Here is a 288,358-nt window from a genome sequence, read left to right as displayed (position 1 = left end):
TCATGGAAAAGGCTTTTAAGCTCCACTTTTAAGCTCAAGAGTAATAGATAACTAATAACTACTGCACATTTAGTAATTTCTGGGCATTGTGCTAAACATTTGTCACGTTCCTCGGGGTCAAACAACAGGTTAGCGATATATCCTGCAGGAGAGCACAAGACGGTTTGAATTCCAAGTCAGAGCTCTTAAATACTGATTAATAACCTCCATGGGGACTAGGACTCAGTCTCCCCGTTATGTTGTTTCTGGAACACCTAGTATGGTATTTGGTAGACTTTAGATGTTTGAAAATTTGTAGTTGAGTGTATTTTAACTAAATCAAGGAGGAATAGCTCCAATCTAATAAGTGATAACACTGAAATTCAAGTTAACTGGCTGTTAATTCTTTCCGTTAAATTCATCATTCCAAACTAACAGCACAGACATGGGCAAAATTACACTTAATCATCCCTTCATTTCTATAGCTAAACACTGAACTACAACAAAATGCATATCTATATAAAGAGATAATCTTGCGTGTGTATTTTTGTGTTATTTATGAGAAACTCCTGTTCATCATTCAACCCTTTGGTCTCCATTTCTTTTTCTTATCACAAGACCTGTATTTCTTCTTTTCATTATGATGTTCTAAATATTTTAATGTGAGCATACATTGGACTTCAGCCTCGTTTATCAGTTTATCATTTAATTTTCACTTTGTATCTTATAATGTCCTATTTCCATGAATCAATCATATGGACAGTTGACAAATTGTTTATTCCTTTTATTTATTTCCAAATAGATTATCCTTCCTGGATGTATGACTCACTTGTTCTCTATTCTTTTCTACCCAGTGTCCTAACCGGAAAACCACAGCTCTTGATTTCAAAAGGCTTGCAACTTGGTTTCCTTGGAATTACCACCTCCACGCTGCCGCTCCCCAGAGAAATCCTAGTCGAACAGTTCTGCTTGATTTACCCAAATCCTTTGGCATCTTCCAATTACCCAAGATGAGCGTTTTGTAATTAATTACATCAAATGCTTCTCAGAGTTCAAATTTTAAAATGCCCTCTCTTTATTAGCAAAATGGCTGTTCACATTGTCTCAGACAAACTCATGATGCTTATCTTAAATTAGTTATTCTGAATACATGTTGATTTCCTCTTAATTTTTGTTCTATGATTTTGCAAATTCTTGACAATCCATTCCCATGACAATATTTAGGAGATAATATCCACAGAAAAATTCAGAAACAATTCCGAGATGTACTATTTCCCAACCAGGCTTTATTTCTTCACAGACTAAGTAGTATTTCTTCAGTGGCTCTTTGATTCAAGCAGCAGTAACTAAACAAGGGATGCTCCCTACTCAAAGTGTGGTTCTCACAGCACATGTACATCTGTATGTGTATGTGATACATCTGTATCACCCAGGACTGTAGAACTCGGACTCCCCCGGGGCCTACTGAATCAGAAGCTGCATTTTTAACCAGTTGTCCAGCAGATATTCTAAAGGTTTAATCTAGTACTTCTGCTCTAAATGATTACTAGTGCATATTTAGGGATATAATATCAAGATGAAGGGGTTTCCCTGGTGGCTCAGACGGTAAAGAACTGCCTACAATGCAGGAGACATGGGTTTGATCCCTGGATTGGGAAGATCCTCTGGAGAAGGGAATGGAAACCACTCCAGTATTCTTGCCTAGAGAATTCCATGGGCAGAGGAGCCTGGCAGGCTATAAGTCCATGGGGTCTCAAAGAGTTGGACATGATGGAGTCTAATACACACACACATTGAGATGAAATCTTCACTCAAATTTGGATTCAGTGGGAAAAAAGTGAGGGAACTGACAAGTGAGCATGATTACCTTAGGAGTGGGATAACTGCATTACCATTACAAACCTTCCTAACTCTTCATCTTCTCTTACTCTACCAAACCAACTATTATGTTGAATTTCTCCACAACATATAGTTTCTAATTTGGCCAGGACAGACTTTGTACTGTTCTGCAAATGTTGCATGGCTGTACTTATTGTTTTAGTCAGGATTCCCCAGCGAAACAGAACCAATAGGATGGAGAAACAGAACCTACATGGATTTATCACAAGAAACTCATGTGATTTTGGAGGCTGCAGGATGAGTCAGGGCATTGGAGACCCTGGAATGCTGATGGTTACTTTCAGTCTGAGTTTGAAGACCTGAGGATTAGGAGGGAAGATGATGTAGGTTCCATTCCAAATACTGGCAGGCTCAAGACTCAGGAAGAGTTAATATTTCAGTTCAAGTTTGAGGGCAGGGAAAAAGTCTATGTCTCTATTTGAAAGGAATCAAAGGAGAAGAATTATTTTTTACTTGAGGGAAGGTCAGTCGTTCTTTTCTAGGTAGGCCTTCAACTGGTTGGGTGAGCACTACCCACAGTAGGGAAAGCAGTCTTCCCTCAGTTTACTGATTTAAATGTTCAGTTCAGTTCAGTTCAGTCACTCAGTCATGTCTCACTCTTTGCAACCCCATGAATCACAGCATGCCAGGCCTCCCTGTTCATCACCAACTCCCGGAGTTTATTCACTCATGTCCATTGAGTCGGCAATGCCATCCAGCCATCTCATCCTCTGTCTTCCCCTTCCCCTCCTGCATCAGGGTCTTTTCCAATCAGTCAACTCTTCACATGAGGTGGCCAAAGTACTGGAGTTTCAGCTTCAGCATCAGTCCTTCCAATGAACACCCAGGACTGATCTCCTTTAGGATGGACTGGTTGGATCTCCTTGCAGTCCAAGGGACTCTCAAGAGTTTTCTTCAACACCACAGATCAAAAGCATCAATTTTTCGGCGCCCAGCTTTCTTCATAGTCCAACTCTTACATCCATACATGACCACTGGAAAAACCATAGCCTTGACTAGATGGACCTTTGTTGGCAAAGTAATGTCTCTGCTTTTTAATATACTATCTAGGTTAGTCACAACTTTCCTTCCAAGGAGTAAGCATCTTTTAATTTCATGGCTGCAATCACCTCATCTAAAACACCCTCACAGTATCACCCAGAAAATATCTGACCCAATATCTGGACACCCCATGGCCAGTCAAGCTGATACATAACATTAACCATGACACTTTTCATGTTCTCATTTCTTGGAATTGTCCCTTTTCCATTGCACACCTGTCAAGTCATAGATCAAGTCTATGTTTTCCAAGAAGATTTTCCTAACTTTCCTTCATTGATTTCTTCCTCATCTCAACTACCAATAGCACTCAGAGAGTCAATACTATGTGCTAGTCCGAGGTGATATACTACCTTAGTTTTTCTATTCTTGTTTTTAGAGTATTAGACTTGCCTCTACCCAACTGGTGATAATCATAAAGGCAGGACTCCTATCATACTTTTAACATAAACCTCATAGTGCTCAATACTCCTCAAATTTTAGCTAATTGGTTTTTTCTTTATTTTCCCAGTTCATGAAAATTTTTATCTGAGTACTTTTACTAACTAGAAGACACTATAATACTCTTCCCACAAGAAGTACTTACTACTGAAACAAGCATTATTATTACATTCGTGCTGACAGTCTTGGAAATAGCCATGATGCTGAATTTTTATTGTACCATCTATTGAGTACAAAAAAAATGACACCAATGAAGTTTGTCTTAACATGCATTCACACACTGACATAGGTTTTGCTGAGTAAGCCTTGGGAAATAGTATGTTCATATAGTAACCTACTTGATCTTGAGTAGGCAGCAATTATATTGTAATGTCCCAGAACTACTGATGCTGGGCTTTGCAAAAAGGAGATTAATGACACAGAAAAGACCATGGTGCTACGCAATGAAGACATTTATTTTCATCTCACAGTCTACACAGAAGGTGATTCTTCTCACCCAAAGGAGTTTAAAATGTTCACTGGTTGGTTCACTTCAATGAAGAAACAGATGGACCATGGTAGAATTGATGAGATTAGGGTGACGCTGGAGTCTACAACTAGGGGGAGCCTCTAACACCTCCCCCAGGACAGTGATTAGCTCTCCTGAGTACATCTGGAGGAGGTAGAGAGCGGTAGAGGGAGAGGCAGGAGGTTAAGTGAAGAGGAAGAAGTGGATCTCTGTTCTGAAAGCTGGGCTACTGCCATTGATGAGTCTTCTTGCTGTCTAGGGAGCCAAGTGTGTCTTCACAGAAGCTCCCGGGGCTAGGCTGGCTACATTCTCTCTGACAATGGCACTGGGACATTAGCTTTCTATTCTTTGATAAAGGAATCCACATGCCCATGCTTCTTTCCCTAGAATGTTTCCCTCTTAAAAACCTCATCCTTATGTAGATTGTCTACACTTAAAGGAGAAATGAGAACACTCTTCTGTTTGCCCTGTGGTTTGGGGGTCCTGCCCTAATATTCACAGGGCAGGATAAAAGTACAAATGGAGGTCCATATACTGTATGTCTAAATATATAAATGTTTAAGCCAACAAATGCTTGCATGAAATACATTCCAACCCACATGCTTGACCTAGAAAGCCTGGCTCAAGTTTAGGCTGCATCGTAGCCCTTATGTATAGTTCTGTTCACAGCAACAGCTTCCCTTTATCACAGTCTTGGGCAGAGTCTGCCCTTTGGGAGATGGACAGACAGAGATACCAATTCAGATCCAATACACTCAGTGCCTGTTGGGTGGGCAGTTCCAGTATCTCTGGAATTTAGACACTGGTCTTAGAACTGGGGTCACAAACTCAATGGGAAGGGAAACAGCCAACAGATGGCTACAGTCAAGTCTTTGGTTCAGGAGCCCAGAGCAGCAGATCCACCTCCCCAGGTCTAAACGCAATACTGAGGCTGGGGTGGGAGGCAGACAGGGACCCTTGTACATTAGTGCAAAGGTTTTGCAACTGCAAATCAGAGAAAATGCAGGGTATAAAATCCAGTGGGAAACTCATATATATACTGCTTAGGTCGGCAAGTTAAAAGAGGCAGTCTCAGGAAATTTCCGTACAAACAGGCATCTTGTATTTCCAGCTGATTTTGGAAAGGACTCAAGTCTTTCACACAGGGTAATTGGAGAAAACTCCATACATAAAAAGTGTACTTGGTGTTAACTGCATAAATAAGAATTTGGGGCCTCCTGTGATTTTTACCAAAGCCCCTGAAGCAAGAGGCAAACTCCCAGGATAACCAGGATAAGATACAGAGCAAAGAATTATTAGCAGAATCTAGGAAAAGAAGAATCCAGACCATCCTAGGTCAGAAATCATGTTCTTGGTTACAGATCTATGATATAGCCTCATGGTTCACTGAATAGCAAAATGTACATAGTACTTTCAGAGTCAGGGTTCTGAAATATCCCATTGTTATCTATATGAATTCTCTAGGTCATATTATAGATTCTTACACCAGCTCAGGAAAAACAACTGAGCCCCTTTTCCCCATCCCTGTCTTCAGTGACTTCAGAACGGTTGCTTAAAATTGGTATTGGTGGGAGTATTTTTAAACACCATTAGTTGTAGCTGTGTAGTCGCTAAGCTGTATCTGACTCTTTTTTAACCCTGAGGACTGTAGCTCCCCAGGCTTCTGTCCATGGGATTTCCCAGGCAAGAATACTGGAATGGATTGCCATTTCCCTCTCCAGGGAATCTTCCTGACCCAGGGATCAAACCCACATCTCTTGCATTAGCAGGCAGATTCTTTACCACTGAGCTACCAGGGAAGCCCATTTTTTTAACACCATAGAAAGCTACAAACATTACAAATTAGGGCTGTCTTCCCCTAGAGAGCCTTCTATTATTAATTTACCAGCACACAACTGTTTGTATGCCAAAAGCAGACAAAAATTTCAGGTAAGTAGTTCTCTTCTTAATGATGCTAATTTCTCAGTAGGCTACATATTTATTATACACAGCAATAATTTACACACTTATATCTAGATCTTATGTGAAGATACATGAAGTCGAAAAACTAGATTTTGTTTTCAAGGATTATGAATGAGAAATATCTATGTTTAAAAACTGTCAGGGTCATCTGATATTTTTATCCAAATGTGATTTGAAAAAAATAATTTATTGCCCAGGAAAGTAATAAAAATTAGTTTTGTGTTTAGGAAAAAAGGAGAAAAAGAAAATATTCTCCTGCACCTGGTCAGAAAGTGCTACTTCGTTTCTGAGACTAACATTGAAGAGCAGGAAGGCATTCTCGTGTTGACAGTTTTACTCTGGGGTTTGTTTTCTGAAACTGCCTAGCGCATCAAATCCAAAAAAACAGGTGTGTGTGTGCATTTCCTATGGGAGTCTGTCATCCCTTTGGTTCCCTTCTCCTGTAAGAAATGGAAAAGCCAAGTTTCTTCCCCCGAGTCACGCTTCAACACGCCAAGGGCGGACACGACGCACCTGCTCCACCTTCGCCACACGTCACTCATCATCCGCGGAGAGAGAGGCATCCAGAGGGAGCAGGGAGGGCGATCATCAGCCACCTGAAGACCCAGGCACGGCCTCCTCGGCTGTTTTCTGTGTCTGAAGGCATAAAGTAACAAAATTTGGAAAAGTCAGAGCTGCAGGGCAAACCAGCTGCATAACTCCTTTAGAGGGAATGGGGATGGAAGAAAGTGTTTACGGTTTCTCAGCTCTGAGCAGAGTTTGGAGAATACTAAACACAGGTGCCGTGACTCCAGCCTCTTCCTGATTTATTTGCAACATCTGTGGAGAAACCCACAGCCTAGAAAGAAATTACCCTGACAACTCCTTTTACCTAAGAGCTGTTGGATTTTCTCAGCGTTCCAGTCTAACACGTGCACCCAAAATGCATTTGTGGAGTTGAATTGGAAAGGTTTTCATTTGAATTGACTCTAACAATTCTGACCTGGCTGGAGTTAATTGGTCTAGTGAACAGTAAATATTTTGATTTCCAATGAAATTTTGAAGACTATCTTCTTTACCGTAGGCATTATATTGTAGACACCCCATTAATTTTTACTGTGGTAGGCTTAATGATGGCTCCCAAAGATGTCCGTATCCTAATCTCCAGGACCTCCAGGGAATATGTGATGGGACATGACAAAAGGAGCTTTACAGGTGTGACTAGGTTAAGATCTTGAGATGGGGAGAGTAGTTTGAATTACCCAGGTGGGTCCAGTGTAGGCACAGGAAACTTATAAAAGAGAGGGCAGGGGGTTGGCGGAGAGATATACTGTTGTGTTGCTGTCCTTGAACACAGAACAAGGGGTGTGGAGCCAAGAAATATAAGTTACCTCTGCAAGCTGGAAAAAACAAAGAAATGAGTTCACCTCTGGAACGCCCAGAAGGAAGGAATATGGCCCTGCTGACACCTTGACTTCAGCCCAGTGGAAGACAGTTTGGACTTCAGACCTCTAGAACTGTAAGAAAATACATTTTTGCTGTTTTAAACCACTGATTTGTTATAGCAATAGTAAGAAACTAGTATATTTATGGAGTAAAATTTAAAAATCCATTCAACTCTAAAGGGGGAATTTGTATCTGAAGCCTGCAAGGTTTAGAGACCATAGCATACATATGGTATGTCTCAAGACACACACACTTACTTGTCACAATTATATGCAAATGACTATCCAGATTTTAGTGTGTTTCAACAACACTGTTTCTTTTTAATGCTAAAGGATAGTTTTTAGACTTAAGGAAAAACATAGAATAGCATATGCTCTCCTGGGAAAGACTGAAGTCAGGAGGAGAAGGGAATGACAGAGGATGAGATGGTTGGATGGCATCACTGATTTAATGGACATGCTGCTGCTAAGCTGCTAAGTCACGTCAGTCGTGTCCGACTCTGTGCAACCCCATAGACAGCAGCCCACCAGGCTCCCCCATCCCTGGGATTCTCCAGGCAAGAACACTGGAGTGGGTTGCCATTTCCTTCTCCAATGCATGAAAGTAAAAAGTGAAAGTGAAGTCGCTCAGTCGTGTCCAACTCCTAATGACCCCATGGACTGCAGCCTACCAGGCTCCTCCATCCATGGGATTTTCCAGGCAAGAGTACTGGAGTGGGTTGCAATTGCCTTCTCTGCAATGGACATGAGTTTGAATAAACTGGGAGCTGGTGATAAAGCAGGGAAGCCTAGCGTGCTGCAGTCCATGGGGTAGGACACGATTGAGCGACTGAACTGAACTGATGATAGCATCAGTTAAGAGAGGCATATTTAAAATACTAACGCAGACTCAGCACTGCAGAAGCAGATACGTTGCCAGTCAATTATGATAACTTGACTTTTTGATGAGTAAAATCTCACATTCTGTGGAAATGGAGTTTGGGGGTGTGTGTGCAGTTAGCTGGAAGGATAGTAGGAAGCAAAATAACACATTTTAAGAATGCTATCTAAAACTTCAAGGGAAGTCTGTATTCTATTCCCCCACCTCAAAAAAAAAGGGGGGGAGGAGGGGGAGATGCGAAGGCTTTGGGGGGAGGGAGGTCACCCAGCAGTCATGGCTTATAAACTCTGGGAGTGAAGTTGATAAGGCGTGGGCAGAACAGTGTCTTTTGGAAACCTGGCAAATAAGGCACAGTCCTATAAATGAACCATAAACCCAAAGAAAAATTCAGGTTTTTAACCAATTTTACTCTGACCTAAGAAACAGTGAGACAAAAAAAAAAAAAAAAAAAAAGCAGAAGCCTGCCTTGGAGAGAAGCCAGGGTCAGCCAACTGTAGCAAAGCTTATTGTTGTTGTTTTCATAAGGGGGATGGATGTGGATTCACCAGTGAATGAGGAAGGCATAGTCAAAGGTGGTGATTCAGTTGGGAAAAAAGCATCTCCAAAGCTCCCTTACTCTGAAGGGAACAGAAATAAGATAACAGAATTTACTAAGGTCTCAGAGGTTGGACTGCCATTTCTGCAGTCTGCTACCTTGATGCAATTTGAGAAAACTATACAGATTTGGGGGTGGAACAACACAATTCCTGATCCAACAGCTTCTCTTTACTCAGCAAATAGAGGGCCGTGTAAAGGCCCCCCTGGATGTAAGTCTCAGAGCCGTGTGATGAGCCAAGCACAACAGCAAATAGATCCTGAACCCATTTGCATCTGAGGAGGAACTCGAGTAGGACGCAAAAAGAGTCGGGACTTACAGTGACTAAACAACAACAACTCTTAGAAAAGCAGTACTTGTTGGCAGTTTTCCCATGAATACCAAAAGCTAGAAAACTCCTTTCTAGTTGGATAGGATGAGGGTGTCCCGATGCCTTCGAGGGGCTACGTTAATTTTCTCTCAATTCAATTGCTTTCAACGTACCAGTTTGACTTTGCAGCAGTGACCAAGGTTTTCTATCTTGTACTTCCACGACTACCTACGTGGCCTTGCTTTTACAAATTGTGTAGGAGAAGAACATGCACTATGCCAGTATTCTCTTTCTACTTCCCCACCCACATTATTAAAGCTGCTCAACTTAGACCCCAGAGGCATAGTTTGTAAACATCATTGTTTCACAGACCCCTCAAAAATCTAGTAAAAGACATGTAAGCCTCCCACTCTACCCAAAGAGGAGACTCTCTATACACACATCAATTATACAGCACATGTCACATATATTTGCAGGAGTTCACGAACTCCTGAAAGCCCATTTATGGAAGCCCACGTAAAAAAGCCCTCACCCTACAGGATTTTTTTTCACCCTGTTTTAGAGCTGCCAAGAGCTTTAAAAAGAGAGAGAGAAGGAGTGCAATGATGCATGTGCCTTTTCAGATAGCTTGGATAGTTCCATGAGTTGTTGAAGAGTCAAAAAGCAAATAAACGTCAACAGTTCTGAATCCCAACATTGTTTAATGACAACCTTCCCATGTTTGCCAACTTGCTGCTTAACAACAATCCTGTTGACACTGTGGAAAAGGCTTTCCAGGTCCTCCCAGGTAAATAAGACACTCCTACCGATCACCTGGCCACCCAACTGAACTCTTTAATACACACAGAATTCATGACGATGAGTCACTCTCTTTGCCAAGTGTACGTTGACATAGCATAGATTTTGCCTCTTCATAACAGCTTTTCATATACTAATCCCAGAAAAGATCATTATAAGAAGGCATCAATTCTAAGCAAAACTCTATGACTGAAGTGAAAGGTGTTGTTTTCACATTTGTGAAAAGTGTAAATGTCTAACTTTTCTGAAACATTCCATTCCCATTGCTCTCAGGCCTAGCATATGACTTTCTGGATGGGTGGAAAGATTTTGGTGTTTTTTTTTTTTAACTTATTTCATTTGTTGCTGAGGTTAAGTCTCACCAATTTATGTGCAATTCAGTATGTTACTCAGGACAGGGAAGCAAAATTGAAAATTAGAACATTCATCAATTCTTTAGAAACAAATGGGACAAGTGGTAGATTTCCCGAGGTAGAAAAACATGAAGAGTCAAGGCAAGCAGAACTTTTGATGTTGAAAAAGACAATTGTGGAGTGGACGACAGATAAACAGCATTGTGCCGTTGCTGGCTCCACTGCAGAAGTAACTTGATCGCTCTGTACAACCTGGCATGAAGCCTCCGGCAGGAGGAAAGAACTATCCCAGGCAAGTAGGGGGTGGGGCGTGGAAGTTGTTAGATTGGCTTACCAAACCCTTCCCTAACAGCCAAGAAGGAAGCGGATTACCTATGGCTGTGACTAAGGAACTTATGGCCAACAGTTGCCTGCACAGAATTTTGCCAAGTTCAGTAGCTTCAGCTTTCATGATGGTTTTACACAAGTTTGGAAAACAGGTGGGAATATCTGGGGCGGGGGGGGGGGGGGTAGTCCAGGAGATAGATTTCATTTTAAACAGTAAATGAAGATAAGCAAGATTTCCCCAATGCAGGAAAAGGATAAATTAGGAGTTGGGGATTAACGTAAATACACTAATATATGTAAAATAATCAACAAGGACCTACTGTATAGCACAGGAAACTCTACTCAATATTCTATAACAACCTATATGGGAAATGAATTGGAAAAAAAATAGATACATGCGTATGTATAAGTGACTCACTTTGCTATACACTTGAAATGTGACACTGTTAATCAACTATACTCCAGTATAAAATAAACATTAAAAAGGTTTCCCCAAATCCAAAGTGATTAAATTCTAATAAACCACCTTAAATGCTAGAGGTCATACTGGAGGTAGACAGATTAATGAGGACAGGGTTCCTGGTATAAGAGGAACCTGAACTGGAATTGTAGTTTCCTGAAATTCTTTAGGACAGGCATGTTGGATATAATTTAATCTCCTTTCACTCTTACATTTTACGTATGAGGGTGTTCACAGAGCATCTATGTCACTATATGACTTACCTAAGATACAGTAGTTAGCAGAAAACCCGATAGACCCCTGAGGCCAAGTTCAGGGACCCTGGAAATAGAGAATTGGATGCAAAAGGTATTACAGTGGAAAACCAACTATAGATTAATAACAACTGAAGAAACCACAAATTAGTGAGAAGGCATCAAATTTAATCAGGTGTTAGCATGATTGAGAATGAATTTTATTGCTTTAACTTCTTGAGTTAGGATTCCTGTTTTTTTAAAAAGCACATTCTCATCACTCAACTATGCAAAAAACCAAAACAATAGCTATAGTGAAGGGGGTTTCACCATTACAAGTGTCAAGAAAATGGTTGATCTACACAGTTCCTCTTACTTGAATAGAAAATTCTTAGAAATGTCATTCAATGATTTGTCCATAGTGTGAATGATTTAAAATGAAGACTTCTAATTATTTCTAGCTATAAATTGAGAACATATTTTAAGTTAGGCAGCATTATTGGACTCTCATATTCACATGAACTTTATCTAAGAAGCTGAAGGTCTAAAAACCTGTAGTAAAAAAGGACACCTTGACTTTATTAGTGTTTCAAAACTCCAGTAGAACCTTCTCCGAAGAGTTATCACACAAAAGTAAGTGAAAGACTTCTAAGAAGTTTTCTGCAGTTTATCAAGGAGCTTTACTGGAATTTATTTTATTTTTATTATTATTACTGAATTAGGAAAAAGTGACCTTTCTAGGTGTAGTCAGAAAGTCTGTTTTTTTTTTTAACTATTATGATTATTTGCTACAATAAAGTCTCTGTTCTATATACTGAAATATAATTATTTAATTATGTGTAGCAATGAAATTTCTTCACTACTGTATTTTTTGTTCTTCATACGGAGTGATTTGCTGTAGTTCAGTCACTAAGTATGTCTGACTCTGCGACCCTGTGGACTGCAGCACGCCAGGCCCCCATGTCTTTCCCCATCTCCCGGACTTTGCTCAAACTCATGTCCATCGAGTCGGTGATGCCATCCAACCATCTCATTCTCTGCCACCCCTTTCTATTGCCCTCAGTCTTTCCCAGCATCAGGGTCTTTTTCAATGAATCGGCTCTTCACATCAGGTGGCCAAAATATTAGAGCTGCAGCATCAGTTCTTCCAATGAACATTCAGGGTTGATTTCCTTTAGGATTGACTGGTTTCATCTCTATGCAGTCCTAGGGACTCTCAGGAGTCTTCTCTAGCATGTCAAGAGCCCCATGAACAGAGTGATTAAGATGTACTTTAAAAAAAATATGGATCTAAACTCAAGCTAAAGAACCATAAAATTCATTTTAAATCCTGGTAATACACAGTTATAATTTGGTGCTCTTTCTTTTGCTAGTTTGTAGTTTCAATTGTTGGTTATCCACAGTTGTTTTTTCTTAACCTTGGCTCAAGACACAAATTATCTACTTGGCCACCTAATGTGGTGCTGACAAGGCCACAAGAGAATTTACTGGGGCCCAAAAGTTAAACATCTTTCAAATGACTCCAAAGAGAATGTCTGAAAGATGTGAACTCTGTCCTTTTTATTTATATTATTTTCTTTTTATAACTATTTAAATTTTATGGCTATGTAGATATTCAATAATAAGCTACATTAAAAGTAAGCCAGTGGTGATACATAAAAGACATAAAGAAAGTAATGTCTAAAGTAGGCTGTACTGCTCTGAAGATGAATACAGTAAAGAAGCAAGTGCTATACCAGTATAATTTGTATTACCATTAATCACCAGAGCCTATGGGCTAAAACCTTATCCAGACACTAACCTCATAAGAGAACATGCAGAATATTTATAAACTATTTTCATTAAAAAAAAAGCACCACATCTTCTATCACTTTTCTTTTAGAAATATCATAAATAGAATATCCTGTAGAATTTGAAATACAAAGTATAAAGAAGAAGGTGTATTGTGGTGTTAAGGGTGATGACAGTGGCTATTTAAGGACCAGGACTTGTTTCTTAGGCATGAAAAGGCAATAGTAACAACCAAGCAAGTGATGAATTCATCCTGCCAGGATTTAGGAATAAACTGATGAAGTTCCAAGCAGAGTGACTCTGCATATCACTCCCATCTCTGAGAAACTGCCATAGGAATGTTTCTCAATTATGTTTCCAGTTGAATTATCAGAAAGTGTTAATCAGAGCAGTAACTTACCCTTCAGAGAACTTCCATATTACTCATGGTATTTAGACCATTCTAATTCCAAACAATGTAGAGAAACCAGGAAAGAATCAGAGTTCACTCTTCAGTCACTGGTTCTTGGAACTTACTTGAGTCAACCTACACCTGCCAACACCTTTTTTGTTGTTGTTAATTTGCATTACTCTCTTGATCTTAAACAGATGGAGTCTTTAAAAATTAACACAGATATTTAGGATTTTTGTCTAATTTGGTTATTGAAATGATCAATTCCCAGACTATGTCTTGTGTATACATTCTAGTCCTAAACATTATAGGCTCCTTTGGATCTTCTGCTCACAAGCCATGGCACAAGCTACTCTCCTTTACCATCATGACCCTTGAGGGCAAATGCTCTAATTGCATGTATTTCAATTGTACCAATAAAATGAAAGAAATGGGCAAAGCCACTCATGATTGAAAGGGCAAACTTAAGTCTCAGTAATGTTCAGGTATTAATAACTTTAACAGGTTAACTATTATAATTCCATTAACCTATGTATAGTATCTTTTTAAAAATTGAAGTATATTTGATTTACAATGCTGTGTTAACTTCTAGTGTACAGAAAAGTGATTCATATTCTTTAACATGATAGTTCATATTTTCATATTATTTTCTTTTCCACTGTCGTTTCATAATTATTTTTCATTATATTATTTTCCATATTCTTTTCCATTATAGCTTAATACAAGATATTAGTTCCCTGTGCTATACAGTGGGATTTTGTTGTTTATTTTATATTTGGTAGTTTGTGCCTGCTAATCCCAAATTCTTAATTTATGCCCCCATTTCTCTTTGGTAACTATAAGCTTGTTTTCTATGTCTGTGAGTCCGTATCTATTTAGCAAATAAGTTCATTTGTATCATATGTTAGATTCCATGTGTGATACCATATATTTGTCATCCTCTGACTTCATTTAGCATGATAATAATATAGTGTGATAATGATATGCTATCTTTTTATAAACACAAAAATTAAATATTACAAATTCACAACACAATGTCAATTCCAGAGTTGGATGGAGTGCTGTAATTGTTCAACCACAAACATTCGTCCGTGAAGAAAACAGTTTGTTGAGAGGAGAAAAGAGAACTTGTATTTCATCTCTAAGAAAGTTGCACAAATATCTTAAACATCACTTTTGTCAGAAGACGATAATATAGGTTAAGGTACATGTCCTATTAAAAGTCAAAATGTTTGTTTTATATTTATTTACAAAAACCCTTTGGCATACTCAAGATGAAAGAGAGCAGTAGCCTGAGTTGAGTATTCATTTATTTTGTCAATCAGTGCTCAGTAAACAAAGAGAAAAGCAGCAGAAGAGGGGAGAGTTCCCTTTTCCTTTCAGACTTCAACCTGTAAATCTAAGACAAGCCGCCTAAAAGTTTTAGGTACCCACTTGCCTAGACAAATATTTATATAAACACACTGGTGCATGTGGGGGGTGTGTATGTGCTTATGCTGTTGGCTGGGTTAGGGATGTTATGGTGGGGAGGTAGAGAGTGCAACTAATACACAAGCTAGTGGGGGAGAGAGAGAGAGATGAGAGAGATGAAGTCACTTGCTTACGGAGATGGGATCTGGACCTGGGTTTGTGCATTACCTTAAGTCCCATGTTCTATCATTATACTGCACTGCCTCCCGACAACAACCCTATAAAATAACCTCAACAACTGAAAAGATCTTAAGTGGTGGTTTTCTCAGAGTGTAGAACGTCAAATCTCTCCATGGATTATCAATAATTAAATGCCTTTTCAGAGCAAGTGAAGTGTGTTGGTCATTCAGTCATGTCCAACGCTTGGCAACCCCATGGACTACAGGTCATCTTGATATGTTCATTAATTCATTCATTGCTTCATTTTTTGATATCTTCAGCCTTTATTTCCTTTAAAGTATTTACTGAGAATCAATTACATTCCAAGCATTGCTCCTATCACAATTATTTTTCCTTTCAAATAACTAACTAGCAAACTAGAAAATAAGTTACTGTAATCCTTTGGAGAAAATAACTCACATACACCTGTGTCTGCTTTACTGATATAAAAATGATAACCTATTTAAAAAATGAGCACTGAAACAAATGCCACCTAAATTAGATATTCACCTGGGGGTCTATGAGTCTTAAATAACTAAGTCAGTGATTAAATTATAGCAAATTGAAGAAACAAGCATCTAGGCAGTAGTGGTTGGTGGGATGGGGGGGAGAGAACCATGAAAGGAAATAAAATGAATAGGGTAATTTATCTACCTTTACACTGAAACTGTATCGAAAAGCAAACGTGTCTTCTTACAAACCCTTCCTTTCCTCCATAAAATAGGATGGGGTCTTTAATGAAGTTATGAATCTTTGTTGCTATCCAAATTGGGAGCTCAAATTTGAAATATCCATGTTGGCAGCTGACAAATACTTCCAAAGGAAATTCTGATGTATTTTCTCTTGTGTAGTCAGTTTCTTTTAAGAAACCAGAATTATGCTTGAGGTGTAAGTACATAACAACAAAAAAACCCACAAACCTGATAGAAAAAATAAATCTTTTCTCCAGAGATGACTGACGGTTCCTTTGTGAGAAGTGGACTGCAGACTGCTACCCTTGAATTTTGCTCTGGGGGACGTGGGCACCTTCCTACCTACATCCAGCCCAGCATTACTGCGGTATCCCAGACATCAGTGGAGGTATACCATCGTCTTACATTTAAATGGAATGGATTTGAACCTTATCCTGCAAGTGACAGAAGCCCCACATTGCTCATAGTTTTTCCAAAAATTCTGGCAGGGGAAAGAAAGAAGGGTAAGGATGGTGTATGCTTTTCTCGGTCAACTCAGGCTCTGAGCCACTTTTCAGTTTGTGCTTTTTTCAGACTGTGATGTTCTCCCCAAGAACGGTGTCTGCATTGTACCACATGACCTGAGGCGGAATACAGTGCTTTCTCCTTGATTTATCCCCTAAAATATCACAGTAGTTAGTGTGAGTGTGTAGAACATCTTAGCGAAGGTTTGGGGATACCAAGGGAATTTAGTTAGCAGTATAGTGCCTCTTCTGACTTCCCTGGTAGCTCAGATGGTAAAGAGTCTGCCTGCAATGCGGGAGACCTAGGTTCAATCCCTGGGTCAGGAAGATCTTGAGAAGAAAATGGCAACCCACTCCAGTAGTCTTGCCTGGAGAATCCCATGGACGGAGGAGCTTGGCAGGCTACAGTCCGTGGGGTCGCAAAGAATCGGACACGACTGAGCAACTTCACTTTCACTTTCATAGTGCCTCTTGGGATTCCTAGGTAGTTCAGTGGTAAAGAATACACCTTCAATGCAGGAGACCTGGATTTGCTCCCTGGGTTGGGAAGATCCCCTGGAGAAGGAAGTGTAGCTATAGTTGGGTTTTAAATAACTATTTGCTTTTTCTCCATCATACTTCATGGTCCTTGGTATTATAAATTTCACTTTTTCTGGCACAGGATCACAGGCAAAACCTTCTCCACATTGATGGGCTTGTGGACCATGGGCGGGTTGCCCAACAACCTCAAGATCCAAATCCTTACTGGTCATGCCAGGACCCTCTGATTAGGGAAGGGACAGAAACTTAGAATTTCTTGAGTATCTACCGTATGTCCTGCATGGTAGATCTACATCCACAAGGACTGAGCAAGCAGGTCCTAGTGTTCCTGATCTTACAGATAAGAAGGCTGAGATCAGAGAAGTAACTCACATAAAATCACATGGGTATAGCTGTAATATGTACCCTTTCATCAGATTGTGGTGTTAGGAAAAAAAGATGTTAAACTGTATTTTCCAGTATAGGATGCCCTCACCCCCACTGCTGGGGAACTTTGTTTCTGAGACTTTCTCAAACAGCTTCTCAGCTTCTCTTAGCAAGTGATAAGGATTCACTGTACACTGCCCGGAGCAAAGAGCCTCAGGAGTCCAAAAGAACCCTTTCCTGTGTCAAGCAGAGGGAGCTTCAGCGGTTAATTTCAGAGATCGATAAGTAACTACTGAGTTGAGAGATAAAAAAAATAAAACTCTAAAGTCATTTGAGAGATCCTAAAGTTAATGGCAAATTGCATAGTTTTTTTTCAGGATTTGATTTATTATTTTTTTACTTTACAATATTGTATTGGTTTTGCCATACATTGACATGAATCCGCCATGAGTGTACGTGTGTTCCCCATCCTGAACCCCCATCCCACCTCCCTCCTCATCCCATCCCTCCGGGTCATCCCAGTGCACCAGCCCCGAGCACCCTGTCTCATGCATCGAACCTGGACATTTGAAATAAAATATTTGGATTGATGATAGGTTTAGAAGGGGTAAGAGGATTAGTTGGAGACAAAGGGTGGTAAATGTGTATGCATATGCGTTTATATACAAGTGGATACAGACATCCACAATTTTATGGCCTGCCTTTAGAAAACCACTTAACCAAGAATTGAACTTCCCTGGAGGCTCAGCTGGTAAACAATCCACCTGCAATGCAGGAGACCTGGGTTTAATTCCTGGGTTGGGAAGATCCCCTGGAGAAGAGAAAGTGGATTCTGGCCTGGAGAATTCCATGGACTGTATAGTCCACGGGGTCGCAAAGAGTCGGACAGGACTGAGCAATTTTCACTTTCACTTAATCAAGAATAGAGAAATGTATCATTGTAGCCACCCTACTCTCTGTGTGTGTGTTGTAGTAAAATATATTATAAACATAAAAATGTTTAGAAAAGTTAATGTTACATGTGTAATTCAGCATATTCACACTAGTATAACTATCACAACTAGCTAGCCAGAATTTTATTATTCCAAACTCCACACCTCTTAAACAGTAAGTCCCCATTCCTCCTACCCTTTAACCTTGGTCACTATTCTACTTCTTGTCTCTACGAATTAGACTGTTCTAGATATCATGTGTAAGTGGAATCAAACAGCATTTGTGCCTTTGTGCTAGGCTTGTCTCCAAGGTTTGCCCTATTTGATTAAGAAGGGTAGCTTTCTGGTACCATTGACTAGTGGCGACAACTTCTCTGGGGTGAAATACTTGGTTTGATCATGTTCAGGGATACCTATGATAAAGAAACTTTATAAATATGCAGATTAATCAAGCAAGAATACTGTCTGTTTTCATAAACATTGACACTTGAGCAGATCAGCAAAATTCAAAATTACAAAAGGAGAGCTTTATGTATACATTCTGCATATGTGCATGGCAATATTTTGATTCTAGGAGGAATATCAAACTTCTGTTTATTTAGGAAAGTTTACCAAGTTCCTACTATATTAAAAATATCAAGAGAATGAGGTAAAAATAGTGTTCTCAGTAAAAACAATGTGAAAATTGCGGTTTTTATGCCCATTATCAGCCATTATTATGGTCATCCCTCTAAAATATTATATATAATAAGATAACTTAAAAGGGTTAAAAACTGGTTTTTAAATAAATGGTTTACAAATATTACTTGTAGGAAGAAAGTCATTTCTACTCTAGGGGAAGCACTGCGGTTTCATACAGTGGAAAGGATATTAAGAACAATATAATTCTAGCAAAATAGTGCTTAGAAATTGAAAGGCATCTTACAATCTGTAGATGGAATTGGGTAAATTGAATAAAATATTAAGTGTCTTCATTTTTTTCCTGAGCTTGTTTGCCTTTCTTTCAAGGGAAGGTTTGTTTGATTTGTGTGTCTATATGAGTGTGCTTTATTTTTAAGAACTTGTTTGACTCCTCCAGTTTCTAGTGCTGATAATCATACAAGCTTAGAATTTAAATGGTACAAAACTCTGACCTTCATTTTTTATTCTCTCTTCGGACCATCACTGGGGAGTATGGAAGTTGAAGCAGAAAGAAGGTCTGAAATTGGTGATGCATAACCTGAGCCTTTCTCTATGCAAGACTTTGCAAAATATCTGTGTTTGAATCACACCTCTCCTGCTTATCTAGCTTTGCGATCCAGCAGGTTACTAAATCTCCTGGTGCCTCAGTTTCCTCAAATGGTGAACAATTATATCCCTCGTAGTGTTATGAGTGTTAAATGAGTTTCATGTAAAGCACCTGGGCTTTCCAGGTGGCTCAATGGTAAAGAACCTGCAATGTGGGAGACACAGGTTCATCCCTGAGTTGGGAAGATCCTTTGCTGAAAGCTTGGATAGGAGTGTGATAAACCAAGAGGGTAGTTTAAGAAAGTTGAAGAAAGCACATGAGCCTAGAGACAACGTCAAGAAGTGAGGCTCGAGGGTTGACAGTTAACAGCGGAGAGTAATTAGTCTGTGCCAGGCATTAATCTAGGTGCTTAGTGCATGGTTAGTCGTTTCAGTCGTGTATGACTCTTTTTGACCCCCATCGGCTTTAGCTCACCAGGCTCCTCCATCCATGGAATTCTCCAGGCAAGAATACTGGAGTGGGTACCATTTCCTTCTCCAGGGGATCTTCCTGACCCGGGGATCAAATCTGGGTCTCCCACATTGCAGGCAGATTCTTTATCATCTGAGTCACCATGGAAGCCTCTGGCTCAAACTGTCAACTCTTCCTTGAACAGCTGGAGAAACTTTCCACTGATTTCTCAGTTTCCTTCCTCCTTTCTGATATTTTATCCAGAGTAGTTCCTTTAAGTTGTGGCCTGTTATGTTACTCCTTTGCTGAAGGCCCTTCAATTTTTTCCCATCTCACTCGGAGAAAACTTTAAGTCCTGGCATAGCTTTTCAGGTGGCATCTTATCTGGCTTGACTACCCCTTGAATCACCTCTTTTCTCTCTTCTCTCTGTTCCAACTGCTGATGCCTTCAAATGGCTCATGTAGCATCCTGCTCTTGCTACTCTCTTTTCACAAATACCAGGATGGCTAGCCTTGTCCCTTTATTTCTTTCAGTCTCTTATCAAATAGGCCTTCCTTCCCTGACCACTGTGTGGAAACAGCATCCATTTCCCTCCTCATTGTATACTTTTTCTATTTTACTTTTCTTCCTTGCACTTTTATTGTTGTTCAGTCACTCAGTCATGTCCGATGACCTCATGAACTGCAGCACACAGTCCTGTTCTCCACTGTTTCCTAAAGTTTGCTCAAACTCATGTCCACTGAGTCAGTGATGCCATCCAACCATCTCGTCCTCTGTCATCCCCTTCTCCTCCTGCCTTCAATCTTTCCCAGCATCAGGGTCTTTTCCAGTAAGTTGGCTGTTTGCATCAGGTGTCTAAAGTATTGGAGCTTCAGCATCAGTCATTCCAATGAATATTCAGGGTTGATTTCCTTTAGAATTGACTGGTTTGATCTCCTTGCTGTCCAAGGGACTCCCAAGAGTCTTCTCCAACGCCACAGTTGAAAGGCATCAATTCCTCAGCACTCAGCCTTTTTTATTGTCCAGCTGTCACATCCATATGTGACTACTGGAAGAACCATAGCTTTGAGTATATTGACCTTTGTTGGCAAAGAGATGTCTCTGATTTTTTAATATGCTGTCTAGGTTTGTCATATCTTTTCTTCCAAGGAGCAAGCGTCTTTTAATTTCATGCTTGCAGTCACTATCCTTGCACTTATCACCACCCGGTATATTATCTATTTTCTTTCTCCTTGATATGAGAGATAATTTTCATTCAGGCTGTATCCCAAGGGCCTAGAACACTATTTGGCACATTCCAGAGGCTCAGTAGACATTGAATAAATGAATAAAATAATGCATCATTTTCTAAGAGTGACTTTGTTGGGACCCTCATTTCAGTGATTGAGCTTCCCACTGCAAATGGATTTGCATTTATTTATCAGTCTATGAAAGACTGGGTTAAAAAGAGCTTTTTTGTTTTTTTTCTATCATAAATTCCTCCCGAGGTTTGGACATGGTTCCTCTTACTCACTTGTTCAGAGCCAATCAATGTCACCCTTTAGTCTGCCAAAGCGGTTGCTGAGTGATGAGGCATTTTATCCCTCTGGGAGCTTAAGGTACTGGCTGTGTGGCATGTACAGTTGCTGCTGGCTATAAGCAAAAATCTAAGATTGATCAAGCCAGAATCTCCTAGTAGGGAGCACAGGCAAGGAATATTTGGACTCTGGGTCAGCTCAGAGGGTCTTTCAAGTCCTCCCTTCAATACTTGAGCAGGATTTTAATGCTCATGAAAGCAGAGCACCCCAGAGAGTTGGCTGTAGTCTAATACACTGAGGGATCCCCACAGAGCTTCAACCACAGCTCTGCAGGGAGAACTGAGCCTCTCTGGTGACTAAGCTCATCATATACTTTTATAACTTAATTTCGAATAAGATATTATTTGAACCAAGAAAAAAGTCCCATGTGGATTTTGCTTTTAGAGCTGGAGAAGTAAAGAACTTGGCTTTTTCTCATTAAGATCACTTTTGTTTTCATGCTGCAGTGCCAATATGTACTGTGTGCTAAGTTGATGCAGCCGTATCTGACTCTTTTTGACCCCGGGAATTGCAGCCCTCCAGGCTCCTCTGTCCATGGGATTTTCCAGGCAAGAATACTGGAGTGGGTTGCCATTTCCTCCCCCAGGAGATCTTCCTGACCCAGGGATTGAGCCCTAGTCTCCTATGTCTTCTTCATTGGTGGGTGGGTTCTTTACCAATAGCGCCACCTGGGAAGTCCAGCACTAATATAATGATTGCTTAGTAATCTAGTGGTCTTACTCTGCTTGACTGCTGTAACACCCCACCAAAGACTGGATGATTTAAAGAAGAGAAATTTATTTCTCACGGTTCTGGAGGTGGGTAGTCCAGGCTCACAGGTTTGCCCCTAGAGAGAGCCTGCCTCCTGGCTGTGGATAGCCACCTTCTGGCTGTGTTCTCCTATGACTTTTCCTCTGAGCAAGTTCCTGGAGAGAGAGAAAGAGGGGCGGGGGATGTCTATCTTTCTCTTCTTACAAGGGCACTAATCTCAGGAGGGTCCCCCACACAGGACCAAATCCAAACCTAATTATCTCCCAAAGGCCCCCACCTCCAAACATTATCACACTGGTGGTTAGGGCTTCAGTGCATGACATTCAGTCCAAAACAGAGGTTAAGAGCTTTGAAGGCAGAGTGACCTGAATTCAAATCTTGGTTGAGACAATTACAAAGTACATTTAGGCAAATTCAGGTGGTTCAGGTGATGGAAAAGAGTCTGCCTACAGCTCAGGAGACCTAGATTCAATCCCTGGGTCAGAAGATCCCTTGGAGAAGGTAATGGCTATCCACTCCGGTGTTCTTGCCTAGAGAAATGCATGGATGGAGGAACCTAGTGGGCTACATACAGTACATGGGGTCACAAAGATTCAGACACAACTGAGCAACTAACACTTTTACTTTCAGGCAAATTACTCAACTTTTCTAGGCTTTGGGTTTTTAGATCTGTAAAATGGACAGCCAACTACCTCACTCAAGTCCTACTGGCAAAGTACTGCCCTCTCTATAGAGCAAATATTTAGATGGCAACTGTCATTTCGGTCTTTTAAATGCCTCTCTTTACCTTATGTAATTGCTGAAAATATTTTGGGAATTAATACATATCAGAAATAAAAACTGTCATTTCTGATATGTATTAAAATGTATTATCATCCCCAATGGAAAATGACTTTATAAGTTCTTAAGATTTTTAAGATGCCAATTTTCACATTATATAGGAAATGTATGAAGTATTGTTTTATTACCATAAAACAAAATAAATATTAGATTGTAAGAATTTTATAATTAAAAACTCTGCACCTGTGTGCTGAGTCACGTTCAACTCTTTGCAACCCTATGGACATATAGTTTATTTTAAATCAATCTAATATGCAAGTAGAAAGTAAATGTGTTCTGAAATATATATACATGCCTATTTTATTTATGTGAAGAAGCTAGCTAAGTTCTAAGCATATAGTAGATGTTTAAGAGATCTTAACTTCCCTTTACCTCAATATCTACATAAACATTAGCATAAGTTTTACATAGAAACCATGACCAAAATGTTAGCATTTTAAGTTTTTAAATGTCAGTTTCTATTTTAAACATTTTTAATATTAAAATGACTTCCAAAATTTCTAATGCAGGCAATAAGAGCTATGACAATTCTATTATCTAGAGTGGGCCCTTTAAGTTGCCAATTACTATTATGCCATTCTTTTGCTAAAATGTTCACTTCCAAATTCAATTGTTTATTAAGCCAGAAATTATTAAGAGCCTGCTGTGGAACCTCCTTGATGGTCCAGCCATTGAGACTCTGAGCTCCCACTGCAGAGGCAAGGTTTGATCACTGGTAGAGGAACTAGGATCCTGCATGTTGTGTGGTGCAGCCAGAAAGTCTTGGGGAAAAAAAGTGTGCTGTCTGCCAGGCTCTGCACTAGACAGTGAGTGAATAACACACATAAGATCCCTCCCCTGAAGCAGATTAAATTCTAGTGTGGAATAACAGATGATAAGCAAACAGCCAAAACAACTTCAGATTTTCAAGAGTACCAGAAAAAAAGCCAAAGGATAACAAATGAGATATATATTCCTTTCCATATTTGGCCAGGGAAGGCCTCCCAGAGGTAGCACCATCTGAGTTGAAACCTGAAATCTGAAATAATCAACCAGGCAAAAGGCAATGAGGAGCACTGTATTGAGAGGGGAATGCAAACCCACGGCCCCCAAGGCATCTTAAAGAGAGTTTAACTCCTTAAAAAACAGCAGGTAGGCCACTAGGAACATAACAAATAAGTGAATCTGCAAGGAGATGATGGGTGAAGTAGGCAAGGGTCAGATCAGATGATGTAATGTAGTCCAAAAGAAAATTATAGATTTTATTCTGAATTAAGGAGAGTGACATATTAATAATTTTATTCCATATTAAAATGACAATGAAACATTTGGCAATTGTGTGCTGAATCTGCTGCAGAGGGGAAGAAAAGTGAAGGCTAGGAGCCCAGGCTGGTGGCTTTTCCATAATCCAGACTAGAAGTAATGGTGGTTTAGACTAAGGTGGTAGTAGTAGAGAGAAGGAGAAAGGGAGAAATCAGACTCTTCAGTTTGAAACTTGAGTAAATGAGAAAAAATTGCTGGAGGGGGGAAATTTTGCACAGGTTTTGACAAGATGGGGAGTTATCAGGAATTCTGTTTTTAATATGTGAAACTTGACATGTTTATAATATAAAAGTAGAAATGTCAAATGTTGTTGGATATGGGTCAAGGATAAAGACATATATTTAGGAGCTGTTGGCATCTAAGTCATATGTAAATTCACTGGGTTAGGAGAAAGTATAGCAGGAAAAATTATAGTAGGCACTTGATCAAGTTCTGTAGCACTTGAACACTTAGAGGTCTCATTTATTATAAGAAGGATCCAGGAAAGAAAAATAGTGAAGGAGCAATCAGAATAGAAGAAATAAAAGAATGTGTCATTGAATAATATCAATGATTGCTAGCAATTCCTGTGCCAAATACTGCTTTAATTGCCTTAAACTAACTTAATCCTCATAGTTTCAAAAGGTAGATAATATTACCCATTCTAAAGGCATGGAAACTAAGGCATAGTTAATCAATTTGCCTGTTTACACAGCTCATAAGTGGCATATCTAGGACTCAGATGAAAGTTATCTAATATGAAAGGCAATATTCTTAATTGGGACCTGATATTGGTCCTCTAATTTGCAAGTGAAAAGTAGCTTTTTTACCCCCTTAATAATATCAAATCTCCCTACAAGATAAAATAAGATGATAGGAAAATATTCATTGGACTTGCAACATGGAGATAGATTGCTTCAATGGAGAAAACTTTTCAAGTGGAACATTGGTAACAGAAGATAGATGCGGCTTAACAAGTCATCAGGAAGTAGGCAGTAGAAACCACAGTGTTAGATGGCTCTTGTGCAAAGTTCTATTGCAGAAAAGAACAAAGCAATGGGGTTGCAGCTATAGAGGGATTTGGACTCAAGGGAGGTATGCTGGTTAGGTCATCTGGCAAGCCGACCATCATATGGAGATAGAAGTACAAGAAATTAATTGGAGTAATGCCTTTGAAGGATAGTGAAGAGGGAGCAAGAGTAGGCAATGAAAGCTTTGAGATAATGACACAAATTTGAGACTTGTGAATGGAGGAGGGAAAGGCAAAGAGGATTTGGTCAGGAGAGACTACTGTGCAGCTCTGAGAATGTCTCAGGAAGCTCTGTCATAAAGACTGCCCAGAGAGGAGTCTTCACAAGGCAAAGTGGCGAGGATTCAGGAGCCCTGCCACAGCCAGTCTTTGGTTAGGGTTATCTGAGAAAAGCCCTGCCCTGACTTAAATGCTGCAGTGGATGTCCAAGGTGCTGCAGCTGGAGTGTCTCAGCTAACTGAGCTCCTTACAGCCGACCAGCAAGATCTGTCTTAAAGGCAAATCTGAGTGTTTCCCTCCATGGCCATCTCAGGAGAAGGGCTGTTTTTGTATTTGACTTTATATGCTGATGAGAATCAAGGTAAAACAGAGATAACACAGTTACTTAAAGTTTACAAACACTAGAATGGGACTTAACTTTGCCTGTAACACCAGAATTTTAGGCAAAAAATTTCCCATTTAAATGGTCTCAACAAAAGTATTATGTAAAAATCATTATCCAAGGAGCTTAGCTAATTGAATATCAAGTCTGGACACGTCAACTCCTCCAACTTGATAGAATAAAAAATTCATTTTAAAAAATAGGCAAAGGACTTATAGACATTTCTCCGAAGGAGACATAAATGGCCAACAGGTATATGAAAATGAGTTCAATACCACTAATCCTCAGGGAGGTGCTAAATCAAAACCACATTGAGACATCATCTCCTACTTGTTAGGATGGTAATTATAAAAAATAAAAGATAAGGTGAGGTGAGGAGAAACTGTGACCCTTGTACACTGTTGGTGGGAATGTAAGAATGGTGTGCCTGCCATAGAAAACAATATGGAGATTCCTCAAATAATTAAAATAGAACTACCCTAGGATCCAGCAATCCCACTTATTGGTATTTATCCACAATAATTGAAATATGGATCCCAACAGATATCTTCACTCTGATGTTCAGTGAGGCATTATTCACAATAGTCAAGATGTAGAAACAACTAAATGTCCATTAACAGATGAGTGGATAAAGAAAACATATGTGCATACCACAAGGAAAATTACTCAGCCTTAAAAAAGGGAATCCTGGACAGAGCCAAGATGGTGGTGAGGGGAGACACGGATCTTGTGCTCTCCAGACCTAAAATACTTACCAGGCCTTACTGGGGTGCCTCTGACAGACAGGAGTAGCCCTGGGGCAACCAGTCCAGTGTTACCCTTCAGGGGCTGTTGTTTTTTATTCTTTGCCATTGTTCTGCTCTTTTTTGTCTCCCACCTTTTTTTTTTCTTTCCTTTGTTTTCCCTGCTTCCAGGGCTTGTGGTATCCCAGTTCACAGGTCAGAGACCAGGCCTGAGCCCCTGAGGCAGGAGCTCTGAGTGTGAACTGCTGGATTAACAGAACCCCAGGCCCCAAGGAATATTAATTGGAATGAGGTATCCCAGAGGTCTACATCTCAACACCAAGACCCAGCTCTGCCCAACTGTGTGCCAACTCCACTGCTGGAAACCTCAGGCCAAACAGCTAATAAGATAGGAACACAATCCCACACATTAAAAAAAAAATGAAATAACAAAAAAAAATGTGTTAACAAGTGAGGTGTATGGAGAGAGTAGCATGGGAACTTACAATCCCATATGTAAAATATATAGCCAATGGGAATTTGCTATATGACTCAGGGAACTCAAACAGGGGCTCTGTGACAATCTAAAAGGAATGGGGAGGGAGATGGGAGAGAGGTTTGGGAAGGAGGGGACATGGGTGTACTCATGGCTGACTCTTGTTCATGTTTGACAGAAAACAACAAAATCCTATAAAGCAATTATCCTTCAATTAAAAAATAAAATGGCAAAAAAAATGTGTTACAGATGAAGGAGCAAGGTAAAAAACTACAAGACCTAATAAATGAAGAGGAAATAGGGAACTTATCTGAAAAAGAATTTAGAGTAATGATAAAGAAGTTTCAAAATATTGAAAATAAAATGGAGAAAATGCAAGAAACATTTAACATATTTAACAAAGGCCTAGAAGAAATAAAGAATAAACAGGGATGAACAACACAATCAGTGAAATTAAAAATAATCTAGAAGGAATCAAGAGCAGAATAACTGGAGCAGAAGAACAGATAAGTAAGCTGTAAGATAGGAATGACAGAAATAACTGCTGAGGGACAGAAGAAAGAGACAAGAATGAAAAGAATTGAAGACAGTTCAGAGACTTCTGGGACAATATTAAACATACCAACATTCAAATTATAAGGGTCCAGAAGAAGAAGAGAAAAAGAAAGGGTATGAGAAAATATTTGAGGAGATTTATAGTTGAAAACTTCCCTACCATGGAAAAGAAAGTAGCCAGCCAAGTCCAAGTCCAAGAAGCCCAGAGAGTCCCATAAAGGAGAAACCCAAAGAGAAATATACCAAGACACATATTAACCACAAACAAAAATTAAATACAAAGAAAAAATATTAAAAGCCACAAAGAAAAACAAAAAATAACAAAGGAATCCGCATAAGACTAACAGTTGATTTTTCAGCAGAAACTCTGCAGGCCAGAGGGGAGTGGCAGGATATATTCAAAGTGATGCAAGAGAAAAACCTACAACCAAGATTACCCAGCAAGGATTTCATTCAGATTTGATGGTGAAAGAAGGAATTCCTGCCATATGGGACAACACAGACAAACTGTGAGGACACAAAACAAGCCTCAACAAATTTAAGTGGGTACTAAACTTAAGAGCGCAAAACATTTGGTAAACAAATGTCATTAAAACCTTTTTATTACTATGCCTGTGAAATGATCATAGAAAGTTACAATTGCAAAGTCTGAGTGATAAGGTACCAAGGTGAAATGTATAAAAGATCACAAGTTTAGTAACCTGAAAACTAAAAAAACAAACAAACAAACAAACAAACAAACAAAAACCCTTTTTGATACTGAATTACAGCCAACAGACATGAGTCAAAAAGTATTGGAAGACTAACTGTGCAAAGTACTAGTCTTGTTGCCTGCTTAATTAGATACAAGGTCAACTGTGTAAGTTGCAAAAAACAAAAAAAGGGGGGGGGGAATTCATGCTGTGTATATTGTTTTCATTGGGCTAGAAGACTAAATACCTTGACTGATGTTTTGAAAACATACACACACTGCAAAATTTAAAAGCCTTCACAGGTTACCAAAAATCAGACAAGATTTTTCTATACTAGATCAAAGTACACACACCTTTTAAGCAAATATACCACTTGTGGAACAACACTTTAATATATTTTCCCTCAGAATTAATGGGCTTCCTATTAGAGGCAGAGTAATTCCTGAGATCTCAATTGCTTGGGGATTCTTGGTAAAATTACTCTAATAATCTGAGGCAGCCTGAAAGCAATAATACAGCAAGCATACAAAAATATTCACAGCTACTCTCTGTTCCCTGGGAATTTAGATGAGTAATCCCATATGGTTAATAGTACTTGTTATGTATGGCTGAGAATGATTCCAAAACAATAGAAATCACCAAGGAATAATAAGAGGGAGTTAAAAACGGAGGGAAATTTGCCTCACTGAAGAAAATAAAACTACTGGCCATTTTGACCAGTGGTTGCCAAGACCATGTCTTCTTCAACCACACATAGATGCTGATTTTGTTCAAGGACTGACTATGAAAAAACTTAACTCATTCAATTACCTGTTTCATAACAACACAGTAATGACGTCAGTACAGACAACTGATTTCTTTCTCTTGTTGGGCTATGAATTTTTCAGCTTCTATAAAGCTATCTGGGCTTTCCAAGTGATTCAGTGGTAAAGAATCCACCTGCCAAGCAGGAGACAGGGATTCAATTCCTAGGTCAGCAAGATCCCCTGGAGGAGGGCATGGCAACCCACTTCAGTATTCTTGCCTGGAGAATCCCAAGGACAGAGGAGCCTGGCGGGCTACAGCCCATGTGGTTGCTAAAGAGGCACATACAACTTAGCGACTAAACAACAACAAAAATGGGAATTATTATTTTTTTACTTCTATCAGTATTTTATTTTATTTTAATTTTTTATTTTATTTTTTCTTCCATTTATTTTTATTAGTTGGAGGCTAATTACTTTACATATGAGTAGTTTCGTGGGGAGACAGCAAGGGTGACAATGTGTTCCCTCTCTAGTACTCTGTATTTATGAGGGGATTTCCTTCCAGGAAGGGCAGGGTACTGGACTTTATGTCAGTTCTAAACAATCCCATGAGTGCTACCTTTGCGTGAGGACCCGAGAAGTGAGATAAAAAAGGTCTCAGACTCATAAATTAGGAACAATAACTGCCGAGCAAAACTGATTTTGTGCGCTCAGACAATGGGATTAAGTTAATGCCACAAGCTCTATGGTTTGTGAAAGGTAAACTTCTGACTGAAGAGAACAGCAATAATTATTCAGAATTCCTGAAGTAGGCCAACCATTTGTCCAGAGGGCAAAGAAATCCTGCTTGACTAGCTTCCACTCGAAACCAGTGTCAAGTTCCTGACCTTATGAACTCCCCGGAACGATATTAGGTAGCAAAGGAGAGGCTGTTCTCTTTCGCTTTTTTCTTCTCTCTCCTTTGCTAAAAATCAGAGCAGGCAATGTGGTCATGTTTGCATTGGCATTCCCATATTGTTTCTCAGAGAATTGTTATATTTGGTAATAGACTTCCATCCATTATAAGGTGGCAGATATTTTTCTTTCTCCTTCTTAAAATGATAGTGTTCATTAAGGGAATTCTTAAAGTGGCTGGAGTTAGTAGGTGAATATGTACATGATTGTAGAGGTACTATCTATATTTAAGAAGACATTATTGTATTGTTAATGATCTACTGCCTTTCCTCTGAGTATTTTCTGAGTGGGACTGGTGACAGTTGGTCCAGAAACTGGAGAAAAGTAAGGAATGTAATATGACTGCCTAAAGTAGCAGCTCTTAAAATATGAGATGTCACAGATCACCTTGAAAATCAGGTAAAAATTTGGAAGTACACTCTTGGCAGGAAAAAAAAAAAATTGTTTAAGCTTACAAAAATTTATATAGAATCTCAGGAATTTCAGAACGCTCTTGATATGCATCAGTGAACCCTCACCCCAAAGTTTATGAATATCAGGTGAGTCCTATAATAATTTTAAAGACTTCTCTCGTGGCTCATATGGTAAAGAATCTGTCTGCAGTGTGGGGGACTCGGGTTCAATCCCTGGGCCTGGAAGATCCTCTGGGGCATGGCAACCCACTCCAGTATTCTTTCCTGGAGAATTCTATGGACAGAGGTGCCTGGTGGGCTACAGTCCAAGGGGTGGCAAAGAGTCAGACATGACTAAGCAACTAACACTTTCACTTACCTGTATAATAGGGGGGTGATTAGGGCAACCCCTACCAAGTTTTGGAAGACTGGACACCCCACCACCCTTCAACCTAGGGCTAAAGTCTTTAGGTCATCCCAGTCAGCACCACTACTTTGAGTGCTGCTATCAAGAAATATAGGTGGGTAATCATGGGAAGTGCTGGGTATAAAGCAAATGCTCTACTTTATCTTCCTCTAAATGTTGAATTCTTAAAACTTCAACCACAAATAGGGCATTGCAAAACTCACTTGGAGCAATTGGTGGTTCACTTGTGAGAAGATACACATGATTTCAAAACTGGGGCTCTAGCTGGATGATTTTGCAGTTGCCTATATGAAATGATCTGTCCATTTTAGCTTTGATCTTAGGGAAAGCAGCCACATCTTGATACATTCCTCATAATAAGCAGCTTGGATAATACTCCTACTCCCAAATTCAAAGATTAAAAGTATCTGGAAAAAGAACTCGCCTTTCTCTTCTTGAGACATTCCCTCCGGGGCAGGCCGAAGGTATACTAGCAAAGAAGGAAAACTTATCATTTTTCTATCCATAGTACCCTGAGCTGTCAATTCAGCAGCTTTCACAAGAACTAAACCTACTTTACTAAAAAAAAAAAAAAAAAAAAAAAAAAAAAGCTTGAAAGTGTTGTACCATTAGCTATTCTGATTCTAGTCCATGCCAGGAAGCAAAGGTTCTTATTATACCATGCTCTATTTTTGATCTAATCCATATCAACAGCCTGAAGTCTGAGCATGGTAACGCTGCGGAAACTGTTTGATGATAATTGGAGACTGCACTGCCTTGCCCCTGAAGTGATACAATCCGACTGTCACTAGGAGTGTCATTTGGGCTTGAAAGAGTCAGGAATAAGAAAAGTGGGCATCTGAACTTGCTGTGGAAGGCAGTGGAGCGAGTCAGTCTCTTGTGAAAGTACTTCCGTTGGTGAGGTTGGGATATGGAAGGAAGATGTGCAGTTCTACCCTCGCGCTGAGAGCCTTCAGAGAGCTCAGCTGCCCAGACTGCGGTACCTTGACTCTGGGGCAGACAACACGGCATGGGAGGAAAAGTCACCCTACACAGCAGTTATTGAAAACAGTTAAATAGAACACCAGGCGTTAAGACCTGGTACCTTCTAGTCATGATAAAGATTTTAACAAGAACAGGAAATGGCACAGTGCAAATCCGTTTTCATGATAATGATCTCATGAATGCAAAGAGCATAGGAAATGGAACAAATGTAACCCATTCCATTACCACCTTCAAACGGTAACCTCCTTGTCCTACTTCTGGTCCTGATGAAATCACAAAGGAAATCAAGAAGCTGAGTGTGGCACGGGCAGCAGGGGGGTGGGCAAGCAAGACAGCCCCCGTTTGTGTGTGCATATGTGTGTGTGCCCACACATATTTCCTTTCTTGAATTCTGTTGCAGTAGAGAATTCCTTACAGCTGATTCCCTGACTTTGACCTGCGGAAAGCAGGTCAGACCCAGAAGGAGCAAAAAAAACTAAAAACCAAGAGTCCCCAGGGAATGGGCACTCCCCTTTAATAATAGGTACACCGTTTATCAAGGTGAGGAGACCTTGACTTTGCCCTAAATAGAAGCTGTGAACAAAGAAGATGACTGACTGCCTTTCTTCCTTCTAGCACTCACACCTCCTCAGCTTCTTGAGGAAAATGGAGCCTCTGTCTTATGATGTGCCATCTCTCCTATCTAAGTGAGCTGCAAGTCCTTCAGTCATGTCCTACTCTTTGCGATCCCATGGACTGTAGTCTACAAGGCTCCTCTGTCCATGGGATTCTCGAGGCAAGAATCCTGGAGCAGGCTGCCATTCCCTTCTTCAGGGTACCTTCCCAATCCAGGGATCGAACCCCAGTCTCCCACATTGCAGGTAGATTCTTTACCACCTGAGCCACCAGGGAAGTTCAATCCTACCTCAAGAGATTGCAACTTGATTAGGGCTCATCTGAAAATATAAAGAAAGGTCTTGGGAAAGCAAGGAAGCCAGAACTGGTTGAAGGTGATTGGGCCAGGTCAGAGTCACTGCTGCCATCCATTCCTCTTTGACCTGGCCATGTTTCCCAGGAGGATCTCTGTGAAAAGCTCTCTGTGAAAAGCTCTTTAATACTATGTGAAATCTATAATAAATCTTCTCACCCCAAGATGACTGCTTCAGACATGAGGGGGAGTAGTGAGGCACGATGGCTGTGTTTGCCAAATAAATACTAGAGAAGATGAGAGCCAGATTGCCTGGAGTACTGTGCCCACACCCTGCCTCAACCAAATGTCACTCACTCTGCTCAGCTGGCTAGTAACTCCTTACATGGCATCCAAGTAGCTGCTCTATACATTTTCTTCCACTGGGGATTTGTCCAGGCAAGCAAGCCTGAATTCACTTTACATTTCAGGCATCCCGGATGTCTGTCCCTTCCAGATGATATCCCAATTACCAAACGGCCCTGGTTGGTTAATAAGGAATGCAATCGTCTTCCTTGCCCTGGTTATATGTCACTTACTAAAGTGATGTTGGGAGATTCCCAGGCGATTTCACATCTTAAGACAGCAATTGGTGATCACCTTATCAGACACCAGGCAAAAAGTTTTCTGTGGGTGCAGCAGTTTCCTAAGCATCCTACCTTGATTCCCAAAGCAGGTTACATTGGAATTACCTTTTCAAAGAAAAGGGAGCCCTCAGTTTCAAATGGTCTAAAAATTTAAGAAGGTTATAAGCACTGAGAAATAATCATCGGAGATCAGTACTGAATGAGGAAATGAATATGTTGGAAAACTGGTTATGTACTGTTGGGTCTCTTAAACCCCCATAGGAGGTATTAACTGATTGTATCTGATTGTGGTGAGTCACAATAATGGGTCCCTTTTGCTTAAAAATATTCTACTCGCTATTAAAAAGTGATGTGATTGGGATGACTAGAATCTAGGTCAGATTATTGAATAGGCTTCTATCCTCCAACTTTTTCAAATTTTATTTTTCATGGCCACGTTACATGTAAGCATATCTTTGCAACATAGTATGTTTCATTCTTTCACTATCCTATGGGAGACTTTGTGGTGGTTTAGAAGGAGAACTGAAGTGACAGCAGCCCAAGGAGGCAGATCTCACTAACTGAACAGCCTGAGGATAACCCCTTGGTATTTCTGAGCCTCAGGTCTTTTATGAGTAAGATGAAAAACTGGGTCCACTTGGTATTGAAAGTCCCTTCTAGCTCTGAAATCAAAGAGACATTGGGTTTCTATGAAATTTAAACCAGTGACATACTCATCACCTCCTTTTGTTGTTGATGTTGTCCTGTGAATTTTTGATGAATATCACTTGGAAAGTCCTTTTTCAGAGGGTGGAATCTTCTCTTTCCATGAATTTTAAGTCTCTATTTCTTGCCTATTGTTCTTATCTTTACAAGTAAAAGGTACTTTATTGTTTCCAACAGAACTTATCTGGTTGGTCCCATAGTATCTTTAAGGAATAAGGACAAGAGAATAGGGAACAAAATTATGAAGAGCTTTAGATGGGAAGTTTGCAAGGCACAAAATGGACCTATGGTGGGGACACAGAGGAAGAAGGGTTTTTCAGTAGGGACACTGAATGTAAAATCTCCAAAGTAAGGGAATGACATCTTAAAGAACTACAACCGACTAAATGAAGGATGACTTTGTTTACATCAAGTTCTGAGCTGTATTTGGTGAGAAGACTTTAGGCTTCTGCTGAGACATCAGGTCTCAGTATTATGAAAATAATAAACCATTCTCCAGACATAGTTAGAAAGAGAATGTTGGAAGTGATTTTCCAAATCAGAAGCATGAGCCAGACCCAACTTTCCTGCTGTGGATTAATGCCATCTATACCTAATCCTGAAATGCTCCTAACCAGAACTACCCAGCTGGCAGAGATGCCACTGTCCCTGCTGTCCGCTCTGTCCCAGAGCTCTTGGGTAACCCACCTCTGTTTCAAAGGCTTTCATGCTGTGGGACCAGAGATAAGACTTGTCTCAGACTCATGCAGACAATTAATCCTGACCACAGCAAGGTGCCATGAAGTGGTAATCAGCTGAAAAGGGAACTTTTCTCTGATCTTATCCAGGGACTTCATGCCATTTAAAATTACCCCACTTCGGCATCCTATTTCCCAATTCCACAGTCAACTTGGTTGTTTATTTGAACATTTGAGTTCACCTTATTTGAAATGACTTCCTACCTAAACCAATTTACCAGGGATCCAAAGCACTTACCTTGTAGTGTGCAAAGGATATACTGAGGGCCTTGTGTGCAAAGACAACTGATAACAAGAAGGCATCTCTACCAGTCACTTGTGACTAGCATGCTTCTCTGTGAATCAAGTGATATTTTCTAATAGGACTTTAGACTTGTGATTTTATCCTAAATTGGCCTCTGGTGCCAATATGTCTTTGAAAGTGAAAGTGTCAGTCACTCAGTAATATCCGACTCTTTGTGGCCCCATGGACTGTAGCCCACCTGTCTCCTCTGTCCATGGGATTCTCCAAGGAAGAATACTGGAGTGTGTTGGCATTCCCTTCTCTAGGGATCAAACCTAGGTCTCCCGCATTGCTAGCAGATTCTTTACTGTCTGAGCCACAGGGAAGCCGGATATGTCTTTGGCCAAGCTAATAAAGTGGTGATCAAGCAGATGCAACTTTGTTTCCAAAGGTTAGGAAGACTATAGAAAAAGTGAGCTTCCTTTGTGGCTCAGATGATAAAGAATCTGCCTGCAATGCAGGAGACCCCCGTTTGATCCCTGGTTTGGGAAGATCCCTTAAAGAAGGGAATGGCTATCCACTCCAGTATTCTTGCCTAGAGAATTCCATGGACAGAGGAGCCTGGCAGGCTTCAGTCCAAGGGGTCGCAAAGGGTCAGACACAACTGAGGAACTAACACACACACACACACACACGCACACACACACACACACACACACACACAAGTAAACCAAAGACTACAAGTGATAATATGACCACCTACTACAGAAACAAAAATAAAAGAACACAGAAAAACAACTCTCCTAAAGATTGTATTTTCACTACCCCACTTGTCAATGAAAAGTATATTCCTACACATCTGGTAATCTTTACCAGTCCTTTAGAAAGATAGCAGCCAGAATTAGTGAGGTAATTAGAGAGCTATAGACACATAAGAGAAGGTTAGTATTTGCCATCTCAACTATGGATTTAGGCACGTCATTCTAGATCAGTATATGTTTTATTTATGATCACTTAAAATATGTTTGAGCATTTTATTGCTTATATCCATGCATTTGCACTATGGTGAGAGCCTAAGATATGTGTTAGAGTGCAGTTTCTACTCGAGATAATCTAATTAAAGAAGAGTCAAATACATGTGATCATGTTCACATGTTTGTACATATCTCTAAACTCATTTTATATAAGAAGACGAGCACATTGGTCAAATTGGAACCAAGTGTACAACCAAGTGTTCTCTCTGAAAACAGCCCAAGGGCTTCATTAGCTTTTACTAAAATGGGAAAAGCTTTATATATAAAGTGGATTTTCAGTTGACTATTGAAGAAAGTTCAGAAATGAATGTAGAGGAGTATGGCTAAAGGTTTATAGGCAGTTCATGAAGAAGCAAGTAGGAGAAACAGAAGTAGAGCAATAGCCAGGAATAACAATGGGAATGTTGACAGATGACCTCAAAACCCAATTCAGGCACCTAAGGGGTTTTCAGAAAAGAATTATGTGATCCCAGCAATGGAAGCCAGGCAGCAGCATTTAGATGAACATATCTGCGGAGAAAAGGGTCCTGAAGATGAATACTGGAGCAACAAATGGTAACTGAGACCAAAGATAATCAATACGCAGCAGAAAAATGCAACTAAAACAATCGGGAATAACAAAATATAGTGTCTATAATAAACTCTGACTTCACTGGGGAATTTCCAGGGCCTGATATCTTTTAATTTTTGGGAATAGGAAAAGACTGCTGCTAGAGTTCAAAGTCTGGCTTAGTCTTTGGTCAACTAAATGAAAAGGTCTTCCCTCCTTTTCCCACTTCTACCCTCTACCTGTGGAAATGGATATTTTTTCTGATTTTGCATAAAGTATAACATAAAAACTTATGTGCAATATAATCTTCTTTTGTCTAATTCAAAAGTAATTTCAATTTCTTACAATGCTTAAGTTTATTATTAAATATTTTCACAGGGATGATTGGGGAAAGTATGAAAGAATGATGTTGAACAATTACTGGGAGTCTTCAGTGCCAGTTACTATGCCATGGACTTTCCATATGTTTCTCTATATATTCAATCATTATTATTCTCTATAGTTATTCTAGTTCATCCTTTTCTATTTTAAATAAACAATTGCATGTTTTATATAATGTTGTTCATCAGTTTAATTATTTGATGGTAGGAATGATTTAGGGCAAAAACCAGTTCAAACTAACAGCCACATGAGAATGAAGATCTTATGTAAAATTAAGGAACCGAGGATTTGGGGGACAAGTTTAAAATTAAGATATATTTTCCCAGCACCACTTGTTAAAGAGATTGTCTTTTTTCTATTGTATATCCTTGCCTCCTTTGTCAAAGATAAGGTGTCCATAGGTTCGTGGATTTATCTCTGGGCTTTCTATTCTGTCCCATTGATCTATATTTCTGTCTTTGTGCCAGTACCATACTGTCTTGATGACTGTGGGTTTGTAGTAGAGTCTGAAGTCAGGCAGGTTGATTCCTCCAGTTCCATTCTTCTTTCTCAAGATTACTTTGGCTATTCGAGGTTTTTTGTATTTCCATACAAATTGTGAAATTATTTGTTCTAGTTCTGTGAAAAATACCGTTGGTAGCTTGACAGGGATTGCATTGAATCTATAGACTGCTTTGGGTAGAATAGCCATTTTGACAATATTGATTCTTCCAATCCATGAACACAGTATGTTTCTCCATCTGTTTGTGTCCTCTTTGATTTCTTTCATCAGTGTTTTATAGTTTTCTATGTATAGATCTTTCGTTTCTTTAGGTAGATATACTCCTACGTATTTTATTCTTTTTGTTGCAATGGTGAATGGTATTGTTTCCTTAATTTCTCTTTCTGTTTTTTCATTGTTAGTATACAGGAATGCAAGGGATTTCTGTGTGTTAATTTCATATCTTGCAACTTTACTATATTCATTGATTAGCTCTAGTAATTTTCTGGAAGAGTCTTTAGGGTTTTCTATATAGAGGATCATGTCATCTGCAAACAGCGAGGGTTTCACTTCTTCTTTTCCAATCTGGATTCCTTTTACCTCTTTTTCTGCTCTGATTGCTGTGGCCAAAACTTCCAACACTATGTTGAATAGTAGTGGTGAGAGTGGGCATCCTTGTCTTGTTCCTGATTTCAGAGGAAATGCTTTCAATTTTTCACCATTGAGGGTGATGCTTGCTGTGGGTTTGTCATATATAGCTTTTATTATGTTGAGGTGTGTTCCTTCTGTTCCTGCTTTCTGGAGAGTTTTAATCATAAATGAGTGTTGAATTTTGTCAAAGGCTTTCTCTGCATCTATTGAGATAATCATATGGTTTTTATCTTCCAATTTGTTAATGTGGTGTATTACGTTGATTGATTTGTGGATATTAAAGAATCCTTGCATTCCTGGGATAAAGCCCACTTGGTCATGGTGTATGATTTTTTTAATATGTTGTTGGATTCTGTTTGCTAGAATTTTGTTAAGGATTTTTGCATCTATGTTCATCAGTGATATTGGTGAATGAAACTAGAACACTTTCTAACACCATACAAAAAAATAAACTCAAAATGGATTAAAGATCTAAATGTAAGACCAGAATCTATAAAACTCCTAGAGGAGAACATAGGCAAAACACTCTCTGACATAAATCACAGCAAGATCTTCTATGACCCACCTCCCAGAATATTGGAAATAAAAGCAAAAATAAACAAATGGGACCTAATGAAAATTAAAAGCTTTTGCACAACAAAGGAGACTATAAGTAAGGTGAAAAGACAGCCCTCAGATTGGGAGAAAATAATAGCAAATGAGGAAACAGACAAAGGATTAATCTCAAAAATATACAAGCAGCACCTGAAGCTCAATTCCAGAAAAAGAAATGACCCAATCAAAAAATGGGCCAAACAACTAAACAGACATTTCTCCAAAGAAGACATACAGATGGCTAACAAACACATGAAAAGATGCTCAACATCACTCATTATCAGAGAAATGCAAATCAAAACCACAATGAGATTCCATTGCACGCCAGTCAGGATGGCTGCTATCCAAAAGTCTACAAGCAATAAATGCTGGAGACGGTGTGGAGAAAAGGGAACCCTCTTACACTGTTGGTGGGAATGCAAACTAGTACAGCTACTATAGAAAACAGTGTGGAGATTTCTTAAAAAACTGGAAATAGAACTGCCATATGACCCAGCAATACCACTTCTGGGCATACACACTGAGGGAACCAGATCTGAAAGAGACACGTGCACCCCAATGTTCATCACAGCACTGTTTATAATAGCCAGGACATGGAAGCAACCCAGATGCCCATCAGCAGATGAATGGATAAGGAAGCTGTGGTACATATACACCATGGAATATTACTCAGCCGTTAAAAAGAATTCATTTGAATCAGTTCTAATGAGATGGATGAAACTGGAGCCCATTATACAGAGTGAAGTAAGCCAGAAAGATAAAGAACATTACAGTATACTAACACATATATATGGAATTTAGAAAGATGGTAATGACAACCCTATATCCAAAACAGAAAAAGAGACACAGAAGTACAGAACAGACTTTTGATCTCTGTGGGAGAAGGTGAGGGTGGGATGTTTTGAAGGAACAGCATGTATATTATCTATGGTGAAACAGATCACCAGCCCAGGTGGGATGCATGAGTCAAGTGCTCAGGCCTGGTGGGCTAGGAAGACCCAGAGGAATCGGGTGGAGAGGGAGGTGGGAGGGGGGATTGGGATGGGGAATACGTGTAACTCTATGGCTGATTCATATCAATGTATGACAAAACCCACTGAAAAATAAAAATAAAATAAAATAAAATTAAGATATATAGTTAGATGCCTAGATAGCAATTTTACTTTAAAAGAAGTATAAGAAGAAAAGAGTCCAGGAACAGAACAGTCTCATTCTGTAGAGCTGTAAAATTCTGTAGACATGCATGATTGGATTTTAGGAGAAATACTAGGAGAGAAGAGCTGATATTTTGATTCATTTGCTGTAATTTTGAGACATTACTGAAATAATTTTAATCTACTCCTGTTTCCATAGGGGATGATGAGCAAATTTTGGGGACGATTAGGAATCTTGAGCAATATTAGCATAGATGCAAGATAGTCTTAAGCAAGACTTGTATTTCTGTGCATAACTGGAAAAGCTAGACCTTTTATCTTAAGATATATTTACTGAGAGATTCATTAGTTATAAAGGAATTTTATCTTGAATCCATAAACATGTTTTGAGGAAATAAATGTTTAAGTCACTATGCACATTCTGAAAGGAGCATCATGTTGAAACCCCTAAAGATGTATTTTCTCTAAGAAGCTTCCAATTAAGATTGAAGACAGTTACTCCAGAAGAGAAATGCCAATGTATTAATTACTCTTTTATTTTTGTAGGGTCTCCCTATGTACATGTGTGTGTGTTCAGTCGTGTCCGACTGTATGTGACCCCTTGGACTACAGCCCACCAGGCTCCTCTGTCCATGGAATTTTCTAGGCAAGAACACTTAAACTGCGTTGCCATCTCCTACTCCAGGGGATCTATCTGACTCAGGGATCAAACCCACATCTCTTGTGTCTTCTGTATTGGCAAGTGGATTCTTTACCACTGTGCCAACTGGGAAGCCCCTCTATGTACATAAGATTAGATAAAACAGTAATTTCAAGCCATATTAGTGGAGTAAGAAATGTTTGCTGTCTTTCAAATAATTTAACCACTGTTGCTAAGCAGTGTCAGATGCTGCAGCTGAAAAAAAAAGCTGAATATATATATAGTATATACATATATATATAAATTTATGCCAAATATTGCATTTTATTCTGTTTTAAGTAACACAGTAATTTGGAGTTTCTAAAATTGCTAAGTGTAATTACCAAATAAAAGGAAAAATTACTCTAGCTATCTCATCTTCTAGGAGTGTATTACTATTTGCAGAGTAGGTTTTATACATTGCCATCTTATATAAGAGAATAAATAACACAGTAAAAGGTGTGTAAGCAGGAAATTCCTCTAAAGGAAGGCTGGAGAGGGATAGGTGTTAACCGAAGTTTCTACAGTGTGTATTAGAATCAATGGAATAAAACTTTGTAGTAACATTACATGATATACTGTATTGAGAATTACAGGGCATATTTACAATAACTAATATAATTCAGCAAAAATAAAACCTAAATTCAGGATACTCAAAATACTAATGGCATCTGAAATAGGAGTGGCTATCCGTATCGAAAACTTCTGGAAAATTGGATCAAGTGTTACAAATGCTTAGCAGTTGGATGGATAGTCTTTAAAATTTTTCTTTTTTTAAATGCATCCTACCAACTTTTGATTATTTATTTATGCATTTGTTTTTGGCTGTGTTGGGTCTTTGTTGCTGCGCAGGCTTTTCTGGAGTTGCAGCGATCAGGGGCTACTCTCTAGTTGAGGTGCATGGGCTTCTCTTGTTGTGGAGCATGAGCTCTTGGGCATACGGCTTCAGTAGCTGCAGTTCCCGGGTTCCATAGTTAAGGCACAATGGGCTGAGTTGCTCCACAGCATGTGGAATCCTTCTGGACCAGGGATCAAAGCCATGTCTCCTGCATTGGCAGGTGGATTCTATAGCACTGAGCAACCAAGGAAGCCCTCTACTGCCCCTTCAATGATATTTACCATGGTGCTTTCAAGTTTAAATGAGCTTAAATACACCAACTATAAGCACATAATTCATGATTGGGAAATTTAATAGATGCCCAAGAAATGTTTTTCTTCAGTATGCTTTCAAATCTGTTACCTTGTTTTATTTTAGCAACATTCCTATGATATAGGCAACTTTGGCCTTTAGAATTATTCACATTTTACTGTAGAAGGTGAGCTTGCTACCTGACTAGGGAGAGTATGGAATTTCCAATCAGATGACTCTATTGCCTTGACGTTCTTTCCGATAAAGCTTGCTGCCTTTCAGGACTGGAACCATGACAGACTTAACAAAAAGTTGGAAATGACCCTGAAAAGAAGAAAATATTTTACAAAGACAGAGATGTGACTTGCCAGGTGAAGACTGTGCAGTTTTATCATCCTTCTTGTTGACTGGGTCAACATTTGTAATCTAACCTCTCACTTACACTTTAGAGAAATAACCTTTCCCTCACAGTATTTTTATACATATTACATGCTTTCAAAGCTGTTCTTTACCACATATCTCAAAGAGAAACTTAAAAATATCTGAGTGGCTATGGAACATGATGTAAATTCCTACAAACCCCCATTTCTCACTTTTTCCCTAAAAACACAATTTTTAAAAATCACTTCCAATAGGCAGTTGTATAACACTTGACAAAATGAGGTGACTACACTTGCGGTTATCTCCTATTTCTTTCTTAGAAATCTTGTGTTTGTATGCTGTGACTTCTGTGTGGCTGTGACAGGTGACTGTATACACCATCTTTTCTTTCAAAGTGATGGTCTTTATGCTGCTTAAGACAGATACTACTGTAAACTAGTTCTTTTCCATGAAGCTAGAGTTCATTTTAGTTTTTATTTTTCTAGAGGAAAAAAATACTTGTTTATTAAACAAACTTTAATCAAAAAATTGGTGAGAAAGTGCTATGTCCTACCAATTTCTAAGGGATTTATTGTATTTTTGATATAGCTATGTCAGCTCTGCTAGTGAGAGTTACACTAAAAAGTTCAATTGGCAATGCTTGTTTCTATTAAAAATGTCAATTCATTGTTTGAAGTTCTAAAAATTATTGCTTCTCACATTGCTTAAAAAAAAAAGTTATTGACTTATTTAATTTTTCTAAAATTTAAAGCAGTCTTGCTGTTGCTGCTAAGTCACTTCAGTCGTGTCCGACTCTGTGCGACCCCACAGACAGCAGCCCACCAGGCTCCCCCGTCCCTGGGATTCTCCAGGAAAGAACACTGGAGTGGGTTGCCATTTCCTTCTCCAATGTGTGAAAGTGAAAAGTGAAAGTGAAGTCACTCAGTCATGCCCGACTCTTAGCAACCCCATGGACTGCAGCCTACCAGGCTCCTCCATCCATGGGATTCTCCAGGCGAGAGTACTGGAGTGGGGTGCCATTGCCTTCTCCTTAAAGCAGTCCAGACAAGTTAAAACTAAGCTGAACAGAAAACAGTAAACTTTACAGTTGAGGTTCTAACTCTTCTTTCAAAATTGCTTCACCTAACAAGACTTTAAGTACAGTTGACCCTTAATATCCTTGGGTTCTGCATCCACAGATTCAACCAATCACAGCTCAAAAATATTTGGGGAAAAAGTCTAGATAGTACCAGTAAGCAAAACTTGAATCTGCTGTGTTCCAGCAACTGTTTTATAAATTGTTTGTGTCGTATTTACAACTATCTACATAGTATTTACAACTATCTACATAGTATTTACATTGTATCAGGCATTATAACATACACAGGAGGATGTGCAGTATGTTATATGCAAATACTATGCCATTTTATAGAAGAGACTTAAGCATCCTTGGCTTTTGGTATTCGAGAGTGCTCCTAGAGCCAATCCTCTATGGCTAGTGAGGCACAACTGTACTATAAAGATAAGGTGGTATTTCTGTCACACTTCCAACATCATCTGTTACAATTCTGGACAAACAATAGATACTTTACAATTGTTTAAAACAAGTGCTTGTATCAGCTGTCTCTTCCTTGCTCTCTTACTGATTTATTTTGGTCAAAGCACACTGATAGGAAGTTATTTCAGTGTTTGTCAATTACAACATTTAAAGATTTAAACATTGAGTTTAATGTGGAAGGAGGATGCTAGAATTGGCCAATAGGAATAAGTGATTAACTCTGAAATAATGAAAGGGTGCTGCAGTAGCCATAATAGTCAGTTTTATGCTTGCAAGGAAATGATGAGTGGGAAATTTGTGACACCTGACTAAAAATCAATGCTCATGGAAGGTGATATAATAGCTTTAAGCTGGAAAAAAAATAAGTACAGGGGAAATCAAAGCTGACACGGTGAAACTGCACAGAAAGAAGTGGGTAGAATAATGACAATGTCAGGCAACTAATGGAGCTAATGAGGCATAACGTGATGGCACTAAAGATCTCATGTCCTCTAAAACGACTAGTTAATTTAGCTGACTAATTTCCTTACCTCTCCTACTATATCTCTTAAGAACACCCTGGTGGTCCCCTTATATGATAGTTTGTATCATTTCTCAGAATTCTCAAAACAGTCATATTAGAAGGATACACTTGGAAAGAGGAAGTTAACGCTAAAAATCAGGTCCTTAACTTATTTTTTAAAGTGATGATCATCTAACTCCAAAGCAAATCTCAAAGTTGTTTTCCATATGAGAGAACATGAAGGAAAGAGAAATGAAAGTAAAACATACACCTCTATCTTTTCTGGCTCCCAGAGGAAAAAAATATTAAAATGAAATATTTGTACTGTGTTAAGAGAAGAAAATGGGGCTTCCCCAGTGGCTCAGTGGGGAAGAATCTGCCTGCAATGCCGGAGACGTGGGCAGGAGACATGGGTTTGATCCCCGGTCAGGAAGTTCCCCTGAAAAAGGAAATTGTAACCCACTCCAGTATTCCTGCCTGGAAAAATCCCATTTCATGGGGTCATAAAAGAGTTGGACATGATTGGGTGACTAAACAACAGCAAAAGAGAAGAAAGCTTAATACCAGATTAAAAAGTCTATACTTATACTACATTTTCTTTATGTTAAATTATTTCCAATCTCCTGATTGGGTTGTAAGGAGATCAGACAATATCTTCCTTCACATTCTTCTTAGAAATAGTAAGAGAGGGCTGTCGAAGTGGCTAAAGGAGAACTCCAATTAAAGGGATTCAAAGACATTTGGATGCAGCCAAGCAAACTCCTTAAAATTGCAGGAGAGTTATTGTTTTCAAGGTAGCAGTCACTGCCTTTCTCTGAAAACTGATTTAACTTGGCTGGGACAGGCTTCCCTGCTGGTGAGTTAAAGGGTACCAAACAACACGAGATGTTTTATCTTGCTTAAGCTGATCATTTGTCCTACTTTAGCAAGTGATTCAAATTTCCCTGCAAAGCTCTTTGCTCATTAGCTCATAATTAGGGTAATAAATCTGGAATCACAAACACATCCATGAAAACATCACAGTACTGTAAAAATGGAAGTGGGCTCTTTTTATTCTGTAGGAAGCAGTAGAGAATTTGCTGAAATCGATTCAATTTCTGAATGCAAAGCTACATGTAATTGACATAAATTTAACCCCTAGGAAGAAGAGGATTGGAGAAGGAAATGGCAACACACTCCAGTATGCTTGCCTGGAGAATCCCAGGGACAGAGGAGCCTGGTGGACTGCCATCTATGGGGTCACACAGAATCAAACACGACTAACACAACTTAGCAGCAACAGCAGCAGGAAGAAGAGGAGGAAACAGTCTGGGTGGCATGAAATCACTTTAACAGTCTAAGTGAAAACTGAAAGCTTTAAATGCATTTCTTAAAAAAATATTTTAGAATTATAGGCATTCTTTATGTGTGAATTATTTTTAAGTAGGTCTTTCACACACATTTTCACACACGAAGATTTTTGCAAGTAAACACTTACTAGGCTGCTAGGGGAAACCGGTGGCCTGAAGGTACCAAGCAATCAGTCACAATTCACACAGTAAGTCAAAATATCGAGTCAAGAAAAAAGCCCAGTAGAGGACTCAGCAAAGCACAAGGCCCACACTCCACCCTTAGTATACAGAATTCTGGGGTGGATGGATAACTTGAACTACCCTTGAGACAACGGAGAGTTGCAAAGTCATGAGAAATCAAGCAATTCTGCTTTCATTTACTTTTAACAAAAAAATGCTAATTCTAGGCCAGTTACTTGTATACTTATAATACATCTTTCATTCTGCACTGCTTGCAATTTATTTGCAACAGTATGTTTGCAACTTGTTTACAAATATGATCCCTCTTCCCTCAAAACTCCTATTAACTGATACCAGTCCAAATCATGCCTGTACATGCTACGGAGCTTCTGTTTATTTCCGAGCTCCACCCAACTTGTTCATTTTCCTCATCACTCAAGATTTAGAGAAAGTTGATTCATGTCAGTATCGTAACATGTAGATCGACTAAAACTAACTTCAAGATTAGGGCAGATACGTCTTCTCTATAAAAATACCTGGAATTGCCCTTATATTCCCTGTGTTTGTCCTAATCCCTGTGGCACTTAAACCACAAAGAAATTGAGTGGTTTATTTATGTTACTTCTGAGAATATGTTTCTTGTTGCTCAAAGAAGTTGTTATGTTGAGACCCTAAATGATTCCAATCTCAGCAGAGGAGTCAGGACGAACTGCTTAGTGGTCTATTTACTCCTTCGAAGGGAAATTTTTCTTCAATTATTCATTGGGATCTCTTTTTGAGACTAAAATGCAGACTTTTGGCTAAGATGAAACTATTAGAAATACATGTCCTCTGAAAAGAAAAGACAATAACAACCCCAAAAAAAGCCACATAAAGTGAATGTGACATCTATTTATATTTTATCCTTAGAAGATAAGTTTCTAAAGATGTGACCACAGTGGAATCTTAGTGTATGCTAATAGGTAAACAGGAAGATATTCATCATATAACATTAGCTGAAAGACCAAATGTGCACGGTAGGCTCAAATAAAATGTATTTTATTTTGTATTTAACTCCTTAAAGGTCTTTAGTAGTCTGACTGCAGCTGAAAATATTTAGAATGATGTACATAGGTATGGGAACTAAATCCAGTCATTGTGAATAAATCTATCGGTACTTAAATTCTCCTCCATCTTTTACCTTAAAAAAAATCAATTTAAATATTTCTTTGCTCACTTCCCCATTCTTTAATTTATTAGAGACCTATATATCCATTATCCTATCCCTGTATGGGATATTTAGCACTAATTTAACATTTTACCAATGTAATCAAACTTTGCTCCTTGGCCTTTTGGTAAAGTCAAAAATTGCTATAAAATATAAGAGGTTAATCTACTGCCTACAAGTCTCTCAGAAAACTCTATTTAATAATTATCAGTTTTTCAAACTAGTAGAGGTATCCTGACATTTTCTGAAAAGCAATTGCAAGCAGCATTTCTTCTGGCAGATCCATAGGCACCATCCTCTGTAAAGGGCTTCAGTCCAGATTGGTAGTTACCTAAACTAAAGATATTTTCCAGAGCTATCAAAATGGAAGAGGAGAATTACCTTTAGATGCATTTAAATACTGAAGACTGAGTCATAGAATAGAAACAAAAATATAAAGGTGAAAGAGATGGTTCAGAAGTGGCTGCCCTGATGGCTTAAAAGGTAAAGGATCTGCCTGAAATGCAGAAGACCCAGGTTCAATCCCTGGGTCGAGGAAGGTCCCCTGGAGAAGAGAATGGCTACCCACTCCAATATATTTGCCTGGAGAAGTCCATGGACAGAGGAACCTGGTGGGTCACAGTCCATGGGGTTACAGAGAGTCATACATGACTGAATGAGTAACAGTAGATTGTTAGGGGAAAAGAAAAGGAAAACAGGAAGAAAGAAAAAGAAAGCAAATAATAGAAGATATCAGATACTCTGAAGCTTCTCACTTTAGCACTCTGTCAACATTCCATTTTACTCACTCCAGGAGAAACAACCCTGCCCCTTGGTCCCTCTCTCCCACCTCTCAGGAGAGCATCCCTGAATTCCAAGGTCATATTCTGACCACACTCCCCTCTCATCGCTGTGTGTCATCAGCACTGCATTTGAACGAAATGAGGGTTTCCTATGATTTATCATGTATTGTAAAAGAAGTACTTACTAAGTCTTGGTTTTCCCCTAGAATTAGGTGTCTTACATTCACTGGAGTGTAACCTGGACAGTGAAGTAAAAAATAATTGCTTGGGTTCTTGAAGATTCAATCAATGACTCCTTTGACTGCCTCTTTAGTGTTTAATTTTTTTTACTGGAGTATAATTGCTTTATAATGCTGGGTCCGTGTCTGCTGCATAGCAAAGTGAGTCAGCTATGTGCATGTTCAATTCTCAGTCATGTCCAGCTCTTTGCAGCCCCATGGACTGTAGCCTGCCAGGCTCCTCCGTCCACAAAATTCTCCCAGCAAGAACACTGGAATGGACTGCCATTTCCTCCTCTAGGGGATCTTCCCAACCCAGGGACTGAACCCACATCTCCTTTGTCTCCTTCAACTGGCAGGCAGATTCTTTACTACTGAGTCACCTGGGAAGCCCCGAATCAGCTATATGCACACATATATCCCCTCCCTCTTGAAACTTCCTTCCTTGCCTGACCCCCATTTCAGCCATCTAGGTCATCACAAAGCACTCAGCTGAACTCCCTGTGTTTATATAGCACCTTCCCATTAGCTATTTGTTTTACACATGATAATGTGTGTGTGTGTGTGTATCAATGCTACTGTCTCAATTTGTCCCATATTATTCTTCCCCTACTGCGTCCACAACTCTGTTCTCTGCATCGGCATCTCTTTTCCTGCCCTGGAACTAGGTTCATCTGTATCTCGCCTCTTTATTATTAAGCCAGAACATACTAAATGCATGGAATCTTTTGGCTTATTGAACTAATTAAGTACACACAACTTATCTTTAGATCTCAACCCCAGTTCTGTCTTTTCTCCCTTGGGGAATCTCCTAGAAAACTCTCTGCCCCTCCTATCTCGGGTACACTTCTCTCTGAGTTGAACTCGCAGTGAGTTCTTTCTTCAGGGGGATTGGCATTTTAACACTTGAATCCGATTCTGAAATGGAAAACTGCCCCAAAGACATTTCAGTTATTCCACCATGTTTGTACTTAAGAGACAGGCTCTGAAAGTTCACTTCCCTCAGTAAGTTTAAGGCGGTGGTGGTGGGGGGTGACTTTGGCTCACACCCCCTGTCGTGTTCTGTACTGGAGTCCACGCAAGAAGTTGCTTCAGTGGCCCTGATGCATGCCATTTCCAGGAGGCAGGGATAATCATGGAACTCGCAGCTCCGCTGAAATTATTCTAGCCAAAACCAAGACATGGTGAACAAGCCGGGCTTTATTCTGCTTCAAAGCTAGGCCTCCCCTCTCTTTCTTCGCCACGGTGCCCCTTGTCCCCCTGATGCTGAGGTGGCTGGACTATGTGGAATGTTCATGTTCCTCAAGGCTGGTGCACATTGGATATGAGCTGGTGCAAGGGTAGAGAAGTGTGTTTCCCTTAGACCAATTCAGGAAAAACTATTTACAGCCCACTTAAAAAAATTTAATATTAGAATAGCGTTACTCGGCCTTTTTGAGGGTAGATATACTTAAACAAACTGGTTTGTTTGATATTTAATAACCATTAAATATCAATGGAACCAAAATGGGAGCCACTTCTTATTCACTGACATGTTAAAGACTGTCATAATGCAGGACAATTTTCTAAACTGAATCCTAAGTATAGGTCCTCTATCAGTTGGAAAAGTCAGGAAGATAAAAAATTTAAGCTGGAAGATGCTCATCATGGACTTGGTGTCTAATTCTCTTTAGGTCATTCAAAAACCCAGAATAATTAATTTCAAAATTTCTATGAAGGAAGAAATAATTTCTTTGCAAGTGAGAAACAGAAAGCTTCAAGCCTGAGTTATGGGAAGACAGCAGGAATTGAGGATGTGAACCAAACACTTAAACTTTTAACATGAGGGCAAATGTCATGGTTAATTCAACCTCCCAGATTTTACAGACAAGGAACCAGATCAGTTACATAACTTTTCAAGGCATTTAGAGGGAGTCATTCATTTCAGTTTGACGACTGGTTCCCTCATTTTTCAATTGTGGAACATTAAGTATGTAACTTTACTATAGTTTTCTGCTACAGAATTGGGATGATTTTATAGTATTACCTCATAAGGCTATTGCAAGTAACAAATCATTCATCTCATATATATAATCATATATATAGTCCACCCAAATCAGTATATGTAACTAGTCTGCACTCAATTATAGACTTCTTTCCATAATTTTCCTTTGACATGAGGGATTGTAATTTTACTCATGATTTACAGAATAATTTTCAGAATATAGAGAGATCTTCCATTTACACATCTGGAAGAAATAGCATCCCTATGAATGTCAGAATTAAAATATATTCAATTTTAGTTCTCATCTGAAATTTAAGTGGATCTTTAACATGAACTTTTGCCAGACTCGAAAACAGGTAGTAATTCAACACGTCGGACAAGCATTTCAAGTCTGGCTGAGCCTTGAAGAATGGGAAAAAAGGAAGTGGAGGAGACTCCCCCATTGGGCGATAACACCTCCCCACCCTGCTCATAACTCAGACAGCTCTCTGCTTTGAAGAGCAGAGGGATAAAAAGAAATGATAAGAAAATTAAGACTTTCTTTCAACTCTGCCTTTCTTAGAATTTCTCTTTCCATGGAAGTCTCCCTTTCTCTTTTCAGTTCTTAGCCTATCACTCAAGTTCATGAAAATTTCCCAAGATACTCAGCCCACAGTCACCTCTTAGTCTCATAAACTTCTGGCCTTTATCATCCTGCCATTAATTTGGATATTAATCCAAAGCCACCCTCTGATAACTCCTCTGCCACTTTAATATTTTGCTATTACTTTCCCTGTGTTTAATATTTTGTTTCCCAACTAGATTGCAAGTAACTCAAATTCCCTGGAAGATTTCTTCTTCTTCTTCTTCTTTTTTTTTTTTTTTTATTTGTTGACCAAAGAAAGAAAAGGCAATGCAGAAAAAGAAAGTAAACACTGTAATTCAGAAGAATTCGCTAGAACAGCTCAAATACCAGCTTTGCTCCACAAGCCCCACCCCAAAACTAAGCAGGACTGAAACGGCCAAAGCAAAGTACTAACAAAGCTCAGTAAATATTTAGCTTGAGTACAGCGATAGATTGCTAACTAAACTTTTTGCCTCCAATCTCTCCTGTCCAATCCATTCTTCACACGACTGCTGGAGCTATCTTACTATTGAAGCACTCAATAATCAGTTGCTTAACTGAATTTATTAAGCATATATTTTTTGCTAGGAAAAAATTACATTGGTGATTTAACAACTGTATCAGTGTTGTACTGTCAGTGAAAAGACAGAACTCTGGCAATTTAAAGTATAAGAATTTCAACTTAGGAAACAAGGTCTGGTATAAGGTATCCAGGTCCTGTCTAAATTCATCAGGACAACTGCAAACTACAGCGTGTTTCTGTTTACTGTTCTCTTAGCAACTCTGGAAAATAATAATTCTTTTTCTATATCACACTATACAAAACATATAGTTTGACCATTAATGATCTTACTGGAATAATGCTGATGTTAGAAACTGTAATTCAGAAAATATTACACATAAAATAGGTTCATTCATTCAATCAACAGGTAGATTCAGTACCTTCTACATTCCACATACCAAGACTGATAAAATTACAACAGATAAAACAAATATTAGGATGTTATGAGAACCTTGTATCTTGTTAACTACAACAAAATAAATGCATATAGGTAAGATCATACCTTTTGAATCAGTAGGGCTTAAGCAGGAAACGGATGGCACATTCAAATGAAGGAAGTTTGAGAAGAGTATAATGTGAGCTTTTGTGAGCGGGGAGGAGGAAACTCCAGGACCAGTATCTCTGTGAGGTATTTGTGAAGAGAAGGGCTCTTCATGACCCTTGTCCTGAAGGCACAGTGGGCAAGGGTGCTCGTTGTTAGAACTGGAGACAGACAGCGTGCTGGTGCGGAGGTAGGTGGGCAGAGCTGGAACCTTTGACGTGGGGCTGGGACCTGCAGACACATGTCCCTCTCATTCTGGGCGCTGCCTCCTACGCCTGTCTGGAGGTCAGACAGTGAGGAGTCTCGCTGGTGGGGTCCACACAGTTCCGACACCCCAGCTGTAGAGAAATTGCAGAGAGCAGAGCATAGATCCAGAGATGATGCTGCTCAGCATCCTTTTAAAAACTTCATCACCACTAGGGATGCAGTCAGAATGGATTGGTTGAACAGTACAAATCATTCATGAATGAGTGACTTAAAGTAATGCATTTTTAAAACAGCACATTCTATTGAGATTCCTAAGGCGGGGTGTCGGAGCAGCTATCAAGACTGATACTTTTTATAGAAAAAGGAAAATTAAGGAAGGAAGAAGAAAAAGATGGTTTAGCTGCATACTACTTTCAGCCATGTATGCCCATTGCTTACCATTTATGCCTAATTACTATGTGGCACAATAATGTGCATCATTAAACATATGCAATATTCACTTTACAGCAGTCACTTTGTGATGTTAACTTCACACAATTAGCTCAGTCTAAACTGGGGCAATTTTTGTAGGTTTTGACTCATATAGGATAGGCTCTCTTTTAACTCAAAGTAAGTAATTTGCTTCAGTGATACTCTGTCCAATCATATGGTCTCCAGGACCCAGGAAATGGAAAAAAAAAAAGTAGTAGATCCTTTCAAAGTAATATTACTTACTTTAGTTGTGCTCAGAGCCAAATCAAAGTCCAGGATTGGGTTATCAACTCATTCCAGTCATGATATTGAGTAGGGAAAAGCTCATGCCAGACCCTTTATAACTCTTAAGTCATGGAACTCAGAATGCAGTCAACTGCCACCAGAAGGATCAAATGGGCAAGGGGTGTGCTATCTTTAGCAGATGCATTCTAGTCTCTAAGACCACACTCCACTTTTTGCACTTGAACTAGTTCTTAACTGTGGCGTAAAACTGGAGACAAGCTGACCTACCCACAAACACCAACGATTAAGGTGATTATGATGTGTTAGTACTACATGTTTGCATGTCTAGTAATGACTCAGACATCTTATTACTGAGTTTTTGCATTCATTGCAATGATATTTCATAATTTTTTTTCCTTGATAAAGGGAAAATAGATTTGGTTTACAGATTCCAGATCCTTTAAATTGCCAGATAGAATGCCTGAAATATACTATAGGTTGTTCTAAAAAGGTTCAGTTTAATTGTATCAAAAGCCATAATTCAGCAGTGGGCCTAATACTATAATTAAAGGAGGTTCAAGGTACTATGTGGTAAGCATTTAAAGGATTAATCTACTTTAAAGAGATGTTCCTTTGATCCCAGTGAAGAGTTGCTATGCCTCACATCTGGATAAGGATCTATACTCAGAAATGTGAAAGTGTGAACATGTGCTGGAGCACGGGCCATAAAATACAAGAATGTCAGGGATTCCACTCCTCCTTGGGGATTCATCTAGGATCACAGGACCCCTTACAGTTACTGTGTCCTCATTGCAAGCCTTCACTTGTGATGAGAGGGGAGGATGGTTATATCAAGACCCACTGTGAACCCAGTGAGAAAGCAACATGGTGATATGGAGAAAGGCCAGTTTCACGTCATCCTTGCCTGAGGTGTTATCTGACCTTGAGACAGCTTGCCACTGTTGTAGGAAAGGCTGCTAAATTAACCACTTAAATATCAACAGGCATTCATTGACTATCTGTGGTAAACAAATGATGGAATTACGATAGCTTAGGGTATATTTTTATGGGTTAAAAACACTTCCTATATAATAATATAGGAAGTATAGCTACCTTATATTGCTTGCCTATTTTCTGCTACATACTTAATCAGGATTTTAATTCATAGACCAATCTTGTGAGGTATTTCATATACCCATTACTTAGCTGGGGCTTCCCTGCTGGCTCAGATGGTAACAAATCCACCTACAATGCAGGAGATCTGGGTTTGATCCCTGGGTTGGGAAGATGCCCTGGAGGAGGGCACGGCAACTCACTTCAGTATACTTGCCTGGAGAATCCCCATGGACAAAGGAGCCTGGTGGGCTGCAGTCCATGGGGTCACAAAACGTCGGACACGACTGAGTGAGTAAGCATGCACGCATATTACGTGGCTGAATGGAAACAGACATTAACCCATGGTCCCATAGAACACATAGGAGGAGGAGCCTAGAGGAGTCTGCCCAGTTCTAAACCTCACATGCTTCCTACTATTCTGCAAGCCTTAGCAACACATTTCAGCTTTTCAGTTATGGTTTTTTTTTTTTTTTAATCCATGGAAATTTCCCAATTACCGCGTACACATAAACCCACAGCTTATCCCTGACTCTCCTTCTGCTCTCTGTTCCTCTAAAACATCTGACTCAGAGTAATCTTCCTGAAGCAGCAAGATACTGAGGCTCATGAAGCAGAAGTTACTCTTATGTCACTTGGGACAACGACCTATGGGCTGTGGTCAGTAGATTACACCCTGGAAAGGTCAGAGTTTGGGGGGGTCAGAGGTGATGACTCATATGATATCTTCTTTTTATCATGATTGGTTTTAAGAAATGTCAGAAATGTCCAGTCATCCAAGTTTTCTAAGAAATCTGCTGGCAAAATAATAGTTGTTATTTTTTTCTCCCAAAGTTTAAAAAAAAAATCCACTTAAGGTATTCTGTAACCCATTGTTTAGGGAGGACTGTCAGGAGTTAACGATTATAAATTTCTCCTTCCCAAGACTCACTCTGGCACCTGTGGCTTAGATCCCATCCCTTCCAAATTCCTCAAGAAACCTGTTACCACATGTTTTGCCTTCATCTCTAGAATCTTTAGTTTCTGCTTCATTCCACTTTTATTTTCTTCTGCTTTCACATTTCACCAAAAGCTTGCTCTGCTGTCCCCTCCAGCTACCGTCTTCCTTCTCGCATTTCCATTGTTGAGCTTTTTAAACAAGTGGTCTCAGGATGCTGCCATCACCCTTGCCTCAAGTAAGCCTCCCTTCAGCCTCTGACATTCAGCTCCCACCCCACCACCCTTTCCTGGATATGCAGTAGATTATTTCTTTGCCAAATACATTGGACAGTCTTTCCTCTTATCTCTGTGTCATGTTCATTTTAACTGCTCAGTCCTCCTCGAAACACTGGCTTCATTCTTGGTTTCCTTTTGTCTCTTCCTACAAATTTCAGTAGCTTTTTTCCCTTCTATTTTCCCTTTGTGTTTTTTTTTTTTCTTTTTTAATTTTTCTATGTTAGAGTTTCCATGTAGTGCTGACTTAATCTTTTTTACTAATCTTTAGCAGCTTTATTGAGATATAATGGACATACAGTAAACAGAACATATTAAAAATATACAATTTGACGTTTCAATATATTTATACACCAATGAAACCATAGCCACCATCAATGTATCCATCACCCCCACAAAGTTTCCTCATGGCCCCCTGTAATCCTCTCTCCTTTCCACTGTCCTCCACTTCTTCCCTAAGCAACCAATTATCTAGTTTCTATCACTATAGATTAGTTTTCACTTTCTAGAAGTTTTATAAATGGTATGATTCAATATTCACTTTTTTTTTATCTGACTTTTTTCACTCAGTATAATGAGTTTGAATTACTATTGCATATATCAATAATTCATTCTATTTTATTGTTGACTTATGAATTCATTGTATAAATAGTATACCAGGATTGGTCCACTCATGTCAATTTTAACTACTCTTTGATAGACATGTGGATTATTTCCAGTTTTTTGGTTATTACATAGAAAACGTCTATGAAAAAGTATGTTCAGGTTTTCCTATGAATTATATGCTTTCAGTTCTTTTGAGTAAAAACCTTGGAAATGCAAAAATCATGAGCAGTATATTTACCTTTTAAGACGTTGGTAAACAAATCTCCAAAGTGTTCTACAGTTTACATTCCCACCAGCAGTATGAGAGTTTAATTTCCTTCAGGTCCTTTCTAGTATTTAGTATGGTCAATATTTTAATTTTAGCTGTTCTAACAGATGTATAGTTGTATCTCATTGTGGTTTTAATTTGTATTTCTCTAATGACATTGAACATCCTTTCACATGTTTGTTATCTGTATATCTTCTTTGGTGAAATGTCTTTTCCAACTTTTTGTCTTTTCTTTTTTTGTTTGTTTTCTTATGTTGGGTTTGAGAATTCTTTATTTATTCTGGCTACAGGTCCTTTATCAGATATATGACTTTCAAATATCTTTCTCCCAATCTGTGACTATCTTCTTATCAGAGTCTTTCAAAAAAAGTTTTAAGCTTTGATGAAATTCAATTTATCATTTTCTGTTCTGATGGATCATGCTTTTGGTATCGTATCTAAGAAATCTTTGCCTAACCTAAGATCACAGAAGTTTCATGTTTTGCTTTAGAAATTTTAAATTCTACATTTAGATCTGTGATTCATTTTTTAGTTTTAATATATGATGTAAGGTATGAATCAATGCTCATTTAATGGCATGTGGATATCCAATTGTTCTAGCATCATTTGTCAGAAAGGTTATCCTTTCACATTTTACTGCTCTTGAAAATATGTCAAAAACCAGTTGTCCATATGTGTATGGATTTTCTATTTAATTTCACTGCTTTATTGGTTACTGCAATTATATCACAATGTCTTCATTGCTGTAGCCTTATAATAAAATTTTAATTTCTTCACCTTCTTTTTCAAGTTCCCCAAGTGTGGTTATTCCTGTTGGAACTACTGTTGACTTGAAGTTGAGCTTTCTCTCTAAATATGACTGGCCTTATTTAATTCTGGAAACTCTCTCCCAATTCCCATAGACACTTTTTTTTTTTTTTTTTGCTAAAGAAAAAAAAGCAGAACCACTAACCCCAGTTTCTCTTTTTCCAAGCTTATACCTCTGCCACTGTACAGATGACTATAACTATACTTGGAAATCTCAATTCTTCAACTTTTCTGGAATTCTCTGACCTTCCCCATTAGTTCTCCCTCCTACTCCATGGAGTCACAAAGAGTTGGACACGACTGACCACCACCACACGCGCGCACACACACACACACACACACACACACACACACACACACTCCACTATGTCAGCACTGCCAACATCCTCCTGTCTGTCCCTCAGACCTGAAACTTCATCTGTGACTTAGCTCTGTCCTACTTCCCCTAATCCAATAAATCACCATACCCTGGCCATTTTTCTTTCATTCAAAATAATTTTCATTTATGACTTCTTCTCTTTTCTCATGGTTAATTCTTATTTTCACTTTTCTCATGCCCGAATGACTGAAAACCCAACAGAGCATCCCATTATCAGACTCCCCCTGCCCAAGCCATTTTCTCAGATTTATCTTTCTAAAGCAAATTTGTTCTCAAGGCAAACCACTACCGAGAAGTTTTCCTTTCTAGCTGTGTTTTCCTCTAACTCTCTTGACTTGTTCCAGTCTAGCTGGTTTTTTTACTTTCATTTACACACGAAACTAGCTAGTTTTTAAAACAGTGTTTTCCAAGTAGAGTGGAATTTTCAGTAACATTTACTTAAAGACATTGTAGCAAGGCTGTGAAATCCAGACACATCACAGAATTCGGTTTTCTGTCCTTTTATTTTATTTAGATTATACCTTTAGAGTTTTCTATGAATTGAAAGGCATCCGATCATTTGACACTGAAAGATTTTATTTAAGCTTGTCCCTTGCCATCTATTCACACAAGAGCCTACTATATGTTAGAAGAACAATGAAAATTAAAAAAGTCTAGAGTAAGTTCTCTCATGTCTCTAAGAAACAAAGTAGACCGATTGGACTGGTCATCTACAGTGAAGAGGACAGATTTCTGTGACTATAGCAACTAAAGGAGAATTTTCAGAAGTGACAGGTTACTAAATACCCGCTTTCTTCAATTAAAAGTTCAACAAATTTAGTTAAGTTCAATTAAGGTAAATGCCCAATTACTCTTTAGACTTCCTGACCTTAATTGAAAGTCATGGGCAAGTACATTTGTCAAAATAGGAACAAACTATAAAAGTTTACTTCCTTGTGATATTTTGCAGAAGAAATAAGAAATAAAACACTTTCTAATAAGTATATTTCTTCAGGGAAAAGTAATATTTGAAGACCAATTATTCTGAGAACTAAAAAAAAAAAACATTAGAGACATCTGTAGATACATAGGGATATGAACTAGGAAACATACCTTCTCCTAGTTTTCAAAAATGGTGATATCCTAAATATGGAATTATTCATATTGTGAAAATACCATGATATTGTAAGGGACAATATCATGGTCAGTTTTTCTGGCTTAAAATTCTTAGTTCTTTCAAGGCAGGTATTTATCTTTTTCCCATTAGCACTTAAAAAAAAAACCTTACAGTAAGTGCATACATATGTACTTAAAAATTGAACTCAATAATACTATTTTCCAAAAATTAACAACACTGACACAGTTAAACAACTGGCTTCAAAGGGTCAATTTGATGTGAATTTGTAGGAAGAAAATAAATGAAGCAATTTAATTCCAAGTTCAACTTTTTCTAAGCTAACAAAATAAAATGGAAGACCTGTATTAGAGCAGGGGACCTGTGAGATAATTTGCAACTATGTAATGTAGATTTATTTATAAATGTTGCTAAGCAGTCAACATTAAGAAAAAATGATAAACTGAGTACACTTTAGTAGTAGAAAGATATTTTTCCCCCAAGGGGGGGCAAGTTTTTTTGAAACCTGCATGTTTTCAAAGACGTGCAGGTTCAGGTAAGGCAGTTGTGTGGGGTAAAGGTATCATAATCAGAACACTGGGGGCCTGTGCAATGTCAGTTCTACTTCATTTCAAAGTCTAGGAGAACTGAGTTTCCTAGAAACTCATGAGTACAAGACGACTAGCTTATTTTTTTTATCTTCCCACTTCATGGGTGAGGAGCGAGGGTCAGAGAAAGGTGGTGGCCCTGTTAACCTCATATAACAAGCTAGCCCGCACATTGCCTGACTACCCAAGGTCTATACTGCATTAACTTTCACCTGCTCAGGAAAAGTGCAATGCTTTGTTTGGATGAAAACACAAGGATTCAGGTAAGCCAAACCAAACAGCCTAACCAAGAAGATGATTCAGCTATTTAGGACTTCGGCAGGCAAATGGGGAGGGGGTGGGGTGAGGAGAACTTGGCTATTCCTCAGAAAACTCAATTTCCTAGTCCCCAAAGCTCATCAGGAAATTTTAATTTTTAATAAAAGATACACGTGATGATGCAGAGTAGGTAGAGAAACAGTTTGAAAAGAGACTGAGAAATCAAATTTACAAGCGGTACATGGCATGTGATTTCTGATCATTTTAGAAAGTCAATTTGAATATCAAGAGGTTTGAACAGACTTTAAAAGGAATGGAGAGGGAGGAGAGAGAGTGAACTTGTCCATTTAAGCATGTTTTTCCCCCAGTCCTTACTGCTCATCTGAAAACAAGAAGTAGAGCAGGTCAGGAAAGGGGTTATGGTTAACACTGCAAGATGAAAGATAAGCAGCCAGGCAGTTAGAAGCCAAAGCATTTTATCTAGAAGAGCAGGTCTGGCCTTGTTTCCATCTTGATAAGAATTAGATTGGAGAGCTTGTTTGTCTGTAGACTAGGATGGGGTGGCCGGGCTGAAGAAAGGGGACAGGGAAGTCAGGGGCTTAGTTATGGAGTTGTGGCAAACCACTAATGTAGTGATAAGTCCTTCTTTTGTGTTGGATGTCTACGTGAACTTTGAAATTGTTAGACTTGTCTGTTTAGATAACACGGCTGTGTTTCTTTCAAATGTGCAGACTTAAATATCTAGAAAGTTTAAGTGACCTGAACAGGCTTATTATCCTCATTTAAAAAATTAAGACAATGGCTAACTGGTTAAGCCACTGACTCAAAACTTGAAGGAAATGACATTAACTCCTCTTTTTAAAAAATTTTTTTCAGCAGTTTTATTTATTTTTAATTGGAGGACAATTGTTTTACAAGGTTGTGTTGGTTTCTGCTGTAAAACAGTGCAAGTCAGCCATAAGTATATGTTTCCCCTTCCTCTTGAGTCTTCCTACCCCTCCAGGTCATCATAGAGCGCCAGGCGGGCTCCCTGTATTATGTAGCAGCTCCCCTCTAGCTATCTATTTTACACATGGTCGTGTATATACGTCAATGTTATTAACTCCTTTTAAAATGGTATGCTCACCTTTATTCTGAAGCATATGCACAAAATACTCTGGGTTACATTTTAAAGTTGTGTTTTTATCCCACTTCAAACCCCCAACAGATTACAATTATAGGAGCTTCTACTTTCTGACGACTGAACTGCTTGAACAGGTTTTTTAAATGAAAATCAAAAACTTCTGAAGTCATCAAGTTTCAGTCTCGGTGTTCTTGGAAAAGAGACATGGCTGCAGGTTTTCCTGGGGTTTTACTCGCTACTGCTTTTAGTATCTCAGTTTCTCAAAGAAACAAGAAATCAGAAGTTCAAAAGGAAATTATTTTTTTTAAGTAGGTCTTCAGAATTATCTTAGTGGCTAACTGAAATGAATTTAGTGTGATAAATTTACTGCTCATGCCATGAATTTACTGTTCATGCCATGAATTTACTACTCATGCCATGAACTGCTCAAGTAGGGTTTGAATATGTCAAATGATTAACACAGGAGGAAGCATCATAAGACGGATATAACTCATACATTTGTTGGGGTTTATAATCTATACTATCTGAGAGATAAAGTAGAACACTTGTAGTCCAATGGTTAGATAATAAAATAAGTTTGTATAAATGACAGGTGGGGAGAAAGATCTTAAAACAATATGCTCTTATCTTGGCTACTTAACAAATTGCCTGACATCTTGGGTCTTATCTTCTCTGGACCTGAGGCTGTCCTATAGGTAATTAGCTGGACACCGCACTGATGGCCAGGAAGAGAGTCCACAACACCCTGTAAAGAAAATACCCTTTCTAGAGTGCTCCCAATTTAAAATCTTTCCTTTTAAACCTCTTGCCTTTGGCTGTTTAGTAAAGTTGTAGTGGTACTGAAAGTCTGAGGCCAGAAGAAATTTTAACAGTAATCAATAATAATAGTGATAATATAAAAATAATAGCATCCCTCATTTATAGGAAGCCTCCCAGGTTACAAAAGTCTCTAAGACATTTTGCATAAGCTGTTTTTCCATTGGTTATAAATATGCTCTAACTAGTAGGCCCTTCCTCTATTTCCTTTCACAAACAAATTTTGCCTAAAAGAATTATACAGTTATTCTATAGCCTAACTTCCAGGATGCTTTTAACTTTTTCTTCTAAAAATAATATGTGTATGTATATATACATGTGTATATATAATGTATATGCACACACACAATTTAGAAATGTGTGCAAATTTAAAAGTGAAAAAAATGCATAATCAAAGCACTGAGCTATGAACACTTTGATGTACAGCTTTTTAAAAATTGTCATATATACATATGTACACATTGTTTATTCACAATGGAGGCATTATATTCATTTGGTTTATACTTTTTTCTAATTATAAATTATCAATGCTTTTCCATAATGTTAGTTGCCAAGTTTTCATGGTTTTGTGTGTGTGTGTGCGTGCTCTCTCTTTGCACAACTCTTTGCAACCTCATGGACTGCAGCCCACCAGGCTCCTTTGTCTGTGGAATTTTCCAGGCAAGAAAACTGGAGTGGGTTGCCATTTCCCACTCCAGGGGGTCTTCCTGACCCAGGGATCAAACATGCATCTCTTGTATATCCTGCATTGGCAGGTGGATTCTTTACCACTGCACCACCTGGGAAGTAGCAAAAGATACACTGATAGTAGTTATCACTGTTGCATGTTATCATAAAGCATAGATTTCTTAAATCAATCTCAAGTCATTAGATATTTTAATTATTTTTGTCTATATTTAACAAACACTCAATATAAATACAGTATTTATTCACTTAATTCTTGTCAAACTCAATTAAGTTATAACAGTCTTTTCTGATTATGGTAGTCCTTTCACTATATTACAGATAAGGAAGTTGAAACTCAGAAAAGTTATGTAACGTACCCAAGGTCACAGAGCTAGTAAGTGGCAGATTTACATTCAAGTTTAGACAGAGGAGCCTGACAAGCTACAATCCATGGAGTCGCAAAGGGCAGGACACGACTAAGCGACTGCGCATGCACGCACGTCTGACTTGAGAGTGAGTGCTCTTAACTACTGTGATGTAGTTACTATCATAAATAATGCTGCAATGAACCTCCTCATTTCTTTTTTTTTTTTTCTTTTTTGAGAAAAATCCCTAAAATGAGAAGGCTGAATGCTGGCTTTTCAAGTGCACTGGCAATTGACCTTCAAAAAGTTGATACTTTTCTTTCCCACAAGCTGTATATTTCTAGACCTTAGATAAAACTGAGCATTTTAATTTAGAATTAGATGTCCCGCTGCTGTAGTTCTCATTTGCAATCCTCTTGATTTAGTGGACTTTGTTCAGTCACCTTTGAGCACTCTTGGCCTTGGGTTATTTTCCCTCACTTGCTTCTCATGCAACTCTTTGCTGTTCAGTGTGAGATCACCCTCTGCTACTCCCCTCTAACTTGTGTTAACATTCCTTCTCTGTTTCCTTCACTGATACTTTCCCCTGACCTCCTTTTTAATTTTAGTGTTTCTTAACTCTCCTCTTGATTCTCTTCTCATGTTACAGTCTCCCTGGGAAATCTCATCCACCCCCATGACTTTAACAATTTAAATGCTAATACCATGCAAATCTTATCTCTTCCCAGACATCACCCCTAAATTCTAGACTTATGTATGTAACTGTCTATTAGACATCTTTACCAGGGATGTTCTCCAGGCTTTAAAAAACAGGATATATCTTAAATTGAGCTCAACATTTTCCCCCTAAACTTCATCTTGTATTTACCATCTGAATTGGATGTTACCATCACACAACCAAATATTTAATGTGAGGCTCATTGTAAACTAGCATTTACACCAAAGGATAAGGATGAAGAGCAATGATTCTGAATCAAGTAAATCTGGATTTGAACCTTACCTATGCTACTTAAAATCTGGAAGACCCTGGAAAAGTTTAACCTCTCTAAACTCCAATTTTATTTTCTGTAAAATGAGGATAAAAATACCCACTCTGCAAGGGTATTGAGAAGAAGAAATGGGATGGTATATGTTACAGATGTTCTCACTGGAGTTCCTGATACACTAAAACACTTAATAGAGAGTATTGCTATTGGGAGAATAATGTCTCATCTCTCAATAGGCAGGAAGTTGACCAAGAGCAATGAGAGGCAGCCCCTTCAGCTAACCATCTAATAACCACCTAATCCCACCAAGAAATTTATCAGGCCTGCAGCTAATATGCCCCCTAAAATACTCCAAATCTGTAGCTAATATACTCCAAGAAGAGTTAGGGACCATAAAAATCCCCCACCCACTGACTGGTAGAACCTTCCCTACTCTAGCACGCCTGGCACTATCCAGTACTAAAGTAACCTTTGGTGACTATTGGACTCATTAACTGCTCATAAAGGAGAAGGCAAAGGCACCCCACTCCAGTACTCTTGCCTGGAAAATCCCATGGATGGAGGAGCCTGGTGGGCTGCAGTTCATGGGGTCGCTGAGTCAGACACCGCTGAGCGACTTCACTTTCACTTTTCACTTTCATGCACTGGAGAAGGAAATGGCAACCCACTCCAGTGTTCTTGCCTGGGGAATCCCAGGGATGGGGGAGCCTGGTGGGCTGCTGTCTATGGGGTCGCACAGAGTTGGACACGACTGCAGCAACTTAGCAGCAGCAACTGCTCATAAATATCCCATGAATACATACATCTAATTATAACCAACTGAATTATGGGAAACACATGCCTGGTAGAGCATCTTGTTATATAACCTGCAGCTGTCAATCAAGAACCCCATGGATTATGCAAATGACCTGGCTTTAAAAACTCTGTATCCCAGACCTCCAGGGCCATTTACCTCCCTTGGCATGGCACACCTCTCTCTTGAGGTGTCTCTCTGTTCATTCTTTGTGTGTGCATTCAGTCGTGTCCCACTCTTTGCAACCTGTTCTTTCTCTCCTTATTGATAATAAACTCTCTTGCAATGGGTAAGACCTTAGATTCTTCTTTGTCCTTACCAAGAACCAAGAGCCACCGGAGGAAAAGTCTCCAGACTCTCCTTCTACTAACACCCTCACATTCAGTTCGTTTCTAAATCTTGTTGTTTCTAACTAACTTCACTCCAACAATCCTCTCTCTACCATCACTACTGACAATGCCTAATTAGGATCTAGTCATGTCTCCCTCAGGGATTGCAATTTTCTCTAACTCAGTGGTCCTCTCCATTTTGGGGTGACATCAACACCTAGGGTGATCTTCACATATGATTCATCCCCTCAAATGCAGTCAATGCCAAGTATAATTCTAGAAGTGCAGGCTATAACTCTACTCCTTTCTTTCCCATGCCATGAGAAACATACTAGAATAAGAGTTAAGAGTGATGCTCCTAAAGAGGGTGACTTCAATCTGCCCCCATTTATTTCGGTCTGATATAAATTCGAGAACGAGATTTTCAGTAGCAAACTGCTTATAGCACATCTGTGCGCAACTCCATCATTGTCGAAAGCTTTGTGTTAACCAGTTTCCTTTCCCGGTTTTCTTACCCTACACTAATCCCATCTTCCTCTTTACTGTCAAAGTGAGCTAGTTTCTATTATGTAGACATGACAAATGTTACGCATTTTCTATGGCGTAAAATACAACCTCCTTTGGTGTGGCTCACAAGGCCCTTCAGACCTGGCCCTGTGTACCTTCAGGCTTTTCCCTTTCTATGCGTCACCTTGTATATGACTCTTGAAACAGCAAAATAATGGCATTCTCATCTCGCTTTCTTCATCCCGCCCTCACTGCTCACCCCACTGTAGTCTGCCTGAGGCTCCAGAACTCCCTTAATGGTGACTTTCATCCTGGGAGCTCATGACCTATGTGTTACTAAGTCCATTGGGGATCTTCACTCAAAAGTGATGGACACTTGGAACACTCCTGCTTCTTTGGCTGGTCCTTTATTAACTGCATTTTGGGTTCTTTTTTTTTTCCTACCCATACTTCAATATTCTTCCCCAGGACTCTTTCCTATGCAGTTTTATTTTACTTTTTTTCCCTTAATATTCTACTATCTTTGGGAGATCCTCTTTATGCTTTGTGGTTTCAGTTACCATCTGTATGCAAATCTCAAATCTTTTTTTTTCCTTCTAAGCCTTACCTCTTTCCTGAACTCTGTATACTCAGTTGCTCATAGGACTTTCCCACTTGATGGTCTTATAAGTAACATAATTATGCACAGTGTCTCCAGAAGGATTTCATTATTCCCCTCACCCTCCCAAACCAACTGTATGCTCATTCAAGTTGCACACTTCTATAAGTGGAATCACCCACCAAATTTCTAAGCCAGAAACCTAGGAGAATCTATACTTGATCTCTGATACTTATTTATGAAACATACATTTCAACCAGTTATCATATCTTGATTATACCTCATTAACATCTCTAAACCCCACCACATGTCTCCAAATCCAGTGCTACATGTTAATCCAAGCTGCCATCATTTCTTACTCAGATTAATTTATCTTCTTCCTCCAACTCTGCTGCTCACTAACTGATTATCCTCAACCCTCAACCAGTTATTGGACTCCAACTCAAGTCTGATAATATAGCCCTCATAACTTAAAACCCTTCAAGATAAAGTTCAAAGATTTAACATGATTGATAAGGCTTTCCAAGACTTGGATCTGGCCCCTCCTTCCAGCCCAGATTACTTGCCTTGTTCATCTCACACCATATACTCCAGCTACACTGAACTTTTTTCAGTTCCTCATGTCTTTTTTGCTGTTGTTTATTTTTTGTCTCTGTTTTTATCTGCATAGGATCCTCTCTTTACCTGCTGTCTTTCTTTGCCTGGTTGCCTGGCTTATTCCTACTCCGGAGCTCAGTTTCTCTGGGATTGATTATGTCCTCCCACTATAGATTTCTAAGGTCCCAGTACTTTCCATATCATTATATCACATTTCTTTGCTAAAAGTTTTCATTGTGTATGACTGCTAATAATTAGATTCAAATTGGGGAACGATAAAGTGCCATCTGTACACCTTAAGTTTTTGGCCTAGTACTTTAAATGCACAATCACTCACCAGTTTTTTGATGTAGGGCTATGACTTTTGATTTGAAGAAAACTAAGGTCATGGCATCTGGTCCCATCACCTCATGGGAAATAGATGGGGAGACAGTGGAAACAGTGGCTGACTTTATCTTTTTGGGTTCCAAAATCACTGCAGATGGTGATTGCAGCCATGAAATTAAAAGACGCTTACTCCTGGGAAGGAAAGTTATGACCAACCTAGATAGCATATTAAAAAGCAGAGACATTACTTTGCCAACAAAGGTCCGTCTGGTCAAGGCTATGGTTTTTCCAGTGGTCATGTATGGATGTGAGAGTTGCACTATAAAGAAAGCTGAGCACCAGAAGAACTGATGCTTTTGAACTATGGTGTTGGAGAAGACTCTTGAGAGTCCCTTGGACTGCAAGGAGATCCAACCAGTCCATCCTAAAGGAGATCAGTTTTGGGTGTTCATTGGAAGGACTGATGCTGAAGCTGAAATGCCAATACTTTGGCCACCTCATGTGGAGAGTTGACTCATTAAAAGACCCTGATGCTGGGAGGGATTGGGGGCCAGGAGGAGAAGAGGATGACAGAGGATGAGATGGTTGGATGGCATCACCGACTTGATGGACATGAGTTTGGGTAAACTCCAGGAGTTTGTGATGGACAGTGAGGCCTGGCATGCTGCCATTCATGGGGTTGCAAAGAGTCAGACACGACTGTGTGACTGAACTGAACTGATGTTGACTGATGAGTATGTTAGCCATCATTTTTCTTTACCACAGTGCACTATGTGTAAGTTCAGGTTTCACCTTGCTCAAAGTGCAGTGATGACTTAAAATAGAGTAAAAAGTTAAAGACTTTGCCAACCAAGTCTGAATGCAAAATTTTCTGGATTTTTTTTTCTTTGAGTCTTTTCTGCTCTCCATCCTTTACCTGATTTTGATAGAAATGTTTTTAATGATTTCTCTTTACTGAGTCTTTCCAAAATACTCAACTGAATTTTCAAAGAAACAACTCTTTCATTTTACAGTCTATTTCACTGAATTATGTAAGCAGTGTTTAATTATATTACATGGTTACAATAATAAATCAACTGTCATACATAGTTTGGGCATAAACACAACTCATTCTTGGCAAGCATGCAATTCAACCAGTGAGAGAAGCGTGTAGGCTTACTGGAGCATAGCCTACTAGCTGAGAGCTTTCACTGAACTCAGAGTATTAATCAGTTTGTTTTGCAAAGATAATTGATAGTATTAGTTAGCCAAGTCAGTTAAGTTGAGGTCTGTTAAGATGCTATGTTAACACAGTTTTCTCTCTTCACTTTGACTGTATGCATTGTGAGGACAGGAGAAACGTGCATATTTTAGAAACAAACCACCTCTTTTTTTTTTTTTTCCACCATGATGTGTTCACCGCCTTGTGCTGGCCACGTAATAAATATTTGCTGAAGGATTGACTATTTATAAATAAGTGGAATACCTACTCTTCATAGTCTGTCTTTTCTACAGTATAGCTCAAGTGTCAACACCTTAATTTATGGACTGACTTCTCTGACTTATCTTTCCATCTTCCAAAGTAAAATGTATAATTTCCCTTTTCCTGACTCCACCATACTTGACATCCACTTTCAACCCATCTCTTTTAAATACTCTTACTAACATTTTGTTTCTATTTTCCTTTAATCTATTGCATACCTCGTGTAGTCAGGAAATTATTTTTATGTCATGTTTAGTATGTAAATGGCACATATAATATTTCCAAGAAAAATAAATAAATAGCTCTGTCATGTACATATACTTGTCGTCACTTTAGATGAAGAACCTGAGCCAGAAAGATTAAATAGTGTAAGCAATATTACAAGGCAAATAAATCTTGGGGTCTCCCTGGTTCATGGACCCCAAAGCTCATTTTCTATTTCAACTCTGTCTCCTTTAACCACCTAGTAAGTTAAAACCTCTTCCAGGAATAGAAGTAAAGCATTTCCTGGCCTCAATCAATTTTTGTTACTTGCCAACTATCTGTGAATATTAATATTCTCCTTGCTCAATTCTTTTATAGATGCATAGGTGAATAGCAAGGAGGAAGTACAGATGATGAATGCTAAGGAAAAATGATACAAACTTGAGCAATAAGGTGGAGTATGTGGTCTGAATTAGAGGAATGTGGAAATTGAGGTGGGAAAGATTATATACAGCAAATCAGACCCAAGGATATAGATTTACCCTATGGCATTACTTAACCCATGGAATGAGAACATTTGTATAAATTATCCATTCCATTGTTTCTCTCCATGGGGATACTGTTATTTCCTCTATGTGGTTTGGGAAGTCTTCTGGAGTAGGTTGATCTCAAGTGGTATCTTGGATGATAGGAAAAAAAAATAGCTTAGGGTTTGGAAAAAGAGATCTAATTTGCAGGCTGAAAAGTTTGTTATAGAAGGAACTGGCACAAATTAAAAAAGGCAAACATGGATGATGAATAGAGTGAAGAAAGTGCCATTGTAATGTTGTAGTCAGTAAAGAAGCTCTGCACAATCAAGCAAGAAAGGCACAATATCTTTATATTAAAGATTTTCCTACCTCCAACTCTAGACCATTGACTCTTACATTCTCTTTTGACTTTGTCCAAGTCAGGCATGCCCAGTACTCATCCTAGTTATTCGGACATCACGTCTAATATAAAATTTCTTAGTTGTCAAACTCATAGCTTCATGTTTTTATAAAAATTCAGACATAAAATCAATTCTCCAGTTTTCTAAACACTTTTATACCTGATTTACTCTCAGTATATTTAATAATGTAGCAGTTCAACAACATTTTGTGTTTCACCACAAATTCTTTCATAATCTGATTAAAACACATCCAAAATATACTATCTTTTCTACTGCTACTCATTTTTAGTTTTATTCAGCAAAGATGTATATCCTGTGGTTAATGTCTTCAATATCATTATCTCTGTAATATCACCTCTTTTATTTTTCTGTATTATTTATAAATTCTGAATCCACAAGCAAGATGGGTATGGTCAGTGGTCTCTCACTTTCCAACTAACAATTTATTTCAATTACTTTACCACAAATTTCCTTCCCCTAAAATAAAATTGGCTATCTTCAAAATTAAAAGTAAAAAATTACCTAAAAAACAAAATAATTATAAATATTATCTCGATATATTTTATCTTCATATTTGTATCACCAGATCATCACTTGTTAATGCCATAGGTTTAGGCAATTCATTAAGCTCTTTTAAGTCTCCTGTCACTCCAACTAGAAAATGAGGTGGACAACAGCATCTACATCATATGATTGTTTTGTGAATGAAAGAAGAAAAACACGGAAATCAACACAGTGACTTTTATATAACTTAAAAAAAGATAACTGCATTCATTATTACAACACAGGGTTATTTATATAGTTGAGTTTATCCATTAGGATAGATCAAATATCTGCTACTGAGTCCTTGGAAATGTGGCTATTGAAATATGTCTAGTCCAAATTGAGATGGATTATAAACGTAAAATACAAACTAGATGGCAATGGCCATGAAAAATAAAGAAGGGAAAATATATTATAAGTTTTCATGTGCTAATATTAGGTATGTTGGAATAAATAACAAATACTATTAAGATTAACTTCACTTGTATATTTTAAATGTGGCTACTAGAAAAATTTTATATCAACATATGAAACTTGTATTTGTGGCACACATTGCATTTCTATTGCACAGCACTCTGATGCATCACAGTCACCAAGTCATGAATGGGTTTAGGTTTACCTAGAAGTACTGTCATAAACCTTCTATTTCAGGTGAAATGTTGATGCCCATAATTAACTTTATTAATTTTTATAATATACACACATTTAATATATTTTGAGACCTGTTATAAGGTATCATAGAAGATGTTCTCTGTCAGTTCAGTTCAGTTGCTCAGTCGTGTCCAACTCTTTGCGACCCCATGAATCGCAGCACGATTCCTATCACCAACTCCTGTCCATCACCAACTCCCGGAGTTTACACAAACTCATGTTCATTGAGTTGGTGATGCCATCCAGCCATCTCATCCTCTGTTGTCCCCTTCTCCTCCTGCCCCCAGTTCCTCCCAGCATCAGGGTCTTTCCCAATGAGTCAACTAACAGATTTTAAATAATGTATCCATTTTTTATGATGTGAAATTCTTTCCATATTACATTTGTGTCTTCCTACATAGCTTGCAAAAAAATAATATCAAGTATCATATATTTCATGCATCCAGTTAATTTATATATGTGTGCATAGCTAAAGAGTTATATGATAATAAATGCGAAAACTTAGTTAATTTTACTACAAGGTAGGCAGCTTACCAGAAGACCAGTAATAGAATGTGGTTAAAAAGTGGTCCCAGAGAAGCCTATTTAAGTAAAAGAGACCATCTAAAAGCTGTGTTGGGCTATAGGGTTGTTCTATAACTGTACATCCTGCCTTAGTGTGACCTTGAACATCATCTGACCGTGATGAAACCCCAGTTCCCAGGTGTGTGATTAGCTGCTAGTGGAGAAAAAAGACCTATGTAAATAAATTCACCAAAGCCTCACAGTGAGGGCTCCTGTTTCTGTCTCTGTAAATTAAGATGAAACATCTAGCTCAAAATGAGATGATAATACATGGTAAATGTATTTTCATGTAAGTGCAAACATACACCTTTTTTAAAACACATATATGCCACATTTATTAAAAAAAAACAAACTAACTAAATGGTAGTCTATTGCATACATCACAAAGAAAAACAAAACAAAACAAAAAACTGTTGAAACCTTCATGAGAGGAGACACATGACTGGATACCACACACCACCCCAGTTGAGATATATGGGGTGAGATATATCTGGCCAAGTGGTGTCTGTCTTCGTACTTGTTTGAGGTCTTTGGTTCTGCTCTGTGTTTCTCTTAGACACATTCAAATTCAGAGGAACTGAAAATTGAGGAATATTTCTCTTAGAATTTTTTTGTAGCACAATTTCAACCTTTTTAGTTATGTTTTGAGAACTCCCCAACAGAATTTTCAAAACCTCTCTTAAATCCCACCTTTTCTATGAGGCTATTCCTGGCCCCAACACATTTCCCCAGGACCTGCATTTTGATTCTTTGTCACAGATTTTCTTTATAGTCATTTCTGTACATCTCATTCCTTCTATTGTTGTATGTATTCCTTGATAAAACTCTTCCTACACTTAAATCTCTTGAGTTTGACTTTGTGGTGGTGGTGGTGATTTAGTTGCTGTCATATCAAACAGGCTCCTCTGTCCATGGGATTTCCCAGGCAAGAATAACGGAAGGGGTTATTTTCTTCTCCAGGGGATCTTCCCAACCCAGGGATTGAACTCAGGTCTCCTGCGCTGCAGATGGGTTCTTTACTGACTGAGTCACGAGGGATGCTTTTTTACTCTACACTTTCTCTATTGATCTCATCCACCCTGTGGTTTTATGTTACCATATATATGGTGTGTGTGTGTGTGTGCACGTGTGTGCATGAGTGTGTTGTGTGTGAATATATATATTATATATAGTATATACAGCATATATATATGTGAATATATATACACAACATACACTTTATATGTTATATTGTGTGAAATATCAAGTGGGGTTTATATGAACTTAAGCTTAGATCTCTCTCCTGATATTTAACTAGTATCTTTGATTTCCTACTAGACATCTCCACTTGGATGTCACATTGGTATTTCAACCTCAACTTGTTCAATATATTCCTCATCTTTCTACCCCTAAAATCTGTTTCTCCCCACTGTGATTTTGATGTCAATAAAGGAAGGGATGATAGAGGATGAGATGGTTGGATAGCATCACACACTCAATGAACAGGAGTTTGAGCAAACTCTGGGAGATAATGAAGGACAGGGAAGCCTGATGTGCTGCAGTCCATGGGGTCGCAAAGAGCTGGACATGACTTAACAACTAAACAATAACAACAAAGTCACCACCAGGTACTTACTTTTCTCACTCAGAAACTAGGCTATCATCCTCAATTTAACCCTCTTCTTCACCACCTACCTACAACCAATCACCAGTCCCACACTTCTAGTTTGTAAATATCTTTGGAGTCTAAGCACATCTGTCTATTTCTGGACCACTCCCTTAGCATCAGTGACCATCACGTTTCTCCAGGATTTACTAGAGCAGCACCTACTTTCTGCCTGGCATCTCTCCAACCTAGTCTCATATTAAAGCCTAAGCAACTTTGCAAATCTAACCATGTCACTCCCCAGTAGAATCTTCACGAGTTATTTCCCTTGGTATAAATTCGAATTCCTTGAATTAAAACAAAAACAAAAGCCCTAAAAAATGACTCTACTCACCTCTCCAGTTTTATCTCTTGCTATGTCCCTATACTCATCCTATACTCCAGCCATATTGAGCATGCAATTTCCTGAAGATTCAGTTCAGTTCAGTCGCTCAGTCGTGTCCGACTCTTTGCAATCCCATGGACTGCAGCATGCCAGGCTTCCCTGTCCATCAACAACTCCTGGAACTTACTCAAATTCATGTCTATCGAGTTGGTGATGCCATCCAACCATTTAATCCTCTGTCGTCCCCTTCTCCTCCTGTCTTCAATCTTTCCCAGCATCAGAGTCTTTTCCAATGAGTCAACTCTTCGTATGAGGTGGCCAAAGTATTGGAGCTTCAGTTTCAGCATCAGTCCTTCCAATGAATATTCAGGACTGATTTCCTTTAGGATTGACTGGGCTTCCCTGAGAGCTCGATTGGTAAAGAATCCTCCTGCAACGCAGGAGACCCTGGTTCGATTTCTGGGTCTGTCTGGAAGATCCCCTGGAGAAGGGAAAGGCTACCCACTCCAGTATTCTGGCCTGGAGAAGTCCGTGGACTATATAGTCCATGGGGTTGAAAAGAGTCAGACATGACTGAGCAACTTTCACTTTCTTTCTTTCATCAGATGACTTACTGAAAATGTAAGGCAATATACTCCTGAAGGTCACTCTTCACTTTTATTCTCTCTCTGACTCTCCTTAGTCCTCTCCCTCTTGTCCATCTGTCTGTTGGTTTCTCTCCACCCTTCTCTCCAGGAGTTTGTAAATGTCTTCCCTCTGCACAGAGTCCCCTTTCCTCTCTCACTTTCCACATTCATTAAATTTACTTCTGTTTATCCTTTTAGACTCAGTTTAGATGTCACTTCTACTGGATTGGTTTTATTTTTTTCCCACTCCAGTGCTAAACTAGGTTTCCCTTCTACTTATTTTCACAGCACTTTACTTTTACATTTATAGAAATAACTATCCCTGGTGGCTCAGTCAGTAAAAAAAAAAAAAAAAAGCTACCTACAATGCAGGAGACCTGGGTTCGATCCCTGGGTTGGGAAGATCCCCTGAAGAAGGGAGTGGCAACCCATTCCAATATTCTTGCCTGGAGAATTCTACGGACAGAGAAGCCTGGTGGGCTAAGTCCATGGGGTCGCAAAGAACCCATGACTGGGCACGACTGAGTGACTAACACACCTCATGTTTTATTCCTAACTGTTTTCTTCCTCCCTATAAGATAATTTCTTTGAGTACACAGTGTATGTCATATTCAATATTATGCCCTATGCACACAATCTGACATATTGGAAGCATTGAATAAAAGAATGAAATCCCTATGCGTGCTAAGTCGCTTCAGTCATGTCCATCTCTTTGTGACCCTGTGGACTGTAGCCTGCCAGGCTCCGCTGTCCATGGGGATTCTCCAAGCAAGAATACTGGAGTGGGTTGCCATGCCCTCCTCCAGGAGATTTGCCTGACCCAGGAATCGAACCTGCATCTCCTGTGGCTCCTGCCTTGCAGGAGGATTCTTTATCCCTGAGCCACCAGGAAACTCCCTATAGTACTTAGCAAAGTGGCTTGCCTGCAGTAGGCATTCTAATCCCTTAAATTTTGGTTGATCTTATTAGCGAATACTGTAACAGGAACCAAACACGCATAAAAGAAAAAGATGGATAGAAAGGGGTAGAGCATATAGTCTCCTCAAACTTTCCAAGTAGATTCTAATGTTGGACACAGACAGAAAACAGCAAAATTCTGTAAAGCAGTTATCCTTCAATAAGAAATGAATTAATTTAAAAAAAAAAGCATCTACACATTCTATCTTCTTAAAGCATCTTCCTAAAGGCTAATTCCGTAGACATTTGCTTAAATTTCCCCAAGGACACAAGTGGTATTGCCAAGAATCCCAAGAATAAGTAACATTCACTGAGTCAGAATCCTAGAATGAAATATGTTGTTCATATGAAAATATGTTGTTTCATACTTGTTTTTGTTCTTCTAGAAGTATTTACCAAGTAATTTCTTCAGGGTTCTCATAAGAAAAACAAAACAACAACAAAAAAAACCTTACATCTTCAATCAGACCTGTTCCATACAGTGATAAATGCAGTGGGATAGGTCATACATTCTTACAGTCATTCAGATGACCAATGATGTCGCTGTCCTTGTTTCTCCAGATTTGTTTTATTATGGAGTTCGGCCATAATAACTGGGCAAATGAGATGAATTTAGATATCACAGACCAAAACAAATTTAGAAGTTAAAGCTCTTTTCCCATTCTAGACTATTGCATTTGTAATTTACACAGGCTCGAAATGGTAAAAGTAACTCTTACTTATAAATGAGAAAATTTGAAAAAGTCTTTACTTCTGAGAAATACAAGGGTTATTTATAACTCAGCCTACAAAGAAATAAAGAACAAACAGTAGATCAATAGAAATCAGAGTTTACAGACTTAAAATGTAACAAGTGAACAAATTATACTAGTTGCTACCTTACCCCTATGCTGGTGTATTACTACAGGTGACATTTGCTATACAAAAGCAGAAGGCTGACAGATCACCATCCCTAATGCTTAGATATGCCAGGTTACCATGGAACACTAGCATTGCCCAAAGCTATAAACCTCTTATAAACTACAGAGCTATAAACTATATACCACCAACTATAAGCTATAAACCACCACATAATAAACCTCTATGTGGTGACTAATAATTGTAGATGGGTTATACACATTTTGGAAATGTGGCTGGTAAAGCATACTGACTTCAAGCAAGATTCCCTTCTCCAGGGGATCTTCCCGACCCAGGGATCGAAACCGGGTCTCCTGCATTGCAGGTGAATTCTTTAACATCTGAGCCATCATGGAAGCACAATATGAGCCACATGATCATACAAAAGAAAACACATGCCCTCCATTAACTTGGCCATTTTGGGAGGATTTTTTTTTTAACTGGGATTATTGTACCATGTTTTCTGAATCACATACAGGAGTTTAAAATAACTTTTCCAAGCACATCTAACATAATTCATCTTAAAAAAAACCTACACCATGAAGATAATCTACAATGATAAAATGATATGTTAGCAAATTTTTACACGGCTTCAAAATCACCACACAATATCAAACTCTTCCATGTTAAGTTTTCTATAGTTTAGAAACTATAACCAGGATAAATTAAGAGGAGTTCAAAATGTAGTACAAAGGAGTATATTACTAATGCTGAACAATATCATATTTAATACAGTGGCAGGAATCTCAGGATGTTTAATAATTTTTAAATGTTTATTTCACAGTTGTATAATTAAGGCAGATAATGGTTTTCAGTATACTATAGTTTAATTATATAATATCATGTGTCCATTTTAGAATTTCAATTTTAAAAAAGTATATATAATAACACAGTGCTAATTCAAAAGAATTAGCAATAGCTCACTTCATATCTCAAAGGCCCAAGAAAGCTACTCAAATTCTTCTTGGTGAATAAATGCTGTTGTCCCTTTACATATGCCTGAAGCAGAATTTTTCTCCTGCTCATTATGTGATCAAGTGATCACATTCTTAGCTATAATCAGACCTGTCAGAACATTAAAGAAGAAGGCAGAAGACGCCGGGCTTATACTTGTAACTTGGAAAATATATTAGTGTTATACATTGGTTATAGCCAACCTCTACCATTTGTTAGGATGACTACAAAATAATTTGGCTAAGAGTTTGGGAAAACCTGAGTCATTGACTGTCCCAGTTATTTTTTTTCCCTTGAGTGTTATCAAATGAGAGTAATACATATGCATGTTACAATCTGATGCACATAAACAAAACAAGAAAGGAGATGGGGTGGGGTGGGGAGACAAAGGATAGACTGTTTGAAGGCCAAAATATCGGGTTACTTACTTACATCGTAGAAGACAAGAGAACATGATGGTCGGCGTAACTACAGCAACCATCCCTGAAGACTGGGGGACTTGTCAAGTCAAAGCCAAGAAATTCCAGGTGGTTGTACATGTCTCAATCCTAAGGGTACACAACATGAAGTTGGATTTTATCATAAATATATCACTCACTTCATGATCGCTAGAGTTGAAACTGGGTTGAATCTTGGAAACTCCCTTATGCTACAGAATTAATGATGTTATAACTTAGTGGATAGATTTTAGCACCTGACAAGAATGAGCACAATGTCCAGGGCACTCGCTGAGTTTTGAAAGATACCATTAAGTGGCAACTTTTCATTGCAAACACTTGGATATCATGGCCAGTGCTTCCAGTACAAATATCTTCCTATTACTCATGACAAGTTAGCTCAAGGTTTTTTTTTCTTTTTTTAAACAGAAAAGAGTTGGAAAACAAAGTGTAAATGCCAGAAATTACATTCTACAACAAGAAAAGAAAATGAGTATGGGGATATGGATAGTGTGATTTAGAAACAGGCAAAGAATGCCATTAATTATGGAGGAAATTTGGTAAATAAGCAAAAGTCCACACTTCTAAAAATCAAGTATGAAAGCAGTCTTCAGGAGACCATGTTTAGGATAACTGATCCATCCTTAAAATTTCTGCAGAAAATTTTTAATTCCAGATTATTTTTGCCTTGCTACTTAATGCTGTTTCTTAGCCTTCCTGACTGTGTCAAGGAGCTTTATCTGGAATCATTCTGTTTAAATATCACAATTAGCAAACTATTACTTATAAGGTATGTCTGTTGAAACATTATTTTTTGTTATCACTACCTTGTAATATTTGCTGTCCTTGTCCATTTGGGCTGATATAACAAAATACCACAGACTGGGTAACTTATAGTACAACAGAAATTTCTTACAATTCTGGAAGTCCAGGATCAAGGGAAGAGTTTGTTCCCATTCTGGTGAAGGCTCTCTTCCTGGTTCATGGCTGGTGACTTCTTGCTGCGTGGAAGGGACTAAGGGGCTCTGGGAGGTCTCTTTTTTAAGGGAATTAATCCTTCATGAGGCTCTACTCTCAGGACCTAATCACCTCCCAAAGGCTCTACCTCCTAAGACCATCAAACTGGCATTAGGATTTCAACTTACAAATTTTAGGGGGGACACAAATATTTACACTGTAAATTTATTGTTCCTGTTTATGAATGGGATTTATCAATCAAATGCTGAACAAAGCTCTTTTGGAAATGAAACACTGGACTAAGTATAGCTGGACTAGTTTTAGCTTTTCCACTTATTGGGGGTGTTTATGAACAAAATCACAACGAACCTGAACCTACTTCATTATTAATAAAATACCAGGTAGATGACACTTTCCATGATAATTTTGAGAGTAAACTAGATAAAGCCATTTACAACTGTGCTAATTTTTAAAGTAATTTTTAAAGGCACAGTTAAAACTCATATTCTGTTTGCACTAAATTACTTATATTAAAAGTGATTTTAAACAGTGATTGTACTTCAGATTAATTAGAATTGTGACAGGATGAAGAACAGGTATCAAATGGTACAGCAGGTTATTTGAGACAAGGCGGGAAAGAGAAAAAAGGTTGGTGTAGACACAGTTAATGAGGGAGCTGTGGACACAGATGAGGAGGGAGGTGAGAAAGAAGCTGGAAAGAGATCTAGATGAACTATGTGACATCATGAGAAAAAACAGGGAGTGAAGGAAAAAAATAGGACAGGAAAAAAAAAAGGCCACTTACTCCCTACACTGGGATATTCCTCTTCCAAGAAACACTCCACTTTGACTGCTCTAACAGCCAAATGCCCCAGGTGTCCCCATTCTGATTTCTGAATGGGTAATATTAGAGTTAGAGACTTTCCCATTCATTTGCAAAAGCTGTGTGGGTCACCATCTCTTCAGCTTTTATATCCACCAAACCAGAACCAACACATGGGCCAGGCCATGGAGATAATAGGGGCTTTATTCCCATTCCCTCTTGGTTAAATTCTCCTCCTTCCCCATCAAGGGATTTCATAAAACCCTCCCAGTGGAGACAACCTGATTCTGATCCCAATTTCCATTAGCTCAGGCACCATGACTATGCTGCATAACTCTTGTTTCTTTAGTCATAGGCTTACCCAAGGCCCAGAAGAGCCCCAAACACATACCTTTACCTTACTTCATTTCTCTCTTCGGTTCTTCCCGTGCATTTAAAAATCTTGCTTCTTTGCATCTGTTCCAGCGGGTCAGATGATCAGGCTCATACAGCTCTTTTAAGGGTTTCTAGAACAAACAACTCAACACCAATACGGGCAGTAAATGTTTTTACTGGTTTGAGGGATTTGTCCTGTGCCTGACAAAACTTCAAGCTAGAAGCAGTTGGTCTGATCTAAGACACATTCTGGGATGAAAGAGCAGCAGTAAAGACCAAAAGAAAAAGGCTGTTTTTCTCAGACTGAGCATGTATCTATTTTCTGGGATCTACTTTCATTTTCTCCATTTTAATATGGAATTATGGGCACATTATCCTGTTTGTCACTGGAGAAGGAAATGGCAACCCACTCCAGTATTCTTGCCTGAAAAATTCCATGGACGGAGAAGCCTGGCGGGCTACAGTTCATGGGGTCACAAAGAGGCAGACAGGACTGAGAGGCTTCACTTTCACTTTCACTTTTATCCTGTTTGTCAATTCCTCCTCTCTGCCTGATAGGCTAGTTTACGGAAGCACCTCCCTCAAGGTTTTTCTCAAACCACAGAAGAGGAGCAAAATTCAGTTTTACCAGTTGTTATCCTTGTTGGTATCTCCAGAGAGAAGTTAAAAAAAAAAAAAAAACACACGGGAAACTGTTAGGAGGGCTATTAACAAAACATGAGGTTTTGTTGAATGTTTCATGGATCCATTTTAGTACTCCCTAATAGCAAGAGTCAGAGCTGCTAAAATGCTAAAAATGAAGTTCCTTCATCAGGTGGTGCGCACCTTTGGGCTTGAGCATGTTGATAAAAAGTCTTACAAGCACATCAAAATTTCAATTATTTATCATTTCTCTGATGCTACTGCAATAGAAAAACCAGGAACAAATGGCAGGCTTAAAAAGCCTCTTTCATTTTGCTTTTGTCAATACTATAGGAGAATTTAACATTTCTGGCTGATCTTGAAGGAATTCTTCATAAAGTTAACACTGGGCGTAATTTACTAAGTTCATCTTTTTTATTTTTCTAAAAATTAGTATTTTGGATGAAAAGTTGGTCAATGAAATAATATTTCACTTGAATTTGTAGTTTTCCTTCTCTGTGGCAGGTGGAAGTGAAATTTTGGGGGAATGTGATAAATATCCATAAAATTATAATACTTATGAAGCACTTAAAATATTTATAATACTTATGTTTTAAGTACTTATAATACTTATGAAAATTCTAATAGCCATCTCAAATGTGATGGTGAGCTTTAAAATGGCTTGGGGGATAAATGATAGCTAAAGCTCAATAAAATGATCTTATAATCATATGTGCTCTTTTACATTTCCAGTTATGGAGACATTTGTAACAACAAACTTCTTGTGTTAAAACAAACCATATTTGTAAAATCTGAAGCAATTATGACTCGTGAAATGGTGGTAAAACATGAAGCAGAACAGACAACCCATGTTTGCCAATGTGACTGAAAAATCTTTATGACTTAATCCTTGATTTCTTGGTCTGACTCCTAAGAAAAGCTGGTTTTGAATATGGTGATTGACCATTACTTGCACTGCTGTGTAATTCACTCTGTCCTCCGGAGCAAGTCACAGCTTTATTCCTTCAGGGTTTACTTTTTTCTTCTATAAATAGGGGATAGGCTTTGACATACAAATTTTAAGATTTGTTTTAGGGTAAAACCATATGTATGAAATCTGCCTGAAAAGAGATGTCATCCTTAACAAACATAGGTTATTCTGCTCTCTACTGTAGTAGACTACACAGTAGCGATGGAGGTTTCTGATTTCATGCATCCACATCTCTGGATCAGGCAGTGTGACACATATATTCAATGGCAGTGATAACTAAAGCCTAATATGATTCAACATACAGTTGAATACAGTTTTCTGTATTTGAACAACGTGCTTGTGTACAGAATTTTCACCAGAAAGTTTTTATAGCAAACTTTTTATGTCAGAAGTTTATTTTATTGGTAAAATATTAAATAATATACAGAATTAAAAACTGCACTTACACTTCTGAGAAGAAATAAATCTTGGACAAATTATATGCTTGTTCCTGAGATTCCCTAAATTTATTCCAGTAGCTGTGCACTCAGACAGTACAAACCTTTATAATATAATCCTTTTCACAAAGTATTACAAAGTTTCTGCAGCTTCTTTAGTTGTACTCACATACAAACACACACTCACACATGCATATTACAACACTCATACACGTATACACAATACCCACATACATGCACAGAACATGTATGTGTGTGCATTAAAAACAAATGAAATACAAGTCCCACATTTTAGTCTGCAGTGATAGAACTGTTAGCGGAGGTCTCCAAATTGGTATATAGCAGGGTGACTTGTCACACGACTGCAAAGACTGCTTCAGTATTTCCATAGTAAACCTCATTTTCTGAGGTATGATATTTGAGCCTTAAAAAAACTACATTATACTGAGCAAACCTGACATACAAGGTCTGGAATTTTAATTTTACATATATATTTATATATATATATCTATATCTTTTTTAAACAATAGTTTTTATTTTCCCAAATTATTAGTTTGAAAAAAAAATGAGGTTTACTGGTTTGACCTATCTTTTTTTTTCGCTTCTAAAACTTAAAATATCCTAGAAACTGTCAAGCAATTAGTTTTTAAAGTAGTCTAATTACCTTTGGTATTGTTAAAGAAAAAAAAAATTCTAAAATGGCCAAGACATATACTGTACAAATGCAGTAACTGCCTTTAAAAAAAAAGCCAAAGAAATGTTATCTTTTTAAACAAAATATGTATTTACATTACAGCAGTTTTACTACAGGGACACAGATATAAAAAAAAGAAAATCAGAATACTACATATAAATATGTAGGATATGAAAAATATCTCTTACTTAAGTTGTATGAAAACAGGAGTGCTCCAAATATTTCTTAAAAATTTTCTCCAATAGGTGATAAGTGTTTAAAATTGAGCTAAGTGCTTTACTTTTATTTTAAAGTTCATTTCCAAAGGAGAAAAGAGAAATAAAAAAAAAATATTAGGTTCTTAATTTAAAACACTGGACAAGAAAAAAAATTCAGTCTCTAAGAATTTCAACTTTAGGATACATTTCTCAGGCAAAAGATTACTAATTTCAACAAAAATTTAGTCTCAATAAAGATACCATGAGATTAGACCAGTGCTTTCCACATTCTCTAATCTTTTGACTGTGGTGTGTTTTTCTTTTTGCTTGTTGTGTCCTTTAACATACTATAATTTGCAAGGGTTTCTCTTTGTCTTTAACTAAAGAAAGAGTAAGGAAAATAACCATCGTTTTTAAGACTTCAAGGAAAGTATTGCACTTGTACAGAAAGTAAAGAAAAACATCTTTTAAACTAAGTAGCAGAAGCAATCGCTTTGGGATTGCAAATAACACATGGTCTAAAAGGTTCAACTATTAAGAGCAAATGGGGAGCCTGGAGAGCCCACTCCAAACCTGGAATATTATTATAGTAATGTTAAAGCATTTTCTCCCAGCTGGGAGATAGTTAAGACGTTTTGCTTTAGATTTTTAACATCTTTCTAAATTCTTGCAAAAAAATTGTCTAATCTCTCATAACACACATTTTTAGGAGAACAACCAAATCAGAACATAAAATCCAGCAAGGAAGGAAGGAAACATATCATGTTCTTATGATTACATAATCTCTGAAGTCATATTCTAGATACCCAATATTTGAAAGTGAAAGTAACACAAGGGTTATATACCTTACTCGTTTTAATTCAACTACTTTTTAAAAAAATAGAAAACTACACTTGAGTATAAAAATATGTCAGCAGATTATACAGCCAACAAAAATCATACACAAAAAATTAAGACTTAAGAGACCTATGAACTGGAAATAAAAACTTGACCTCACCCTCAAACTAGTAGGGGGAAAGAGAGGCAGAGACTATGATGGAGGGAACACGGACAGAAAAAAGAAAGGAGGTGGAGAAAGCAGGCAAAATTTAAGAGATCACAAAGAACTTTGATACACACAAGGGGACGTGATTTATGTTCAATATTCAAGAGTATACTTGACAAGTCAAAATGTTTTATCACAGTTTCAGAAACTGAACTACTTAAAAAAAAAAAAAAAAAAAGAATAACAAAAATCAAAACCCAGAGTCTTTCCCTTGTTACAGTGTATTCATGAAAAAAAAAAAAAATCCATTTCCAGTAAATTAAGTAGAATCCTGGTAAGTGCATAGTTGGGGAATCAGTGACCTCCACCCATTGAAGAAGCTTTTCTTACTGTGTCACTTGAGGTAATTTAAAGGGCCAGATTAACTGCAAACTGGCTTATCTAAACCTATAAGAAGTTTTATGCTGTACTTTATGTAGCTTAGCAGAGGGCCTCTAAATTTTATATTTTATTCACAATAAAAAGGACATTTTAGAAAACTAGTCATTCACGTACCACTCTGTATGGGATAAAGGTTAATTCACAATAAATTTATACAGAAAATATACAAATGCAATATTATGGGAGAAAAACCCCATAAACAGAATTAGGAACTTATTTTCAAAGAGTGTGTGTGAAAAATATCCACAAACTTACAGTACAGCAGAGAAAAACTAAAAAGCTAGAAATATAATGTTACATAAAAAACCTTATGGAAATTCCAAAATTTTAGGTTTCTGCAATAAATGTAAAAATATTCAAGGTGTCATTATTTGGCCTAGCAATTCACTATGATAAAAAGAAACACTGGCATATCACAGCTTCTTGGTCATATGACATTTGCTTTGAATAACAAGCAGCTCATTTTTTTTTTTTAAAAGCTGTCATATTCTAACACATCCATTGCGAGTAATACACAACCATGGTAGGAAACCATTTGAGATTATGCTTTGGAGAATAGCAATATGATATGACTCTTCAATTCTGTTTTGTTCAAGGAGAATTAGTGGCCTGCTTCTTTACATCATTCCACAAAACATTAACAGGTTACAAGAGGAGATTCTAAGACTAGTAGAACACTAGACTATAGGTGAAATTCCAAAACAATACTGCATTTTATTGATTCAAAATTCCACTAATAAAGCCTTGTTTGATACTAGAACTTATTCTTCCTTAAAAACAAAACAAAAACACATACCATACCATAATGCAATTCACAGCTACAATTTCCCTCCACCTCATATACTACCTGCATAATCTTGTAATGGTATTCAGAAATACTATCAAACTAAAAAGATAGCAACATCTGGTTTCAAAGTTTTCTTTTACTTTAAGCAGATGAGCTGAAAGTCTCTGTATGGGAAATTCCACTAATGGTTTTGACCTAAGAACACGAAGATGAATTATATAGTGATTTTAAGTGATTTTTAAAAATGCATAATACAAGTGTTGTAGAACTAAACAGCTAACCAACACTCTCTCAATGCATTTTAAAAAGGCACAAACATAAATAAATTTTATAAGTATTTGATACATTAAATTCAGGATCTTAAGACCAGTTACTGTATATTTTAATTATTTTGCAGAAACTGGAGGTTTAAAAACATTTCTAAGATAACTTTTGTATATATAAACTTCAATTTCAACCCCCCCACTCTTTTTTTCTTTTGCCTCTGGGGAATTTTCTGTTTTAGAATAATTTTCATACAGATATTTACTAAAATAATATATAAAATAGAATGAAAGATGATCACAAATTGTAACATATCCCTTTTGGTTAAATGAATAATTCAGAATTAAAAAATAACGTAGCCAATACCTCCTATAATCTAAGTTCTGTCTTGAAACCAGGAGCATAGAGTTTTCTATTTGTATTTTTGCAGACTTTTCTGTTCTTTTTCCATCCACCTTAAGGAATCAGTTTAAAGATAACAAAGTAAAACATCATTTTCATCTAAATGCCTTCACTGATGTAATTTTTGTCAAACATTTATAAAATATCATAAAAACTTCATGGTTTTGTGACGTCTAAGACTAAAACACAAAAACCATAAATAAAAACAATACCGAGCTCACTAAAACATCCCTGCCTTTCTCCATTGGCCAACAAGTAAAAGTTGAAACTATTCCTATTTAAGAGTAATTTGTATTTCTTTCACTTTAGAGGTGATGCGAAATCAGCTTAAAAGTTTTTTTTTTTTTTAGATTCGTTGTTTTGATTTCTTCTGGAAGTACATAGTAAAGACTCAAGGTTTAAGTTAAATAGTTGTGACTACTCCTGAAGACAGACTAGTAGCTTTAATATTTCTCTATACAGTCTGATAAAGTAAACCTATTAAGTTGCTCAGCTGTTAATCATGATTTTAACTCTCCATAGGCTCCTGTAACACAGCTGGTAACTCTAACTTCTTTTTCTCATGAGTCTTCTCTGAACGAGCGTGTATGTGTTCTGTAATGCATGCACACAGCACTTGTACGTACGTAGGAGGTGCACTCCCTACTTTCAGCCAAATCTGAATCCTAGTCTCTCATTCTCCCATTTTGTCCCTCCAGAAAATTCACAACAGAATGTTTCGACAACTTGAAATCTCTTCCAATATGCTTATTGATTATTTTCACTATTGTAAAAAGCCAGATTAGAATGGCTTTAAAAAAGTGATTGACCACTTTTAGAGAGAGGCATTACATATCTCTTAACATGAGCTGGACATAAAATTCTGGGCAAATTAGGGCAAAACAACATGATGCATTTTTGCCAAACTGGAAAACACAGAGGCTAACCCATTTTCATGCTCCTCAAATACTCTAATGTAAAATCTCACCTAAATAAACTGAGCATATAACTGCTATGTAAAACTTGATTTATTTGGTGTCTGATCCTTGTATTTATTTTTAGGTGCAACCATCTTGCATATTTCCTTTTGTGAAGAAACATGCAAATATAGCCATCCAGAGTTTCCCTGAAAGCACTGTGTCCACAAAAATTCTATCTAACCTACACATTGGAATTGACCTTGTCCTCATTTGCCCCTGCCACACCCTAAGCCATCTTTATCCCTAGTTGTTCCTCCTATGAAGCTAAGAAAGTACAAGTAATACACTGGTAGCAACTTTTTGAAAAAAAATTTTCAAAAAGATGGAATCAGAAAGGGAGAGTGCCATTAGGACTGTCCTCAGGGGGTAAATCTACAATTCTGTAGGTCCACTGAATTCAGTTTCATCCCTGGGCAGGTAGGTACATGACTGTTCATACACTGATAAAAAAAATAATTAGTAAGCAGGAAAAAAATTCATAGATGATGCCAGCAGAAACTCACACATAGCCAAAATTATGAACATATTGACTGCCATCCAAATGTTTCCTTAAATTACAGTAAAACACAAAATCACTAACCTTAAATTATTTATCTCCCTCCAAAAGGAAAAAAAAATGAAATCCCAACAATATATGAGTGGTTGGGATAGGTGGGGTAAGTCTCAAAGACATGCTTCACCTATAAATAATACATTGTATGTTCACAATGTGGTAATGCACCAGAGCATGCAGGGAAAAAAGTGACAGTTAACATTCTATTTATAACATTTCACATCTTCGATTTGGTGCTTTCTCTGAGATGTAAAGGAATAGTTTGGGTATTTCTCCAAAAATAATTGCCACAGAGGGCCAGTGAAAGAGAGCTGAGTTGTAACCATTTTTCGCCTAGCTCTAGCGGTGTCAGTGCTTAGACATTGCTTACACAAGTGAATGGCAAATTGAAAATGGGTGATGAACAGTATTGGGGCCAGACCTAGTTATCCATCATATTTCTCTAGTGTTGCTAATTCTCACATCATTCTGCACTAAGAAACACAGTTTTAACATACCACTGAATGATTTTTTTAGAGCAGTTATCACTTACTGCTTAATGTAATTTTAACATTCAGAAACGGTTATCAGACAATCCAGTCATGGTCAGGCCTATCCTCTCTAAACACAAGCAGTGAATTCTCCCTCCAAGTGGGCCCACCACAAGTGAGTTTAATCAGCTTCACTCAGTTCCTCCCCTCTAATGCTGTTAGACTGCAAAGAAAAAAAAACAGAACACCCATATAAATGAAATTAAAATCTGTCCATGAAATATGGCAACATATATATGAATTAAAAGAAGAAAAATTCTTTAGTAAGGGGCTGAGATTCATAAGAGCTTATCTACATTGATAGTTTCATGTTTTTGAGAAAGAAAAGGGTGGACATGAACACTTTAGCTTGGAGGTTCGGTTGTGTTCTAGACTCCAAGAAGGGTAAAAATAAGCTTTTGTTTTTGTCTGTTTTATCTGTAATGCACCGGTTACAAAGAAGTTGCTTTTTCCTTGTACCAAAAGTGGTAAATGTTATTATTGAAGAAATACTAGAATAAATATCCCTAGTTCCATAACCTTATGTGGTTCAAGTCACCATACTTGGGTCAAATTAGCAACTGCTCTGAGGAGATTTTGAAAGAAACAGCCTACAGCAAGATATTTAAGACCTTCCACCAGAAGAATAAAAGATAAACAGACTATGGACAAAACACTGGGGGGTCAAAGCTTGAAAAATAAAACCAGTGAAGAGAAATACCAGAAAAGGGATTTCTGAGTGGGTTTTTTTTCCCCCTACTGTTAGCCTAATTATATCGATATTTTTCTGCTGACTGGTTAACACTGATTAAATGCTGATAAAGTGACAATCGTAAGCATACTTTTTAGAAAGGAACATGTATACTATGCTGCCATCACATTACAGCCGTAAAAGAAAACTTTCCAAACAAATTTAAGAAAAGTAGAGGTCCCTTCTGAAACTACTGAATGCCTCTTAGCCACTCTTAGACCATATGTTATTCTGAAAACTAGATAAAAACACTATTTGTTAAAGGTGTTCAAAGTAAGGCTGCCAGGGTGTCTATAAAATGCCAGTCATCAAAACTATGGAAAAACAGTGCTTAAGTTTAGAAAAATAAGATCATAGGACCTCAGATGAATTGTAGCTGTCCTTAACTATCTGTAGTTTATAAGTTTTGCTATATGGTACAGGGTACAACATACCATATTATAAATTCCACAAGGGAAGTAAACATAGAACCCACAACAACTACTCATCCAAGGAGTTATCATGGAAAATAATGTGTGTGTGTTCCATGATCTCTAGAGGAAAAGGAAAACAATTTACATTTTGAAACAAATTCTTCTTTGACCAATAAAATTACTTATCCCATTTAAAACTGTGAAAGTCCAACCCAGAAAATGCTAATCTTTCCTGCCTTCGCACAATCCTGAACATCAGTGGCAAATTAGAATCCTTAGATGAATCTTTATGAATCAAGTGATTTTTTTTTTTCCCTCAAAGCATGATATACCTTACATCTATGCATGGCAGAAATGAACTGCTCTTAAATTCCCACACAATAAACAAGTCAAGCTGTCAAGAAACAATGTCCCCTGTCTCTTCTCGCTTCCGTTTCTTCCTTATTGTAATCAGGCAGAGCAAATGACACTGTGTCCACAAAATAAGAATTAATGACAGTAACAATATTAAAAAAAAAAAAAAAAGGTATGTCAACATCTGAGGAAGGTGGGATTGTAAGTGCAGTATTTCTTCATGTGCAGTTCGTTACTTCATAGGGGTCCCCTTTGGAATGAAAAGGCCTAGTGGAATGTGTGCTCCCCTCGAACAATGTGTGATGAAAACTCGTAACGGTCCTGGCTTCTGTAGCCACAGATGTTGCATTCCAGAGGGTCCCGGTAGCCATGGCAACCCATGTGAATGGTGTACATGACATGGTCTAGGAAAAGGACTCGGCAGTGCTCACACTTGAAGGCTCTAATCTGTTCACCTTCTCCATTGAAGACCTTGTAGATGTCCTTCAGTGAGCCCTTAGGAGCCTTGGTGGCATCCAAAGCCTTGACATCCTCCTTCATGTAAGCTGGGCTTTGTTTCCTCTTGGGATTTAAGGCAGGGTTTCCTTGGTAAGACTGGTGGTCATCATGGCTGCTTTCTGAGTCAGTAGAATCTAGGCAGCTATTGCTGGGAGAGGCCTCTCTTTCCTGGGGTCGACTCTTTGGTCTGATGAGAGAGATGGGGCCATCCATGTTGTTTTCATGACTATCGGAGGTTTCCCTGCTAATGGGTCTTTCTATCCTATTTGGATGATAGACCTGAGAGTAAGCTGAGCTTATAACCGGGGCCACCTCAGCGATTGTGCTTGGCGGGTGCTGCATCAGAGGGTGAAGGGCCTCAGCTCCAAGGTAGGTGATTGCATTGTTGATGGCTTGGTCCATCATGTGAGACTGCATCAGCTCAGCCTCCTTCTCATATGTTAAGTTCATATCAAAGTGAATGTCTGGGTAGCTGAATCGCATGATCTTTTCTCCTGAATGGAAGAGGGGGAGAAAAGGAAAAAGGGGAAAAAAAAAGAATACAACACAATGAATAGCTTGACTAAGGATATATATGTACAAAATTAACTAATCACTTTCATTTTCCATAGTATGGTATATCTTATTCTTTAAATCAAGTATTTAGGCTCTTTAATTCTGCTGAGACTCACAAATACTCTTAACCTACAGAGAGGATTAGTAATAAAAATGTCACAAGCCATTTGCACTTGTTCTAATGCCATCATGAAAATGCATCTAGCCTGAAAGGTATGATTGAGTGTGTGTTATCTTATTTTCATTCTCTATCAAAGTTTCCACTTGTCTAGAGCTCAGAAACTGTAGAAGAAAGAAGAAATACCAGGTAAAAATAGTCAGAGATTTACTTGTTTTTGCATATTTTAAACATCAGTGACCAAGCCTCAAAGATGATAAAAATGAGAGTGATATGGTTATAACACCTGTGTTATCTCACTATCGTGTATGGTTAATTTGGTTGATTTAGCTGCTATGTTAGAGAAAGATTATAGACCAAATATATGTCATTATGGAAAATTTTTAAATGCCACAATTAAAATACTTTTAACACTTTAATTGATAAACTGAATGAAATTAGGGCTATATAAAAATAGGGTATTTCCCAAAGCACTTACTTATTATAAACTTGAAAATGATTGTTTCATTGTTTTGCTTCTTGAAATGGATAATCATTCATTTTTGCATCACCCCTTTCTTATTTAGACACATAAGCTATTACTATAGGAATACCCACTGTTAGTTTTCTATATATTTTCTTGACTGAGAGAGATTTGTAGTTTTACTTTTCAACATTTACTTCAACTAATTTAATTTTACTTCAGTATTGTATATCAACATGATATCTAAGCTTAACCAATTAGAGTTGGTGCATAAAATAGTAGCTTAGGTTTTTCTCCTTCAAATATTCCAAGTTTTGGACAGAGTATTTAATCTTTTAAAAATTCTGCCATATCAATGTGTTCTCCTACTAATGCTTACTTTGACTAACATGCAACACTGATCCATAAAATTGTATTCGGGAAAAATACTTTCATGTGGCTAGTATTATTTCAGGTTTGAAGGAAGCTCTCCCAGATGAGAGGAGTGAAAATTGAAAAAAAACAGGAGCAACTATTTCATAGCATACAATTAAGATATTGCAGTGTCAAGAGTTTAAAAGTTAGGCTGTGCCATGCTCAGTCACCCAGTCGTGTCCAACTCTCTGCAACTCCGTGGACTGTAGCCCACCAGGCTCCTCTGTCCATGGGGATTCTCCAGGCAAGAATACTGGAGTGGGTTGCCTTTCCCTTCTCCAGGGGGTTTTCCTGGCCCAAGGATCAAACCCAGGTCTCCCACATTGTAGGCTGATTCTTTACCGACTGAGCCAGCAGGGAAGCCCTGTTTAGCGGGTTTGACAATAATTCAGGGATTATTTATTATACAGTGTGATATGTGGTATGGAGTCAACTAAGGAATACAAAACTCACAGTATTAATAAAAGAAAGCTTCCTGAAGAAAGTGACATCACAGAATGGATGTGATGACAAATATTAGCCGAGTAAAGGAAAGGTAAGGGTTGGAGAAGCTGGTAGGAAGGCTCAGAGGAAGGAGGGCATGACTCATCCTAGGGATTACTAACACTTTGCATACGGCTGAGAATGGAAACAGATGAGAAAGTTGCTATCTGATAATATAGGGCTTATTTAAGAGCTAAGGAATTTGAAATCTATCCTGAGAGAGGTAAGAACTGAAAGGGTTAAACAGGAAAGTGACTAACTAGAGAATTATTTAGCAAGATGATTTAGGAAGTTGTTGCTACAGGGATGTAGAGACCATGGGTAGCTTCAACTAGTAGAGTAGCAGTGGAAATGGAGAAAACTGGATGGAATGGAGAAAATTTTTGAAAATGTTGTTAGACCTTGTTGATTATCTAGACACAGAATGAGAAAAAGAAAGAGGTTAAGTATTAAGCTCAGGTTTCTGGCCTGGGAAACTTGGTGGATGGCAATGGGATAGAAAAGATGGTGAATTCAGATTGGGGCAGACTATGAGTCATAGTCATGTCTAGCAAGTACTGAGATACAGTCTCAAATTCAGGAGAGAGATTTGGGCTTGAGATACAGATAGAAGAGGCATCAGTTAATAGAAATGAGCTTCTGAAGCCATGGGAATAGATGATCTCACAAAGGCATAGGTAAAATGTGAAAAAGAGAAGGTCAAAAATGGAACCTGGAAGCGCATCAGAGTTTTTACACCTGCCCATAGACTAGGGCAAGTGAAATTAGAGTCCCATGCTTAGAGAGCCCTGGGTCTCACTCCTTATGAAGGAATAAGGAATGTGTAGGGCCAAGGGAAGGGGCCAATCTTTCTATGCTCTGGGTGCCCTAGACTATGCTCTGGGTGCCCAGCATGCCAGAATTCTTTGTCCAAATGGCCCAGAACTTGCACCGAGAGTTGCAGAGTCCTCTTCACAGGGTCCATTCCCTGAGTACCAACTTTGTTGCTAGTAGATACACTAAGGCCCGAAGAATGGTCAGTACACTACTCTACGTGCTGTGAGTCGGGTGGGACATGAAAAGAATTTGGATGTGCAGACCAAAGTGTGTACACATACATGCAGGAGGCCCCTCTTTGGTGCTCAGCAGTGGGTTTACAAGAGGGGACTGACTGCACACCAGGGGGGTTTGTTCTGCTCATGCCTTCAAGTTCTGGTGTGGAACTCTGAGGAATCTGAGGATTCTATATTATTTGAACTCAGTCTTCCAGATTAGGAGGTTAGAACACAATAGTTTTTAATTTAAGCCTGATTTATGATATTAAAATAATTAGGCATATGAATTGAGGCCTCCATTAGGACTGTAGAACCATTTGCATAACTCTTAGAGGGAATCCATTAAGAAGATTGAGAAGGAGGAATCAGAGAAGCTGGAAGAAACTCAAGCGAGATCAGTGTCACTGAAACCAAGGAAAGAGAGTGTTTCTAAGGGTATAGCTATTCAGCAGTGAAAATACGCTCCAGTTGTGTAAAATGGCCGGAAAGTCCTCTGGGCTTGACACTACAAAGTGTAATATCAGTAGAACATGAGGACAAAAGCAAGGCTGTGTAGGCTGGAGAATGAGTAGAAAGAAAAAAAAATTATAGAAAGCAATCACAGAGAACTCTTGCAACAATTACATCTTCAAAGTGAAGGAGAAAGTAGGTAGTTGCTGGAAAAAGACCTGGGTTTGAGATTAGATTTTTTTTTTTTTATGATGAGAATTTATCACACTGAATGCCAAAAGAAAAGTGCCAATAGAAGGAACATGTTAAAAATATATGTGAGAAAGGGGGGAAACAATAGTGCAAGTTATTTGAGGGGCTGGGATAGGAGAATTCCAGGGAACAAGAGGCATTAATTAGAAAGAAGGATGCTGCTTTCATCCATGAAAGAAGACAGCATTCACGTGGGTGCACATATCTTACAGGATTAGTGATAGCTGAAATCATGTCAACTGTTTTTATTTCCTAAGAATCTAGATATAATATCACCAAGGTGTGAGACACCATATTTTGGGAGAGTAGAGAAAGGTTGAAATGGCCCTACGTGTTGAATATGAGAGAAGAGTGTTCAGGGATGGATAAAAGGAAGGCCACTATACAGTAGGGATGGGACAATTAATATTTGAGATCAGTTACTCATTTATTTACAGCAATGCCAATTTATAAGGCTGTGGGATTTTCTCTAAAATTACTAGCAACTATGTAGATGTGGAAAAGAGGTTCAGTTGGCTTCATTAGAGGGTAGGCATTTTACTAGTTGAAAGACAGAAGGACAGTAAGACAATAGAGTTATGGAATCCAAACTGGATAAGAAAAGAGAGGCTGAAACAAATACACGGCAAGTTCAGGGATCACTGACCTGAAGAGCTTAGTAAAATCAAAGGAGAGTATTTAACTGAGGAAAGTGACAAAAAGAAATTTATAGTAAGTGAGGAATGATGATATTTTTCATTTCAAAAGACATCATAAAAAAACTACCATGCAATTGTTTGTTATACAGTTGACCCTTGAACAATATGGGTTTGAACTGTGCAGGTTCACTTATAGGAGGATTTTTTTCCAACAGTAAATACTATAGTACTGCATGATCCATGGTTGGCTGAATCTATGGATGCAGAACGGTGGGTATGGACAGCTGGGTGTAAGGAGTGTCATCTGTAAGTCATATGCAAAGTTTCCACTGCATTAAGGCCATTGCCCCAAACCCTGTGTTGTTCAAGTGTCAATTGTGTTTTACCACTGGGACAGAATCCAAATAAAGAAAAACATATCATCAACTTCTAATAAAAATGTAATGTTCTTATTTTAGGTTAAAAAAAATTTTTTTAATGTACCCCTCTTTTCTAAGGGATGCAATTAAGTCAAATTGAGAGTAGCATCTAAGTCACAAGAAACATGAAAACATTACAAAGATGAGAACTAAGTAAATTCAGAAAACAGAATAGTAAAAAATTTCATATTTTTCCAATGACATAGACATTTAATAGAAATCCAGCAAACTAATCAATTTTGTAAAACAGAAGAACTGGAATTTAAAAAAGGTTATTTATAAGCAGGAAGAAAGAGAGACAGAAATAAAAGGGACTCAGGGCCCAAAACAGATCTGAGTATACTCTCAGGGGCTACTTTCAAACTGTGTGGCCTGCTAAGTCACTCATGTATGTCCACCTCTTTGAGACCCTATGGACTACAGCCCGCCAGGCTCCTCTGTCCATGGGATTCTCTAGGCAAGGATACTGGAGTAGGTTGCCATGCACTCACCCAGGGAATCTTCCTGACCCAGGGATCGAACCCAAGTCTCTTGTCTCTTGCATTGGCAGGCGGGTTCTTCACCACTAGCGCCACCTGGGAAGCCCTAGTTTTGAACTAACCTAGCATAAACTATGGTCTTTGGGCTTCTTTCAATGAACTTTGTCAGTTGATTCCTCCAACTTGTCTTAAATTCATATTTTGGTGATTTGTTAGTTCTTCAATTTTAGATTGAAAAGAAATCTTCTCTAAGTGATTACTGGAATAGGAGAATTTTATTACCCTTCCCCCTATGGAATAACCAAAGCAAATGTTTTCTCTCAGTTACTACTCAACCCTCATAAAGATGTTCCACAATGTATTATGATACTAGAATGTGAGAATCTGCTTATTTTTTAATCTCTTCTAATTTTTACTCTATATAAGTCTATAAGAATATATATTATATACATAAATAATGAAAATTCTTTATATTGACTGTTATTCATTCAGCTCTTTTTGAAAATAGCTAGATAATTCTGTAACTTTAGAGATAATTTACGACTATAGTATTATAGTATGCAGAATGATGCCAACTCTGAGTGTAACAAAGAATATCTGAGGGCTTGGAAATGAAAGTCTAATATATCACACCTAATCTTTTCAGTTCAAAACATAAGCTACATGAAAACAAAGATCAAAACATGAACTGTAGCACAAAATATGAAACATCTTGAATGCAGATTGCTGAATTACTTATTTTAATGCAAAATTGAAAAAAAAAAAAGATCTCTCTTCATTCTAGGTTAAATACTTGGGGGGGATGCATGCTCAGCTGTGTCTGACTCTTCGTGAAACCCCATGGACTAGAGCCCTCCAGGCTCCTCTGTCCATAGGACTTCCCAGGCAAGAATACTGGAGTGGGTTGCCATTTTCTCCTCCAGGGCAATCCTCCCAACCTATATGAAATCCGTACCTCCTGCATATCCGGCACTGGTAGACAGATTCTTTAAAAGCATTAATTTTGTGGAAAGAAAATGTATTAAAAACCTGTCTAATAGGCTACATCATTCTCTTTAAGTATTGTTATTTGTTATTATACTTTATGTAAGTACAGGCCATGAGGGCTACTTTGGGCTTCCCTGATAGCTCAGTTGGTAAAGAATCTGCCTGCAACGCAGGAGACCCGGGCTCAATCCCTGGGTTGGGAAGATCCCCTGGAGAAGGGAAAGGCTACCCACTCCAGTATTCTGGCCTGGAGAATCCCATGGACTATACAGTCCATGGTCACAAAGAACTGGACACAACTGAGTGACTTTCACTTCCTTTATATAAGGCTTCATTTTGAGATAACAATAGAGTCCTATCGCTCTTTCCTTCATTTCTCTTTCTTAGGCCCACAGGCCTAAGGGTATGTAGTGTGTGTGTGTGTCTGTGTGTAATGTCATACAAACTTTGTGTGTAGTATGATGGAGAAAAGAGGTGACCATTTATTTCATGAATTGAAACACACCATACATATTCATATATACATGGGAGTATGCCTTTGCTCATGAAAATCAGGTTTTAGAGAAATAAACCCCTTTGTAATGCTTACCCACAAACTTTTGTGGAGTGGAGCTTTTACGTTTTCCCATGTTCCCTGTGAGCTTCTCTATGACAGCAGGTCTCTCAAAAGGCACCAGAGAAATATTGTTGTCCATAATAGGCTCTTGTTCCTTACAATCTTCCATAGGAGGTACTATATAAAACCATACAAAAAATGTAATCTGATAATTTCTTCAACATTTAAAAAGATGCAAAGCTGGACTTTCCACCTCAACATGTGTTATACAAACATAAAAACTAGCATGCTAGAGTAAAAGCAATTAGAAAGAATAACCTCTAAAGTATACTCTTAATTTTACACACACACACACACACACACACACACACACCACACACACACACACACACACACACACACACAGAAGACTTGTTTTTATCCAAGTCTCTCTCAAATCAATGCTATACACTGTTGCCACTACTGGTGGTCAACATGTTCTTTTTCTCATTTTATTCCTCTGAAAGTGTTTTTAACACTGATGAAAATCAATATTAACTTTAAGACTGCACTATTCTCAAGGCTTTTGGAGTTTATTTTTCTAAAACAATTTAAGCAAGTCAACTTGTTTCAGAAGGAAGATTACACAGACACACAGAAGAGCAGCATATTTAATCAGTTTTTTTCACCCATGTATTTTCTTGTAGCAGATTTTCTCTCTGATGCCTGAAAGAGCTGTGAGCCCTGCTGGCTGTGGCTACCTACCTGCACAAAGCAGCCTTCATGAAGGAGATCCGATTCTGGACATGTTCGTGCATAGTAAATGGTGACAGCTTTATGATTGTAATTTATTTTAAAAAGAGCTCTTCAGCAGGATAAAAGAATCCATTTCCAAATTGGCATATTTGCTCACTAGACTACTGCTCTAACTCATCTGACATAAAGTCTCCTCTGCTGCTCCCTTTTCATCCCATCTGTCTGAATGGCTGTGGGTTAATTTATTAGCTCATAGACACTGACATGAGATACTCACATGTATGGTATAGACACAGAACTTCAAGTTATTTTTGAAGAAAAATACTTTCAAAGGACATTTAACTAAAGAGAGTAACACTGGAGACAGACTGCACGTGCGTGCTAAATCGCTTCAGTTGTGTCTGACTCTTTGTGACCCTAAGGACTGGAGAGCACCGCCTGGCTCCTCTGTCCATGAGATTCTCCAGGCAAGAATACTGGGGTGGGTTGCCATGCCTTCCTCAAGGGGATCTTCCCAACCCAGGGACTGAACTTGTGTCTCTTATGTCTCCCGCATTGGCAGGTGAGTTCCTTACCACTATCACTACCTGGGAAGGCTGATCAGTGGATTAAAACCAACATTTGCAGAAAAAGACCATAACTTATTATTTCTTGATTACTGTTACTTTTTAGCAATTGAATTTGTCTCAGCGCTGTTTGGAAATCTAATGGTTTCATATCAGGATATCTTGTTCATCATGCACTGTAAAATGATTTACAGAGGGATAGCTCTACTGTGTGAAACACAGGGCATTATCCTTTATAGGGGCAGACACTAAAAGTAAGAAGGCAAGAGATCAAAGTTAAGAAAATCCAGTGCACAATTCAGGTGACCTATTTAATAACCAATACAGGTTATAGATTTGAAGAAATGAAAAATGGTATCAGACGATGTTTTTATAATTCAGACCTGCTTAAAGATATCGACTTTCAGTGTAAGTTTTGGATTACCCTAGTATAGGCAGGTGGATGGGCCAGAAAAATCCAATCTTCAAGCTCTATTTTAATGACAAGGGATCCTATAATTCTTAAATGTTAATTTGGAAAAATTTCCAAGATGAGACTTAGAAACAAAGAAACACTTGTATACTGATATAATTCATGTTATACAAATACAAAAAGTATGCCCCTAGACATTACTTAAAACATGTCCTCTCTTAGCAACAACTAAATAAGAAAAAAAAAAGAAAAAAACTTAAAGCAAAGAATGAATGTCCACAGGAATTCAGATAAGGGGATCCAGGAAGATATAGTGGGTATTCATATAATTAGATATAGATTATTTTCAAAATTTTAACTTTTGTTTTAGATGTTGAATTCATAGGCACTTACTACATCATCAAAAAATAACTATTTAATTGAAATACAGGCCATGAATGGGCCTAAGATGAAAATATGTCATGAACCAAGATCCGAAATCAAATAAGGAAAGAAAAAAATGTTTGTTGTTGTAAATTTTGCTAAAAAACAGCAAAACTGGTTAACAGGGTTTGCCCCAAAATTGAATATACTAATTAGTTTTGAAATGAGTTGTCTAGAACTTGGCAGTTTTGCTCAAGTCTCACCTTGAATTTTCACATTTGCACACATTTAACACTCAAAACGAAACCTGGGTGTGGGAACTGTCCCACACCACATCCACCTCAATTCAGGTGATTTGTCCCAAGTTCAATGAAGCTCATGTGAACTGAAAACAAGGACTTTGGCAGAGCTCTGGCCTTACTTCTACTTCACAACAGAATTTTACATATCAAATAATAGTCTTGCTTCTACTGTGCTGGCAATATAAAAACAACAGACTCACCCTATATACTAAGTACTTTTTTAAGGCTTTTCATTTGATAATCTAATTAATGCTTTCAACAACCCCCTGAGACAGATGCAATTACCATTTCCATTTTACAGATGAGGAAACAAAGACCCAAAGATGTAATTTTCTCACTGTGCTTTAAAAAAAATTGCAGTTGATTTACAATGTGTTTTGAATTGAAGTACAGTTCATTTACACTGTGTTTTAAATTGAAGTATAGTTGATTTACAATGAATTTAATTGAACCATTTTCTCAGTGTTTAGGTAGAACCTAAGTGGTGTGACTCCCTCCAGAGCAGGGCTCTTAGCCACTATTTGAGTATTGGCTTTGTATAAACAAGTTTGAAATATATTTAAGGTTTCCTTGAGAGAAGATCTGATACATTTTATATATTATGGAGCTAATCTTCTCAATTATTTGCTTTTATGAATCTGGGTGCAACTCATCAAAATGTTTCTAGATATACATCGCTTGAAATACAAAACAAGTTCCCTAGTTAGTAATGTATTAATAGTATTGTGTGACATTCAACTAGGCTAAGAAAATATCAACTTCACTTATTAGAACAAATTTCATAAGCAAATATCTTTCTTGACCTTATTTTTGAAGTTATAACCATCATAAAATGTATTTATCCTTGCATTATTTCATTATCTCATCATATTGATAAATCACAGAGATAGAACCATACAAGTGTTACCAACATTGCTATTTTGCCAAACAATCCACTCAGATTTCAAATTCCAGGCAGACATAGTCTGAGAGACCTAGATTAGGTCACATGTCTACATGTAGAGATGTCTAGGGACATGTCTACATCCCCCAGAAGAGGGTAGGGCGCCTAAACTGACAGCCCCCCTGTGCCTTCAGCCAGTGGGAGAGGATAGCTCTTGAAAGGAAAATGGAAGCTTTGTTAACTACAAGAGAAAAAGGGCCAGTATGATAAAGACAACACATGTCTTCTATTTTATCACAGATTTTCTCCATGTTGTAGAACATAAAAAGAAACTTTTCATTTATCTTAATTATATTCTTGACAACAGTGGGCAGGGCCCATACGAAATTACTCTTTCCATTTTCCCATCCTCTAGTCTCCCTCAGCTTCATTGCATTTCTTTTTTTCCCCCTTCTTAATGTGTCCTTGTCTTCCTAGGGGTCTCATTCCATACTTACCTATATAAACTTATAAAACCTGTTACTTCAGATTGCTACCCATATAAGGATTGCTCCCACATTTTTATTGCCTATTGATACTTTTCTTAAGAGCTCAAGGTCCATATATTCAACTTCCATCTAGACAGTTTTACTTGGCTGTCTCTCACAGGTGCATAAAAGATAATGTGTGCAAAAACTGAAATCTCTATTTCCCTCCCCAAACTTTCTCTTATTTTCCTAATTTCCATCTCAGTGAAGAGCATTATCTACATGGTCATCCATACTAGAGACTTGTGGCAAATCCTAGATTTTTGCCCATTCATCCAGTCTCCTCCTCCCTCCTTAGACATACACTCATGGAGATACCACATGTCTTAGATGCTACATTTACAGTTGCTCTCAGTGTTTTAAGTGTTCTGAATATTGATGGCTACTAAGCCTAACTCAACCAATCAGGAGACTGTTGCCATGGTCTACATGGTCCTGTCCTGACTCTTCTGATCTCCTGCCCACATTTCTAGCAATGAAATGTGAGCGTAATAATATTTTTCAGGATAAAGAATAAAATTCATACAATTCTTTGCTTAGCACAATAGGTCCTCCACTGCCCCTCTCTCTCAGGCCTCATCACCTTCCAATTTTTCTTGCCTTTACCAACCAGCCTCTAATTATACATAAGTACCTGGAGGTCCTTAACCCACCATGCTCTTTTAGACTTCTATTTCTTTATACGTGCTGTTGCGGACACATGAAACACCCCTTTCCACTTATTTAGCTTGCTCTTCTGCCTTTCAAAACTCCACTCAAACATAATTTTCCCTAGAAATTCCTCTTGGACACCCACTGTGACATAGATACCTGTCCTCTGTGCTCCATAATGCTTATCACTCAGCGCTGTGACTGCTGGTTGACTGGTCTGTTTCTTCTAAGAGTTGGTAAGTGACCTCCAGGAGGGACTGCATTTTATTTGACTCTCTCTTCAGATGATGTGAGACAAATAAGAATCAATGGATGTTTACTAAACAAACACCTTGAAATGCTGTCACTCATTCAAAACCAGTGAAAGAAGCTTACCAGGAAGTTTATCTGTTACCAATTATGCCTCCATCCTTGCAATAAAGAAATTCCCTTTACCAAATAATCCAAAACATAAACCTAAGAATATACATTCTTGCTTTAAACTTGGCCATCTTTTTGGTTCACACTTTCATTTTTGTCTTCAGGCAAGGAGGAAAAGCTAATTACATACTTCACTTGTTAAAGCTTTTTCTTCAAGCTGAGAAGACTTGAAAAATGAGCATAAAATAACTTTTAAATAAGATAATCTGCCATAAAATGCAATTCACTATTATCTTTACTTCTAAAACTGCAAGTCATTAATTTCCTCCTTTTTATCAAACTTGAGAACTTTTGATCCTCACTTGTAAATATACACTTTTCTTCTGCTGCTCCTCTTTATCTCTTCCTTGGCATGCTCACTCCTAGTCTCTCCTCACACTCCAGTCGGGCATCTATCCTATGTTCTACATCGGTGATGCTGTTTTTCAGAAGACACAGATTTGACTACCCCAGTGAAATTTAAAAACTGGATTAGCATGTAAAACTCCATCTCTGCATCACAACCTACTATTTTAGTCTCATTTCCTACCATCCCTTGAACTCCAACTATGTTCAGTATCCAGAAACTTGTTAATGTTCATTTATACCTCTAAGCCTTAGCTTATGACAACTTCTTATCCTGGGATGTATGCTTTTTGTGAATTTGATCTGTGTAATTTTTCTCATCCTTATGTATGGAGCAAAAACATCATTTAAGAAACTTCCCTTGATTTCTCCAGAGTTAGGTGACTTCTGCATCTGTGTTTCAGGAGAAGTGTTTATATACCTTTATTTGAGCATTTGCTTCATTTTGTTTATCTTTTATGTATTTCCTATGAGACTATACAAAACTACGTCCATGTATCTTTATATTCTCAGAACATTCCACAGAGCTTGGCACACAGCAAGCCCATGATAGGTGTTTTCCTGAACTGAAGCGAAAGAAAGTCTCTTTGACTTTACATTTCCTCACTAGAAGAAACCAATATGGGGAAGAACATGTTTTGGGAAAGAAAGGTTAGGACATATAACAATGCCAGTTATGAAGAAGAAAGAATAGTCATTAATTTCAAAGAGCTAACGAGTGACCACAGTGATGGCAACCCCCATGTCTACAGCTAAAAGAAAAGGCAAGATAATAGACACAGTGTAATAGAATAGTTAGACACTGTGGCTCTGGCAAAAACGAGACACATGCCAAGCCATGTATATGAGACAGGTTAATGATGATCACTAGTAGCATTTTTATCTATACTGTCTCTCTTATGGCAATTATCATCTCCTACCTCAGACATTACACATGTTAACAAAAGAAGCAGAGGTTAAGGATAATCTCAACCTATTATTGCAACACATTTAGAAAAAGTGCAGCATGAAATGGCAGTAATATAAACTTATATGGTTTATATTGGATGGTTAAAACTCCATCCATTATTGAAGAACAAATATTTGGGTCTATAAATGATACCAAAACCTATGTGCCCCTCCCACACAGACACACACACTCCATCTTGCTTTATCCCCTGCCCACCCAGTACCCGAGTGTCTTTCCAATTTTCCATACTCTTCCAGTTTCAAACCATCTGTAAAGGCATTTGCCTGTCAAAGGCTAAGAAATCTGGGGAATAGAGGTTCATGCTGAGGCTGCAACTGTTTAGAACTCTTTTTACCCCAGAATACATCTGTTAAAATTTTTTGGCACCACTTATTCTATAGCTGATTAATCTCTCAACAGATAGTTACATGCTGACTATAATTACTTATGTATACCTTACCTCCCTAGAAAAAATATATGGTCTTTAAGGAGGGATTCTATTTCACATACACGTGTTGCAACACAGTTTCATAAATAACTGTGAATGGAAAATTAGTTCATAAAACTAATAATCCAGTCAAATATCAAAATCACAATGAAAGAACATTACACAGAAAAATTAGGAGTAGCGCCATAAGGTGTCTTAAAGAAACTCTGGTATGCCCCAAGCCTCCATCAGCTACCTTGCCTCAAGTCATCTCTAAAAGCAACAATTTGAACAGAAACAATGTGCTCAGTAAATGAAACTTCAGAGGTCTAAGTTAATGTCGTAAGAAACATAACTTTATAAGGGGTGCAATATTTATTATTTCTTAATATTTAATTACCTGAAATAGTAAAAATAACTATTTATTGGGCTTTTATTGCCCATCCAATCACATTTAATTCTCACACCAAGACTATGAGTGACACAGACACACACCACACAGCAAGACCAGAATTGTTGGGCTCCTAGGTCCACAAATTCAACCTCAATGCTCTGGATCCTATGTTGCCATCATAAGCCCAGAAATGCAAGCTTACAATACCAAGTTTACAAAGACTTAAAACACAGGTTTTCAAAAATGTTAATTGATGATAATGTAAAAACAAAAGGACTCATTCACAATAATGACAGAATTAATACTATAAACTACCTTCAATACAAAGAAAATTTTCAATTATTCAAGGTAACAAAATAATAACTAAAAAAATTTCTGATTCATCAAAAAGTAATCACTAGCTGTCCAATAAACATAATTCCACAGTTCCACAATCTCCCATAAATAATCCTTGAGCTCTCTGTAAATACAAAAGAGATGCTTATATTTTAAAAGTGACTACAGGATTTCTCAACTGTACTAATTAATACTGACCAAATCTTTCCTAAATGAAAGATATAAATGTATCAATAAGTTACCATTTTTGTATATGCTTATATGAATAATAAAATCAATCAGTATAAAAATATAATTTGTAGGACCAAACAGATGCTCCAAATCTAAAGAATTAAAATTCATAACACTTTGTGAGGCTGATTGACTAACATTATTTTTTATTTTTTAGTTATAGAGAATTTTTTTAAAGATTTTTTTGATGTGGGCCATTTTAAAAATCTTTATGAACTTGTTACAATATTTTTCTGCTTTCTGTTTTGTTTTTGGCCTAGAGAAATGTGGGATCTTAGCTCCCCAACCAGGATTGACACTGCACCCCCTGTATTGGAAGGCAAAGTTCTAATCACTGGATCACCAGGGAAGTCTATGGTAACAGAGAATGATTAATTGAATAAACCTGAGGGACTGCTTGCCGCCTACTTATTATTGCGTGTTGTGTAGGTCCAGATGTTTTGTTTGGGTTTTGATTTTTGTGGAGGGCAGTGGTACCTATTTTGGTCTAGACTGTTTGCCATACTTGTAGAAAGCAAAATCAGTAACTTCCAAGATAAACCACAAGACAAATTGGAGACATTTTCAATTATATCACTGATTACTTACCTAAGAGAAATGTAAATATACAAGTAACCAAATACTTTTTTTAGAAAACCTATAGACTTCCATGAAACCATCTTGATCTATTTGATGCAGCGGATGAAAAAGACCAAACAGTACTGTACTTTGGTATGTTCAAGGCCATCTGCCATTATGATATTAATTCAAACACAGGCTATCAGAAATAAACTGGGTGTATCACAAAAACTCAATATAGTTTGGTTGCAAAGTGTCCCAAAGCTTAACTGACTTCAAGTCCTTAAGAAGAAAAGTCCATACAAAGTGAGTATGATCTACAATTGCTCTAAAACAGAGTAAAACTTTACCTTCATGCTGAAGGGTAGACAGAACTGTTTAAGCCACAATAAACGACAAAAGCAGCAGGGGAGAGTGAAAGCGGTGAATGCCATGCTACCCACCATGGTGACTCATGACCTGCCCGGCAGCCTCCATGCTGACATTCTGGAGATAGTTGTGGCAGCGTTCCTTGTGCTCCTCCAGCGAACTGCGCTGCTTGTAGCTCCGTCCACAGTAGTTGCACTTGTGAGGTTTACCCACTGTGAAGAGAAGCCAGGGTTAGAGTGGTGTCAGGTCTCAATCCAAAGCAAAATTACCAGCTAACTTTTGATAGTCTGGAGGAAGCAGTTATATACTTTTCAGACTTAAATCTCTTCCTCCTCCACACTCCGATTTAGGTGATTAAAGATAATAAACTTCTACCAAGATTAAGTGACAGTCTTGGCTTAAAGGCAGACTGTACCTTTGGCGACAGGGGAAATACTGAATCAAAATTGTGCTCTGACTGTCTCCTAGGTCAGGAGAGGCTGATGATCAGTCTTCAAAGTATCAGACTCTTAACATTTACACAATTCTCAAAGCTTTGACTCATTCAAAAGACAAATCATGAGTGTCCTAGATACATGATGAGAATTATTTTTATTTATTCGGGGTGGGGGGGTGGTGGTGGTTTAAGGATAGAGGATTTTACTGAGGGGAACTAAAATGCAACAACTCGAAATGTCATTGACTAATGAAAAGGTTATTCACCAGTACCAAGAAGACTAGAAAGAACTCAAAGGATGAGAAAAAGTACAGATAAAAGCAGAGTTTCTCTTTTCTTTCCACCTTGGTAATAACTCTTCACACATGCAAAACTATGCAGTACAACAGTTTATTCTCCCACCACAGCACTGTTCTTATATTACCAAGAATGTAGGTGCTTTAAGGTTATTAACAACAACCACTGAAGCCCTAACATGTTTAGTTATATGACGATAGTGATACTTAATTATGTATTTCACATTCAGGAAGTGAATTATTTTCTAATAGCCATATCTCATGATACTGGTAAATTACTTCGATGTTTACATTGAAGAAAAAAACTTTAAAAAATTTAAGAAGGAGAAAAACACATTTAGGGAAAGAGGTGTGTTTTAATGTATGACTATTCACAAGGGTATCACAAAATACTTTGATTCTTCATTTTGAATAGATGCAGAAAAACCATAAAACACCAGGGGTTCTGTTGGCAGAACCTTGGTAAAGCACACAGTGAATCAGGTGAGCTGCTCTCATGTGACTCCCTTAGGATTCATTTTGTTTTGCCCAGAGAATAGACAGACAACTCTTTTTTATGAACCAAGAAAGCATCCCTAATTCCAGGTCCCTTACAAGCCCATGCTACAATCCTGGTCATAAACAAACTGAAATACTTTAACAAGACAAGGTATTCACAGCTACATAAAATTTCACTACACTGATTTAAGAAACCAAACAAACCTTTAGATTGTATTTGAGGGGCATATAAACTCATATCAGTTATTTCACAGTCACAATTTTTCTAAACTGTCTCAAAAAACAAAACTATCTAAGGCAGGATTAGTCATCTCTAAAAATACCAGGCAAAGTAACTTCTATTCATCAGAACCAAGAATTTCTGGGAAGTGAAAACCAGGTAGCTTTGTATATCATGAAGTGTTGTAGCACTGTGAGAGAGAGCATTAGGAAATATAAGAAATACTTCAGTCAAAAACATTAGCGTAAATGATATAAATATATTTATAGGTAATTGCATTCCAAGACATGTGGCTTGGGGCTACATATGACAAAAATCTTTGATGAATTTGCTTTGAACAAGTCTATTGAGCAATTAATACTTAAGCGTATACACTGTATCTAATAGCCCACTATAAACTAGTTCCACCAGCTCTGTCTACCCCTTTGTAAGTCCTATTGTATTGTGTCCTATGATACCTATGTTTTACTGTGAACATATCCTCCTATAATTTCTTCCTCTTATTTCTCTAAGCAACACGACACCTTTTTAACTTAATTAAAACATAGTTCCAGTCCACCGACCTTGGCTGACATCTCTTTATAAATGCCCAACTCCCCAGATAAGGAAAAAGAGACAGTATACATTTTACCTCCTCATTGTAGAACTCCATCCCATCAGCTTCTCTCACTTGGTTATCAATTTGTTTTAAAACATCACTCTCTTTTTCATCCCATCCTTGTTCTCTGTGAGTATATCAGGTATTTGAGTAAACTGCTCTCCATTTTCCCAAATCTTCATCTTCATTCCATTCCAGCAATCCACATATTAGGTCACAGGCTGGACTTTCACATCTCGTGTAACTATTCTATATCCAAGAAATCTGTTGTGTAAATGCCCCACCTTATCCTTCTACTTCTCTCAGGTGAGACATCTTTACAGAAAGCCTACCTTCTACCAACCCTGGGATGAGGCTGGAATGTAAAGTGGAGAGAAAATTGTCATGGTGCCTACCCTCACGCAAACAACAGTCTACCAAGGAAGACAGACATTAAAAAAATATACAAGCAGTGCATTACAAATTGTAGATTCTATGGATCTAAAGAACAGTAAGCTAGTATAATATGGGTACCCTGATTTAGTTTGAGAAGGTTGGCTGGGAAGGTCTGCCTGAGGTTGAACATTTAGGCTGATAGCTGAAGAAAAAACAGAAGTTAGATAATGGGGATGGGGCAGAGGGCAGAGGAGACACAGTGTTTCCGGGAACTGCCGTCATCTCTTTCTATTTACTCTCATGTTCTTAGCTCCTTCAAAGTCTAGATTGTGTTCCTGCTACTCTTTTTTGAAAATTATTTTCAAACATCATCAACAGTTCCTGCCAAATCCAATGGCTCTACTATTCCTACATGATCATTTCCTATCAGTTCTTTGATATTTCTTTTTTCTTTCTTTCAGTTTTATGGAGATATAATTGAGAGACAGTACTGTGTAAGTTTAAAGGGTACAGCAGAATGACCCAACTTACATCATCATGAAATGTTTACAATAGGTTTAGTGGACACCCGTATTTCCTAAAAATCAAGGTCATGAAAATATGGTTTATATTTACTCCCTATATATTTATGTATAGGGAGTTTAACTGTATAATAGTTATCAACTCTATGAGTTAAAATGTATAACAGAGGTATATACACAGAAAAGGACCACTCTTTTGCTACTTTTCTTTTTACAAATATTATTATTTACACAGTCTCACTATCTGAAACAGCTTCATTTAGTATTATTGAAACTTTTTTTTAAAAAGTCATCCATAGTCTCTGACATGCTAAATCTGGTAGATTTTAATCATTCCTAAATCTTCCTAATTCTTTGAACTATCAAAATTTCACGAGTCTTGAATCTTCTGATTTTCGCTTCTGGCATCAGTTTTTGGGTCCTCACTCCCTGGCTTCTTAACCTTTTCCTGCCTGACAAGTATGTATGAACCTAGGCTTCTGCTCTTAGGACAGCAGTCTCCCATTTTTCCCTCTAGATTAAGCCTTCATTTCTATGAAATATCCAAATCAAGTCTTGAATAATTTCCCCCTGTTTGGAAGCTCTTATTTGTCACAAATATTTTTAAAAAGTGATCATGGTCATGGGAAGTTATGACCAAGGACATAGTTTCTCCTTTGTGCTCTCAAAGCACTCTGTTCACATTACTTTTCATAATTGCATTGTAATTATCCATTTGATCTCTGCTTCCCTTATCCAAACAAGCAAGCTCTGTCATGAGGACAGAGATTGTGTCTTACTCAATTTGGAATTATAGTGGCAGTACAATGGGAAGGAATCTGTCTGCCGATGCAGGAGACGCTGGTTCAATCCCTGGGTCAGGAAGATCCCCTGGAGGAGGAAATGGCAACCCACTCCAGTATCCTTGCCTGGAAAATCCCAGGGCCAGAGAAGTCTGGAGGGCTACAGCCCATGGGTCACAAAGAGACAGACATGATTGAGCACAGAAGCAGCAGCATTTCTTGTATTATTAAACATAAGAGGTGCTCAGTATGTATTTGCTAAGACTGCATTTTGAGTTCCTTCCTCCAAATACCTTTGTAGCCTGACCTCATGCATATTCATCTGAAATCTAAGATTCAATATATCCAACATTATCTTCTTCTATGAAATTACTTCTTTATTCTTACTGGCCTTTTGTGCAAGAATTACCACTGTTTTAATAAACCAGACTCATGACAAGGAACCACTACTGTTGCCTCCTACCTCATTTCTCACATCCAAACTATTGTTCAAGTTTATCCCCCTCTTTTCACTCTCAGAACCAATATCTGAGTAAAAGTCTTCATTATCATGAACCTGAGTGAGCTTAATAAGAGCTCAAAGCAGGTGTTCTCTTCCCTCGTGTATTATTTTACTCCCTCCTCAACAATGTTATTGAACAAAGTCCACATCCCTGCACCTGGAATCAGCATCCTGCTCTGGTCCCAAAGGAAACATTCCATCTTCCACCCAATTATCCAGCCAAGATTACCCCGTATCTTTACACTTCTGAGTCTTAGTTCTTTCTGGAATGGCTTCATACAACTTCTACTTCTTGAAATCCTACTCATTCTTTCAATCTCCCTAACCACGTTCTGTCCAAAAGCAATCTTTCTCACTAAAGAACTGTAACTGTACACACTTGGGGAACTTAAAACATTCTGTCTTGAGTTATCTGTGGTTACATTTGCCTCATGAATGCTGGTTTCTACTGCAGGGGCCCACTTATATGTGATTCTTTTTTTTTCTGGATAAATATATACTAGAGTTCCATAGGTTTCCCTGGTGGGTCAGTGGTAAAGAATCTGCTACCAATGCAGGAGACGTAGGTTTGATCCCTGGGTCAGGAAGAAGGAAGGAAATGGCAACCTGGAGCTGGAAATGGCAATTCATTCCAGCAGTCTTCCCTGGGAAATCCCATGGACAGAGGAGCCTGGTGGGCTACAGTCCTGGGGTTGTTAAAGAGTCGGATATGATTGAGAACTAAAGAAACAACAACAGTACCACACAATCTGAAGTGGGTTGAATCCACAAAAATGGAACTTTGGATATGCAGGACTGATGTAAAGTGGATTTTCCAGTGCAAGGGAGGCGGGGGTTGGTTCTCCTAACCCCTCTGTTGTTTAAGAATTGAGTTTCTTGAGAAATTGAAATAATGTCTTATATCTTTGTAACCTCAAAGAGTTTAGTAAGATGATTTGTTCAAGAGCAAGGACGAGTAAGTGGTATTTTCATGAATGACATCATTTCCTAACTCGTTAAATATTTTCCTCTCACTGGTTTTTGCTGCATCTTTTTCTAATTTTAAAAGCAAGGCATCCACATAGAAAATTTTAAAAGTTACCAAAAAATTATTCATAATTACATCATTTCCAGATAGGTAACTTTAACGTTTTTATATTATCTTACTGTAATTTTTAAACATGCACAGATATATTATGTTATGAAACTGGGTTATTTTATACATGTATCATACAATCTGTTTATTTAACTGAAAAATACATCTTGAACATTTCCCCATGTTATAAAATAATATTTTTATTGCTGCCACTAGGTAACAAATTATTCCCCAGATTCTAGAATTATGATATGTGGATTTAGTTTGCTTTAGTATCCTTAATCCTTTCCTTATTTAATAATTATTTTTTTCCTTTTTAACCATAGTTATTATGCCCATACTTAAGAAAATAAAGTAGTTCTACAAGGCACTTAATAAGTCTTCCTCTCACCCCACCCCCATCTAATAACAATCTATTTCTTTGTCTTCTCTCTTTAGAATTTCTATTAATTTGATATTAGACCTTTTAGACTGATTCTTGAAATATCTTTCCCCTTTGTGTTAACTATCCTTTTAACATTTTAATTAAAAAAAAATTCCTCCATTTTTCTTTGAGTTTTACTGGGAAGTATTTTCTGGCTAAATAAATGTCTATGAGCTCTTTCCTTTTTCTTAAAAACAGTATTGTCTTCTTCATGAATATAACATTTATCTGAGCAAAATATTTTCATTTTAAAAAAGTTCTTCTTTATATTGTCTATTTTCTCTGGCTTTTTTTCTTTTTATATGGGTATCTGTATTTGAGGCTTTCCTTAAGTGTCTTGTGCCTGAATGTTTATTGTCAATTCATATTTAATAGCGAGGCACAAAAAAGCTACCTGAAGTCCAGGAAACACAGGTGAGGTTTGTGAACTATTATAGACTGACCAAGTAACAAAGCAATTTTTTTTATTGTCAGACCCCTTAAAATAAATATCCATGTCTTTTCTCTAGAACCTTTCAATTCCCTTTGAGAAGATGCCTCCAATTTCCAGCCCCTGAGGGGCATGGGGGTGGGTGTTGGGGAATAGGGGCAATAAGAAGCTAGATAGTATTTCGGAAGTAAGGCAAGATATGGGGCCAAGAATCTAAATGTACAATTGCAGTCTTTTACATAATCTCCCTGCTTTGAGGTTGCTTTAACCCTATGCTTAGTACTGAGTCACTTAGTCGTGTCCAATTCTTTGTGATCCCATGGACTATAGCCCACCAGGCTCCTCCGTCCATGGGGATTCTCCAGGCAAAAATAGTGGAGTGGGTTACATGCCCTCCTCCAGGGGATCTTCCCAACCCAGGATCAAACCCAGGTCTCCCGCATTGCAGGCAGATTCTTTACCATCTAAGCCACCAAGGAAGCCCAAGAAAACTGGAGTAGGTAAGCTATCCCATCCCCAGGGGAACTTCCTGACCCCAGAATCGAACCTGGGTCTCCCGCATTACTGGTGGATTCTTTACCAGCTGAGCTACCAGGGAAGAATTTTTCCCTACTCTCTACTTTTCCTGGAGTCCCTAAGATAGAACCTTTCCAATTCAATATCTCCAAAAAATAAATGCTATTTTCTTACAGTTGGTTGAATATAGTGAGAGAGAGTGGCTCTGTGCCCTGTTTTGTACTCAGATTTTGAAATCCTTTTATATTTAATCCAGAGTTTCATCCCTACCATTAACAGTCCTGTTTCTTCAAAGTTCAGAGATTTTTCAGGATTCTCTAGCATCAGATGGCTTTGCTACTCATCTTTTATTCCTTTCTATAATCACTCAAAGTTCCAGAGCTTCTGGAACTCCCTCTGCCTTCTTTTCAGCTCCCCCTTGGCTGCTATTCAGTCCTTTCCATTGTCTTTGATCTTATGGGTTTATACCTCAATAAATATCTACTGTGATATCAGTAGAGCTTAAAGAGTAGAGACAGATGCAGCTTTTTATTTCATCATGTTTAGACAGCAATAGACAACATCACCTTTAATTCTGGAATCCTATGGCTCTGGAAGAAAGTGCCAGAACTCTCTATTTTGATAAATAGAAGCATGACATGATAGAAATGCTTAGCCTCCAAAAAGTAATCACGTATTTATAAGACAAAGGAATGTGTGGAAATGTAAAACTGCTTCCTCTATTTTATTCTAATCTGTTATTTATCTAACTGTCTGTTATAAAACAAGATTCCCTACCCATATTCAAACATTATAATTTGCAATGATTCTCAAAGTATGAACTGCATGCTGCCTTATATTAGAATGATCAGGACTGCTCTTAAAATGCAGATGTTTGGGTACCATTCAGTTCAGTTCAGGCGCTCAGTCGTGTTCAACTCTTTGCGACCCCATGAACCACAGCACTCCAGGCCTCCCTGTCCATCACCAACTCCCGGAGTCCACCCAAACTCATGTCCATTGAGTCAGTGATGCCATCCAACCATCTCATCCTCTGTCGTCCCCTTCTCCTACTGCCCCCAATCCCTCCCAGCATCAGGGTCCTTTCCAATGAGTCAACTCTTCACATTAGGTGGCCAAAGTACTGGAGCTTCAGCTTCACCATCAGTCCTTCCAATGAACACCCAGGACTGATCTCCTTTAGGATGGACTGTTGCATCTCCTTGCAGCCCAAGGGACTCTCAAGAGTCTTCTCCAACACCACAGTTCAAAATCATCAGTTCTTCGGTGCTCAGCTTTCTTTGTAGTCCAACTCTCACATCCATACATGACTACTGGAAAAACCATAGCCTTGACTAGACGGACCTTTGTTGACAAAGTAACGTCTCTGCTTTTTAATATGCTGTCTAGGTTGGTCAAAACTTTCCTTCCAAGGACTAAGCATCTTTTAATTTCATGGTTACAATCACCATCTGTAGTGATTTTGGAGCGCACAAAAATAAAGTCAGCCACTGTTTCCCCATCTATTTGCCATTCTGGTCTACGGTTACTAGGAATAAAGCTTCTGCAAACATCTGCAGGCAAGTCTCTGTGTATATGCATGTTTTCATTTCTCTTGGTTAAAACCTAAAAATGGGATTCCTGGGTCATATGACAAGTACCTGATTCACTTTCTAAGAAACAGCTTAACTGTTTCTCAAAACAGCTGCATCACTGAGCATTTTCATTATAAACTTATTCATAATATACCTGCATTATAGTTCACTACCACTGTAGGAGCTTTGGCATTGTGCTGTTTTCATTTTGGATGACGGTAAATTGAAAGTTCATTCTTTGTATTGGTTAACCTTGGCTAGAGGTTTACTCATTTTATCGACCTGTTCACAGAATCAGCCTTTGATTTCATTGATTGTCTCTATTTGTTCTTGTTTTCATTATTATTTCCTTTCTTAATATACTCTAGACTTATTTTACTCCTCTTTCATAACCTCTAAAGAAGCAAGTTTAATTGGCTTGAGACCTTTCCTCTTTTTTAATACAAGGACTTAATTCTATATGTGCTCCTCCAAGCGCCACTTCTATTCTCCTCATGTTCACGTCTCCTTTATATTCCTGAACATAAGTAGCATATTTATTATAGCTGTTTTATCAACCCTATCTTTTAGTCCAACAATTTGGTCATTTCTGGATCTCTTTCAACAGACTGATTTTACTACTGACTGTGGATAATAATTTCCACCTTCTTTGCATATCTCTTCATTTTTTAATGGGTAATGGACATTGTAAATTTTATATTAGTAGGTTCTAGATTTTGCTGCATTTCTCTAAAGTATGGTTTACTTGTTCTGCGATGAAGTTACATTACTTGGATTCAGTTAGATCCTTCTGGTACTTGCTTTTATATCTTGAGCACTCTTTCATCTCTAGGCTAATGTAGCCTCAGGACTATGGCAGTACCCTTCTGAGGACTTAACTCAATGCCCTGCACATGACCAAGTCTTTCCACATCAGCTGCCGAGATGAACTCCTTTCCAGCTCTGCAAGAGCTCCAGGAATTGTTTGGCCTTCCGTTTACTGGTGTTTCTTTCCCCAGCTGCAGGAAGTTTCCTAATACATATAGGTAGATCACTATTTAACCAAAGAGTAAAAGAAGGCCCTCTGAAAAACTTTTTTTTTTTTTAATCCTGTGCTGTTTCCCCCATCTGATACTCTGCCTTGATGTCTAAGTACAGAGGTCTCCCTGAACTCTGATTTCTGTCTCCTCATGGTGAGACTGCCTAGCTCTCTCTGGGTTTGCAGATCCTGCACTGTGGCCTAGAAACTGCTTCTAGGAAGTAAGCTGGGGTCATCATAGCCCTCACTACCTTTGTTCTCAATGTCTAAAAGTCATATAATATATTTTGTCTGATATTCCAGTTGTTCAAAGCAGGAGGGTAAATCTGATCCCTAATCCTTATCATGATTGGAAGCAAAATTTCTTTTAGTGTATGGTGTGTTTTGTCGCTAAGTCATGTCTGACTCTTTTGTGATTCCATGGACTCTGGCCCGCCAGGCTCCTCTGTCCATGGGATTTTCCGGGCAAAGACACTGGAGTGGGTTGCCCTTTCCTTCTCCAGACTTATATTAGCAATTAGGTTAAATACAAAGAAATTAAATACCAGTAACTTTGTAAGTTTTACTGTGACTACACTTCAGGTAACTGAAATAAAGTTTCCTATAAATGTAATTCTAAGAATATGTTATAAAACCAAGTGTCCTAAAGCACAGAGGAGAGCAGGGTCAGTGTTCCAACCATTTCAAAAGTTAACATATAGTCTCTTCTTTGACATATTGTCCCTCACAAAAATCCTACACTAATCAAAAAGGAAAGAGTTATCACTATATATAATCTCTCAGAGATATATAGACTACTGACCTGAACAAGAAATTACAAATTAAAGAAGCAGTAAAGAGAACTTGGGGCTTCCTTTGTGGCTCAGTGGTAAAGAATCCACCTGCCAAGGCAGGAGACACAGGTTCAATCCCTGGGTCAGGAAGAACCCATGGAGAAGGAAACAATAACCCACTCCAGTATTCTTGCCTGGGAAATCCCACGGACAGAGGAGCCTAGCCAGGCTACAGACCACGAGGTTGCAAGAGTCAGACATGACTTAGTGATTAAACAACAATAACAACAAAAGAGAACTTGATCATTCTGACAACTATTCAATAAAAAAAAAAAATTTGCTAGTATTTTCTCCATCTGTCATTATGAGAAACTAGAAACAAGAAATATTGTACCTATACTCCTAAGAATCCCATATACCTACCCAAAAGAAAGAGCAAATCAAATAGCCATAAAGAATTGTGAAGTAGAAATGTTTACCATAAATTCATAGGGTGTTATGAAGTTACATAGCACAACCAAGTCTTGTTCATTTATATTTTCTTGAAATATGTCACTTCAAGAGTAATCCTAGTGAAACCTATAAGACAAATTACAATAGCACTAATTCAAGTGGTAAATGTTTTATTCTTTACATAGATGTGTGTCTGTTTACACATACAGAAACATGCTAAGAAACACATCTATATACAGAAAATATATTTACCATTTGTCATCAAACACATAAAATCAGGAACAGTGCACTATGCACATATCACATTCATTTTCCCTTAATAAAATTAAATATAGCCATTTCCTATAAATAAATGCTCAAAATAAATTTGATATGTTTTTCTTGGTCATTTCTTGTGCTTAGTTGCTCAGTCATGTCTGACTCTTTGTGACCCCCACGGACTGCAGCTCACCAGGCTCCTCTGTCCATGGGGATTCTCCAGGCAAGAATACTGGAATGGGTTGCCATGCCCTCCCTCAGGGGATCTTCTCAACCCCATGGATCGAAACCAGGTCTCCCACATTGCAAGCAAATTCTTTACCATCTGAGCCACCAGGGAAGATGAGTATTTCTTACAGAATTATAAACTACTCTAAAGAAAGATAAGCCCTCAAATATGGCAAAATTGTCATTAATTTTTCTTTTCTGTTTTTAGTACCCATAAGTTATACTTGACTGATGCAGGGCAGGACAATCCACTCCAGTATTCTTGCCTGGAAAATTCCAGAGACAGAGGAGCCTAGTGGGCTACAGTCCACAGGGTCGCAAAGAGTTGGACACAACTGAAGCAACTTAGCACGCACACACAAGTTATACCTGACCTGAATTAGTGGTCTGTTTTACTGTATGAACCTTGAATATAAACAATTTTAATGTTCTTGATCCCTTCTGCTATAATGCTGCTTCAAAAAAGAGTTTACCAATTCATATTCAGTCTAGTAGTATATAAGAGAACCATTTCACCATATTCTCAACAATGAGTACTCTCATTAAAATAATAAATTCTCCATTAATGTGCTAGCTTGTGACCCTTGAGTTATAGCAAGGTACTCCTGGGACCTAGAAGCACATTCCTAGGTAGGATTGTTAAAGCAAGATAGGCACAGGATATTTTAAATTTTGAGGGAAAATAATAATACTCAGCCAACTGACTGAAATAATTGGAATAATAACAGCCGACTCATTGGAAGAAATGCTGATGCTGGGGAAGATTGAAGGCAAAAGAAGAAGAGGGTGGCAGCAGACAAGATGATTGGATAGCATCACTGATTCAATGGGCACAAACTTGAGCAAACTCTGGGAGATAGTGAGGGTCAAGGAGGCCTGGTGTACTGCAGTCCATAGGGTGTAAAGAGTCGGACACAACTTAGCAACTGAACAATGAAAATGAAAGTTAATTATGCAATAGCTGGGCATTTCACAGTGGATTACATCCACTGGCCATTAATTCCCAGAAAATTCCCAGCATCAAATTCATTATTGCTATTATGAACTGAAAATGGAAAAGAAATATAGGCATATGAATTTTTTTAAGGGTGATGCAGTTTAATTAATATGTACAAGGCATTCATGGAGAACTTAATTTTTGTACACTATCCAATCACATCACTGTTCTCATCTCTCACAATTCCAAAGAGGCAGACACAACTTAGCGACTGAGCAACAACAAATAATACTCAACACCCCTCAGGTGCCACGTGAATTACTTGCTCATGGTTTCAACATGACATCATATTACATTTCTCTCACTGACATCATCTTTGTGAAGCTAGGTTTCAGCAGTTGCTGCAAGACAAGGCAAGTACCCTGTGAAAATCAGTGTGGAACAGGAAATGAGAGAGATCGTGTTGAACCCAATTCCCAAAATGGGGAAGCTGTGCAGTTCCCAACAAGGTGTGCAATCCCATTAGTAACCATGACTGTCCGAAGAATGAAATGAAAACATTTTGTCTTTCAGTTTAGTCATTCAGTCATGCCCGACTCTTTGCAACCCCATGAACAATAGACCGCCAGGGTCCTCTGTCCATGGGATTCTCTGGGCAAGAATACTGGAGTAGGTAGCCATTCTGTTCTTCAAGGGATCATCCCAGTCTAGGGACCAAACCCGGGTCCCCCTCATTGCAGGTAGATTCTTTACTGTCAGCCATCAGGGAAGCCCCAGCTTCCTCAATTTAGGTATACTATTTTTCAAATGGCTATCAAGTGGTTGGGACAGAAATACTTGAGTCGTTTTGAACTCGACTACTTAATAAAAGAAACTGTTAGATATATGTATTTTAGGCCTAAAGGTACCGGAAAATCTTACTGAGATACCAAGGGCGCTGTGAACCAAGAAAGTTTTGGGGATCTCTGTGCTAAACAACTTCAATATAATCATATTTCTTTTTAACTTGCATTAGTGAAACTGAACATTAAACAACAAAAAACACTCATTTGTATGCCATTCTTTCAAATTATCTATTCAATACCTTTACTTATTTATCAATTACATTATCATTGTTATTGTCTTTCTCATCGATTTGTTCAATCTCTGTATCTATTAAGGCTAATAAACCTTTGACTTACTTCTTATAAATACTTATTTTAGAAAGTATAAATTCTTTATAAATACTTACTTATAAATACTTATAAACTTTTGATGTTTAGATGTTTTTCATTTTTATGAGTTGCAACTGTTAGCAATTTTCCTCTGTGTGATTTATTTCACTGTTTCAAAATTCTGCCTGATACAGAATTTTTGAGAAATATCTACAACTATTTTTCTAAATCTTTAGAAATCTTAAAGACTCTAGATTTTTCATAGATTAAGTAGAAAAATAATATTTTAGAAAGAAAACAAATTCCTATTTGAAAGTCCGCTATCTTCCAGAGAGAACTTGTTATGTTAAATCAGTTTAGTATAATTAGGTTCCCATCAAAAATTATTACAGTAAAATAAACTTAATGCCTGAAGGCAGAGTTTATCAATGACAAGGAAGGAGAATGTTAAATATTCAAATTTGTTCAAGAATTAGTACAATTAGGTGAACTTCATAGAGATCCCCAATGTATATATGAGGATACAAGGTTCTTTTAGGTGATTAGATTCATTAACCACCAAATAAAATCTGTTTAACACAATGTTTTTCCCAAATTATTTTTAATATAAAAGTATTTTATAGTACTTTTAATATAATAACAACTATTAATTTCCCAAGTAACTATTTTTCTATGGATGTACATTGAGCACCACTGCACAATGATAATAAAATAGGCACACACTGCCAGAATTAATGTATTTTATTGTTTGTTCTTTTATAGGATTTGCCAAGTATTGAACAAGGACATATAATTCTTTTATCATTCATTTAACACACATTTATTGAGAGTCTTCAAGTGCAGTGGATATAACCCTGAATAAGACAGACGTTAGCCTTGATTTCACAGAGCTGACATTCCTTAACCATTCAAATATTTCCATTTGCTTTATAATGTAGTATGATTAATTTTCAAATTAAATTAAAACCTTAGTATAAGGACACAAACACCATGGAAAATAGTATGTAAGTGCGGATGAGTCTTTTAAATGAAAACTATCACAGATAATTGAAAGCAAGATAATCTTTATTTTTAGCTCATGGTGGAAAAAAATAAGCATAATTGTAAAAAGAAAAAGTCTCATGTAAGGTTACTTTCATAAGAGTGTATATTGTTGACATCTACTTTTCTATTATTCTGATTATTCTGATTATTCTGATTCTATTATTCTATATTCTATTATTCTTGTGAAACTAACAAGTTTCACAAGATCACTTTTAACTGAACACCTGAAATAAGGAACCTAAATGGAACTGAACAAAATATACACTGTAAAATATTTTGGCAGTGCTAACAGCTGATTTTCAGCTCTTCTTTATCATATAGAATAAAATTACTACTTATTTCTATCTCTGACTATAAACTACTTAAGAAACAAAGATGTTATAATCTCAGAATTTCTGCAGCTGTTAAAAGTATATACCAGTCAGTTGTATACACCACACATATTTACCAACTATCTAGAGTGTGGTGTGTACAATCACAATAATAACCATAATATTCATATACCATTGAACTTAGAGGTATGTCTACTTCTTGCATAGTAATTGTAATAATAATTATTTAACTAACTGGTTGATTGATGAATATAAGAAAATGAGCTACTGAAATTACAAACATGAAAAAGTTACAACACAGCAAGGACATGGTGGAACAGAAATCTAAGACACAAGACAAACAGATATTTGATACTGTTTCAATATGACAAATATGCAAAACAGTTTTTATGGGAATAAAATAGATAAAGCCAAAGAAGAACTTTCCAGGCTTATAGAATAAATAAATAATCCCATGACAGAAGTATTTCTTTTTGATATAATTTCTAGTCTCTCTTTAAACTACTTTTCTTATCTGATTTTCCAATATTATAATAACCCAGAGAAGTAAGCAAGGCTTTCATATATTGTAATAACACAAATAAGAAAGAAATTTGGTTATCAAAGCGATCCAATTATATTCAAAGTAGGTAACCTATTATAATTTATGGAGTATTCACACGGGGTAAAGAATGAGACATATATATATACACATATATCCATACTATGGTTTCAACTTAGTTTTCTAATAAGAGTCCTAACACTTACCACCTATGTATGAACCCTAGGCTAAGTTAAATAAGACTAGTTGTACTTTAGTCATAGCATTTTTGTGAAAATTATAAAAATATGCATATAGAAACTTAACAAGGTACTTGACATAGTAGATGCTCAATAAATGGCAACTTTTCCTTCTGCTTGTAGCCTTCACTAGCTTATACATTATATAGTTAACTTATTATGTTTATTGTTAAATATAATAATTATCAATCTTACTTCATTGAACGGTTAAGTTTCACAGGGCAAGATATTTTTTCTTCACTGTTGTATCTCAAGCCCCTAAAAAAATGCCTGACATATAAATAAGGGCTTCGCAGGTGGCACTAGTGGTAAAGAATCTACCTGTCATTGTGGAAGATGCAAGAGACACAGGTTTGATCCCTGAGTCGGGGAGATCCCCTGGAGTAGGAGATGGCACCCCAATCCAGTATTCTTGCCTGGAGAATCCCATGGACAGAGGAGCCTTGTGGGCTATGGACCACAGGGTGCAAAGAGTTGGACATGACTAAAGTGACTTAGGGTGGATGGATGGAGAGCATTTTTAAATTTCTTCACATGGTACCAAGGATTTTCAACTGAGAGAGGCCATCACTTAGGTGTGTTATGTTTATTATCCAGGAGTGAGCAAAAAAGAGAACTCCTGAGCTACATCTAACTTCATGAGAAAAAAATACATATATATGTATACTGTATAATTGACAGGTGTGAAAAATCTGCATTAGCTGACTCTATAGAAATTAGAATAGGTCAGTGTTTCCTTTCCTTTTGATTAGAGTTTTTTAGCGTAGGTACATTATACCATAACGCCCTCATCATTCAATTAATCAACAAGTATTTTTTGCCAAACACCATTCAAGGAGCTGGGAACACCTTAATAAGTAAGACAGAAGAGACAGTCTCAGAAACTTATATTTAAGTGGAAGGAGACAGGTAACGTAGGCATAAACAAACAAAAAAGATAACCATAGATTCTGATTCAAGTTTTATAAGACTCTAAGACAGAAAGACAGAGAGGAGCTAAGAGGATGCTTTAGATAGGGTGTTTATGGAACGGCATTATCTCCAAGGAGACAAAAGTGAAGCAAATATCTGAAGGATACAAGCAGCCATGCCAAGAACTAGGGGAAGAGCTGAAGGTAGAGACATCTAGGGTCATTGGCAGAAAACCCCAAGAGTAGGATAAAAATTAAGAAACCTCCAGCAGCAAAGAATGCAGAATGAGGGGTAGAGTGGTATATGCTCGAACAGGAGAGGTGGGCAGAACTTCTACTGGCCATGATTAACAGCTTAATTTTATTATAAGAACAATGCAAAGCCTTTACAAGATTTTAAGCAGAGAAATAGCATGATTTAAACTGTGTTTTAAAATAACAGTCTGGCTGTTATATGACGAATAGATTGAAAAACAGGGGTATGGTGGCTGAGAGCAAGGATTCTGGAGTCAGGCAAAACAATTCATATTCGAGCTTTTCCTGAATATATTGGGAATCATGTGAAATATGCATATGTAGTTATAATGGTAAGATTTTTATTATACCATAGCATAATTCTGAAAAGCACTCTCACATAGATAGCTTATTCTATTCTTAGATTTATTTTATTCTAAAGTTTTATATGTCCTCCAGCATTATGGGACACTTTTGTTTCTTTAAGCATGATACATTTCTTTAGTTTTATTATGTTGAGCATTTTTGTGTGCTTGTGTGTACATGTTTAAAATCTAATCCAAGCAAGAAGTTCAAACCCAGGGCTCTGTGACAACCTAGAGGGGTGGGGTGGGGTGGGAATTGGGAGAGAGTTTCAAGAGGGAGGGGACATAGGTGTACATATGGCTGATTCATGTTGGGGTATGACAGAAGCAACTATCCTCCAATTAAAAATAAATTAAAAATCTAATCCAAATAATACATTGTTGGCAAAATGTAAATTTAAAAAGTAATGTAAAAGAATAATAAACTTACTAAGGTAAAACTTGACATAAGGGATCATACACATAATATTCCAAACTATAGACTGTGGCAATATTAGCATCTCTCTCTTTAAATCTGACTCTACTTAACTGTAAAATAAGGCCCTTAAAAGAGTGCTTATCACAAAATAAGAGCCTGTTAAATATTAGCCGGTAACTTTAATTTTTACAATAGCCTGACATTTATCATCTGCTAGGAAACATAACCATAACTGATCTCTTTTTAAGATTTTAGTAATCTTAAAAAAACTAACTTCCTATTTAATGTAAGAATTTTCAACCAAAAGCACCTGTAGATTCTTTCATTCATTCAATCAATACAGTATAAGGGATACAGACGCAAAAGAGAATACAGGGATGTCTTTCAAGATGCAGAATTTAAGGTCTTTCATTTTTATCATATGAGTATTATCATCATATTTTTGTACAATTTAAAGAGAAACCATGTTGATAGATGATTTATGATACCTTAAATAAAAATTTAATTATATCCTAAATATATATGTTTATAACAAATGATATTGGGTTATAATATTTACCTCATTTGTATGGTTATCTGCCATTTGGGAATTTTCTTACAAGATTTGGCAAGACAGTACAGGCTGTGGATGAACAAGTTTCTTTGACTCACATGCATGGATCAAATAGGAAAAATAAAAGGAGAGGGTGGAGGTTAGCTTACACACACACACACATACACACACACACACACACACACACACAAAAACCCTCAACAAAACAGAAAACAGTATGATGTGCCTTTTTGGACACTGGGTGAGTAAAGAAGCTGGCATGCTGCCCTTACATTTCTGCCATGGAGTTCCAAACATGCCAGGCCTGCAGACTCAGCACTGTGCAAGGAATAACATGAAATAGCCACAAGCTCACACCGTCCACAGCAACAAACAAGTAGGATGCAAAACTGAATTATTAAAGCTGTCTGCAGAAAACTGAGAATGAGAAATAGGTCCATGGTTCCTGTTTACTTCTTTAGAACTCCTGAGAACAGAGAAAGGTAAGGAGGCAAGGTTCCAGCAGTCAACTAATCTCACTTGGTCGTTGAGCCAAAATGGAGAGCTGTATCAGGTGAGAATGTGCTAGAGAAGAAAGACTACTTTTCCATTACTCCTTTTAGAAATAAGTGTCTGATTTTAAAAAAATCTTTTTATTTTATATTGGAGGAACTCCCATGGACAAAGGAGACTGGCAGGCTACAATCCATGGGGTCGCAAAAGAGTCAGAAATAATTTAGTTAACTAAACAATAGCCACTAACAATGCTGTCAGAGTCTCAGGCGGGCAGCAAAGGGACTCAGCCATATGTATGTAAGTACTGTTCTCTCCCAAACTCCCCTCCGATCCAAGCTGCCTCATAACATTAAGCAGAGTTCCCTGTATTATACAGTAGGACCTTGTTGGTTATCCATTTTAAATACAGTAGTGTACATATATTGATCCCAAACTCCCTAACTATCCCTTGCCCCCACCCTCCTCCCACTCTGAAACCATAAGTTCTCTAAGTCTGTGAGCCTGTTTCTGTTTTGTAAATAAGTTCATTTCTATCATTTCTTTTTAGATTCCACATATAAAGGCTATCACACAATATTTCTCCTTCTTTGTCTGAATAAGTGTCTAAAATTTAAAGAAGCATGTTGTGTATACTGCTGCTTGAAAATTTAATGCTATCAAAAATTTAATTCCTTTTATAAGGAACATATAAGGAAGAGTATATAATGATTATTTGGAGGAAAATATGTTCTTCTGGGTAGAAGTCACATGAATTGTCACTGCAGCTGGCCTGACTGAAAGTGGTTTCTTCCTCCATGGGCAGAGTGTCACATGTGTGTTTGAGTCAGGAATGGAGACACTAGTCCCATTCCCTCTCTTCAGTGTTTATTGCAAAGCATACAGAGAGGCTCCACAGGCGAAGTGTCAGGACTTGATGGGTGAAATCAGCAGAGCACAGTTATGCAAATCAAGTGTGCAACCGACACTGCTTGTGTAATTATCAACGTAATCCTCCTCTATCAACCACCTCCAGGAAGGAAAGGAGGGGTAGAGGGTGGGGAAAGTTCACACTTGGGAGATCACCCAGAAAGTGGGCCAGGTGCCAGGTCTACAATCAGGTGAAAACAGTTTCTTCTCAAGGGAAGTCTGCAGTACAAATTATACTACACTTTATGCACCACCACTACTATGAATGAGCTGCACTAGACTCAATTTCTATAACCAGCAAAATTAAATCCAATATGTCTTATCGGTATACTGGTCATTGGCTTAGAATTTTTTAAATGGATCTCTTTAGCAAATCTGGTAGAAAAGTCATGGTGATCTGGTTTTAAAATAATGTCAATATGGAAATAACTGATAATGATAGTTTTTTGGCCACATACCCAACTTTCAGACATTTAAAATCCTTCTTTAACAAAATAATCAGTCCTATTAATATCTAAAGGTCTATAACGTGTAGCAAATCCATGTTGTAAAAAGCAGTTCATATGTAACAGAAACTTAAAGTACTTAATTATATACTTGTTTACCTCAAAAAATAAAGTGGGATAATATTGAAGTAAACATTGAAGGATTAGGGGGAAAATCTATTAGAAAAACAGAGTGGAAGGCAGAGGGGAGACAAAAGGGGAAGATAACTTAAAAAAGTATATATATATATATATATATATAAGAAGGAAAGGGTGTATTTCAGGAGATAGTGATTATAAATGCCACTGCTTTGGAGGACAATCAGTTTATGGAATTCCTGATCAGCCAGGAATTTAAGGAAATGATGTGATAGTCCCTTAATAAGGAATGATAGTATATCTGAGGGCATAATCACTCTCATGGCAAATTAACAGATTGTCCCGTATGAGAACACAAAACTACAGCATTTGACATTCACTTGTTTAACAATATGGTCAAAGGTTAGCACTATCTCAAACCCAGCCAGATGCCACTTTTGAACTTTTTCAAGAAACTTGAAGAGAATGAGAAAACTATATATTCTTACCAGCTTCTCTGACAGCATGTAGTTTATACCTTAAAAATGCCTGCCAGTTGGTTTAACATTGTACTAACATTTGAAAAGACCCTGATGCTGGGAAAGATTGAGGGCAGGAGGAGAAGGGGACGACAGAGGATGAGATGGTAGGATGGCATCACTGACACAATGGACATGGGTTTGGGTGGACTCCAGGAGTTGGTGATGGACAGGGTGGCCTGGCGTGCTGCGGTTCACGGGGTTGCAAAGAGTCGGACACGTCTGAGCGACTGAACTGAACTGAAATGTGAATATCCAAATATATTCAAAAGCAGGGAAACAGTCCTTATCTAAAACAACTAAAAATGATGGCTGTTATTGTTTTAACAGATGGATTCTTATATGTTACATCTGGTCCAGTTGCTTTTTATAGGACAAAATAGCTTTAACCTGACAATCAGATATAAAGAACAAACTTCTTAAGCAAAATTTGTCAAACATTGAATAGATTACAAAACTGTGTTGTGAAAATCAACATAACTGAGGTGTTTTGGAAATAAAGTAGGCATCTGTACAGAATAATGTAGGCTTTTGATCCTAGGTCAAAAGACTGTGACACTGGATCGAACCCGCATCTCCTGTGTCTCCCGCATTGGCAGGCGGATTCCTAACCACGATCACTACCTGGGAAGACCAAATGATCCTAAGTCAAAAGATTGTGATGCTGGAAGCTTCCTCAAATAGCTCTTACTCTAGGGTTATATGCTATAGATATACCACATAAACTAACTTTACAAAGTGTCTATTTTTAGGTGATATATTCAAGTAATTGTATAATAAATACTGATTTAATTGAAAGCTAATTTAATTGAAAGCTAAAATCAGAAAAAAAATCCTACACTTCTCTGCTTACTCGAGGATATTTTATTTATATATCTCTGAACAATACTTTAAGGTTACAATAAACAAGGAACAAGAGACAATGAATATGCTTCCTTGGGATATTAGGATTTTTCATTTTCAAATGAAAAGATTCCCTTTTTAGCAATTTTTTTTTTTTTTTTTTTTTAGTAAGAATGTAAGTGTAGTACAGGCTTTCCTGGTGGCTCAGTGCGAAAGAATCTACCTGCCAATGCAGGAGACCTGGGTCTGATCCCTGGGTCAGGAAGATCCCCTGAAGAAGTATTCTTGTCTTAGAAATCCTTTGGACAGAGAAGTCTGGCAGGCTACAGACCATGGGCTTGCAAAAGAGTCGGATGTGACTTAGCGACTAAACAACAATAAAGCCCAGTACAATTCCATGGCCAAAACTAAATTTTAGATATGGCAAAAAAACATTTGAGACCGTGAAAAAGGCATTCTTAATTACTTTTTTCTCTTTACAATTTATACAAAGGAATTTATAAAGCATATATATTACATAAGTTTCCATACATTAAAAACACATACTCTTCTATTATGCTTTAAATATTTAATTTGAGCACTGTATTAATGTACATGAGAAATATACCTGAAGTGCTATTATATTTCCTAATTAGGAAAATATATGCACCTTTCATTCCTCCTTTATTTAAAAAATAAGTATGGTAAGTATTGTTTTGATTAATAGGGATCCAGGGCTTAATTGAAACACTATTTCCCCAGTGTACTGAGTAAATAAAGACAATTAAAAGAAGTAATATATAATGTATGAAGCACACTAATCAAATTTCTAAGAACGAAAGTACTATAATCACTTGTTAAACTAAAAATCTAACAGACGAAACTAATAAAATAATTTTTTGTAGCAGGAGCACTGATTCTCTGATTTGTCACTAAAAACTGACAGAAATACTAGGTTATAAACTTACGTAAAGAAAAGTAGGTAATTTGTGTGGTAAATCTAAGGTTAGTGGGTAAAGTTTATATTTCGCCAACATACTGCCAAAAAATAAAGCAATTCTAGTGAAATACCCAGTATCAAGACCAGTAGAATAGCTCTACACCATAATAAATGAAAATAGTTTTAAAAAACAAAGAAATAAACACTGACGATTGTTGTACAGACAAAACTTAGATTGCATTATTTCACTTTTTCCCCCTTGAATGGACAATATTGTAGAAATGAAATATAGCACTGCCATAACAAATACAAGAAAAGTTCTGATTTCTCCCATTATTATCTTAAGAAGTTGGGAATAAAATCTAGGAGTTTTTAACAGGAATTATCTACTCCTGAGAAAAGATGGTCATGTCAATCTATTTCCAGAAATAATATTATACTGATTAAAAACTATTGTTAGAAAACAAACTTTTCCATGTCAAATACTGGAAAATACTACCAAAATATTTGTGCTCTTTAAGGAGCCCAGATTTATTCATCGTTTATAAAATTGGGCATCCTTTCAAAATTAAAAAGTTATCAATGACTGTAATCAAAATTTAAAACAAGCAATCAAATCAACTAATCAGGGCTTTGTACACTTAAGCCCATCTTTCATTCCAGTGAGAAAATTTTCATTCAGGTACTAACTGGTAAAAGAGAAGGAGGGAAAATTCAACACTGTTTTACACTTGTACTGGTATTCAGCAACACAGAGAGGGCTTTTTCAAAAATATTCTTTAAAAAGAAATGCACTTTATGTGAACAAACTATATCTGGAATTAGAATGCAAAATCAGAAACTCTATATCAAGGTTTTCTCTGAGATTTATGTTAGCAGATTGTTGCAGAGAAGTGATGCTGGTCCTATGCAGGTCATCTGAAAATCTTTTAAGACCTCTTCCATTTTACACAAATCTATTTTGAAAGTTAAAACAAACAATAGCAAACAAACAAACAAAAAAATAAGCTGGGAGTGGTGAATACTCTTTTACTCTGTAAAGTTTGGTCTCAGTGACTAATGAGCAGCAAAACCCCAGGAGAAAAGATAACGGATTATATAATATGAGCGGCACAGGGAGATTAAAGATTAAATTAAGTGATGTGACAAAGTCACACAGCTAATTTGCAACGAGCCTGTTCTTAAACCCAGATGTTTTGACTTCCAGATAGTATTCAATTTATCACTTGGAGTTAATTTTATAGAGTTCAGCAGTGAGTGAGTGAGTGAAAGTCGTTCAGTTGCATCCAACTCTTTGCGACCCCATGGACTATATGAGTCCATGGAATTCTCCAGGCCAGAATACTGGAGTGGGTAGCCTTTCCCTTGTCCAGGGGATCTTCCCAACCCAGGGATCGAACCCAGGTCTCCTGCATTGCAGGCGAATTCTTTACCAGCTGAGCCACAAGGGAAGCCCAGAGTTTAGCAAGACAGAGGATAAAATAAACATATGGGGTTGTATCATTTATTCCATAGCATGGAGCACAGATTTTGGAGTTTGACTGTCTTGGTTTGAATCCAGGCTCTGCCTGTGTGACTTCTCTGTGCCTCAGTCTCCTCACCTGTAAACTAGGAATAATATTAACAAGAAGCTTTTCTGCCTCTCCAATCCTTTGAAAAACACTGAAATGCTGGTGCTCACAGGCTGCTCTTTGGGATGCCCACATAGATGCTTCTGGTGGTTGAACTGGATACTTACACTGAGTCCGTTATGATTCCATCCAAATTTATTTATGCCAGCTGTACCTATTACTATAATTAAAGAAATTAACCAAATACACATATTCTAATCAAGTAAGTACAGAAAGAAAGTTATTTCTATAAAAGCTAATTTTACCACTCTGGAAAGATTCAATAAAAATGAGTTGAAAATAATGCTGATAAATTGGAGGAAGGCAGAGGAAATCTTAAAAATTAGTGACAAAAATCTGATAAATTTAATAGAAGTCTGATTGTTTCACAAGATCTTCGTTTTTAAAGAAACTGAAGATGGAATTAGAGATGTGCTATGAGTGTGGTTTAGGTCAGATAAACTACATGGAATTTCAAAACCAAATTCCTCACTGAAAGGAAAGGACTTGGCCTTTCTATTGAAAGTTTCCAATATTGCTAGATTTACTGTTTTTAATTGATAAACTACCTGGTTTTGCTCTGTCAGGTAAAAGATTTAATTAAACGAATAATCTATAGGATTTGCCTTGTACAAGGCTATAGAGAGTTCAAGAAATTCCAGACATGACCTGTCATAGCCTAACTATTAGGATTATACAATCAAAATCAAACACTGCCTTGTCCCTCTAGAGCAGTGGTCCCCAACCTTTTTGCAGAGATTGGTTTTATGGAAGACACTTTTTTTTACAAACCGGGGGTGGGGGTATGGTTTCAGGAAGATTCAAGCATGTTAACACTTGTTGTGCAATTTATTTCTATTATTATTAAGATCATCAGGCATTAGATCACGGAGGTTGGGGACCCTGTCTCTAGAGTATGCAAGAAAATTCCAAATAGAAACTTTTAGCTTGCATGGGACCTTATAGGGCTTTAAAAAAAAAAAAGAGGAAGAAAGAAAAGAGCTAACATTTATTGAATGTATACTATATTGGATGTATCCATCCTAAAGGAAAATTAGTCCTGAATATTCATTGAAAGGACTAATGCTGAAGCCAAAACGGCAATACTTTGACCACCTGAAGCAAAGAACTGACTCATTTGGAAAGACCCTGATGCTGGGAATGATTGAAGGCAGGGGGAGAAGGGGACAACAGAGGATGAAATGGTTGGCTGGCATCACCATATCAATGAACATGAATTCAAGTAAGCTCCGGGAGTTGGTGATGGAAGGGGAAGCCTGGCATGCTGCAGTCCATGGGGTCGGAAAGAGTCGGACATGACTGAGTGACTGAAATGATACTGATACTATACCCCAGATATTTTTCTAAGTGTTTTCTCATATTTCTCTATGACATATAAAACGTCATAGAAATATGTAAGTGCACATCAAAACCAACCTCATTATTAACCAATCTACTGGAAGGAAAATGTTCTAACCTAAAACAAAGGAAACAAACATGCAATATAAATACCCTAGAACGCAGCAGTAACTAAAGAAAATAAAACAATGAGCACTCATTACCCAAAGTAAGGATTGGTATGGAGGAGGAGAAAGTAAGTTACACTGTACTAATAATATTATTCATAAAAAACTGAAATTCAAATTAAAATCATTACATTACACTTAATACCCTATACTAGTAAGTTTAAGCACTAGTTCTTATATTTAGCTTATCTGTGACATATTCTCTTTTACCTCCTTAGCCATTTTTCACCTTTTTCTGCTCTGCCTCTGCAAAAACCTAATTTCTATCAGCTTCATTCAATGGCTCGTTTGTCCCCTGGCTTCTGGTCATGCTCCTCTAACATAAGGTATTAGCAAAAGAAACAGTAAAGAAGCCGCCTGCCAATGCAGGAGACATAAGGTTCAATCACAGGGTCCGGAAGATCCTCTGGAGAAGGAAATGGCAACCCACTGCAGTATTCTTGCCTATAGAATCCCACGGACAGAGGAGCCTGTGGGCTATAGACCATGGGGTAGCAAAGAGTCAGACACGACTGGGCGACTAACATACATCAGCCAAAGAGCAGAGATGGAAAGAGTGAGGCCAAGCTGTTTACTCCTCAGTCACAGGTTAGTAGGGGTGTATTCCTCCACTGAAGGTCAGTTTCGAAACCATCTCCTACCTCTCCTAATTTCAGTGACCTCTTCCAGGTGGTGCAGTTGGTAAAGAATCTGCCTGTTAAGGAAGGAGACACAGTACATGTGGGTTCAATCCCTGTATTGTGGATACATCTCCTTCCCAACAGGAGATGTCGGGAAGATCTCCTGGAGGAGGAAATGGCAACCCACTCCAGTATTCTTGCCTGTAAAGTTCTATGGACAGAGGAGCCTGGCAGGACTCAGTCCATGAAGTCACAAAGAGTCGGACAAGACAGAGTGGAAACACACATACACACAACACACACTTTAGACATGAGATTGCTAATGGCCTCCTAATATTCCTAATTGCTAGTGCCATTCCTAATGGCAGCCTTAGAGTATTTCAACTGTTCCTTGTTGGTTTCTTTTATGTCTACTCATTCTCCTGTAAATTTAAGTGCTTTGTCAATGTCTCCTGCATTTTCTCCATTTGAGTGTTTAATTGCTTTCCTCTCAAGGCCCTGATGCTAGTTATTGGTAGCAAGAGTGGCCCAAGGCCTTAGACAGTCCACAAGGCATTTTGGCAATGAGTTTCTCATGCTTGAAGAGAACAGGAGGGCCACCTAACAGGAAGTTAGTGAAATCCAAGTAATTCTATGCATGTGCTGGCAACTTGATTGCTCAGATTATCACTGATGGTATCATAGAACAAAGTGCAGATGAAAGGAAGACTTTTGGAGCTGAGGTCTTTATTTGCTAAAAGGACAGCAGAGGTGTCTGTGTGAAGACTATAGTGTTATATGGCTACTTCTGTTACCCCAGAGGATTATATGAAGGAGAAAGAACAAATTGAAGGTCCTGAATGTTCAAGTTCGAATGGAGTTGAAACAGTAAAATTCTCTGTTATCTTTAAAATACTCCTTATTTACTTAAGGCTCAGGTAAATAAGGCTGAAGATCAACTCCAGAATTTGATTTGAAGGGTGATGGGATTGCCGTACTGAATGCAATGGGCAAAACCAATACCATTAGGTCTTTTTCTAAATCTATTTTTAATAACTTTATTTATTTTCAAACTTACTGTCTGTGCTGGATTTTCATTGCTCTTCTCTAGTTGTGGCAACTGGGGCTACTCTCTAGCTCCAGTGCATGGGCTTCTCCTTGTGGTGGCTTCGCTTGTGGCTGAGCACTGGCTCTGGGGCATGTGGGCTCAGTAGTTATGGCACACAGGCTATGTTGCTCCAGGGCACGTGAGATCTTCCCAGAACAGGGATCAAACCGGTGACTCCTGCACTGGCAGGCAGATTCCTCACCACTGGACCACCAGACAGGCCCACCGTTAGTTCTTGAATGGGGTAATGATGGGGAAAGTGAAACACGTGCTGATACCAGGTGATGAAATACTGAGGCTCAGAATGCTGAACTCCTAAAACCCTACAGAAACTGACTTGCCAGAAGACACATTTGTCTTCACCCCTTCCCATTCCATTCAAGGAAACCGACACTCACATAAATCAGCATTCTCATATAGTAAGAAGACTTCCAATTGGTTCAGAGAATGGCAGTTCTTTTCAGAACTCATTTCTATTACCATTCACAATCCCCAGGCTCATGACAAGTTAGATCCTAATATAGCCAAAGTCAAGGGATATCTAGGAGGTGACAACCTTATACACTGAAATAACTGCAAATCTTTACCAATTTTTATCAATAATAGTCCAGTTAGCATGTAAGAGAATGGATTGATTCTAAGGATTTTAAATCAAGAAGGTGAACTACAATGTTAGATCAGGCCAATTTATCTATAGGAACATTCATCTGAGATTTAGTATTTTATTGTCTTGAGCAGGTGGGAGTGACTGGTTAATTGAACCTTTGATTCTGATAGCTCACACAGTAAAAAAGTTGAAATGGCAGAATGTTCTTGGCATAGCAAAGTAAAATTCCAAAATCTCAAGAAAATAAGAATATTTCAAAGGATCTATTATAAATAACAATACCCCACAAGAGCCAGTGGGATACCTCCTTCACCAAAGAATTACACTGGTGAGGAAATAACCAGCATGCTTGAGAAGCTTCCTGGTAACTGTCTTCTCTAGGCTGGAGAGAACAATGATAAGATGTTGCAAACAGATCTGAGCTTCTTAATTTAAAGGTATCTATTGTGATCTAGATGGCAGAAGCTATGTGGTAGAAATTAATTTCAGGAAGGTGAGGTTACCTTAACAAGCCACGGGTTGGGGTGAAAATCAATGTGTTTTGTGCCACAGGGTTCTAGGGAAATGGCTAATGGGTTTCAGATTCCCCAAGAATGAAAAAGACACTTAGAATACCAAGCTGCTAGCTGTCTTACATGGACAGAAACACGCTAGGTCTTGTGCGCAAAAATCCAACTTCAGTCACCATAGTGGGATTCATGATCTCTTATCCACTGCCTAGACCTAAGTATATTCACATATCCAGAGTCACATAATTTTAGGTGGAGACAGAGTCCATGAAACCTGGCCATAGCTGTATGCTATGAATTTTCCTCATTGCCATTTCAGAACCACCTGTGGCCATTTATGACAGTGACTGTGGACTGGAAGAAGGATAATAACAAATCCTTCCACAGGTTATAAGGCAGTTGTATTATATTAGCTCTGAATTGCCATTAATCCCTGGAAACCAAAATATGACTGTGGCCCCCAGTCCCATAAGTGGGAGCTTATGGAGGCCAAGATATATATGGAGACTTCACCCGAGCCCATCTAACAGTACCATAGGAATAAGTGCACTCAGTAATGGAAAGAATCCTTACATCGGTTCCCTGATCCAGGGTAGGAGGGCTATTATAAAAAGACAAGAACAGTGTTGTCTAATGCAAAATGAATCACATATATAATTTAAAATTTTCTAATAGCCACATTTTTAAAAGGTGGAATTAATTTTCATAATATATTTAATAAATACCATTTCAACATATGGTACTAACCATATGTGTGTGCTCAGCCTCTTAGTCATATTGGACTCTCTGTGACATTATGGACTGTAGCCCACCAGGCTCCTCTGTCCATGGGATTTTCCTGGCAAGGATACTGGACAGGGGTTGCCATTTCCTCCTCCAGGGGATCTTCCCAACCCAGGGATTGAACCTGTGTCTCCTATATTGCAGGCGGATTCTTTACCACTGGGCCACAGGAAAGCCCATGTGTATCGGTGCGTAATAGCCACAGATGGCTAGTGGCTATCAAACTGGAGACCACAGCCCTAGAACTGTCACTTCTTCCAAGACAGTAAACTAAAATTGAAAGATGCTGGGGTGGTCATTCCTACTACAAACCCATTTAAACTGTTTGTCAGGCTAATGCAAGACCTAGATGGTTCCATGGATGAATGAAGATTCAGTTACACTAGCATGGCAAATACAGAAGCAGTTTTAGCTATATTATCTTTGCTGGAGTATATTAACATAGCCCCTGACACCATGTATGGAACTACCAGCTTAATTTCTTTTAAAAGTAATTCCTTATCAATAAAGATAATCAGAAGCAGTTTGCCTTTACAATGCAGGGACAACATACTTTCACCATCTTACCCTAAGGCTAGGTCAACTCTCCTCTCTTTGCCATAATATAGGGCAAAGAAATCTTGTTCATCTTGACATCTCACATAACACCTACCTAGGGCATTACCTTCATGGTATTATACTAATTGGATTTGGTGAGCAGGAAGTAGTAAACACTAAAATGTCTCATTAAGATATATGCCAGAGGATAGGAGGTGATCTCTATGAAAAGTTTAGACACCTGCAGCACTGGTGAAATTTTAGGGGCCCAGCAATGCAGGCACGTGGAAACAGAGCCTCTACAGTAAATGATAAGTTTCTGAACCTTGTACCTTTTATCATGAAAAAGGAGGCAAAAAATGTGGTGCCCCCTCTTTGAATTTCAGAAACAAGATATACTATGTTTGGGTATTCCGCTCTGATGCACGTATTCGATAATCCACAAGGCTGTCAACCTTGAGAGTGGACTGGGGCAAGAAAGGTGTACTGGGACTGCAGTATACCTCTGCTGCAATGAAAGCTGCCATGTAGACCTCTGGCTCTAGGATCCAGCAATACCACAGTTTTTGGAAATGCATGTGTCAAGCAAAGATGGTGTGTGATGTAATTGCTGCTGCAGGATCGGAGTGTAGATCCCCAATGGAGGAAATATATGTGATCGTCTCAATAATGATCTGCCATTTGAAAAGTGCCTCCTAATTTGCTATTGGACTCCTGTTAAGACTGAGTATTAGGACATGAAACTCCAAATGACTGTGTGGCTCAAACTATACAAAATGAACTATATGTTAATCTGATTCAATATACAAAATAAGGTGTGCACAAAAGCATTTCATTATTAAATGAAATGGACCACACAGGTCTGGGAAGCCCAAGAATATAATTCATGAGCAAGTAGCTCACGTGTCTCTGATACCTGCCACTATGGCTTCACAATCTCTCACAATCTGGCCTCATGGGGTCTTCTCAATGACCAATTAACATAGGATAAAACTGCATGAACCAACCTGTGAATGGACTGCATGGCATTTGGTGCTAGCTGCAACTATTGTACTAGAAGCCCAATGAAGAGGGCTCCCTCTAAATCCTAGTGGTGAAAAGATAACCCCTCCAGCTGTACAGTTTGCATGTAAGAAAAGATAGATGAGGAAATGATAGATGGCATGGCCATATGGTTAAGCACTTGGAAAAACAAGACTGGAAGATTGGAGATAGAAGGTCTGGGGGAGAGTTATGCATATGTGCCTCTCAGAACTGGTACAAAGTGTGACAATGTGGTATCTTACATGAATTCCCTCCAGAGGGCATCCATTGTGGAGGAGGCTCTGAGTAGTCTGGAAAAGATTATGTGATGGGTGACTCAAAACAATCAGATAATCTATACGATGGGTATCAGATTCTTTACCTAGCTACCCTAGTGCCTGCTTAAGTGGCCCACGTACAAAGTGAAAAGAGGGGCAATGATGGAAACTCTACAGACTTTGACAACATAGATTTCCCCCACTCTGTGACTAATTTAACTGCCACAACTGCTGACCCACCACTTTCCAATGCTGGGACCCTGATATGGCACTGTTCTCCAAGGGGATCAACTGTCGATTACTGACTGGCGGATTACAATGAACTTCTTTCCACCTGAAGGAGGGAGAAATTTATTCTCATAGGAATTGATACATATTCAGGATATAGATTTACCCCCCCCACCTTCCTTCGGTGCTTTTGTATGCTCCTCCTCACCTGGATGTAACAGAATGCCTTTAGCAACCACTACAGTACTACTTAAAATATTAACTTTAAGCAGGAAATTCTTTTCAAGGCAAAGGAAATATAGCAATGGTCCCAAACCATTTCCAGATTTCACTAGCCATATCTCATGCCACATTATCCAGAATCATTTGGCCAAATGGAGTATACTGGCCCACAGTGGCATGGTTTATGTATGACTGCTAGCTAGGAGAAGTTTGAGTATGTTCTACAGGATATGATAAATGCCTAAAGTCATCTATCACCCCCATTGCCACAGAGCATAAGTTTGATTACAAAGAGGTAGTAGTGGCCACAATACACAAATAACCCATTTCAAGGGTTTTTGCTTCCTGTGCTGAAACCTTAGGATTGCTGGTTTTGGAGATCTCAATGCCCAAAAGTTTCCACCAGGGATCAGAGTTCTGTTACTATTTTATTGAAAGCTGAGACTCCTCCCTGCCTATATGGGGCATTTCAAGCTGCTGAATTAACAGAAAGAGAAGTAAAGTAGGCTATTAGCTGGTAAATTTTCCAGATTACCAAAATGATTTGGGGTTGTTGCTATATAATATGCGCAAGGACAAGTAAGTTAGAAGCTCAGCACATTTATTGGGACATCTCTAACAAAAACTTGTCCAGTAATTCTGGTTATTGAAAAGCTATAGTAATCCAAGGAAGAAAAGGTCCCCAAATAATCATAACATTTAGGAATTAGGCTGTGGATCACCCATCAAAGAACCTTGGACAGCCCAGGTGCTAAAAAAAGGGTGAAAGTAAGGGGAAGATGGAATCAGCAGTGGACGAAGAAAGGTATAATGGCCAACTTGACCTTTCTGATCAGTTAGAGAAGCACGGACTTTGGCAGCTATGTTTTATGCTTCATCTATTATGAACAGCACTGGTGATGGCTAGTATTTCAAATTCAAAGTATGTCTGAGCTGATATCACACCTTAATGAAGCAGTAGGTGGCTGACACCCATTTGTCCCTTTCATCTCTCTGTTAAACTCCCCTTATTAGGCAATTTGAGCATATCTATTTATATATCTGCAAAAGCCATAACTTAGTATACCAAACTGCAAAATCATAATGGCAATTATAGACACTTATATCTTTTTTTTGAACCTCAAAGTAGCAAAGAATTTATTTACAAAATTTACAGTTTCATAGGGAATGCCCTAGCTGTGAAGTGGTTAGGGCTCCATGTTTTCACTGCAGGGTCACAGGTTTGATCCCTGGTACAGGAACTAAGATCTTGCAAGCCATACAGAACAGCCAAAAATAAAAAATTACAGTTTCTTAGAAACAGCTTTGCTCTATGCACATAAACTTTATAATTATATTGAACCACATAAATTATGGTGTCTGGCCATGCCAAAGCCAATGTAACGGGCTTACTTCTGACACCATCTTTCCCTCCCCTCACTCCACTAGACATCAAATAGGAGACCCTAGATGAGCCATGCCTAATATGTGTAAAGAAACTGAGTATAGCTGCCCAGCTCAGTCAAAGACAAAAACCAAGGTGTCTTGACTTCTTAGACACTACCCACAGGGATAAACGTCTTAAAAGGGCAAAAAAGAAATCAAGGAAATAGAAATTGAGATGAAGGTTAAGTGCCTTCTGGAGGTGTCACCAGACAATGAACCTTCTAGAAGCAATCTAGCAATCACCAGGTAGAGTAAATGTATACATCAAACCATGATACTTAAAACAACACAATTTTGTAAATTTTGTAAAGAGTGAAATACATGCTTACAGCTATATTTTTGCCTCAACTTCATTCCCATGGAAAGCTATGTTTTGTATTAATATAATCCTTAGTTAACTGACTAATGCTTTAATAAGCCAGAGCTCATGGCCAGCTAAAGGAAATAACTGTCAGGTCTTAAAAGTATCTTTCAGTAAAGAATACTTCTTATAATAAAACAATACCACTTTAATATATAATTTTCACAGCATAATTTCTAAATAAAACATAACATGTCATGGTTGGAAACTGCCTTAAGTCAGGGAAGAGTATAAAGCATATACTTAAAATATTTTAATATTTCATCAATTTTATTTTTTAATCGAGTTAATGTCTAGAATAGTTTTACATATTTCACATTCATGTTAAAAAAACTGGGTAAAGCCTTAAGGATTAACAGGAAAAATGTAAAGAAAGATAATACAAGCATTGCCTCACAACCCACAGTACTCTGTCAATTTGTCAATGTAGATGAAAATATCACTTTCATGATATCTTCATATTAAAATTAAATTTTAATATGTCGTTATGAACAGAAGGAGCATATAAAACTGATGAGAGTATTCTATATTAATTTTCCACCTTTAACTTCTTGGTTATGGTAATTCATGCTAAAAGTCAAATGAAATTCATTCAGATTTCTAATCATTCTTTTGCTTTTATGTACTATATTCTGGCATTTAAAAAAATCAAACAGTCTAGATTTTTCTAATGATGATTTATGAAGCAGAGAAAAGTTTCAGAGAGCATCCAATGACTATAGTTTGAAAGTTAAAGAAACAAGGAGAGTTAAAATGAAATATAAAATACCCTCACAGCCAATTTTCTAATGAACCTAATATTTTCAAGTTTAAAATAGTTATATTTGACAACCCTTGAAGTCCCAGCTCAGGTACTCTATCAGTCAAAAAAATCACAGCTTTCCTCTCCTCTATGCTAACATCAACATGTAACTATATTTTTTTACTGGGTTTTCCATTATTCTGGATTAACCACAATTACTTCACTAACAACTATAAAATTTAAAAATTATAGAAAATTTATGTAACAGCTGTTTTCATCAATGTCTTAAAACTCTTCAGTTGACAGTACTCCTTTCTGCTAAGTCTATAAATCTAAAAAAGAAGGGCCAAATGCATCCTGCAAAATCTGTCAGTTATTCAATGTATAAAAAAAAAAATCATCTACTTCATTCTCAGCTATGTACCAAAGCTATAAGTTACTTTGAATTATTCTATAGCATACTTCTAAATTCCCACATTTTAGTTTTCGTCTTAAAGAGCTGGCGGCACTTACCAGAGTGGGTCCTGAGGTGTCCTGTGAGAGCGTCCCTTCTTCTACAGGCATAGCTACAGAAAGGACATTTGAACGGCTTCTCTCCAGAGTGTAACTTTATGTGTCTCAGAAGGTTGCCCTTCTGAGTAAAAGAAGCTCCACACTGGTTACAATGAAAGGGACGTTCACCTGCAGAAGGGTAAAGAGGTGGGGAAGATCAAGTAGGTTATGTGCCAGTGACTAATTGGATCTACAATGTTAACCAGAGCTAGTTTTCTGTGCTGAGAATGTCTATTTCCCTCCTATGTCCTCTAAACTTTTATCTTCCTCGAATTTGCTTTGCTAATACCAAAGTCTCAAACTTTAGGTCAAGTGCCATTTCCTTTCTTCATATAAATTTTACAAGATTCTTGTCACTGACTGCAAAGAACAACGATCAGAACATTGGCCCCTGGTTGAACCACTAGGCGCCATCAATTAACTGGTGTTACAGGTTTTTTTACATACAGTATTTCAAACCACAGGATGGCATTACTAATTTTGCATTAATAACTTCAATTTACAAATAAACAAATGGAAGTTCAAATATCAAAGCATCTGATTATAGCCACAGATAATAAGTACTGGAGTTGATCATGACTCTTGGTCAATCTGACTGCAAAATCTTGCTCTCTTTATTGTACCATGTTATTATCTCTTTAAAAAAAAAAAAAGAAACTTTGAGCTGAAAAGGACCTATAGTCTAACGCTCTAGTTGATCATTTTCTTATCAGGGGGCCAAAGAGATTCAATGAATGAACTGGGTTACAAAGCTCATTACCACAAAAATCTCAAAATAGAGCTTAGGTCTATCGATTTACCCAGTCACTAACAATAAAACCTGTGGCAAAATTTCCTAATAGAATCAGAAAAAATCCAAAGAAAATTATTCGTCCAGATATTTCCCGTACATATATTCTCTTTTTCTTGTGAAAATAATTTATTTGATGGGAACATTTTCTATTATTACTGATATTGCTCTAAAATTGTTTAAGCCAGAATTATTGGTTGTCTGTCAACCAATAGCCATCAACTGACTGTCAACGGAGTCATCAAAGGTAAAAACATATACTTTGGTGAGGGTGTGAAACTGGCAAGTAGGATCAAACTAATAACATCACCAAACCATCATGAACTACTCCCTTTAAATATGTCTATCTTAAGATAAACATAAAATTATAAATATATAAATAACACAAATATGTTAAAATTCAACACTAGAATAAGAATTAAATTAAAAAACAATTCCCTTTTGGTTGAACTAGACCATGTCTATACTTGAGGTTAGATAATGACTATAATTTTAATAGTTCTCAAAAAATTTTACACTGAATTGTCAAGTTTCTTATCCCTAGCTGAAACATTCATAATAACCGCGAATAATGAAACTACAATATATTTGGGGGAGGACTTTCAAATAATACAAACTCAATGATTCTTTTTATTAAAGAAAGTTAGGAGGGATAAATAAAATAAACTATGGTCACCTTCTAGCAGTTCCCACTGCATTCTATCATATAGATTATAAAGCCTAAAGAAAAACTGACAGATCAGATGTATCTTAAATTCTGTAATTCTTGCTCATTTTGGAATGTAATGAGATATATTAAAAAAAAAAAAGTAACCTATGTGTGTGTGGGTAGCAAAATTTTAGGTTTTTTCTTTGGACATCTTATGATGTAAGTTTACAAAAAGTCCCTATATTGATGGTTGAAAAAGAATTATCCACAATGTTAAAGCTACCTTAAATTTTATCTAGTTTAATTTCTTTGATTCATTTGGTAAAACTGAAAAATTAGCACTAAATACAGGTTAAAATGGAGACATTTAACCTAAAACCTTTCATATGATATCTTATAAAATAATTAAAGTTTAAACATAAATCTAATTTTGGTAAATTTTTTTTAAAATTTTATACACACAGACAAAACTTAATTCTTTGACTTTTTTCAATGGAATAACAGCCTAAAGGTTTTTAAAATCAGAATATTCTACTCCCCACTCATGTCATGGAATTAGTAATAAGAAGGAAAGAGGATTTTATTTATTTATTTATTTTTTTTTTAGTTTTTATTTATTTTTTATTTATTTATTTTTTTTTAATTTTATTTTATTAGTTGGAGGCCAATTACTTCACAACATTTCAGTGGGTTTTGTCATACATTGACACGAATCAGCCATTGAGTTACACATATTCCCCATCCCGATCCCCCCTCCCACCTCCCTCTCCACCGGACTCCTCTGGGTCCTCCCAGTGCACCAGGCCCGAGCACTCGTCTCATGCATCCCACCTGGGCTAGTGATCTGATTCACCATAGATAATATACATTCTGTTCTTTTGAAACATCCCACCCTCACCTTCTCCCACGGAGTTCAAAGGAAAGAGGATTTTATTATTGAGATTAACTTTTTAGAGAGTAAAAAAATAGCAAATGCAAATTACATATTTTAATAAATATATTTGATTTAACTTTTGAAATCTAAGGTTTCCCAGGCAATAACAAATTAGTGCTCAATAACTTTAAAACAAATTAATATTTTGAACAAAAATATCTGAAATCACATTTGCCTTGGGAAGATACTCCTGGTAGAATACTAAATTTGATTTTATTTAAGCCTCCTACAATCTTTGAGTTGAAATATTTTAAAATTCCTAATTTAGGTTACTGAATTCATCATTCAAAATAATGCTAATCTGAAAAATAACAGTAAGGATCACTTTTTAAAAATAACTGTTAATTCACTTAATTATGAGACTAATGACAGGGTAATTTAGTTGTTACATTTACAAAATACTCCAGATATCCTCAAATATTTTTAATAAGAATTATTTCTGTATTTATGTGATCATCTTAAAGGGGTAGGAGAAATGTCTAATTATAGCCAGAAACATTGTCCTGTTGCTGAGTAAGTCTTAGTGAGCAGGCGTTTGCTAATTCTGTTCCCATGGCCATGGGAAGGGAAGAAAGAGGCATGAGGAAGGTAATGGCCATGAGCCCATTTTTGGTAAGAGGAAAGAGACTATGGCAATAATGCACTTTGATTTCAAGCAAATGAAGCTTTGAGAAATAATGATTTTCCTGGCTTACATCTTATGTGTAAAATTATCTTATAATTAACTGAAAGGTTCAGTTGACTAACTGTATTGTGTATATAACTTGAAACAATACATCTCAGTTATTTTTTAATAATTTGATTTTCTTTTAATACATAGACTGAATCAGTTGGTCCTTTTCAAGTTGGTTTAAATATATATTAAACATTACATATTGTCTAAAATATATATATATTAATCACATTCTTCACAAGTAAACAAAAACAACTTTCAGGAGAAATTTACAAACTTACTAAACACATCATTAACACCATAGAGTAAATTCAACTCAAAAACATTAGGTAGGCTATTGTATCTGTGATAATCTTCCAATGGGTGGGCACCGAAGTCTGGATTAAGAACTCTGGATTCAGGAGAACAATTAAGATGTAGTCATGCAGCCACATTGTTGTTCATTTCCGTCCTAAATCTGTTTCTTTTTTTAAAATCAATCTATTCATCTACTCAAGGACCATTTTTATTCATTGAATGAAGTTATCTACTATTCTTATAATGGAATAAATTATATTTCAATATTTTATGTATTTTCATAAACACATTTCTAGATCTGAGTTTATTCAATTGAAATGCAAATATACATGCATCAGTTTACTTTGGTGAATCAAAGGCAGAGGGTATGCCTGTGTTGGCTGGAACCACCACCTACAAATACGAAAAATCTCAACTATGTGTAGAGAGGGCCTTGGAGTAAGAGAATGGTTCCACAAAGCTGCAATGGACAAAATATGGTGTTGAAAACTTAAGTTACAAAGATGAGAGTACTCTACCTCAAAGAGAGGCAAAATTAAGAATATTCTATATTTACAGTGTTTGTATCAATTTGTGTTCATGCATGAATTGATTTACTACCCCTACTTCTTTTCTTCTCACTTCATTCCCAGTGAAGAGTGCCTGGAGTATCCGATGACAATATTACCTGATTACCTACTAAAGTAGCAATACCAAAGAGGTAACACCAAGCCATGAATTGACACTTTAGTAGAGCATGAAAGAGGAAGAAAAAGAAGTGAATTAGAGCTGATACTCCATGTCATTTGAATAAATTGGGTGATTGTGTATTTTTTCCACTATCACTTTTATATTAGACATTCTGTGAGTTAAAAACACAGAAGCCTATGTTTCTCAAAGGGATTTAAGGATTGAAGACAGTTTCTTTTATACTAGCAAGCTATAAATAGTTGGTGAAAGGGGGAAGTTCTAAAATGAAGATAGTTCATCAAATTAAGGAGGAAACATTTGCTTAATGTCTATATTTCAACTTCATTTTTTGCCAATCTAAAGAAACACAAATAGACTTTCTATTCTCACAGTGCTAAAATGGAATTGAAAATGTCATGACCCACTAAGACACATAAACTGGGTCATCAGAAATACACATAAAAATGGCTCATTTAAAGACACATCACAATTTCATGGTTAACAATGTGTGGCAGGTAGCCCAAGCACCTCCATGAATTGTTAGTAACTTTTAACAAAAAACCACCCAGATCTGAGAAAAGTGTAAAAATTTCCCAATACTCTAATAATAAATATTTATTAATATTAAAAATTCATAGAGTCCCAAGAATATTTTTTAAAAGTCTGTTTAGTCTATTTTCTTTGTCTTTGCCAGCTGAGTGAATCCTAAATTCCCAGGACTCATGGAAATCTGTGTAACTATTTAGAAATAGTTTCCTGGTGGCTTGGACGGTAAAGTATCTGCCTACAATAAAGGAGACCCGGGTTCAATCCCTGGGTCGGGCAGATCTCCTGGAGAAGGAAATGGCAACCCACTCCAGTATTCTTGCCTGGAAAATTCCACAGACAGAGGAGTCTGGTAGGCTATAGTCCACGGGGTCGCACAGAGTCAGACACAACTAAAGCAACTTAGCACCAGTAGCAGCAGCAGCAACTCCACTTTATAGTAAATATCGAATGGACAGTATAGTAGGTGGGTAATTATTTCTGCATATAAACCAAAAATCCTCATGAAAGTCACTGTAGATACACTGAAACATCAATTGACCTAAATTTTCAACAGAGTACACTCAGATTTTTTTAATGTTCTTAACTCAGACCAAAAAGGTTTATTAAAAAGGTTACAAAAATTTTTCAAATATATTTTTCAGCCTTAAAATGAATATTATTTGCAATTCAACTGTAAAGTCATTCTACTAATTTTATTTAGTTTCTACATTGCTAAATGTGAGACGGAGACATCCCAAAGTGTGTTATCTCCCTCAATATAATCTCTCTGAGATGACGGGTATATCGTAACTTTGTGGATCTCTTCTTTTAGAACTGCAGTTAGAATAACTTCATGAGCATAGAAACAAAGTAGACTCATATTTTAGAGTCTTTTTCTCTTCTTTTTACTGAACATCATACTTAGCTTGATCTTTTAATTTTCTCCATGAGACATTACCAACAATTAAAAGAAAAATCATCTTTACTAGTAATACAAATATTACTATAAATTCTAAAAAATATTTTTAAAATATGATGCTATTTAAAAAGGAAATTCAAAACAAAAAGTAAAAATGTAACTGACTGTATGATTGGATGAGTATAGGCCCTGAAGTTGATGATTTTAATTAAGGTAACAGTGATTCTAATGTGTAGTTTTTCATGATAATGAGACTATCAGCCTTAGAGTATTGATATACGAAGCACAGAATATTTGAACAAAACCACTTTGGACGTCAGGAAACACTGAGTCTAGCCTCAAAATGCTCTTAACTACATAAGAGATGATGGATAAGTCACTTAACTGTTTTGGGCTTCATTTTCTTCATGAGTAAATGAGAAGTTTGGACTAAGAAGACGTCAGTTTTTCCAGGCTCTCTCGTGTTTTAAGCAACTACTTACTAAACTGATTACTTAGAAGTCTTTTAAATCAATGTCTTTACTATGATTTATCTCTCTTCCAAAAGAGCATCGTATTTTAAAATTCTGAGGGTATGACTTATTATTATTTTGCTCTATAATACCTCTCTGAATTGTAGTTAAAGCTATCATTACCTTTAAATCAAATTTCATATGAATTTGAAACTTTTTAAGAGTCAACGATCCACCTACCTTATCACAGTATCATTTCTTGCATTTACATCAAAAAGAACTTAAATCTTTTACCAAAAGATTCAAAGAGATTTAAATAAGGCCTTGAGTCTCACTGAGTTGGTTTTTCACGTTACTCAGATGTCTAAAAGTATATTAATCTGAGGTCCTTTTCCTCACCTCATTCTACGATTATACATTTCTACCACCCATTGTTAACATTCTACCCTATGTTATCTCCTTGCAGGAGTTATAGTTAAAAATTACAGGAAAAGGGTGACATCCTGGAACTGGGGAAAATAAGTATCTGCCTCCTATACAGATCCATGGAAGGCAAAGACTGATTGAAAATTGTATTTCAAGAAGTTAATTAGATAAGGTGAAAATGATCCACTATCATATAAATGCATGAGGACCACATTATAGGATAAACATTTAGCTAGCAAATTCTATTCTCTGCCCATGGGTATGGTAAAATATGTATAGGAGTGCAAAAAGATCAAGTTACACAATGAAATTCTCCTATACCTTTTGAACCCTCATCATATTATTGCTATATTAAGAACTGTGGAAACTGAATCCCAAACTTCTTTTTGAAATGCTATTCAGATCTGAAGACTGGAAGTCAAGACCCAGGCTACTTGCTGCTTTTCAGCAATCCAATACTAGCAGAATTCTGAAAAAGGAGTTTCACCATTGCCACCCCTGAATAAAAAGGAAAGAGAATAGATGTCAGGTAATATCAACATCAGATGTCACAGGCAGTCATCAGGTTATTCTTTCAGCTGCTTACCAGTGTGACTCCTTTTATGTACCATAAGCACATTGGGCCCAATGCAAACCATGCCACAGACGTCACATTTCAGTTTACCATTCGGAAGCCGGATTCCTCCCTCGCCTTGAAGCTCCTGGACTTTCCTGTTGTCTGCCACCTCGCTGCTTTCAATTAGGGGTTCTTCTAGGCTGCTACCCTCATCATGGCCCCTGATCTCATCTTCGCGGCTCAGGGGTTTCCTGTCACACTCTTCATCACTCTGCATTTCTAGCTTTACTGAATTTGCTGTAATTTAAAGAAGAAAGGAAGACACTTTGAGTGCATGTTATGTGTTGTCACCTACCTCTCTTTCCCACACGCTGCCATTCTGTTAACATGGCTGGAAATGCTGTAGGATGCAGCATATTCTCTACAGAATAAAGTCCATTCCTCATGCAACATCAGACGTGCTTTGCTCCAAGGTATTCCAGTGAAGCTTCCGTATGAAAGTGAAGATGACCTAGGGAAGCTCAAGGTAAACAGAATGATGCTTGATTTTTACACACGTGTTTTTCTTTAACTCAGGGATACACTTTTTAAGCAAGTCCTTAGACAACTGGTATTGTTAGACTTTTGAGTTTGTCACTAAGGTGACTGAGATAGGATTATGGAAAGGACAAGATGAAATACTACTTAATCCACTGAGCTACACCTCTTCTTAACATAACTACACACACACACACACACACACAATTTATAATCTCTGTTTTCCATTAGAGCACTTGTGTAAACCTGCCTTTGAAATGAGCAAGAGAAACAACTCGGGATGTTAAGCCAGCAAATGTCTTAAGACACATGAAGTCACCAAGGCAAGGCAAATGTTCTAAAAATCAGACTAAATACATACAGTCAGTTGAGAGCTATATAGATGAAGGGCAGAGTGCACAGAACTCACATGCTCTTAAGCGACTCTGCTTTTTTATTTCCTGTGTGAAAAAAGTTCTCCATAGAACATATTAGTCTGCAAATCAAAGTATTCCAACTTTAATCTATGCACACCAAAAAGCAGTGAATGACAGGAATGGCATAGCATGCATGCACGCACTTGTGACTGTTAAGAAATTTAATGCCTTCTGTTTGCTGTTTTTGGATCATCCCACAGAAAAGTTGGAATTGTGTTAGCACAGCCCTCATGCTGGATTGCTGACAGGGAGTCCTTTCACAGAGCAGAAGCAAGCATTAAGAGAATACCAGGTTTTACCCACTGATCTTGAAAATTTCTCAAGAAACCATATCAAAGTTACTAAGCAAAACAAATTATTTGGTATTACTTGAATAGAGGAAATATTTTCATAAAAAGGAAGTACATTTTTTTCTTACTGCAATTGTTTTCTTAGAGAAACCACCCTTCTCTGCCTCTTTCTTAGTTCTTATGATAGGTAGCACATACTATCAAAATGACTCCTCCATACTCCCTCCATGGAACTCCCCTGTGAACCACAGGCAGTGTGGTACAACATGGGGATCACTACATTTACTTAGGAGAACTGGCTTTGACATTTACTGCAGTGTAATCTTGAACCAGTTATTTAACCTCTGAATCTTATGTCTTTCATTTACAAAGTGGAGATTAATTCAGATTACAGAATAAAGTTTAAGCACAATAGTTTAGCTATTAAGAGCAAAGTTTCTAGCAGTGGCACTTAGTATTATAAAAAGAGTGTCACGTTGTGCACATTACTAAGTTCTCCATGTCCTCTACAAAATCGGGATAATAATGGCACCCACTTCCTAGGACAGATGTAAGCATTAAATGTCTAAATATAAAAAATGGGCTTATTATTATTTTTCTTTGCACAAAAGTGTTCTTTTTATTCCATAAAGCTTTTGTAAAGATCGATTAGCTTAACAGTACATAAACTGACCTAAGAACTACAGCCTTCTTGCTTCATCTCTAATAGAATATGTATATCTTGGGTTTTACCATACTTACAAATTAGCACTGCTTTCCTGGGTTTTGAGCAGAGTATGGAAAATATTTTTCCATCTTAATGTTTCCAATATGCTAAGATATTTGTGGCATACGAGAGGAATTTCAGGTGGTATTCCCTGAAGCATTTTAATTAACTGATTAAGAATTTTCTTTCTTTAAAGGTATTTTCTTATATATTTAAAGAATCCATTAACAGAGTAACAAAAAATTGATCATCATAAAGGACTAGATTTGGAAAAGGCAGAGGAACCAGAGATCAAATTGTCAACATCCACTGGATCATCAAAACAGCAAGAGAGTTCCAGAAAAACATCTATTTCTGCTTTATTGACTATACCAAAGCCTTTAACTGCATGGATCACAACAAACTGTGGAAAATTCTTAGAGATGGGAATACTAGACCACCTGACCTGTTTCCTGAGAAATCTGTATGCAGGTCAGGAAGCAACAGTTAGAACTGGACATGAAACAACACACTGGTTCCAAACAGGAAAAGTAGTACGTCAAGGTTGTATACTGTCACCCTGCTTATTTAACTTACATGCAGAACACATCATGAGAAACGCTGGGCTGGATGAAGCACAAGCTGGAATTAAGATTGCCGGGAGAAATATTAATAACCTCAGATATGCAGATGACACCACCCTTATGGCAGAAAGCGAAGAAGAACTAAAGAGCCTCTTAATGAAAGTGAAAAAGGAGAGTGAAAAAGTTGGCTTAAAACTCAACATTCAAAAAACAAAGATCATGGCATCTGGTCCTATCACTTCATGGAAAATAGATGGGAAACTGGAAACAGTGAGAGACTTTATTTTGGGGGGCTCCAAAATCACTGCAGATGGTCACTGCAGCCATGAAACTAAAAGACGCTTGCTCTTTGGAAGAAAAGTTATGATCAATCTAGACAGGATATTAAAAAGCAGAGACATTACTTTGCCAACAAAGGTCTGTCTAGTCAAAGCTATGGTTTTTCCAGTAGTCATGTATGAATGTGAGAACTGGACTATAAAGAAAGCTGAGCACCAAAGAATTGATGCTTTTTGAACTGTGGTGTTGGAGAAGACTCTTGAGAGATCCTTGACCTGCGAGAGATCCAACCACTCCATCCTAAAGGAGATCAGTCCCGGGTGTTCACTGGAAGGACTGAAGCTGAAGCTGAAACTCCAATACTTCGGCAACCTGATGTGAAGAACTGACTGATTTGAAAAGACCCTGATGCTAGGAAGGATTGAGGGAGGGAGGAGAAGGGGACGACAGAGGATGAAATGGTTGGATGACATCACCAACTCAATGGACATGAGTCTGAGTAAACTCCGGGAGTTGGTGATGGAAAGGAAGCCTGGCGTGCTACAGTCCATGGGGTCGCCAAGAGTCAGACAGGATTGACTGACTGAATTGAACTGAACTGAGCTGAAAGGATTAAAAATGAAAATTATGTCCTTTTCTACCTAAAGTTCACCCATTCCTCAGTTCTAGTCTCAAAATTAACCATCATCTTTGTCTTCTATTTAGAACTGTGTGTGTACATGTACGTATACCCATGTGTATACACAGGTCGCTCTTTTTACACAAATTGAGCTGACTTTAACTTTCCTTTCTTCAGTTAATAATATCTGTTCAATATTTTCCACATTAGTACAAAGAAATCCAGGCTGCCCAGGCGGCTCAGTGATATAAAGAATCCTTTGCAGGAGTTGCACAAGATGCCAGTTCCATCCTCGAGGTAGGAAGATTCCCTGGAGAAGGAAATGGCAACCCACTCCACCACTCTTGCCTGGGAAAACCCATGGACAGAGGAGCCTCGTGGGCTATAGCCCATGGGTCACAAAAGTGTAAGATACAACTGAGCAACTGAGCACATAGGCACAAACACAGAAATCTACACTGTTCTTTTCTAATACCTGCATAAAATCTATTTTACAAACATAATATATTCACCCAGGCTCTTAAGCTTATTTCTTTATTGCTATTATAAACATTATTCTATAATATACCATACAAAACTGTTAATCTGGAAAAAATTATTTTACTTTAGGCTTTTAATCTGCATTTTTTATTGTGAATGAAGTTGGGTATCTTTTTCATGTTTAAATGTGTTCTCTTATTTTTTTTTTTTAGAAATGCCTATCAAAATTCTTTGCCCATTTTTCCACTAGGTTGTCAGCCTTTCTCACTGAATTTAAATGCTTTATATACTAAGGAACTTAGCCCTGTGTATGATATATTTTGCAAAAACTTTGGTATATCTTTTTACTCCAGGGTATTTTTTTGGCATGTATGTTAAATTTTTTACATTTTGAATTTTAACATTTTTGTTAAACATAACATATTTAAGCCATAACAATTATGACTTCTGGATTCTGTATCTTGCTTCAAAAGTTTTTCCATATTCCGAGAAATTCTTCCCTTTTTTTCTGAGAAGGAGAACTTTTCTAATCAGTGTAAAAATACTACCAGTTACCCTACATAGTCCCATGTTTCATTTGTAACTGTCACATAAAGGAAAAACTAAGAAAGAAAGAAAACAAATGAAAAATATGACTTAATGTAGCATGATTTCATATACCAGCCTGTGAGCAAATTTTCCCGCACATTAAAGTCATGTACTAAAGATCACAAATTTCACGGCAATGCTATCACTTACATTCTTGAACTAGTCAACATCTGATAAGCTGCCTTTAATGAGTATAAAGTCTACCCACATTTCATTTTGGGAACTGAAGAAATGTATATCTAAAAGAAGTTAAGTCTGAATATACAGACCTCTTCAATTTCAAAATACTACAAAATTATGACTTGATGGTCTACTAAATCATCTTTGCCCTAGTGAGACTATTAGAATATGGACAGTAGAACAACAGTAAACATTAGTAAAAATGTCACTTAACAATTTATCAGGGCTTCCCTGCTGGCTCAGTGGTAAAAGAACCCACCTGCCAATGCAGGAGACACAGGTTTGATCTCTGGGCCAGGAAGATCACACATGCAACAGAGCAGATAAGCCCAAGTGCCCAACTATTGAGCCTGTGCTTAAGAGCCCAGGAGCCTCAAATACTGAGCACCCACAGGCCACAACTACTGCAGCCTGTAAGCCCTAGAGCTCACGCTCTGAAACAAGAGATGTCATCACAATGAGAAGCCCGTGCATTGCGTCTAGAGGGTAGCCTCTGTTGGCGGCAACCAGAGAAAAGCCCATGCAGCAACAAACCCAGCAGTAAAAAATAAATAAAATTTAAAATACTTTAAAAAGTCCAATTTATGAGATATTACCATTATGGTTAAAACTTTCTTTTCTATCTACAGAAGAACATACTTGAGATGAATATCCAAAAGCATGGATTTACTAGAACTAAATATAAAAGAAGTGGTAAACTGTAGTAAGAAACTAAGATAAGAAAGTTTTCTAAAGTGAACAATGCAAAGAAATAGAGGAAAATAATAGAATGGGAAATAATAGAGATCTCTTCAGGAAGATTAGCAATACCAAGGGAACATTTCATGCAAAGATAGGCACAATAAAGGACAGAAACGGTATGGAACTAACAGAATTAGAAGATATTAAGAAGAGGTGGCTAGAATACAGAGAAGAGTTATACAAAAAAGGTCTTAATGACCTGGATAACCACGATGGTGTGATCACTCACCTAGAGCCAGACATCCTGGAGTGCGAAGTCAAACAGGCCTTAGGAAGCATTACTAGGAACAAAGCTAGTGGAAGTTATAGAATTCCAGCTGAGCTATTTCAAATCATAAAAGATGATGCTGTTAAAGTGCTACTCTAAATATGCCAGAAAACTTGGAAAACACATCAGTAGCCACAGGAATAGGAAACGATAGTTTTCATTCCAACCCCAAAGAAGGATCATGCCAAAGAATGTTCAAAATACCACACAACTGCACTCCTATCACATGCTGGCAAGGTGATGCTCAAAATCCTTCAAGCTAAGTCTCAACAGTATGTGAACTGAGAACTTCCAGATGTACAAACTGGATTTACAAAAGGCAGAGGAACCAGAGATCAAATTGCCAACATCCACTGGACCATAGAAAAAGCAAGGGAATTCCAGAAAAACATCTACTTCTGCTTTATTGACTATGCCAAAGCCTTTGACTGTGTGGATCACAACAAACTGTGGGAAATTCTTTAAGAGATGGGAATACCAGACTATCTTACCTACCTCCTGGGAAACCTGTATGCAGGTCAAAAAGCAACACTTAGAACCAGACATGGAACACTAGATTGATTCAAAATTGGAAAAAGAGAATATCAAGGCTGTATACTGTTACCCTGCTTATTTAACTTATATGCAGAGTTCACATGTGAAATGCCAGGCTGGATGAAGCACAAGCTGGAATCAAGATTGCTGGGAAAAATACCAATAACTTCAAATATGCAGATGACACCACCCTTATGGCAGAAAGCAAAGAGTAACTAAAGAGACTCTTGATGAAAGTGACAGAGAGTGAAAGAGCTGGCTTAAAACTCAACATTCAAAAAACAAAGATCATGGAATCCAGTCCCATCACTTCATGGCAAACAGATGGGGAAACAATGGAAACAGTGAGAGACTTTATTTTGGGGGGCACCAAAATCACTGGAGATGGTAACTGCAGTCATGAAATTAAAAGACACTTGCTCCTTGGAAGAAAAGCTATGACAAACCTAGACAGCATATTAAAAAGCAGAGACATCACTTTGCCAACAAAGGTCCATATAGTCAAAGCTAAGGTTTTTCCAGTAGTCTAGTAAGGATCTGAGAGCTGGACCATCAAGAAGGCTGAGTGCCTAAGAACTGATGCTTTCAAACTGTGGTGCTGGAGAAGACTCAATGAGAGTCCCTTGTACAGAAAGGAGATCAAACGGGTCAATTCTAAAGGAAATTGACGTATATGTACCACAGCTTCCTTATCCATTCATATACACCATGGAATATTACTCAGCCGTTAAAAAGAATTCATTTGAATCAGTTCTAATGAGATGGATGAAACTGGAGCCCATTATACAGAGTGAAGTAAGCCAGAAAGATAAAGAACATTACAGTATACTAACACATATATACGGAATTTAGAAAGATGGTAACGATGGCCCTATATGCAGGGCAGAAGAAGAGACGCAGAAGTACAGAACAGACTTTTGAACTCTGTGGGAGAAGGTGAGGGTGGGATGTTTCGAAAAAACAGCATGTATATTATCTGTGGTGAAACAGACCACCAGCCCAGGTGGGATGCAAGAGTCAAGTGCTCGGGCCTGGTGGGCTGGGAAGACCCAGAGGAAGCGGGTGGAGAGGGAGGTGGGATGGGGGACCGGGATGGGGAATACGTGTAACTCTATGGCTGATTCATATCAATGTATGACAAAACCCACTGAAAAATAAAAAATAAATAAAGAAAATAAATAAATAAATAAATAAAGGAAATTGACTCTGAATATTCACTGGAGGGAATGATGCTGAAGCTAAAGTTCCAGTACTTGGGCTACCTGATGCGAAGAGCTGACTGACTGGAAAAGACCCTGATGCTGGGAAAGATTGAAGGCAGGAGAAGTAGACAACAGACTATGAGGTGGATGGTATCACTGATTCAATGGACATGAGTTTGAGCATATTTGGGGAGATAGTGTTGGACAGGGAAGTCTAGCATGCTGCAGTCCATGGGGTCGCGAAGATTTGGACATAACTTAGTGATTGAACAACAAAACTATAGTAATCTTTTCTCTAACAATATTATACTCTGAGGAATTATATGTTTGGCTTATATGAATATATATACTATTGCTATAGTAAATAATAATTCATATTCATTGATATAGTAAATCAATAAAATGCAACACATTTTAATATATACATGGCATAGATTTTTGCATAAATATGGTGAATGTGCTTATTCACTCAGTCATGTCCTACTCTTCGAGACCCCATGGACTGTAGCCCACCAGGCTCCTCTGTCCATGTGGATTCTTCAAGCAAGAATACTGGAGTGGGTTGCTATTCCCTTCTCCAGAGATTCTCCCTTCCCAGGGATTGAACCCAGGTCTCCTGCATATCAGGCAGATTTTTTTACCATCTGAGCCACCATGGAAGCTAAACATGGTGGCCTATTGTACAAATAAAATTCCATTCTAATTAATTTTTAGCTCATCTTACAAAAATTAAGTTGAAATTCTAAGATAAAAGTGATTACTTAAAATGATCAGAATCTTAACTGTTAGATAAAATATTTTTCCTACTCAAAGAACCTACAAGACATTCTCCTATTATCTATTTTTACTACTTAGGATTTTTCTAATTAATCTAGAGCATCTAATATTTTAACTATTAATGATTAAATTTGTTTTTGGTAAATGTATACTCTAAATTATAAATTATATAATGATTGTAGTTATATGAAGTCACTATCAAAGTACTGGCACTATCAAATTTTTGAAATTTAACTCTTTATTACATAGTATTCCTTTTATAATTTGGTTAAAAGAAAGGCATTCTAATACATGGCTAATTTTTTCTAAGATAAGAAAATGTTAGTATAAATGAAATCTTATTACTATATATCAACAACAAGAATTACTTATTTTCTTGATAGAAAATGAAGAATGTAAAATTCAAGAATATCCATGTGAAATTACACATTTTTTATATTGAGAAGCATTAAAAGTTTAACAGTTTAATGAAAACAATATTTTGTCAGAATAATTAGCAATGAAAAAATGATGTGAAATAAGATTTTAATTGATCAATTTGTTCTTTGTTATTCAATATTGTAGCCACAAATAACTATAGGTGAATATTTTCAATGAAAAAATAAAATGTTTATTATAGGTATTTTTTTCTGTTTAACTTGAAGGAGATGATACAGTTCACAGTTTTAAATAAAGAAGAGTTGAATTTTAAAGTATCAAAAAAAAGCTGCACTGATTATTTGTTACACTGATTCTTTTAGTACACTTGGAGGTTTGTAAACACAATTAAAGGACAATAGCTGTTGATTGAAAAAACTTATAATCAATTTTATATAGATAAAGCTTTAAATATATTTTAGGATAAAATATTCCACATTTATAGTTATGAAAAAAAATTGCTTCATAATGCAAACATGTTTACAGATTAAAGTTTTATTCCCTTCTTTATGCTTTCCATCTACTATTCTTGAACTTTAGGATATAGCTTATAGATTCTATAAAAATGTATGTTTTAATCACCTCCATTTACATGTGATCACCCCAATGCCAGAAGTAAAGATATTCACATAAGAGCTCTTATAAATGATTCCCAGGTCAGACAAATTTCAACAACAAAAGCTTCTTCAGTAACCATACTGGATTGTCTACACTAAGTTTTCATAATTATCAGTTTCAAGATACATACTACTGAGTGGATAAAGTTACACTGGACTTGTCTTAAATTCAGTAGCGTGGTATTAAATAAAATCATAACCTAATAAGGGTATTTACACAGCTAAACATATACAGATCATTGCTTTAAAAAAAAAAAAAAGGCAGAAAACCAAATGGGGAAAAATCATGCTGTTTTGTGAAGCTGTTAAAACACATTTATTATAATTCAGTCTATTTCATAATGAAGTTTTCATTACCACTATTATCATACTTTAAAAACTAAAGACAATTCAAAATCCAAATGCATACCACTTAAAAATGAAATGCACAATGATGTTACATGCATTAATAGATGTCACACAGTAGAGCTCATCCACTTCAACCAATAAGACACAAGGACCAAAATGAAATCTGTTTAAAACTCATTGAATTTTTATGCAAATAATTATTATATGCCTAATATTGTGTTGCCCAAAAAGTTTGTTCGCCATCGATACTTTGCTAAAATTGATTATGAAGGTTTAAGACTAAAAGCTGAAGAATATTTTTCACTTAAATAAGAAACCTGTATTAGCAGGATGGTATGTACCCAGCTCAAAAAAGAGTTTATGAGTAAAAAGTACAGGAAATATTTTACTAGCATGTAATTTTGTTACATACTGAATGTATTGACCTAAATAGTACATAAATGTGAAGAGACTTTTCCTTAGAAATTCCTATTTTTTATTAACTCAACCAAATTATCCACTTATGTAAGATGGTAAGACAGCATATGATTTTGCAATGTCTGGCACTTGATGGCTTCAAATAAAATTCTCAGCTTTTAACATCTGGGGGGAAGATCACTTTTTTACACACATGGAGAAAAATATTCAGTTAATTTTGAATTATAAAATTGGAATAAATTATATCCTCATCTTTAGAATGAGCTTTTCACAGATAATCCTATCATTTGTTAAATGTCGTTTTTGACAAATCATAGAAACCAGAACCTAAAATACCATTATTAAAATATTTTTAAAATCCAAATTAAACCTTATACAACTTAAAACTTCATTATTAGTATGAGTTGATTCTATTCATCCATGAACAGAAATTTCCTAGCCAGGAAAATAATGCAAAGGGATTATGATTTATTTGCTGTATATTGAAAAGATAGAATATTTATCTTATGGAGTATAAAATAGACCTTGTATCTTATTTACTATTCACTTAGTGATTTATTTCTGTTTAATTTCAAAATTATACTTTTCAACTCAATTTTTAAGGAAGTAAGTACTCCACACTATGGGAGCTAAAGAAATATTTCTTTAACTGTGAAAGTGCTAAGAATAAAAGATAGCTAAAATGCCATTCTCATCAAGTTGGGGGAAAAAATCTTTCAGGTGTGATGTGTAAGGAGACTTTCATATGCCTGGTTTCTGTTGTGTGAACATTTAAGAGGACACTTACATTGTGTTATTACTTACAAGCATCAATTTCTCCAGGGCTATGCCAGATACTTGAAATGGTGTTATACACACTAATTGAATCAATATGTCTATCTAATAATCTGTTGAAGTTGCCTCTGAGCTCATACAACTCTCATTTAAACTTTCAAAAAAGAAACACCAAACATGATTAAATTCATGTTAACAGCCCAGCAGCTGTTTAAATAATGTGTTAAAAAAACAAACTGCTTTCCAAACTCTGATGTAAAGCACAATTATTTGCTAACGAACTTTCCAGCCATCTTCACAATTAAAGTAAAATCCTGACAACAAAAATTAAGGTATGTGAAAAAAAAATTAAGGTATGTGGAATCATTTTTCAAAAAATTCCCTCAACAAATTTTCACACAATATAAAAACTCTGTTCCTTTTAACTGGGAATAAATGAACACATACATCTTACAAAACAGCTCCCTCGTAGCATCCTTCAAGTATTCATTTTAGAAATGGTTGGACAAGTCCAGACTGGTGTGATTCAACTGCAGCTGAGGCATTTGGGGGTAGCATTCTAAGTCTGCACATCACATTACCTCATTTTCTTTAAGTCCCTGCTCTCGCTCGCTCTCCTTTCCCCAGTATAGTCAGATTATATATTTCTTAAACTTACTAGAGTAACTTGATCAAGATAGTCCTGGTTCTGAAATACGATTACTATTCTAAAAGCACTGTAGAAGAAAATTACTCTGCACTTGATTGAAGGAAACCAGGGTCTTTACTTCCCTTTCTGCCACTTAACTAGTTCTGGGACCTCGGGAAATTTGTTTATTTTGACTCAACCTCCTGCATCACCTGAAACATGGGAAAAATAACACTTGATGTTCCTGAAAACAGAAGCCTAGATAAAACAGTCTCTACACTGAGGATTTAGAACCCTTTTAATAATTGTAATAATAGAAAAATAATTTATAATTCTTATTGATTTAAAACAATTCACATTTTCTCATTGGATACTCAACCATAGTGGATTACAGGTAGGACAGACACAGATAAATGGAGGTTGGTTGCTAAGTAACGTTCCCAAGGATGCTAAAGTAGTAAATGATATCAGTGCAAGATTTTCTGCCTTTTGTCTTCACCACCTTCCTATGACACAATACTGCCTGTCCAATTAAGCAAGTAACTAACAGTAGTATTACATTTAGAAAAAATATCAGTCCTAAGCAAATAGATCTTTCAGATGCTATAAAACTATGGACATCAGTTGAAAAGGATACCAGGAATTCAAGCCCAGATCGGTCAGATAAAATAAAAATACATTTCCATAAACTGAAGTGTAGATGAATACTTTCAAGACTAGGAGGCTTGTGCCTACTCAGATGAAGTACTTTTTCATTTGTAGATTTACTTTGGTCTCAAGGCAGGGATAGGTTCATGTAATGTAACAAGTTCCTGAAGAATTTGCCAATATTCAATCCTTTTCCTGATGCCTACTTTTTCTATATTCCCTGTCATGACTTACGGGTGCTAGGTAAAGACAGCCATTTGAGGAATAAGCCACTATTATCAACTTTAATCTCTAAACCAACAGTTATAGAGGATGGCATTTTAGGACTTCCTTTGTGGTCACATTTTGACAGTCTTGTGTCAATTTTTGTTACAAAGATAAATCGTATCTATGAGTAGCTCATGCAGTATTTCATTTACATTTAAAGAGATCATCACAACAAAATAAATACAAAAAAGTACTCTACCTCCTTGATAAAGGAAAACCAAGTAAAACTAAGGAGCCAAGACCTGTGACCCCTGATGCTCTCCCACAACACACATGACCTTCTACAGCACCCAGCAACAGACCACACACCTTAACTGACCAGCAAACAGTGCACCACCGCAGCACAAGGATGAAGTTTCTATTTTCCGGCAGACAACTAGTTCATGGGAAACGTACAACGTGGAGAAAATAAGCCTAGTTTAAACAGAAATGCCACAGGCAAACAAGAGTCTATCCCTTTAGCCATCCTTTAAATAAATGGCTGCATTTATCAAGTCCCAGAGATTCAGTATCTGCCATGTCTTGCATATCCAACTTCTTTTTGTTGCATTTTAATGGGCAACACAGAACTCCTTTTAAGATTGTCCATATCCTCTCACCTGGAACAATTTCAACAGCTTTCTAGCTGGGTCTCTCTTCAGGTTTTTGCCACACTCCACACCCCCCAATTCTCTTCCTAAAGCTGAGCTCATGTTACTCTTTTAAATGTTTTCTGTGACTGGACTCTTTGCTGCCTACAAATTAAAGACAAAGGTATCAGTGTGGACTTTAAGGACCTCCACAGCACAGTTCCATCATTGCTTTTGGTCCTATGTCCTATTACTTCCTTAGTTATTCATACTTTTTCCAGTCATTCTTCCTGGAACTTATCCCATACATCCCTATTTTTTTTTTTTTAACTGATCCTTATTTTTTCTAGAGTCTTTCTCCTACTTCTATCAATGTCAGCATATCATCAAAGCTCATTCCATGTAAGTCACTTCAGTCATGTCCGACTCTGTGTGACCCTATGGACTGTAGCCCACCAGGCTCCTCTGTGCATGGGATTTTCTCCAGGCAAGAATACTGGAGTGGGTTGCTGTGCCCTCCTCCATGGGGTGTTCCTGACCCAGGGATCAAACCCAGGTCTCATGTCTCTTGCATTGGCAGGCAGGTTCTTTACCGCGAGCACCACCTGTATGAAGCCCCTCAAAGCTCACTTATCTTCTACCTTTTTTCATGAAGTATTCCCTGTGCAAAAAGATACATTACAGTGATTTCATTCATGTATTTGCCTTTAACTCTGCATTCCCTGATGGCTCAGCTGGTAAAGAATCTTCCTGCAATGCGGGAGACCTGGGTTCGATCCCTGGGTTGGGAAGATTCCCTACAGAAGGGAAGGGCTACCGACTCCAGTACTCTGGCCTAGAGAAATCAATGGGCTGTATAGTCCAAGGGGTAAAAAGAGTCAGACATGACTAAGTGACTTTCACTCACTACATTCCCTATGGTATAAGATTTTTTAAAAGAAATGCTTTATTCACAATTGTAAAACTATCTTCCCCTTACCTACAGTAGGTGCTCAATAAATGTTCATTGAACTTTTGTTGCACCTGATTTACCTATCATACTTCTTTTTTTTTTAAGTTACAGAGACCGCACATAATAACTTTAATAGAGTTAGGTATTAAACACAAATCAGCAACATACCATTAATTAAAAGGCCACTGCATAAAAGAAAAGACTTCAAGTGCATTATATACATCACTGATATAATCATAACAGCTGCTCTGTGAAGTATATAATACTACCTTCATTTTACAGGTGAGAAAACTAAAGCTCAAAATTGGTGAAGTAACATGTCCAAGTCACACATCTATTCAGAGCCAGATCTGAAACTAGAACTGAGAACTAAAGACCAAATTCTTGCTATTTCCCCTGTGTCATCAAAAGCAAAAGCCGTTGCCAGTTACCAGTAAAGGAAAACAGGGATGCCAGTACGTTAAGGAAGAGTAACTTTGGATCGATGTGTGCCATCTGCCATTTTCTCTACTGCATGTAGAACACAGGTGTAGTAGTTTGCCAGCTTTGAGTAAAGAGAAATTTGTCTGAGAGACTGTTCTGGAAGAAGACCAGCTTCCACTGCCAGATTTTCTGAGCATGGATTTTATTTCATATAAGAGCAATCTACTTTGAACTGGTGTTTGGCAACCATCTGCTTAACATAACTGTGGGAGGTTTGTGAAGCAAATTACATTCTGAAATTCTCTCTTTTAATAAGGGGAGTACAAATTTTCTAACCAAACTTCTGTAAGAAGTAAAATCATTACTATAAAACCCAGCTGAGTGGGCATATTCTCGAAGGGATCCAGGCATGAGATTGCCAGAGGTCGCTGAGGACGCTTAAACCAGGTCAGAAGGCAGCGCCGCCGACATGCTAAAGAGAAAGAGATAAGAAGTGGAGCAGGGTTCCCATCATGGGGCAAGAATGACGGAGGAGAGAACCAACGCCAGGAGATGCACTTCATCGGCTTTCCTGAGTCTCTGAACAGAAGTGACAGAGGAGCCCAACAGATTTCCTACCTGGCTTCAAGTAACCCTGGGTGCCAAAACCCTCAACGAACATCAAGCCTACAGAAGTTCTTTCCCTGATGTTCTTTCATAAACACTTCACTATTTGTGTGAAATAAGGAGGGTCAATATTTAGCCCTGAGGTACAGAGGACTGTTTGGTTAAAAATGGTAAATCAAGAAAATGTATCAAGTGGTAGCAAAAAAGAAAACTTACAGTTGTGATTAAGAAAAATGAATCTGGACAATCACCCAGCAAATTTTATTTTCTACAGTGTAGCAGCAGTAATTTTTTTTGTTTTTTTTGGTTTTTTTGCAATGTTCATCCCTGTTTCCTACCCCTAATGAATAGACACTTTAGTCAGTCTGCTAAAAGATAATTACAAAGCAGCATAGGAGGTATTAGGTGAATAATAGAAATTCTGGATTAGAATACCTTTATTTAAGTACTTATTAGAATACCTTTATTTAAATACTTTATTTAAGTACATATGTGAACATTAAGAAGTCATTTAGCAACTTCTTTGGCGGTCCAGAGGCTAAGACTCCGTGTTCCCAGTGCAGGGGGTCTGGGTTCGATACCTGGTCAGGGAACTAGATCCCACACACTGCAACTAAAGAGTTTGTATACTGTAACTAAAAGATCTTGTGTGCTGGAACTAAGACCCAGTGCAGCCAAATAAATATTTTGGTGAGGAAGTCATTTAACACTGTCCCCGTTTCCTACTATGTAAACTGGAGATAATAACCTCTATATAAAAATCATAAAGCTTGGGAAGCAGAATCACTTTAGCGCAGGCAGAGAGCCTATGGCTAAGAGATTCGGTATTCTAGAGTTTAAGGTCAGGCTCTTTCATTTATTAGCGATGTGACCTTAAGAAACCTCAAGAAACCTCTCAGTCTCATTTTTCTCATTATAAAGTCAAGATAATGATATTACCTGCCTCCAAGGGGTTTTCTGAGCATTAAATACAACTGTATATACAACAACCTTAGAGCTATTTCACTTCTTATCAATAGAGTTACCATATGAAAGCATATTATAAAATATAGGACAGGAAACAAATGTAACTACAGGAGCTTGTTTACTACAGGGAAGCACAGGGATGATGGAGAAGGCTTCATGAAGTATGTGGCATTTAAGACAGTACTTACAGGTTGGGCATGCCATATAATGAAGAGAGAAGGTAGGTGGCACTTAAAATGGGGGGGAAGCATAAAGACAGGAAAGATGTATGAATACATGTTGGTTTTGAATGACACTATTTTTTTCTGGAGTGTATATATTCAATGGGTAACATGAATAGAAAATATTTAAAATTAAAGAGTTCAAAACAGAATGATGGAGATTAATGGGGATTAATGGTTATAGGCAGAAATGTAAAAGACAAGTGCTATCAACTTATTAGCAGACTGTGTTTCAATAACCACAGCATGAAAGACTGTGAAAACTCCTCAGAATTGCTTCCTTTATCCATTCAAAGTTACTGAGCACCTGCTCTGTGGTAGGTATCACAATGCAGCCAATGAATAGGACAGATATGGTCCTGTCCAAGGACCTATATCCTATCCTGTCCAAGGACAGATATGGTCCTTGCTTTCATGGCCTTTGTGACATTTATACATACATACATACATATATCCATTTTGCTTTTATATATGGGCACCTATGCACAGCAAAATACTATGATGTGAAACGCAATGACTTGTAAGCCCTCCCCTCAGCATGTGCTACTACTATAAAATCTCATTGCAAAATGCAGACCATAAGTAATCAAACAATATTTTCATAAGATCACTACTTCAAAAAAAATAGCTTCTTCTGAATTGCAAGTAGTTACTTTAAGCATGTCATTGATCTGTGAAACAAAGTTCTGATTACTGAATGTGTTGTCTGTTTCCATTTCTGGAACATCCTTTAACCAGCTTTCTAAAGTTCATAGCTAAAGTATATGAAACATACTTAAAATGATGACATAGTTTGCTCCATGTATCATAAAAAGCAAATTAAACAGATGAGTCTGATATTGTTAAAGGGCATACAAATAGCTTGTTTTAGCTTGTAAACATAAGCTACTACAGCTATTAAATGCAAAAGAGCCCCTTATTCATTTAAAAAATACTTCCTTTAAAATACTTGATACTTTCCAATCATAAGACTAAAACTTATACAAATTAGTTTTATTTCTTCACCTCTTAACTTATGATTTTGTGCTGATCTTGCATCTCTGTCACCTATAATTGGATGTGTTACCTTCTAAGAGACTTAGCTTCCTCATCTGTGAGACCTAGATAATGCTACTTACTTGTGCAGATAAAATAATTAAAAGCCTACCTGCCTGAGACCATGATTCTTGAGGTTCCTTCTGCCTATGGTATATGTAATTGATAGGATACAAACAGATTATCCTTGAAATTTTATGTAAAAAATGATTTGTATAATCAGTAATAATAATTAGCTACTTGGTATCTCAATGTAATATTCTCTATACAAAAAAATCATTGCCAAAACTGATGTCAAGAAACTTACACCGTATGTTTTCTTTTAAGAGTTTTGTGGTTTCAGGTTTAAAATTTAAGTCTGTAATCCATTTTGAATTCAGTTCTGTGCAGGGAGTAAGATGGTAGTTGTTTCATTCTTTTGCATGTGGCTGTCCGGTTTTCCCAGCACCATTTACTGAAGAGACTGTCCTTGACTCCTGTCTTCTCTTGGCTCCTATGTTGTAAATTTACTGAACATACATGCATGGGGCTTTTTCTGGGCTATTTTATTTTCATCTGTGTCTATTTTTTGGTAATATCATACTGTTAGGATCACTGTAGCTTTGTAATATAATTTGAAATCAATTAGTATAATGCCTCCAGCTTTGCTGTTCTTTCTCAAAGATTGATTTGGCTATTCAGAATCTTGAGTAGCTTAATACAGATTTTAGGATATTTTTCTATTTCTCTGAAAAGCAACATCGGAATTTTGATAGGAATTGCATTGAATCTGTACAATCCTTTGGGTCACATAAACATTTTAACAATATTATTCTTCTGATCCAAGAACACAAAATATCTTTCCATTTATTTGTGCCTTCCTCAATTTTTTCATCAATGTTTAATAGTGTACAAAGTTTTCAATGTACAGATTTTTCATCTACTTGGCTAAATTTATTCCTTAGTATTTCATTTTTGGGGGTGCAATTATAAATGGGATTGTTTTCTTAACTTTTGTAATAATTCATTGCTAGTGTATTCAAATGTAACTGATTCTTGTATATTGATTTTGTACCCTGCAACTTAACTGAATTTGTTAGTTCTAACAATTTTTGAGTGGAGTCTTTAGGGTGTTCTACATATATCATTGATCTGCAAATAGAGATAATTTTACTTTTTTCTTTCTGATTTGGATGAATTTTATTTCTTTTTTTTTTTTTAAATAAAATCAAGATATGGAAACAATCCAAGGTGTCTTTCAATAACTGAATGGATAAAGATGTGGAATATAACTACAAGAGAATATTCAGCCATAATAAAGAAGAAAATCCTGTTTATAACAACATGAAAATAAGTCAGATAGAGAAAGACAAATACTGCATGGTATCACTTACATGTAGAATCTAAAGTAAGTCAAATTTATAGAAACAGAGAATAGAAAGTGTGTGCCAGGAGATGAAAGGAAGAGAAAGTAAGGAGAGATTAGCAAAAGGGTACAAACTTCCAGCTGGAAGATGAATTCTGAGGATCTAATGTATAATATGGTAACTAAAGTTAATAACACTGCTTTGTTTAATTAAAATTTGCAAAGAGTGTAGAATTTAAGTGTTCTCACACACACATAGATAAATATGTGAGGCATGGATACATTTATTAACTAGATGGAAGGAATTCTTTCACAATGCATACATACATCAATCCATCACTTTAAATATCTTAGTTTTGTCAATCTTCAATAAAGATGAAAGAAAATTAAATGTGCATTAATTTTTTTAAATACCATCCTTGTAAAGAAGGGGGACCAAAAGAAGCAAATGTAGAAAAATATGGGAAACCTACTGAAAATATGTGTATTTTGCCAGTACCCCTCTACTCTGCTATCTTGCAACAAAAGCTTCAAAGCTTCAAAGAAGCTTTGAAAAATAAATAAAAATGTCTTTATTCAAAACATGTTCCTGGGTTTGGGGTTCAGAAAAAAACTTAACTTTTATATTTGACTTGAAAACAGCATACCTGTTAACGTATTTCTGAAGATCACAAGTAAGAGCTTGTTCAAATGTGAATATATGTGTTTATACATAGTATATATGAGTTCCCCTGGTGGATCAGGCGGTAGAAAATCCGCTGCAATGTTGGAGATCTAGACTCGATCCCTGGGCAGGGAAGACCCCCTGGAGAAGGAAATGGCAACCCACTCCAGTATTCTTGCCTGGAAAATCCCATGGATGGAGGAGCCTGACAGGCTATAGTCCATGGGGCTGCAAAGAGTTGGACACAACTGAGTGACTAACACACACATAGTATATGTACTGCAAACCAAGCTGTCATGCGTGTAGGATGTTCTCTCTTAAGCAATGAATGCTAGCTACTTAAGCAGAAGATAGTGTAATGTGATGAATGTCCCATCCCCATGTGTTTCCTTCAGCTGAATATTCGCTGGCATCCAGAAGGGGGGAAAAAAAAAAAGAAAAACAAAAAGCTAAACAAACACAATATATTCAAATCTTTAAAAAAAAAAAAAAAAAGATACTACAACCTTCACAAAAAGCACAAAGTCCTTGACTCAAATAATGCTATGAAGACGTCTTTGAAATTTTCTTCTTTCCAGTGTCCCTGTCACGATGTGAACCCTGCCATTATGTATAGCTTGCGGCTGTTTGCAAGTTTCCTCCCCATCTGGGACTGAGAGGCAAATTGCAGGTTTCCAGGGAGGGGGAAATGCATTACAGTCAGATTTCTTCAGTACTTCACATGGACAGTACAAGCCCAGGGATACCAGCTATACTTGATCCTTCCAGCAACTGGTCACCAGGTTTTATACAGGCTAAGTTCCTGGAAATGTAATACAAGTTGTTAGTTTTAGAAGCCTAGGATTTTTCTTTGCTTGAAACTGACAGGACATTTTTACTTCTTTCCCACTTTCAAAATGACTGAAGTGACTTCAGCGGCACAAGAGGACCCGAGTCTAGGATTTTTGTCTCATGTGTCTCACAGCTCACTGTCCTCTTCTCAGGAGGCTGCCTTTCTGCAAGGCAGCACGCACTTAGCAAAAGTACCTCATTCCGTGGAAGCTGTCAGCAATTACTGCGATGAACTTTAAATCGTTTTCCTCTAACTACTACAGTAGTCCAGAAATAATGACACGACTTCTCCCTACTTTAAAATGTCAAGCTGACCACTCAGAAATTGAAGTGAGGTTTCTCCAGGAAGGCCCAGATGATAAGACGTTTTATGAGCCTTTCGTTTCATCTCTTGTTCCATTACTACGGGGCCTTAACACCTTCAGAGTGTAGCAACACCTTCTGGGACAAGCTGAAACTAAAACAGACCACAAAAGCTGCCACGTGAAGAAAGTTAACAGTATGAGCCTGGCAAGTGTAAGCTATACATAGTTTTTTCTTTCCTTGATCTGACAGTATCATTTGAATCAATTTTATTTTCTTCCCTTAGTGCCATTTCTAATAGTTTAAACACGCTGCATGATTAATTTGCCCAATAGCAAGGTATCCTTCCTTTAATTGCACAGTTATATTTAAAAATATATATATACCCAGTATACTCTGTTATTTTCATGGATTTCAGGGCTAAATTTATTTTCAAATGTCTGCTTCAATGTTCATACTCAGAGATAAAAAATATCTCTTTGAAATTTGAACTAACATACTTAAATTCATGAAGATTTAAACTCCCAGCTGACACCAGAATTATAGATTTTCAAGGTTAATGGGAATACTTAAAATCTTGATATAGTTTTTCAGATAATATAGAAAGCACATGACAGAATTTTAACGATGCTCAATTTTGGTAAAGAGAGGTGCATTATTAAGAAAGAGATGTACAGAGATCAATTAAGGTTTAAATGGCATCTCTCGTCCCTTTCCCATAAAAATAAGAGATAAGTAAGCAAATCCATTCATTCATTACATATTCAGAGAATGCAATCTACGCACTACACTGCTACGAGTTGGAAATATATGTAAGGGTGAAGAAGACAAGCTTGGCTTATGATGGAGACAGAGCTGATGCCAACCATGTAGGTTGTTCTCCAAGAGGAAAAGACTGCCAGGGGAACACGGGTCTCAGGGACAAGTATGGGAGTTTGAGAGGAGGAAAAAGAAGACAGGAGAGCCAATGATGGTGTCCAGGCCTCTCAAAATAGTACTTTAAAAAAGAGAGATACAAGGATCTCAAAGGTTAAATTCAGTATCAGTGGGGCCACAGGAATTCATTCTTTATGTGCGTCAATTTGCAATGGCTACTAGCCATGGAAGGAGTAGATGAAAAGACAGAGAGAAGTACTAACATTTGGTGAAGGCCAATTTTGTTGAGTGCTGTCAACATTAGCCATTTAATCCCCAAACAGAACTTTCTGGTAGTTATTAGCTTCATTTTACAGAAGAGGAAGCTGAGGATCAGGACAACATCATAAAGCTGAATAATACTGTCCCTCTGAAACCAGCCAAATATCCTTAGTATGTATTTCACTGGTTACAACGGGAACCAAAAAGGGGAGGGGGAACCAACGTCCACACATATGGGAACCAAAGGGAGGAAGAAAACAACTTCTACAAATATGGGAATTCAAAGTTCATTCTCTATTGATGGTGCCATCCTCAGATGTATGTTACTGAGTAGTCTACATACACGTGTTTGTTAGAACTGACCTTAGAATAGTACAGAATAAAGGTATATAACACTGAACGAAACACAAACACATTTACTGAGTAACACGTAAATAAGTGAAATGCAACAAATTACACCAAAGTACAAAGAATCTGCATAAACAAGGAACAGAATGCAATGAATGAGTCTAGGAATTAGAATTTTATGCCTGATTTTAAGGTGGCGAAAGTGTAAGTGTTCATTCACTCCACAAGAATGTGTGGGTATAACTTTTGCCCCAGATACTTTGCTAAGCACTAAAAATAGAGTGACAAAATCAGAGAGAGTACTTGCCTTCATACTCTGCTCATGTCAGGTGGAAGCAAAGGAGGACAGCAATCATTCAAGAGTCTGTCTGGAGGAAGTCAGCATAATGGCAAAGTGTTTAGAACAAGAGAGGTTCAGAGCAAGTCACTAAAATTCCTGGAATTGAGGATTTGCAGCCCTACCATATACCCTTTTATCAGAAATCACTTCAGTTCATTACTGTTTTAATGATGTGAATTTTTCTTTTTAGCATGTAAACAACAGGATTCCCAGGTGGCTCAGTGTTAAAGAATCCACCTGCTAAGGCAGGAGATGTGGGTTTGATCCCTGGTCCAGGAAGGTCCCCTGGAGAAGGAAATGGCAACCACTCCAATATTCTTGCCTGAAAAATCCCATGGACAGAGGAGCCTGGTGGGGCTACAGTCCATGGGGTCACAAAAGAGTCAGACAAACAAACAACAAATGCAACGAACAACAACAAAGAGATGAACAAACAACAAATGGAAACAGCCAACAAAACAGAATATTTACCACTGAAAAATATACATTTAAGTAGCAGCTGGTACATCTCACTAATAATTCCTAGGGTTCCTTTACCACATACATAAACAAATTGTCTAATTGCCTTTTTCCACTATGAAGGTAGCCCGACAATTTGAGCAAACCCTAAAAAAACTAAAACACACACACACAAAATTTGAATGAAAACCTAAAACAAAATTCACTCTATTTACCATTATTAGATACAAGATCACTCTGACATGTAATAGAACATTTGGTCAAAAAGTAATGGCTGGGTTACAATTTCTACATGCTGATAATAATCACTGCAAGCTTTCACTATGCTGCCATTTTCTTAGTCTTAATGAAATTCACTTGTCAGTTCCATTTGGAAACAATGAATTCTGGCCTTGCATGACGAGGGTAACATTAAAATCTCTTTCTTTTCCTAATCAAATCAGCTAATACTGAAAAAGAAAGAAGAAATTCTTCTAACTAACTGGTCAAAAAAGATTAGTTTTCCTGTTTCTTTCCTTTGGTTTTCTTTCTGTTTCCACTGCTGAACTCTTCAAACATTACCATCTGCTGCTCAACAAACAAACAAACAAAAAACAGCCTGTTGTCAACTAGTAAATTGAGTAAAACCTGCCAAAATATGTAGTACTATACAAAGGTAGAGAGTAATGTGGTAGAGAGTCTAGAATTTACTTCTGCTCCAGCTGTGGGCTTTATTAGCATTATCTTTCACTGGTATTGAGCCTGTCCTATAGTGGAATATGTCACAAAGCAGCTCATTCTAAAACAGAGAAGGCAAAGAAACCTGTCTCCTTATCCTGACTTTAATTATAAATGTCTATAAAGCCTTAGTGAAGTTTAGTACTCGTAAAAAGTAAGCCTGATAAGAGAAGGGGTTACTATTTATCTTTTTATATTCATAGAGTATCTTTTCAAGTCTAATACACTAGACTTCACATTATCTATTATTCCTATTTGTGCTTTTCTTTAAGTGTTAACCCAATAGAAATTAAATATGGCCCAGAAAGTGATGTGAAACTTCAACTCAAGTGACACATGAACCTGATAAAGTCTAGGGCACTAAAACCTATCCAGTTAGACCCTGAATTTATGCTCTTTCTATATATTTAATTCTGCTTAACATTGTAACATACTCTCTAATGATGCCTAATGTTTCATTTACTCATTAATTTAATAATGCATAAAAGTAACAAACATTAAAATACTTATCACTCAGTACTAATATAGTTCTGTCACGGGTGCAAGATGGCACAAGGTTTACAAAGGATTAGTTCAGTTCAGTTCAGTCGCTCAGTCATGTCCGACTCTTTGCGACCTCATGAATCGCAGCCCGCCAGGCCTCCCTGTCCATCACCAACTCCCAGAGTTTACTCAAACCCATGTCCATAGAGTCGGTGATGCCATCCAACCATCTCATCCTCTGTCGTCCCCTTCTCCTCCTACCCCCCAATCCGAAGGATTAGAAATAAATATTTTCCTTAAAAACCTTAAAATATTTCTTAAACAAAATGATAAGTCCATACTCTTCATGATGTGGGGAAAGAAGAAAATCACATTTTCCATTCCTTTAAGAAACATAACAAACAAAGGTCAATAAAAGACACGAATGCAGTTAATATGGTACTAGGAGATGATACATAATAAACCCATCACAGGACTAGAAAGATGCCTAAATTCTACTACTTGTTAGTGGTGGGCTTCAGTGAGTAAAAATGAAGGTAAACATTTTGTATCTCAGTTTCCCAATGAGTAAGTGGAAATAAACTAACTCCATACTTCCCACAGAACAACTTTACAAAAGTCAAACAGAAAACACTTCCAGGGAAGTATTATACAAATGTTTTCTCATAATCATGAAAATGTCTTATAGTTATGATCAGAGTTATTCAATGCTTGATGGGTAAATTGATAGAGAGCACATTACACCCTTGAAGGATGTACTTTCTATACCACAAGAAAAGCAGCTAGCTGAAATTCAACACACATTTTTACCTTTTTAAACTGCAAAGTTCATATTAAACACATAAAATTCAAATCAGGAAAGTGAAAACCACATTGACTTCTAAACAGTCAGAGGTCTGTACAAACTTAGAAGTTAAACAAATCCAGAATGAAGTGAAAAACTGTCTCTAAAACCAACAAAATCTACAAGTTGAGAAAAAACAAATTTTAATTTTACTTATTAATCCCCAGGGTTCAGAAACCTAACTATTTGATCCAGTTCCTATAACATTTCCCCAATCATGTAACTGTTCAACATTCTCTCAAACTAAAAAAAGTAACAGTAATTTTCATTATTTTGTTGCAAATATCCAGAGCATTGATCTAAATATCAGACCAATTAACAGTATAATAAAATAGCAAAAAGTAAGGAAAAAGAACTTGGATGAGACAGACCCATCTCTAACTAAAAACATGAACAAAATAAGTGTTACTTGTTTTTCATGCTTTCCCTTCACTAGTAACCTAATATAAAACAAAATATAAAGAAACAAAATTATTCTAACATGTTTATAAGTCTATGGGAGTTTCCAGGCAAGAATACTGGAGTGGGTTGTCATTTCCTCCCCAAGGGGATCTTTCCAACCCAGGGATTGACTCTGGGTCTCTTGCATTGCAGGCAGATTCTTTAATGTCTGAGCCACCAGGAGAGCCCCATTCCGACACTTTATAAGAGTTATATTCAAGTATTTTCTGTCAAAGATTAAAATCCAGACAGAACATTAGTTAGAATTTACTAAAACACAACAAAACTCTAAAATCCAATTGACTGGCAATTTTTTTTTAAAGACTAACAAAACAATAATTACTTCGTAGAAGTCATGGTATAAATTTCACTTGGAATCTAGACTCTATTCTGTACTTCGATATTTACCAAGTTTTACCAGTAATAATATATCAAATTTTCTGAAATGATTCCAATGAGAAAGAAACTCTTTTTTACATATTCTTTAAAAATTTTACTCCTCAAGCTTTTTAGCATATTAATGTGGTAATATTATTATTAGCATATTAATAATAATATTATTATTACCACAGAAGATTATTATTACAGTTTTATTTAAAGGTTCACAAAATGTACTCAGGCCACAGAGACACACAGAGATGCTGATCATAAAACAGTAGTGTGTTTTCTTAAAACTAACTTTTAGGGCTTTCACATTTGAACGACTTGTGTATATTTCTATGAAACTGATGCCCTCTTATTAACATGATTCAGACAGTCTCACCTAAAATAATGCTGAAATCTACACTGCCTTATTCTGATCAGTTTTAAAAGTTCTATTTTGTTCTGCTGCTTTAACATAGCCTTATCCATATTGAATGTATATTTCATTCCCATTCATTAACACTAAATATGAAATAGTAGATCTCACTGGGAAAATTTTCCTAAAAGTTATGGCATGTATTAGTGATATAACGCATTAGCACATGCCATATATGTTTATGCTTATTAGCAAAATGGTCAATTAAATACTTAAAACCAGCATATCAGCAGCAATTTAAAATTAACCAAGAAATAAGAAAAAGGGCTACTCAGCAAAAAATACATATATATGCTCTATGTGACTTAAATGTAGGTAGATGTTCTGACAAAGTCATTAGTAGAAGTGTACTACATTTTTTTTACATTTGCTCTGGATTTCATTTAAAATACATTATCTATTGACTGTCATTTGACAATTCTAGTACAAATATTGCTTTTCTGAGGTAGTATAAAAACCTTCTTTAAAAATAAAACTAGTATCCTCAAAGGAAATAACTGATTAATTTTCCTTAATTGACAAATATTAACAAAATAACCATTAGGTAATGTATACTAAAAACACTAAACTTATTTTAATCCTTCTTAGGGGTGAAAAATGCACATAAAATGTCTTCATGTGACTTCTATCTGGGTATAATTCAAGCACTGACATACAATCTGAAGAATATGGAAAGAAAATTATGATCTTTCTTCACCTGGGATGAATGGCTTCCCAGGTGGCGCAGTGGTAAAGAATCCGCCTGTCAAGGCAGGAGATGCCAGAGATACGGGGTTCAGTCCCTGGGTTGGAAAGATCCCCTGGAGTAGGAAATGACGACTCACTCCAGTATTCTTGCTAGAAAATTCCATGGACAGAGGAGTCCTGCGAGCTACAGGCCGTGGGGTTGCAAAGATTCAGACACAACTAAGCACACACAACCTCAACCTCATGGGCATAAAGTAATTAAAAGCAAACGCTAAAAATACACCACCATCCAGGCACTGGACTTTACCAAATTTAGGTTAATGGCACACAGCAAAATGCAGAGGAGTTGTGGCATTACAGCAATTCACATGTACATCTTAAAGAACACAGACACGCAAAAACTATTTTTTAAATTGCTATCTGTAGAAATCAATATAGATGTTTTCCAAACGTTTTCTACACATGAGAACATTTAAGCTAAAACTAGATTTTTGCAAACAGGGGGAAAAAATGAATTAAGCCTCATAAAAATCAAGATTCTTTTCAGGAATGAACATGTCATATGAATTATCTCACAGTTTTTCATTTACACAGAAAAACCCACTTGTAGACAAGATGTTCCATTTGTTCCAAAATACAGAAACATGAAAGGGTTCCAACGACATAATGTCATTACTAAAATAATAATAGAATTCCTAAATATAAGATATACATAAGACATAAATGAGACAGAACTATTAGGAAATAATGTGTATTAAGCATATAATGCTAATCTGAAAATTAAATGACAGCTTTAGTTTCACTGACATAGCATCTATGGATCTATCTATTCAGCAGTTGTACACTACAGTCTTTTAATTAAATCAAATGAGATAATGTATGTGAAGTACTTTTTAGCTCTAAAGACAAATGTATTAACTACAGTTATTATGACAGTTTTGGAATTAAATATTTAACACATAAATGAGGGGAAATGAAATACAGTCATTTCATTTCCTCAATACTATGGTATGGTTATTCATTTTCAAATGTTCAGAAAAATTTTGATAAGTTATTTTAAATTAAGAAAAGCCTGCAACACAGCCCACTTCCACATCCAATTCACTATAAAAAACTTACAATTCACTATAGAAAATCAAGCATATGAATTTGCAAAATCAGGACACATACAATTAAAATAAAAATCTTCAAGGAAAATTCTGGTTATCTCAGAATAAAAGCTTGTTACATACTGTCAAACCTATCTATTGCTACCCTGTTTATTTAACTCATATGCAGAGTACATCATGCAAAATGCCAGGCTGGATGAATTATAAACTGGAATCAAGATCTGTGGATGACATCACTCATGGCAGAAAGCAAAGAGGAACTAAAGAGCCTCTTGATGAAGGTGAAAGAGGAGAGTGAAAAACCTCACCTGGCTTAAAACTCAACATTAAAAAAAACTAAGATCATGGCATCTGGTCCCACCACTTCACAGCAAATAGATGAGGAAAAAGTGGCAACAGTTTTCTTGGGCTACAACATCACAGCAGGCAGTAATTACAGTCATGAAATTAAAAGACACCTGCTCCTTGGAAGAAAAGCTATGAGAAACTTAGGCTGTGTATTAAAAAGCAGAGATAACACTTCAACAACAAAAGTCCATATAGTCAAAGCTATGTTTTTTTCAGTAGTTGTGTATGGATGTGAGAGTTGGACCATAAAGTAGGCTGAGCACCAAAGAATTGATGCATTCGAACTGTTCTGGAGAAGACTCTCGAGAGTTCCTTGGACTGCAGGATCACACCAGTCAATCCTAAAAGTAATCAACCCTGAAAATTCATTGGAAGGTCTGTTGCTGCTGAAGCTCCAATACCTTGGTCACCTGATTTGAAGAGTGGATTCACTGGAAAAGACCCTGATGCTGGGAAAGACTAAGGGCAGGAGGAGAAGGGGGCAACAGAGGATGAGATGGATGGATGGCATCACTGACTCAATGGACATGAATTTGAGCAAACTCTGGGATATAATGAAAGACAAGGAAGCCCAGTGTGCTGTAATTAATGGAGTTGCAAAGAGCCGGACACAACTTAGCAACTGAGCAACAACATAAGAATTGTTGGGTAAAATCAGACTGAAATTGTTAAGGAAATCTGGGGAAAAAAAAATAAAGACAACCCAACATGCATAGCTTATCCTAAATTTTGATGAAAACATTTAAAGAAAAATACACATTTTTTTAAAGGCAGAATTTTCCCTTATATAGATTATAAGACTGTTTTGTCTGTTTACATTATAATGGAACTCATACTTAGATAGTTTCATATAGTTCACAGAAATTTTCGAAACCTGCCATCTCATTAGATCTTCACACTACAATATAAGATATAAGTATTTTCAAAACACATATAAAGAAACCGAATCCCAAGAAACTCAATTGATCTGAGTAAAATTACAAAATAAGATGAAGAGTCACAACTTACATTTTGTTAGCTGTTTGCTTATTTTTGAGCCAAATATTGGGCTTTGTCTTCTGTTTTAAAAGTAAGGCCAGAAAGGAAATTTTACATTTTGGTGAAATAAAGTGAGTTGCTACCTAATTTTGATCATTAAGTCAATTATCTCCTTCATAAGAGTAAAAATTATTAAAGAAAGTTTCAACTAAAACTAGAGTCAGAAATATCTGTGGACAGAGCTCTCAAGCTATATCACTCCTCATCAATTACCCTAAGAAGGAAGTGATGGACCTTGTATCTCAAACAGGAAAGTGCCTCTACTTTACTATAAATCAGGAAAGAGCCTCTACTTTCCCTGCAAGTGGAAGGAAGATTTTCTTCTTGCCGAGTAACAAGCTCAACCAGTGAGAAATGCCACAGCTTGGCCAATGAGAAGCCATCACCACCCTGAACTCCTACCCCACTGAACTTTATTTTGTAACACTTGCTGACAACTCCCAGTTTTTGATATGAAAGCAGGTTCCCCTCCCTTGTTCTCTGGACGTCCTATGTTCCACCACAGCTTTCATTTCCCAAACTGGAATTCCTCTGGTCATTCCTAAAAAAAACTTCATTTTGCTGATGAAATAACTGACTTTGTTAAAGTTAACACTACTCAGGGTCAAAGGGGATGGAAAAAACTTTCATAGGTACTCTAATATACAGGTTTTTGTTAAGTTTAAGATCTTAATAACAAACTGGATAATCTTAAACTCTAATAAAAAAAAAACAATTGCTTTAATGTTTTGTTTTCCAGAGGTAAAGAGCTTCCTTTTCTCCTCTCCCTTAAGCCATCTACAACTTAGACTAATTTGGTAAAATACACCTTTGTAACAAAGGTTGAAGCATTAATCCTTTTCTCCCTCCATGATCCCTCAAAGGTTCTGAAACTTGTTAAATGTTCTTGTTTTTCAGAAGAGTATGTATTTGTGAAGAGCCAACTCACTGGAAAAGACCCTGATGCTGGGGAAGACTGAGGGTAGGAGGAGAAGAAGGGAGCCATAGAAGATGAGATGGTTGGATGGCATAACTGACTCAATGGAAATGAGTTTGAGCAAACTCCGGGAGATAGTGAAAGACAAGGGAGCCTGGCATGTTGCAGTTCACGGGGTTGCAGATAGTCATACATGACTTAGTGATTGAAAAACAACCACGCATTTGCATGGGTTCAGTGGGAGTCTGTTCCCGTTGTAACAGGACGCCTAGTGTACCTGTCTACTGCTTCCTGTGACACGTGGCTGTTGAATGTGCTACAGAAGTCAATACTGACATACCCATATATTTAAACAGCCTTTTGATATATACTAATATTATGTCTGAGCATTGGCTGAATGATGTTCATGTCTCTGTACCAGTGAAAGGGTCCAGAGACACTGTCAGTTATGCAAACCTCCTGGCTACATCTTTATATGTGGAGGTCTTGATAAGGCCTTTTGCTTAGGCAACTCACTGCCTTGACAGCAGGAGGATAAAAGGACAGTGTGCACTTGATGCATTTACTTTTCTGTTCTCTCTTCATGACAAAATAGAAGCATCCCACTGGTCTATCTCATTAAACCTCTGTAATCACCCTAAAGGAGAACATCCAAGAAGCATATGTGATTCTGGGTCTGCCTCCATAGTTAGAGCTTTCTTTCTATAGATGGGAATAAGTGCCAATGGAACAAATGATCAGAAATATCTCCCTAACCTTAGTTGGCCAATTCCACAGCCAAAGCAGTTTTAGCTCAGCAGTGATATCTGACTCAATGGCTAAAATAGTACTGGATAATAATATAGCACTTGATTATCTACTTGCTGAGCAAGGGAGTGTCTGTGTGATAGTCAACATGTCCTCTTGCACATGGAAAACTGCCTCTGGAGAGGTAAGAACACAGTAAAATTAGGAAACAAGCTACAGTGAATTTCACTTAGCAACTCATGGTCTTTTGATCTATTTAGCTTCTTACCTTCAGATCTGGGCTCCTGACTTAGAGTCATCATACAAACCTGGTTAGTTGTCTTGTTTTTAACCCTGCTCTGCATATTTGTTAAGTTCTGTACCTGCCATTTGATGAGCTTTTGTAAAAATGATGTACTTGAGAAGGTAAGCCAGTTTAATACTTTGAGACGATACAACACTTATGACCATGACAAAATATAGACTGGATAAGAAACGCCTGAGAGTTCTCCCAACTATCTTTCCTTGTTACTCAAATGTGGCCTCAAGCCATTTCCAGTCTGTGCACTTTTTCTCCAACATGGGACACGGCAAGCAGGAAAAGTCCTTTCTGACATAGAGGGACAAACCACTAGATATGGAGAACCTGACTCCTGATAAGCAATGCTTTCAAGAAAAGTTCTTAATCAAAAGGCGGGATGTGAAATTAATAAAGGAAATCTCAATTAAAATTAGAGGCAGGAATACCTGCAAGGGAACTCTCATGCCCTACCTCTTGTCATCAGCTACCCCTCAAAAGGAAGAGTTGTACCTTGTATCTCCAACAGGAAGATGTCTTCACTTTATTCCCCCAGCAGAAGAAAGGAAGATTTACTTCTTGCCCAGCAACAAACTGAGCCAATGGAAAATGCCATATCTCTGCCAATGAGAGGCCACTGCCACAACGAACTCTTACTTTCCTCCAAAGAACTTTCATTTAGAACCAATGGAATAATACCTCCAACTCCCCACTTTCCTTATGAAAGCAAGTTCCCCTGCTTTGCCTATAGACTGCCATAGTTTGCATTTCCTGAGCTGCAATTCCTATGACTATTTCTGAATAAACTCATTTTACTGGTGAGATAACTGGCTATTTATTTTTTCAAAGTTGACATAAGCATAGGCCAGATTGAAAATCCACAAACAGGATGAAACTCTACTTTAATTTCCTGCTATACCAAGGTCATCCTTCTCTCCCAGATCAACCTCACAGCCAAACTATTCTCTAAGAGTTTTATGTTTCTGGATCTATGAAAGACTACAGTCACATGATGAGTACTAACTTCTGAAATACCAGGTTGATACAAAAGGACTAGTCCATCATCATGAGGTTAAATCTACTGAAAAACTAAAGCTACTGCATTTCTTGTTTTTTTGCTTTCTTTAACTTTCTTAATTCTGTGGAGCAAGGTAAAGGAATGTCTATGAGCAACAGGCTTGATCCGTAAATCTCCATTGTAAAAATTTTTGCACACTACCAAGAGAAGAAGCTCATATCATCCCACCACAATTGGGCAGGATATGTTTGCCAGTTCAAATAAAACTGTGTAAAATGTGAATAAAATACCTGGTTTTTTTTTTTTTTTTCTCTTTTACTTCAATTTTACTAAAAATATGAGGGATAATAAGGCATCTAATTGACCATGTTTTTCACTCTCCATTTTGATGTCTAGTGTGTCCTTTCCACACACATCCTAAACGAACAAGATTCTGTATATGCTGTCTTATCATCTGTCCCAATCAAAACTCACCTATCATTTCCTTTGTTCTCTGGAACCCTACCAAAAGCTTTGAAGAAACCAACTACTTAATTTGATAAATTAATGAGCTATTTCTAGCCCCCCAAAAATTAACACTTAAAAATGACTTGCACCCCAATTCAGCTTCCTATAACTTACGACTACAAAGTTCAAAGGAACAAAAGGAATAAAGATACTCTCAAGGAAAAAAAAAAGCACCAAGTTTGAGCTACTCTATACCCTGAGGTATCTATAAAGTATAAATATAAATATATCTGGCATATTCAGTTCTGATATATAACTACATACAAATATCTGGTATATTCAGTTCTAAGTGTCAGAGTTAGTCATTCAGTCTTGTCCAATTCTTTGCGACCCCATGAATTGTAGCCCATTGGGCTCCTCTGTCCATACAATTTTCCAGGCAAGAATACTAGAGTGGGTAGCCATTCCCTTCTCCAGTGGGTATTCCCGATCCAGGGATTGAACCCAGGTATCCTGCATTAGAGGCAGAGTCTTTTACCATCTGAGCCACCAGGGAAGTCCCATAATAGATAAAAGAAAGTCTTTTTTGCTTATCCAATAATTTATGTTTTATTAGTGATAAATTAATTTTATTTATTCCAAAGAAGTTCAAGATTTACTTTAACATAACTATTTGTGGAATAGCTAAAAAAAAACCAAAAAACTATGAATTGATAACTACTGAAGCTAGGTGATGGATGCATGAATGCTCACTAAACATCTACCTCTCTATTATTCAAATTTTCCATATTAAAAGTAAAGAGAAAATAGGTAAGAAAATTAACCAGTTGATCAATCAGTTCAGGGGCAACAGTTATAAAAGCGCAGCAAGTATAATTTAGAAAGACAAGAACCTTGAAAATGATTGGAATAGAAAATAAGCGATCAAACCTTTAACAATGTACAACAGTAAGAGATATGGGTAAAATGCAAGTGACTAAAACTGTATGTAAAATAGTGAGATGTAGTACATATTTAGAAAATACTTTCAAAGAACTGCTTAAATAGAGTAAAATTTCACAAACCTCAGGGATACTTTTAAAAGTCCAATATTATCTTTGAAACAGTGAAAATTTAAGATAAAGTAACTGGGTTAGTCATGGTAAGGAATGATAACAACTTACCAAAAACTACACGATACATATCACTGACTCAAAATCCTAACTAATTTTGATAACATTAATAACTGCAACACACATGGAGGCAAAATAAGACCATTTACTAAGTTCTCTCCATAATCCTAAATTTAGTTGAAGGCGAAATGCCTGGTATAGTCTTGATGTATTCTTAAGTTATTCCTGATCATTAAAAATTTCTTTCATAAAGAGTATTTTCTAAGTGGTAGGCTGGATTTTTTAAATGTAAATTTATTAAAACTGATAAAAAGTAATTAGAATTTTTCTTCATTTTCCAACATTTATTAACCTAGGTTAATTGATAAACTCAGAGGCTAGAGAGATGAATGAGGCAGAACCACTGCCCACAAAACTCAGGCCTGGGAAGAGCATAAGAAATATAAGGAAGACTTACAACACACAGAGCTGGCCAGTGTTTTCCAAGGACTCAAACTGGGACACGACCCAAAGGTACACTGAAATTAAGATATTAGCCAGAATAGAAGGGAAAGAAAAAAGTATATATCATTATTAGATTCAATTTCACTCCAGTATCCATAATACTCTCAAAGCAGACGCAAGACAGGTGATGGACAATGATCCAAAATGAAGTAGCAGAAGTCATTCATTCTTTTAAATATGTATTGAACTACAATGAGCTCAAAGTCTGGTAGAGACAGAAAGTCAACAAATAATGAGAATACTGTGGGATGCGTGCAAATAGATAAGCGGACTTAGATATAGGAGGACATGTAAAGGGAGGGAAGACCAGAGAAGGCTTCCCAAAGAATATGACAAAACTTCATCTTAAAACACGAGGTTTGCCAAACTGTGTGGGAAGACATCCCGGAACAGGGAAAAACATGTATGAATTCAGTGTGAGTATGAAATAATAGAGTGTAAACAACTGCAGCTCTGAAACTAGTTATGGGGAAAGGGCAAGAAACTCAAAACCCTGAAAGCAAACCACACACTCAGGCCCTAAGGAACTGAGGTACCAAGGTCAGACCAGGACTAATAAATGTAATTCTCCACCACACAGCTCCTAATGTCCTCTCTGGTTAGGGTCCAGAATCTGAGTCTGTTAAGGATATTCAGCTGTTAAAGTCAGAGGTCAGGCTATAAAGTCAGGCAGATTATTAAATATACTAACGAGAACTAAACTAAACCACAGACCTAATAAAGGCATCTAAAGAAGTAGTGGAACACAGAATCAAGTTATAAGTGAAGCTGACTACAAGTTATCCAGTAATTATGAAAAATCCAGGATTTTTAGTAACACGTCAAATGGAAATTCATTTTTCCAGCTTTATTCTACTCAGTGTTATGCACTACATGTTAAAGCAATCTGCCAAGAACTCCAACAGTGATACTTATATATATATCAGTGATATTTATATATATATACACATATATATATATATATATATATATATATATATATATAAAAGGACATGGCAACCCACTGCAGTATTATTGCCTGGAGAATCCCATGGGCAGAGAAGCCTGGCAGGCTACAATCCCATAGGGTTGCAAAGAGTTGGACACAATCAAAATGACTCAGCATGGCACAGCACATATATATTATATGTGTAAATTATTGTGCTAAGTTCAGGTAATAAAAAGTAATGATAAAGAATGATCCTTATACTAAAGAATCGTACAGCCTACTTAAGGAAATACAGCAACAATCTAAATAAATGAACAAATATATAAAGTACATTAAGTGTCAGATAAGTATTTTCTTTCACTTACCAATATATTTTTTTCATTAGCTCATCCTGTGATGTTATATTCAATCCAGAAGTGATGACATTTATAATTATAATAACAGGAAAACTGATATAAGTAACAAAAGCCCACTATAGAATGAGTGCCTTTGATGGTAATGAAGCAAATCCTTGGACTGAGTTAATTCTAAAACTCTAAGTCTATAGAGTCTAGCTCTTATATTCATAGTCGGCATTCACATCACTCAAATTACTCAAAGCCCTCAAAATGCAGGATGTGAAGAAATATTTAGAACACAAAAGTTTACCTCTTAAGAAGCAAGAGATAAGTGTCCTTATTCAAATTTTGGTGTGAGAATGTAAATAAGAAATAACTGCTGTCAACTTTCTATGAATACTAAAAGGACATACATTTTAGAGACAACTGTTTTGATGGGATTTTCAACAAATTAACTGACTATATTCAAAAAAGCTGGGGACACTTTCACTACCTTTGTTCAAGATTTTCTTTTTCCTTCTGAAATATGTTTATAAAATACAACTTCAAAGTTGAAATTTTATTTTGTAGGGTTATTAGCAAGTCATTTAAGTTCCTCAAAGCATTGAATATTTATTTTCCTTCATATTTCTGTTTCATACACGAAACAACTGACTGGTTCAAGATTGGGAAAGGAGTATGACAAGACTGCATACTGTTACCCTGCTTATTTAATTTATATGCAGAGTACATTAATGTGAAATGCCAAACTGGATGAATTGCAAGCTGGAATCAAGATTGCTAGAAGAAATACCAACAACCTCAGATATGCACAAGATACCACTCTAATGGCAGAAAGTGAAGTGGAACTAAAGAGCCACTTGATGAGGATGAAAGACAAGAGTGAAAAAAGCTGGCTTAAAATTCAACATACATAAAACTAAGATCATGACATCTTCTCCCATCAGTTCATGGCAAATAGAAGGGGAGAAAGTAGAAGCAATGGCAGATTTTACTATCTTGAGCTCCAAAGTCACTGCAGATGGTGACTGCAGTCATGAGATTAAGATGCTTGCTCCTTGAAAGGAAAGTTATGACAAACTTAGATAGTGTATTAAAAAGCAGAGACATCACGGCCAACAAAGGTCCATATAGCCGAAGCTATGGTTTTTCCAGTAGCCATGTAGAGATGTGAGAGTTGGACCATAAGGACTGAGCACTAAACAAGTGATGCTTTTTTTTTTTTTTTTTCAAGTGATGCTTTTGAACTGTGGTGCTGGAGAAGACTCTTGAGAGTTCCTTGGACAGCAAGGAGATCCAACCGGTCAGTCCTAAAGGAAATCAACCCTGAATATTCATTGGAAGGACTGCTGCTGAAAGTTGAAGCTCCAGTACTTTGGCTAACTGATGCAACAGCTGACTCACTGGAGAAGACTCTGATGCTGGGAAAGACTGAAGGCAAAAGAAGGTGCGGCGGAGGATGAGATGGTTAGATAGCATGACTGACTCAATGGATATGAATTTGAGCAAACTCTGGGAGGTAGTGGAGGAAGAGGAGCCTGGTGTGTGGTAGTCCAAGGAGTCTCAAAGAGTTGAACACAACTTAGCTTCTGAACAATCATAACCATTTTATACTTTCAATAGAAGATAATAAACTTTACAACCTTCAGTTAAAATGAGCCATCTAAGCAAAATGATATCAAAAACTATAGCATAGAAAACAAGTAATATTAAAATTAAGTATCAAAAATCCTCTGCTTCTACAATAATTGAAGTTTAAGTAACCTGCACAAGTTCTAGGGGAAAGAGTAGATTTTGAACTAAGTTAGGCCTCAGTTTAAATAACAAATCTGAGGCTTATCATTTACCAATTATTCAAACACCCCTGTTGAAGTCACTGTAAACTGAACCCATGGTGTGGAATCAAACCATCTTGATTTCAAATCCCAAAACTGTCACTTAAAGCTGTGTATCATAGAGCAAGTTATGTTTCTCTCCCCTAGAATATTTCTCCAGTTTAAAAAAGTGAATGACAGGTACTTCCCACAGATATTTTCCCAGGATTAAATGGTGTAAAGTATATGAAATCATCTCACCTAAGGCCTACCACATAATGGTACTCAATAAAAGAGGCTTCCCAGGTGGTGCTAGTGGTCAAAAACCTGCCTGCCAACGCAGGAGACGTAAGAGATGAGTTCGATCTCTAGGTTAAGAAGATTCTCTGGAGCAGGGCACGGCAACCCATTCCAGTGTTCTTGCCTGGAGAATCCCCTGGACAGAGGAGCCTGGTGGGCTACAGTCCATAGGGTCGCAGAGAGTTGGACACCACTCAAGTGACTTACCATGCATGCACTCAAGAAAAGTTAGTTCTCTGCTTCTTTCCTTGTTCAAAGGATTCTCCTAACCTATAGTTTGCTCACCCAATATTAGTTTGGCTCCTACCATCAGTGTTATGTATTTAGTAATTATTTTTATTATAGTTTGGGACACAAAAATAAACATGTATGAGATCTAGAAGCAAAGCAATAAAAAATACCTTTGAAACAATCTTAAAGTGATAAAATATATGAATAAAAAACCATTTGCCACTTTAAAACAGAATTATGCTTGAGAACAACTGTGACTTCACCCAACCTTAAGGTTCTTAAAGCTCTCAAGGAAAGATACATGATGATGGCAAGTATCACATCTATCTTAGTCACCTGACGTCTTCTCAACATCAAGGATGGTAGTAGGTATATAGCAGATAGTGCATTAACACTTCTATACATATCAACACAAGAATGAATGAATGTGCCAGGAGAAATAACATTCTGTAGCCATTTCAGATACTGGAATAATCAGAGAATATAAGATACTTGTGTTTTTTATGTCTGAGGAAATAAAAGAAATCCTTGAAAACATGAAAAAAAAGAATGAAGTGTAAATGACATAATAATTCTCTTTCCCATCAGAAACTAAGGGACTTTAATCTCAGTAAGTTCTTGCTATTTATTTGAAAACCTCTGCAGCCTTTAGCATTTGAGAAAAACAGGCCCTTTCACCATCTCTTCTTGAAGTATTTTCTAAGTTGCAACAAAGCCCCAAGATCTTGTTGGAATGGGCATTACATGAAAAAATATATTGCTACCACTTCTCTAAACTGAAAAATAGCGATAACATGAATTTTTGTGGAAGTTGTATCTTGCAACTGTTGCAGCAGCTCTGCTCTGCTCCCCCACCACACACTGGTACAATGATCTTTGCTCACGCAGTATTCCCTTTCATTGGATGTCCTGGTTTGTCCTCATTTTCCTGCTTTCATCATACCAGGTACAGCCCCAGATCATTTCCTGAGAGAATATCCTTTTCTAATGAATTGTAGCAAAATTAATGGGTGTTATCAGAATAGTGAATCTATACCCCAACTGTAAGGGCAGTGATATGACTTAACTGTCTCTTCTATTAAACTCTGACCTGAGAACAATCTTATTCACCTCTGCATTCCAGGTACTTAACACAGTGGCTGACACATACTAACATGCAGAAAATGTTTGCTGAATCCAACTGAATCCTTTCCCAAGTTATCTTTCTGATTAGTTACAATAGAAACAGGTGATAAAAGCAATTGTTCTAAGCAGCATTTTTTAAAGTAAAAAGCTGAACTCCTTTTATTAAAAGGTGCTAAAGAACAGTTATTTTGTGGATTATATATATTATCAAAAATAGAGGCTTCGGGACACATCCTTGTTACCAGTCAAATTTGCCAGTGAGTTAAGTGACACCATTGACATCTTAAAGGGTGAATGACATGTATACTAACACATTTACATCAAATATTAACATAGTTCACTATGGTTTCATTCAAATAAGGCTGTGTTAAATAAAACCTGATTAAAGACTTTATTCATCATATTCTGATTCTAGAAAACTATTTTCAAATTTCATTTACAAAAGCTAGTGGAGAAGGAAACGGCAACCCACTCCAGTACTCTTGCCTGGAGAATCCCCATGGACAGAGAAGCCTGGTGGGCTACAGTCCATGGGGTCTCAAAGAGTCAGACACAACTGAGCAACTATACAAGCACAAAAGCTGGTAAAACTGGAGTGTGTTCATCAACCTGTGAGAGCGTAACGTGCAGGTTTCACTCTGGTGTAATAAAAGAATGAGAGAGTAGGTATCTACTCAGGAAAGGTGTTGCAGCATTAATGATAGGGAAACTGACCTGAGAAAAACATTTGAAACCCACAACATAATCAGCAGAATGAAGGAGGCGACATGACGCAGGGTTAGCCTGCTGGTCAATAAATGCACTCTGTTGAAAAATTACCTTATCCTGAAGGATAACCTCTGTATGTTTTGTTGTGCATACAGAAAAACGGGTCTCTGTTCTCAATTATCCCGAAGGAGGTTGCACCTTGTTAATGATAGGTGTCAAGATCTCCAAAAGAGATGGACTTTACTCACTGGAAAATGTTGAGACTTTCCGGGATCACTCTGGCCAAGCTCTTAAACTTGAGAAGGCGGTGATTAAAAGTTAGCAAGCGGCTCTGTCTTGGTGAAATGCGGAGTAAAGTATAATTGCTAATCCAAACAGCAAGCCACACCAAATATTAACTTCACCGAATTACAGATCTCAAGACTGCTCAGAATAGGAATCAACACCCCATTAAGAACAGGAATTCCCTGGACTTAGGAAAAAACTTCTGAATTTTCACCTGAACACTATAACTAATATCTTAGGTTCTTTAATATTCAGCAGCACTCCTCAGTATTTAAATAAAACTCTGAATGTAAGCATGTAGAATCCAGGGAAAGAATCTCTGGAATGCTGTAGCTGTTTGAATAGTTCCTATCCTGCAAATACCTACATCCAAACAGGGGAAAAAGAAAAAAGGGCTGAGAGAAAGCTGCATAGTGTTACTAATTTACTAGTACTACACTCTGAAAATATTGAAGAGTGCAAACTAATATAAGACATGAGGTGTGATTCACAAAGAAATAGATTAACTTTCCATAGACGAGACTTCACCTGTGGATGCAGGTAGAAGTGATCCTGATGTGGTATTAAGTTCAGGTGAGGGACAGGAGTCCTCTTATTTTTCACACAATAACACAAGCCACAGCAGGGGCGGCTCACCTTTCTTCCAGATCCCCACAGATGTTGTCTGGAGGTTTCTGGACTCCCTCAGCAGAAACTACTGGGACTAACCACTCATGCCGAGCAATACCCCCCACCCCTTATACAATCAGGCACCAGTCCAGCAGCCCCTGGCTGTGCTTGAGCAAAGAATTTTAGGAATGGGGAAAGGAATGGCCTGTTCCCTAGAGAGGTTAGCCTGGAATGGGGGTGGAGCAGAGAGGAAAAGGGGGCACCCTTCTCATCGCCGTCAGTCAACTATTATTAACTATCATGATGATGGAATGGAATCTAACCTTATACTGGCCATGTCTGGCCCTCTTCCAGGTTCAACGTGATGGGCAAAAGAGAGACTGTGGTTTTATTAAGTGATCAGGCTTTTGCTCCTTCAAGATCTCTCTGTTCATGTAATAGAAAGAGTCTTAATATAATATTCTCTAGGATACATTTACTCTGTTCCAAAAATAGTTCCATAATAATTGGTACACTTGAAGTAATTTTGGGTTTAAAACAAAATTTAGAAGAGGTCAAAGGAATGGAAAACCTGAGCAAATCAAAGGTCTTGATATGCAACGTATGGTAAGATTTAACCCTAGTAGAGCAGCCAAAAAAAAAAAAAAAATGTGATCTAAATACTGTCTGCTTCTGTATTTGACTCATTATTTCTGTGGGAATTTCGATCAGCATAAAAGTAAGTCAGATCTTATGAGACAACAAATACCAACTCATATCATGACCATATTTCCAATGCAGAAAACTCCCACAAGGGTTTATAAAATGCAGAATACTCATTTTAACACTTTGCAGTTCTTTGGAGGTACAAAAATACAACTAATTTTAATAAGAAAAGATCTCTTTTATCTATATACGTGTAATAAACATCAATTATTATTTCTTCATTCATACCTTGTATCATTGCTAAATATTTCAAATCAGTTTAAAAATTAATGTTCTGTTTGTCAAAAATAATCATAATGGAAGATATTTCTATAACTATTTGCATTTCAGGCACTGTACTAAGATTTTCACAAATATTACCTAATGTAATCATCAAAACAACACAGTCATTAAGTAATATCCCAGTTTATAGATGAGGATACCACATATTAAAATAATAAATAACAGGCATGTCTTCCAATTATTAATAATAAGAAGCAAAATCTTGGAGACTGAAGATTTAGAAAAAAGAAAAAGAGACAAAGATAGAAGAACAATCAGGGTCCACCACACATAAAAGAATGTAACATGTGTCAGCAGGGAAGTCTCATGCATGATGTTCCAATGTCTGGAAGGTTTGAACCTCAATGACACTGTAAGGAATTTCATAATTGCCTTGCCCTGGAAGAACATTCTGGCTCTCCAGTGCTTTGGATAAGACCCTTTATTTAAAAGTCAAGACTTCTATCTTCATGTCTTATAGAAATGAATCTCAAACTTCCTCTGTTCAAAACAGAGTTCTTCACTTCAGTCCCCAGATCCAACCCTCCTCTCAATCCACCCATATCAGTAAATGACATCTCTATTCACCAGACTGCTTAGGTCAAAACTAGCGGCCATTCCTGACACCTCTTTTTCCTCCACATGCCACTTTCAATCCTTCAGCAAGTCTGAAAGGTTCATACATCTGACATTCCTCATGCTCTCCTCTGCTCCTGCTTGAGTTGGTCCATCACCATCTTGCACATAGATCACTTTCCCCCAAGTGACGTTAATGTCACCTTGTTTGCACAACTGCTCCTTTTATCCATGCCCCACAAATTATCCAGAATGGCCTTTTGGAAATATTTATCACCCCATAATTTTCTTCTTGTCATTTGCACTAATTAAGTGCACTGGTCTTGCTATTCCTCTAATATGCAAACATTTTATAATTCCCAAGAATAATCCTAAAACATCTTAACTCAGTAAATCTAGTGCTTTACATAATAGGATACTTTTGGCTTACAGATCTGGCACCACAAAAGTCATCTCCACTCTCATGACCCAATTCTGTTTGCAAGCATTCATGAGCATGGAAACCTTCATCCCGAAAAGAAAAGAAAGGAAACTGAATTAAGGGTTAGTAACAGAGAATTACAGAGGCCAAAGTAGTCTTGTATCTGTTACCCATGGGACTCCTTGCCTGAGATTAAATGCTTATAGTAGAAGATTTATAGCCAAAAAAATGATGGAACTTCATGAGAAATGAAATTCTGGAAGAGATTATGACCAGAAACCTATGAAGAGGCACTTTGTGATAATCTGCATACTAGCAGCCTTTGTTCAAGACCAGATGACATGGCATGGCACAGAACTGGTGCCTCCAAAAAAAAAAAAAAAAAAAAATCTCAGATGCCACATTTGGAATAATTGATATAAGCACTGGATTTCTCCTGATAGACAGTGACAACAAAGGGTCTTTGTCAATGAACTTCTTGTGCTGCAGATGTAGACATTTGAGCAATAATGGTAGTAAGTCTATGGCAGTGATAATCCAGAGAATGATTTCCAGTCATCTGTGAAGTGACAGTGGACTCCCAAAGGAGTTGGTAACTAGGAACACCATGAAGGTTAATTTCCATGAACCAGGTGTGTGGGGCTGGTAGTGGGAATCCCAAACCACCTTAATCTGCTCACTAAAGTCTATGTGTCATTACCTGGAAGTCACAGGCTGGTGATATCTGTAACACTTAGATTCTGTCTATGGGTGAGATATATTTTTCTCTAATTTTTAAAGCCTTCTAATGGAGGCGAAACAAGCATAGTCTTTTGTGTTACTAGTTCCAGGCTCATTTCACATTTTTATTTGATATTCTGGCCATATATACAGAGAATTAAACAATGAAATGGTTTTATACCATTCTTCATTTTCAATAATTCATTTTAAATTTTAAAATTAAAGATTTTTAAAAATTATAGATGTAATTAAGATGAAGGTGACTGGGATTCTTATAAAAAGGGGAAATTTGAACACATGTGCACTATCAAAGAATGCCATGTGAACATGAAGGCAAAAATCAGGACCATGTAGCTACAAGCTAAGGAAAGACAAAGATTTCCAACAGACCACCAGCAGCTAGGAGAGAGGCATGGAACAGATTCTGTCTCACAGTCCTCAGAAAGAATCAGTCCCACAGATACAGTATTTTGATCTCAGACTTCGAGCCTTCAGACTGTAAAACAATCAATTTCCATTGTTTAAGTCTCCCAGTTTGTAGTATTCTGTTCCAGCACCTTAGAAAATTAAAACAAGCTCAGATAAGGTCAAGATGCAGAAGTAATCAAGAAACTACTGTTAGAACCTTTTGAAAGACTATAGAGAAGAGGAAAGGGGCCAAAACACCACTTGTGGTATAATTTTAAAACTTTTAAAGTCAAGGCCATGAATTCCACAATCAGACAAGTAAGCTTATGATGAGCCCATTAAAATTAGTAAGCAAATTAGCTGTCTGTGCAACAACTTTTTAAAAAGTTCTAATATGGGTTCACTAAGGATAACACTTTTATTGTTGATTCAATTACACTGGTAGATTAAAATATGTGGACTTTGTTCATTCTGAACTTACAAATTTGAAGAAACCTCTCCCAATATTCTTAAGGTCAAAATGGAGAAAAATGCAGGAAATAACATGCGAGTCAGATACCTTCATAACAGGTTAAACAACCACACCCAAAAAACGTTGATTAATGAAAAGATGTTAACTTGAAGAGAAGTCTCAAGTTGTATGCCACGGGGCTACTTTAACCAGATTGAAAAGAAATATGCAAAGCATGTTTGTCAAACCTGTGGATGATACACAGCTGACAAGGATACCTGACCCTCTGAATGGCTGAGTCTGGATTTCATAAATCATCCAATTGATGAACCACTGAAGGAGCTAGAGATGTTTAATGAGGAGATAAGGAGCAATGGAAGGTAGGTACCAAAGTTCAAGGGTGGAAATATGGAAGATGTATAGGAGCAATAAAGTTCTTGCAGGAAGAATTTGACATCTTAGTGAAAGAAAGAATATTTCTCTCTACCACTATCACTCTAGTTCTAATTACTATATTTTACTGAACTATTATTGCTGGATTCCTCATGTCCACTAGTTTCTCCATTTTTTTCTCTTGCATTTGCCAATCTGTTTTCTCAAAACAAGCCATCTTTAATACATTATAACCAAAATGACTTGCTGTGCCATTTTAAGGTTTGATTATGGTCATATTTAAATTTTTACTTTATAACAGGCTAGGACTCTCGCTGGCACTAGACATGCAGTCTACAAACCATACTGCAAGGAGGAGTCAGGAGCATTAATCAGTTTGCAATCCTCAAGACTTCAGTTCTTTTATCACCCATCAATGCTGGTCTCATCTGTCATGGTCCCATCCTGGCTCCCAAGTCAAGCCACAGTGGCTTGATGATCACGTTTTACGCAGTGCCCAGCTCTGTCATGGGTGCTCTCACTCTATGATTCACATTTGAGTATAATCGGCTGCTCTTCCTCAGCATCCAAACTATCCTGATTATATCTACACAATTTTCCAACATCAGCCCCATGAACTCAAAAGCTTTTCTTGGTGTTGGGTCCCAGCCTGAGTTTTGACTTTCTGTCCTCAAGGAAATTTTTCCTCAAGGTAATTTTTTTTCATGATTCCCACTGCCCTTTTCTGAGAATGAGTTTTGGGTGGGGCCACACAGCTCCATCCCAACAGAGATGTGAACTAATGTTCTTTCTCTCCCAGGAAACTCTAAGCATCTTGTGTAAATTAACCTCCTCCTCCCCAAGAACCAGCTTTACAGAGCAGAACACACCTGTATCCTCAGGGAGTGGTGGCCTTTGATTAATGAAGTCAGAAAGCTTTCTGTTCTAAGATGATGGCTGTGCTCTTGCTCTACATTTGTTTAACTAAAGAAGTCATTTAATTAATACAGACAGTCAGCCTTTCTAAACTAAAAAAAAGTGCCACCCTCCTCCAAAAAATATCCATAATTCAAATCCTGCCAACTCAGGCTTCAAAATTTTTTAATAGCCGCTCATGTGCATTAGGAGAAAAATCCAAACTTCCTCCCACGATCTACAAGAAAGTATTTATCAAATGGCTCCTTCCTACCTCTCTGGTCATAACATGTCCTGTCCTTCATCTCACTCACAGATACTAGGCCCAACTGCCTTCTTTCAGAGCGTTAATCAACAAAAATACTGTTCTCCTTCCTATGGGTCTTGCACACATATATACTCCAATGCTCTGTGAGTTTCCCCTTCTTACCTTCTCTCTAGCTAAAAGTTTACCTCTTTTAAATATTCAATATAAATTAAGGCCCTAACGCTCTCTTTGGCCTCCTATACTTCTTTTTTTCTTAGCACCTATCACAAAACCTCATTACACATTTCTGCATGTGCTTACATTTTTTTATATTTTCCCCACACGGGAGTATAAGCTCTTTTAAGGCCAGAGCCATGTTTGTTCTATTCATTTACTACAGAATAAGTTAAATGTCTGGCACATAGTAAGCAGCTGGAAATACCATTATTAAATAACTAAATAATAGCCAGAGGTGTCCAAAAACAGAACCACCAGTTTTGCAGTCTTGAGAAACATCTTCATTGTACATCAAAGGTTTTGCAGAAAGGATTGCTGAGTTACAAACATCAACTAGGTGAACTCCAACTTTCTAATTCTAGAACTAACACTTTGTAAGGTATAGGCTGATACAGATTATAAGAAGTAATTAGCCTCCAACTAATAAAAATAAATGAAAAAAAAATTAAAAAAAAAAAAGAAGTGAAGGTCATGATAAACCTAAGAAGCGACCAAAGGTTTCAAAGCTGAGGTAGAACTTAAAGGAAGTGACTACAAGATAGAGAACGTCCGAGAAATTTTTAAGGGAAACGATGAAAAGGAAAATGAGAACCCCATATGTGAGATCAATCTGCCTTCTTTTAAGAGAGGCATGAAATATCAAGCAGAAATGGTAAGGTCATTTGATAAAGGGTTTGAACTGAGTTCTGATTTCCATCTCTTGGTCAGAGGAGTGCTGAAATTAGGAAGAGTCATCTGCCTAGGAGGAATATGTTAGAGGGAAAAGTAGCCAAAGGTAAGCGGCCAGTGAGAGGCTACTAACCCACCATAATTATTATGAAGTAAAGACTGGAGTGACAGTCTTCATAGATGACCATTACACACACTGAGATACTGTAGAGAGGCTGCAGCTCCCACAAGCACCAGTAGAAGAGGGCTGGCAAGGAGCTCGCAGACCTTCAAGAGCCCAGACGGGTACTTGGCATTTGCTGGGAGCTGGAGATGAGTTACCAGCACTGCCACCCGGGGTACTGTCTCTCTTGAAGCAGTCTGTGCCCCCAGTGGCCTGGGAGAGGAGTTTCATAGGAAGACAGAGGCTGCTATGCATAATCTGAGACAAGCTAGCTGGCTAGCTGACAGCATATTAGGCAAGGGGACACTCATCAAACTGTCTTTGTGGACAGAGTCTAGATACTCGTGGGACTTGGGGCTAATAGTTATTTATCAAACCTGCACAAAAGCATTTTGGTATTAGAGCAGCCAGCAAAGCTATACCTGTAAGTGCTGGGTCAATGTCAGACCTGGGAAAAGAAAGTTTAAAGTGAGACAAGCAGGAGTAGGATGAGAGAGATCAGGATTAAACCAAGAGAAATCTTAAAGGAAAAAAAAAATTAAGAAACTAGAGGAAAGGTATGAGAAACAACATTTAGTGATCAGTGATTCCAATATTTCAAGCCTAAAGAACCATATGGAGTTGAGGGTTATAATAATGACAGATAAGGTATTTTGGAAAGAGAATAAATTTGAGTGCAGTGGTATGTAAGAATTCTGAGTTTTTAGTATTTTGACTTTAAAATGTTACTTATAGTTATTACTAAACATGCTAAGTACAGCTAGAAATATTAATCTTAAGTTCAGACCTGAAGTCAAAGTTTCAGACTTTGGGAAAAACTAAGGAAAAATGAGGATAAATGTCTAAATTGCAGATAAGCCTTTTAAGTGCATGAATGCTCAGTCACTCAGTCTTCTCCGACTGATTGCAATCCATCAACTGTAGCCCACCAGGCTCCTCTGTTCATGGAATTTTCCAGGTAAGAATACTGGAGTGGGTTGCCACTTCCTACTTTAGGGAATCTTCCCAGCCCAAGGATCGAACCCGCATCTCCCTCACTGGCAGGCAGATTCTTTACCACTAAGCCACCTGGAAAGACAAAGCTCATAAAAACTGAACATCATAAAGAATGATTAATAGAGAAGTATCTTTCAGAATAAAGTAAATTAAAATCAACCAAAATATACCACAAAATTAAAAACTATAGTGCTACACAAACACAGAATAAATCATTCAATAAACCCAATATTCATTTAAAATAGCGATCCTCAACCTAGGAGGCACACTAGAATCATGCATGTAAATCATTTAAATACATTGATTACTATGGACTAAACAGTATCCCTCCCCTTCCAAATTCATATGTTGAAGCTCTAACCCTCAATTTGTTGATATTTGGAAATGGGGTCTTTGTAATAAGATCATTGGGTTTAGATGAGGTCATAAGGGTGAGGTCTTCATAATGGGTATAGTGTCCTTTTAAGAGAAGACACCAGAGGGTTTTCCCTCTCCCTCTGCCTTATGAGGCCACAGTGAGATGGCCGCCATGTGCAAGCTGGGAAGCTTCTCTCAGCACCAGACTCAACTATGCTGGTATCCTTGTCTCAGACTTTCAGCTTCCAGAAATGTGAGAAACTAAATTTCTGTTGTTTAAACCACCCAGCCCAAAGTATTTTGTTATGGCAGCCTGAACAGATGAATACACTGATACTTGAGCAGTTAAATGAGAACCACTGAATTAAATCATATTGAAAGGTTACAAAAATAAGGGTATCTAATTTAGTCACTCAACTAATTTAATTGAAATATTTTGGTAGGAAGATCTGTGACCTAGGAAAAAAGTATCCAGCACATAACAAGCACCCTAGAAATGATTGTTACATGAACAGATACATGAATGAATGAGAAATGCATACAAGCATAACTAAACAAAATGATCTTGTGAGAGAACACATATGAAGTAAAATATCACAAGCCAAGAAAATACAGAAACTTAAATACTCTTCAATGAAAAGATATATGAAAATAAAGATTATTCTAGATAATGAAAATAGTTTTAAACATTATTGAAGATTAATTCTTATTTTCACAAACTTAATTGCTAAAAGATTGACCCTAAAAATAGATAAGAATATCTAAAAACATCTCTAGGAATTGTGACTCAACCTGGGCCCCCCAAATAAAGCTTCAGATAATTATAAAAAAACTATGGTTTCCCCCATTGATTATCACAGCAATAGGTTCTCATTATATAGAATCAGTATATACAATATAGATAAACCAGCATCTACAATCTATCCCTACTTTTAACATTCTAGCATGTCTCTTTCTGTTGTTTCTTTTCAAAAAGAGTTGAGACCACAAACGGATAAATTATGTATTATTATCCTTTTCAAAGAGTTGAGATGGTATATAAATAATATACACATATATAATACACATTATATAGTATATATTATTTGCTCCTCTAAAATAGTCTAATCACTTCCCATTAAGAAAATCTTCATCACATAATTTTCTAATGTTATGTAACACTTCTTTTTATGTAGTAACCATAATTTACTAAGCATTGTTTCCAAAAGCAGTTTCCAATAATAAAGCTTCTGTGAACACATTTATGCATAAAATTCTGTCTGTATTTCTAATTACTTTCTTAATATTAGAGTATTAAATGAGGCATTAATAGGTAAGAACTCATTATGGACAATATACAGGTCTTGATACGCACTGTAAAATTTCCTTCCAAAATGAGGCACCATTTGTACTTCTGTGAGTATGTGTATTGTGTGAAAACTACAATGTTACCAATAATGTTATCAATGAAATCAATACATCAGCAATGTAAAATAATCTCAGTAATTTTAATCCTTTTTTAAGTATCATGGCTGTAACAGGGTATTTCATTTTTAAGTGTGTATTTCATGCTTGCAAATAGAAATGAACATTATTTTTCTTTTTCTAATTTTTAAAACATTATAAAGATGAGTTTGTCATACAAGTTATTATCCCCTAAAATTAAAAACAAATTTTTGAAAACTGCCAACTTAATGTCAGTCACTGAAAGATGGAACTATTATTTTTTTTCATATTTTAAGACTGAGATAATACACTGAACATGTAGTAAAATCAAGGCTGAAGGCAGACTTCATAACAAGATAGTTTACTGTACTCATTTAGTACAACTGTGGAATCATAGATGTTCAAGTTAAATAAGGAATTCTAGAAATATTCAGTAGATGGAGAGAATCAGACTTGTAATATAAATTGATATGCAATATTTTAAAACATTTTATTAGTGAATAATCATAGCTAAAAATTAAAATAAAATTCAATCTCTGCTATAACTACCAGATAGATGAGAAAACAATAAAACTCTGCACAGTTAACCAAACAATTATACTGTTATACAGTATATATGTATAATACCAATTCTCTTTCTCAGGACTTTTTTAATCACAATTACTTTTGCTGACAAATATTTTAAATCCATCAGGTTCATACCTGATTTCATATTTTTCAACTACCCAGAAATCTCCACATTTATTCTTTCTGTGCAACACAGGAGATACCTTAGGTAACTTTTAGAATCAATCATACCCATGAGATTCTATGACTTAGTGAGATATAATCAAATGTAATTAACAAATGTTTGCATCCTGATTTCTTCATAAACAAGGGGAAATACTGATTCCTATACTAGAGAATACTGTATTCTAGACCCTGGCGCATAGAGCATACAGAGGCTCAATAAAAGTCAGTCCCTTTCCTTCACTCCTTACTCAGAGGCTCAATAAAAGTCAGTCCCTTTCCTTCACTCCTTACTCTCCCACCCTTCCTTCCACCAGTATATAGTTGATGACAAATCAATTATTTATGTGTAATTAAATGTGATAAAATATGATAAAAATCACATTATCCTTCACCAAATATCTTTATACTCCATACTCCATTACTGTTAGATACAATTTGCCAACATACAGGATCATATCTAAGGATACTTTTTTGACTCAATATTGAAAAAGAAAAGACACTGTGAATTATACTTTTTTTCAGTTAACACATAGTAATTAATCCCAGAAAATCCCCAAGTTAGGTCAACTATATCATTCTATATTGGTGGTTCTAGTCCTTCACTATCAGAATTATCCAGGGAAATTAAAGGATCATTATAGATGCCTGAACCCACCTCTGAAGATTTTCACTAAATTGGTCTGAGGTGGGGCCAACCGTCAATATTTTTTTAAAACATCCCTAGATGATTCTAAGGGCTTCCCTGGTAGCTCAGCTGATAAAGAATATGTCTGCAGTGCAGGAGACCTGGTTTTGATTCCTGGGTTGGGAAGATCCCCTGGAGAAGGGACAGGCTATCAAGTCCAGTATTCTTGGGCTGGTGGCTCACACGGTGGAGAATCTGCCCACAATTCCGGAGACCCGGGTTCAATCCCTGGGCTGGGAAGGTCCCCTGAAGAGGGACACAGCAACCCATTCCAGTATTCTTGCCTGGAGAATCCCCACGGACAGTGGAGCCTGGAGGGCTACAGTCACAGGGTCGCAAACAGTCCCATTCAACTGCATGACTAAGCATAACACAGCACAGATGATTTTAATGTGCAGCCAGAGATAAGAATCATTGATCTCAACTCAAAGGAAGTAAATTACAGAGGAGTAAAATCAAAGGAAGCAAAGGAAGACAGTGAAGCAGCTGAGCCTAAGAATCCAAATCTCCACTTATAAGAAACAGAAGAAAAATCTCACTCTAGAGTCTACAGGGGTTTGAGTCTGATGTCACAAAACCTGAAAATATTTAAACACATTATTGAGGCAGGTACTACATTAATCTCCATTTAATATCACACAAGATGCTGATGGTCAACAGTCATCCTTACTATTGCTCCCTTAACTACTATTCCCTTTGCTTCTTACTCTAAACTAACAAACAAACAAAAAACCGTTAATGACTAACATAAAAATTAGCAATCACTTTTCATTACAGAAGAAGAAATGTCTTCATAACTAAGTTGTTCTGATACAAAAAATGAAGAGTAAAATATGAACAGGATCACTGCCTGAGGTGATGGGCAAAGAGTCCCCAAAGCAAAGCACTCTCTCACTCTGTCCTGGTTAAAACCTGTTTGTCTGGAGATTGGCTCAATTGCACCAGTTCCAGCTTCCCAGCCTTCCAAGGCACTGACGCACTGATGTGACCTCAGTCATCTCTTTGCTGGAGCTGGATCCAACTAACAAAATCCAACACATGCAGGCACTTGTTTCTCCATTTTATCCAGTGCCTTCAAGAGCAGCAGAGAACCAGGAGACAGTCATCCCTTCTAGTCTCGCCCTGGATAGTTTTTATCCTCAATCTCTATAAACACTCTCCAAAGGTGATCAGGCAGATAAATACATGAATCACCCACAACAGAATGATCAAATGAAGACAAACAAATTATAATATTAGCTAGTTGGATTATAGAGCTTTAGGGAAGAAAAGCATCTAGAATACCAACTGAGTTTACCTATCACTGAAGATCCAAAGGCTTATTTTGCTGAGGCCTCTACATGAGGAAAGTTACACCTCCTCCCTCGCAGCCCTCCCTCCTTCTTTTCATTTGCAAAGATAAAGAGAAAACAGATTATTAAAGAGGTGGAAGAAGGAGAAAAATACCTTAAGTACCGCTTTATGAGATGCCAATACTATATACATACATCTCGAGAGCTGGGTAACTGTGTCCCCATGATGAGTTGGAAAGCCTTTCAAACACCACATCTCATCCCCCTTTTGAGATGAAAGATCCTACCTTATGAACAGTATCAACTATAATTTGAACACATTATCCCTAAAATTTTGCAATAACTGGTAGGAACAGACTCTGAGGTCAACGTGTATCATGAAGACTCATCTTACTCCTATACCCACTTACCACTGGCGCAAACACAGGAGTTTTCCTAGCTCCTGATTTTAGCACACAATACACATAAAAAATTAAAATCTATTAAAATTAACATAATCTCTTTTCTTCATTACTATAAAAGTATGTCCTAAGAACCTGACACATAAATTAGAAAACACCATATCCTCTTCTAACATACAAAATTTATGTGTTTAACAACCCCTCCCTGCAATCTTCAACTTTAAAATGAGGGCCATATGAAACCCAGGGGCTTCCCAGGCGGCCCTGGTGGTAAAGAATCCACCTGCCAGTACAGGAGACACAGGAGACATGGGTTCCATCCCTGGGTCAGGGATATCCCCTGGAGAAGGGGATGGTAACCCACTTCAGTATTCTTGCCCTGGCGGGCTGCAGTCCCCAGGGTCGCAAAGAGTTGGATATGACTTAACGACTGAGCACAAAATGAAACCCACCCAAGTGCGATTTTATAGCATTAAATGAGGTAAAGCAAACCTCTAGTACTTGGCATATTCTAAGCCTTTAATAATGATATTTATACAGCCGATAGTAAAAGCTCTGCTCTTTTGGATGACATGAAGAGTTGGACCTCATTTTCATTTTAGTTTCATTCATAAAAATCATGCGGTATTCTACACAGGTAGGTTAATGACATAGGTTGGTTTGGGGTATGTTTATATTTTAATATATAGCATTTAAGGTAACTGACATGGAACATATAGGTGCCTTTCCTTATGTTATGTCCTCTAAAGCAATGCTTGTCAAAGGATCTGTGAAGGGCCACCTTTAAAAAAAAAACTTCTAATTTGTCACAGACAAATATCTTTGTTTAATATAATAAAAGTAAAGTTGAAAAAGACAAAATACAAGCTCCAAAACTGTATTATTCTGTCAATCTTTTTTAATAGCTTTAAACACTTAATTTTTATATTTATCTCAAGGCCGACTGGTAACAACACTTCCTGGCCCATAGACTACACATTAAGTAGAACTGCTATAAAGAATATCTGATATTAGGAATGATGGATAGAGACTGCTTTATAATAAAACCAACTAAAATTAGAAACTAACAATCCTTCTCATATTGATGATATTTCATTTACATGGACCTTAATAATTCAAATGGGATATTTAAAAAAAAAAAACAATAAAATAGCCAGTATACCATTTTGAGCCCTTCATAAAATCCACATCATTGATTTACTACTTTGAAGGTCTACTGAGTGAAGGAACTATATTTTAACTTAGTATTTATTTAGTACAGAGCAGTATAGAATAACTTTTATACTGTAGAACAGTCACTAAATAAACTATGAAAAACAACCAATAAGAGAAACCTCCCAGATTTACATATAAATTATTAAATGAAGTTCCTCACGCTAATCTAGCTACAATATATTTTAGAATACTTGACTTTAACAAAACCTGTTGCTACTCCAGACGGCACTAAAAAAAAAAAAAAAAAAAATGTGCTACATATTATACCTGTATAGAGCTAAAGAGAAATCCAACAGTATAAAGCCAATAAAGTCAATAATATATTAAAAAGTTCAGTTTTTTTAATAGAATGTGCTGTTCTGTGCTTAGGTGCTCAGTCATGTGCGACTATTCACACCCCATGGACTGTAGGCCACCAGGCTCCTCTGTCCATGGGGATTCTCCAGGCCAGAATACTGGAGTGGGTAAGTCTTTCCCTTCTCCAGGGGATCTTCCCAACCCAGGGATCGAACCCAGGTCTCCGGCACCGCAGGCGGATTCTTTACCAGCTGAGCCACAGGGGAAGCCCAAGAATACTGGACTGCATAGCCTATCCCTTCTCCAGGGGATCTTCTCAACCCAGGAATCAAACTGGGGTCTCTTGCCCTGCAGGCAGATTCTTTAACAGCCTAGCTACCAGGGAATCCCTTCTTAAAGAATATATAATGCTTATTATGTCTTTTCTATGGTTTCAACACAACCTCTTATCAGTTTTGGCACTAATGCAAATAACAATATAGACTCTATCTATGCAGTCAAACTTTATTAAGGCTGACCTTTTATATATGTATATTTTATATATTCATGTATTTTTATATGCATATAAAATGAAGGGATAGAAATATCCCTTTATTAATGAAATAAAAATCACCTGCATCTCTATCCCAAAGAAGAGAATAACACAATAAAACAACATGATTTAGAGAGAAAACATTCTTATGTCTCTAATGACAAAGTCTGGTTTGTCAGTCAATCACTTCATACCTCTCAGACCTACCTAAAAAAATCTCAGAAACCAGAAATGTTTTCATTGGTTATTTATAAGTCCAATGGGCTATCCATCAGTTTACAGAGCCACTTTCGCTGGTTATTTAAAACACTATACAGTGCATGGCACTGGAAAGGATTCAAAGGTAATCTCTAAACTAGCATTACTGGGACCGCCCCGGTGGCCGGTGGTTACGACTCTCCACTTCCACTGCAGGAGATGTGGCTTCAATACCTGGTCAGGAAGCTAAGATTCCACATGCTACTGAGCGGCCAGAAATAAATAAATAAGCCAGCATTACTCATTATTCCTTCCATCCAAAAGAACTTTTCTTCTTTCAGATGTCAAACTAAACATTTCCTTACCCAAGGTAGTCCAGAAGAGAGCAGGAATAAAATGAAATAGATACCTTCACTCCAACATGCCTTAAAGAATTCCCTAGAGAAAGGACTTATGATATATTAGCTTTCTTCACTTGGAGGTTTTTCTAGAGACTGAATTCACTACCAATTATGAAGATGATTCTGAGGTTACAAAAACAAATGAGTTTCAGATGGAAAAGAGCCTTCCTTAGGTCCAAATTAAATTTATATGTCAGTTCAAAAAGCAATGATTAAAAATACTTAATATCTACCATTGAAAATAACTTTTAAGACCCCCATGTATAAGGTCGCAATAAGCTATCAAAAAAATAATCCAGAGCCTTTGAAAGCACTTTTAATCAGTCTCTGTATTCCCTCATACACAGAATATAGTACAGCTTGTTCCATGTTTGATCCAAGATGCTAATGATAGTAGCTGTGGCAATGAAATCACTAACACAAGTGATACTACATTCACACCTAAAGTGCAAAGGAGCATTCTTACCATTTTATTCTCACTTTAGCGCTGTCCAAAGGACAGGAAATAATGTCATTCCTCCCTTAACAAATAAATCTAACATTTCAGAAAACTGACCCATAACCAGTTAATAGTATTTAAAATTGACACTTAGAAGAACAGTGTCACCATTCAAGCCAACAGGAAGTGAATGCCAGGCTGTAAACCTGAATCTGCTACATAGATTTTTCACTTTTTTTGGTAAAACCAAGAAAGAAGAACACACAATAAATAGCTTTAAAGTTGTGGCAATTCTTTTATCAATAACATTTTAATTCTAATTTGTGAGTGTTATCTTTCAGATGGAACAGATATACAATCCTAGAAATAACTGACGATTTTCTGTCCCCAGGAAAGCCAAGATATGGTACTATTAGCAGTTGTCACGGTATCTGTTTGTCCAACTTTTCTCCAGCTGGAGAAAAGGTAATAAACTCTTGGAGCATAGAGTGAAAGAGAAAAAAGAAAAAAATTGCAGATTGAATTTTCAGTGCTGAATTAAAATGCACTATGCAGTACACTATTTGACCATAAAGTGCAATTCTAATAAAAATATACCAGAGCCCTTCACAATTCACCAAGCTGTTTTTCCACCTCTAGCTTGTTTCCAACATAAAAACATAAAGGCATTTTAAAAAGAAATATTAATAAGATGTCAATTTCTTAATATACCAGTAACTCACTGTCAGAAACTAACAAAAAGAATGCATAAGGACCCATCTGTGTGTGTATACTCAGTCCTGTCTGACTCTTTGTGACCCCACGGACTGTAGCCCACCAGGCTCCTCTGTCCATGGAATTATCCAGGCAAGAATCCTGGAGCAGGTTGCCATTTCCTCCTCCAGGGGATCTTCCCAACCCAGGGAGTGAACCTGCATCTCCTGCATGTCCTGCATGGGCAGGTGGATTCCTTACCACTGAGCCATCCGGGAAGCCCATAAGGACTCACAGCACAGAGGAAAAATTTTTGATAAGACCATACATATTATTTTAAAGAAGGAGGCCTCAGTTCTATTGAGTTTGTAGAAAAATATACTGTTGATTTACAAATAATGAAATACCCAACTCTTTGTGTCACATCCCCAGCTGTACCAGAGGAAGAAAAAAAAAAAAAACAGCAGTGCTTCCTCAGCATTCCTCCACTACTCCACAGCAACATGCATGAAGGCTTGGAGATAGGAACAAGCATGACTGAGAGGGCAGAGGAAACGGATTTTTTTTTTAACTCCATAATACTGTGGACAGACAGTAATGGAAATCTAAGAGAGTAAGAGAACATGGAGGCAAGAAAATAACTGCAAGGTCAAGCCCACAGAGTAGTCACAACAATGATACCACAAACAATAACAGTAAGAAATAACAGAGCTCCTATACTGCTCCCAGTACCACAGAGGAGGCTTCAACATACACCTCATCTGGTTCTGACAAAGTCAACAAACGTAAGTATTATCGCTTCTCCTTACCTAGGTATAGCACCTGAAACTCAGAGATATTAGCTTATTCACATGAGGTCACAGAGCCAGTAGCTAGCAATGTTTTGGAGTAAATGATGACAGATTGTGATCAATGATGATAGACAGACATGTATATGTGTTTATCACAGCTAACAGAAACACCTGGATTTTAACCTATGACTATCTCCAGAGCCTGAACTACCTAAAAAAATATTCTTATTAATGATTACAAAAGATAACCTGATTTATTATATCAATAGACTAATAATGAGTCTATTAATATTAAACTAATATTTAATAGTTTATTGTTTATTATTAACTAATAATTAATATTAAACTAATAACTTATAAACTAATATAAGTTTAGCAGGGACTTAATGAATACAAATTCAATGAAAGAATAAATGAAAAAGGGCATCCACACAAAAGATGAATAGGCTTTGTTTTTTCATTTTTTTTAAGGAAAGAGTAGAAACTCTTTAGCCTTTCTTACTGTTACCTTCATTCTCTGAAAGAAACTGTTTCCTTAAAACTACATCTTAATCTTCAATAAATGTTTGTTTTGTAAACTTTGGATAATTAATACAATATTTGAAGGTAAAAAGAACTATCTTGAAGTGTATATAGACCCTCTAACGATGTTGGGACAATTATTACAGAAAAAAATACTGTAAAATTCTTTATTACTCACAAATAAGGTGTTCAGATTTATAAGGAAGATGTTAAAATTGCAAAAAGAATAGTATATTTTGAAATGCACTAAATAAAAGGGATGCTGATTATATCCTGTAAAAGGCACATTCAGAATATGTATATATTTTCTGCATAAAATTGTGTTTTGTTTCCTTTATTTTGGTACTTACACACTTCAGATTTCATTTGCAATACAAATAGAGTAGAAGGAGAAGAAAAGGGTTAATATTCCATGCCTTGCAAAAACTCTTAGGAAAAAAAAATTATCAGCTGGGTTAAAACAGAACCTGTTAGCCTATCTCTTAGGCTACCCCACAGTTGCCTTAAAGACTTGTTTTGCTGTGGTTTTGAACCTGACTGTGACCGAGCCCACGTCTTCCAACGGACCAAAGAACAAAAAGAGTTAAAAGGCAAATACAACAGTACACCAAGAGACAGAGACAAGGCTCCCTCAGCCCATTCCTAAGGAACTTGTTGCCAGGCCTGTCTGCACCATCCTAACTCCTGTGTTTCTCTGGCCTTGAGCCAAGAGTATCATTTTACTCCCAGTGAAGAAAAAGAGTTTCATTCTTCCAATCTTGTACTACTTTCACCCCGACCTTGTAATCTTGTTTTTCCACATTTTCTAGCTACTCAAACAAAAGCCTTCCCCCCTAAAATATGCACAAAGGATGGGGAAAAGAGGAGAGTAAGAAGGAGGTGTTCTCCTGATAGATGGTACTGGTAGTACTGGGTGCTATTTTAAACACTGATAAGGACAAGCTGAAAGCAGGGACTCTGCTTGCACCCTGTGAATTCAGGTAATGTATCCATTGTTCCACTTCGCTATGGTCTGGTGACAGGAACCCCAACTAGAACAAGCTTGCCCTGCGTTTTCCTTTGCATTTAGATGTCAACTTTGATAAGGTCACACCTTAAAAGATCCACATAGCATGCAGCACACAGATAGCAATGAAGCCTTCAGCCATTCCCAGACTCAGATAAGCTGGTAAAAAGAGGAGGAAATCAGGACAACATTCACAATGCATATTTACACAGGCATCCAATTTGTAACTATCACTCCTTAGATCCTTCCTCACACCAGGGACCTCAGTGGAGCCAACAACGTAAGTTGTAAGTCGTGGAGAGACTCCACTCCTCTCCCTCCCTGAGTCTACCCCAGAATTTTCTTTGAAGGAGCTCACTGCTTTGCCTCACTAGTCTCCTTGGAGGAGAATCCAAAAGAATTCCTTCATGGCTTGGTTTCTCTCCATTCCAATGACCCTGACGTGGCCAATTCCTGACCCTTTATTCCCCTGAACCTCCCTGAAGATTTGACTCCTCTCCTAGAGCAGAACCCGCTCCCATGAGCTACCCATAGAAACCAATTCCCCAACTGCCTTCCCTCCCAATCATTCCCCAAAGATCCAATCCTCTTCTCCCCTGCTGTTTTCCTTTCCACCTGCTCCCTAAAGAACCTGACATCACTATTAGTGAAAATACACAAGAGGTTTGGGAAGGAAGGGGGAGAATACCACTGAAGTGAAGGAAAGCAGACATACACACACACACACAGGATGAAGGAATGATATTCTAATTCCTGAACTGGTTTTTCTCTTATCTGAAAGTTTTGTTTACATACAATACATTACATCACCTCTGATCAACTCAAACTTTCCCAAATCATTGGATGAAGTGATTTTATCTAAAACATTTCAAGACGTGTAATAGATGTGTATTTCCTACCAAAAACAACACAGCTTACAGAAAGTTTACCACCTTATAAAATTGTCACAAAAATCAAGACAGTGCAAAGATCCTTCTTAATCTATCAAACACTGAAAATAAAAAATCTAGGGTGAAAAGAAAACCTCTTCAGAAAAATTACTGATAGACTGGCATCATGTTCAAAATCTCTGCTGTCAGATTGCTCTACTGTAGCTTACAGTTTAACCAAACTCTATCAGAAAACGATTTCATGGTAACATTGGGACTAAGAGCTTAGAGTTTTGAAACAACTTCTTTCACACTATTTAATTTTTGCCTATTTTAGATAATAAAACATCACTGGGACAAAAGATAAATGTATAATCTGTTTGAGAATATTTCCTTTATACTTTAGTAATCAGAAATATAAGTGATTCCATCTTTCCTTTTAAAGATATAAATTTACCTAAACTTACTTTACTTAAATTGTTAAACTTCCTCATTCACTACTTTTTTAAAAAAGCTGTCCAACTATAATGAATGAAAATAATAAATCAAATAATTAGCATTTAAATATGTTAACACTGATCCTATTTAAAATGTTTTCCCATGGCTTCTTAAAAAAGCAATTTATGGAAAGAGGGGGCCAAACTGTTTCTAAATGAAAAGGTGGTCTAACCACTCTTAAGGAAATACATTTGTTTTCAGGAGATTTTCCATTCTGATACCAAATATCTAAAAGTCCTTTGCCACCTGGAAAATCTAAAAGTAAATTATCTTAATTCTCATTCTCACATATCTTGCTCACACTTAGTATCAAGATGAACACATTAAATACCACATGTACTTAACATCTGATTAATATATAATATTTGAACAACAGTACTAAAAAGTATCTCACCCATTTTAAACAGTTTTTCAGCTAAAATATTTTTTAAATTATAATGTAATTTTTATTCAAAATATCTCATTGCACTCAGTCATAAGTTAAAGAAGAGATACATCATGCTATTGATAAACGAGAAAAATAATAAATTCAGAAATAATTATATCATAAGGTCCGGAGAAGGCAATGGCAACTCACTCCAGTATTCTTGCCTGGAGAATCCCATGGACAGCAGAGCCTGGCAAGCTACAGTCCATGGGGTCGCAGAGAATCGGACACAATGAACTACTACCACACACACACATATCATAAGGAGGGCCGAACTAGCCTGTACAGATTCAGAAACACTTAGGGTTCTCTCAGATGCATACAGAAAGGTCATCACAAAACACCTGAATTGCTCATAAAAGACAAACAAAATAAAGGCCCTCTGAATATTCTTTATAATCCCTTGCCCTTGAGAACTTTAAGGCTCAGCAAGACAAAAAAAAGACAGAATTACTTCTTACTTGGGTGAAATTCATTACATGTACGTCAAGAGATGATAATTATAAGGTCTCACGACTTTAAGATAGTAGCTTTTGAAAGAGGGGAATCTTTGATCCAAGACATACTGCATGCTTTATTGCTAAGTATATATAGATTACATGCATTTTTCCAGTTCCAATAAAATTTCAAGATTCTAAGTGTAGAATTGTCTCTATATAATTCTCTCACTATAGAAAGAACAGATTTAGTTATCTGTAGTGAGAACCTGACTCAAACTTAATAGGTAACACAAGTGAATTGTGATTCAAGTTCAGATAGTACAAGAACTATATTCCTGCTTTCATTGTGCCAGAGGTTTCAGTGATAATTTAGATAATTTGATACTTTATGTATACATATCTATATCTTCCTCAGGAATACAAAGGGGAGAGAAAAGAATTAAACATACATCGCACGTATATATTTCTATACTCCCAAGAGAGATAATATAAAAATCCTAGGCCTTTTATGACATTTTTGAGAATTTTCAAAAATAACTAGAACATGTTTCGATGCTGTTCTCTCAGATCATCCATGTCAATGTATGGCAAAAACCACTACAATATTGTAATTAGCCTCCAACTAAGAAAAATAAATGAAAAAAATAATAATAAAAAATAAAAGCAGAAAAAAAAATAACTAGAACATGGTAGAGCATAATACAGCCTGAATTAGAAGTCAAAAGTCTTGAAATTTATCTGTTTACTTGGACAGTTCCGTAACTTTTCAGTGTCTGTTTTTAAATCTCTAAAATGAAGGGGATTGAAATATCTCTCAAAAACTATGATTTAATAAAATGAAAAGTATCAGGGGCATGATCCTAAATTAAGCGGACAGTAACATAAAGACAACTGGGAAACCAAAGTGAATTGTCAGAGGGTGGAATGCATATAAACTGAGGGAAAAATGATTGAAATTGCTAAATAAAAACCCACAAGACATCCTTTTCAGTATGTAACTCACTGAATATTCCCCAAAGTATTCATAATGAATGTTATATCTGATGTGAACCAGAACAACACTAGCTGCTGAGAAATGAGATAATGAAAACTATATAAGATATGGAATTATTTCATTGGCGAGTAGGGTATTTGTTTAAATTGAACAGAAGTCCAGCACAGCTTTACTCATTTCTTTTAAACTTTACCTATGCTTGCACAGCATAAAATAATTGTCCTTATATTAGGTTGACATACGACTTGTACCATCCCCAGTGTCCTGTGATGTGTATCTGGTCTCCATAAGCAGATTCCGATACATGAAAGACATAGAGATCACCTTCTGAAACACCCTGAGTGTGGCCCACAATTTCAGAGAGCTGAGCTATACGCTGAGCTACTGAACTGATGTGACCTGAGATCTGATCCCACTTCAGTAGCCAACAGGCTACAGTGGTAGTGTTACTTTACCAAAATAAACCCCTCCTCGATACGAAAATGTGCCAAGAGTGCTTCCTGGGGCCAACTTCTACACTTCTGGAATAGGATTCCACTAACAGAGTTAATAAAACTTTGAACTGTTTTTCTTTAGGGGGCATGTGTATTAGGATTCTACTCATCCTGAAATCTAGCCTCAAAATAGATATAAAAACATACTGTTTTTTAATTATTATACATATATGCAATATTTGCTTATTGTAGAAAACTCAGAAATCTAAAAAAGAATAAACCAAATAGCATAATTCCAACACTGAAAGATAACTATTATTAACATTTGATGTATATTCTCCCTATCTTTTAAAAAGTATACAAACAATTATAAGTGGATTTGTATTTATAAATTTGAGACCCTATTATACAAACTTGTGCAGCCTTTAACATTTAGGCTGTATCGTATCCTCTCCAGTGGATATCCTGTTTTTTCAAACGATCAACTAGTATTTAAAATACTTCAAAGATTTTGGACTCTGTGGGAGAAGGTGAGGGTGGGATATTTCGAGAGAACAGCATTGAAACATGTATATTATCTAGGGTGAAACAGATCACCAGCCCAGGCTGGATGCATGAGACAAGTGCTCGGGCCTGGTGCACTGGGAAGACCCAGAGGGATGGGGTGGAGAGGGAGGTGGGAGGGGGGATCGGGATGGGGAACACATGTAAATCCATGGCTGATTCATGTCAATGTATGACAAAACCCACTACAATATTGTAAAGTAATTAGCCTCCAACTAATAAAAATAAATGAAAAAAAAAATACTTCAAAGAATTTAAATGGAACAGCTAACTCTTCACATCAAATATTCTATTCGAAGAAGTTATTTTAAAAGTGATTTTAACAATTGATTCTACCAAACTTTCAATAAATGAAGAATTCAATTAGATACAAGCTTAAAATTGTAATTGTAATCAACTCCCCTTTTTTTCATTCAAATAAAATGAATTTATCATTCAAATAAAATGAATTGAATGATTATAAATATTTAATTATAGGTAGGGGCAAACTACACACTGCCTAAATAAAATTCATCTTGGAATTTTAGGGTTGCATATCACGATTAATATAACCACAAAACTAATAAGTGCTTATGTTCAGCAACTACTATGCTAAGTTTTTTTCAAAGGCATTCACTCTAATCTTGACCACAACCCTATGAGACAAGTACATATCGGTATCTTTTTTACACATTAAGAAACCAACTTTCCAAAAGGTTAAATAATTCTCACAGCTAATAAACGAATCATACCAAAACGTAAGATGTAGCTCTTGAATCCCATATTGAACAGATGTTCAATTTTCTCATTTATATTTATATCCTGTATGTTCATATTTATTAACTGTATTTTAATGTTAATGAAAACAAACTCTTACCATCAGCACTATTACTGTCATGTTACAGCATGCCAGACTGACAATATTATACCTCAAGGAGATACGCATAAGCAAGACAAAATATATTCAGAGAGTTGTAATAATATTGCAGTTTTCAGAGTTACATTATATGTTATATAATTATATAATATCATATAATTACATTATATAATAATGTCCAGGAATGTTTTAAGATTAATTCCAGTCCTAATTTTCATTTAACTGTTTTTTTAAACTACCACTTACATATATATTTGGATAAAGGTTGCTTGATGGTATTAAAGTATAGAAACCAAAACAAATGCAATTAAAATTATTAAATGTGTACAGTAGAGGAAACTATCAACAAATGATTTGAATGTGCAGAATTTACATCTAAGTTGTGGTGGGAAAGCAAGTGAATGGACTATGCTAGTCTCTTACAATCCCATTTGCATGGAACCATGGGGATGACATCTTTAATACCACTTGTGAGGAAAATTACTGAATAACATTTTTTTTTTCATTGTTTATCTTTTCTTTATTTTGTTGACTAGATAGATGTATTTGTAGTGTTCCAAAAAAAAGTTTTAACGTATAGAGTGAAAAGTCTTGCTTTAACAAAGTATATAGTAAAGCGTCTTACTTTGAATCCACTCCTTTATCTGCTTGGCTTTCAACCCTCCACTCTCTACCAAAATACCCACAAAACATGTTTTTTTATTTTTTGGTTTCTTATATAACTTTTCCTGTATTTTTAATATAACGATCAAAAATATAATAAAATAGTTATATTTTTAAATATAATTTATCTTTTTTGCACAAACATAACTTCTATTATTCTGTACTTTTTTTTTAACAGTAATATATTTTAGAAATCTTCCCATTGTCATAAGATTCACTATTTTACATACACCCTTGTTAAAGTACCTTATTTATTTAACCAGTACTCTACTGATGGACATGATTTTCAAACATTTTTGCATTTTTACTATAAAACAACTGCTGCAATGACTACATTTGTACATTTAACAATTTATAAACATATCATAAACTTGTAGAAATAGGAATATCAAATCAAACCTTGTGCATATTGTTCTAAAGTCATATTCATACCAACTTACACTCTCATCAACAATATATGAGTCCTTTTTACCTGGTAGTCTTTCCAAAAGAGTATGCTATTACACATTTGGTTTTTTGCTAATTTACTGTATTAAAATGCTATCAAGCATAGTTTTAGATTTTTCTGTTTTGAAACTCTTTATAAGAGTCACTGGTATTTTCCTTTGAACTATGCAATAACATAATTTGACCAGATATTCATTAGGTGTTCTTTGTCAGTTATTAGGTTTTGTTACATAAAGGGGAGGCCAGATCTTTAGCCATAATGAGTTGCAACTTTTACCTTCAAATCATTATTGATGGTTTTGCTAATTGTTTTGCCATGTGGAAATTTTCATTTTATAAATTCAAATGAATTAACCTTTTAAAATCAACTTTCTTATTTTGAAATTTATTAAAAAGGCCTTTTCCATACTAAGACTGTAAGAAATTTATATCTTCTTATACTACCTTTATAGTTTCATTTTTTTTCATTTAAATCTTTGTTCCAATTCAAAGCTTATCCTGATGTTGAGTATGAGATACGGATGCTGTTATAGGTTCAGTATATGATACAGACTATATGATATACCTGTCAAAGAACACAGTGGTTCTTCCCATTTTTAAGTACTCTTTTTCATGTTCCTTAGTTATAAATATTACATAATTAAATAAAACATCTGTTAATTTTGAACTTTCCGCTTACGAAGTTATTGCTTGTGATCATTTTTCAACTAATTGATTCTCTGAGGTTTGTGAATATAAAATCTTACCATCTGTAAATAGTGATTGTTTTCTCTCTTTCATATTTTTGTATCCTCTCTCCTTTTATGTAACTGCACTGACAGTTTCCTCTAGTACAGCATTAAATATTGGTAGAGAGAGTGAACTGGATTTTGGCTTGCTTCCAATTCTGTTAAGCATGCTTCATACATTCCTATCAATCATAATGACTTTTAAGCTGATATAAATATATTTTATAACACTGAAGAAGTCTCCTTTCAATCCTGTTTTATTGGATATGAAGAATGGTTGTTAATTGTTCATTGTTTTCATATGTCTTTTCAGTGTCTATAGAAGTAGGCTCATGTGATTTTTCTCCTTAGTTTAATATGATAAATAGCAGATTACCTACTACTGAACTATTCTTGTATTGCTGAAATAAAACCCACTTGTTGACAATGTTTTACTACTTTAATGGAATCTAGATTGTTGGTTGACTTATTTTTTAAGAATTGTCACTTATTTAGGGCCATTTTAATTAACAGTATTAAAGTATAAGAGACCAAGTCTTAAAGTGATAAGAAATTCCCAACCAGAAAGATTTGAGGAAGAGGACTTGAATTTAGATTTGGGATTAGATAGAACTTAATTAATTATATTGGATTGTTGCAGGTCCACTGGTTAGGACCTATGGAACTAATATTTTCAGTTCTACTCCCCAGGAAAATTATATGCTCAGCAGAAGCCTTCTAGCCTAACACTTTGTAGGGAATTTTTAAAATGTAACAAAACATTAATTCAACTTAATAAAGATATACTGAACATCCATTTCTTCAAGGCATTGACTGCTCTATGGTGCAGTTCAGTGGCTTACAATTTTTGACCTAGAAGCACAATAAGAAATACATTTCTGAGTGTATGCATATACAACATATACATATGTATATAAATATATCTGTATATTACATGTTTAAATATATTCATATGGTTATGAAAAATGGTTTCACAGACTATTTATGTTTACTACATGGAATGTACATTTACTATACACAAATACATATATTCTTTTCCTTTTTATTCCATATCATTTTATTTAACTTCCAGTTAAAAACACTATATTGATTTTGCAACCCACTAATAATATACAATCTGTAGTTTTGGAAATATTGTCATACTAGTTAAGAACATGGACTCTGGAGCAAGATAATCTAGGTTTGAAACACAGATCTACTTCTTAATGGCTTTTAATTGTAGCTCCAAGTCTCATCTTTAAGATGTGGGCAACAGTGTCTACCTATGAAGACTAAATGAGTTATTCTACAGTTAACAAAAGAAAAACAGCATCCATAAAATACAGAAACTGAGGGGGAAAAATCATTAAAAATATAGATTTCCTAAGATATATCAGAAATAATGATGAGCATGTCAATATGATCTAAACATCTCATCTGGACTGTGCCTTCCCTCCCAAAGCCTTGGAAATAATATTTGTTGAATAAAATAAGCACTAAGACTTCTCTTTTATTTTCCCTTTTATATCAGATGCACATAAGTCCTTTTAAGGACTTAAAGGAACCATGCTAAGTAGTTATAATTTACCAGTACAGTATAAAGAGCTTCCCTAGTGGTTCAAGCAGTGAAGAATCTGCCTGCAATGCAGGGGACACAGGTTCGATCCCTGGGTCGGGAAGATCCCCTGAAAGAGGAAATGGCAACCCACTCCAGTATTCTTGCCTGAAGAATCCCATGAACAGAGGAGCTTGGCAGGCTACAGTCCATGGGGTCCTAAAGAGTTGGACACAACTGAGCAATTAAGCACAAGCACAGTATAAAGAAGTTACCTACACTGTACCTCAAATAATAGATGCAGTCTTTTCCTCCCGATTTTCAAATCTGTAAACCTGATGATCAAAAAATGCTTCTATGCTGTTTCTTAAAGACATTTAAAGGACATTCTAGCTTATTGTCTGTCCCCTAACTCCTTAATATTTTGGTTGAGACCCTCGACGTAACTACAGGTATCCATAAGTAACTCAGTGATCCAGTTCCTGAAATCCATGGGTTCAATGTCTCTTACCCAGAACTCCTACTGGAGAAGCTGGAGAGAACATTCTCACCTACTGGAGAGAAAAGAGGTGGTAGGAACACATGTCCTTCCTTCTCTAGATTTAGATGCTAATTCTTAGGGGATTCAAAATGAAATGGAGATAGCACACAGCAAACATCTGCATAAAAGTATGCAGGAATCCAGTGGTCATTCTCACAATAATAGAAAAATATGAAGCCTTTTATTTTATCCACCAAGACTAGCAATGCACACCCATGCTGGCTCTGGGCATGTCTGTAACAAAGGAAAATCCAGAAGATATACAGTGGTGCAGTTCTAACTCAGTCTGAGTGGTAGGACAAAAGTACCCTAGGTTTTACAGTCTGTGCATGTGTGCTCAGCCATGTCCGATTCTGCGATGCCATGGACTATAGCTCACCAGGCTCCTCTCTTGGTGCAATTTTCCAGGCAAGAATACTGGAGTGGACTGCCATTTCCTACCACCCAGGGATCAAACCCATGTCTCTTGCATCTCCTGCACTGGCAGGCAGATTCTTTATCACTGCACCACCTGGGAAGCTCAATTTTTACAGTTCAGTTCATTCAGTTCAGTCGCTCAGTTGTGTCCAACTCTTTGTGACCCCATGGACTGCAGCACGCCAGGCCTCCCAATCCATCACCAACTCCCAGAGTTTACTCAAACTCATGTCCATTGAGTTGGTGATGCCATCCAACCATCTCATCCTCTGTCATCCTCTTCTCCTCCCACCTTCAATCTTTCCCAGCATTAGCGTCTTTTCCAATGAGTCAGCTCTTCACATCAGGTGGCCAAAGTATTGGAGTTTCAGCTTCAGCATCAGTCCTTCCAATGAACACCCAGGACTGATCTCCTTTAGGATGGACTGGTTGGGTCTCCTTGCAGTCCAAGGGACTCTCAAGAGTCTTCTCCAACACCACAGTTCAAAAGCATCAATTCTTCAGTGCTCAGCTTTCTTTATAGTCCAACTCTCACATCCATACATGGCTACTGGAAAAACCATAGCTTTGACTAGACAGACCTTTGTTGGCAAAGCAATGCCTCTGCTTTTTAATATGCTGTCTAGGTTGGTCAGCACTTATCTTCCAAGGAGTAAGTGTCTTTTAATTTCATGGCTGCAGTGACCATCTGCAGTGATTTTGGAGTCCCAAAAAAATAAAGTCTCTCACTGTTTCCATTGTTTCCCCATCTATTTGCCATGAAGTGATGGGACCAGATGCCATGATCTTAGTTTTCTGAATGTTGAGTTTTAAGCCAATTTTTTCACTCTCCTCTTTCACTTTCATCAAGAGGCTCTTTACAGTATTTTTACAGTATTTAGGTATAAAAGCAACTTAAATCCAGTCTGGAGGATAATATTACCGTATTTCCTCCTTAACTCCCAGCATTTCAGGGTCTCTTGAAAGTGAAATTTGAAGCCAATGAAGAATACGTATTTATTAGTCATGGTTTCACTTTTCCATCAACTTGCTGGAATTTGACCACTATACATAGCAAATGATAATTATGCTACCTCTGATAAATATGTTATATTAACATCAAGTACAATCTCAAGAAACCCTTTAACTATTCAAGTGTGGGTTTCTCCACAAAACAAAGAGAAACTCATGGTTAAAAGTTAACATTTGAACTAAAAAATTTTGTTTCTTCTATTCTCTCTCTTTTATTTTCTTTTATTTATTTTGTTGATATTTGGAACATTTTTTTCCTATTGAGTGGAACGGGTGAAGGAAGGTATTTGCTTTAGATGTTCCTAAATCTGACTGGGATTATGTTCTTAAAATGTTCATGTATTTGAGCAAGGAAGGACAGTGGGCACCCAAATTTGAAAGAAATAAAAGTAAATGGGTATTTTCATATTTATCACAAGAATGGCGAGTGCGAGCAGGCTGGCAGAACCCTGTGACCCACTGAAGCTCTAGCACTGCCCTCTTCTTAATGTGCCTCTAACAGTTCTACCTGACACATCTGATGTGGTCTTGCACTCTGTCCTTCCACGTCTTCTTGAATTCCTTCAACATCAATGCCATATCCAAAACTCAGGTTCAAATGACAGCTGACTGGAATTTTTCAACACTTTTTTCAGTGCTTATATTTGCTAATGATGACAATGGGATTTCTTGGGGAAAGAGGTATCTTCTTCAGAGAAATCTAAAATTTAATCTGCATCTAAAATAAGAGGGTGTACGTACATGTCTGTGTTATAGGAAAAGAGTTTTGTTTTTTTTTACTTTGATGAGAACTCTGACCATTTTGATAGGTCCTAATGGTAAACTGAAACAGAAAAATTAAAATAGCATTTTTATTAAATACAATGTTAAGTAAGAAATATCTCTTTTTCTGCTTACTAATACTCTAGCCTTTCATGTTTTACCCTTTGATTTAGTCTTGGACGGGACTGAGAGATGTAATTATTAGTGATCAGACTGACTGTGGTGAAGAACATCATATGAACCAAATATATGAACCGTCATGAAACAGAGTATCTGAAAAAGAATGTGAAAATCAAGCTCTGAGATTCTTTAAAAGTCTCCAGAAAGGTGTAAAGATCTGATCCTCCACAATGTCTGGTTTAATATGATTTTGATCAACATATAAACCTCTGAAGTAACAAAACCGTAAGCCCTCCTGGGAAAAGCTTTCTAGAATTAAAGGAAATACATATTAACTCTTAAAACTTGCAATACAGTACATTCAACTGAGCACCAAGAAGGCAAAAATAACAGCTTAATAAGATAATGGTGGACATGTTAGCTATGAAAAAGCTGGAGGATAAATATATACAAACGCACATATTATTATAAATCACATTTCATGTTGCTACATAGTTCTTCAACTAATTTCATTCATTCAGTATTCAATAAGTTTAATGAACTTTTAGTTTATGCAAGGCTCTGGCCTAGGAAAATTAACTTAAATATCTGCATGTCATACAGATGAACTAGTCTTAATCTGAGGTAAGAGGAAGGGAAACAGACTGGAGAGGAAACTCAGACATTAGCCCCCTAGCAAATAAATCCCATGAGCTGGATGAAATTCTATAGGCTTGAAACAGTGGAAGAATTAAAGCTCAGATGGAAATTTTCCTTTTATTTCTTCACCACCTTGGGACATGTCTGTTTTCAGAGTTAGTACTCTCAAAATGAAAGGAGACTAATTGGTGTAGGTTCCTGAGATAATGGAAGCTCACCTGGCTAAGTAGGCATCCCGCCCATCAACTCTGGATCCACATATCTTCTGAATTACAATCAGAGACTGGGGTTCACACCCTGAAACCAATCCATCACTCTCATCTCCTGCCTTACAAATAAATTAAAGGGATAGCTGAATGGACTGCATACTTTAAATCATGTGGATCTCAACAAATATGTCCCTTTTACTTTCATGGATAGTCATACTGGCGTTAGAGCAACGTTTTACTATCAAAACCAAAGATAACAGAAATGTTACCTGCCAAAGTCAGTAAACCCAGAAAGTCTAATTATTCACATGGCATAACATTAATAAATACTTAGGTCTTATTTAAATTTACAACATCGCAGAAATGAATAGCTATCTCAGAATCACATTGCTTGGGTGTATGATGGAAAAAAAATAGCTGTGTTGCATAACTTTCTTACTTTACACACAAAAAATCAGGGTGAAACTCTTAGATACAATAATGTGCTACCTGAACCTCTTTTAATAAGAATAATAGATGATACTTTATTGACTTTCTGGTGAATAACACTTAATTTAGGAGAAACAAAATCATATTATCAACATCTTAAGTGGTAAATTCTCCAATGGTTACAGAGCACAAAAATTATCTACTGGTAGGTTCATTACCACAGAATGAAATACTTGGTAGCTGTTAAAACTCATGAGATAAAGATACACACCCACACATACATAAATATACATACATATATGTGTGTATATATGTTTAATATATGAGCAAGGAAACTGTTTAAAAAGGATACTATTAAGGAAAAAACAATTAAACAATAAGCAATCTTGAAATATATGATCCCACCTACTCCTGTGTTTAAGGCATAGAAAATAACCTGTATATACTTATGTTGTTAAATAAATTACATGCAAAGCATTTAGAATGGTATCTGATACACAGTAAATGACATATAAAAATTTCTGCTATTATTATTTTGCACAGCAATTGGTTCTGATTATGAGATGAGTGCTGTACCCTTTTTTTACCTAGGCATATTTTCCTTTTCTCCTTAATTAAGCTGCATTCTTTCTATAAAAAGCATTTACGATAAAATGCTCCCCCCTCCACCTTTGGCCATGCCACACATCATGAGGGAATCTTAGTTTCTCAACCAGGGATCAAGCTCACTCCCCCTGTAACTAACAGAATCCTAACTACTGGACCACAAGCAAGTCCAGAAAATGCATATCATTAAAATACACTTTATTAAACCATGATTTTTCACATCTAATAATCACAATCCAGGAAGGCTAACTAATATTATAAATCCTTCACAGAACTGATATACCTCATAATTTTCACTCAATGACACTTCAAGTTCAATAGTAAAAAAGCTCAGAATTAAAGGTATATAGGAAAGAGAAGAAACAAACATTAGTTTTGGACATCTGCGTATTCTATGCTGCACTATGAAAGACATGAATTTCCAATGCTCCTGACCTCAATCAAGGAGTTCACGTGTAAATAAGCCATCATCATTCAACATTGCCTCCCAAACACAGAAAGCCCAGGAGCCACTGCCATTCATCCAACAGTTATGTGATAGCATTTCACATTCACAAGATCCCTTACTATGTGCCCCAAACCCTGCTAACAGCTTCCTGCTTCAGCTCATGTAACCCTCCCAACAGCCTTACAAGAGAAGGATTCATCACAATCTTTAGAGTGGAGGACAAGGAGGCACAGAGAGGTTAAGTAACTTATACAAGGTTGCACAGCTCATAAGTAGAGCCAGGATTTCAACCTAGGAAGAAGCTAGGACAAAGCTAGACTCTAACATCAAGTCACTAGTTGAGCATCAGCTCTGCGCAAAATGTTAGGCATATCAACACCGTTGCCCTGCTAGGGTCAGGTTCTTGAACAATTACTCTCAGTCAGTCCTCTTCCAACTCTCAACCAGAGCCCCTACCTCAAGCACCACAGTCCATAACTGCATTTAGCACTACTACCACCAGAACTCCTGACTATACAGGGAGAAATACATTCCTCAAGTTCTGATTTGTGATTTGAAATGCTATTTCCTCAGAAATGGCTAGTCTGCGTAGGTCTATTGATCAGATAAATGTCACATTAACTAAGCTTTATCAATGGTTATTCTGGAAGTTTAACACCATTTTACCATGGTTTCAAATGAAAAGTACATTCCTTTATCCCAATATTTTACTTTTAAATTATCAAACAGGAAAAAATTGAGCTTTACAACATGGATTGATTCATGTAACCACCACCATAATCAGGATATGGAATAAAAATACATTTTTAACAAAAAAAGAAAAAATGGTTTATAAACAGACTTAAAGACAACCCCCCCCCCCCCCCCCCGTTATATTAAGGACTTTCTGTTCTGTGTCTTCCAACTAACTGACGAGGTTATCGCTCTCTCCCAGGAGAAATGAATTGGATACCAAAAATAGAAAAATTTGGTATATTTTTGAAAAGCATATTTTTACACCTGAGGCAACATCATCTTTCTATGTTTGTGTGTTAGTCGTTCAGTTGTATCCAACTCTTTGCGACCCCATGGACTATAGCCTGCCAGGCTCCTCTGTCCATGAAATTCTCCAGAATTTCAAGAATACTGGAGTGGGCAGCCATTCCCTTCTCCAGGGGATCTTCCCAACCCAGGGATCAAAGCCCAGCCTCTCACATTTGGAGGCAGATTCTTTACCATCTGAGCCACCACAGAAGCCCCAATTTCATCTTTACGGATATTTAAAAGCTGTCACTTTAATGGAAGCTTTACCAAAACAGAGGCAATTCTTTTCCATAGCAGTGTTTTGACAAGTGTGGAAATTATTAAATTAAGCACACATTTCCACACCACACATGACAGAGAACTGCTTTTCCACAGAGAAGGGCTGGGCAGAGGTCTACTGCTGTAAGATTATCAAGTGCATATTTCTACAGTATCTAAAGGCATTTGTAAACGTATCTGATACTTATTAAACTATACCCACAAGTTCCTTATATTGAAACAAAACAAACAAAAGTAAACAACACCCACTCCAACAAACTGACAAGGGTAGTTTCAAATCTTGTTGTGAGCTCAAGCTCTTGTAAGGCTTTACAGATACCACCTGAGACTTCTCCTACCCCCAAAATGTATTTGGCACAGGGTCAAAGTATGGCCAGGGGTTTCCCAGGTAACTCAGTGGTAAAGGATCTGCCTGCCAATGCAGGAGAGGCAGGAGACGTGGGTTCAATCTCTAGGTTAGGAAGATCCCCTGAAGGAGGAAATGGCAACCCAAGCCAATGCCTGGGAAATCCCATGGAAATAGGAGCCTGTCGGACTACACTCCATGGGGTCACAAAGAGCTGGACATGACTGAACATGTGTACACACTCATGCAAAGAATGGCCAAGAAGTCAATTCCAGATCCTAATACTCTCCAATCTTTTTAACCACAAAGTTCATCTTTATTGCTGATATTCTGTGCTCATGGGGGAAAAAAAAAAAAAAAAATATATATATATATATATATATATATATATATATATATATCTCAACACAAGTCAAACACCATTTCGGGGCTGGAAAAAGTTACTTTAATGTTATGAATTCTATAGAAAATAAAAGGAAAATATTCATGGGCTCCAAACTTTTCCTCCATATCTTCCAGTATGACTGGATGCCTGAAATTCCCATGACTGAAAACGTATTACAACAACTGAAGACTGCATTTCTAGAAAAGTCTCTATCTAAAGCATACATGCTACTATAGGACAACTGTAATACCTTAAACTACGTGACTCTAAAAGCTTAGCTCGAATGAGTTTACTGAATTGTTCTATGACAGGACAGAAAGCTGAGAAAAGGATTCCTGCTGCCATAGACAAGTTTTGATTTGGATAGAGTGGGATAGTGGAGCCAAGTATTATTAGCATCACACAACCCTGAAAGGGAGGCAGGATAGAGTGGGGCAGTGAAGCAACAAGAAAGTACCACAAGGGAAGTGGGTTTCTAAAAGGAGTGCTAAGAAAGAAGAAAGAATAGCAAAAGGTCCAGAGACGATTCAAACGCTTCACTAAAGCTAGCCTTATCTACATAACCTTGACTGGGGCACCAGAGGCATGCCCCTTCCTGCTATGTTCTAAGTACTCTTCCGACCAAAACCTCTTTTTTTTTTTTTTTTTTTTAATGAAATAGGTTAGCTCGACAAAGGGCAAATGCCTGAGCTGAAACAAATTTCCCTAGGGTTAGCCAGAGGAAGTTTCATTAGAAGTCTAAAACCATGAGCCAGCACAAACAGGACAGATGCAAGTGTGGGAGAGAAGAAATATGAGAAGGATGAAGAATAAAGGGTGTACCACTGTTATTATTCTGTTACGGATGACACATAGCAGGAAGTCCATAGGAATTTTGCTTATTAATACTCTAGCCTACTGTGAGGCCCAGCTACAGACATGTATCCATACTGTGCTCAGTTGTTCAGCCATGCCCGACTCTTTGCCATCCTATGGACTGTATGTAGCCCATCAGGCTCCTCTGTCCGTGGGATTTTCCAGGCAAGAATACTGGAGTGGGTTGCCATTCCATTCTCCAGGAGAGCTACCAGACCCAGGGATCAAACCCATGTATCTTAGGCTTCCTGCATTAGCAGGTAGTTCTTTACCACGAGAGCCACCTGAGAAGTCCTTCATATCCACACTGCATACTTCATATTCCTCCTTATAGCGCCAAACGACAAGAATAAGCAGGAAGTGAGGCCTAAAGAGGCCTGAGTGCTGAGGGCAAAATTACCCCCACAGATCTAGGTTCAGATGTCACCATCCTTTACAGATTCCTACTGCATCCTGTTCACATCAGGGCAGGTGAAATAAGACCAAAACTGGCCTTCCTACTTGATCTTCACCCCCAACCAAAGGGGACTCCATCTGTCTTTCCTCAAATGCAGTTCCACTACCATCTACTTTATGGAAACCCATCCATTCTCCCTTAGTCTTCTGATCATAAAACATTGGAGAGGGATGCACCTATTCTGTACCCGGTGCAGTTGCATGATCACGGGTTCAGAGGAGATGAACAAGACATAGTCTATGCAATATGGGCTAAAAGGCTAATATGGAAGACAGGCATAAAACAGTAACAGTAGAATGCAATAGATTCTATAATAGAAATATGCACACACTCAATGCTACAGGATTACTGGGGAACAACTAGAGCTTTAAACAAGCAGAAAAGTTTGCTCTTTAAGGACTGGGAGTTTCTTGGGAGTCAAAGAAACAGGACAGAAATTCCAGGAAAAGGGAAGGGCTTATGCAAAGATAAGACAATTTGAAAGAAACTGTTATGTTCCAGAGAGACGTGGCAAGTGTCTGTGGCTGAATCATGGTGTATGTGGAAGGGAACTTCAGGAAATGAAGATTAATAAATTATGTTATTTAATAAAGGGTATAGCATAAAATGAGCTTCCCCCATAGCACAGCAAGTAAAGAATCTGCCTGCAATGCAGGAGACCCGGGTTTGATTCCTGGGTCAGGAAGACCCTTTGGAAAAGGAAATGGCATCCCACTCCAGTATAAAATAATACAGAGCTGATTAGTCCTTTAGAGGTAAAATGGGGCTTGCCTGATACCTCAGATGGTAAAGAATCTGCCTGCAATTCAGAAGATTTGGGTTCGATTCCTGGGTTGGGAAGAGGTCTTGAAGAAGAGAATGGCTATCCACTCCAGTATCCTGGCCTGCAGAATTTCATGAACAGTGGAGCCTGGTGGGCTACAGTCCATGGGGTCACACAAAGAGTCAGACACCACTAAGCAACTAACACTTTAACACATTGGAGGGAATATAGCTCTTTATAACTCCCCATAGGTAAAGGGTGTCATGAATGTTTTAAGCAAGGAGAAGGATGAAACAGATTTGTACTCAAGAAAGAAACAGATGACAAGGCTACAAAAAGAAAATGATTGATTCTATGACTCTAACTAGAAGGCAGATGACCTCCAATTCCTCCCCGAAAAAATAAGTGGATCCTCTGCCTTAATTACATGGATATATTTGGGAAACTGATGTTGACTGCCTCTAATTCACATCTAAAATATTCAACTGACATTTAATTTTTTATATATTTATTATTTCTACCTGTTAAGTTTCATTCTTTTTAGAGGAAGAATGCACTTTTTAGAGGAAGAGCAATAAATCGGTTTCATGCTCTGTGATTCTGTTTCTATCTTTACTATTATTTCTATCGACTCTCTTATGTTCTCTGATTCTATTTCTAGCCTATTTCTACAGACTATTAGAGAAGTGTAAGGTCAAGTAGGTAATAGGTAAGTATTTGCACAAGCGCATTTAAAGCAGGCCTCTCCTCTTTCCTTTTGGCTGCAAGTCATGGGGATATGGCATCTTATCTTAGGCAAATCAGTACTTGGGTGCCAAACTGTACCATTACATATATTTCTTACATTCAGTAGTAATTCAGTGTGGAAGTTGGAATCTCTGTGAAGCTCTTTAGCAGATCACATAGAATATTCCAATATTTTTTTTCTAACATTCAGAGCTGTTGTAAGCGAAAGGACTCTAATGAAATTTTCGCGATTATTCTTGAAAGAGCTGCTTTTAGCAGACTGGTCAGCTACTCTGAGGTACAATAAAGAAGCAGCGGCAGTGGCCTTTTATAATTGCTATAAAATGATCATTATTACGTTTTTGTATAGACCACCAAGTAGCACAATATCGGTTACCATTCTTAAGAGTTCCCTCTCAGTTTGGTTAGAACTGAGCACTAATCAGCTGTTGAAATCTAAACTGATTATTTCAGTGCTGAAGTGTCAACAGATGAAGAAGCACCCAAGCCGAAACAGGAACATGTGTCTGGCTTTTGTAAACAGGCTGAAGGAATACAACTGACAGAGAAGTAGAGAGAGAAAATATTCCATCGTGGAAAACGCAGTGTGAAAATGTTGCACGTGGTTTTGTTAAACATCCCAAATAAAGTAACCCTGAAGGCCAAGAAAAATGACCAAAGGAAGACAAAGAAAAGAAAAGAAAAAAAACAAAAATGAGAAAAAAAGAGTAAAGATCTTTTGCCTGCTGCAATAAAGCAAAGGAATACATTTTTATATTTTTAGTTTTTTCTTGAAAAGAACAAGCTCCACCTTTCCTTTCCCCCATCCCCTGAAAACTCTAGGGACATAGTCCGGCATATTCTTCTTGTATCATCATAGGAAAAATAAGAGACATTTTAGTGTTTGATAGTAATGTCCTGTAATCCTCTAGCTCCTTGGAGCAATCACTGCCTTTTTTTTCCAAAGCAGTCCTTCCCAGTTTCCTGCATAGATATTATTTGATAGTGTTTCCTAAACTTGCCTGATATCAGAATCACAGACTCACAGGTTTCTTCCTTGCTGATGCTGATTCGGTTCACCGGGAGTGAGGTGTGGGCCTCTAGTTTTATAAGCATCCCAGATAATTCTTATGATCAAACAAGCTGGGGAGACAGGGCTGTATGACACAACTATTTTTAAAATAACTTGGGTAAAAGGATTATCCTTTCCTGAGAATTTCATGATGCTCCTTGCCATGACAGCAGACCCAACGGTACTATATGAACTTGCTGAAGCACCCTTAACAAACCTGCAGTGGCATCATTAAATGGGCTAACACATTTCCTGAACATATATCCAATCATTTCTCAGCTAGGGAATCCCCCAATTAGATAATTCTTCAAAATAAAGCGAAGACAGGTCTGACAAACCCTCGCCTGACTAATCAAGAGAAATTCCCAGGGCTAGTATATCTAGCTTTACTTCCCCCATAAGTATAGCTCTGAAGTTAGGGTCAGCTTCTCCCCAAATGCTCACACACAGACAAAGCCAGCTAATTTCCCTGTTTAATGTGAGTGAGCCGCCATCCTAACAATCGAGACTGCTAAGGTGCACATATTGAAATATATGCTTCCCGGCACAATTCCATATCCAATTACAATAGTAAATCCAATAAAGTCATAGTGAAACTGCCACTCAGGCAGGGAAGAAATACGAAGTCATAAGTCAATTTAAATATTGCTAATACCCTGGGAGGAACAACTGTGGGGGCCTACAACCCCTGTCAGGAAGTTTCATCTTATCTTTTTCACCCAGGAATCTTTCACAAGAAATTTCAGCTGGAAAGTTTTGGTTAGGTTTCCATATACTAAATTAAATGAGTGTCTGAAAGATGATCTCCCCCACTTTTTTTACATGAGTTTTGCAACATCTTTCTATATGCCCTTCCCTTTTAAGTCTTAGAGCAACAAGTTTTAGAGGAAATAGTAATGCTAAAAAGTCAAAATTTTGCATCCCATTTGAAATGGAAACATAATCAGTGAATTTCTATCTTCAAAATATGCTCAGTTTTCAGGCAACATATTGTCTTAATCTGAACTGTCGAAAGACTTACAAGTGATTTAAGAGTAAAATAACTTACTTTTGATTTTATTAAGATGTAACTTACTGAAAATAAAGTCAAGGTTTTTTATTTTATTTTTTGTTGCTTAACCAAACTTAAATGGTTTACTTGAGCAGAGATGGAAAAAGACAGGCTATATATGCTAACTATGGCATTATTCCTCAGAATAAATTATGACAGTCTTTTAAACACGGGGCCAATTCAAAACTCTAAAAACCCACAATGAAAACCTAGGATTACAAGCACTAACACAGAACAAAACATCTAAAATTCCCCTGAGATGTTTAGCTTGTGTCTTTGTAAAAGGCAGTGACATTCCAGAGAGGCAGATGAGGGCTCAATATAAAGAAGGACTTTCTAAGAATCAGAGCTGACCAACAATACCACAGCTTTTCTCGCAGAGAAGTGGTCAAGCAAAATCCCAGAGACCACCTGTCATGCATACTGCCAAGAATATTCTTGCTTTGTTTAGGAAGTTGTTCTAAATGACCTCTGGGGTCACTTCCAAGTAAAGTGTTTGATGCACCAAGGTTATTTCAGTGGTGAGATAAAAGACATGGGTGTAAACACATACACACACACACACATACACACACACACACACACACACACTTGCAGACCCAGAGCAGACCTTAGAAGCCTGATATTTTTAAATGTGATTTTATAGGCAAAAAGCAGAGACTGAATCAGCCACATCCTCAAACCACCATTCTGCAGAAGAAAGGGAAAAAGGTTCAAATTTATTCCATGTCAGGATGTTCTCTGAATCAAAGAACAAGCCCAGGTCCTTGGTGACCTCTAGCATACTCTTTAACAGTTTGCCATCAATATAGTTCTTGGGACAGACTGGGAGCTACAAAATGACAACACATTTGGATATATAATTGCTCACATAAAACACAGATATTATGAAAGGAACTTTCCTCTGCTTTCAAGCATGTTTCAGGTTCTCGCGTGAGAGAAACCTATTGTTTCCTGAAAAAGCAAACAAACAGAAAGCAAACAAACAAAAAGAGTCCTGGACTTCAGCCTTCTTCAGGGGAGGCCTAGCCTGTGAGCTTTTTCTAAACAATTCAACTTGCTTACGAGCCGACCTACTCAGAGATCTCCACCAGTCTTGAAACAGAGAAGGAGAATTCAGGTCCCATGTAGGCAGCTCCTTAGCTCATTAAATAACCCTATATAAAACATCCCTCCCTATTCAAAAACTAGCTATCACCCTTGATGTAATTAATCAATTTTTAAGTAACACCTACCTTCTTTTCCTTTCTGTGTTCTCTGCTTGCTACTTCTATCTTTGAGATACACGATCTTTTCTCCTAAAAGAACTATGCTACGTGGATAGCCAGGTTTCATGGTTTAACAATTAAGATTCTATAAATCTCTGAACTTTATTGAAGTGCTGTACTAAATACCTTGAGAGTTTCTTATGTGATTTACCAAGATGAACCAGTGAAATAAAAGCAGAAACAGGAATAAAAGCTACATTTTCTGTCACATTTAACTTTTGGAAGTTTTTAACATCAATCAGTATCCTCCCATTAAATCTGCCTTGAAACATGGACCCCAAGTAAAATCTTCTTAATTCTTTCTCCTAGTTCTTAACAGAGATTTTAATTATAATTTCTCCTGGATGCTGAAGCAGAAATGCTCTTCATGGACAGAAATTAAACACAGGCATTCTAACAAACATACAAAATAATGTTTAAGTAACCATCATTGATATACATCAAATAACCTTAGATACCACAGTGTAATCCTACTGGTGGGCTTCTCTGGTGGCTCAGCAGGAAAGAATCCGTCTGCCGTGCAGGAGACACGGGTTCAATCCCTGGGTGGGGAAGATCCCCTGGAGAAAAAGAAGTGGTAACCCACTCCAGTATTCTTGCCTGGGAAATCCCATGGACAGAGAAGCCTGGCAGGTTACAATCCATGGAGACACAAAACAGTCAGACACGACGTAGTGATTAAACAGCAACAACAAATCCTATTGGTAAACAAAGAAAAGGGAAAAAAAAAATAGACGTGGTAGTTTATATTCTAGCTGAACTAGCACTATCCTGAACACACTAGAATATACAAAAATTATGGCAGGATAATTAAGAAATCAGTAACATGAGAATCAGATGACTGGGACTTCTGGGCAGTGGGGCTTTTACGTTTCACTTTTTATCTTTCTCTATTGTTTAACTTTCTACACTGCCCCTCTGCCACTTTTATTTAGAATCTTTATTTAGACTACTCTGCAGCCTCAGACCATGGCAGAATTTTGTAACACTGGCCACATCCCCTGTGGGATGAGGCTCACTACCCACACCCCTCGTCCCTAGCACTATCATACCATAACACCAAAGTTCCAACTCGGAACTTACGTAATGGATGGTTTCAGAGCTGACATTTCCCCCACCACTTTTCTTCTTTCTTCACATCCTTATGTTATTTGTGCTGATTTGGGCCTCTCTCTCTCTAAAATATAGGCTGGTTTGAGAGTCAATGCTGATTTTTTAAATCCTTGCTTCCCCCAACAGCACATAACACACTAGATAACAAGTGTGAGTGAGAAATGAATGTTAGATTTGCTGTTTATGAGAAGGCTATAGCTTTGTGGTTATAATTTTATTTTAAAGGAAAGAAACTACCACACTTTCCTGGTCACAGATGTTTGGTAATAAATCACCTACTTGTTGCCTAAAGAAACGCTGAGGTCCTTAAAACTTATAATTAAGTTATTATTAAACAACTAAGTAAAAGATGGAGAAAAGGACACCAAAACATTAAAGGTAGTCTAAATAAAAATTTCAAATAGTATGAAAATATGCAGTCTTTCATTAGGTACGCCATATGGTACAAGGGAACACAGGCAAAGAAAAAGGAATCAGATTGAAGAAAGAAATGTTATAATAATCCCCTTATTTCCAATAGTGTCAACTACAATTGAAAAAAAAAAAAAAAAGGCACTGGTTTCAGCTCCGAGTACACATTTATAACAGTGAATAGGAACTACACATCAGAATGGAATGATTATTGATTTCTTAATGGATTACTGCTGCAGAAATTTACACTCACCAAAAAACCATCCATCTTTGGGTAATAATTATAAACCTATCACAGTACATACAGCATTCTGACTGAATTGAAACTTACTGCTATCTGCCGGGAAATGACCAATTTTCTATTTCTCCAGCTCCAACCACAATACAGAATGGTGAGCAGACACTTACATCAAATGCTATTATAGTACATGATAGCGGCCACAACATGCGCCATCTGTAAATGGCTATTAGAGAGGTAAACAATCAGGTCCTGGTGGACATTTTTCTTATAATTCATTAGCTATGAAAACTGTAAATAAAATGGGCATTAGGCAATTACACTTGTCAAAGGCCTATCATTACTGGCAGGTTGTGGAGAAGGGGTCAAGGGCAAACATTACATTAGCTGAAGTCATGCTGTTCTGACTTTACATCCTAATTTCAAACCTCTCCCCAAATCGACATCAGAAGTACCAAACCAATAAGCTACAGAGGTTAGGTCTCTTTCTAAACCTTAAGTGCATTCTTAGTGAACTGCATTTTTACTAAATACCAAGTGGAACCCCATTACAATTCAAATATTATTTTCCAAAAAGAAAACTCCAGTGTCAGTTCCATGTAGCAGGCTTTCATCACTGAATAATTATGTAATCCAGTATTAATGAATTAAGTTTCTAATTCTCATATTTTCCAGCTGTAGGGTTTCAATAACACCACTTCCTTCCAGATAGTTAATCCCATTCTGAACACCTTATTGATCTATATTATGGAAAGATAGTTACGGAATGAAGACAGTTAACCCAATCTGAATAAAAGTAATTTGCAATCAGTGGTATCCTGTTTTAATGTTCTCTTTAGATTCTAATCTATTGTCAGAATTTTTGGTTGGATATATCAATTTTCTTTTCTAAAAATTATAACATGTAATTTTTCTACCCAATTAACTAATTTAAAAAACTGTATTTCCAAAACATCCAAAGAATGAAAGAAATCAATTTGATTGTTTTTATGAAAGATTCTTTTTCCTAAGTAATAAGACTATTAAATTACCATGATAATCAACCATAATAATTAAAATACCATTAAGTAAACCCTCTTACACTGTTGGTGGGAATGCAAACTAGTACAGCCACTATGGAGAACAGTGTGGAGATTTCTTAAAAAACTGGAAATAGAACTGCCATATGACCCAGCAATCCCACTCCTGGGCATACACACCAAGGAAACCAGATCTGAAAGAGACACGTGCACCCCAATGTTCATCACAGCACTGTTTATAATAGCCAGGACATGGAAGCAACCTAGATGCCCATCAGCAGACGAATGGATAAGGAAGCTGTGGTACATATACACCATGGAATATTACTCAGCCATTAAAAAGAATTCATTTGAATCAGTTCTAATGAGATGGATGAAACTGGAGCCCATTATACAGAGTGAAGTAAGCCAGAAAGATAAAGACCAATACAGTATACTAACGTATATATATGGAATTTAGAAAGATGGTAATGATAACCCTATATGCAAGACAGAAAAAGAGACACAGATGTACAGAACAGACTTTTGGACTCTGTGGGAGAAGGCGAGGGTGGGATGTTTTGAGAGAACAGCATTGAAACAAGTATACTATCAAGGGTGAAACAGATCACCAGTCCAGGTTGGATGCATGAGACAAGTGCTCAGGGCTGGTGCACTGGGAAGACCCAGAGGGATGGGATGGGGAGGGAGGCGGGAGGGGGGATCGGGATGGGGAACACATGTAAACCCATGGCTGATTCATGTCAATGTATGACAAAACCCACTGCAATATTGTAAAGTAACTAGCCTCCAACTAATAAAAATAAATGGAAAAACAAATAAATAAAATGAAAAAATAAAAATGAAAAAAAAATACCATTAAGTATAATATAAAATCAAATAGAAAAGCTAAATAAAGTTGCCAAAATAAAACAAACTTGTGAAACACCACAATGGATTTGTGAAACAGTGAAATTTGCAGATGGCAAATCTGTTTGTTTAGTGGAAAAGAGTATTCTAAATGTTATAACAATCAAGTCAGAAAAACACATATTCTCTAAAAGGCAAGAGATAATTTTAGACTGACTTGATACTAATTATATTTCAAGTAATATCCTGTGCTGTCACTTCAGTCATGTATGACTCTTTGCAACTCTATGGACTGTAGCCCTCCAAGCTCCTCTGTCCATGGAATTCTCCAGGCAAGAATACTGAAGAGGGTACCACTCCCTTCACCAGAGGATCTTCCTGACCCAGGGGTCAAACCCGCGTCTCTTATGTCTCCTGCACTGGCAGGCAGGTTCTTTAGTACTAGTGTCACCTGGGAAGCCCAAGTAATATCTCAGGAATCATATCTAAGAACTATAAAAAATCATATGCAAATATTTATAACCTATAAGAATAACAGTTAATTGTGCCAGAAAATGAAGTACTTTATGGAAGTTATTACATTCATTTCTTAAAACCTTATGACAGGTTATATGATCTACAGCTGAAGCAACTGAATGTAAAAAATACAAGGAACACTCCCAAAGTCACATAACTAGAAAACAATAAAATTTCAGCAATTTCCTACATGAACCTTAAAGTAAGGAGCAGAAGCAGAACTTGACCCCAGGTCTATGTAACTTGAACATCTCAACCACTTTCACTGAACCCCATCCCAAAATATAAGGACAGCTGCACCCACAGGGACAGCAGTGTTCCTGAACAAACAGGTAGCCAATATTTATTGTAAATGAACAAATGAATGAAAAGAGGGAATGAGCATATTATGCAAGGGAAGCAACACCAGGCCAAGACCAAGAACACAAGGAAGCACTCCGCTACTCTCTCCCCATATGACCTTGGGCCCCAAAACGCAGATTTCTACAATACAGACTTTGGAATAGATAGTGCAGTATAAAACATTATGATTACTATACTGGTGCATGCATATGCACTGATGCACACATGCGCGCGCACACACACAGACACACACACACACACACAGTTCTATCTATGGAAGGGAAAGGACAGGATTTCAATGAGACTTTGAATCCATATTTATCACCTACTATGTTCCTGGCCCAGTTCTGAGTGTTGGGTTACATCAGTGACCTAGACAAATGTTCTTCAACTGTGTGGTGAGAGATGAGACAAATAAATTAGATAACTTCAGATACTGTAACATATAACAACATAGAATAGGGTAATGTCACAGCTGTTGGGGTAGCTCAGATGGTGAAGAATCCACCTGCAATGCAGAAGACCTGGGTTCAATCCTTGGGTTGGGAAGATCCCTGGAAGATCCCCTGGAGAAGGGAATGGCAACCCGCTCTAGTATTCTTGCCTGGGAAATCCCATGGACAGAGGAATCTGGTGGGTTATTGTCCATGGGGTTACAAAGAATTGCACATGACTGAGCAACTGACAATGTCACAGAATGCCTGAGAGGGGCTTATTTATCTAGGGTGCTCAGGAAATGTCTCTTCAAAGGAGCAACAGATGAGTGAGAACAAAAATGAAGAAGGCTTCATGCAAAGTTATGAAGCGTGTTCAAAACCCTCAAATGGGATTGAACTTGCCATGTCCAAGGAAAAGAAAGAAGGAAAGTACTGTTTAGAGTTTAGCAGACAAGAAGAAGAATGGAGGAAGGGGAGTCGGAGATAGCAGCAAGACCCATGTCCTATGGGATCTTGTAGATTCTGGAAAGGAATTTCAACTCTATTCTGTTTAAATAGAAAATGTTTGTGTTTAAAGCAATGTACGGTTATAATCTGGTCTCGGTTTCACAATGTGCAGGTCTGACTATTGGGTATATTATGGGACAAAGGGAAGAAATAATGGTGGCAGTAAGACCAGCTATAAATTTTTGTAATATTTTAGGTTTAGAGGACTAGGTAATGGTGGTAGTTCAGACTAGAGATGCAGCGTGAACACGGTGAAAATCATGTAAATTCAAGATATATTTTCGAAGTGGAGCCAACGGTTTCTGATGGACTGGACACAGAGTTTGAGGAAAGGAACAGTACCAAATACAGACTGGAAAGTCAAAGCATCAACAGTAACTAAAGAAACTGAGAAAGAGACCATGATCTGCAGATGGAACCATAAGGGCTGCTAATGGATGAAGGGGAGGACCAGATGTTTTCTGTTCACTGAGGAACTGATAGCCACTGATAATGACACTTCTAATGAAGCTACTCCCTCTCTCTCTGTCTTTCTCTCAGACAGGAGCAATAGATGTTTTCTCACTTTTCTATCAAAAGCCTGCAGCTTTCTGATGGCAACTAACTGGACCACTTCCTTTATCTCAATAACCAGTAACCTAGAACATCAAAACACATGGTAAAAACAGAAACTTGGAAATAAATACTAATTACCAAGCCCAGGGTCTCTCACAGGCAGCAAAGAAGTAAAACATCAAATTCAAAGCATGAGGGCATTTTAAAGCAAAAAAAAAAAAAACAAAGGCTTTATTACTATACAGTGAAAAATACAACTAATAGGCGTTAATTACCAGAGATATGTCCATCCAGATCCAAGACATCCATGACCTCCACATCTGAAAAGCAAGCAATTGGGGTAGTGCTGAAGTTCCCCACCATCCTGAGGAGCCACCCAAGTAGGTAACAAGGCACTTTGATTAAAAACAACCTTTCTAGCAGCAAAAATATCTTACAATAATTCAACTCCAACTGCTCACACAATAAAGAAAAAGATGGCAAACAGAAAATTACAGATTAATTATCGCAAAGAATCGGACATGACTGAGCAACTGAACTGAATTATCGCAAAAGGTTCTTTTCAGCATAAAAATTCAGATAACCTGTTATCTTAAATTCCTACAATAGAGATAGAAGCACTTTCAGTTCAATTGGGATTAAGTACATTGCTTTCCCATATATGCCAGTTAAATATTATGAGCTTAATTTACAGAACCTCAGCAGTAAAGAATCTGCCTGCCAGTGCAGAAGACACAGGTTCAATCCCTGGGTCGGGAAGATCCCCTGGAGAAGGAAAAGTGAAGTGAAGTTCCTCAGTCGTGTCCGACTCTTTGTGACCCCATGGACTGTAGCCTACCAGGTTCCTCCATCCATGGGATTTTCCACGCAAGAATGCTGGAGTGGGTTGCCATTTCCTTAAATGGCTACCAATTCCAGTATTCTTGCCTGGGAAATCCCATGTATCAAGGAGCTTGGCAGGCTACATACAGTCCATGGGATCACAAAGAGTCAGACAGGACTGGACGGACAGACACACACACACACACACACACACACACCAAGGGAACAACACTTCATGAGCTTCCAAATAACACACACACACACACACACACACACCCAAGGGAACAACACTTCATGAGCTTCCAAATAACATACAATTTTGTTGTAACAATACAGAAAAGAAAAAACCAAAGCTAAAGAAGCAATAAAATGATTATTTCTTAAGAAGATGATGTTAAAATGTAAACAATGAAAAGGATGCTCACTGGGCCCAGTCATGTCAGACTCTGGCCCTGTGGACTGTAGCCTGCCAGGACCCTCTGTCCATGGAATTTCCCAGGCAAGAACACTGGAGTGAGTTGCCATTTTCTCCAGGGAATCTTCCCAACCCAGAGATTGAACCCATGTCTCTCATGTCCCCTGCATTGGCGGGCAGATTCTTTACCACTAGTATCACCTGGAAAACTCAAACAATGAGAAGACACAATTCTCCAAGTTATTAAATACACTGCCTGAACGGAAGAGTTGACTCATTGGGAAAGATCCTGATGCTGGGAAAGACTGAGGGCAAGAGGAGAAGGGGATGACAGAGGATGAGATGGTTGGATGGCATCACTGACTCAACAGACAAGAGTGTACACAAACTCCAAGAGATAGTGAAGGACAGGGAAGCCTGGTGTGCTGCAGTTCATGGGTCACAAAGAGTCGTACACAACTTAGCAAATGAATGACAACACAGGAGTGATTACAAGCAAAGGTCTGTAAAACTAGATAACAATTGATTATTCATTTAAAACTGCTTGGACATCCTTAAAACAATTATTTCAAGAAAGGATACAGATAAAAATTTTAAAAAAAGTTTCCCTAAGGTTTGGATGAAAGAAAAGAAAGTGAAAGTGAAGTCACTCAGTCGTGTCCGACTCTTTGCGACCCCGTGGACCCACCAGGCTCCTCCGTCCATGGGATTCTCCAGGCAAGAATACTGGAGTGGATTGCCATTTCCTTCTCCAGGGGATCTTCCCGACCCAGGGATTCAACCCAGGTCTCCCGCATTGCAGGCAGACACTTTAACCTCTGAGCCAAAGGTTGGATAGCTGACCTTAAATACTGTTATAATAATTATATCATGGACAAACATGATACGTATCGCAATTGCTCTAAGAAATTTGCAGTCTGGCTTCACTATCTAGCATAAGCAAAACTGTGCAGACTTTTAAGGAAGAGGCATTCGATTCAAAAGTTTTAAAACAATTTTGGAGATTTACCTACTGGTTAAGAGTTGACTAAAAACAACAGCACTAATACTCCCATTTTCATATGTGTCCACTCAATGGCTAGGTTATGATTTGAGATATCCTGAATCATAGAAATTAGAAACCTTCATTAGGTATAATAATAACTATTTTTATTGAAGTATAACTGTCTTACAATGTTGTATTAATTTTGCTCTATAACAAAGGGACTCAGATATATATATGTGTGTGGGCGTGTGTGTGTCTGTGTGTGTGTATACACACACACACCCACACACATATTCTTTTGAAAATTCTTTTCCATTATGGTTTATCACAGGATACTGAGTGATAATTTTAAAACTATAAGCTTTTTCAACAATATTTCTTACTTCATACTACTTAACAACAAATAACCAAAATTTCTTGGCATAAATTTCAATTTATATAATATACATAATATGTTTATATTATCTGTTTATTATACATATATATAAATCAAGATTCTCTACAGATCATTTAGAGTCTTTATAAAATCTATCTCAGTATTGTAGAGCAACAACTGGCCTAAAAAGATGCATTTTTATGAAATCACGTGAGGCTTCTAAGCACTTGAAGTTTTTAGTCTGACAGTATTCTGCTTGAAAGAGTGTTGAGAAGAGAGTTGAAGAGCCTAAGCTAGTGCTAACTTTAGACTATTTATTTTAAAACTGCCTTGTGGGTAAAAAGACTAGCTGGGTGATATATATCCTTAAGACAGATTGCTGAAGGGACCAAACTTGTGAGGTTAATCTGACCAATAACTTACAGAAATAGCTGAGTTACATCTCTAATGTGTCCAGACAGATAAGCAATTCATGTTAACTCATAACATAATGAAAAAGTAACAGGCAAGCTTCTTGATTGAGAGACACGCATATAAGTCACTGTACTAGCTAACCTCTGTGGAAAAGAGAAACTAATATTTCTTGCAATGTGTTATATCCTGTGATAGAAGCTTTGCTGAAGTTATTCATTGTCACGACAACCCCAAGAGACGAGTACTAACTCTGCCTACTTCTGGTGCTGTTGTCTGTTGTTCAGTCACCAAGTCATGTCCGATTCTTTGCAACCCCATGGCTTGCAGCCCACAGCTTCCTTGACAAACAAGGAAATAGAGACTAGTACACAGCATAACCTGAATCACAAACCCAAGTCCAATCAGCAGTCAAGTCAGGCTCTGACCACTACCCTCAGGCTGTGGAGATTACAGTCATTTTCCCTGCCCTCAAGGAGATTCCAGTCTTACAGGGGAGATAAGATGTACACAAGCAATGGAATAATGGTACAAGATAGGAAGTGATAAAGCCTTTCTAGTTTTTAGAGAGGAAACCATTCAGGGATAATGATGGTCATTTGGTGTTAAGGGCTGTCTGCACAGTCACTGAGCTCATAGGAACCCAGACCCAGGAAGAGGTAAACTTCAGATGTGAAAAGTAAAATATGTAACTTTAAATGATCTCATTGGGATTTACACAGATTTCTGCACCTTTCAGCCAAATGACCTATGAGTAATTTATTTATATGTACTCTGCTATAAAATCTTTTTTAAAAGAACATCCGCTTTTCTTTTTGACTGTTCACAAGGAAAGAGAGGGAATGAAAAGGACATGGCTGGGGTATGATACATAGTTCTGAGAATTCCAGATACGTAATAGACAGGTAATAACCTTGGAGGACACACAGCTCTATGAGTATGGAAACTCATGGAATTTCAGAGCCACACTGGGAATTCCCTCCCCAACATATCCAGTAAATCAGTAAACAAGACCCCTCTCTGGGCCAGGTCAGGGGAGAGGCACGCTCTGCAGTCAAATTCGGCCACCAAACACATCTTTGGAACTGCCTTCCTCAAGTGAAGTGCATTCCTACTGCATAATTACCATTTCAATTACACCCCTCACAAACAGAACAGGTTTATTTGTGATTCGCATTAATTAGGTAATTTTCGTTTCATTTCTTTAGTAATTGATTTGAATACAACAGAATTAATAATTGCCTCATATCTGCACACACATTTCTTTTCAAACAAGGACGACCCGACAGCACTCAGACAGATGAAAAGCAAAAACATCCAGTGATGCAGGTCTATCTTGGGTTTTATCGGCAATAGCTTTGGAATACTTTTTTAAAAAATGGCTGTTGATTAAAGGCAGACGAAAAGCACAGCCTTTCGAGAAGACTATTGATACAAATGTACGTGGGATCTTTTCCTTGGCTATTTGATTCATTTTTTTTCATACTCTTTTTACCTAACAATCAAGTAATAGCCACAATTCTAGTTAGCTTAGCACATGTCACTCATCATTCTGGAGACTTTACATATGTTATTTCTAATGCTCACTACTTCTCTGGCAAGGCAGATTATTAATATCCCTATTTTACAAACTGAGACACTAAGAGATGAAATATCTGTCTAGAGGTCACACATTTGATACATATCAAGACTCACTTTTTTTATACTACATAGGAAGGGGAAGAAGAAAATTCATCCAGACCTGTATTTTTAAAACTATATGTTCATTATTTTCTAGTAACAAATAAAATGCTTAAGTAATGCCAGGAAGAAGAGATTCCTTTGAGACTGCTTAAATAAATACTAAGATCAAGTTTTAATAAGCATATTTTATGTTAGACGTGAAAGCATTCTGAATAGTCTAAAATATTTTACTGAATAGTCTAAATATATTCTATTTAAATATATTACTTTTAATAGACTTAAATCTAATTTATTCCTACGGCAGTTAAACATATACCCTGATCTTGTTTCCATTATTTATGGACTTAGCAAACTCTCCCTTCAACAATAATACATGTGTAAACTTCATCTCACATCTGATAATTTTTACCGATAATTTTTATCACACAGTTAATTTTAGAAGAGTATTCCAGTGGGTAACAGATAATCTGGGAACTCTAAATCTCTGACAGGGTATGATCTCAAGAAAGTCTTTTTAAACAGTGCTTATGCTTGTGTCTTAGATACTTCAGGAGGAAAATGGAAAAACAAGAGATCAGAGAACAAAAACTGGAAGCAAAACCCATCTCATCTGCTCAATATCAAGTTCCTTCTTCATTGTCACCTCCCATAAGAGTAAAAAGAAAGAAAGCAGAAAAACTTCTTAATGTTTCTGGCAGGCTTATGATCTTCCTAACTCCCTAACGACCTTTCCCACTGAAGGGAAGTAAAAAGGCAGCTGGGGTGCAAGACCAAAATTTACTGCATCCATGATAATTTAGGAACAAAAGATACCTCTCAGACACGGCACATATTTCAGTCACTTTTGTAAAAGATAAAAACAATAGATTATTAGTCCAAGAAAAGATAAAAACAATAGATAATTAGTCCGAGATGGCCCTCAGTAACACCCCTGGTTTACAACAACCAGCAATCTATTCTAGGTACTACCGACTTCTACTACTAAAATCTTCCCATCTTTTTAGTCTGATACTCTTAGGAATCCAGTTCTTCTAACTGGTCGACCCCTATCTTTCACTCTATAGCATTCGGACATCTGAAAAACTACACTTCTATGGACCATCAATATTTATCTTCTACTAGAAACCACCTTAATCTTATAGCTACATTCTTCCTCATCCAAGCAGAAGTTGACTTCTTTAAGTATATAAATTCAGGTATTAATTTATGGTTTCTTAAAGAAGAAAAAAGGAAGGGGAAGACCCTATTTTTCATTTGTGTATTCCTTCTCTCGGATCTGCTAAATCAGTTTGATGGCTTATCCCTCACTTCAGAATTTGTCACTGGTATTTTTTCTTTAACTAGCTGTCTTCTCTGTTCTCTATACTTCACACCTCTACTTTTTGCTTGCAATAAGCAACAGTCAATGGAATTTTAAATTGATGAACATGAAAAAGAGACTAAGGGTCCTTTAAAAAAGTAAACTTGATTGTAATATACAAGGTAGAATGGAAAACCTAAGGATAAGTTTTAACTTAATCTACTCACCTTTCTATTGGCATTATAATGCTACGTATCTACATGTATTTCTACTGGCATCGTAACACTACATGTTCTGGCAATTGCCAGAAGTACACTTAAAAGTACATTATTTCCTTTATAGTATCTCATGCTTTGAATGAATATCACCCCAACATTTCAGAGCATGAAATTTTGTTTGGAAATTCCACTATATCAGAGCCATTAAGAAAATACACTCAGACTAAATCTAAAATAATATCCAATAAGTCTGTTAACAGCATGTGCAATATCCCAACTTTAGTATTGGTCATCATGTGAAAGATCTTTTATAAAAGATCCAAATAATGCAGAACTATTTAGAATAAATAATAAAACACCCTATTTGCTGCACATAACCCAAAGTGAACACTACCAATAGTCTGATCTTTCCTTTCTTTCCTTCCTTATTCTTTGCTTTTATACACATACACACACAAGCTTTTAAAACATAAATGGCACTCTCTTGCACATATAGTTGTACAAAAGCAACTGTTTAGTTAACTATAGTTTCTCTGATTTGCTTTAAAAAAAAATGGATCTTTAAATTCATTACCAGTTATTGTACTCAAACTGTGAGACTAAATCTACTAAAATTCATTAAAAAAATTTTATGTAAATAGCCTTATGGTAAGCACAATTTATGTAAAGATAATTTATTTTAAATTATATTTTCTTGGGGAGAAGGAGGTGTGTCTCTTTTGTTTGCTTTTGTTTCAAAAAAACTAAATCCAAAAACTGTCATTAGGTCATTAATTTGTCATAGTTCAGACAGATGGCAGTGTGTAATTCATATTTTGGGGGTTTAAAAGCAGCAGACTCACAGAAAATATCTCGTATTTCTTTTTCTAGTTCTCAATTATGTTCAAACAAAATCTGTCACAACTTTTAAATATTTTGCAAACATTCAGCAACATAATATATTCAAAGCTACATTAGAATCAGTGTTTTTAAGCATTTATAATTTTAAGCAGTACCTAGAAATGATTAGATACTACCTACTTCTTAACAATACCTAAAAATTCCTTAAATGCCCAAATTCTAAGCTCTAAGTGATATATGGATGATGTAAACAATCATTTCTAGCATAAATAAGTGAACCTACTTCAATCAGGAATTAAACATAAACCTTCAACCCTAAAGGGTATATAAATGCTACTTCTCCAACAAAAAAGGTAACAAATGTACTGAAAACAAGCAATCTACTTCAGACCATCTAGATATCAAAGGTATTGACATAAGTTTGATTAAAAGACTTGAAAGACATGTCTTATAAAAGAAATATATTTTCATATGTAAATATTACTTGCTAAAATGTTTGCTTTGAACAACAAAAACGAAACATCTCTTCATGAAAATGACCATTACAGGGAATGTTTTATATAGTCACAAAAAACAATAATAAAAATTCCTCTTTAGAATTTAGCCAGAAATTCAACAGAAACAGCAGTTTCCCAGCACTTCAAAATATGGCCAAGCCCTGCATACTGATGTCTCAGTAAGTACTAGGTAAAGTTGACACCGTCAGGTGTAAGGAGAGCTACAGCTTCCATGATAATAAGAGAGCAATGACAAAAATGTCAAAGGTGTAGACACCCAGAATGTTAATTTATTAGAACGTGACTTTACACTGATTAATTATGTGCTCCTCAAAATATCTGGAGAGCATAAGAAAAGCTAATTGAAACATTCCATTTTGTACATGCAGTTTTAAATAAGTGATAGAGAGCGGATTCTAAAATTATAAGAATGTGGCTTGAAATCTGTAAACTCTAAATATGCCATATAAAGATATTAGTAATGAAGATGATGAAGATGACTATAAAATATTCATGGAAACATTTACACTAACTTGGATTCTACTGGATACGAACAGTATGGAATCAGAAAACTTAAAAGACATTTAGAATCTTGAAGATCATCAGTTTGGATCTGATCTGAAGATTACAAAATCATTTTGAGACTGAGACATGGTATAAATACATATCCTAACAAAAAACAAGATGGAATTTCAGAATTATTTCAACATCTAAGAAATCAACCTTCCAAATTTCCTCAAACAGATCAGAAACACATTATTTAAATACACATATGCAATATGCTAATCACAAGTAGTTCCTAAATTCAACAAAAAATTACTGGACTCCTACAATGTCCCACTATGATACTGTATACTGGGAATAAAGAATATTGGGTTAGCCAAAAGGATCACTTAGATTTTTCCATAACATCTTAAGGAAGAAGCCTAATGAACTTTTTGGCCAACCCACAGATAAGAAATTGCCATTTTCTGCAGATTCACATCTGGAAAATCTCTAATTAACTTCTTTATAATCAATGTACAGCCCCAAAATAAAACTGTGTGCTTTGAAAAAATATTCTTAAATTCACACTCAGTAATTAAGACAGGCTTTCCTATTAACTAACCTAAAATACTATAATTTTCTATAAAATCTCATTTGCTGTGGTTGAACTACTTCCAAGATTTCATGAAACTAGTGTGATGTTTATTTCTCCTGACCTATAAACTAGAAGCTCTCCAAGACCCCAGCTTATATAAGATGTCTTTCTCAGGTAGCAGTACTCCTATCTTCATCTAAAAGTGAAAGTGAAGTCATTCAGTCGTGTCCGACTCTTTGCGACCCCATGGACTGTAACCTACCAGGCTCCTCCGTCCATGGGATTTTCCAGGCAAGAATACTGGAGTGGGTATATTCCTTCTCCAGGAGATCTTCCCGACCCAGGGTTTGAACCTGGGTCTCCCGCATTATAGGCAGACGCTTTACTGTCTGAGCCACCAGGGAAGTTCTATCTTCATCTAAAGCAGATATTAAAACCTCTTAAATGGCTGACCACATCATGAATCAACATTCCTGTGAATAGAGGTTTGAACTTATGGTAATAGTAGTTGAGATATCCTGTATAGTATTATAAAACTGCTTTCATAGAGTTAGGCTGTAAAATCAACATTTAACAGCCTAAACAGAAATGTAAAATGTACACTAAAGAAAATGAATGAGTCCTAGGCTAGCAAGAATTGGTTATAACCTGATTACACATATAAGTTAAAACCTAAACTGGAGGATTTAGCCAAGGAAGTCAAGGAAAAAAAAAAGACTCAAAAATAATTTTGCTCAGCCTATATCTAGGGAATCTAAATTTATGTCCATTTAGGGAAGAAGGAATACACAGAAGACTTCAACCATAATGATCCAAATGGCAATGCTATCCCTACTGAGAGGCTGAACGTATTAGACTCTCTTAGTCTGATGCCATTAAACACTTGAATGATATAACTGACTCCCTGTGTTTGGATTCCCTGCTAACCAAATGACTTTTGCTGCTTTACCCACATAAGTCAGTTCACAAGAAAAAAATGATTTGGTCAAGCCAACTGGAATGATCAAGATCCTACATTAGTTGGAGGTTTGTTTTATTTTTAATGAAAATACAGACATAAATTGGCATTCCAATTTTAAACATCAACTTTGTAAACTTGTTTAATGTGTGTCAACCATGAGATATGGGATCACTCTATGTGTGCCACTAGACAAGTTTTGGAACTTACAAGTCTGAGAACCAAATAGTAGACTATAAAAAAATTTCTTGAGGAAATGGTCTCCAGTGGGAATTTATTTTAGAAGCTCACTGTATTTTCGCCTTTGTTTCATTGTGCATCTTCAGATTTATACACTTTTGAAGAATTCTCAAGCATAAAAGGTGAGAAGCAGTTCATTTATCTACAATCGATATAAATCATGGTGAGCATATCACATTTATTTGGTTCTAAATGCAAGAGGATCATTAATGTCGCAAGTAAAATATGAATTCATTTGGACCTTGAAAGGCAACATCCTTCCCTAAAAAAATCCCTAACTTATTTTTGATGCCCGAGCATCAGTAGTGCATTACACAAAAAAATATTAATAAAGCTTTGCTGGATCAACAATTGAAAGACAAAAATGTCTCTATAGTGAGTTCTAAATCTCTACATAAAGGAAATTTCAGATGAAGTTTTTTTCATCATGAACATTCACTTGAATTTTCATGATGTCTTGGGTAATTAAAGCTTACATTTCTAAGATGAGGTTCTATAAAATATATTTTGAGGAAATAGATTAAGATGTATTCTATACCACACTTTTCCCTCTACATTCTTTTATCCCAAGAAACACAATATCATAAACTTTAAAACAATTCTATACCAAATAATTTTCAAATGACATATATCATGTTGCATATTTATCACAAAGTTTTCAAAAAGGATCTGCTTAAAATCATGAAATTCTTTAGCTAGTAACATAGCAGAACTGGCTAGTACTTTTTAACATATCTTTCCTCATGTTTTAAACTACATATTTACAGATGAGAAACAGGCTACAGAATAAAGACAAACCATTATGGTAGAGGACTTGGAGTATATGACATACATTAGCCTTATGATTTTTAAAAATATGTAACCATCAAAGTTATGATATTATATATACCACAAAATTTGAAGTTGAAAGGCTAGCATGTTTTGCTTAAAAATCAGAGTCAGTCACAACAACTAACCCAACTTCTGCATGCGTGCCTGCTCCATCACTCAGTCGTGTCCAACTTTTTGCAACCCCAAGAACTGTAGCCCACCAGGCTCGTTTGTTCATGGAATTTTCCAGGCAAGAATACTGGGGTGGGTTTCCATTTTCCCCCTCCAGAGGATCTTCCCAACCCAGGGGTTAAACCCGTGTTTCCTGCATTGGCAGGTGGATTCTTCACCACTTGGGAAGCCCTTAGTCCAACCTCAGACACTAGCATAAAAGGACTCCATTAAGCAAAAAGAGTTCATTAAAACCTGTGCTCATGTGTTTCAATATAGAATTTTTATTTTATGGGGGCAGTTGGGAAAATATGGTCAATGATGAAATGTTGAGAATTACTTAGGGAAGAATTTTTTTAAGAAATACTAAACTATTGTTAAAGTAATACAGGAGGAAAAGTAACAAAATCAGAAGCTACATATTAGATTTCACTAATTAGGAAAATTCACACTTAGTCTAATCTATCCTCTGGCCTGATTACTAGCCTCTCCCAAATTCCACAGGTGCTTCAAACACTCTGTATGCAGAATTAAATTAAACCTTACCCTGGAAACCTGCTTCACTATTCCCTATCTTCCCTGATGGAACCTACTCCATCTTTCCAATAATCTAGAGATCATCATTATGAAATTTCTCCTCTCTTTAACCCTTCTATCCAAGTCCTGTCCACTTTAAGCTATTATTTCCCAAATCCTTCCCTTCCTTATTATATGCACTACTATAGCTCTCATGACTTTTCATTCTATCACTGCAGAAGTCTGTTAAAGAAGTCCCTGCCTCTGGACTGGTTCCCATCTACAACATTTTACCCCTATTATAGCTGGTATGATCCATGTCAATAAGAAGACTGAAGTCATCAGCTTTGTTTAAACCTTATGCTCCCTTGAAAATGAAATCCAAGTTTTCTCTTATATAAGATACTCCATTATCTTGCCCTGATTAATTCTCCAGAGTCATCTCAGGCTTCAGATTCCAAGATTCCAACTTTACACTCCACAGACACCAATCTGCTTTATTTCCCAGAACATAATCATATTATTTCTCAGCTCCCATTGTGGGTTCATTGGTGAACAAGGCTTCCCTTTCTCTCCTAAATCCTATTCTTTTAGTAAGTCTCAGCTTAAAGAGCGTCTCCCTCCAAGAAGTCTTCCCAAACCAGTATCATTCCTTGCTCTGCATAATAATAAGAACACTGAGCTTATCACAGAATACTGCCTTGTTTAGATGTCTCTTTAAATTAGAATATGAGCTCCAGGAGGACTAGAAGAGTGTACCATTCACCTCTGAAACTCCCCTACAATGCCTGACACATAAAAGACTGTCTACAAATATTTGCCGAATTAATCAGCTAGAACAATATAGCAACGTGTCAAATCCCTATAAGTGATAATTATATTTTAAGTTGACCTCAAATTTAAAACACTTAAACTATTACCCACAAAATGCACAATTAATCAACAATTAGGCCTACAGCTTGATCAGGTATCATCAAATGAGAATTTATGGTTCTGCCACAAGTAACAAATGAGGTGAAATTTTAGATACAGATTTTCAAAGAAAAAAACTGATGCTAGATATGGCTGCTGCTGCTGCTGCTAAGGCGCTTCAGTCGTGTCCAACTCTGTGCAACCCCATAGACGGCAGCCCACCAGGCTCCCCCGTCCCTGGGATTCTCCAGGCAAGAACACTGGAGTGGGTTGCCAGTTCCTTCTCCAGTGCGTGAAAGTGAAGTCGCTCAGTCGTGTCCGACTCTTAGCGACTCAGCCCAGCAGGCTCTTCCGTCCATGGGATTTTCCAGGTAAGAGTACTGGAGTGGGGTGCCATTGCCTTCTCCCTAGAGATGGCTAGGTTACTCTATTAAGAGGAGTTTTTCTATTCTTAATAACTGGTGGATTTACAGTACCAATGCTGAGCAATGATTTTCTTGACATGTAATCAAAAACATAAATCTATGCTCAGGAACACTGAAGCCCAATAAAAAAAAAATTCTGCCATACAGATGAACTCTACTTCTTTCTAAACCAAATCTTCACAGATCCTTTAAATAACAGAGCGTTTTTTTTCCTGCCAGTTTTACCCTAAACTATTAGAAATGCCTATTTCCGTTCCATGGACCTCTGTAGTAAAATGGAAACAGCAAAAGACTTGAATTTCAAACAAACATGGATTTGAAAAAAAGTTTTCTTATGAATCATGGACTGATGCAAAAGTAATGTGCCTGCTCTGAGGGTTAGAGCAGTGATTATTTATTAGATGTTAGCATGTGCCAGGAAGTGTGCTAAGTATTTTGTATATATTGCCTCATTTAAACCTCACAACAGTCCAATGAGGTAAGGACTGCTTACATGCTACAGACAGGGAAACGGGAGCTCAGAGATGTGAAGTAAGATGACTGAGATCACAGGGCAGATCAGTGGCAAAGCAAGAATTCTCACAAGGCCGTGTATAACTCCAAAGCCCATATTTTTAACCACCTGCAACCTATTACTTCTAAGCCTCAGTTCTCGGTATTATAAAGCGGAGTGTCCTCACAGAGCTGTTGTGGAGACTAAGTGAAATAAGAGGGATGCATTTAGCATAGCACTCGGCATCCTATGTACACTCAATAAATTATACTCTCCTTCTCTTTCTCACTCCAGTGCGATTAAGCATTTAAAATAAAGAAAAATAGTTCCTAAATACTCTTTACCGATTTCAACAGAGATTCCTGAGCCCGATTAATTCATAAAAGGAAACTTCTACCAGATCACTAAGTATAAAATACACTTATATCTGTTCACATAAACAGATATAAAGGAAACAGGCAAAGAAAAACAACATGGTCTACCTCATTTTAGGACTGTCACACGGCTACTGATCTTTTAGAATATTATAAAATCAAAATATATTGATATTCAAAGTGAGGAGAGAAGAGCATGGGACCCAGAGATCTGAATTCCTGACAGCTTGAAGGAAGAGTCCCAAAAGAACCTAACCAATCATGTTACACTGTTTTCAGTGTGTTTCCATTGGATAAGACAAATTTAGACAAAGATAGAGGCAATAAAAACAACACTTCAACAGTGAGCTATTTTGTTTCTCCAAGACAGACATTTATTCTTATTTCAGAGCAGACTTAAAAGATGAGGCAGATTGAGGAGCAAAGAAAAAAAAAAAAAAAAAACAGCAATTTTGCTGTTAATTCCCTGCTCATACATACTTCCTTTAGTTCATTTCTTTTTTTTTTTTTTTCTCTCTTGGTACATGGCCATGACACTGCTGATAGCTATAAACAAATCAAGTCAAACTTTTTAAAAAAATTTCCTAACAAGTAAAAACTAAATGTAAGGTATGTTGCGTATATATACAAAACTAAGTACTACAATTGAAAAACAGAATGAGCTTTTGCATCAAGTCCATCTGGTGTTATATTAGGGTGTGTCCCGTGGAAATCCAACGAAGGGTGACTGCCAAGCTAAGCTATAGAAGACAACTCAGAAAGCTGGTGAGTCTCAAGATACAAGCCATATTTTTTAAAGTGCATTAGAACATCTGCTTAACAAGATTATCTGTTATCACTCCACCCTCATAATAACCCTATTCTACTCCTGTAATACTGTTTTTGTCACTAAAACGTGGGTCAGTTCTGGACATGGTGGGCACTCTGAGATAATGACATTTTACAGATATCAGTGATCTAACTAACCCACAAGGTAGTATCAGTGTCCCCATCCTGACAACTTCATCCTTTTCCTAAAGAACCTTAGAAAACAACTGGTTTCTTCAAGCCTCCATTTCCACACAGGAAAAATAGACACCATAATATACTTACACTTCACAAGGTTCTAAAAATGGAAACCAGCTAAGAGAAAAAAAAAAAAAAAATGAATGTGAAGCACTCCGAAAAGAATAAACTAGATTCGCTGACCTGATTATTGGTCAGAGTCTTGTAAAACTAGAATTACTACTTCTTCCAATTCCACACATGCCACTTGGCCATCAAACTGACTGATAAATGGTATTGACTGCAAAGTGGATCCATGTAAAGGTTTTAAAGTAATAGGAAAAAAATTTGTGTCACAATGCACTTTCACACCATTAGCTATCTCCAAAGAAAATTTATTTACTGGCATTATAAAAGTAGACGATGATAAGGAAAATAGGATTAATTATAATGTTTTGAACCTTGAAACCCTTTCAAAATACTCAGCAGCAGTTACAGAATAATCTGAAACCAATACGGAAACAAGTATACAAGAATTGGAAATGAGCTAACCCAGAGACAGAAGGAATCACAAAATAAAGTCTCATCCGATGGGCCGAAATATAATATGGATTATTTTTATATTGTTCTGTCTCAGTTGTCTGTCTCAGATTCTTAACTTCCAGATTCTATTTTTAAAATCACTTAACACTGTGTATTTCCAGTAGCCATCAAGGCAGAGACTGTCATCCCTGACACAGGAGATTGTCAGTAGACTCAATATGTACACTAATGATCTCAGGCAACAATGCCCATCTTCTTATCAAAGAGATCCTCATTCTAGAAGAAAAAGTCCAAATTTCTCTAAGAAAATTCACTTGAAAACATAGGAAGTAGTCATTACAAAATGTTAAGTTCACGAATACCTCTCACATCTTTTTAAGATTATCTTACATGCTGAATTTTAAAACCAAAGACTGTCAGGGATTGTACATTTTTAGTTCTCTCCCAAGTCACCGATGCGCTCTTCTAGCACTGTCAAATAATGATAGCTGCTGTCATTATTTTTTATACAATAGCTGGCAGCAAGTTGCACAGGTTCCCTTCATCTTAGAATAGTCGTCAAATAACCCAAACAAACAACTATGACCTCAGAATACAACCGACCACTTTCCTACAGTGAAAATAAGTGGGTTCTCACATGGCAGTGTTACTTTACTGCTAGGACGTTAGTTATCTCATAAAAATCAAAGATTCTATTTCTCTTATTTTTTTAAAACTGTTTTAAAATAACTTTTCACCTCTTACACATATACTCCTGTCCCCTCCTTACTGCTACGGAGCCTATCTCATTCTATCTCTAAAGATTTTCATATTTACTTTCGGCTCTAATACTTTCAATCAACATTGCAATTCTGTTTCTGGAAGTCACAGCCCTGTAGGAAGACTATTTGAAGATATTAAAGAAATGCAGAAAATAAATAAGATCTTTTCACAGAATAAAGTCAGCAATGCATATAAAAAGATTTAGGTAAACTAGTGATCTCGGCCACAAATGATTTGCCAAGTCGCAAATGTACAAATCATTATTCCAAGTAACAGAAAAACATCTGAGTGACCAACTATAGGCTTCTTATTCTAATTAACAGACAAAAAAGTCCCTCTCTAGTGCTATTTGCTTTGGCAATCTAAAATGCTGATATTCTCCTAGATCTAAAAGAGAGGAAAAATGGGTATCTTCTCCATCTAACACCTAAGTGGGTAACCTAGATACTGTAAATAGAGGCTATGTAAAGGATGCAACAGACAGCTCTGAAGTGAGAGCCAAAATATTTAACCTGCAACTCTTTGGAAAAGAACATGAAAACACATGCTGCTTAGCCAAAAACTCTACTAAGATGGAATTGCCACAGGCTAGTAAGTTTAAAAAAAAAAGAAATAAAAACAAAATCTCTTTACCAAACAAATTTTACTGTTGTTGGGTGAGAAAAACTCAAATGTCAAAAGCACAGTTATTTGTCCAAGTGATCATGCCTACAACTCTGCAATGTTTACTCAAAATAAATGAGTGAACTGCTTTTTAGAAAGGATTACTTCAAAACCAAAATCAAATTCACAAATAAAGGATCTAATTAACCAATTAACAAGCACTTTCCTGCTGATATTCCAGTGGGGGCTCAGTGATAACAAAGTCCAATTACATATTATTACCTACCCCTTATACTCAATGTTTCTAAAGACAATATTAAGCTAAATTTTAAGCTAACAGAAACTGCATATCAATCTATCTTTATGCTTTAGGAAATTAAATGAAAATTATCTGAAAAATAAAAATCTATTCTGTCAAGGACCTAGTCACATTAAATGTTAAAATGTTCAAAGATTATACTCCCTATATTGCAATAGTATGTAACTTTTATCAAATTAATAGTCAACTAGCAAAAAAATTAATTCTACAAGATCCATTACAAGAGATTAGCACTATAATTAATATACATTCTCTTACTATTAATTTCTCTTCCTATGTGATAAAGGAATTTCAGTGACTGCTTCTAGAATGAAATCTTCCTAGGAAGTGATTCCCATTAATAAAAACAAAGAAAACTTTTAAAAAAGTAAAGCAAGTTCATACAGCTCAGTCAAACTTTCAAGTCAATAGCTAGAGTCACTTAAAAATAACAAACTGCAAAATGTATTTACCAGTACTCTATATACTGTTGCTTATAATTCAGAAGACTTAACTACCTATGAAGCTAATAACTTTACAATAAACTCAAGTTTTGAAAGCTATAAGAGGGAAGTAGAAAGAAAAATTTGTTCTCTCAGGATAATCAGAATTAACATATTAAGAATATACTCATAATTCATCATGTGATTCAGTTTGTTATTAAATCATCTTTAAAAAGAAAATGCCTTTCCTTCACATGTCACCCAAATAGAAAGCTTTTAAATTACATTGCATTTAGATGGAAATCAGATGTCCTTTCTATATAAGAATATAACACATACCAGAAGTAAAAGGGAAACACAAGATTTCAAATTAAGTTTAAGTAGGAGTAATAAAGCATTTGCACTTGACAACTTATGAAACATAATTAAGAGAAAACAAACCAAATCCTTAATAAAGTATTTGTCTTCTGTCACTGACAGCATGCAAGTTGTTTTTTTATTACACAAAAACAATGTTTGCTATATCTTGATATAAAGAATGACTCTTTATCAAAAATAGTAGCCAAAACTATTACAGCAAGTTCAAAACATCCTTCCAAATTTTCTCAGTTCTTTTCTGACAACCTAAAACAAAATGCTTTCACTTTATCAGAGAAATGTATGTAAATGAGTTCTACAAATTTTCGGTCACATATTACTTCCAATGCTTTGGACAAGAAACTTTCACGTTTTCTTAAAAAAGCAACTAACACTACGATTCTACCACTAATGTATTAGCTTTGTGCCAAGGCAATAGAAGAGAAATTTTTCCTTTTTGTTTTTTACTAGGAAGCAACATGTTTCCATATTTTTTTTCACTCAACAACAAAAAATAAATCGTCATAAACCTGGCAAAACAAAAGAATAACCAGCAAAGCCTAACATTTCTTACCTGATACAGGTAAGCACCAGCTCCCAAATGCCACCTTGGGATAGTTCAGACTAGTAAGGAGGCTCATGCTTTATGATACCAAAATGAGCAGGAATAAATCTGTGTTGTTCTTTCTTTAGCAAAATCTATAGCAGCAGCTACACCACAATGTGAGTGGACCCTACAGACCTAACAAATTCAAGTCTATCACTAGAGAAATAGGAGAAAAAAAAAAATCATAAAATGAAGACTTACTGCTTGTCATGTGACTTGGTGAGGCATGCTGTCCATTGGGTGTGCTTGAAGTGAGGTCAATTGCCATACTGGAGTGCTCCCTTTCAGGTGAAAGCTCATTGTCACCTGCTTTCACAAAATAAAATCTTTTGGTCTCTATTCACTGTCACCTAAAATCTAATTACCAACTTTGTAATCATATATGCAAAAGAATGCATAGTCTTGAAATGTTAATGAAATACATTTTTCTCTCAAAAATTATAAGGAAAAGTTATTTAGAAATATATAATAAATGAATGAAATGATGAAAAGCCACAATCAGCACAGAATAAAACATTTACAAAATTTCACTACCACAGTCATCTTAATTGTAAAATAAGGACAAATGGAGTGGTTAATGTCTAAAGTATCTTCTGCTTGAAAAAAATTTTCCTTTAACATCTAACTTAATCATTAAGCACCCGGTATTTTTAATGAGTATTTCCAAAACGTTGGCCAGAGAGTTGGGTGTTTGAGAGTTTGCTAAAAAAAAAAAAAAAAAAAAAGAAAGAAAGAAAGAAGTCAACTTAAGTGAGCTAATTCTCTTTCATATTGTGTGTCTGAAAAATTAGGTTACAGAATACTAAGTATTTAGTACACGCCATATTTGTAGACATATATGTAACCCAATCTAGTCTAAACTTAAGTGAAAAAAATCAAGTAGGAAAGTTTTGATCTGCTAAACTATTACTGACTTAAATAATATCCTTAATATGGCAAGTATGTATCTATATAGTTCCTTCTTATTTCACTTTCCTGCTATTTTCTCATACTCATTTACAGGGTGAAACTGTGAACAGATAGTAAGAGTATACAATTCTTGATAAAAATTTCCAATTCAGAAATTAAAATACAGGTAACAAGCAAGCTTTTATTTACCAATAACAGATGAATGAAAATGAATACTTACACGTTATATAGCCATCAATAGCCTCTGTTTCCATAGTCAACGTGCAGTGCTGCAATACAAAAGATTATACCCTTAACACAAGGATTCCTTTCAGTCTCTGCCATTAAATGCTTAACTTATTTGAAGCTCCAAGCAGTTAGCCCACGTTGCTGCGGCTGCAACCTGTACCCAAGAAACATACTACGGTGAACTGTATGTGCTCATTTGCAAGTCACTGAACTCTTTCTGCAAATGATCTGATTCCTGCTGGAGATAGGATAGGAAAGATAAGTGTGCTGTGAGATGGGCTGTATCTAGAAAGTAATGACTCTGTTCATCAGAATTTACTCAGTTTAGAGGGAAAAAAAGAGGAAGGGGATACACCTCAAATGTGCCCGCTTTAACTGGGACTGAAGTATTTTACCATTCACTACTTCCTACAATCAAGCTGCAGTCTGAGGACTTTCCGAGTATACAGATAGCTCTATTCACAATTGTTGCAAGTTGGTTCATCATGTTCTAACAGGGAGGGGGGAGGACAAACAAACAGAGGAAAAACAAAACAAAACAAAAAAACTTCGTGCCCAAGTACCTCTGGAAGGTTTCTGCAGCAGTTACCCAACTGCCCGGCTTGTATTGACATTTTAGCCAGCCCCAAGTTCTGTGTGAGCACCTGTTCAATATAACCTTAATTTACTGCCAGACCATGGTTGGCTACTAATGCCGAGCCTACTTAATACCTTCCAATTTGAAAAAATTCATACACTTCTTGCTGTGAGGAAGGGGATCACTTTTGTAAAGTTTGGGGAATTGTTTTCATGCACCAATGACACAAAAGAAGAACTTACTTCTCAGAAACAAAAATAAATTGTATGAGATGACACCCCCTAGCTTTGATTCCACATAATGAAAAGATCGATAAGCTAACTGTATTCTTTGAAGAAAAAAGTTTAAAGAATTGACATGTCCTGAGATGATTTTTACTTATTTTTTTTTCCTTTGGCCCTGGTCCTTTTTGCCTTTAGTTTCAAAACTCTCACTGCACCAGCAGCTAAATTATTCACAATGAGCCATTTCTGTATTGATCGCCAAGTATATTTAGCCCTGGCTCCTGGAATTTCTCCATTACTTACTGGAAAACAGGCAGCTTCACTTCTTGTCTCCAAAACCACTTCCCTTCTCCCTCCCCTCCCCTTCTTCACCACCACCCTCCCTACCAACCAACCCCCCCCAAAAAAACTTTTCTTCTTTATGGAATAATCAGATCAAATTCCCAACTCAGTCACTACACAGCACTTAAATTTCAACCTGCTGTACTGTTACCAAATTCTTTCAAATTATGATTACATAAAGGCTTTAAAGAAAGGCATCCATAAAGTTTAAAAGGGGAGCAGTTTCTTCGGATATTTTACAAATGAGTTTATCTCTTTAAAAATGTACACATTTAACACACACAGATTAAGAAAGAAACGTCAGGGAGAAGCGAAAGAAGTCTGCCCCATCAATGAAAAGATTATTAACCCTCAGAGAAGGAAAGAAAGAAAAGGAGAAAGAGAAACGAAATGTACATACAAAAGAAATTGTCCTTTGATTAAAAAAGATTCATCACCATTTCCAGCTCTGTCGGGAGATCTCAGCTTCTTCTAACCCCTCAAAGAGGAGGTGACAATGTCGTGCTGAAGATAAACGGAGAGAGAAAGAAAGAAGTTTTTTGTGTTTCCCCCTTCTCTCTTTCCCTCCCTTGCCCCTTCCAAGCCAAGCCCCCTGCAGAGTTCAAGGCGAGGAGGAAGGAAAAGCACTTTACAGGTGGGTCATTCCGAGCCCAAATCCAGCAAACAGATCGGCTGATAAACAAAACCAAGAAATGAGAGAGAAGGAACACCCCCCTTCTCCTCCACCACCACCTCCTCCTCCTCCACCCCTCCCCCTCGTCCCTTTGGGATGGTCTAGTAGGAAAAGTCACTCAGGAATGGCACCACGTACTTTCAGGAAAGAGGAAAAAAAAAGAGAGAGAGAGAGAGAGAGGTCAGTCAGTGCTACAGCAATGCGATTAACAAGAAGAGAAAAAACTTGATCCACCGGTTCCTTAAGAATCGACCAAAAGCTAAGACAAGAAAACTGAAAGGGGGGTGGGGGGGGATAGGGGAGGGACAGTCAGGGGGAACCCAGCAAAGAACCTAGGCCAACTTCACAGGACTGCTTTTCGCCCTTGGCAAAATAATAATAATAAATTAAATCTTAAGTCCATCTCTTTCACCCACACCAGAACCTGTCAAAGTGATTTAACCGCTGCTTTTTTACGTGTCATACCAGCTTGTTGTTGTTGTTGTTTAATTCCAACAGGATTTGGATATTCCCTTATAGCTGGGATAGACACACAGCTGCAATTTATTCCAGGCTACCCCACCTTTCTTGGAATTCAAGTTAAAACAAAGCAAAACAAGTCCAAATCCATGACAGCTATAGAGATGAGAACTGATTAATCGATTAACATCCCAGAAACAGATTACAAGCAGGGGACGATAAATTAAGGCAGAAGACATCATCTTCAACCCGATTCCCTGAGCGTCCTTTACAGAAATCATTAGCCTAATCATAACCACAATGCATCCCTCCCAGAGAAAAATATCTATAGTATCTATATCTTATTATTACTGGTTAACAGCAACAAGTCATTTGATCACATCACGGTGCAAAACGAGATGCTATATAATTACACTTAACTTTGAAAACCACTCCCCCCCTCCTTGCAAATCAGATACACATATTTATATATAATCTATGAATCAGAAGACAAATAAAACAAGAGCTGTTCTTCGCCACGCAAAAGCCAAGCGGAGATTTACCTCAGCAGTGCATGCAGTAAAACAATCCCATCACCCTTTTGTTTGTGTTTACTGTTAGTGTGTCCTCTCTCTTTCTTTCTTTCCTGTGCCTAACGTGTGTTTGTGCACTGCAGTTGGTGGTGGAAACTAAGGCAGTGGATCTGTAGCTAAGGGTAATCCTGTTTTTACTTCCTCCATCTTCAGCGAGAAGCAGGGTTAGCCCGGGACAGCTGGTCAAACCCCGAGAAACCGATCCGCCGGAGCCAGAGCACATCTCCCCCGCCGGCCGGGCTCGCGCAGACGCCCGCGGGCGGAGGGCGGGCTGGCGGCGGGCGGCGGGGCCCGGGCCGCGGGCGGACGTGCGCGCGCGCGCGTGTGCGGGCCCGGGGCGCTTGTGCCTGGGTGCGTGTGTGTGTTGTGTGTGTGTGTGTGTATGTGTGTGCGCGCGGGCTGGCGAGGCGCGTGTGCGCGTCCCGGCGCGCTGGGCCGCTCGGCGCGCTCGGCAATCGATTACAGGACAAGTGCTGCCCCGGCGGCTCCGCGACGCGCTCCCTCCCTCGCGCCCACCCGCGCGCCGGGCCGCGTCGCCCCCGGCCGGGCGCCCCCGGACGGCGGGACCCGCCCCCCAGGCCGGGGCGGGGGCTGGTGGGGGACCAGGTAACCCGCTTCCGAGAGTGCCCCGGCAGCCTCCCCCATCCACTCCCCCCCGCCCCCGCCCGCCCCGAGTCGCAATAAATCTCACGTTTTCTGCCGGCTCGAAAGGAAGAATTGCAGCGACCAGGGGAGGTGCATTTCGGCCTCGTGAAGTTTTCTTTCAAACTGGGATTTGTGGTGAGGCCGGGCGGAGGGCGCGGGACCGCGATCCGGGCGCGCGACGCGGAGCTCCGGGCTCGGCGTCCTGGCCGGAGTCTGGGTGTGCGCGTGGACCCACCCACTCAGCTTCGCAATAAACTATGCGGTGCGATTCCAGAAACCGGCGCCCGACCGACCCGGCCTCGGAGCAGGAGAGAGAGGGGTCCTGGGGAATGGACTGAGCAGGAAAAGTCAGGTCTGAGATGCAGCTCAACTATTACTATTTTGAAAGTGCTTTTCAGTGCAAGTTTAAAATTAGAGTGTCTACTTGCTTTTTCTCCCCCGGGCTTGTGGCACATCCACCACAGTCAGAGGGATGAACGGGTGAGGGTCTAAAAGTTGTTAGGAGTAAAGTGTTGTCTCGTAGTGTCATCAGTTAGCTATAGCGCAGCTTTTGTTATTTGGGAAGAACTTATGTGAATCGTCATGAGAAGAAAAAAAAAAAAAAAAACACGTACTTTCTTTCTACAAACAGTTGCATGTAGCATCTTTCTTGACCACAGTTGCAAAAAGAGGGAATAGAGACTTCTATAATTAAAGGGAAAAGGAAAATGAAAGGAGCTGAAAATACTGAACTGTGTAGTCTGGATGGCTGAAGTTTGAAAACACGTGAAATTTTCAGCACTGCCAAACAGCATTTCTGAGAAACCATATCACAGATTGTGTAGAAAATCAATGCTTAAAGAGTAGGAGCAGGCGGTGTACTCCTACTCCTTTGAAGAATCCCAGAAATAGTTGCTGAGGTTTTTTTTTTTTTCTCTGCTGAGGAAAGAGAAATGATACATTGAAAATAAAATCGTCAACTGTGTCTTAAGCATCACTCTGTATATCTGAGAAAATTCGGATAGTGTCTTTAGATTCGGAGACTGGGAAGGAATTCTTTTCACATTGATACACTCTAAATCATGGACATCCTGTGACTTGTATAATCTTTATTTAATATTTTTAATGAATTTCTTTTTTAAAGTTTACTTCATTTGTTGGATTTATTAAACAGCTGTACCAAAAAGCTTGTTTTTTTAAATCATGGAAAATGGTGGTCTGTGCTGTGCTCCAAACAAGATTAAACAGTTTTCATTGGCGAGCAAATCATTTGGGCTCAGGCTAACGACAACTTTTAAGACGATTTTAAGAACAGCTGTGAGTTATGTGATGGTAAAGCAGGTTTTTGTTTTTTGTTTTTTGTTTTTTTTTACCCTGTCAATTATCTAAATAAAAGTGATTTTCCTAAAGTTATATTTGGGAAAGACCATAGAACTCAACAAATCATTCTAATCATCCAAATAGATAGCAAAAATTTTTAATCTTAAATTATCATACAAGATTGAAATGTTATTCATAATACATAAAATTCCCAGTATACAAAGGGTAACATAACTTCTCTAGACTAAGCCGAAGTGTTGAAAGTTGTGGAGGTCCTTAGAAAAGATAAATTAAAACATATTCAGAATTAAAATGATGTGTCTGGATAGTTTAAGCAATTTAATTCTGTAGTAGAAGTGGATTCGTTGTGAAGTTCTAAGGAATCATCTTCAAGTTCCCCAAAGCCACCACAGTTGATACAGTCTTTGCCCCTGGCTCATTAGAGCTTAATTTAGCTCCCTTGAAAGCCTATCCTTCTCCTGAGTTACTTTCATTGGCTCCCTAATCACCAGAGGCACACTCTCTCCCTCTAGTGGCTAAGTATTCAGACACTTGACATTTGATGGCCCTGTCTCCCCGAGGATGGGGGATTTGGGCAGGAGGCTGTGATTTCCAAATTTTAAAATGGCAAGGATCTCACGGTCACTTGTGAGAATTAGATCATTTGGGGAAACTTCTCTCTTCTTAACATCCGATGTCCCTTTCTCATTTGCAGATCATGGCATATCAAACTCATGCCAAAGAAGTCAAGATTATGTTTACATACAAAGACTAGGGTTCAGTTTCATCATTTGCAGTCAAATAATCCTGGCTCTGAAACTCAACAATTCCACTTTTGGAAGGAAAAGAAAGAAAATGAAGTTGCTCAGTCATGTTTTACTCTTTGTGACCCTATGGACTGTAGCCTGCCAGGTTCCACCATCCATGGAATTTTCCAGGCAAGGATACTGGAGTGGAATGCCATTTCCTTCTCCAGGGGATGAAACCTTAGTATAAACTAGAAATTCCCTTTGTTCACAGTTTTTCTCAGCATTGTTTGTGTAGGTCAAAGGATATCTATATTTCCAGCCTTTGCCATAACTGCACACATTTTTAAAGTACTTTTATAGTTATACTTTGCACAAAAATGTATCCCAAGAAAGTACAGTAGTATGTTCATTGGCCACTATATCCAGTGAGATAAATTTTCACTTTGGGGGCGAGTTGAGGAGGTAGGGAGAAAACGTACCCACCCCCACCATTTTTCACATAGCTAGTTCTTTGTTCTCCCTTCTGTCCCATCCTATGAAACTCCCTCCAGACACTGATTCCTGTCTGACACTGGCATATTTCTTTCATTATACATTGTGTAAATATGTGACTCATTTGTTGAGTTTTTAAAAGAAAATCTCTGCCCCCCAACTAGAATGTCATCTTTTTAAGGATAGAGATTATGTCTGTCCTGCTAACTGTTTTCTCAGAATTAGTACAGGATTTGACAGGAGTTGGTACTCAGTAATTGCTAAATGGATGAATATGGAGCTAGTCCTATACTCACCTAGCTTCCATATGTTAATAGGTTTTCAAGGGCCAAAAAGTATATAAGATCAAAGATACACTCTAATTCCATAAATAATTTGATCAATTCTTGGCTCATAAGTCATGTTACAAATAATGTTAATAGGTTGACTCTGTCTTATCACCCATGTGAAGAATGTGGATACCTTAGTAGATAATATAAAGTTTTACAAGTATGAATAGTAAAATTGGTTAAAATAATTTTGAGGAAAATACATTTATGTGACCCCTCTGTTTCATAAATTATTTCATGTTAATACCTGATAGTTCATATACCAGGCTGACCATCAAAGAATGCAACAGATTTAATTCTATAACTACTAAGTATAGTTAGCAAAGAACGATTTTAAAAGGCAGAGTAGATTAAGGGTGGGTACATCATGAGGTATTAGTGTTGTTCCCTTCAGAGAGTTTATTTTATTTGTTTTAGATCTAAAAGTCCTAGTACCCTTTAAAAGAATTATTTCATTTTTGTTTATTCAAGCAATTAACATTATGTTTTTAAGTTTGGATTTTATTTTTAGCAGGGGGCAGAAAGGGACAATTTGAAACACTGCAATACTTTCCTAATATCAAAGAAGACATTTTTGGAAACCAATTATATACTGATTTTTTTGTTGTTGTTTAGTTGGTTTTATTGTGGTAAATATAGAACATAATCAACCAGAGAAGGTGCCCTAAAATTATCTGAATTCCTGAAAACGTTAAGTTTGCCAAGCACACGTAGGCACAGTGTTTTAAATCTGATTGCTTGTTTTATTTTGCCAGGTGGTGGTACCTCTTTGAAGTGGTGTTCTCTTTTTAAGCAGGATATGGAACAATGGTCTCACTTTCTCCTGTCGACCTAGATTGGCACTATGAAGAAGCAAGGAAGCCATAAATGGAACCATAGTTTCAAAGAAAGCATCCTAAGATATCAAATCCGTTTCATAAGTAAGGTGTATGAATATCTTCCAACTTTGCCTCCATGACTACAGTGATGGTCTGGGGTCTGTCCTGTGGGCATGTGAGTCCCACGTGGTAGGAGTCTTCTCATACCGTCCACTTTGAACAGTAGTTTCTTTCAAAAGTTCTTAAGAGTGTCAATTTGCAATTTGATAAGGCTCTTGTGCAAATACCCATGTCCCTAGAAAAGGTAACATTATGACTTAAATTCACAGTCCAGTAGAATATCAGATTTCTTCTAGAAAGCACATTTTGATGTAGAGCAGATGATAAGTTATCTCTATCCCAAATGAGAATTATAAATCATGGGAGTTAAACTAAGACCAAGGGGATAAGACAGGAGAAATTTCTGGGGAAACAAAAATAAAAGTATACATTTCTAAAGATGTCATTAAAAACTTCCACAGTTGCTTTAAAATGTAGATGTGTTCAGTATTTGAAGAAATGAGTACCATCAATGCAAAAATGAAGGAACTTTGAATTTGGACAAGTGCAGATAGACGATGCTTGTAAAACAATTCCAAAAGGCATGGGGAAGAAGATTCTTCTAGGAAGTCATGAAATTATCGAACAAAGAAAGTATGTTGAGGTTATTAGAAACCTCCAATTAAAATATTAGTACAAGGAAATTAAAAGATGTTTCAAATTTTGAAGACACAGCTTATGAATGGAGGATAACAGTAAAAGGAGAATACATTGTCTCATGAACATTATTTTAGATACAGAATAATAAACACCCTCTGAGTGTAAGAAGAAAATCAACAGTGATCATTTGACTTTGGAATTGGAAGGTGAACATAGGGCCAACTAGCCTATATATAGCGTCAATAGTTGGATTCTGCTGGAGATATTCATAGTCTAAGGCAAAGTGATGGCAGGTTGCATCTCAAGAGAAATATTTGGTAGTCAAACCATGGCCAATAGGCATATGATCCTGATTTTTTTTAATACTGTGGAAAGCTCACAGAATTACATGCCTGGTGTCTGTGAGAAGCCTCAGCTCTTTGTAAAGCAAAATTCTTTCACGGTCTAGCAAAGTTTAATCACAGGTTTAAACAATCCTGTATGTGTGTGTGAGTACTGTGGCCTGCCAGGCTCCTCTGTCCATGGAATTTTGCAGGCAAGAATACTAGACTGGGTTGCCATTTCCTCCTCCAGGGTACCTTCCTGATCCAGGGATTGAACCCAAGTCTCTCAGCTCTCCCGCATTGGCAGGTGGATTCTTTACCACTGAGTTACCTGGGAAGCCCCCAAACAGTCCTGTATAGATGGGAGAAAGTAGAACTCATTAGCAGTAGAAGTGTAGGAAAGGATCCAGGGATTCAACCTTCCTCTTTTTATAGCCAGATAGTGGCAACCTAGGGAATTAAGAGCCTTACAGGGATAGATATGGGAAGCCATTTCCTGCCTGATGGCTCTGAAAGAGGCTTGAGGTATGGAAGGAGGGAGCTGAATCAAAGTCACTCTCAGGTAGTAAAGTCAAATGTCATCTAGTTTTCGTGGCTTGTGGTTTAGAGAAAGGTTAGCTCAAAATAGAGGCTAGTTTGGCATTCTAAAATGTCCCAAGACATGAAATATGAAGATGAGAATAGCACCATCAGAATCTCTCCCCCAGCAGCTCTACTCAAGCTCATAAAGGTACAGAAAACTTGACGTCATGGTGAGTGCTAGACACCAGGGAAAGTCCCACTTAGTAGACTAAGGATATCATCAAATGTCCTCTAACTCTATTCCAGAAACTGCTTCATGGGAGAACTGTGTCTTTCAAGTGTATTGTTTTTGAGAAATAAATCTTCATGCAGAATCTACAGCACTTTATTTGTTATTATATTTTTTATTCTACCTTGTTCTAGACTGATGTAAAGTAGCTTATAATTATATTTGCATTGTATATAATTGTATGTGCTCAGTTGCTCAGTTGTGTCTGACTGTTTACAACCCCCCTGGACTGTAGCCTACCAGGCTCTTCTGTCCATGGAATTTTCAGGCAAGAATACTGGAGTAGGTTGCCATTTCCTTCTTTAGCAGATCTTCCCAAACCAGGGAATGAACCCACATCGCTTGCATTGCCTACGTTGGCAAGTGGATTCTTTAACAATCCTACTATATATTTACATTTATATAATTAGTAAATTATATATAGTATTATATTTACATATATGATACTAAATTTAGAGGTGCAAGAAGAAAGTAAAATGTGAAAACATAAAGTGAGAATAGTACTAAAGCTACATATAATTCCCATGTAAACATTTCCTTAAGTCAGGACACAAAATGTGTAGCTTTCTAGTAGCCAACTCAAAAACAAAACTAAACACAGCAAACAAGGTACTCAGGTACATTGTTCATGGCACTTATGATAAAAACTGAGCAGTTATTCAGCAACAATACAATTTTTTTTGGTTCTGATAAAAAGAATACTGTATAATGTAATGCAGTACTTTAAATTGATGATTCAACTAATCTCAACAAAATTGGGGTATCAGTGGGCCTAAGAAAGCCATAGGTATTGTTGTTGTCACTAGAAGCATTTATTTTATGCCAGGCATCATAAACCCCACAGTCAGAGGGGTAATACTAGCCCCATCTTTCATATGAAGAAATTGAAGCTTGGAGACATTATTATCTAGGCCAGAGCGCTACAATGTCAGAGCTGGACTTAAAGATGTGTTTTAAGTTCTAGAAACCCCATGGTAATTACCAGTATGCTATTCTGTCTACTTAATAAGTGTATTTATTAATCATACAAGCCTGTTGCTGTAGTTAAATCCAGCCCATTTAGTAACCCACTGTCTGATACTGGAACATTCGAAAGGAAAACTGAATGTCTACGACGTTCTGAGGAGCTTATTCAAATGTGGTGCCAGCATGGAATTCTACCAAAACCAGTGCCTAATTGTGTGTGAAACAGAACTTACTTGACATCTAATACTTTAACATCAGATATTCATCAGTACTTACCTTGAGCTCTTCTGAACAAGCAAAGACAAGAGAACCACTGAGGATGATTTAAAAGCTAAACCCTCTGAAGAATTGAGTAAAGAGATATAGAAAAGAACTTAATTTTAAATTCTGGATCACCAAGCATATTTGCACATTTTCTTTCAAAGGCGGTCATTTCTGATTTATTGCACCAAGAAACAGAAGCATCAAACTCCTCTCTTTTGTAGACTTACTTCATCTATATGTGCAAAGAATAAAGGAGTTTTTGTGGTGAACTTTGTGATTTTAAATAGTTATGGTGTTCTTCAGTGACATTTTAAATTTCAAGAAACAGGTTTTATCTTAGTAGAGAGCAGCTCTCAGTTTATAGTAAAGGTCAATTTGGACATTTTGCTAGGACCCATTAAGGTAAGCCTGTGAGATTAGAATTTTTATTTCTGTTTTAATCTACAAATACAGTGAATATTGGAGTAGATGGATAAAACTATACTATTTTAATTAGTTTTTTTCTATCCCAGTTTGCACAGGTGTAAAAGTTATACATTTGTTCTCTCAATAGGAAGGTTTTTTTCCCCCTAAAATCAAAAAGAAAGAATACTTTTATTGTGGGAAATTTGCTTTAGGGCATTTCGAATAACCTGCCCTAATCCAGAAGAGTTTCCCCAAACATTATGGAATAGCCAACAAATGAAATGAACAAGGGGTCTGATATCTTCATAATATATTCTTAAAAATAATTTAATATTTCCTGATATTTACATTAGGTTTCCCTGGCGGCTCAGTGGTAAAGAATCCACCTGCCAAGCAGGAGGCGTCGGTTCAGTCCTTGGATTGGAAGATCCCCTGGAGAAGGAAATGGCAACCCAGTCCAGTATCCTTGCCTGAGAAATCCCCATGGACAGAGGGGCCTAGCGGGCTACAATCCACTGGGTCGCAGAAGAGTCAGACACAACTTAGCAACTAAACAACAATGGTATTTATATTAGAGGATGAATGCTTAACAGAAAGCTAGTAAAATATTTAACCAAGCCAATTGAACCTAGACAGCAAAAATTTTAAGCGGTCATCTTTTTCACAATGTAATATGAGTTTGAGAGGAGTACCCTACTCTGATCTTTGGGAGGATTGCCTTCAGAGGCCATTCCTGAGGTGCAGATGGACAGTGCAGGCTCTGAGACCTGGTACCATTGGGCACATTGTCATACGCAGAGGCCCTCAATCAAGTTCAAAACCAACATTAGCAACCTTGTAGTATTTTCAGTCTTCGTGTCATTTTCCTATATGGCAGGGAAAGACTTGGCAGTTATGTTTCTCTTTATGAATAAATGATGTTTCTGGGATTTTGTACAGCCATGTATTATGAGTTTAGGCATTTTTAGTTAATAGTGCACCTCTGAACTTGAATTTCTGCAACCCCACAAGGCTAAAGGCCAGACCCTGAAGAGTGAAGCTCCCTAAGGTCATACTACTGTGTACATGACTCTTTTCCTTTGGCCAGATTTCTCTTCTGACCCCTGAGAATATTATAGACTCATCCTTTGGCCTGCTTTAGAACCTCAATGGATATTCGTCTTCAACCAGGCCGGCTTGCTTATGGAGATTCGTGAGGGACAGCAGCGTTTTTGAGATAAGCTGTCTAAATGAAACCATTCAGAGATCTGAGATGGAAACCAGGAGATCTGAGAAAGAGAGAGAAAGAAACTAACTGCAACAGATGCTGCCTGTAGTGATGACAGCAAAGAACAGATCAGAGTTGAGAGAATAAGTGAGAGAGAGAGGCTGTTTGGAGAAAGAATGTCCCTGAGTTTGGCTATAAAAGGAAAGGCAGAGGCTAGTAGCTGGAGGAGGATGTGAAGTTGAGGAAAGTTTTGTTTTTTTGTGTAAGACTTCAGCATCCCTCAGTGCTAATGAGAAGTTGTCAATAGCAATTTAGAGACTGAAGATAGAAGCAAATTGGTGAAGTGAAGTTCCTGAAGAGACAGAAAATAATAATAATAACCTAAAGCACAAGTGAAATAATTAGTTCCTGATAAGGAGGAGATAACCTGTGTACTTAAGCAAGAAAGGATGGATGCAGATGCAAGTAAATTTGTTAGTTGACATAATGGGGAGTTGGGGAGGATTTGAAGAAGATATCAGTGTTATTTATTAAGAGTGAAAGGACAAGTGACTGTATTCCAAGTTTTAAGAAAAGAGTAAATAAGCTTGGAATAGGTTGCTACAAAGAATATGGGAGAGACAAACTTTAAAAAAGTATGGGAAAGTGATGGGTGAAATAGAGGAACCAGTTGAGGCTGGTGACCACACGTAAGCCAGCAGTGTGCTCCGTCCCGTAACAATAGCCCATCTCACAGCCCAGGTGTAATCTGGAAAAAAAGGAACTACAACATGTGTCCAGTGTAGAAATTCCACCAGGTAGGGAGCTGGAAGACTGATCGAAGATCTTTAGTTAAAAGATTGAAACAATGAACGATTGAGTAAGCTATACGGAGAGGAATGCTAATAGATCAGGTACTGACCAAGAGTGAAGTAGAGCAATACAGAGACCTTGGATTCCATTGGTGTTGAATAACTTGTATAAGAGGGAATTCTGAGTGACACATATCTAAGTATAGAAGACTGTGAAGAGAAATTTGGTATCTCTGCTGAGGACAAGACAGCAGGATCCAGACTGGAGGTTGAGAAGTCCTGACCTCTAGAATGTGGATTATGAGAAAAGTGACAGGATAATCAGGAGATTATCTTGGGTCTTGAAAGAACAGGAAGATACTGAACTAGTCTTTGAAGAGTGAGTCCCCAGGAGGCAGCTGATAAATTACAGCAAGGAGTAGAGGCAGTGAAGAGCAGCAGAAAAGAAGGAACATCAGAGGAAATGGAAATTATAGTTAGGGTGACCATGGCATCCAGTTTGCCTATAACAACCCTAATTTACACCTGTGATCCTGACACAGTTATTAATAGTGCTCTATTCTACTCTTAGAAGTGTCCTTGTTTCTATGTGAAGTAACATGTCCTCCCTGCCTTAAAGGGGAGTAGTAGCCCCAAGGAAAAGTTCTTTCATTTAGGAAATAAATTATTTTTAAATAAGTGAGAAAATATAATATGGATTTGCTTATTTGTTTATTTGTTTTGTTTGAAAGAAAAGTTCCAAAGACAATATAAGAAAGATTTGGAAGATGATGAAATAGTGTGCAGTCATGTATGAATGTGAGAATAGTCATGTATGGATCTGAGAGTTGGACTACGAAGAAAACTGAGCACCGAAGAATTTATACTTTTGAATTGTGGTGTTGAAGAAGAATCGAAAGTCCCTTGGCCTGCAAGGATATCAAACCAGTCAATCCTAAAGGAAATCAGTTCTGAATATTCATTGGAAGGACTGATGTTAAAGCTGAAACTCCAATACTTTGGCCATCTGATGCAAAGAATTGACTCATTGGAAAAGACCCTGAGGCTGGGAAGAATTGAAGGTGGGAGGAGAACGGGACAACGGAAGATGAGATGATTGGATGGCATCACCAACTCAATGGACATGAGTTTGAGTAAGCTCCAGGAATTGGTGATGGACAGGGAAGTCTGGCAGTCCATGGGGTCGCAAAGAGTTGTACATGACTGAGTGACGGAACTGAACTGAACTGAAGTAATGGGGCAAGGAATCAGAGAGGAGATACCAAATACTAATAATATTTGAACTGAGAGTACAAAAGAAATGTGTGAATCACTTGAGCTTCCATCTCCATTTCAATTTTCTTACTAACTTTCTGACTCCTTTAAATTGGATTTAGATGAACAATGAGCCCTTTGGAGGTTAAATATGCCTGTTATTATCTATATCTTAACTTTGTGACCAGAGATTGTAGCAGTTCTTGCTTTACAAGATGAAAGATTCGAGTAATAGTTCTTTACAGTTAACATTGTCCAAGTTCCTACAAATCATTGTCATAAAATGGCCACTAGTTTGGATGATAGCTTGCTTATATTAATACTTGCACTTATGTTTCGAGCACTCTTTCCTCTGAACTTTGGCAGATTTGGCTTTCTCTCTGCCAACTCAACTCCATTGCTTCCTTCAAAATCAGGGTAAGAAAACAAGGCAGCGTAAGGCCTCTGGATCACATAAAGCCTGGTTTATTCACCAAAGTCACTGGATTTTGCCAAGCATTATACACAGAGAGCTGATGGCAAAAGGATAAGAGAAAGGAAGTCAGATGACAATACCAAAAAGCAAATAAAAATTTGCAGTCTTGGTAAAAGCAAAATATTCTTATGTCTGTTTCTTGTCACAGCCATAGGCCAAAATGTACCTTCAAAGACCAATGTAACATGTAATCAAAATAGAATTGAAGATTCTTTTCTTAAAAAAAAGAAACAGTTTTACTTTCACTAAAAGCAGAAATCTCCATTACAGATTATTCAAAGGAGACTTTTAAGTCAATGAGATAATTTGTATTTAAGTCTACAAATAATATAGGATAATAGAACTGAGATATAAATCTTGCCAATGTAGCTTATGGAAATATAGATAAAGCCATTTCCCTGAGCTATAGATATTCTTCAGTCATCTTGGTAAATAAATATGCAAGTTAAAATGAGTGGGATTTTTCACTTTCTAAAAATGTTCATTTTAATTTACAAATAGATCGTCCATAGGAATGCTTAGAGTAGAAAGCATGCGGCATTGATTTAAAATATGAATCATTTGTTTAAAAATCTATGCACAGTTTTTCAGAATTACCTCATGATAAGAAATCAGTCTCACTGCCTAAAACTGTGATTCACAAACTTTTCTGTTTCTAAGCCGTCACATGGCTTTGAAATATTTTTCTATGTAGCTATGTCTTTCATTGCATGAGAAAATTCAAAGCTGGATTACCCACTGCTCTCCTTAGCTTCCCACTCCATTCTAAACAAATATCAGAGTATTGGAACTGGTGGAGAGGTTCAAAAAATGTTTCCTGTAACAATGTCTTTCAAATTCAGCTTGTAACCCATTGGTAGGCTATATATTTAGAGTGTTATAACCAGCAATTTTTAAAGAAATGAAATAGAATGAAACAGAGTGACCAGAGGTTCTGGTGCTACTGAAGGAAAGAACGAATGCCTTGAAAAGGTCAAAATTAACTAAATATATGTGCTTTTATCATTAAATACTAGAAGCAGTTAAGATCGCTGGTTTCAGGTGAGCTTTCCACTTCGTTTAGCCACGTCTTATCTTAAATGTTTGACAGGAGTCACTGCTGGTCTTCTGTAATTTTTTGATTTGTCAACTGGAAAACAGAAGTTCTGTTCAAGACTGATTTCTGGTCACTGTTGCTATGGTTCAGCGTCTCAGTTGTGTCAGACTCTTTGCAGACCCCTGAATTTCAGCACACCAGGCTTCTCTGTCCTCCACTATCTCCCGGAGTTTGCTCAAACTCAGGTTCATTGACTCAGTGATGCTGTTAGAAGTTGATTATTGGTTGATCCTCCAATACTTCCTAAAAGAATTTAAATTCAAATCTATAGAACAATAAGATGAAAACCTATGTGTAACATAAAGCAAAGGGGAAAGAAAAAAAATTTTTTTGGGTTCCAAAAAGCTGCAGTTGAACACAAAGCATACTTCTGAATGCATAGTAATCGGGCAAAAGAGGAAACATGCTATAGATGACATAGTCCTATTATCTAGGAAGCTGTGAAATCAGCAGCCTAAACATACTACATTTCCCAGCTCAATGCTCCAAGACAAATTTGACCCAGCTGATAGCGACAAAAGTACCATTGGTGCTACAATGATCCAGAGTCTTCAATCTGGAAGGCCTAGGGTCAGATCCCAGCTCTGTCATTTATTGCATTACTTAACAGTTGAAACTGTTTCTTAAACTCTATTTCCTCATCTGTTAAAAGTGGATCCTAATGATATAAATTAACTCATAGGTTTTTTTTTTTAATAATTAAATGAAGTAATATTTGTAACTGATCAAACCAAGGCTGAGACCAGCTCTGCTCCCTGGTAAAGGTTATATTGTGTTTCTTTACTTAATTAAGTAAGCAAATATTCTGAGTGGCAGTTTTGCAGAAGACATTCTGAAGTCAGTGTGATCGCAGTTAGGGCAATTAATTATTAAAATGACATAAAAGCTGACCGTTGCTTTGTATCATGTTTCTATTGAGTTCCTTCCCAGTATTTTTATCTCTTTCCATTTTTTAAAAGGAAAATCAGAAAAATAAACATATTCTCTGCCACATCAGTCAGAATACCCATATCTCATGCTTGTTCTTCAAAACCTCCTCCTCCTAATAAAATATGTCAGATTCAGACTTTTTTATATGGACCTCCACAAACTGAAAACTAGAGCCTCTGTGTCATTGGCTTGAAAAACCTCACCTAGCAACAAAGGACTCAACTCAACCATACTCAGGTCTGGGATGAAAAGTTTACAGTTTGCAAATTATCTCCCCCAAAGGCTAAAACAGAATCTAGTTTTTTTTTCTCTTGTTGGGAATATTTAAGATGGAAAATTTTGACTTGAGCATTTTTAATGAAATCAAAGGCAAAAAAAAAATCTATAGACAAAAGCTTTGGGTATGAAATGACAATGTATTCACCCACACCTTATGCATAAACTGCTCTAGTTATATTGAATCATTAAACCACATTTTGTATTTGTGTCCTGGATCTATGTTTCTACCATACATTATAAATACACACTTTGTAATTTCATTTAGGTTAACTTATTTAGGCATCTACTATCAACATCAATAATGTTATCATTTAACTCACAGTAATATCTTTTTCTTCATGCATCCTGAGAAACCTGTATGCAGGTCAAGAAGCAACAGTTCGAACTGCACATGGAACAATAGACAGGTTCCAAATTGGGAAAGGAGTACGTCAAGGCTGTATATTGTCACCCTGCTTATTTAATTTATATACAGAGTACATCATGAGAAATGCTGGGCTGGATGAAGCACAAGCTAGAATCAAGATTACCAGGAGAAATATCAATAACCTCAGAAATGCAGTTGACACCACCTTTATGGCAGAAAGTGAAGAAGAACTAAAGAACCTCTTGGCAATGGCACCCCACTCCAGTACACGTGCCTGGAAAATCCCATGGACAGAGGAGCCTGGTAGGCTGCAGTCCATGGGGTCGCTAAGAGTAAGACATGACTGAGCAACTTCACTTTCACTTGACGAAAGTGAAAGAGGAGAGTGAAAAAGTTGGCTTAAAACTCAGCATTCAGAAAATGAAGATCATGGCATCCAGTCCCATCACTTCATGGGAAATAGATGAGGAAACAATGGAAACAGTGAGAGACTTTATTTTGGGGGCCTCCAAAACCACTTCAGATGGTGACTGCAGTCATGAAATTAAAAGACGCTTACTCTTTGGAAGCAAAGCTATGACCAACCTAGACAGCATATTAAAAAGCAGAGACATTAATTTGCCAACAAAGGTCTGTCTAGTCAAGGATATGGCTTTTCCAGTAGTCATGTATGGATGTGAGAGTTGGAATATAAAGAAAGCTGAGCCCGGAAGAATTGATGCTTTTGAACTGTGGTGTTGGAGAAGACTCTTGAGAGTCACTTGGACTGCAAGGAGATCCAACCAGTCCATCCTAAAGGAAGTCAGTCCTGAATATTCATTGGAAGGACTGATGTTGAAGCTGAAGCTACAATACTTTGGCCACCTGATGCAAAAAATTGACTCATTTGAAAAGACCCTGATGCTGGGAAAGATTGAAGGCGGGAGTAGAAGGGGACGACAGAGGATGAGATGGTTGGATGGCATCACCGACTCAGTGGACGTGAGTGTGAGCAAGCTTTGTGTGTTGGTGATGAACAGGGAAGCATGGCGTGCTGCACTTCCTGGGGTCACAAAGAGTCAGACACAACTGAGTGACTGAACTGAACTGAAAATCTATTTTTTCATGAGCCTGTATCTTATCTCCCATAGTATACTAGGGCAATTTTATAGAAAGACTGGGTCTTTTTCTTTAGAATCCTTATTTCTTGATACAGTGATTTACAAAGATTTGATATTATCATTTTTAACAAAAATTGTCATAGAGGTGAATCCCTCATCAATAATATAGTATAAAATACTACAATGCTGCCTAATTATTCATTCATTAAAAATCACTTTTAATGCAATTTTCTTTTTCTTTTTTCTATTTTCAAATATCTACGCTTTTAAAAAATTTAGGCCTTTGACTAAATTAACCAAACTATTACTGCCTTTTGCAGTTATTAAATAAACATCTTTGTTTCTCCTAAATCTTTGCAGTGTTTAGAAAAAGCCTATCTCTTAAGTGTTTTTAGTCCTCTTCTTTAGAGATTATATTATAGTATTTCAGTTCACATTGTGCACTTCTAGCATTGGTGTCCATTTAGAGTACTGTACTTATATTATGTACTTTTTAAAAAGTGAACTTATGTCTTAAAATAGTGTATGACTTCAGTGTGATCACAGAACTAAAACTAGGATTAAAGTCTAGCTTTCAGAAACACCTGTTACTTATTCTCAGTTTCTTTTAACTAAGGCTAGAGAACATGGTGAACTTTTAATTTTTAATTTTAACTTTTATTTATTTTTCTTTTAGGTAATTTTAGTATTTTTACCTCTCAGTAAAACTGACATATTTTCATTTGAATGAAAATAAAGAGTTACTTTGGACATTAAGTTGAAAGTAAAATTAAATGTATAAGCATGTGCTACTTAATAGTAATGCAGATTTATGACTCAATATATTAATATTTTATTTTTTTCATTTATTTTTATTAGTTGGAGTATAGCTCAATATATTAATATTTTAGTCTTACCTTTTGTGTTTTCATTTAAAACGTTGTTCTATGGTAGATTTCTTAGAATTGTCAGAATTGTTAGTTCATCTCCTTTCCACTCAGTTCATATCTTTCATTTAGCTATATTAGAATTAAACTTTTTATTGGCAAATCCATGTTGCAAGTTGGCTGGAGAGTTTTTTTATTGCATGGAGTGAGAACTTTATTATAATTAATTAATTTTTATTATTTAAACTTTGATTAATTCCAAGAAATGTTTAAGGTTACTGTGGCAGACTGATTTAAGAATCTGAAGGATTAACTTGGGAGGGTATCAATGACCACACGGTATAGGATTAAGTTTAAAGTGACATAATGAAAGCACTGTAATATATTTTGACACAACTCATTCATTTGATATATTATGTATCCTATCTATATATTCCAGGATGTCCAAGTCGTAAATGTTGAATATCCTTTTAAAAATCTCTAATAATTGAAGTGAAATTAATTGTAATGTGAAATAATAAAATTGTAAAAAAAATTACTATAGCTTGCAGATTATTGTTACTGAGCTTTGATTCTTTACTAAAAGTTGATATGTTGCTACCCATCTCCATGGACAGTATAATGTGTGTTTTAGGAAAATTATCCAATGTATCTTATAATAAGAACCAGAAGATCTTTTCAATAGAACTAATAAATATTGCTTACTTTTATAGTTAACAAAGCAATTTTTATAGAGACTTGTCTAGCTAAGTACAATAACAATAGAGGAAAAATCAAAGTCTTCCCTTATTACCTGCTTCTCTAATTGTGCATGCAAGTATGCTTGAAGTCTTTGAAAAGAGAGATTGTGCAGCTTGAATACTAATTTTGTGAGTACTGTAATTTCACGTCTGCTATCCATGTTCAAGCTGGTTGTGCTCTGAGGAGCAGCTGAAGCTTTATGGAAAACTTTGTAAAACATTCTATTTTGAAGCAGTTCTTTTCCTTTGCATCATGTGCTCTGTGTATTTTTCTTCTTTTGTGTCTTATTTTGAGAACATTTGTATGAAAACAAGATCTTTGTTTCTTACAAGCACATCTGCTCTTGCTGCTTATAGATTACGAGAGTAATCATCCTCTGTGACATCATAAACATTTCCATGGCAACCCATTGGCTTACTTTTTTTTTTCATATAATAAAAAGTTACAGTCTGTCAGCAGCAATGAAGTGTTTGTCTCAATACAGATACATAATAACTTCCCAGTTTTCTGGATCCACTGCCCATGGCCTGTTTATTTCAAAACACCAAAGTTTTCATCTATTGCACTGAATTCCCTTAAAGCCCATGAGACTGTCAATTCTGGTTATCCACAATTTAGTGAAAGAATAGGATGCTTGACGAAACAAATTCTGAGTGACCAACTGTATTGTACAGGTTTGACTGGTATTAGTTCAATAATGGAGGAAATACATGATACCTTGTATATTATGTTCTACAGTATATAATGATATAGATTTGAATAACAGCAGAAAGATCTTGAAGTCCTTTACTTGAAATGATTTTATGAACAGTTTCTACATCCACTCAGCCACTTCAGTGCTGTCACTACTGTGATGAAATGTAGCTAGGAGAGACCTCAGACCGTAATCATTTGAATAGTAAGCCAAGGCTACTAAAGAGGACAGGAACTAGAAATAGACTTTCTGGCATGTTCCACTACATCAATAACAGTCAAAATTATGAAGTTTTAGTCACAACAACCAATCAATCCATAAGAAAATATTTATTGAGTACTTGCTATGTGCATAGCACATTTAAGGTAGTAGTCCCTGACCTTCCAGACCTTCCTTGAGATTAATGTCTGATTAACACAGTATCAACATTTTTCTCCCAGTACTACTTAGCTGAGGGCTTTCGTAGTGGCTCAGTAGTAAAGAATCTGCCTTCCAATGCAGGAAACACGGGTTCGATCCCTGGGTCTGGAAGATCCCCTGGAGAAGGAACAGAGGAGGCTGGCAGGCTACAGTCCATGGGGTTGCAAGAGTTGGACACAGCTTAGCAACTGAAACAATAATTTAGTTTTGAAATAAATCCTTTCCTCTTTTATTTTAAGCAGTCCCATTTTATTAAAAAAAAAAAAAATGTACGTGTTTGAAATGAACCACATTAGTTCAGGATAGTTGGTGAGCTGAGCCCAAATAACCTGTTCTGTGTTGAATGTTTAAGGACATTTGGAGAGAGAGCTGAAAATCAGCTGCTCTCTGGGTACGCTTAGACTCAGAATGGCCGAAAGAAGACACATGATCCTGGGTATGAAGCAAGTATCATTTGGACTGGTAGCAAATACACAAAGTCATGAGTCTGAAGATAGGTCAGGGATAAGAAGATGAGCACAGGGTTGGATAGCATCACCAACTCAATGGACATGAGTTCGAGCAGACTTCAGGAGATAGTGAAGGATAGGGAAGTCCAGCATACGACAGTCCATGGGATCTCAAAGAGTCGGACAGTACTTAGCAACTGAACAACAGCAACATCTAAAGACAAAGCATCCAAATCCAAAGAAGAAGGCCTAGGAGATCTACCTAAGCAAAGGCAGGGCAGGTATTGGGCAAAGGTAGTAACAGCAGGCAAATGGCAGAGGTCCAAGGAATAGGGTGTCCAGTGCTGTAGAGACTGAAAAACGTGAGTCAGCAATCCATTCAAGCAAGACTGAGCTCAATCATGGGAGAGCCATTCACCATGTACCAGAGGACATGGCAGGAGCCAAGTGAAGAGGATCTGAAGTGTTAAATGTCCCAATGAGTGAGTGTAGTTTTGCATATTTCATATACTTATTTATTTATTCACTCATTCAGTGACAGACACTTTATTAGACACAGGAGTTAATAAAACTGACAAAGTTAAGCTTATGAAACACATTCTCCTGGACGAAACAATGAAGAATTCAGCAATTAAATATATAATGAATATCTGTTTTACATGTCATGAAGGAAATAAGCAGGTGTCATAATAATAAAGAATAAAGAAGTAAGGGTGGAGAGGTGCTACTTAGGTCTCACTGAAGGTCTCTTAGAAACTATGTATAATATTGATTTTTTTTATAATATCTTCTTGACCCTACCCCTCTCCACCATGGCTCACCAACTTTAAAACTATAACTTTAACATACACATCCATGGTTAGTTCTACACCCAGATGTTGTAATTAACCAGTGGCCTCTGCACCAATGATTCCCCACCACCAACATCTTTAAGTCCCTGAATTGATCCTTGTGTCTGTCCAGTCTCCAGGATCAGCTGACAAACTGACTTGTCTTGTTGCTACTTAAGTCCTCATGATGATAAATCCTTGTTAAAAATAGCTTCTTATGAGGGTAGAAGTTTCTCCTATTCGAAAGAGACTAACATAATCAACAAGCCTAAATTTCTCAGGGGCTTAACACATTAGAATGTTGTCCCTTGCTCAAAGAATTTAGTGAAATTCAGGACCTTTCCAAATTTGATCCATCATCTCTTTTGGGGGTTGGGGACCTCTGCTGAAATCTCTGCTTTTCCCTGGTGAACAAGGGAAGGAAGACGGCAGGGGATCATGGGGAAAGTATCTATGGGCCAAGCACAGTGCTGGTGGGCATTCTTGCATCTCTCTGCCCACATCCCATCTGACAGGTCTCGTTCTCATGGCATATCTACCTATAAAGGAGACTGGGAAATGTGGTCTAACTATGTGCCCTGGTGAGTATAATAGTCTATCTCTTTATTTAACAAATATTCATTTCACTCTTTTTCCCACACAAAGAGCTTACTCATCTCTCCCTAAGTGAGCTCATCGAAGGCTCCATCCAATCATTGAAAGACTGTGCTTTGATTGAACCAATAACTTGCTCTGAACACAGAAAGAAGGCAATGGCATTTAAGAAATACGAAAGACCAAGAAGCATTATTAATATATCCTTTTCTCTTGTGCTGTCTTTCCCTGTATTAGCCAATCACTTACACAAAATGATGTCCTAGAAGGGAAGGGAAAGATGGAACATTCATAGTTCCTTCTTTCATTCCTTCCTTACTCACCAGTGAGCCGAAAGTAGTAAAGCATATTGAAGGAATGTGCAAACATGGATACGTAAAATAAAAACAGTTGAATTTGGAGTATGCAGCATTTCCAATGGTCTGGCAGGAACAAAATGCATGTGCATGCTTGAGCCACAAAATAAGAACTGTGTAATTTCAGAAATTCCACATGAGTTAAATGCTCTCATATTTGCATTTAAAACTGGCATGGCACAATAGAGAGATGAGTAGTAAAATTAAATATTATTTAGAATAACATTAAGTAGCAACTATAAAATACCATTAAGTCAAAAAATGCTGTAAAAGAAAGGATAAGGTTTTATATTTTAGTACCTTTAATGTAGTGGTCCCCAACCTTTTAGGCACCAAGGGCTGATTTCACAGAAGACAACTTTTCCCTGGAGCAGGAGTGGGGTATGGTTTCGGGATGATTCAAGTACATTATATTTATTGCACACTTTATTTCTAATCTAATTCTGCTGCTGATCTGACAGGAGGTACCAGTTCATGACCCAGAGGTTGGGGACCCCTGCTTTAATGGCAACGTTCCCGGGGGCCCTACATTTTTATTTTGCAGTGGACACTGCAAATTATGTGACCTCCCCTAGGTTCACTGAGCTGCATCCCTCCCTGAGTGTAACTGCAATAAAAGCTTCCAGTCAGAAAAAGAATAGGATACACACAGCTGTCAGTGACCCAAAAAAATGATGAATCCTTTTGGGTAGGCACTGTCTCCCCAAGGCTGACTGCCTGAGATGCAGTTTCTCGTTCTGTCCCTGAATCTGCTTTCTGTGACCCTTGGCTCATCTCTCTGAGAGCTTCTTCCTTAGCCATTATCCTTGGCAGAAATATCTGAGATGCTTGTTGAAGAAGGCCCTCTTCTTGTGGATGGTGAAGCTTTGGTATCTTTCTTCTTGTCTAAGGGTGGTTTTAATGACTTTCTGGCTCACAGTTTCCCTGACATTAAAATTCCTTCAAAAAGTTTTTTTAGGGGTGACTTCCTTGGTGGTCCAGTGGTTGACTCCGAGCTCCCAATGTAGGGGACCTGGGTTCAATCCCTGGTCAGGGAACAGGATCCCACAAGCTGCAACTATACCCAGTGCAGTCAACTAAATTTTTAAAAAGTAATTTTTAGCAAGTTTCTGATGTGTTCCCTTCCAGTTAGTTCCATATGCCAGTGTTTTTTGTTTAATTTTGTTTTCTGCTAGGCATAGTTATTAAACTTGCCTTATTTTCTGTTTCATGATCCCTATGTTTTTCCTTCAATTTTGGGCAGGTACCTTGAGTCACCCCCCAAAAATGTCCCTTTCATTATAGGGGACTGGAATGCAAAAGTAACAAGTCAAGAAATAACTGTAACAGCCAAATTTGGCCTTGTGTAGTACAGGATGAAGCAGGGCAAAGGATAATAGAGTTTTGACGAGAGAACACATTGGTTATAGTAAACACCCTTTTCCAATGACACAAGAGAAAACTCTACACACGGACATCACCAGATAGTCAACACAGAAATCAGACTGGTTATATTATTCGCAGCCAAAGATGGAGAAACTCTATACATTCAGCAAAAACAAGACTGGGAGCAGATTGTGGCTTGGATCATGAACTCTTTATTGCCAAATTCAGACTTAAATTGAAGAAAATAGGGAAAATCACTAGACCATTCAGGTATGACCTAAATCAAATCCCTTAAAATTATACAGTGGAAGTGAGAAATAGATTCAAGGGATTAGATCTGATAGATTGCCTAAAAAACTATGGACGGAAGTTCGTGACATTGTACAAGAGGCATGGATCAAGACCATCCCCATGAAAAAGGAATGCAGAAAAAATGGCTGTCTGAGGAGGCCTTACAAATAACTGTGTAAAGAAGAGAAGTGAAAAGCAAAGGAAAAAAGGAAAGATATCCTCATCTGAATTCAGAGTTCCAAAGAAGAGCAAGGAGAGTTAAGAAAGCCTTCCTCAGTGATCAATGCAAAGAAATAGATGAAAACAATAGAATGAGAAAGACTAGAGATATCTTCAAGAAAATTAGAGATAGCAAGGGAACATTTCATGAAAGTTGGGCACAATAAAGGACAGAAAATGGTATGGACCTAACAGAAGCAGAAGATATTAAAAAGAGGTGACAAGAATACACAGAAGAACTGTACAAAAAAGTTCTTCACAACCCAGATAATCACAATAGTGTGATCACTCACCTAGAGCCAGATAGCCCGGAAGGTGAAGTCAAGTGGGCTTAGGAAGCATCATTATGAACAAAGCTAGTGTAAGTGATGGAATTCCAATTGAGCTGTTTCAAATCCTAAAAGGTGATGCTGTGAAACTGCTGCACTCAATATGCTAGCAAATTTGGAAAACTCAACAGTGGCCACAGGACTGGAAAAGGTCAGTTTTCATTCCAGTCCCTAAGAAAGGCAATGCCAAAGAATGCTCAGAATAATCGCACAATTGCACTCATCTCACATGCTAGTAAAGTAATGCAAAAAATTCTCCAAGCCAGGCTTCAACAGTACATGAACTGTGAACTTCCAGATGTTCAAGCTGGTTTTAGAAAAGGCAGAGGAACCAGAGATCAAATTGCCAACATCCTCTGGATCATGAAAAAAGCAAGAGAGTTTCAGAAAAATATCTACTTCTGCTTTATTGATGTGTGGATCACAATAAACTGTGGAAAATTCTGAAAGCGATGGGAATACCAGACCACCTGACTCTTGAGAAATCTATATTTAGGTCAAGAAGCAACACTTAGAACCGGACATGGAACAACAGACTGGTTCCAAATAGGAAAAGGAGTATGTCAAGGCTGTATATTGTCACCCTGCTTATCTAACTTATATGCAGTGTACATCATGAGAAATGCTGGATGAAGCACAAGCAGGAATCAAGATTGCCTAGAGAAATATCAATAACCTGAGATATGCAGATGACAGTATCCTTATGGCAGAAAGTGAAAAAGAAATAAAGAGTCTCTTGATGAAAGTGAAAGAGGAGAGTGAAAAAGTTGAACATTCAGAAAACTAAGATCATGGTACCCAGTCCTATCACTTCATGGCAAATAGATGGGGAAACAGTAGAAACAGTGGCAGACTTTATTTTGGGGGGCTCCAAAATCACTGCAGCTGGTGACTGCAGCGATGAAATGAAAAGACGCTTACTCCTTGGAAGGAAAGTTATGACCAACTTAGACAGCATATTAAAAAGCAGAGACATTACTTGCCAACAAACGTCCATTTAGTTAAGGCTATGGTTTTTTCCAGTAGTCATGTATGGATGTGAGAATTGGACTATGAAGAAAGCTGAGCACCAAAGAATTGATGTTTTTGAACTGTGGTGTTGGAGAAGACTCTTGAGAGTCCCTTGGACTGCAAGGAGATCCAACCAGTCCATCCTAAAGGAGATCAGTCCTGGGTGTTCATTGGAAAGGCTGATGTTGAAGCTGAAACTTTAATACTTTGGCCACATGATGCAAAGAATTGACTCATTTGAAAAGACCCTGATGCTGGGAAAGATTGAAGGAGGGAGGAGAAGGCGACGACAGAGGATGAGATGGTTGGATGGCATCACCAACTCAATGGATATGAGTTTGAGTAAACTCTAGGAGTTGGTGATGGACAGGGAGGCCTGGTATGCTGCAGTCTATGGGGTCACAAAGAGTCTGACAAGACTCAGCAACTGAACTGAACTGAACTGGATTGAGCTGATCGGAACCTTGAGGCAATCAGCAACAATAAGCTATAGTGGAAAAGGCTCTCTCTTAATATACTGGAGGGGTTGTTTGGGAAACTTCACTGGCCTTTGTGATTCAGGGTCATTTTTTAACTTAAGGTCCCAAAGTTCTTCCCATTTCAACTATGGAAGGCCCTTGATCCCTGAACTTTCTACTTTTGCCATTCTCCACCTGAAAATCAGCCCAAACTCACCTGAGTGCATGTCTTTCTTGAGTAGATAGTGGCCAGTACACTATTGCACTGAAAGTTCCAACCTCTTTCCCTAGAACTACAGACTCAGTCATTTGTGGTTAGCCTTCCAAGTTCTCCCGTAACAGCCTTACTGAAAATGTGCTGAGGCATGGCAGAACTCTCCAGACATCCTGGCTGCTTTAGTATATATCTTTACCTTCTGCTGGCCAGTCTTTAAACCACCCTCACTTAACTTGGGGTTTTGTTATAACAGCAGCAGATGTCAAAGAACCATTTTTTTAAATTTTTTATCTGTACAGGACAGCTGTAGTAACTAAACACTAAAATCTTAGTGCCTTAATATACTAAAGCTTACTTTCGTTCATATAACACATTATTGGAGGTTTATGAGAAGTGAGACATACCATGCAGTGATTAAGAGAACTAGGCTCCCTCTACCTTATTTTGTTGTATTACCAAAGCTTTTATTTTTTAAAATCTTGGTTTAAAACTTTTTGTTGAAGCAATGAAAAGGTCTGTTTAGAAGTTAAGTTTAATACTTATCTTTAATGGCTATCACATCTGAAAAAGAGCTCCTCATTATCAGAGGTAGAGCCAAATGGAAGAAATATATATTTGCCCACACTAAAAAATTATCATATTCCGTTTTCAATTCTGCTCACAAAATCACACAAAGATTTTGTTTAAGTTTGACTTCTAAATTTAAATTTCCATCTTCCCTGATGTCGATTAGTGGTTCTTACAAAGCAACGGAAAGGCCGACTATTTTAATTTTGACAAATGAACTTCAAACTCACTAAAATATTTTTAAGCAAGTCAAAAAATTCTATTGTAAAATATTCTAGGTATGAGGATTGAGAAGTATTTTTAAAGGTGACAGATTTATTTACATTTTTTAATCTACAAAAAATTATATTGAATTCATTTCAGAAATTCCTTTTCAAAATATACCTTCTGTAGCATGACCTTTTATGAAATAGCAATTATTATTTTATTCATTGTTAAAACATTACCTCCACTGTGAAGGAATTGGTGACTTAAATGTTTGCAAGTGTCTATGGGTAGTATAACAACAGAAAATATCTCCAACCAGAAGCTGAGTGTCAAAGGAGATTTGGCGGGTAGCCCATTGAACTCAGTCTTTCAGGGCACAGAGGCCAGTGTGAAGGGGTAAAAAGATTACATTTAAAGGAATCAATGAAATATATCTGGCACAGCTATAATACCACTTACTGGTATGTGTGTGACCTGTAAGAGAATGAAAGTGAGTGAATGAATGAATGAGAGTACCAGTGACAATCTCTCCAGCTGTGAAATTCCAACACTTTTCTTGTAAAACTTCATATTTTTGTATTCATATATAATAAAAGACTGTTGTGATCTCTAATGGGGCCTCTTCTCTAAACAAATTGAGGAATAAAATGACATGGAGGTGAAGACAAATTATCATTTTTATTACCAAAATTTAGGTTAGAGAATGTAAGAATGTAGGAGCCGAATGGGCCCGTTAACAAGACCGCACAATGAGCAGACTTAGCTGTTCAGTCTAGGCCTTACTAGGCAGGGGCCGGCCTCCCCAAGAGAGAAGCCTGCTCAAGTAACACTGACTACATCGGATTCGAGGGAGAGAAACTGAGAAATGGCCTAGAAAATCCCGTCTGATAGAAGCAACTTGTGAGAAAACAGTGATCCCCTCTTCTGAAGATCACTTAAATAGATTTAGGGTGATGCCAGGGTCAACCCATGTATTAAATATCAATAAATTTTAAAAATGCATTTATTTACTTGGCTGCATCAGGTCTTAGTTGCAGCATGTAGAATCGAGTTCCCTGCGTGCATGTTCAGTCTCTAAGTTGTGTCTAACTCTGCCTGCCCACCAGGCTCCTCTGTACATGGGAGAATACTGGGGGCAAGAATACAGGAGTGGGCTGCCATTTCCTTCTTCAGGGATCTTTCCTACCCGGAGGTCGAACACGAATCTCCTGTATTGCCAGGCAGATTCTCTACCACTGAGCTACCTGGGAAGCCCTCTTAGTTTCCTGAAGAGGGATCAAACCCGGGCCCCTTGCATTGGGAACTCACAGTCTTATCCACTGGACCACCAGGGAGGTCCCCAAATGTCAGTGTATTTAATAGATTTCTTTCCTAAATAAAAAATACCTACAAATTCTAAAATGTTCTTCCTTTAACCCCAAGAGGTTTTTCTGCAGACCCCCTAAGGGTATGCATATCCCACTTTCAAAACCACCGGGTTAAGGACTACACTGTTGGACCAGTGTTGGCAAGTTCAGTCCTATCTCAGTTCCTGGTAAACATCCCAGCCAAAGGCAGAAAGAATTCCATACCCTGTGCTCATGTTCAGTCACTAAGTCATGTCCAAGTCTTTATGACCCCACAGACTGTTGCCCGTCAGGCTCCTCTGTCCATGGGATTATCCAGGCAAGAACATTGGAGTGGGTTGCCATTTCCTCCTCCAGGGGATCTTCTTAGTTGGGGGATTGAACCTGTGTCTCCTGCATCTTCTGCTCTGGCAGGTGGATTCTTTACCACTGAGTCAGCTGGGGAGCTCAGTTCCCCTCTAATACAATTGGACTCTCATCTAGGCATACCAGAATCAGCTTTAACTTAGCCCCACTCATAGCCAAGCTTCAGGCCCATCCTTCATTGAACACGTTCTCTGACTCTTTGTGGGTAGCTTAGCATCAACCTGTCACCACCGCTCAGCTCTAAGCTAAGTGCTATTGACAGGATGTCAGCCTTATGATTATATATGAAGGACAACACATGTGTCAATGCACTTAAGTCTTTCTTTAATCTGGTATGAAAGTTAGAACAACATTCTTTTTTTATCTGCTTGACTCTTGGCAAATCAAGCAAGAGGTTTTAAGAGGAAACATAATGTAGTTTATCCAATGAATATAATTTTAGGTTCCTACCCAATAGTTTCTTAACAAGAAAAGAATCTAAAACAACAAGAAAACTAAAAAGGGAGATATTAATAAATGACGTCTGCAACTTTCTTCTCTCTTTTCGACAGGAACCACTTTTGAACATAAACTTTTCATTTAAGAACAGTTTTAGATTTATGGAAAAATAGTTGCAAAGATAGTATAAAAAGTGGATGTATAATTTCTAACCCAGTTTCAAATCCATTTAAAAAAATCTTGCATGTTTATTTATTTAGTTAGATTAGTCTGCTTTTTTTAAATCATGTGCATTTAAAATTGCTTCAACAAATCAGGGCAATATTTTCAATATTTGTGTAAGGAGATACCAATGCTGTATTTGAGGGATTTAGGGTAACAGAAACACCCTACTTAGAATTCAGAGTTATGACCTCTAACCTTCTTAAGTAGGTTTAGAAGAGCTTAAAACTGCCCCTGTGGGCAAATATTTTAGGAGTTGATGAGCATTCAGCTTCACTTAAGATACAGCTTGTCATCAATACACCCAAGAGACTGACAATCTCTATTTGTTGCTTAATGGTAGTGAACCCAGAGTCTACTGGAGTTCCTTGTCAGCCCCAAGACTAAAAAGGAGAGTCATTTTGAGGAGAAGATAATCTTTGAATGACTCAGAAGGTCACTAGTATTTTGAAGAGTTTGCCGTAGCTTAGAAGCTTGTTGTCCAATAGCCCAAAGAGGAGAATAATGAATTTAAAATGAGGGAATGTGATTGCCCCTTTGTCACTGAAACCTCATGCCTTTGAAATATATATTACTTGAGGGAAGAGGTGCTGATTCTCCATGTAGAAATTGTGTCTGACACATAGTTGACACTCAATAGATACTTGTTGATTGACTCACTCTGAAGAAACTTAGCAAACCCTACTCTGTATAAAGAGTAAGAAGAGGCTACTGAATTGTCAACATAAGAAAGAAGCCTTAGCAGGAAGAAATTCATGACTTTGCATCCTATTTTTAAACCTTCGGATTCTGTAGGGAAGGTGCATACATGGTCCAAGAAGCAAACAAAATACATTAGCCCCTGCATTGAACACAGAAACAATTTCTTACTGAGATCTAGAGCATTTGAATGTTAGGTGCAGTTGAGAATGGTCACTGTCTAAGAGGAAACTGAAACACAGAAAGGCTTGTCAGTAGATGTCAATGGTGCTGCTCACACGTGGCAGTAGTAGGGAGATTTTGGTTACCTAGGATGGCTTTGACAGATACTTGTTGGAAGACATGACACTTGGTATAAAAAGATGCTTCTTTGGACAATTCTCATTGATTCTCTCTTTGCATACTACCTGTTGCAAAATGTATATGTTGATATTTCATGCAATAATTATTGGCATGCTTAACAGACCTAGACATCATATTAAAAAGCAGAGACATCACTTTGCCAACAAAGGTCCATATTGTCAAAGCTATGGTTTTTCCAGTAGTCATGTACAGATGTGAGAGTTGGACCATTAATAAGGCTGAGCACTGAAGAACTGATGCTTTTGAACTATGGTGTTGGAGATGACTCTTGAGAGTCCCTTGGACTGCAAGGAGATCCAACCAGTAAATCCTAAAGGAAATCAACCATGCATATTCATTGGAAGGACTGATGCTGAAGCTCCAATGCTTTGGTCACCTGATGCAAAGACTCAACTCATTTGGGAAAAACCCTGATGCTGGGAACGATTTAGGGCAGGAGGGGAAGAGGGTGATAGAGAATAAGATGGTTGGATGGCATTATCCACTCCAATGGACTTGTTGTTACTGTTGTTATTCAGTCACTCAGTCATGTCTGACTCTCTGCGACCCCATGGACTGCAGCACATCAAGTTTCCCTGCCCTTCACTATCTCCCAGAGTTTGCTCAAACTCATGTCCGTTGTTGTTGATGCCATCCAACATCACCCCCTTCTCTCCTCCCACCTTCAATCTTTCCCAGCATCAGGGTCTTTTCCAATGAGATGGCTCTTCACATCAGGTCGCCAAAGTATTGGAGTTTCAGCTTCAGTATCAGTCCTTCCAATGAACATTCAAGGTTGATTTCCTTCAGGATTGACTGGTTGCATGTCCTTGCTGTCCAAAGGACTCTCTAGCTCTTAAGAATCTTCTCTAGCGCCACAGTTCGAAAGTATAATTTCTTCAATGCTCAGCCTTCTTTATTATCCATTACTCAGATCTGTACATGGCTACTGGAAAAGCCATAGCTTTGACTCTACAGACCTTTGTCAGTGAAGTGATGTCTCTGCTTTTTAATATGCTGCCCAGGTTTTTCATGACTTTTCTTCCAAGGAGCAAGCATCTTTTAATTTCATGGCTGAAGTCACCATCTTCAGTGATTTTGGAGCCCAAGAAAATAAAGTCTGTCACTGGTTCCATTTTTTCCCTATCTATTGGCCATGAAATGATGGAACTATGAGTTTGAGCAAACTCCAGGAGTGAGTGAAGGACAGGGAAGCCTGGTGTACTGCAGTCCATGGGGTCACAAAGAATCAGACATGACTGAGCAATTGAACAACAAGGTCAGTGTGTACCAAGGGAAAGTATTTTTTGGCTTTTATGTAACCACCAGTTAAGCCACATAGTAACCTCTTAGAATAATAAATCCCTTTTATATTATGGATATCTTCTAATAATATTTACTATTTATTGGCCACTGACTAAATGCTCAGCAGAGTGGGAAGTATTTTGCTGTCATCTTAAAATAACTCATATGGTTGATAATATTATAACTTTCATTTGAAATATGAGGAAATAAGTCCTAGAGACAAGAAAGTCCCCCATACTCACGCATCTAATAAATTTGGACTGAAACCTAGATTTTATTGATTCGAGAGCCTGCAAGCTTGATCATTACGCTAAATTCACAAGAAAAAACTTAAAGTGAACTATGTGTTCTCTTATTACATTGTTTCATTATTCTGCCACTAACCAATGTAGCTTAAACCAAACGTATCATAAACTTGTGAATTAGGGTTTGCTCTCTTAGAATCAGGTTATTCTTCATTTACTTCATTCAACAATTCTGTACTTTACCTTCCTTATGTATTTAACACTTCATAGAGAATACAAAGACACATAAGACACAGAGCTTGCCCTCAGGGATTCTCTGTCCTTGAGAATAAGAGCCCCTCCATACACATGACAAATTAATCATAAAATCTATATTAAAGTTTCCAAAGTGGATTGTAGAGACACACGTCACAGGTGTTCAGAAGAAGCAGGAATCACTCATGCTTGAGTTGACATGGATAGTCTTATGGGGATGGAAATGGAATGATTCCTTAGAGTGAGAAGGACTGGGGTAGATACCAAAGTAATAACCTACTTCTCTGCCTCCTTATTCTACAGAAAGGAGGGTGAACACAGATTACAAAGTAAAAATAATCACTGATGTATCCATAGGGAAGTAATTAAACTAGTTCAAATAGTAAATATAATTTGTACTGGGAAACAGTAAGAGAAGAAAAAGAAAATTATGAACTTGTGAGAAAAGCCTTGAAGGGCCAGTCAAAAGTTTATTCTTGTCGGGCAGGGGAAGATGGGACTTAGATGGTTGCAGCAAGAAGGGTTGGTTGTGAAGCAACATGGGTGCATTTAGAGATTGTCATACTGAGTGAAATAAGTCAGACACAGATAAATATCATATGGTATCATTTATATGTGGAAACTTAAAAAAAGGATATAAATTATTTACAAAACAGTAGTGTCATGAATATAGAAAACAAACATATGGCTACCAAAGCATAAGGAGGGGGAGAGATAAATTGGGATACTGGGATTGACATGTACACACACTGCTAAGTATAAAATTGATAACTAATAAGGACCTGCTGTATAGTACAGGGATCTCTACTCAGTACTCTGTAATAGCTAATATGGGAAAAGAATCTAAAAAGTAAAGAGTGGATATATGTATACATATAACTGCTTTACTTTGCTATACACCTGAAGCTAATACAACATTGTAAATCGCCTATACTCCAATATTTTATTTTTTAAGGGGTCCCTGGACTGAGTGAAGTGGAAGGGATCAAATAACTAAGCTCTGGGTGAAGGGAAAACAAATAAGAAGTACAGTGGGAGGCAGACAGATGATAGGTAAATTTATGGTCAAAGAGGGAGAGGATCAAGACTGAAATCTTGGTAAATCTGAACCCTATGAAAATGCCATCTGTAAAAAGTTGGTCATGTTGGTGGAGCACCATTATAGAGAAGAGATACATTTAATGGATTTAAAGAAAGCAAGGAATTTCAAATGCATTCTATAATGTGAGCATTCAACAAATAGTCTGAAATTGTTGATGACAGTACTCAGTTTGTTTGTATTTTTTATTGGTCCACACCACAGCATGCGGGATCTTAGTTCCCTGACTAGGGGTTGAACCCAGGCCCCCTGAATTGGAAGCTTGGGGTCTTAACTGCTGGACTGCCAGGTAAGATCTGGTACTTGGTTTTAAGGACAAAGAGAAAAATCTAAGCCATACTCTGAAATTCTAAAAATAAAAAGGAAGGGTCAGATTTTCTGGGGGAAAAGGGAGGCAGAGAGAAAAAAAGGAAGTGTAAACAGTTAAAAAGTGGTATATGTGAATGCTCTAAATATCAAAGGAAACAAATACAATAAAATGAAAATGATGAGTTAAAGATCTGGAGACCCAAGGACCAGTCAATTTCTCTTTTCTCCACTGAGTGATATGAGAAGGGCAAAGGTGTGATCTACACAAGATACTAAAATATGCTGTGGTATTTTCTAAAAAAAAATATCCAGTCTTGTTTAAGAAGAATGTGATGAAATAAGGTCATAAAATGATTATTTCATTTAACATTTTTCAGTGACAATGGTACAAACTGTGCAAGAGAAGTTTAAATAAGAGAAATTTTATAATACATAGCATCAATAGAAAGAATGGACTCACTGTGGGAAATGGAGACAAAATCATAAAATCAAATTTGAGAGTTGGGAAGAAGTGGCGGGGGAGGGGATGGCTGCAGTTCGGACCTTAGAGGGAGCCTGGCGGGTACCGTTCATAGCAATGGGAAGAGTCGGATACAACCGCGTGACTGAGCATGCGCGCACGAGTAACAGGTGTAAGGGTAAGAAGTTAGTTCCAAGGCTTCTGAAGAACATCACAGACAATTTCCAGGGATAGGATATCAGGAGAGGCAAGCTTCTCCACAAACATGGACAGAGAAAGATAAGTTTCACTATCTTGAATAGAATGCTACTGTTTTGAAAAATTTTGACTTTGAGAGGTTCCTTGGGCAACTGGCCCTGGAGAAGGAAATGGCAATCCACTCCAATATTCTTGCCTGGAGAATCTCATGGATGGAGGAGCCTGGTGGGCTACAGTCCACGGGGTCGCAAAGAGTTGGACAGACTGAGACACTTCACTTCACTTGGACAGTTAGGGATAGAGGTGGTGGTGGGAGGAATGCTTCCCCAGTGGCTCAGAGGGTAAAGAATCTGCCTACAGAGGGGGAGACCCAGGTTTGATCCCTGGCTAGAGAAGATCCCCTAGAGAAGAGAATGGCTACCCACTCCAGTATTCTTGCCTGGAGAATTCCATGGACAGAGGAGCGTGGTAGGCTACAGTCCATGGGATCACAAAGAGTCAGACACAACTGAGTGACTAAATTTTTTCTCTTTTTCACTTGGATGAGTGGAGAATGTAAGGGATTTCTTTATGAAATGTAGGAAGTAAAACAATCTGCCTCTAGGAACGTTGTCCTCCATATGAAACTAAATGTCTACCTGGGAGACTTGAATAACTGACGTTTTACTGCTCCTTCACTCCGGTAAGGGCTTCCCTGTTGGTAAAGAATCTGCCTGCAACGCAGGAGACTCTGTTTCGATTCCTGGGTTAGGAAGATCCAATGGAGATTGGATAAGCTATCCATTTCAGTATCCTGGCCTGGAGAAGTTCATGGAATATCAGGTCGCAAAGAGTCAGAAGCTACTTTCACTTTCACTTTTCACTCCAGTAAATTGAATATAATGATGTCTTTAACTCACTAGAGATTTTTAAGTGTCCCTGATATCATCAAAAGAAGAGTGGATTGTTGTGTATTTCTTTCTTTCTTCAGTCATCACCACAAATGCTGTTTCTTTTAAGAAGGCTTTTGTATGGAAAAAAGTGTGTGTATGAATACATGGAGGGAACTCTAGTGGAGTAGTTGGTTAACCCCAGGGATTCTTTCTGCAGTACCCATTGTCTAAAACTCACATGTTTTGACTGAAATTAGGTTCATCTAGCTCTTTTAAGGCTGTAGTCATTAGTGATACCGATCTGAGTGATACAGTCATGATGTGAATCATAACCTAAGCCAACCTAATAGGTGGAATTCCCCAGCTCAGTTCAGTTCAGTTCAGTCGCTCAATCATGTCTGACTCTTTGCGACCCCATGGATTGCAGCATGCCAGGCTTCCCTGTCCATCACCAACTCCTGGACCCTACTCAAACTCATGTCCATTGAGTCAGTGATGCCATCCAACCATCTCATCCTCTGTCATCCCCTTCTCCTCCTGCCTTCAATCATTCCCAGAATCAGGGTCTTTTCAAAAGAGTCAGTTCTTCCCACCAGGTGGCCAAAGCATTGGAGTTTCAACTTCAGCATCAGCCCTTCCAATGAATACTCAGGATGATCTTTTTTAGGATGGACTGGCTGGATCTCCTTGCAGTCCAAGGGACTCTCAAGAGTCTTCTCCAACACCACAGTTGCAAAGCATCAATTCTTTGGCACTCAGCTTTCTTTGTAGTCCAACTCTCACATCCATACACGACTACTGGAAAAAACAGAGCTTTGGCAAAAGGACCATATTGGCAAAGTAATGTCTCTGTGTTTTAATATGCTGTCTAGGTTGGTAATAATTTTTCTTCCAAGGAACAAACATCTTTTTCATGGCTGCAGTCACCATCTGCAGTATTTGCCATGAAGTGATGGGACCAGATGCCATGATGTTAGTTTTCTGAATGTTGAGTTTTAAGCCAAAACTTCTCACTTTCCTCTTTCACTATTATCAAAAGAGTCTTTAGTTATTCTTCACTTTCTGCCATAAGTGTGGTGTCATCTGCATATCTGAGGTTATTGATATTTCTCCTGGCAATCTTGATTCCAGCTTGTGCTTCATCCAGCCCAGCATTTCTGCATATTAAGTTAAACAAGCAGCGTGACAAAATACAGCCTTGACATACTCCTTTCCAGATTTGGAACCAGTCTGTTCCATGTTCAGTTCTCACTGTTGCTTTTTGACCTGAATAAAGTTTTCTCAGAAGGCAGGTCAGGTGGTCTGGTATTCCCATCTCTTAATGAATTTTCCACAGTTTTTTTTGTGATCCACACAGCCAAAAGCTTTAGCGTAGTCAATAAAGAAGAAGTAGATGTTTTTCTGGAACTCTCTTGCTTTTTCTATGATCCAACAGATGTTGGCAATTTAATTGCTGGTTCCCCTGCCTTTTCTAAATCCAACCTGAACATCTGGAAGTTCATGGTTCATGTACTGCTGAAGTCTGGCTTGGAGAATTTTGAGCATTACTTTGCTAGTGTGTGGGATGAGTGCGATTGTGTGATAGTTTGCTCATTCTTTGGCATTGCCCTTCTTTGGGACTGGAATGAAAACTGACCTTTTCCAGCCCTGTGGCCACTGCTGAGTTTTCCAAATTTGCTGGCATGTTGAGTGTGGCACTTTCACAGCATTATCTTTTAGGCTTTGAAATAGCTCACCTGGAATTCCATCACCTCCACTATCTTTGTTCATAGTGATACTTCCATAGTGATACTTCCTAAGGCCCACATGACTTTGTATTCCAGGATGTCTGGCTCTAGGTGAGTGATCACACCATCATGATTATCTAGGTCATGAAGAACTTTTTTATATAGTTCTTCTGTGTATTCTTGCTACCTCTTCTTAATATCTTCTGCTTCTGTTGTGTCCATGCCATTTCTGTTCTTTATTGAGCCCATCTTTGCATGAAATATTCCCTTGGTATCTCTAATTTTCTTGAAGAGATCTCTAGTCTTTCCCATTCTATTGTTTTCCTCTATTTCTTTGCACTGATCACTGAGGAAGGCTTTCTTATCTCTCCTTGCTCTTCTTGGAACTCTGCATTCAGATGGGTATATCTTTCCTTTTCTCCTTTGCCTTTCACTTCTCTTCTTTTCATAGCTATTTGTAAGGCCTCCTCAGACAACTATTTTGCCTTTTTGCCTTTTTTTTTCTCTTGGGGATGGTCTTGATCCCTGACTCCTGTACAATGTCACAAACATTGTTTGTGTTTCTGTCCATAATTCTTCAGGCACTCTGTCTATCAGATCTAATCTCTTGAATCGATTTCTCACTTCTACTGTATAATTGTAAGGGATTTGATTTAGGTCATACCTGAATGGTCTAGTGGTTATCCCTACTTTCTTCAGTTTAAGTCTGAATTTGGCAATAAGGAGTTCATGATCTGAGCCACAGTCAGATCCCGGTCTTGTTTTTGCTTACTGTATAGAGCTTCTCCATCTTTGGCTGCAAAGAATATAATCAACCTGATTTTGGTATTGACCATCCTGTGATGTCCATGT

At 37.3% G+C, this 288,358-nt stretch overlaps 1 protein-coding gene across 2 annotated transcripts; it reads right to left on the bottom strand.

Annotated features, from left to right (window-relative positions):
• Nucleotides 1–80,158: 80,158 nt before the first annotated feature.
• IKZF2 (IKAROS family zinc finger 2) lies at nt 80,159–253,609 on the bottom strand. Of its 2 annotated transcripts, XM_065930642.1 has the most exons (9): nt 251,639–251,662; nt 251,407–251,510; nt 249,856–249,904; nt 248,928–249,032; nt 144,338–144,604; nt 137,376–137,543; nt 103,409–103,546; nt 94,900–95,043; nt 80,159–88,512 (listed from the first exon to the last, which is right to left on the bottom strand). In XM_065930642.1, exons 3-9 carry the CDS (start codon nt 249,887–249,889, stop codon nt 87,788–87,790), a joined length of 1,581 nt encoding a protein of 526 aa, XP_065786714.1. In that variant the 5' UTR covers nt 249,890–249,904; nt 251,407–251,510; nt 251,639–251,662; the 3' UTR covers nt 80,159–87,787. The 2 variants fall into 2 exon arrangements, with proteins under 2 accessions (XP_065786714.1, XP_065786716.1); XM_065930644.1 differs by lacking the exons at nt 251,407–251,510; nt 251,639–251,662 and adding an exon at nt 253,402–253,609.
• Between the last annotated feature and the right edge of the window lie 34,749 nt (nt 253,610–288,358).

Source organism: Muntiacus reevesi, chromosome 3, assembly GCF_963930625.1.
Source record: "Muntiacus reevesi chromosome 3, mMunRee1.1, whole genome shotgun sequence".
In the NCBI taxonomy this organism is placed as follows: Eukaryota; Metazoa; Chordata; class Mammalia; order Artiodactyla; family Cervidae; genus Muntiacus; species Muntiacus reevesi.
This window is presented reverse-complemented; position numbering and strand designations above follow the sequence as displayed.

What these genes read in the sequence shown, in the direction of transcription:
- IKZF2 (XM_065930644.1), bottom strand. Translation starts at nt 249,889, where the DNA reads ATGGAAACAGAGGCTATTGATGGCTATATAACGT. An exon ending in ACATAAAAGGAGTCACACTG is followed by an intron (nt 137,544 to 144,337) that starts GTAAGCAGCTGA and finishes ACCCTTCTGCAG; the next exon opens with GTGAACGTCCCTTTCATTGT. An exon ending in CACTCCACAAAAGTTTGTGG is followed by an intron (nt 88,513 to 94,899) that starts GTAAGCATTACA and finishes TCTTCCATTCAG; the next exon opens with GAGAAAAGATCATGCGATTC.